The following is a 288358-nucleotide window of genomic DNA, read 5'->3' as shown; positions in this document are numbered from 1 at the left end:
TTTGATTCCAAGATTCCCACAGCACTTTGCCCCAGGTGTGTATCCAACTGCACATTGTTGAAAACTCAGTGAGAATCCCTTCACCCACTAGCTCGTAAGTATTGGTCTGACATTAGGAATGCAATGTGTAGAATAAAAAATAATAATGTTATAAACTTGTACTCTGTTGCATCCATCCTGTTTTAGGGTGCCCTCCTGGCTGGAAGTGGTGGAACTTGATGGAGCATTGCAGTTAGCACCACATTCACAGAGATGATGCTCTTCATGGGAGACAACTCCTAGGGGCCGTGGGGGCTTCAGCCCCCCACAAGAAAAAAAATTTTGGGGGGGCAGCCCCCACAAAATTGATGAGCATTCCCATTCAAATGGTGTGTGTGCAGATGCCACATAAAACTTTTTTGTTTTATTCCCCAAAGCAGACAGAAACTTCCCATGTTATGTTTGTGCATTAGTAGAAAAGCACAGTAAGGAAATACTTGAGTAATACCAACTAAAATGTCACAATGGTCTTTTCAAAATGAAGATCTAGGGTGTGGTCAGACACACAAAAGAAAAAATGTCATTTTCATCATTTGTCTTTTTTTTTTTTTTTTGAATGAAGAGATTTGGGATAACAAAAGCTGGTGAGTTCCACACTTGAAGCTGGGTAAACGAGCTTCTGTCATGTTGTGATATCTATGAATAAACTCTGGGGTTGGCATAATGTGTTTCTGTGACATTTGGTTGTTTTCCCCCCGTTGATACTCAAAACAAATTTTTTTTTTCCTTCCAGTAGCACCTTAAAGACCAACTAAGTTAGTTCTTGGTATGAGCTTTCGTGTGCATGCACACTTCTTCAGATACCCCGTTGATACTGTTTGCATTGAAAGTGGGACCCAGACTGTGAATGGCCATAATCTAACTTGGAGCCGGGGAGAGACTATGTCTGCACCTGCCCATACAGACTACCTGTGCACACCCCAGCAGTGGCTTGCCAAACACATTATGCTGTCACTTTTTGTTTCATGTTTGTTTTCTGTGATGCTCATCACAATGCCAAGGCCTTGACTAGTAGGACTTAAAGGAGCAAAAGTTGGCACAAATGTCCAAACAGCTTCTGAAAGATCAACACACGCCTGACGTGGTGCCATCCGTCTTAATCCATCATGGCTGCTCTACTGTGTGCATTAAGCTTATCATAACTGCTGAGGATCCAGAACTATTGGCACCAAGAGTCACACATCACAGAGAAGAAGGCAAAACACATAATCCCTCTGAATCCAGATAATGGAGGCTTTGATGCACAAAACTGCCTGGCCTACCCTCTCAGGGAGAAGCACCCTTCAACGACAGTCTCCTCCTAAGTGTCTCCAGCCTAGACCAACATCCCTTTGCTGCCTCCTGATTGATTTGTCAGTTATGAACCCTCCTGGTTACACATTATAAAGGTGGGGTGCTTTCCCCTCTGTCGTCATTTTTTTTGTTCATGGGTATTGGCCCATGCCAGAGGTGCCAGCTTTGGCCCAAGATTGGAGGTCCCAGTGTTGGGTCACGCATGCGCCATCACACTCGCGACATGTGTCACACGTCAGTGACATCACACATGCACATGATATGCGCCTGTGACTTCATGCGCACAATGCATGCACATCATCAGGAGGAAGCTGAGTGCCTAGCCTGATGCCATGCAGCTGGGTTGGGCAATCATGCTGTGCAGTGTTTGGCTCAGTGCTTGGCTTCCTCTGCCCCCTCATCACTGGGGGGTGGGGGGCTGAGTGCCCTGCTAAACAATATTGTGCAGGCAGAAGACATCTCAGCCCTAAGGAGTTGGCACATATGGCCCATGCTATCAGCCATGTGAGTTGGCAGGTTATGCAGCTTGGGCTACTTAGAAGCCAATTGTGTTTCTTCTAAGCTACGTTGTATGTACAGTACAGTGGTACCTCGGGTTACAGATGCTTCAGGTTACAGTCGCTTCAGGTTACAGACTCCGCTAACCCAGAAATAGTACCTCAGGTTAAGAACTTTGCTTCAGGATGAGAACAGAAATCGCGCAGCAGCAGCGCGGTGGCAGCGGGAGGCCCCATTAGCTATAGTAATAGTAATAGTAATAATAATAATAATTTATTATTTATACCCCGCCCATCTGGCTGAGTTTCCCCAGCCACTCTGGACGGCTTCCAATTGAGTGGAGCTAAAGTGGTGCTTCAGGTTAAGAACAGTTTCAGGTTAAGAACGGACCTCCAGAACGAATTAAGTTCTTAACCTGAGGTACCACTGTATTCCTTTCTGAAGGAAGGGCTATGGCAAGTACTTTGCATGCAAAAAGTTCCAGGTTCAATCCCTGGCAGCATCTCCAGGTAGGACTTTGAGATCCTCCTGACAGAAGCTCTGGAGACCTGCTTTCTGTCATTGTGGGTCATGGACTGACTGAATGTAAAGTGGCTTCCTGTTTTTCTATAATGATCCCTTGCGACTAGCCAGCTTCCTGGCAGTAAGCTGACTCCTATCAGTTCAAGATAGTTTTTATTACAGAAACAAGCCTCCTGAGCAGAGCTTCACACTCCTCTCAGCAGCAATAGATGCCCTAATCTGAATCCGAGTTCCGCCTCCAACAGGATCTACACCAGAACCTCGTACGTCTGCCCCTCCCCTTAAAGCTCTCTTTCTGTGGCCCTAACTGTAGTTAGGGAACTGCAGTTGCATCATCCCTGACCGTGGACCTAATGGGATAAGCATACATAGGTGCTGGAATCACATTACAGGTTTTGGAGAAATATGTAGAGGATATGCTATTGTAGTATTGCTTCATTTTATTACTACAAAATTGTTTTTGCGGAGTTTGACTTTGAAATGCATATCTGTTTTCTTTGTTGTAAACTGCTTTGAGCATGATTTTTTTGTGGGAAAGCAGCATGCAAATAAAATTATGAATGAATACGTAACAAGGTGTTTATGAAATCAATCTCAACAATGATTCAAGAATCTACTCTTAAGATAATATTTAGGTGCCACTATACACGGGTGAATTTAACACACACTAACCCCGATCTGTCCCCAGAAATTCTGGCAGTACTGGGGATATGAAATGGACCAAATGAATATGGTTTGGATAAAGAATTGATTCTATATTTATAAATAACTGCCAGGATGTTTATTGCAAAAAAGGGGAGGGATATTTAGAAGAATTAAATAATGATTTATGGTAAAGTCAACTCTTTTTTTTAAAATGATATTTATTAAGAATTTTGGAATTACAAAAAGGAAACAGAAAAGAAAAAGAAAAAGAAAAGAAAAAAAACCAAAAAAAATACAGGAAAAACAAGCCACCATCAAGCAATACAGATTAATAAAAATCAGAATCAAAAAATAACACATCACGATCAAAAGACAAAAATGTGCCACAAACATTTAAAAACAAATCCAATGTTCTCAAATCCTTAATTACCATTACCTTCTTTCTTTGACCTCCTCACCCCTCCCTTTTTTTGTATCCTAGTTATTAATTGTCGCAGCAAATCCTTTCCATATTTCATAATATTCTGTCATTACATTACCTTAATCTATTTTAATCTTATCTTACTATAAAAAAACCTTAAAATTTAAAACTTAAATCTTATTTATACCAATTTCTCATATCCATAATATTCTTACGTCTTTAAACATTTTTGCTAAAGCCAAATAATTTCGTTCCAACATTTTTCTAACATTCATCAATTCTATTAAAACAATCCTGATAATTTTTTTTTTCCAATCTTCATCCAGCGTCTCCTTCTCCTGGTCCCAGGTTTGTCAGTCCTTTCTAGTCAACTCTGGTTCATAGCTATTGCTGAAAAATCAATGTGTACTAGAGCATAAAAAAAAAGAAAACGGTGCATTTTCAATTATATGGCAAAAATTTATTATAGAAATGTTCAAAGAGCTGCTAAATATGCTACTATTTGCAATTCATTCATTCATTCATTCAGATTTATATAACACCCTTCATCGTAAGATTTCAGAGTGGTTCACAGAATAAAGTACAGGATATGAACAAGTAAGGAATTAAAAACAAAACAGCAAAACTACAATCCCTGCTTACTGAATTAGATGGGCCTTTGGTCTGATCTAGCAGACAGGATCTGCTCATGTTCCCTATCCACATTCCTCACACCACAAACACTTACACAGTTTTACCAAATGCTGTCTTATTCCCCTTGATTCTGAAGTAAATTGTCCCAAACGTCATCACTCCTCATTTAGGAGCTGCCCCAGATCCCCTCAACCTTCTTGCTGCCCCATTCTCCCCCTTTTTCCATTGTTCAAGATTGCTCTGTCCTCCTGCAGAACTTAAAGTTCCTTCTGTGGAACTTGAAGGTGATTAACTTTGATTGGAATGTACCAAAAACATCCACACAACAAAAATTATTCGACAGTTTTAGACTGTGTTAGATTTTAACACAGCAGCAGCAGCCTTGAATGTAATAGGATCAGGTAAAGTTTGTGAACTGCCTAAAAATATCTGTTCTCTCCAGTTTGCAATAATGGAAGAAATAAGGGACTTGGTTTCAAGAAATTCTGGCAGTTGCCAGCTTCCTACAGATAATAATAATAATAATAATAATAATAATAATAATAATAATAATAATAATTTATTATTTGTACCCTGCCCATTTGACTGGGTTGTCCCAGCCACTCTGGGTGGCTTCCAGCATATATGAAAACACTGTAAAACATTAAACCTTACATAGCTTCCCTATACAGGGTTGCATTCAGATGTCTCCTGAAAGATATATAATTTATCTCCTTGACATCTGATGGGAGGCCATTCCACAGAGTGGGTGCCACTACTGAGAAGGCCCTCTGCCCTCAGAGAGCTAATTGCCCCACCCTAGGGGTGGATGTAAACACAGGAAAAAACTGCAGAAATTAAAAGAAAAAAAACACTATGGAAAATCGTTTAGATTTTATGTTTTGCTCTCGAGTGCCATCCTGAGCCCGGGAAGGGTGGGGTATAAACAATATTATTATTATTATTATTATTATTATTATTATTATTATTATTATGTAGTGTTGTATGTTTATAACTCATCCAAAATGTTGTTTCTTGACTAATGTAGCTGAGTGCCAAATGTCCCTTCAATTTGAAATGTCTGTTAAGCACTAGTGGACCCTCCTCAATCAAGGGGTCAAACCAATGGTGATTCAGTATCCAACTTTGGCTGCCCCCCAAAAGCTCAACCACTCTTATTTGAAAGCAAGAGAGACCAGTATCATAATGCCATTATCTTGCGAACCACCCTTAGACCTTCAAATGAAGGGCGGTACAGTGGCACCTCGGGTTACAAACACTTCAGGTTACAGACTCTGCTAACCAGGAAGTAGTACCTTGGGTTAAGAACTTTACCGCAGGATGAGAACAGAAATCATGCGGCGGCGGCGCGGCGGCAGGGGGAGGCCCCTTTAGCTAAAGTGGTTCCCCAGGTTAAGAACGGTTTCAGGTTAAGAACGGAACGAATTAAGTTCATAACCAGAGGTACCACTGTATATAAATTTAATAAATAAATAACAAAATATTTATACAAACCATTGCATCTGACCACACTTGGAGTATTGGTCACCTCACCTCAAAAAATTGTATTGTAGAGTTGAAAAAGTTTCAGAAAAGGGCAACCAAATTGATCAAGTTGAAGAAAGGTTACAACATCTGGGGCTACTTTGATAAAATGGGGGGAAGGGATCAAATAGAGAAGTACAACATTCTTCAAAGTGTGGAGAAGTGGATCTTCTTACTCTTTCACCATAGTAGGATGTGTTATGTACCCCAAAGCCATCCCTGAGCCAAAACCGGGGTGACGGCCTATGAGATATAAGAGTCTGCTCCTACCTGACAGAAATATTTATGCAGAGGAAAACCACACCAATTATTCTCCCTATCCCAGGCAGCTTCCCAGAAGCACTTCAACAGGCACTATTTAAAAATGATGCAAGGCTAGAAAGGTACTGTCAGGGAACTGCCATCAGAGCCTGAGGGAGAGGGAGGGCTCCAGAGGGAGAGAAGCAGCCCATCTTCTGGGGAAGGAAATTCGCATAGCACCAGTGGAGAAGGGGGGCAGATGGGGGAATCGGCGAGGTGGCTCCATGACTCCTCCCCGGAGACCAGCGGGGAGAGCACGGGTCCTCCGCTGCCCACACCCTCCCTGCGCAGAAGGCTTCCACGCAGGGAGAGTAGGTGGAGACTAGGCGTCAAAGAGCTTCTTTGCTGGAAGAAGTTCAAGAAACGCCCACTGACGGATTCTGCCAGCGATGGAGACAGCCACGGGTGAGTGGCTGTCCGGACAGAAAGAGTTCACCCAGGTAACCCAGCCAGGTCTGGCGCCGATTTATGCACGAGCAACCCCTAGAACCATTACAGCAATCCGTCAGTCACTGACATTGCTTGTGCACAGCCCCGGAGAGGCAGCACGATGAGCCAAACAGGGACAGCCGGAGAGACGGAGCAACCAGCTGCAGTGCGGGGTCTGGTCGAGAGGAACCGAGACTTGGAGCAGCATGTAGCTATCCTGACGGCGCGGCTGGACGAAAGACGGACTCAGGATGCACAGGTCAGACCCACCCCCATCGCAAGGAAGGTACCGGGGCTGGTACACAAGTTTGGTGGGAAGCCCCAAGACTACAATGCTTTCCGAACGGAAGTACAGTATGCTTTGGAACTGCAGAAAGATGACTTTGCTGATGACGGGGAGAGGGTGGCTTACATTGTGGGGCATCTGCAGGATGGGGCGAGCGAATGGATCAGGCCCCTAATCGCGATGCAAAATGATGCCTTGAAGGACCTTAAGAAATTCTTCCAGGCAATGGATGCGATGTACTCCAGCGAGGTGGAGCAAAGTGTAACTTGGCGGGAACTGATGGGGTGCAAGCAGGGGAGCCAGTCCGTCAGAGACTACTGGTCGCGTTTTGCGATGTTAGTCCACCGGCTTTGGTGGGATCTGGACTCTGAACCGATACAAATGTTGTTTGAGGAGGGTCTGTCCCCCGCAGTGAAAGATGAGTTGTCCCGCACGCCCCGACCACGGTCGCTGGATGAGCTCACAAAGGCTGTGCTTGCGATCGGCGTACGCCAGGAAGTGCAGGCTCAGGAGAAGCGGGAAATGAGAGGGGAACGTTTCCATGACTACCGCATTCCTGAGATACCGAGACAGCCTTCCCAGGCAGCGGAGCCAATGGAAATTGATGGCGCGCGCGTGAGGTTTCAAACTCCGGTGAAGGTCGTAAAAGGGAGGGAAAGGAGTGGAAAACTACCAAGAAGTGTTTCCTCTGTCAACGACCAGGACATTTTGCTAAGCTCTGCCCTCAAAGAAAAGCCTGGCAAGGGATGGTGGGGGCTGCTGGCTGCGACAAGAAGGGGGAGGAAGGGCAGGCACAGGGAAACGACAACGCCTGGCTGCCAACCAGCAGGGGCAGCAGCCAGGCCAGCAACCAATAGTAGTGCCCCAGCCTGACCCTCCCAAGGCAGCTATAGCCATAGAAGTGGTGCTAGAACTCTCGAATGGGCACCCCATCAAAGTTAAGGGACTGCTGAATTTGGGCAGCTCGTGTAATTTCTTCAGCAGAGACTTCGCTCTGGAGCACCAACTCCACCTATTGCCTCTAGATTTTCCCTTGCAAGTGACCACCATCGATGGCAGGGAACTTCTGGGGGGGGGGGTGACACACCAGACCCCGCCAATGCGAATGAGGGTTTCCAGGCACACGGAGACCATTGCCTTTCACGTGGCCACACTAGCAGGACCCCCAATAATACTGGGGATGAGCTGGCTGGCACTGCATGATCCAGTAGTATCATGGCATCAGCGGTCAGTCACCTTTGGGTCAGCTTACTGCTTAGGACACTGTCTGGGAGGGGAGAACCCAAGAATGACGGTGGCCAGGGTGGCTGGGCTGGCCATGGAACAAAAAGGGGAGGTGCCACCACAATATGCTGACCTGAAGAAAGTCTTCAGCAAGAAGGAGGCAGATAGACTACCCCCCCCACAGGCCCTTTGACTGCCAAATCAACTTACTCCCAGGGGCTCAGTTGCCGGTGGGTAAGCTGTATGCCATGTCTGACCGGGAGATGCAGGAGTTGTGGCAGTTTATTGACAAGAACCTGAAGAGGGGGTTCATAAGGGAATCAAAGGCGGTGGGGGGCAGTCCTGTGTTCTTTGTGGACAAAAAAGAGACTAATCAGCCCAGATTAGTCATGGATTACCAGGCCTTAAACCTGGTGTCAGAACCCGTGACCTTCCCAATGCCCAGGATTGACGACATTTTAACACGGGTGAGGCAGGGGAAATTTTTTACCAAGCTGGACCTCAGGGGAGCATACAATTTGATTAGGATAAGGGAGGGGGACGAATGGAAAGCTACCATGTTCACCCCCTGGGGGCTTTTGAGTATTTAGTCATGCCATTTGGATTACAATCGGGCTCCGCCTGCTTTCAAGCATTCATGCACCACGTGTTGGGGCCCCTGCTGTACAAGAATTGCGTAGCCTTTTTGGATGACGTCTTAATCTATTCGGACAATGAGAAGCAACACGTCAGAGACGTCAGGGAAGTGCTACAGAGACTGCAGAAGCATCAGTTGTGGGTCAAGCTGGAAAAATGCCAATTTCACGCCAGAGAGGTCGAGTTTCTGGGGTACAAGTTGTGAGACAAGGGCCTAGCTATGGACCCAGGCAAGGTGAAGGCAGTGCTGGAATGGAAAGCCCCCCAAACCTGGAAGGATGTGCAGAGGTTCTTAGGGTTCAGCAACTTCTACAGGAAGTTCATAAAGAACTTCGCTCACTTGACAGCGCCCATCACAGATTGTCTCAGTAGCAAAAAGAAGTTCGCGTGGACAGAAAGTGCCCAGCAATCCTTTGAAAGACTGAAGAAGGCATTTGCTTTGGAAGAGCAGCTCCTGCACGTTGATCTGGAGAAGCCCATGAGACTGGAGACGGACGCGTCCGACCGAACCGTTGGAGCGGTCCTTTTGCAGCCCGGAGCCAAGCAGGGCTGGAGGCCATGTGCCTTTTTCTCAAGGAAGCTGAGCAAGTCAGAGCAAAACTATACAGTGTATGACTGAGAACTGCTTGCGATCTATGCGGCTTTTCGGCAATGGAGACATCTGTTGATAGGGGCGCGGCACAAGATCCAGGTTTGTACTGACCACAAGAACTTGGAATACTGGCGGACCGTGCGAGTGCTCAACCAGAGACAGATTCGATGGGCCCAGGAGTTCTCCAAGTTTTCCTTCGAGATCCGATACGTGCCGGGAGTGGAAAACGTAAGAGCAGATGCTCTCTCCCAGAAACCGGAGTACATGGAAGGAGAGGGACCGCCGGAGATCCGACACGTGTTTCCCGAGGACCGATGGGTGTGTGGGGGAGCATTGGTTGGGAAACGAGAACTGGCAGGGCTTACTAGAGACGATGCGTTCGCTCAAGCGAAAATCAGGGAACTCCGGGACGGAAGGGAAGACCATGGAGGGTTTGAGGAAGAGGAAGGGCTACTGTACTATAAGGGGCACTGTATGTACCGGGGGAGACCTTGAGGGGGAAGGTACTTAAACAACTCCATGACAACCCAACAGCTGGACACTTTGGACAGCACAAGACCATGTTGCTTGTCACCAGGCAGTTCTGGTGGCCAAAGGTGAGGGAAGACGTACGGGAATATGTATGGGGATGCGACCGATGCCAGAGGGCAAAGGGGGAGAGGGCTGTCCCCGCAGGGTTACTGGAACCCTTACCTACACTGGGAAGGCCCTGGGAGGTGGTGTCCATTGATTTTATGACAGATTTGCCCAAGTCAAGAGGGAAGACAGCAGTCATGGTAGTAGTCGATCTACTGACAAAAATGTGCCATTTCATAGCTTGCTCACATGCGGTGACGGCAGAGGAGACAGCCAGGTTGTTTGTGGATCACATTTTCAGGCTGCATGGGACTCCCTTGAGGGTAATCTCAGATCGCGGGAAACAATTTACTTCCAGGTTCTGGAGGAAGCTCATGAGCTTGCTACAGGTCGAGGTGGGCTTCTTGACGGCGAGGCACCCGGAAACCAACGGACAAGCAGAAAGAGCGAACAGTATACTCCAGCAATACCTACGCTGCTATGTCAGCGAGAGACAGGACGATTGGGTAGAGAAACTAGCGTTGGCTGAATTTGCGTCCAATAACGCTGAACATGTGTCCACGGGAATGAGCCCGTTCATGGCCAATTATGGGTGTCACCCCAGGGCCTTCCCGGGGAGGGGGGAGGAAGGATGGAGTGTACCCACGGCAGAGCAGTTTGTAGAAGAAATGGAGGCCTTGCACCAGCAACTCAAGATGAACTTGGAGCGGGGCAAGGAAGTTTACAAGAGGCAGGCGGACAAGCACTGTCGGGAGGGGGAGGCCATACGGGTGGGAGACCGGGTGTGGTTGTCAACCCAAGGGTTACCCCTAAAGGGAGGGTGCAAGAAGTTGCAGCCGAGGTGGCTGGGGCCTTTTGAGGTAACACAGCAGGTGAACCTCGTGGCATTCAAGCTCAAGTTGCCTGACAGCATGAAGATACATCCGGTGTTCCATAGGTCCCTACTTTCACCGTACAGGGAGGGGCGGGAATTTCCGGGGCGGGAAGGAGGAGTCACCACCCACCCGCTGGTAGAGGAGAGGGAACACCACAAACAAGCCATGGAAATACTCGATTCAAGGTGGCGAGGTCGCCAGGTGGAGTACTTGGTAGCTTGGGAGGGAGAACCCAGGTCAGAAAACACGTGGGTCCCCACTGAATCATTCAAGGACGGCTATTTGGTGGGAGAATTCCACAGTTTGTTCCCAGGTAAGCCAAAACCACTAGCGAGATTCTGGGAGGAAGAATTCGGAACCACAGACGACGAAGGGGACTTTGTGGGTTTTCCTGCCTCCGAAGAGGAGGGAGGGGAGGTGTCAGAGGGAGAAGAATCAGACTGGGAGGTCCACCCTGTGGGAAGAGATCGGAGCGGGTGGGAAGCTGGTTTTGAATCCTCAGAGGATGGTGACAGCTCCTCCAGGGGATTCCCCGCATCGTTGGCCGAGGAAAGAGACGAGGTTGAATCGGAAAATCGCGCTGGGGGTGGAGGGGGTCCTGGGGAGGAGGTGGATGTCAGGGAACTGCCATCGGAGCCAGAGGGAGAGGGAGGGCTCCAGAGGGATTCCGGAGAGCGTCCCAGGAGGGAGAGAAGCAGCCCATCTTCTGGGGAAGGAAATCAGCGTAGCACCAGTGGAGAAGGGGGGCAGATGGTGGAATCGGCGAGGTGGCTCCATGACTCCTCGCCAGAGACCAGCGGGGAGAGCACGGGTCCTCCGCTACCCACACCCTCCCTGCGCAGAAGGCTTCCGCGCAGGGAGAGTAGGCGGAGACTAGGCGTCAAAGAGCTTCTTTGCTGGAAGAAGTTCAAGAAACGCCCACTGACGGATTCTGCCAGCGATGGAGACAGCCACGGGTGAGTGGCTGTCCGGACAGAAAGAGTTCACCCAGGTAACCCAGCCAGGTCTGGCGCCGATTTACGCATGAGCAACCCCTAGAACCCTTACAGGTACTTAGGGAAATCCAATGGAGCAAAATATCTAAGTGCACTATTTAAATAAAGTGTTCCATATCTTTCACTGATACTTTTTCTGACCCGTAGTTCTCTGCTTCCTCTTTGCTTTAGCGCTTTAACATATATAAGTTAAAAACATATCAATCTGATTTCCAACCACGTGATCTGGTGGGTGAAGTATGTTCATGCCGTAAGCAACTGTCATGTCCCAGGCATCAATGAAGCCCACCTTCAAATCCCGAAAAATGTCCTTTAGTGCAAGGTGCTGGGCATAGCCATGGAAGTCTGCAAATATTTCTTGTGCTATGGACACCTCCCGGGTGTTCTCCCCTTTGATGATGACTTTTGTATCTGGGCTCCTCAGGAGAAGGCGCTGGATGGCTCCCCGGGCATTGATTGCCCTTCGGATGAAGAGCTCGATGGGGAAGGGGCGGAAGTGCTGGCCCAGACCGATGACAACCACTGTGTCTTTGTCACCTGCCACCAGGTCAATCTCCCGAGCGACGTAGTTATGATCTCTTACCATATACTCAGAAGCAGTGACTAAAGGGTGGTTGTGTTTTTTCCACTGGATTTGGACGTTTCTCTCCATGTCCACAGCGATCAAATTCCGGTGCTTCCCAGCTCCATGGCTGTCAAGATATTTAAGGGCTAATGTGGGAACAGACATAGAATTAATCCAACTTTCTTTGTTCATTGACCTCTCAGAAGATACTGAGCTATTTATTTCTGAATGACTAGTCTACCCTCTTGCATCTGATGGCAAGGAAGAAGCAGGACTTGCTCATTCACGAGGATAGGTGAGGCAGTCATTTCAGGTGGCAGAACTGGTTTCCTAAACAGAATTAATGCAATAATGTCTGGAAGATGGATGTTGCGGGGTTGTTGTTACTATGTTACATATTGTAAACTGCCCTCTGGGTTTTCATATTGTAAACTGCCCTCTGATCCTTGGATGAAGAGTGGAGTATAAGTGAATTAAATAAAGAATGTTCAGGGCACAGAAAAGGATTCTGGCTTACTCAGAAATAGGAATGAAGCTGGCAGCAAAAGCTGCGCTGTGGTTTTATCTAGGTGAGAGAACTTACTATTGACTCTCTTTGTGAGATACTCGATCCATTGCCTCACAGTTGAGTCTCCCAGGAGGTAAATTAGCTTTCGTTCCAAGCAAGTGTTAATCCGCTCCGAAGTGTTGAATGTGGACACACTGCAGAACACAGGATGCCACTGGTTCTGCCAGACAAAGCCACTGGGAGATGGGGAATTCATCCCAACCTGGCACTTCTCACTTGCCGTTGTCTTCTTGCCTGAGAAATGGAAACGAGAGATAAGCAGTTTCCACTGAACTCTGTGACTGCAGCAAAGTTGTGGGGGAACCAGCATTCTATAGTCTGTGGGGAAAGTCAAGGTTCCAAGGTGGAGGAGGAAGGAAATAAGAAAATACCTGGCAGAGGCAGCATTTTATTGTTGCCTATTAAGTCTGTTCCTGGCAAACAATATGCCAGTTCTGAAGTCAGAGTCATTTTCAGGGACTCTGAACAGCACAGAACAACAATTTATTTCTTTATCCTAATTATTTGGCCAACTTCTTTTATCACAAGAATTTTCAGAGGGCCTGAAAACAGCAATAAAGAATAAAACCAAAGAGAATTCAAAGCCAGGCTACAGCCAACAAGTCTCAGCTTTAAAAAACCCCAGAGCAAATATATTTAAAAAACAAACAAAACAAAACTCAAAGATAAACCAAGATTTATCTACAGCCTTACCAAGGCACACAAAAAATTGGGTGGGGAAGAGATATGTAGGTCTGGATCAGCAACCTGGATGAGACTCAGGAAATAAGATTCTTAGGGATGGGTGCCACCAAAGTTGTGACAACTTAAACTAGGAAGGGGACACGCAAAGGAGGATGCCTTCACCCCAGCGCGGATCCCTTTTATAACATATACAGCACAACAAGACAATGACCCACTCCTCACAACAGTATCAATATGGCTAATCTGACCCAACAAGCCCTACCCCAAACACACAAACAAACCACAATGCAACCAACTGAACGCAACCAACCAAGCTCTAATCTCTTGCAATGACCATGAAAATAGATAAAAATATAACCAAGAGTCCTACCCATATGATGCTGACACAAAAATCATGCAAAAACACTGTGCAATAAAATGAAATAACATTATCCTTTCCCTCAACCACATGATTTCTATGGCAACAGTTTCCTCATACTGAAAGCAAAGGAACTGTGAAAAAGACTCTACAAATCAAAAGTGGAGATGCTATGTGTACTTTTCCTTGTTTATTTGTTTGTTCTGCAACACACACACACACACACACACACACACACACAAACCTTTAATAAAAACTAATTGAAAGGAAGTCCAACTCACTTCCACAAGCTGCAACGCTAATGTCCCCAAATGCCTGCGGGATCTCAGCTCCAATGTTGGACCTTTAAAAGAGAGAAAACATCCATTACGAAATCCAAGTCAGACTAGGTGTCCTCCTAAGAGGACTAATGGCTTCCTCCCACCTCCTCCTGCACACACCTAAATGTCTATGGGAAATGGAAGCCTTGCATAGGTGGATCATTGTCCGGAGCTGGGCAGAAGAGAAGGAGTGGTGGAAACAGCCTCCCCATCCCGACCCTTCCAGGGAGGAGGAAGAGGAAGACAGTATAGATTTACAACAGGGGTTTGCAGGAGGTCACAGCTCAGAGACAAATGAGGGGGAAAGTGGGGAAATAATGGGAGAGGAGGAGCAGGCAGAGCTGGAGCAGCAGCTGGCTGACACATTGCCATTAGAAAGCCTTCCACACCCTGCATCTCCCAGAACCCGGCGAGCCTTAAAAGTAGGAGAGCAAAGAGCTCAAAGACAGAGGGCACTTAGAGGAGGTGATGATAATGACAAATGAGGAAGTGGGAGAGAAGGGGGTGGAGATTCACTCAGAACGACACCATTATCCAAGAAGCTGGATTTGAAATAAAAAGGGACTAAGAAACTTTCCCTTGCCTTTATACTTTCCTAGGCAAAGAGCCAGGAGCTGCTGACAGCATCCTGACGATTGTGATCTAACAAGACAATTATTGTAGTGTCATGTTCTTATTAGATGCAAACGGGAAATTATATTGAAATGTCTCAAGGGCAGACTGTCTTCATGCCATGGAGAAAGTCAAAGTGTTACCTTGGTGTAATAAAAACCAATTAAAATGGAGTCTGAAGCCAACTCATCATGGAGCAGCTGCTATAACTATTTGCCTGCTTATTCAGACGTATAACTTTTCCTGTGTGGTAGATTCAGGGTATGTTACTTCAGTAAAAAAACTGTTGTGATGGATCTTTGCCTCTAGTGGTGTTGAAAAGTAAAATTAGTGCCTGGGGTGTAAGAAAATAAGGGAACACACACACTGGAGAGCCAGTGTGGTGTAGTGGTTAGGAGCGGTAGACTCGTAATTTGGGGAACTGGGTTCGTGTCTCCGCTCCTCCACATGCAGCTGCTGGGTGACCTTGGGCTAGTCACACTTTTCTGAAGTCTCTCAGCCCCACTCAGCTCACAGTGTTTGTTGTGGAGGAGGAAGGGAAAAGGAGAATGTTAGCCACTTTGAGATTCCTTAGGGTAGTGATAAAGCGGGATATCAGATCCAAACTCTTCTTCTTCTTCTTCTTTCTGTTAAATTCAGATTTAGTTGTTCTGTTTTCAATTTTCCCTTTCATTCTTCTAGTTCGCCTTTTGGATCATCTCAACCCCCAGCTCCACCCCCACCCATGGTAGCCAAGTTGAGCATGTGCGTTTCCCACCCCCCATTGGTAGACTCCAACTTCCGGGTCCGTCTGTGCCCAAACAAAACAGCAGCAACTGGGTGGGGTGATGGGTTTCCTTTTTTGCACTAAAATTCATTTTGCTGGTCAGCAGCAGCCAATGAGTTTTAATGACACATAAGATCTGATTCTGTGGATTACATAGGATTTTAACCAAAAGAAACAATGGAGAAGGGAGGGCAGGGGAAGCTTTCAGACTCATGATAAGAAATTGATATAGAAAATATGGATCAAACGGAAGTGTTGATGAGCCCATAGACAATCAACTTGCCCTGTTTGTATATACTACCAGCACCTCACACAAATACATTGCTGAACTGAAGAAAAAGAACGAATGAAAGAAAGAAATCCCTGGGTCTCAGTGCAAGTGAAATAAGGGAAATGTTCACCCAGTTATGGCAAGCACAGGTGAAAAAGCACCTCTGTGCAAACTTTGTTCTCAGGCAATTTTGGGGAAGGTTTTTGTTAATACTCATCCATCTCAGGCATTTTTTCTGATGCCTTTTGATTGGCCAGGAGCACAAATGCACAGTTCAGAACTGTCCTCAGGTAAAATATTTGCATATTGAACAGAAAAGAACATACCTGTCAAAAAGTCTCTTTTCCAGGGCTGTGAGATATGAGATGGGCTTGTTGTAGGACTTCAGCAAAACAAGAGCTTCACAAGACACATTCTTTGGTTTCACGCAATAGAAGGACTCCTTGTCTCTCTTGTCCAGATACTCACACAGTTCTTCTTTTGTTGCTATATTAAAACCACAGTCGCTGAAGACATCCAATGTTCCTTTTAAAAACCTGCCCCTGAAACCTATTTTGTTGTAGCCTCTCTTCCTTGCAGCCCACAATGCAGAAACGCCTTCACTGGGATTGATGAGCCGGAGAGATGCTCTGACTCTGCCCTCCCAAAATAAAGTGAAATTGACCAGGTACGTCCCATTCTTTTGGTCCTCAATATGCCCAGATGCTCCGGCCTTAAGGCTTGAAGAATAGATCCTCGCTTGTAAGAAGTCTCCTCCATACTCCTTTCTGTTCCCCAAGTGGTTGTACAAATCCAGTCGAACTATCAAGGGGTCTCCAATGCAATAAGAATCCTTGGGGTTTAATATTGTGGCTTTGCTGTTCTTGGCACTTGTGGTGGTCTTTATATCCTTGAAAGTTACATTGGGCATCAGCTGGTCTAGTTTTTTGAGAACACCTCTTACATCTTTTTCTTCCCATCCCATCCCACTGTGGCTTGGGAGTGGCAAAGTCCTCCTTCGGTTATCTTTGATTAAATAAGTTTTTGTTAAAAGAACACAAATACCTTAAACACACTTGTGATACTAAATAATACAACGACATCATATTGCACATTATTCATTATATTGTACCACAAAATTCCATACCTGCTATTTACATTTCTCAAAGCCTAAAAGGTCTCTATCCAGTTATCGACTAGAGTTGTCTGTTACCACTTTACTGGGGTGGCATGGGAAATGTGCCTTCTTTATTAAAATAATATGTATGCTTTGCAACATGGTTTCAAATGCTCTCTGATATATTACTCGAAATAATGCCTTATGTGGTTATGATTTTTTTTAATAAAATAAAATCCTTACCATCTTCTGTAGCAGCATAAATCCTTTCTGCTTGCCCCATGAGACCTCCAAAGATGGCAATCTGGAGCAATCAGTGAGAAAGAAATTATTACAAGCATTCACAAGGAGAGAATGTAGCTCAGTAGTATGTATTTTCATGCAGAAGCGCCTGGTCCCATTCTGGACTTTCCAATCTCAAAAAAGGATCATATAGCAGCCGTGTGAAGGGAAAGACTTTAGATTGAGATCCTGGAGAGCCACTGCCTCTCAGAATGGGTGATATTGACCTAGAATAGATGGACCAATAGTCTGACCTACCTAGTGTGAGAAAGCTTCCTACAAATACTCTGCGGGTATTTAAGAGATTTTAAACCTTGAACCAAAGGTTTCTACTGATTCTTCCTTTATCTCTGCTCAGTTTTGGTGTGTTTTTACCCACTAGGCAGTAAATGGGCAGTTAAGCCCTAGTTAAAAGGGTTAAAGAAAACTTTGTTGATAAAACAAGACAAGCAGCTTCACGATAGTGCCAGTCGCTCAATCTCTCCTTCTCCATCCTAAAAACATTTTCAAGTCCTTACTAACACAATATTTGTTGTAATCATTTCTCCAGAGAAACATAAAACTATTAATCAATTATAGACCTTTTTATGCACCACTTTCTTGGTTGGCCAACCATTTTTTATATATACTGGATACAGAAAATGGGGTGAGGATTCCAACCTTGGTCTCAGTTCTGTAAAAAGTGTAGCTGATGATGATAATCGCTCCCATTGCAAAGACCAAGAATGCTGCTGGTTTCATGGTAGAAATGAAATGTGCTCTGGTCACCTCTGTGAAAGAAGCAGAGGGGTTTCCCATCAGTCACCACCACTTTTTATTTCTAGTTTTCCACAGAACTTTGCACCAGAAGCATATTCAACCGGATCTTGTTGGAAACCCCGTGAGAAACTCTTAGACCACTAGCATATAAATATTAGTGTGACAACAGGAATGCAATGAATAGAATAGCAGCTCTTCTTTGTTGTATTCTTGCAGACTTAGGGTACAATCTTTGTATTTTCTGCAAATCAAAAAAGGAAAGACTTACTTTGGGGGTTCACATAGAGAGACTTTATCTTCTTCTGAGTGGAAACAACATCACATCCTCAGGTGAAAAGAAGTTCCCTGCCACCTTCACAATATCTGAACCTGCCAGGCAGTTGGTGCTGAAAATGGCATCAGTCAAGAGGGTAACACAGGAACCAGTACCTAACCTGAAATTGTCTGTATAATTATCACTGTGAATGGAAACAATGTAGGGAGTGCAGGATCCAAATGGAACTGGATTTTGAGCAAAACCAATGACATAGGCTTTGCTGACCTAACTCTCTCTCTTAGCAGCAGCCACAAATAATAAGGAATGCCTCTGGAGCTGAATCTCCTTCGGCCACTTAACCCCTTGTTCACCAAGATTGTTCTCCTATAGCATTTTCTGTAAGCTTCTTCCCATCTCTTCCAGCCTGCCAGCCTGCCTACCTGCCATGTAGCACGGTCTGCTCACACATAGGGCTTCCCCCCCACCCCAGTCCTTGAGCCCAGGAACTGGTTCCATTCCTGAGAACAGAAATGAAAGATGGAGCTATTTTCAGAGCATGGCTCACAAATTGCACCCAGCCTTTGGAAACCGTAATGACAGTTCGCTTTAGAAGTGGGTGCTAGAGAATATTGTAATGACCCCAAAGTCTAAAGTCTCTTTTGCATATGGCAGGGTGGCCTAATTTGCCTAGCCAACAGGAACTTGGTGCTAAACAAGACCACATACACACCATACATTTAAAGTGCCATTATACACCTTAACAGTCATAGTCCTCACACTGAGAATCCAGGGAGTTGTTAATGGGGTGCTGAATAGTAATAGTAATAGTGGTAGTAGTAGTAGTAATTGTTATTGTTGTTATTTATTGAATTTATATACTGCCCTATACCCAGAGGTCTCAGGGTGGTTCACAGAAAAGATGAACAATGTGTGATTGTTCAGAGTTCTGAATGTGTCATTAAGAGACCACTGTCCCCCCCCCCCACAGAGCTACAATTCCCCAAGTGAAGTAATAATCAGTTCCTCCTTCCATCGAACTTTGGAAATTGTCACTCTGATGGGAACTAGGGTTACTCCCAGTTTATTGTGCATTCATCTTGATCTGTTTGCAAGAGGATAGATAAGGTTGACTGTTTATGGACATATGCAGGATATAAGCATAATTGTTACCCATGTAAATCCCTCTCATCTAATCCCCCTCCCGCCTCCCCTTGACTATAAATCAGTAAAATGGTTCAAAGGTAGCAAACACTCCCAGCTGTAAGCTCTTTATCCAACCTTTTGAAACTGTACAGCAATATCACTTACTAAGTGGATGCTAGTGAACATTGCAATGACCCAGGAGTCTAAAGTCTCAATTGCACACATTATCATTGTTTGTGATAACAAGGTAGTCGATCTCATTAAATCCTGGGTGTCACTAGCTCACAATAGCATCTGTTCCTTTTCAGGTGTTTGCTCTTGACAAAAGTGGAGGGAACTAGATCTGGGAAGCACAAACTTCGTGCTCTGACGCCCATCCAATTCCTGTGATCGTCATATGCTTCAACTGTTTGTTTTCTGAATGTTAGAATGTTATAATCTACCCTGGGACCTGCTGGTGAACAGGCAAAATGCTGTGCTCATTTTTCAAACTGAAGAGATTTAGGATAAGAAAATCTGGTTGGTTTCACACTCAGTGTTGGCAAAGCTGTCTCTATCACATGAGATCCATGGTTGTTTTTTTCCTGCCTACAGCCCAGCACAGACTTAGGTTTCAGTCAGTTGAACACATTTGGGGCATAGCTCTGGGACTGGCAGAAGATGTTTCTGTGACCTTTGGTTGCTTACTCCTTTTACAGTGTTGCTGTTGTTGGGCAATTTGTGCACATCGGCAAACATTAGCATCCATTCTTTTCTGGCAAGGATTGATCCCACCCCAGAGGCTGAGTGAGAGACCTGTGATGCAACAGATCTGCAATGCAAACTCCCTGCTTCGTTACAGGTTAGAGACACAGGCAGTTGGTGACTGCACTATATGGCCAGCCCCTCCTCCAACCTGGGGCATTGTGGTTGCCCTATCAGCCAGCCCTCAGGTCTGCAGCTGCTGTTGCTGAATGCTGCCAGGTTGGCTTGGAGTAAAACCTCACTCACCCATTATCTGATTGTGGATGAGGAGGCTGTATCTGGTCTGTAGCACTGAGACCTGGGTAGGTGAACAGGGCTGAGTTGGTCTCACCCAGTTTGCCTACCTAGGTACTCAGTGCAGCATCAGGGCAAACTTGAGAATTGGGGAGTTGCTGTGGTCTATGGAGATTCTCTCTCTCTCTCTCTCTCTCTCTCTCTCTCTCTCTCTCTCTCTCTCCAGGCTCTCTGTCCAGTTGGGGGGCATCTAGAGTGTGTGTTCCTGGCACTGGCCAATCGGGACAGTTTAGGGATTCGGCTGGTTTCCTGCCCACCTCTCTGCCCAGCAGTCTCTTTGCCTGAGATGACAGACCTGGTCTTGGAGGCGGTGTTGGGGACAGCGGCTGAGCATATGGCCATGCTGCCCAGGGCTGGTGCCCTCCCAGGTGCGGGATAGCCGCTCAGATGCCTGGAGTGGTGCACACACCCTGCAGCTGGGGCCAGAGTGAGCCGCCCAAAGCAGACATTCAGCAAGCTGCCCGCCCAAGACTCCCAAAGGACTGGAGAAAATTTATATTTTATTTGAAAGAAAACTGTAAACATCTGAAAACATTTGTAGGTTTGACTTGAAATGTTTGGTAATGTGAAAATAAGGAGCTGATTTACATATAAGAGGGTGAATGTTAAAAGAAGACACAAGGTAAAGAAGTGGTTATAGAAATGCGATAAATTTGCTAAGGGACATGGGTGGTGCTGTGGGTTGAACCACAGAGCCTAGGACTTGCCGATCAGAAGGTCGGTGGTTCGAATCCCCACGACGGGGTGAGCTCCCGTTGCTTGGTCCCTGCTCCTGCCAACCTAGCAGTTCGAAAGCACATCAAAGTGCAAGCAGATAAATAGGTACCGCTCCGGTGGGAAGGTACATGGCATTTCCGTGCGCTGCTCTGGTTCGCCAAGCTGTACGCCGGCTCCCTCGGCCAATAAAGCGAGATGAGCACCGCAACCCCAGAGTCGTCCATGACTGGACCTAATGGTCAGGGGTCCCTTTACCTTTACCTTAAATTTGTTAAAGATATGTGGAAGTCAGAAAGAGGGAGGGAAGGAGGTCGATGCTCTTTTTGAGCAATACTTTAAGTTATGGATTTGTGTAATGAAAATGAAATGAAATATGGAAAACTCAATAAAAATTATATTAAAAAAGACTCCCAAACCTCCCCCAAGCTGTCAAAACAAAGGGGGAAGGGGTGAATGCCACCAGCAATGCGGCACAGCTCCCCCCCTTACCCCAACGGCTCGGGGTAGGCTTGGGAATCGCAGGCGGGTGGCATGCCAAATGTCATCCCCCTCAATGAGGGTACCCGGGGCGGTCCATCTCCCATGCCCCCCTTCCTACGCCCCTGGTTGAGGACTCCTAGACTGCTGGTTTTGGGTGACTTCAACATCCATGTGGAGGCAACTGGTTCTGGGGTGGCTCAGGACTTCATGGCTTGATGTAACACACTTGGAATTTTGGTTCGGGGCCCCAAAGGGGTTTGCTACTGTCAGAGAAGATGGTGATGTCCAACCAAGGAGAGAAGAACCAAGCAGCTTTTTAAAAGCAAATATCCTTTATTCAGTTGCAACCTATGAAAAGTTGACGAAAGGTATGAGGAACCCCACCCAAAAATAAGTCCAGAATTTTATGCAGTCGCAGTTGTGGGTGGTCTGATTCATCACAAGTTTGTCAATTTACACAGTAAAGGTACCTAAAAGTGCAAGTAAATAAAGGCAGGCCGGACTGTGTTTGTGCAGCTGCCAAGGCCAGCGGCTCACGCACAGAAGAAGGCTTGATTTATAGCCAACTGATAAGGACAGTAAAAGGTTGTTCTAGCTTGCACTGTGGAATGGACCTTTTGGAGGGCTAAAAAGAACCCCAGGTCCCTAAGTTATATGGAGGGAATGCCTGATGCGGCAGGTCTTTGCCGAGAAAGTAGCCTTGATTTCTGTGCTACAAAAGGGAGGACATACCCCGATGCTTATGAAGCTGGATTTGCGCAGCGGCAAGCCATCATCCCTGACTGTAATGGGAATAGGGGTTGCTTGTGCGTAAATTCCAAACTGCTCCCAGCTGTTGGGGTAGCTAAACCTTTCCCTGATTTGACAGCCCTTACAAGGCGACTGTCTCAGTCACTGGCAGAATCCGTCAGTGGGCGTTCCCTGAACTTCTTCCAACATAAAAGCTGTTTGACGCCAAGTCTTCGCCTCGCCTCCCTGCGCGGAAGTCTCCTGCGCAGAGTGGGCGTGGCCTGCGGAGGTCCTGGGCTCTCCCCGCTGGACCCTGTGGAAGGGTCTTGGAGCCCTCTCTTAGAAGACCTTCCCTCCTCCCCTTCTTTCCTGGTGTCACGCCGATTTCCTTCCCCAAGGGAAGTGTTCTCCCTCTCCCTGCTGGTCCCTTCTCCTGCATCGTTGGAGAGCCCTACCTCCACTCTGGGCTCCGATGTCAGTTCCCTGACATCCACCTCCCTCCCAGGACCCCCCTCACCTCCATCCCTTTCCTTTGGCGGTGATGCATGGAATCCCCGGAAGGAGCTATCCCCATCCCCTGATGATTCAAACATTGCTCTCCACCTGCTGCTATCTCTTTGCACCAGGTAATCTTCCCAGTCCGATTCCTCTCCCTCGGATACCTCTCCTCCCTCCTCTTCGGAGGCAGGAAACTCCATAAAATCTTCTTCCTCATCTGTGGTGCCAAATTGCTCCTCCCAGAACCTCGCTGTTGGTTTGGGCTTCCTTGGGAACCTGCTGTGAAACTCCCCCCGGAGATACTCATCCCTGATGGTTTCCGCAGGAACCCACGTGTTTTCAGACTCGGGTTCCCCCTCCCAAGCCACCAAATACTACACCTGTCCCCTTCGCCATCTTGAATCGAGTATTTCCGTAGCTTGACTACTAAGTTCCCTTTCCTCTACGTGTGGGTGTGTGGGGACCTCTCTCTCTCGCCCTGGAAATTTCAGTCCCTCCCTATATGGTGAGAGTAAAGACCTATGGAACGCCGGGTATAGTTTCATACTGGTCGGCAACTTGAGCCTAAAGGCCATGGGATTAACCTGCTGTGTCACCTCGAAAGGTCCCAGCCGCCTTGGCCGCAACTTCTTGCAACCTCCCTTGAACGGTAACCCTTGAGTTGACAACCACACCCGGTCTCCAACCCGTATGGTTTCCCCTTCCCTACGGTGCTTGTCTGCCTGCCTCTTGTACACTTCCCTGGCCCGTTCCAAGTTCATCTTAAGCTGTTGGTGTAAGGCCTCCATTTCTTCCACAAACTGCTCCGCTGCCGGTACACTCCACCTCCCCTCCCCTTCCCCTGGGAAGGCCCTGGGGTGACACCCATAATTGGCCATGAATGGGCTCATTCCCGTGGACACATGTTCCACGTTATTGTATGCAAATTCAGCCAGCGCTAGTTTGTCCACCCAATCGTTCTCCCTTTCGTTGACATAGCAGCGTAGGTACTGTTGAAGTATGCTATTAGCTCGTTCTGCTTGTCTGTTGGTCTCTGGGTGTCTGGCCGTCGAGAAGCTCACCTCGACGTCCAACAGGCTCATGAGCTTCCTCCAGAATCTGGAAGTAAATTGCCTGCCTCTGTCGGACAAAACCCTCAAGGGGGCGCCATGCAACCTGAAGACATGACCTACAAACAGCCTAGCTGTTTCCTCTGCTGTCACTGCATGCGAGCAAGCAATAAAATGGCACATTTTGGTCATCAAGTCAGCTACCACCATGACTGCTGTTTTCCCCCTGGACTTGGGTAAATCTGTCATAAAATCAATTGATACCACCTCCCATGGTCTTTCTGGTGTGGGTAAGGGTTCCAGTAACCCCGCGGGTGCTGCCCTCTCCCCTTTAGCTCGCTGGCAGCGCTCGCACCCTCGTACGTATTCCCTCACATCTTCCCTCACCCTTGGCCACCAGAACTGCCTAGTGACAAGCAACATGGTTTTGTGTTGACCGAAATGTCCCGCCGTGGGGTTGTCATAAAGTTGTTTGAGTATCCTTCTCCTCAAGTCCCCTTCGGGTATGTACAACGCTCCCTTATAGTACAAAGCCCCCTCCTTAACCTCAAAACCCCCCTGATTTTCTCCAGCATCTCGGATCTCCCTGATTTTTGCTTGGGCGTACTGGTCATCCCTCGTCAACCCGGCTAGTTCTTGTCTCCCTACCAACACTCCCCCACATACCCATTGGTCCTCGGGTATGACATGACGTACTTCCGGCATTCCTCTCCTTCCAAGTACTCAGGTTTGCGAGAGAGAGCGTCTGCTCTGACGTTTTCCTTCCCCGGCACGTACCTAATCTCAAAAAAAAACTTGGAAAACTCCTGTGCCCACCACACCTGTCTTTGGTTCAGAACTCGCGCAGTCCTCCAATATTCCAGGTTCTTATGGTCCGTGCACACCTGGATCTTGTGCTGTGCACCTATTAGAAAATGTCTCCAGTGGCGAAAAGCCTCATGGATTGCCAGCAGTTCCCGGTCATACACCGTGTAGTTTTGTTCTGACTTGTTCAGCTTCCTTGAGAAAAAGGCGCACGGCTTCCACTCTCCCCGATTTCCCGGCTGGAGCAATACGGCTCCCACCGCTCTGTCTGATGCGTCTGTCTCCAGCCTCATCGGTTTCTGCAGATCCACGTGTAGGAGTTGCTCTTCTGAAGCGAACGCCCTCTTTAGCTTCTCAAAGGACTGCTGAGCCTCTTCCGTCCATTCAAACTTCTTCTTGCTGCTGAGGCAATCGGTTATGGGTGCCGTTAAGTGGGCGAAGTTCTTGATGAACTTCCTGTAGAAGTTTCCAAACCCCAGGAACCTCTGCACGTCCTTCCGATTCTTGGGAGTCTTCCATTCTAGCACTGCCTGCACCTTGTCTGGGTCCATGGCTAAGCCTTTGTCCGACAACCTGTAACCCAGGAACTCCACCTCTCGGGCGTGGAACTGGCATTTCTCCAGTTTGACCCACAGCTGGTGCTCCTGCAGCCTTTTCAGCACTTCCCTGACGTCCTTTACATGCTGCTCTTCGTTCTCCGAGTAGATTAGCACGTCGTCCAAGAAAGCCACACAATTCCTGTACAGTAGGGACCCCAGCACGTGGTGCATGAAAGCTTGAAAGGTGCTTGAGCCTGATTGTAATCCGAAAGGCATAACTAAGTACTCAAAGGCCCCCAGAGGGGTGAACATGGTGGTTTTCCATTCATCCCCCTCCCTCATCCTTATCAAATTGTACGCCCCCCGAAGGTCTAACTTGGTAAAGACCTTCCCTTTCCTTACTCTGGCCAAAATGTCGTCAATCCTGGGCATTGGGAAGGTCACTGGTTCCGACACAAGGTTTAACGCCCGGTAATCTACGACCAATCTGGGCTCTTTGGAGTCTCTCTTGTCCACAAAGAACACTGGACTACCCCCCACCACCCTCGATTCTCGTATGAAACCCCTCTTCAGGTTCTTGTCAATAAACTTCCGCAACTCCTGCATCTCCCTGTCCGACATGGCGTACAGCTTACCCACCGGCAGCTGAGCCCCTGGGAGTAGGTTGATCTGACAGTCAAAGGGTCTGTGAGGGGGTAGTCTATCCGCCTCCTTCTCACTGAAGACTTCTTCCAGGTCGGCGTACTGAGGTGGTACTCTCCCCTTTTCTCCTACCGCCATCATTGCCACCCTGGCTACTGCCATCCTCTGGGGTCCCCCCCCCGTGGCAGTGCTCTACGCAGTGGGCTGACCCAAAGGTGACTGTCCGCTGGTGCCATCCTACTACTGGATCGTGCAGTGCCAGCCAACTCATTCCCAGTATGATTGGTGGTCCTGCTAGTGTGGCTACGTGAAAAGCAATTGTCTCAGTGTGTCTGGAAACCCTCATTTTCATGGGAAGGGTTTGGTGGGTCACTTCCCCCCCCAGAAGTTCTCTCCCATCAATGGTCGTTACTTGCAAGGGGTGTGCTAGAGGCACCACGTGGAGCTGGTGTTCTAGCGCAAAATCCCTGCTAAAGAAGTTGCAAGAGCTGCCTGAATCCAGCAGCGCCTTCACCTTAATTGGGTGTCCGTTGGGGAGTTCTAGTACCACCTCTATGGCTATGGCTGCCCGGGGAGGGTCTGGTTTGGGCACTTTTACTGGTTGCTCGCCTGGCTGCTGTGCCCACTTTCCTGCAGCCAAGCATTGCCGTTTCCCTGCTCTTTATCTCGTTCCTCCTCACTCCCCACTGCCCCCACCATTCCTTGCCACGCCTTTTTCTGAGGGCAGACTCTGGCAAAATGTCCCGGCTGCTGGCAAAGAAAACACTTCCTTTTCGTTTTTCCCTCCTTCTTGCGAACTTCGCTGGAGTTTGAAACCCCGTGCGCACGCATTCCTCCAATCTCCATTGGTTCCGCGGGCGGCGCAGGTTGCTCCGGCACGTCCGGAATGCGGTTGTCATACCAACGCTCTGCTCTCCCTTCCCGCCTTTCTAGAGCTCGCGCCTTTTGCCGTACTCCCACAGCAAGCGCCATTTTGGTCAGCTGGTCCATCGATTCCGGGCGGGGCGAGCGGGAAAGTTCATCTTTTACCCAAGGGGATAAGCCTTCCTCAAATAACATTTGCACTGGCGGTGAACCCAGTTCCCAACCAAGTTTGTGGATAAGCATCGCAAAACGCGACCAGTACTCTCTCACTGATTGGCTCCCTTGTTTGCACCCTATCAGTTCTTTGCGCGTCACGCTCTGCTCCACATCACTCGAGAACATATGGTCCATTGCGCTAAAAAATTTTCTCAAATCCTTCAGGGCAGCATTCTCCGACGCCATTAAGGGTCTGATCCAATCTCGGGCACCCCCTTCCAGATGCCCCACCACATAAGCGACTCTCTCCCCATCGTCCACAAAGTCACCATACTGCAGGTCCGGCGCATACTGCACTTCTGTCTTAAATGCATTATAATCTCTGGGATTGCCCCCAAACTTCTGCACTAGTCCCGGTACCTTCCTTGCGATGGGGGTGGGCTTCCCCTGGGCATCCTGAGTCCGCCTTTCATCCAGCCGTGCCGCTAGTAGGGCCAGTTGCTGCTCCAAATCTCTGTTTCTCTCCTCCAGAGTTGGTCCTCCCCTGGCCCCCTCTCCAGCGCCTGCTCCTCCGGTCTGACTCATGATGCTGCCCCTTGCTGCTCTGCCAACAAGCAACTTAGAGGACTGACGGATTGCTGTAATGGGAATAGGGGTTGCTTGTGCGTAAATTCCAAACTGCTCCCAGCTGTTGGGGTAGCTAAACCTTTCCCTGATTTGACAGCCCTTACAAGGCGACTGTCTCAGTCACTGGCAGAATCCGTCAGTGGGTGTTCCCTGAACTTCTTCCAACATAAAAGCTGTTTGACGCCAAGTCTTCACCTCGCCTCCCTGCGCGGAAGTCTCCTGCGCAGAGTGGGCGTGGCCAGCGGAGGTCCTGGGCTCTCCCCGCTGGACCCTGTGGAAGGGTCTTGGAGCCCTCTCTCCGAAGACCTTCCCTCCTCCCCTTCTTTCCTGGTGTCACGCCGATTTCCTTCCCCAAGGGAAGTGTTCTCCCTCTCCCTGCTGGTCCCTTCTCCTGCATCGTTGGAGAGCCCTACCTCCACTCTGGGCTCCGATGTCAGTTCCCTGACACTGACCATTGGTCCTGTTAGCTAGGGATGATGGGAGTTGTAGTCCCAAAACATCTGGAAGGCGGAGTTTGGGGATGCCTGCCCTCAATCAATCACCAGCAAGGTGATCCAGGAACCCTGTCTCTTATTTGCAATAGGGGAGCAAAGGAGGAACTTGGCTACAGCAACCACTAGATTTTTAAAAATTCAAATAATTCAACATGGCAAAAACCAGCCCTAGACTTCAAATGGTGTCCTCTTGCTATTTTATCAGGAATTGATGCTAACATCCTTTCAAAACCTTTGGTAATTTTTCCTTTAAGTTACATCTGGGGTGGAAGGAGCTGATGTAAGAAAGATTTGTTCCTAGCGGCTTCAGAAAAAACCCCACATTGTCTTAAGGTTTGGAAGGGGACAGTTAAACTAATTGATTTTTCTGCCATTTGGACGACAGTTGTGACAAATATGAAAAAACAGTGTACAAAGCCACCGTGACTTTACAGTATTTGAAGTATGACTTTATTTGGCATCACCTGTGACATTTGGCTTTGTTTAACAGGTTGGTCTGAATCATACCCGCCTCCGACCCTGTATGAGAATGTTCCTCCTTTTTGTTTGTTACCTCATACCTCCCTCTCTGCTTTGCACTTACCTCCGTTTCCCACAAAGCCATTCCAGCAATCTTTTGTTTCGTTTTTTGTTTTGCATGTTTAGTGTTCTGGTTTTATAATTTACTAGTGCCATTCTCCTCCTTAACTCTTAATACTAGGGTTGCCATTTTTCAAAAACTGCTAATCTAGATACAAAGGGTGGGCAAAGTTGTTGAGCATTTTTTCTTTGCAAAATCTGAAAAAGAAGGGTTTTTCTTTTTAGCTTTTTAAAAAGGAAATTTGCCTAAATCTACACTTCCGACATGGGTTGCCATACATTTGGATTTCTGGATTACAGCGATTTCTGCTCGGATACTATTTTCAACAGACGAATCCCGGCTATGTCAGAAAATTCTGGACGTATGGAAACTCAACTTAATGCTAAAAGGTGATTTTTAAAAATATGACAAATATCCCATAAGGACTGTTTACTCCTTGGGGAGGAGGAAACTTCTGCTTCGTTGAGGCTGGAAATATTGTACAGAAAAATGTGGAATAGCAGCCAGCAACCCAAATAAAAAGTTGCATTTGCCTAGTTGTGGGCCAATTGCTGTCTAGCAACAGATGGAAGGCTCCACTTTGGCTACACCTGTGTGTAATGTGTATTTATTTATACAATCTATATCCACTTAATGCTAAGCATTTTACAAAGAAACAATGCACACACAGAGAGAGAAATCAGTTAAAACTATAAAATCAAGCTTCAATTAAAATGTCGGAAAAAATGGGGGACGGGGAGTCTTCAGCAGGCCAAAAAGTGCTTTTAGCTTTTAGCAAGTCCATCTTGCGGAGAAAATTAATAGTGCTGTTCCCACCTGCTCTCACTAGATGGTGGTAAAGTATAAGATATGATAGGAGGGACAGGGGTAATGTATGATCATCCATGCAGACTTCTGAGCAGGGGTCAGCAAACTTTTCCAGCAGGGGGCTCTCAGACCTTGTGGGGGGCCGGACTATATTTTGGGGGGAAAAGGAGAGAAAAAAGAAGGAATTCCTATGGCCCACAAATAACCCAGAGATGCTTTTTAAATAAAAGGACACATTCTATTCATGTAAAAACACAGTGATTCCTGGACCGTCTGCAGGCCGGATTTAGAAGGTGATTAGGCCGGATCCGGCCCCCGGGCCTTAGTTTGCCTACCCATGCTTTTGAGTGTTGGATTGATTTATGTGCTGGCCATAGTCTGTCCCCATCAGCTGTTTGGTCACAGCCTTTTGCACAGGCTGGAGGCTCCATAGCTGGTCCAAGAGTTGCCCCACATAGCCTTGCTGGATTTCTCCATTCAGTACTGCAATGTTCTTAATTCTTCATTTAAAATTGCTGTAACCTGCCTTGGGACCCTCCCAAGCTTGGGGAAGGAGGTGTGGGGCCCTGGCAGGATCCTGGAGCCCTGCTGCCTCCTTTTCTGAGCATGTGCAGAGTGCCTTCCCTTGTGCCTGCTTGCCTGTCCCTCCTCTGGCCATTTCTGGGCAGTGAGTACTGGCATCTATTTTCCTAAGGGGGTGGGGGGAAGCGCTGTTCATTGCTGCATTCAGGCCAAAAGGTGCTTTTAAAGGTAAAGGTACCCCCTGACCATTAGGTCCAGTCGCGGACGACTCTGGGGTTGTGGCGCTCATCTTGCTCTATAGGCTGAGGGAGCTGGTGTTTGTCTGCAGACAGCTTCCAGGTTATGTGGCCAGCATGACTAAGCTGCTTCTGGTGAAACCAGAGCAGCGCACGGAAACGCCGTTTACCTTCCCGCCGGATTTATCTACTTGCACTTTGACGTGCTTTCGAACTGCTAGGTGGGCAGGAGCAGGGACCGAGCAACGGGAGCTCACCCCGTCGCAGGGATTTGAACCACTGACCTTCTGATCTGCAAGCTCTAGATTCAGTGGTTTAGACCACAACGCCACCCATGTCCCTCTAAATGCGTTTTTAGCTTTGCACAAATCGAAATTGCCAAGTTAATAGTGCTATTCCCAACTGCTCTCACTAGATGACGGTAAAGTGTAAGACATGAATGCAGGGACACAGTAAAATCTCTACTGTGCTGGAATAGTGGAGAACAGCTGATCCACAAGTGAGGAAGGGCTGGAGTTTAGCCAGGTTCCAGTGACAGGTGAGCTCACGCCCCAATGACTGCCAAAGAGCCATATGCATTTCTCAAGTACACCCTGCTTCCATTTGGCCTTAGCTCTTCTCCACCCATAAGCCACACAAGGAGGCTTATTCGGGAACCCAGAAAGTATCTGCAACCAAGGCAGGGAAAAGCAACTTCTCCTATGTCCTCTGGAAGGAACTGGCAACCAACAGCTGCCACAGTCTTTCCCGAGCAATGACAGTGATTGGCTAGCAATGTGACCAAGGCTGCAGTCCTCTTTGCCCTTATTTGTTTTAAGGCCAGAGAAGTTGACCGGCAGGCAGTGCCAGGCTATTTTGCACCTTAAGCAAGACTAACTATTTGCAAAAAAATTACCCTGCCCCCCCCCCAAGAAATTGCTAACTTCAATTTTCAAAAACAGATGTCTTTTAGAAAAGAAAATGAAAGCACAAAAGTTGAAACTGCTAATTTTATTTTAAACTGTAAAAATAAGTAGTACAGCAATATTTTATTATCTTTCTCAAATACAAATCTTTTAGCATACAAATCTTTTTTTAATTTTTAAAATGCTTTTCAGATATATACATTTCACTGATTTTACAATCATTTTGACATTTTAAAACTTGACTTCCTTCCCCCTCTTTTTATGGTTCCTTAAATTTATTTTTAATATCTTCTGCACATCCAAGTTAACTTAACTTTCTCATTTATTTATCTTCTTTAAATATATACTCTTATGTAGCTGCAGGTTATTACAATAATCCTTCCAGTGCTTTTATCTGTTTACAATTTATCTGTAAATATTCAATAAAAATTCATTTATAAAAAGTTTATTACCTTGATTTCTTATTTTTCCGGTAAGTTCCTCTATTTCTGCATATTCCATAAGTTTTTGTATCCATTCTTCCTTCGCTGGGACTTTTTCTTCTTTCCATTTTTGGGCAAGTAACATTCTTGCCGCTGTAGTTGCATACATAAATAAATTTCTATACAATTTAGGTAGTTCTATCCCTATATCTCCCAAGAGAAAGGCTTCTGGGTTTGTTTGTTTTTTTGTGTGTGTCTTTTACAAACGTTATTTTAAACGTCCTTTTCATTTCATTGTATATCATTTCCCAGTAAGCCATAACCTTTCTACAAGACCACCACATTTTTGCCAGTTTACTCGGTGTTGGCCATTGCTGGGCAGCCTGTAGCCTACAAATCATTTTGGATGAATTGTGATGTTAAAATTTAAATTAAATTAAAAGTTTCAGCCCCCCACAAAGTTCCCAGGGCACCCACAATTTTTTGCACCAGGGCCACACATGCCACAGGGGTGTGTGCACCCGACTTCAGCCACCCAGTGGCTGAGCGTATGCTTCTGCCACCTAGCCCATGTTCACAGGGTGCACCCAGAGGGGAGTGGGACACAGAGGCAGCCCCTTATGCCCAGTCCAGCTGGGCACGCTGCCCAGCAGAAAAAGGGCAGCAACACTGCTGCAACTCTCTTTCTTCTCTCTGCTACCTGGGCCACACCCTGACCCAGGAGCAAAGCTGAAGCTGTACACTGAAGCCAGGCTCCAATGAGGGAGCCATGGGGGGGGGGGCACCTGGTCACATCCCCTCTCAAAAATGTGCCTGGGACCACGACAGGTGTGCTGACATCAGATGCATGCATGTGTGACGGGCGCGTCGGCACTTTTTCCTCTCACGCCGGTGGGCCCACTCTCACTCAGATAAATTGCCCCAACCTTACTGAACAACCCTTTACCTGAAGGTTTATTTTACTTTCCTCTTAAAATTTTAGCCCAGAGTATCCTGTGGGACACGGGTGGTGCTGTGGGTTAAACTACAGAGCCTAGGACTTGCCGATCAGAAGGTCGGCGGTTCGAATCCCCGCGACGGGGTGAGCTCCCGTTGCTCGGTCCCTGGTCCTGCCAGCCTAGCAGTTCGAAACACGTCAAAGTGCAAGTAGATAAATAGGTACCGCAGCAGCGGGGAGGTAAACGGCGTTTCCGTGCGCTGCTCTGGTTCGCCAGAAGCTGGCCACATGACCCGGAAGCTGTACGCCAGCTCCCTCGGCCAATAAACGAGATGAGCACCGCAACCCCAGAGTCGGTCACGACTGGACCTAATGGTCAGGGGTCCCTTTACCTTTAGCTTTTTATTCTGTGGGGGGACCTTTGTGAGGGGATAACTAGTAAGTTGGAGTGTCAGACAGGTTTTCTTTAAAGAAACAATAAAGATTTATTTAAGGCAAGATAGTATATAGCACACATGGATTAAACTAAGGTTACTTCAAGAATACAGTGCGATTTCACTTTAATTTGTCCTCAGTTGGTTTTGAGTTGTAGGTTTGGTTCCTTTATATGGTGATACTTTCTTTCAGTTATCCATCCCCTTTAACACTCCTGCTCCTGAGGTACTTTAAGAAATAGACCTCCACACCCCCTCCCTTTACTGGGTTTGTGAGTTTCTTCTTTTCCTTAGAAGACTCTCTCCCCTCCAGACTAGATTTGAATCCCAAGTAGGCTGTTCCTTTCCAGCTCCTACTTCTACTGGTTCAACGTCTGCCTCCCAGTAAAATTCCGGTCTATCCCTCCTACAGGACCATAGCTGTCAACGTTTCCCTATTTTTAAGGGAAATCCCCTTATTCCGAACAGGATTCCTCGCAAGAAAAGGGAAAGGTTGACAGCTATGTACAGGACACCACACTCTGTCCTTCAGAATACGCTCAGAGTGGAAGTTTTTTCTCTCTCTTCCAGAACCAACTCTTTCTCCCATTCACTCTTTATACCTCATCCTGTATCCTAACTTCCAAAACCAACCCTCTTCACTTCCTCAACTCCTTAACCAACCCCCCCAGCTCCTAACTAACTGTCTCTCCCCAAATCCTCTCCTTTTAAACTCTCCCTCCTGGAACCACGGGCCAGTCAGAGGCTGTTGTTCATTAACCATTTGCTGGCAGGGAAAGAAAGAAAGAAAATGAAAGAAATACCTGTTGATTCATCCTGTCCAGCAAAACCAACTTTTTCTTCACAGCATGCAAGCAGCCCTGGGCCTCCACGTTCCCGGGACCAAGCCTGCAGGCCTAGTTTCCCCCCTCCCTCCCCATCAGAATAGGGAGAAGACACCAAAGGAGCCAACCCCTAGGGGCCGAGGGGGCTTTGCCCCCCTATAAAATATCTGGAAATGCCCCCCACCCCGAAGTTGATGGGCATTGCCATTCAAATGGTGTGCATGCACTGTGTCATGTGGTCCGATTAAGGGGTGGGGCCTAATTGCCCCGCATAATTACCCAATATTTTATTCAATTTGGCAACCAATGGAAAAGAAATTGCAAAGTGAAAACTGCAATGATGTTGCCTGCCTGCCTGTTTATTTAAATTATATACTGCTTCACATTGCCACAGGAATCGTTGAGAGGTTCACATATCCCAACAACAGTACCATCAGTATAACATATAATGCAGAGTCCACCTCCTCTTATTGCTGCTACTCCACATTTTGAATAACAAAGTGATGTTACCTCCAAGCAAAAGTAAATTAAATGTGGAGGAGTAAATTGAAAAAGTACCGCAAAAGCAAATCATATATGCAATATAAAGATGCATTGAAGTACAACGTTGAAATGCAACGTAATTAAGTATGTATCTGGAAAAATCTCATAAATACTACCAAAAACACCCTATGTATGGTAATAATAATAATAATAATAATAATAATAATAATAATAATAATAATAATTTATTATTTATACCCCACCCATCTGGCTGGGCCTCCCCAGCCACTCTGGGCGGCTTCCATTGAAAAACCAAAAATACACTAAAATATCACACGTTAAAAACTTCCCTAAACAGGGCTGCCTTAAGATGTTTTCTGAATGTCAGGTAGTTGTTTATCGCTTTGACATCTGCTGGAAGGGCGTTCCACAGGGCGGGCGCCACTACCGAGAAGGCCCTCTGCCTGGTTCCCTGTAGCTTTGCTTCTCGCAATGAGGGAACCGCCAGAAGGCCCTCGGCGTTGGACCTCAGCGTCCGGGCAGAATGATGGGGGTGGAGACGCTCCTTCAGGTATACTGGACCGAGGCTGTTTAGGGCTTTAAAGGTCAACACCAACACTTTGAATTGTGCTCGGAAACGTACTGGGAGCCAATGTAGGTCTTTCAAGACCAGTGTTATATGGTCTCGGCGGCCGCCCCCAGTCACCAGTCTAGTTGCCGCATTCTGAATTAGTTGTAGTTTCCGAAACACCTTCAAAGGTAGCCCCACGTAGAGCGCATTGCAGTAGTCCAAGCGGAAGATAACCAGAGCATGCACCACTCTGGTGAGACAGTCCGCAGGCAGATAGGGTCTCAGCCCACGTAAACAGCTGCCCTGGATAGGGTCTCAGCCTGGTAAACAACTGCCCTGGACACAGATTTGACCTGTGCCTCCATGGACAGCTGTGAGTCCAAAATGACTCCCAGGCTGTGCACCTGGTCCTTCAGGGGCACAGTTACTCCATTCAGGACCAGGGAATCCTCCACACCTGCCCGCCTCCTGTCCCCCAAAAACAGTACTTCTGTCTTGTCAGGATTCAACCTCAATCTGTTAGCCGCCATCCATCCTCCAACCGCCTCCAGACACTCACACAGGACCTTCACCGCCTTCACTGGTTCTGATTTAAAAGAGAGGTAGAGCTGGGTATCATCCGCATACTGATGAACACCCAGCCCAAACCTCCTGATGATCTCTCCCAGCGGATGCATGTAAATGTTGAAAAGCATGGGGGAGAGGACAGAACCCTGAGGCACCCCACAAGTGAGAGCCCAGGGGTCTGAACACGCATCCCCACCACCACTTTCTGAACACGGCCCAGGAGGAAGGAGCGGAACCACTGTATGACAGTGCCCCCAGCTCCCAGCCCCTCAAGACGGTCCAGAAGGATGTTATGGTCGATGGTATCAAACGCCGCTGAGAGATCCAGCAGAACTAGGAAACAGCTCTCACCTTTGTCCCTAGCCCGCCGGAGATCATCAACCAGTGCAACCAAGGCAGTTTCAGTCCCATGATGAGGCCTGAATCCCGACTGGAAGGGATCCAAATGGTCCGCTTCTTCCAGGCGTGCCTGGAGTTGTTCAGCAACCACTCGCTCAATCACCTTGCCCAAGAATGGAAGATTTGAGACTGGGCGATAGTTGGCCATCGTGGCCGCATCTAAAGATGGTTTTTTAAGAAGCGGTTTAATATCCGCCTCTTTCAGCGGGTCTGGGAAGGCTCCCTCATGGAGGGAAGCATTCACCACCCCACGAAGCCCATCGCCCAGTCCTTCCCAGCTAGCTTTTATAAGCCAGGATGGGCAAGGATCCAGGAGACAGGTGGTTGGCTTCACTCGTCCAAGCAGCCTGTCCACATCCTCGGAGGTAACAGATTGGAATTGATCCCACGCAACTTGACTAGACAGGACTCTAGCACTCTCCCACCCCGGCCCTGCTCCCACAGTGGAGTCTACTTCTTCCCAAATCTGAGCGATTTTATCTGCAAAAAACTTTGCAAAATCATTGCAGGAGAACATGTGGCCCGTACTGGGCCGCGATGTTGCAGGTGGTTCCGCTAAATTGTGAACCACCTGAAAAAGTCTCCTGCTGCTGTTTTCTGCAGATGCAATAGAGGCGGTGAAGAAATTCTTCTTCGCCGTCGAAGGTAGGAACACAATCACCAAAATAATTCACATTTACACTACACGAAACCAATCTATGCACACCCACTTAGTCAACCACTCAGCCAACACATTCTGTTTCCACCCACAACATCACTCCATCCACTCAATTCTCCCTTTAATAAAACACTCAAGACACTCAACTAACCAATAATCATGTACAGAAAAATAGGTCCACTGAATAAAAATGTGGGCAGAAGATACTTTCAGCTTTACAAGTGTAGCAAAATGGAATGTGGTCTGGAGTTCTTAGTACTCAAAACTGCTGCTAAAAGATCCTTAAAAGCCAGCATTTCCATTAATGCTACCTTTGGGAAAGGAGAAGAGTAACCGTTCTTGAAGTGAGAACTTATACTTGTAAAATTAAAATGAAACCACGAAGCTTTTAAGGTCTAAAATCCAATTTATTTCCTCAAGTTCCGCTCTAGAACTTTCCCCCTGGGGTTTGGGAAAAGCTTGTGGATGCTTGTGAGTATCTAAGGATAGGAGCTGAGGAAAAGCCACTATCGGCCGGATGCCAAAGTCTCGTGTGCAGAGGACCAACCCCATCGCACAAACAAGCCAAGGAACTGCTTGAGCAGCAATATTGAACTGTACCAATGAAGCAACATGCAACTTAAAGTGTGTGGCCAGGCTAGAGAGCCAAAAGGACCATGCACGGGCTAGTCCACACTTCCACTTGTGGTGCTGTTTCCCCCCAGGGAAATCTGCTCTTTAATACTGAATCAGAGCAAGCGTCAATTGCACTTTCTGCAGACTGATGTTTGCGCCAACAGTAACGAGCGAGATTTTCCTGGGAAAGCTAAAACCACTTGGACCATGCCTAGAAGTCACCAAACAAGCAGAAAACTGAGATCTGGGCTTTCTAGGCATAGGACAAGTGGAAGTGTAGACAAGCCCTAAGTCCTGGACTGAAATTTCAAATATGGAATTGGATTCTTAAATCAGATTTCCCTCCCGCTTCTAAATTTGAGCTCTTAATTCCTTTGATTTATGGAAAAGTTGGGAAAGGGGCTGCAGCTCAGCTGAGGGTCTGCTTTGCATGGAATCTAGTAATCGGCATATCAAATACTATTGCATGTCAGTTATCAAATACTTCACACCACTGCATGTCACAAATGAAATATGTAAATATGAAGTGTCATTGCATGTCGGCTATACAGAGTCAAGTGCTAAATGACCACTGCATTCCAAACTGCTGCCAGCTCTGCTTTTGTGCTGTTTCTCCTCTTCCTCACATCCTCCTGAAGCGATTGGGAAGGACTTTTCATGGTTGCTGTGGCTGTTGTTTGAAATCATCTCTGCTCTAACAAGAAGCCAGCAATTAAATCTTATAAGATGGTTTTACAGTTGTGCAGAAGGCCCCTTTTATCCACTTTATTTTAAAAATGTTCTATTTTTTTTATTCCTAGTTTTCAGGAATATAAAACTTTACTACATTTGCTGCAAACCTTCATACTTTGGCCATTTACAGCTCCCTCTGCAGATATATCTTACACATAAATAAGGCTTTCATCTCTGCAGCACTTGTCTAAGAACCCACAGCGGCTCAGAGCAGTTTCATTAATGGATCTTTGCCTATAAATTCTTCTGTCATTCATACATGTATTGGCATGCCTCTGCATCATATATCTGTTTCCCAATAGAAGCATTTGGGTTTTTGGGTTTGTGTAGCATAATCTTGTAATCTTGGTGGGGGTCACAGCTGGGATGATCAGAACCCAAACAGATGCTAAGTGTGTCTCCCCACCCCCAGTCACCCCCCCAAAAAATACATAAAGAGGTGGAGAAAAATTGGCCCGAGGATGAAAAGAATAGCTCCCCTTTGGGGAGAAACCAAAGTATCAACAGTAAGGGAGAAGTTTTTACATGGTTATAACAAAAAATTAAAAGATGCCTGCTTCTTGGGAGAAAAGCAATGACAAACCTAGACAGCATCTTAAAAAGCAGATACATCACCTTGCCAACAAAGGTCCATATTGTTATGGAAGTGAGAGCTGGACCATAGAGAAGGCTTATCACTGAAGAATTGATGCTTTTGAATTATGGTGCTGGAAGAGACTCTTGAGAGTTCCATGGACTGCAAGAAGATCAAACCTCTCCATTCTTAAGGAAATCAGCCCTGAGTGCTCACTGGAAGGACAGATCCTGAAGCTGAGGCTCCAATACTTTGGCCACCTCACGAGAAGAGAAGACTCCCTGGAAAAGACCCTGATGTTGGGAAAGATGGAGGGCACAAGGAGAAGAGGACGACAGAGGATGAGATGGTTGGACAGTGTTCTCAAAGCTACCAGCATGAGTTTGACTAAACTGCGGGAGGCAGTAGAAGACAGAAGTGCCTGGCATGCTCTGGTCCATGGGGTCACAAAGAGTCGGGCACAACTAAACGACTGAACAACAACAACAACAAGACAGAGACAGAGACATTCTTGACCATACTTCACAAGCGATGGTGAAGTATCATTTAAAGCAGCGCATCCCAAAATGGGACACACCCCTTGGATTGGACGCTACAGGCACTTCATAACTGCTGGGTATATATACAGGACTTCTGACCTCTTCAGACCATTTCATGGGCATCTCCTTGGTGCAGTCTGCACAACAACCCTACAGAGTAGACCTTCACAACTGCAAAACAGCAGGTGGTGGAATGAGGCCAAAGGGAGGCTTCCCAAGGCTACCTAGTGAGTTCGTGGCAGAGGTGAGAGTCAAGTGAGGGGTTTCCTGATCTGCAGGTTGGGCTCCTACAAGATCTAATTCTAGCTCTTCATTTTATTTCTCATAGCGGTCACAGTGGTGATCAGCATGGTCCCCAGGCTTTACCTGTGGAACAACAAACACACATAGGATTGTAGCCTTGCAGCAGAATCCTATCCCTGTTTGCTCCAGGGTGAGTCCCATTGTCTTGGTGGTGCTTACTCCCAGGTAAATGGGAACAGAATTGCAGCTGGCCACCTCTCCCTGCCCGCCTGTCCCCACACTAAAGTAAAATGTCTCAAATGACACAGCTTTTGCTCATAAGAAATGTGATTTCTGACTCTCCTAAAAAAATTCAATTGTGTTTCTTCCTGTACCTTTACCAGCTGTTTTAACAACCCTTTTAAACTTTTGGATATGTAAAGGTCCCCTGGACGGTAAGTCCAGTCAAAAGCGACTATGGGGTTGCAGCACTCATCTCGGTTTCAGGCTGAGGGAGCCGGTGTTTGTCCACAGACAGCTTTCCGGATCATGTGGCCAGCATGACTAAACCACTTCTGGTACAACGGAACACTGTGACAGAAACCAGAGCGCACAGAAACACTGTTTACCTTCCCGCCACAGTGGTACCTATTTATCTACTTGCACTGGTGTGCTTTTAAAATGCTAGGTTGGCAGGAGCTGGGACAGAGTAACGGGAGCTCACCCTGTCATGGGGATTTGAACCACCAACCTTCTGATTGGCAGGCCCAAGAGGCTCAGTGGTTTAGACCAGGGGTCAGCAACCTAAGGCCCATGGGCTGGAAGCAGCTCGCAGAGGTCATTTGACCGGCCCATGAGCCACCCCTGAACCGAGTTGACCACTTTTGCACTGCGCTAAAGTGGTGCGATGTGGGGACTCGCTTCTGTGGCTCCGGAAATCTTGTCTGCGCAGACGCCAATGCTGGAAATCGCAGGCATGTGTGTGATCTGGCTCACAGAGGGCTCTCTGCGGGACTGATCTGGCCCAGGCAAGATAAACCTTGCCGACCCCTGGTTTAGACCACAGCGCCACCCGCGCTGGGGTGTGTGTCCAGGTCTCTGCAAAGTACTTCAGATGTGGCTACGCCACAGATATTTATATATTTCAGAAATTATAAACTTTTTTTTGCTTTCAAGGAATATTCAGAGAGCATAATGCCAATCATAAAACAGTAAAACCAACAAGGAAAATAAATTACAGAGATAATATAGGTTGATTTGGAAAGCGGTGAAAAGAAATCTCTTACACAAGCTTTGAATGTGTAACAATGGCTGTGTACACACACTCTGGTTTACTCTCACAATTGGTTTGGAAAATGGTGTAAACACAGTGTTAGCCACAGTCCACATCTATCCTGCACTTGTACTGTGTTTTCCTATCAAACTCTGCATTTGATGCATTTTTACGCCAAGCAGCCCGTATCTGAATTGAGAAAAAGAACGGCCTAGATGCTTTTTAAGTTGCCCATGTGTGCACAATGTTGGGTGTTTCTTCACTTCTAAGACAAGAGAAATGCAGAGAACCGGTGTCACACTGCTAAAAGTGTTATATAAAGACATCCTGGTGCCTGGAATTTTTATTTAACTAAAAGAAAAAATGGCTTAGGCGCGAGAAGAATTGAATAGGATCATTATGGTCCATCTCCTTTCTTTCAAATGCTCCAGTAGCATTCTGCCATTCAGCTGCGGTGCTAGAACCTGTTTGATAAGGCTTGCAGTGGTTATTAGCCATACTGGGGGCTATGCTGTGCCCAAATGGTCAGAGGCAATAATACTTCTGAATACCAGCTACTGGAAGCTGCATCTGGGTAGAACGCTCTTGTGCTCAGGTCCTGCGTGCAGGTCAATTCTGTGTCCAGGGCAGCTGTCTACCAGCTCCATATGGTACGCAGGCTGAGACCCTACCTGCCTGCAGACTGTCTCTCCAGAGTGGTGCATGTTCTGGTTATCCTCCACTTGGACTACTGCAATGTGCTCTATGTGGGGCTACCTTTGAAGATGACCCAGAACTGATCCAGAATGTGGCAGAGAGACTGGTGACTGGGAACGGTCGCCGAGACCATATAATACTGGTCCTGAAAGACCTACACTGGCTCCCAGTATGTTTCCAAGCACAATTCAAAGTGTTGGTGCTGACCTTTAAAGCCCTAAATGACCTCGGCCCAGTATACCTGAAGGAGCGTATCCACTCCTATCGTTCTGCCCTGACACTGAGGTCCAGCTCCGAGGGCCTTCTGGTAGTTCCTTCGCTGCAAGAAGTGAGGTTACATGGAACCAGGCAGAGGGCCTTCTCGGTGGTGGCGCCCGACCTGTGGAAAGCCCTCCCATCAGATGACAAGGAAATAAACAACTATCTGACTTTTAGAAGACACCTGAAGGCAGCTCTGTTTAGGGAAGTTTTTAATATTTGATGTTTTATCGTGGTTTTAATATTCTGTTGGGAGCTGCCCAGATGGACGGGGTGATAATAATAATAATAATAATAATAATAATAATAATAATAATAATTGCAAACTTTCTCATTGGGGCATCTGGTAGGCCAGTGTGAGAAGAGGATTCTGGACCAGATGGTCCATTGGCCTGATCCAGCAAGACTCTTAGAATCCTGGAACTGTAGTGTTGAAAGGGATCCTGAGCACCATCTAGTCCAACTGCCTGGAATGCAGCTGTCTTATATGGGTGATCGAACCTGCAACCCTGTCATTATCAGCACCACTCTGTAACCAACAGAGTTATTCTTGAGTTCTTATGCTCATCTCTCCCACAAGGGTGCCTTGAGTTATACAAATGTGTGATCTGATCATGTGAGGAGTTAGAACAGGTTGCATGCCTGCCTTTTTACATATGGCCTCAGGATGATGACACCGCGGAAGGAGTCCCAACATGCTTTCAGCTTTGTTTACTGAGAGAGCTAGACGCCCCTTCTCTCTTGTTTGGCACAAGAAGTCCAGAGGAATCCTACCTGCCGTTCCTTAAACTCCATGCTACGGAATTCCAGTGCTAAGGAAACACATTGCAAGTGTGGGGGCTTCAATTATGTCTCAACTGAGACCACCTGAAAACAGCAGCAGCAAATACCAATTGTATTCATTGTCCTGATTTCTGTTCCAGACATGGGACAAATATTTCTGCTCTCATTTCTGTTGGAATTTTCCAACTTCCATAGCTGCATAGCAGGCTGTGCTTTCCCAATGGCCTTCAATTACAGTGGGGTGTTGGAAAATGCAGCATTCAGGGCACAGCCCCCATTGGGATGAATGGGATTTGCTCAAGAGCTTGGCTTGCATCAAGGTCTGACCGATTGCCCGATTTGTGGCAGGAAGAGCGTAGGATGTTGCCATAAATGAAACCAGACCAATGACCCACCTAGCTCGGCACATAAACTGTAGAGCTTGTTCCCAGGGGAAGCAGTGATGGCCATCATCTTGAATGGCTTTGAAAGAAGACTGGACAAATTTGTGGAGGCAAAAGCTATTTACATCTGGAACCCATGTCCCTCACAGTCAGAGGCAGTAATGCTTCCAAATGCTAGAAAAAGAGAAATAATACACAACAGAAAAGAAACATTAAATCATTATACATTAAATCATTATACAATATCCCAAAAAGAAAAAGAAAAAACATAAACAAAACAAAATAAACCCACCACCTTGTTTAACTTCCCTCCACTGCTACTCGTCTTCTCTAGAATCAATTTTACCCTTATCATTGCATTCTGATTGTTTTTATTTTTTCTATATACATATATATGTCATTGATAATTTATTATTTTGATGCATTTACATTCTTAATCTAAGCATATTAGCATGTCTTTTTAAGAGCAATATTTTGCCATATGATCATCAAAGCATTGCCATTCGTTTTTTAGTTTTTTATTTGACTGCTGTCATACGGATGCTGTTAATTTAGCCAATTTTAAATATTCATTTAATTTGAGAATCCACTCCTCCTTGGTAGGTAGTACTTTTGCTTTCCATTTAGATGCTATTACTATCCTAGCTGCGGTGGTCGCATATAAGAATTTTTTTTTAATATTTCGGTATTTCTTTTCCTAAGAGGCCCAGTAGGTAAGCCTCTGGCTTTTTCGTTGATGGGATTTTAAGCATTTTTTTCAACTCCTTATGAATTTCTTCCCAGAAGTACTTAATCGGGGTGCAACTCCACCACATATGCATTGTTGTACCAGCTTCCGTGTTGCATTTCCAACAGAGGTTGGATTTCAGTTTATAGAGTTTGGCTAATTTGACTGGTGTTAAATACCACCTGTAGAACATTCTGATGAAATTTTATTTTATTGTACTACAGGCAGTAAATCTTACATCTTCCTGCCAAAGTTTCTCCCATTGCTCTAAATATATTGTGTGGCCGAAGTCTCGCGCCCTAAATAGGCCACTAGCTTAATCCAGCAGGCTCTTTTTGTATTGCTACGCCCACCTTGATCAGAAGCACCTCTCCAGAATTTCAGACAGGGGACACTCCCAGCCCCACCTGGAGAAGCCAGGGATTGAACCTGGGACCGTCAACATGAAGAGTAGATACATTACCACTGAGCTACAGCCCTCCCGGGACATGGGTGGTGCTGTGGGTTAAACCACAGAGCCTAGGACTCGCCAATCAGAAGGTCGGCGGTTCGAATCCCCACAATGGGGTGAGCTTCCGTTGCTCGGTCCCTGCTCCTGCCAACCTAGCAGTTCGAAAGCACGTCAAAGTGCAAGTAGATAAATAGGTACCACTCCGGCGGGAAGGTAAATGGCGTTTCCATGCGCTGCTCTGGTTTGCCAGAAGCGGCTTAGTCATGCTGGCCACATGACCCAGAAGCTGTACGTCGGCTCCCTCAGCCAATAAAGTGAGATGTGCGCCACAACCCCAGAGTTGTCCACGGCTGGACCTAATGGTCAGGGGTCCCTTTACCCTTTACCTTTACAGCCCTCCCAACATTTTGCCCAGCTCAAAAATGGCTGGTGATGTTGCGCTCTAGGTTAGAAGGGAGATGGTGGCGGTTCTTCCTGTGTTGTTCAGGTTTCTCACTTGCCTGCAAAGAGGTTTGTTATCAGTCTTGAGTTAAGCAAGAACTTTCCCTTCACAATTGCAGCCTGCTGTTGTGGAACTCCAGGCCAAAGAACTGCCAGTGACTCTGCAATCCCAGGGCTGAAGCTGCAGAGGCAGCTTTGCAGACTGCCGAATTTCAAAGAAGAACCGAGCCGCCAAACCGGGCGCATGAAATAAAACTTTCTCAGTCAGCCCAGGATGCCGCCACTAGGCCAAATGATCCTGCGCAGATGGTGGAGAGATAAATGATGCCATCTTTTTACTGTAGCGCTTGAGCCATAATTTGTGTTAGACATTTATTAGATGCGGTCTTCTCTCTCCCCCCTTTTTTTGTGGGGCTGTGTAGCTCCAGACAACTGCAGCGGGTGAGGTAGGAAGCGGAATCCGACGTTAATAATCTGGCCAGCACTTCATCCTCTCTCCATTTCTCTCCTCCAATTTTCTCCTGTGACAATTTATAGGTTAGTTTGATGCTTGAATAGCTGTGTCTCTCCAGTAATATGTATTCTCTGTAAGTATTCCCTGCTGTGGCGTATCCTAAGAGAACTCCATCAAATAATTATCTTTCCTCTTTCTTTTTTTATTCACAGGCTTTTCACTCGATCTGCATCACTATAAAATATTCCAATAGTTTTTCTCTCCGCACACAGGCTTTCTGTGACTGTAAAGTGTATTTATGTACAATATTAAATCCTCCCAATGCAGTCCTCTGTCTTGGCACTCTTCCTCTTCTGACGCTCCAGCCACCATCAGACCCTCTCGCCTGTCTCCTGTCTCCGTGGCAATGCGTGGCACAATTAGAGCAGCCATAAAAACTGTCCTGGCTAAACAAAGATTTGAGATCGCCAGTCTTTTTTCCGAGATCGTACTTTCTGTGGTTTTTGACAAACACCTCTCTCAAGCCTGGTCCTGTGGCATGCCAGAAAGAGATTCTGCAAAGTCATCCTGCGTGGCACTTAGTGCTCAGCCTAAGAATTCGACCCATCGTTTTTCAGTCTTTAGGGGAGAGGTGGGGGAGCCAAAAGGGCAGCCAAATACAGGCTTCGTGGGGGGGGGAGGTGAGAGTGAATTATAAATATTTGGAGCATAAGAACATTAGAAGGTCCCTGCTGGATCAGGCCAAAGGCTTTTCTGATCAGATTATCCTATTGGCCAACCAGGTAGTAATGACTGCTCCCCACATCAAATGGGGGGTGCCTTTTCATGGTCACACGCAGCCCCCCGGATCCCAGTGTGGCTCCTGGTAGTACAGACTGGTTTTGCCCTCCCCAGGCTGGATACCTGGAGGTCTCTGCCTACCTCAGCCAATGGGCCAATCCTGTCTGGGGAGGCATTGTCAGGTGATCAGCCAGGTAGGGGGAGGGACTGCCCTGCTCACACAACAGAAGGTGAATCTTACCTGCGAAGCATCAGTTGGCTCCACCCTGCCCTCCCTCAGTTAAGCCTTCTTTTGCAGGTTAACCTCTTCTCCACAGGTACGTGGGCGCTGCTACGTCAGGGTAGCTGCTGAAGGGCCGGAAAGGAATTCTCCTGCATTGGCAGGTTTTGCCTTTCCCGTAGCAAAATGTCACAACTTCGGCGGTTTCAGGCCTTGGGCGGAATCCTTTAGTCTATCTTCCTAAATGGGGGTGTGTGAAGCGGTGACCCACGCCCCCCTTGCGGTGGTAATCCCAGGGTTCTCCATTAAAGGGGTCTTGAGGGGAGGCATTGGCCATACACTGAGAGGTTGTCATTGTTCTCCCCTGCGGCAGCAGTGAAATGGGGAGTGGGCTCTCTGCTTGAACATATGTTCTCCAGAGTCAGCCCACTCCCCACACATTCTGGATAACCCTGATGTCTCCCAGATCCCCAGCTGGGGACTGAGAAGGATAAACGCCCAGTGCCTGAGCCAAGGTCTCCCTACATCTGAAATGTAATATAGTTGTGGCCAATTTGAATCCCATAGCACATTGTCTTGAGTCATTATTCTGCTCAGGGGTCGCCTGGGGTTGGGGGGACTCCACCTGTCCATGCAATAATAACCAGTGTTTTTTTCTGGGGGGATGCAGGGGTACACATATCCTTAAACATTTTGTGAATCTTTGTACTTTTGTCCATTTACTGTATTTATTTTTCCCAATTTGAACTATAAAATGGTGATTTTCTTGAGTCAAAATGAGAGTATTCCTAAACATTTTTTTAGAAAAAAGCACTGATAATAATAATAGTAATTCTGCAGCTCCCAGCAGAATATTGAAAACACGACAAAACATCAAACATTAAAAACTTCCCTAAACAGGGCTGCCTTCAGATGTCTTTTAAAAGTCAGATAGTTGTTTAGTTCCTTGACATCTGATGGGAGGGCATCCCACAGGGCGGGCGCCACCACCAAGAAGGCCCTCTGCCTGGTTCCCTGTAAGCTCACTTCTCACAGTGAGGGAACTGCCCAAAGGCCCTCAGAGCTGGACCTCAGTGGGGATGGAGACGCTCAATGGAAAGCCAGAAGCTGGACACAGCAGCAGTGCTTTCTCTGTTTGTTATGTCTAGCATCTTGTATTCAGAGACATACTGCTCTGTCAGTAGAAGTAACATAGCCATCATGACAAGCAGCCATTGATAGCGTTATCCTTCATGAACTCATCAATATGGCTAACCTGGCCCAACAACCTAACCCTCCCCACAAGCAAGCCACACTGCAGATCCAACCAACCAATCTAGGGACCCCCTAATCTCTTGCAATAGTAACAAAAATAAATGTATAAATAGAGGACCTATCCAGGTGATGTTGACACAAAGCCCTACACTAACAGTAGGCAACAGAATGAAAGGATAATAGCCCCATCTCTCTCCCCCCTTCTCTTTCCACCCACCAACCACAAGATGTCTATGACAAAAGTGTACCTGGCTGAGTATAAACGAACTCTGAAAAAGACTCTATGAATTGAAAGCGGAGGCGATAGATGTACCTTCCCCTGCTTATATGATTTGTAACACCAAAAAGCCCTTAAAAACTGATGTTAAAAAAGCACTCCCTCATTCATGATCCCTGTCAACTAACATTCAGAGAAGCATCCTGACTCTCGTACTGACAGTAATATTATAAATCTATTGTTGTTGTTTAGGCTGGTTAGTCTCTTGGTACCCAAAGGTCTCCAAGTGACTTATCACACCTTAAAAATGTAAACATAAATATATAATACCATAAAAACAGAACAAACAGCCCCCACAGCAGTCACGGGAAGCTAGGCAGCACACTCTCAATAGCTCTCATGGCTAGTGGTCTACTTGACTTTGTTGACAAATTTCATAGTTTAACAATAGGCATTGTGAAGAAGTAATTCATTTCGTCTCCTGAATTTTCCAACATCCAGCTTTTTTGGATGACCCCACGTTTTAGCATTATGATGGCAGCAGACAAGCTTCTGTCTGCCTCCCCCCTCCCCCCCCCATGGCATGCATCATTTTATACGCTGCTACCTTTCTTTCAGATGCGTTATTCCTTGCGTATTCGGCACTGCCGTTTCGGTCCCCAAAACATACACACAAATAGACGTAATTATACAAGAGTGTATACAAAATGTGTACCATTGACATCCGGATGTGTGTGTGTGTGTGTGTCTTCTTTTGGAAATTGTACAAAAAAAGAAGGGCTGATGGAACAGATCTGTGACTGGCGAAATAAGTGCTGGCGAATCTGACATGGAGCAGATGTAGGCTGGTATGTCCATCACTGTTCTAACATATGAGGAAAATTGGAAAGAAGAAGGGTCCCAAAATCTGCCCCTCCAATAGTCCTTTTGGAACAGAACCAAGTGACTACACCCTTCTCTGTGCAGTTTCTTCCTTAATTTCTGTTTACCTGTTGCTTTCTCCTTTTCCTTTTAGACAGGGAATTCAAACTTAGGTACAGGAAACACATGAAGATTAGCACAGATCAGGCAGACAGTGATAATAGGAAACACAGGGAGCTCGCTGCCTTTGGGTCCTTCTGCATGCAACACATGTGCTCTACCACTAAGCTACATCCCTATACAGATAAAAGTCCCTCTCCATGAAACATGATGGCAGTCTGCTCTGGATGCACCCCCAAAAGACCGAGACAGAGTCCTTGAAACTCAACTTGTAATGCAAGCCGCCAGCAGAAACAACAGCAAGGGTGGTGGGAGGATGCTGCGAAGCAAGCAAGCAACCTTGTTGTAAACACCTTGAAGTTTCTGCTTGTCACCTGCAATCTGCCTTTGTGGATGCCTTTTGTTCCTGCCCAATTGGTTTCTCACGCCTTAATTGCTCTTATGACTGCCCGGGCAGGTCTTATTGATAAGGCTTAGGAGAAACTGCCTGCTTGTACAGGAGAGTCTTCTTCAATAATAATTCCTAGGAAGCCACTCCCGGATTTGGCAGATTGAGATCAAATGACAATGTGCCCATCCACAATAGCAACCCATCTATGGAATGCTCTTTGCAGGGAGGCACTTTGAAGGGATGTCTTTTCCTCTGAATAGGTTTTTAACTAGGTCTGTGTAGCTTCATTACTGTAGCTTTTTGCTGTTGTCGTAGATCACTTCTCTTGGTGCGAGATTTAAGAAACTAATCCTCAAACTATGCAAACGTTCCATGTTATATGCTCAGATAGAGGTGATAGGCTTTGCTGTGGCATGGCCCTTGAGACGTCGCTGGGTTCCTCAAAAGCTTTTGACCAGCTGAAGAACTATCCCCCTAAATCAGGGGTGGTTAACTCTTAGCAGAGTGGTGGTGGTGGTTCTGGTCCCATGCAAAATTTTCTGGTTCACCAGTTTGAATGGTGGTGCTGGAAAAAGAAATGTTGTTGTTGTTGTTTAGTCGTTTAGTCATGTCCGACTCTTTGTGACCCCATGGGCCAGAGCACGCCAGGCACCCCTGTCCTCCACCACCTCCCACAGCTTGGTCAAACTCATGCTGGTAGCCTCGAGAACACCGTCCAACCATCTCGTCCTCTGTCGTCCCCTTCTCCTTGTGCCCTCAATCTTTCCCAACATCAGGGTCTTTTCCAGGGAGTCTTCTCTTCTCATGAGGTGGCCGAAGTATTGGAGCCTCAGCTTCACGATCTGTCCTTCCAGTGAGCACTCAGAAATGTAGTAATGAGAAAGAAATGTAGAAAGAAATGTAGTACTGAGAAAGAAATGTAGTACTGAGCTAAATCCCGTTCATCATGGTCTTCTGCATGCAAAGAGGCATGCATGCAAAGAGGCCTCTGCATGCAAAGAGGCATGCATGTGAGAACAGGGGCCAGCTACTCCTATTACGGGCATGTTGGCCTCTGAAATGCGACCTTCAGGCCAGAAACATTCAGTCCTCTAAATTTGCAGTTGGGCAACTGAAACTAAGGACACCACAAACCCCAACAACCCTTCGCCACTCCCACAGAAGTCAGGTTTTGAATCTTAGCCTTCAGTACCCAGGAGGACAACGATGCAAACATACTCAGATGGCTCCATTGCAAGGTGTGAAATGAGGCCCAAGCAAGTTGCCCCCCCCATGGACTCATGCTAAAAGATCTGCTGCCACCATCCTACCAGAAGGAGAGCAACCAAAGGCAGCTTTCCTTGACCTGGTACTCTCGAGCTGTGGTTGGACTCCAACTCCCATCAGTCCCAGCAACCAGCATGGCCAATAGTCAGGGATGATGGGAGTTGTAGCCTAGCAACATCTGATGGGGCTCCCCACCTGTGGCTGAAACAGCATTTTGTCAGGCTTATAGGTAAAGGTAAAGGACCCCTGGACGGTTAAGTCCAGTCAAATGCGATTATGGGGTTGTAGCGCTCATCTCGCTTTCAGGTCAAGGGAGCTGATGTTTGTCCGCAAACAGCTTTCCAGGTCATGTGGCCAGCATGACTTAAACCGCTTCTGGTGCAACTGAACACTGTGATGGAAGCCAGAGCGCACGGAAATGCCGTTTACTTTCCCACTGCAGCGGTACCTATTTATCTACTTACACTGGTGTGCTTTCAAAATGCTAGGTTGGCAGGAGCTGGGACAGAGCAATGGGAGCTCACCCCATCATGGGGATTTGAACCATTGACCTTCTGATTGGCAAGCCCAAGAGGCCCAGTGGTTTAGACCACAGCACTGCCCGTGTCAGGCTTATAAGGTCTGTTCTTATAGAGAGAGAGAGGGAGCACAGCTAATATGCATGGGGCTAGACATAGTGCATGCCCCTGTCCCCATGAGCCTGCAATCTGAAATTTGATATGGGAAATAGCAGAGAAAGGGAAATGGAGGCAAGGCCGAGCAGGGGAAGAATGCGTGGTAACTACAGTTGCATGTACTTAGGCTTCATTCATTCAGCCTTCCTCAACCCAGTGCCCTCCAGATGGTTTGAAGTGCAACTCCCATTGGGCCCTGCCATCAGAGCTCTGCTCCTATCAGCCCCAGCCTCATGCAATCACACTAGCAGGGCATGATGGGAGTTGTAGTCCAAAACAGATGGCAGGCACCAGATTCAGGGAGATGTTCCTAGGGGGAAATGCCCTAGGAACTTAAAGCTGGAACAATTTAGGGCAGGGATGACTAACATCAGGCCCTGCAAATGTTGTTGGACTTCAACTCCCACCAGCCTGAGACAGCATGGCTGCTGCTCAAGGTTTATAGAAGTGGGAGACCAACAAAATCTAGAAATCTGGAGGGCCAGAAGTTCCCCAGTGGTGGTTTAGCATCAACAAATTGGAGGACATAGCTGGATTGAGGCAACTGACTTGTTGCTTAGATGTATAGGGAAGCTTGTTGGTTTTTATTTAGGATGTTGCCTTGGCAAGGTACCCATCAGATTGTCTCATAATTTCTTCCCAGGGATGCAGCCTGTTCCTTTGGGAGAATAAATACATACCAAACCTCTCACCTGCTTTTGAGAACACTCTTGACACATTGTTCCCTTCTTTCCCATTACAGGGCTGGGCTCGCACCTGAGGGCCTATTCCTCTAAGCATGTACAGTGAGAGTCACACCTTTTCCACCACTGGAGCATGCTTCTAATGCCATTACCTAAGGGAGGTGTTGTCTGTGTACAGCTCGCTTGAGAGGCCAGAGAACATTCCTGCTGCCTCCTGCCCATTCACTCCTGGCCTCTGTTCAAACCCTGCCCTGATGCTCCACATCTGTTCACATGGCAGATGAAGGGGATCCTAGGCTGTACATTGATGCTGCCTGCCCCCCCTCCTGGTGGGGGGAGAGAAGGGACACTGGTGATAGAAACCACGTTCCTTTCTTTGGGTGATCTACTTGGCACGCCTGCTCAATTTGCAACCAGGGCCACCAGAAGCCACCAGGTGCAAATGTCCCAATTAACAAGGTCACATTTTGTCCAAACGCAAAACTTGTACTTCACAATTCTAGCCACTGATCATCCCTCCCTGTTATTGTGTACATCATGGGTAGGCAAACTAAGGCCCAGGGGCCGGATCTGGCCCAATCGCCTTCTAAATCTGGCCCGCGGATGGTCTAGGAATTAGTGTGTTTTTACATGAGTAGAACATGTGCTTTTATTTAAAATGCATCTCTGGGTTATTTGTGGGGCCTGCCTGGTGTTTTTACATGAGTAGAACGTGTGCTTTTATTTAAAATGCATCTCTGGGTTATTTGTGGGGCATAGGAATTCGTTCTTTTTTCTTCTTCTTCAAAATATAGTCCGGCCCCCCACAAGGTCTGAGGAACAGTGGACCGGTCCCCTGCTGAAAAAGTTTGCTGACCCCTGGTCTACATAGTGACTGCTTCTAATTATGCCCATGTGCAGTGCTTTTTTTCTGAGGGGATGCAGGGATACACATACCCCTAAACATTTTGTGAATCTAAGTTTGGCTTCATTGAGGGGCAGTATTTCAATATAAGTAGGAAACTGAGAGTCCCCCTAAACATATTTTTTTAAGGAAAAAAAGCACTACCCATGTTCATGCACAGCAATGGGGAGAATTTTGCCACCAGCAGCCAATGGAGGTACTTATCCCTCCCTCAGATCCACAGCTATCAGAGCCTCAGGGAGCACGTCACTTGCCTGTGGGACACACATCTAGTTGACAGTTCAGTATTTGTATGACAGTCCATCTCTCACAGTGAGTGTAGCCGGGAGTCCAGAGAGCTGAGGGGCACCACCTTTCATTGTTGCAAGGCCTCTGAAGTTTTGCCTTTTTGCCTCAGTACTGTGCTGAACATTTCTTCTCTGTTGTTTTTTTAAAAAATCTATATCAATTAATGAGAAAAGAAATTGCATTCAAAAATTATCAAAGGGGAGAGGGAAAGAAATAGTGGAATTCTCCTGGGCGGTGTGTAGGTTTTTGTTTTGTTTTGTTTGCACTTACCTTACTTTCAAGGGACGCGGGTGGTGCTGTGGGTTAAACCACAGACCCTAGGACTTGCCGATCAGAAGGTCGGCAGTTCGAATCCCCGGGACAGGGTGAGCTCCCGTTGCTCGATCCCTGCTCCTGCCAACCTAGCAGTTCAAAAACACATCAAAGTGCAAGTAGATAAATAGGTACCACTCCGGCGGGAAGGTAAACAGAGTTTCCGTGCGCTGCTGTGGTTCGCCATAAGCAGCTTAGTCATGCTGACCACATGAACCGGAAGCTGTACGCTGGCTCCCTCGGCCAATAAAGTGAGATGAGCGCCGCAACCCCAGAGTCAGCCACGACTCGATGTAATGGTGCCCAAAGGGTGTCTGCAAACCATCTCTTCCATGGTTTGCATTCTGCAGCCTTCCTGGGTGCCCACCCTTCATGAAAATCTCAAGATATCCTTAGCTGAGCTTTTCTGTAAGCTGAGAACACCAGGGATGCTGTCTACTGTGATTCAGTGCAGAAAGATTTTATTTTATTTTTAAAAGGTAATAGGAAGGACATCTGTTAAAAACACTATCAGTGAATGCACTAATCTCAAGCACCTGGTAGCCAGTCTCCCTGGCTTCAATGAAATCCTAGAGGTAGATGTGATGAGGTTGTTTTCCCCCCAAGTCAGGAAGTGCAGGCAGGTGGGGAGGCTGCACAGCCCTGGAGAACCACCCTAAGGTCTCAGGGTGGGCTACTACAATTAAAATATGTTAAAAACAGTTTGAAACAACTTGCAATTGCAGAAATAAGGGCACCCAAAATATACCTCTCAGGTTTCAAAAGCCAGGGTAAAGAGGTATGTCTTCAGCATTTGCAGAAAGCTATATAATGAAGACTCCAGATGCACCTCTATGGGGAGGGAGTTCTGCAACTTAGGGGCTGCCACAAATAATGCCCTTTCCCAAGAGTCCAAGGTTGGTGGAACCACCGAGAGGGCTTCCTCTCCTGATCTTACCACCCATGGACTCCTAGATTGAAGGAAGCTATCTTTCATGTATTTGGGGCCTAAGCCATTAGCCAGCTCACAACCATGGAGTAATCTCAACCCCACACCCTGAAAAATCATAAAGAAAGTGTCTAAAGTGTCCTCTGGAAGAGCGTAGAAGAAGAGAAGCCTCTTTCACAAGAGAAGAAAAGGAACTAGAGTGGAGGTTTTGGCACAGTGCTTCTCTGGCTAGGCCAGGGTTTTGCTTGAAAGGGGAAGTCACGGCACTGGGGGCAATGCTCCAAAATGGAGAATCGTGAATGGGATGGTGCCTGGGGTTTATTTACATATCTGTCCCCAAGCTGTGATTTAAGTGGCTGAAAATCAAATCACCTCTAGGAGACAGCCCTAGCAAGGGTTAACCGTGTGTATAAAATGGATTGCGATTTTTAGTAATTCAGTATAATCACAGTCTAGCAGCAGGTTGCTTTTGCAGCAGGAGGGTTTGGAATTATTTTCTGGGGTTTGCAATATAGAACTTAAATTAAGCCTCAGAAGTCAGGGGAGCTCCATCGCATCCCTAATGCGGTGCTAAATTCTCAGCGGCGCAGGCTTTGTATTAAAGCCTTTGCTAGCAATTAGGTTCATTAACTATCACAATACCTTATTTATTACTTGGAGTGCCATATGGTTTCCCAGCGAAAGAATGGCACCCGCTCCGGCGCAGACCATTTGGCGTCATAAAAATGTTAACAAATAACATTATGGCTCTCGGGGGCAAAAGGGCTCCCTGGGACGGCAGGTCAGGAGCGGCGGGAGGGAATATGGAAACATTTTTCTTCCATGGAGGAGATAAAGAATTCTTCCAGACAGACAGGGATTCCGAGCTAGCTCAATGCAAGTGCAGGCCCATAATGGGCTTGTCCATATTTGCAGTAGGTGTGGGTGCCATTCACTGGGTGGCCACCACACCCCAAGCCAGCCATACACCACGTGGCCTGGTTGATTGCAGGCCATTTAAAATGAGCAAGGCAAGAATTGAAATAGATGTTGTGGTGATCACACAGGGTCCCCAGACATTTCACTGTCTATTGATCCCTGTGCCACCACTTTATTTCTCACTGCCACCACCCAGGCCCTACCTGGTACAATACTGAGTCCAGTCAGCGTTAAATTGCTCTGGTCAGACCTCACCTGGAGTACTGTGTCCAGTTCTGGGCACCACAGTTCAAGAAGGACACTGACAAACTGGAACGTGTCCAGAGGAGGGCAACCAAAATGGTCAAAGGCCTGGAAACGATGCCTTATGAGGAACGGCTAAGGGAGCTGGGCATGTTTAGCCTGGAGAACGAGGAGGTTAAGGGGTGATATGATAGCCATGTTCAAATATATAAAAGGATGTCACATAGAGGAGGGAGAAAGGTTGTTTTCTGCTGCTCCAGAGAAGCGGACACGGAGCAATGGATCCAAACTACAAGAAAGAAGATTCCACCTAAACATTAGGAAGAGCTTCCTGACAGTAAGAGCTGTTCGACAGTGGAATTTGCTGCCAAGGAGTGTGGTGGAGTCTCCTTCTTTGGAGGTCTTTAAGCAGAGGCTTGACAACCATATGTCAGGAGTGCTCTGATGGTGTTTCCTGCTTGGCAGGGGGTTCGACTCGATGGCCCTTGTGGTCTCTTCCAACTCTATAATTCTATGATTCTATGAAATTGAAACATAAACTTTTGTTTATTTATTGCAGTTTAACAAGCGTGTGGTTTTATAAACAGTATCAGTCCATTACATTCATGGGGTGCCTATCCAGACCTACAACTTTCGCTACCTGCTCTCACTCACTAAACCACCTCTCAGATATTTACTTGTCTGCCTAGCCCCTAACTGTTCCTGACTCAGCCTATTTCGCTACACTAACTCAACCTACCCACAAACTCTATCCCAATTCCCCCCAGAGCTGGTTTTATAGTACCTCTGAGTCCACCCCCCCGGGTTCTGATAGGGTAACCTGTTTAACTATTTCACCTCCAGCACTCTCATATGGTAACGTCACAGATGTCCGTCCAGCAGAATTGAAAATCCTCCTGCTTGGTGCATGAGGAATCATAGGGCCAGCTGTGCAGAAAGTCCTTTGCCTGCAGTAGGTCCCAGCTTCTATGGGAGAGGTGGGATGCTGGAGGGCTGCGTCTATGGCGAGAGCATGAATGGATAGCATGCATTGCCGAAAGTCATATCCAGTGTAATTATGGGTGATTTTGCTGTTTTATATTGTTCCGTTCGACTTCCTGCATTTATTGTACTTTAATTGTAGCTTTCTTTTATATTCACAGGCTGTTCATCACTCTGGGGGGCTTAAGGCAGAAAAAAATGACATAGAATTAGCTGCAGAAAATCATAGAACTGTAAAGTTGGAAGGGACCATAAGGATGGTGTAGTCCAGGCATCCCCAACCTTTGGGCCTCCAGATGTTTTGGACTACAATTCCCATCATCCTTTACCACTGGTCCTGTTAGCTAGGGATCATGGGAGTTGTAGGCCAAAACATCTGGAGGGCCACAGGTTGGGGATCCCTGGTCTAGTCCAACCCCCTGCAGTGCAGGAATCTTCTGTCTAACATGAGACTCGAACCCACAGCCCTGAGATTAAGAGTCTCATGCTCTACTAACTGAGCCATCCCAGGGCTTGAGTTCCAGTCTGGGGAGAAAGGCAGGATATAAATTTAATAATATTGAAATAAACCAAAAAAACAAAAACAAAACCACTCTCCTTTCCATGTGATCACCCCAATGACTCTTCTACTATATATTTTATTTCTTCTGCTATATGTTTTATTTATCAAGGTACATTTACAACACACATCCCCACCTCCAAAAATAAATGAATTTGCATAAGGGAACCAATAAAAATGAAACAAGGATATTGATTAAAAAAGAAAATAGAACTAAATCTATATCTTCTGGAAGGCTGATGGTAGTATTCTGTTGCTGCAAAGTTCATAAAGCATCTACTAGCAGCTTAAAGACTAACACATCTGTTATAAAGGCATAAGCTATAACCAAATCCATAACAAACAAACGGGCGAAATTACAGAACCACCAAGTAACAAAGTAGAACATTTCCCTTGGCATCCAACCAGGAGCACAGGGAGGTGCCAAGCGGTGTGGGAGAAGCCCTTTGGATAAGCCAGGACCACTGGCGAAAGCCTGGCATGTCAACCTCACTCTTCTATTTCCTTGAGGAACCACTAGAGGTCAGCAGTGGCCACTGCGAGGGCAGTCAAAACCCAGGGACCCAACTCCTCCTGGCACCAGCACCTCTCGCCTTTCAGATTATCCTCTTTGTTCTGGGCTCGACTTGGCATTTGGTATCTGCCAGTTTGTTGGCTCAGAAAGGGATGCATGTGCAGCAAGAAGCCCGGGCAGGAGTCCAAAGGAAAACGAGGGAAATTAGCTTCGTCTTCTTTTATAAAGTGGGTTTAAAAATAAATACCCCATCCTTTTGCTCCCCCTTAGCTTGAAATAAGCAGGCTCTGGAGCCAGGGCTGCTTAGTTGCACTGGGGGAAGGGGGGGAGCACAGGGCCTCCAGACACCGTTTGACACCCACCAAAGTCAATTGAGATCACAGTGATTTACACTTGCTGAGGGCCCAGGTTATCCTTCAGAATGTGCCCAGCTGCTGGATGATTTCCTCCTATTTGTCTCCTGGGCTCTCTCCCTGCCAGCTTCAACTGGTGGAAGGAGTTGCTCAGAGAGTTCCTGAGATGGAAATTGTCTGGTATATCTACATTTCCAGAGGAGTTGGCAGGTAGATGAGACGTGGTTAGATGGAGAACATCAGTGCCTGCTGCTTTTACACAAGGATGAGATGAAGGGAGGGGCAGTGGCCACAAACACACCCTTTAAAGGCACCTCCCACTTTGGGCAACTACAAAAGAGCTTACCTATTCAGGAAGTACTCGATGGGACTCAAGTACACTTGCAGTGCGACCTCAGAAGAAAGTCCCACTATGTTTAGTAGGTTGAAGATTGCAGCTTCAGGGTTACACTGACAGATTCCTAGTCTTCTTTACTCCTCGGACTCAGCTACATTAGTCAAAAAAACAGTGTTTGGAATATGTTATAAACATGCAACACCAGGTAGCACAGGACAGCAAAAAATAATAATAAGAAGAAGTATGCAATTTTACATAGCTTTTTTTCTTTTGTTATTTATGACTTACTTATAGTGTGTTTTTTTCCTGTGTGTAGATCCACCCTTAGTCCTTATAGTCATGATGAGCCTATTTGCGACCAGGAATTATTTTCTGCATTGCAACTTATATTGCGAGAAGGTTTGGGGTTTGTTTTTTTAATGCAAAGGATTGTAGCCAATGCTGCTCCTTCTCAGAGTAGACTCATTGACGTTAATGCACATGACTAACGTAGTAGATCTGCTTTGGGTGGAACTTAGTTGAATACAATCCTTAGATTTCAACTGAAGGTAGAGAAATACTTTGGTAAACAAAGATGCTCCCATCCAGCTTTTGTCTATCCAGCCAAATGGGCGGGATATAAATAATAAAGGTGTTGTTATCTGGAACAGGAACGATGGGCATCATCTGATGCAATGCGTGCATCTTTTCAAGATCCATAATGGATACACACGAGAACAGGATGGCGGCACCCTCTGTGCCCATTGCATTGCTTTCAAAAGGTGGTTTGCAGAACTGACTATGTACCTGGACTCATATCTCCACTCTCACACTGGTACAGCCAACCAGTCACACATAAGTTCCATTTTTGTGTGGCTGAAGTTAGATAGGGGCCAAAGGTATTTGCAATCCTGCTATCAGGTGGCAGAGGAACCAACCGCCACAGCAGGTTGCCAGGAATGGATAAGACAAGGAAAAATCCTTACCATCTGCTTTTTATTCAATATTTACAGAGAGAGGCTTGGGAATACAGCCTCTTGGAATAATGGCATTGTCCCAAGTAAATCTCCACCCCCCTTTTCTCCCACTTCCTCATTCGTCAACATCACCATCCCCTCTATGGTTTCCGCTAAGTGCCCTCTGTCTTTGAGCTCTTTGCTCTCCTACTTTTAAGGCTTGCCTGGTTCTGGGAGATGGAGGGTCTGGAATGCTTTCTAGTGACAACGTTTCAGCCAGCTGCTGCTGCTCCGGTTCTGCCTGCTCCTCCTCTCCCATTATTTCCCCACTTTCCCCCTCATCTGCCTCTGAGTTGTGACCTCCCTCAAACCCCCGTTGTAAGTCTGAACTGTCTTCTTTGTCTCTGGAAGGGCCAGGCTGGGGTGGAGGTCTCCTCCATTTCTCCTCTGTCCAGTCCCTGACACCTGCATGGTGCTGGTTGACCAAGAGGAACTGAGACCTGCAGCTGAAGAGGCTGGCAATTGAAAAGGGCTTCACACTGCACTCTGGACTGGGGTAGTGAGGAGTCAGTCACAGATTTTCAGGGGGAGCACATTCCAGAGCCAAGGTGGCCCCGTGTGAAAGGCCTGTCCATACTTCACTACCAAGTGTGCAGTTCTCAGCAGTGAAAGAGTGGGATGCGAGCACAACAAATAAATAACCCAGATTTCCACTGGGATGACAAAGACTGCTTCATCTGAACTGGATGAGGGATCTCTAATGCTCTGGATTTTTTGAAGTCTGGGGAATTTGCCAAGGATCCTGCTGTACAAATATCATCAGAAGTCCCAGCAACCTGTTTCCAGTTTCCAGACAGATAAGATAGCAAGAACTTGTTGCACCTCCTGCAAATATTCAAGAAATAAAATTGGTTAATAAATAGCTTGGCAGCCAGCCTGCAACAGCGAGGTGTGGCTCCATAATTAGACTTGCAACATCTCCTCAGTTCTTCTTTGTTCAGTTTGTACTTCACAGGGTGGGGATTTGAGGGCCAGTTTCCTGTCAGTACATGATGGCTCCTGAATTTTAGTCATCTAGGTCAGCATGGAACAAGGTGTGCATTTTTACTGGGAGCCAATGCAAGTCGAGTAATTTATTACTTGAGGCTTGCTGAGCTAAGGGTCTTCAGGTGAAGCATGAGCAAAGGCTTCTGGTGATGCAGTTTCTTTGTAGATATTTGTAGAAGGGGAGGGAAAGAACCATTTGAGTCTACTCATAGGCTGGATCTACATTGATCTGGAAAATGCTATTTAAAAAATAGCTCCCAATGCAATTTCTCATTGGTGACAGATTGCTGCTCTACAGAGCCCTCTGGTGTCACATTTTTATAACACATTTTTAACTTTATAACTCAGCAGTGTAGATAACACCATAAACACACACAACACCTTAAGATGAAGAATGTCAGGGACAGATAGGAGTCTGAAGGGTGGACAGAGGAGGAAGGAGGAGGGGGCAGATATCTGTGGGGTTCTGTGCCTTCCCTGAGGCAGAAGGAAGGGGTTGGGCAGTCAGAGATGGGAGAATAGGAAGCGGGGAATCCGCATCCAAGCCCCCAAGGTGGATTCTCAGCCACAGCTGGGATGAGTGGCTTGCAGTGGTCATGAGCAAACCAGGCCAAGGCTTTCATGTTGTCACTTCCATTTCCTTGCAGCTTTGGTACTTAGCAAGGGCCACGCAAAAAGACATTGAGGGCCACATGCAGGCTCCAGGCTGTGTGTTGCATCATCCTGTGCTAGATCTTTAGAAAGAGATTTCTGTGAAATCTTGGCTTGGTCAATGCTGTCAGATAATGCAGCTACCAGGAGCGAGCCAGCAGTAAATCACACCATCCAAGTTGGTGTTCACTCTTTATTAGCAAAAATGTGTTCTGCACAGGAGTGCCAGGCCTAATAAGCACAGAAACTCATCTCCGGTAGGTCTGGCCTCCATGAAACAGTTGCTGAGACTGAAGGTCCCTACCTCCCCATAGCTGCCTAAGTCCCCTCCTCTTCAGGGTGTATCTGAATCAGAGACTGAGCCTGTGGGTCACCAGTCTCTCCTTCGCCCTTTTTATGCCTCTTCTGATTCTGGGAGCAATCAGGGAGGGGAGGTTGTTGCAGCAGGAGGGGGAGACACTTGTGACTCTTCACCAGATGACTCATCTCTGCCTCTTGGTCTCTCTCCTCTTCAGCTTCAGCTTCTGCCTCTGATTCTGTACTTCTCTCTGCAACAAGCTCTCCCAGCTCACAAAGCCCTGTTACCTCCTCAGCTCCTGACACCTTCTCTTCCCAATCTTCTCCCTCCCCTCCTATGACCACTCCCATTATCCCCCCACCACTCCCCATGCTCTGAATCTTCTTCCCTTGGTAGTTCCTCAGCTGGTTCCTCCCACCATTCATCTGAGTCCAACCAGTCCATGACAGCAGGTAAGACCGGTGGGCTATTGATCCTCCCCCAAATAACAGCAAGCTCTCACATCCACTTCTTGTGAACTGCATCAGTGAGCTATTTAACTGGTAGTGTGAGTAATAATGGCATCGGGGTCTCAGTGAGGACTAGTGTGATGTCATGGTTAGAATATCAGACTAAGATGGTGAAGGCCCAGGTTCAAATGCCCACTTATCTATGGAGATCCCTGTGTGATCTTCGGTGACCAGTATCTCTCAGCCTGACCTACCTCACATCCTTATTGTTAGGATAAAGGGGTGGGGAAATCTTGAACTCTTTGGAAGAAAGGTGGTATGTTACCATAATAATAAATGGCCATGCTGATAAAGACTGAGTGGACAGTGCAAGTTCCAGTTTAAGTGCTCCATTTCTTTCCTTTCTCCTTAGTGGGCATCTTTCACCATGCAGATTACCAGATTACTCTTCCCCCAAAACACACCCCAAAATGTTATCTTCCAAAACGATTTCATCAATGATGTTTCTGACGACTCGTTTAGGAGTGAGCACATCCCCTCTCCATTTATCTCGCTCTTTCTGCCTCTGAGCTATTTTTAATTAAAATAATTTATTCTTACATTTTTAATTGATTCCACTTCTTTCTTGCAGACTTCCCATTGGGTTGGACTTCTCCATTTACAAGGGAGGCACACACACACACACAATTCATGCGGTGCCACAGCAGCCCCTTGATACTACGCAAAATTTATCCATGATTTGGTAAAATGTCAAACCTTTTAGGCTAAAGAGATGAGAAGGGAAATGGAAGGTGGCAGTGGGGTGGGGAGACAAAATAAATAATTATGCAGCAAATTGAGCAAAAAACACCCTCCAAACAAACCCGGCACTTATTAAGACATCAAGAGCAGTGCTTGTTACTTCTGGCTTCAGTTCTCCTGAGTACAAAGGACGGCTTCTAAATATAGGCGTTGAAGAGATGATTAGGTCATAGGCTGCTAGAGAAGACATTTTAATGCAATTACAAACCAAACCATGCATTGTCACAGGGAAAGAGAAAGGAAAACATGACAGCACAGAGCCCGGGTGCCCATTTCTCAGCACTATTAAAGTCTGCCTTCCATAGCTGAGTCACCATTGGTAATATTTTCTTCTTCTGAGCTCTTGGAGTGGGGCAAGGAGCAGGGATAAAGTCTTGGAATGTGGGCCGGCTGGCCTTGGCTGTCAAAGTGATCCTGAGTCACAGCTTACAAAGGTCCTCCAAGTGTTTGCAAGCTTAGGTCTGTAAGCTACAAATGACCTTATTGTTGTCACCCACACTTTTCCTGATATATTCTCCAGCATTTCACAGGCAACTCCCATCATCCCTGACCACAGGCTGGCTGCGCTGGTTTGCAGGTGTGTGATGAGGACTGCAGTCCGGTTGTAGTCTAGAGGGCATCAGCTCAGGAAAGGCTGCCTTAAACATTAGAATCTCACCAGGTCCTCTCCTGCTACATAGCCTTCACCCACCTAGCTTAATACTGCCTGCACTGACTGGCAGCAGTGGTTTAGGCAGAGGACATTCCCCCAGCCCTACCTGGAGAAGCGGGAGATTGAAATTGGGGTCTTCTGCATGGAAGGCACCTGTTGTTTCTCTTCCCTTGTTGTGATGTATGGAAGTGAGAGCTGGACCATAAAGAAGGCTGATTGCCAAAGAATTGATGCTTTTGAATTATGGTGCTGGAGGAGACTCTTGAGAGTCTCATGGATGGCAAGAAGAACAAACCTATCCATTCTGAAGGAGATCAGCGCTGAGTGCTCACTGGAAGGACAGATCCTGAAGCTGAGACTCCAACACTTTGGCCACCTCATGAGAAGAGAAGACCCCCTGGAAAAGACCCTGATGTTGGGAGAGATTGAGGGCACAAGGAGAAGGGGACAACAGAGGACGAGATGGTTGGACAGTGTTGTCGAAGCTTCCAGCATGAATTTGACCAAACTGCGGGAGGCAGTGGAAGACAGGAGTGGGAGGCAGTGGAAGACAGGAGTGCCTGGTGTGCTTTGGTCCATGGGGTCATGAAGAGTTGGACACGACTAAATGACTAAACAACAACATGCAGCTGTTAAAAGAAAAAGGAGCCCACAGTTGGGAGAAGGCGGCCAGAGATGCTTCAAGTATAGGAATCTCAAGTGCAATCGTAAATACAGTTACTTGAGAGTAAGCCCCACTGAACTCAATGGGGCTCCTATCTAAGTATGTGTGCTTGGACCTTGGTTGTAAATTGATGATAGATTAGGGGGCACGACACCAGGGTCTGCCTGCCCATGAGGAGGACAAGAGCAGCTGCCTCAGGTGGCAGAATCCAATGGTGTGGTGCCCCCACAGGCAACTTGCCCACCGCTGCCACCGGGGTAATGCAGTGGCAGCTTCTGGCAAGATCTCACGAGATCTTGCAGAACTCTCACGTGAGCTCGCTGAACTCCCAGTAAGGGCATCCCTGGTTTGGTGGGTGGGGTGCTAAAGGCAAAACCTTCCCATTTAGCCTCAGGTGGCAAAATGAGACAGGCAGCTCCTGCAGGTGAGACTATCCCACCAATAGGAGACAGAATTACATTCTTGCTATCCTAAAAAGGCAGAGATTCAGTCAGAGGAAGAGTCATCAGGTATGAACTCCTTTGTACGTTATAGGTTTGGAGGCTGTTATCCAGAGTTAACTCCCAGTCTAGATGAAAGAAGGATTTCAAGGAGTCTAATTACACCCACTAGAGGAGGGGTGGGAACCCTCAGGCCTTGGGGGCCAAATATAACCTTCCACACTTCTCTATCTGGCCCCTGACCACACCCCTCACTGGACTTTCTTCACTCCTTCCTTGAATGTCTTTACCTGGCTGGGATGTGTCCTCAAATTCTGATAATGGTTCTTGCTTGCCTGGATGAAGGGCAGTGTTTGTGTGCAGAAACCCCAGCCTACTGTGCAAAACGGAAAATGACATTTGCTTCCATGCCTCTGGCACCGCCCATCAATATGTGGCCCTCAGAAGATTGCCTGGAGGGGAAAATGGCCCTTGGGATGACTACAGGGATTCTAGACATCTGTTTGGCTTATTGCAAGTGGTGTGGGGTTCTCTTCCCCCTGAGAGTGTTTTGCACAGCCTAGGGGTTGATGTGAGGTCCCCACTTCTGCCTTGGAGGCTGTGTGGGTCAGGTGCCTGCCCTCCCAGCAGAGAAGGCTGAGCTCCAGTAGGCAAAAGCAGAGGACCATCCTTTTCCCCCGACACTGTCTGGCCTGTTGGAAGATTGATGTGGCAGTGTTTGCATTCAGGCTGGCTTCCTCTGGAAATCACCGACTGTGTGAAACAAACATACAATCAAACAAAACCACTTTTGTACGTTCACGTTGTACATATACACAAACAAAGGTTAAATGCACCAGTGAGTTAACTTTCAGCAGGGACTTAGCTATGGGGTTTCCATTACTGCTAATGGGACTCATGCAGCTTAATTTTATGTGTGCAGCAGTAAAAATGGCCCCCTTAGCTACAAAATTTCAGCTCTGAGTTCCAGCCTTTTGAAAGTTAGTAGGTAAGCAAAACTCCTCACTGTCATGCTATTTGCCTTGTGCTTGGGCTGTAGTCCTCTTCATCAGGCCCTCTTTTCAACATCTAATAAATGGGGAGGGGCTTCTCCCAAGCATGCTTACTTGCAAGTAATTCCCATTGAGTTCAACAGTGTGTTTAGTAGGAAAAAGGCTGGCTGTTTCCTGTTTTGCCTACCACTTCCAAACCTGTCCTAGTCATTGGGTAAGATGCAGTGACATCACAGAATGCTCACTAATGTTCTAATGTTAAGGAGAAAGATGTGATCCAAGAGAGGGGAGCAAGAAGGAGAGGGTGCGTCACCCATGGCAGCTGCTCAAAAAACCGAATGTGCCCATGGGTCTTAAAAGTTGGGAATCAGCATGCTTCACCACGTCTCTGCTCACCCCTAACTCCATGTCATTTATAAGCAACTTTACAAGTAGTGGTCAGCCTAGTACTGATCCTTGGCGAACCTCATTTCTTGCATTTCTCCATTTGGAGAACTGTCAGTTGGTTTCTGATCTGTTCTTTGCTGCTGCTTCTTTAATCAGTTACTGAACCATAAGAGGACCTCTTCTATTCCTTAAAAATAAAATAAAAATCACCTCTGATGACGTTGGCACTTACATCAGGGCTTTTTTTCCAGCAAGAACTCACCAGAACTCAGTTCCGGCACCTCTCAGGTGTGCACCATTGCCATGATTAGACAACAAGGGAGGTCTTCATGGTGAATTCCAGCATCTCTTTTGCTAGAAAAATAGCACTGGTTCTCACCATCTCCAGAGCTTAAAACCCAGGGAAGAATATACTTCAAAACCTCAGGTACCCAGATCTAATAAGGTTCACCAATATTTTGAATTTAGCCCAGGCCACAACACAGGTGCACATATGTTCTGTGTGGCTAGCCCCTGTCTCAATTCCTTATCTGCAGAATGTGCAGCTCAGCATTTCGATATGGATCTAATAACCTCCGTGCCTCCACCTTTTGTGAGGGTTTTGATATCAGGCCGTCCATGCAAAATGAGTGCCAACCTCATCTGTCCCCAGCATACATTAAACCCCATTATAATTATAAACACACTTTCCTTCTGCAGATTACATTCACCCTGGTGACGAGCCTCGGGGCATCTCCATTCTTAAATGTGTTTCTTATTTTCCTATCTTAACTGGCTGTAATATCAGTTCACATCCTATTTGTACCATGTAAGGGGGGGAGTGGAAGTGAGTGATTTCTTATGAAGAGAGAGAGCTCTTACTCTAATTTGGAAACCTTTTTTTCCTAGCATGCTCTGTGCACAATTCAAAGAGTAGACCCAAGGCAGGGTGTCCATCCCTTCTCTCCCCACTTTGATTCATCTGTACTTGTGGGATTTGTTAGTTTGGTTGAATGAATGGTGTAAATATTATCAAAATGTAAACTCAGGGGGCATAAGCCAGGGGTACAAGTCATAGGTGCTGAAAATAACCAGCCACCAGATGTACTCTAGAAGGGGATTCCAAGCTGGAATGCAATTCAGCCTGAAGCTGGGGAACACCCCCACCTGAAGCCCTGGAGAGGTGCTGCCAGCCAGTGTAGGGAGTACTGAGCTAAATGGACAAATGGTCTGACTTTCTGTATTCCAAATCTGCTCATCACAGCCTCCATCGCAGCCTCTCTCTATTCTGAGGAGCAGATTTGTTCACCCACCAGACACTGTTTTCCCCTTTCTCTCCCCCCTGCCCTGCCGCCGCCGCCCATTTCATCGTAATCTTGCAATTTCCCACCCTTGTCCTCTCTATAAAGGCCAGCAGTAAATCTTTGCTCTCAGCCTTTCATGGTCATTCTGTGACACCAGAAAATGCCCTATATAAGTCCTGCTTGTTTGCTGAGCTGGGACTTTAGAAATAAATAATAAAACCTTATCACAAGAGGGGGGTTTGTTTGTGTATGCGCAAGCAGCTCCAATTCCTGTCTAATCAGAGCTTCCTCCAGCCAACCCCGAGGGCCTTTCTCCACCCTGCCTCTTACTAGGATTGGTCATAGGAACCAAGGAAGCTTAAAGCAGAAACACTTCAAGGCCCTGAGCCTGATATTCCATGGGCCAAAGAGAGTCAAGGAAGCTTCCTTAAATCAAACCAGATGGTTGGTGCATCTAGTTCAGCATTGTCTACACTGACTTGCAGCTCCTCTGCAGGGTTTCAGGCAGATCTCACCCCAGCCCTCCCTGAAGATGCTATCTGGGCCTGAACCTGGAACCTTCTTCATGCATAACAGGTCTCTGCCTCTAGACGATGGCCTCCTTTTGAGCTCCTCAGGGCAAGACTTCAGGGAAGAAGGCCACAGCCCCACTCAGCAGCAGGCCGATGGACAAGAGCTGTGTTAGAAACTGTGATATGGCAGCGAGGAGCTAAATGGTACCTTGTTGTTGTTGTTTAGTCGTGTCCGACTCTTCGTGACCCCATGGACCAGAGCACGCCAGGCACTCCTGTCTTCCACTGCCTCCCGCAGTTTGGTCAAACTCATGCTGGTAGCTTCAAGAACACTGTCCAACCATCTTGTCCTCTGTCGTCCCCTTCTCCTTGTGCCCTCAATCTTTCCCAACATCAGGGTCTTTTCCAGGGGGTCTTCTCTTCTCATGAGGTGGCCAAAGTATTGGAGCCTCAGCTTCAGGATCTGTCCTTCCAGTGAGCACTCAGGGCTGATTTCCTTCAGAATGGATAGGTTTGATCTTCTTGCAGTCCATGGGACTCTCAAGAGTCTCCTCCAGCACCATAATTCAAAAGCATCAATTCTTCTGTGATCAGCCTTTTTTATGGTCCAGCTCTCACTTCATACATCACTACTGGAAAAACCATAGCTTTAACTATACAGAGTTTATGGGCGCAACAACAGAATGTCTAGGCGCAACTTTTTTGTAACAAGAATACAAGTCCTTCCCCTGCCCATAATATTTTTAAGAGGGTCTCTTCTCCAGTCTTCAGAAAGTAGCTGGAAGTGGGGAGGCAGGAAAAGGTCTTCCTTTCCTTCCACTCTGCAGTTTTAATCTGAAATCTTAGGGCACAGTACTGTGCCCGGAGCTCAGAATATGCTTGCACTAATGAAATTCCCCGTCACAAACTGCACCTAGAACAATGGGCATTTCGAACACTGTAGTAGGGATGAATTGCCACATTCTGAAGTAAGTGACCTAATATATAATATCATCTACAGGGCGGCGGCATAAGACAAATGGTTCATACTTGGCCTGGATAGCTCAGTTGGTTAGAGCTTGGGGCTGATCGTTCCAAGGTTGCAGGTTTGATCCCCAAATGGAACAGCTGCATAATCCTGCCTTGCAGCGGGGTTTGGACCAGATGATCCTCAGGGTCCCTTTCAACTCTACAGTTCTACGATTCTATTACAGTGGTACCTCGGGTTACAGACGCTTCAGGTTACAGACTCCGCTAACCCAGAAATAGTACCTCGGGTTAAGAACTTTGCTTCAGGATGAGAACAGAAATTGTGCCGCGGTGGTGTGGCAACAGAGGGAGGCCCCGTTAGGTAAAGTGGTACCTCATGTTAAGAACAGTTTCAGGTTAAGAATGGGCCTCCAGAATGAATTAAGTTCTTAACCCGAGGTACCACTGTATATTAAAACACAGACTGTATTCTATATGCAAACAAGGCACTTGAATACTCCTGTCTAAACTTACCTAACTTTGCTAATTTTCCATTTTAACAGCAAACAGGACATGGGGCTGTGCAATGACTGTGAACCGCACCCCCCGACATTACCCCGAGTTCCTCCCTGTTCCCATCTTTATAAGAAGAGCTTCTGGATCAGGCCAGTGGACCAGTTCTCACACCCAGATGCAAGGGGATAAGTGGCAAGCAGGTTCTGAGCGCAAGAGCACTCTTCCCGCCAATTCTTTCTCAGGAACATTACTGCCTCTGGCAGTGGGAGCAGGGCCCAGCCTGCGTCATGCCTAGAAGCCATCAGTAGCCTTTTCCCCCATGAATTTGTCCAACCCTTTCTCAAAGCCATCCAAGTTGACCATTGCTGCTTCCAGTGGGAGTGAGTTCTTTAGTTCAGCTGCTACAGGCTGTATGAAGAAGTACTTTTTTTTGAATCTGTCCTGAATCTTCCTACATTCAGCTTCGTGTCCACAAGTTCGAGTGTCGGTTACTTTCATGCTGTTGAAGAGGATTCTTGCATCCCAAACATTTTTGAAAACTGTCATATTAGCATTCAAAAGTCAGGTGTCAGGGCTGGCCCACTTCCAAGCTTCCAATCAGTATGCCCACACTGATACCCCTCTCCACCTTCCCTCTGTCTAACCAATTGATTAACTGAAGCTTAAGATGTAGAGAGTTAAGTGTGCATTTTCCCTGTTTTGGCAAAATTGCTCTTACAACAGCCAAGAGAAAGAAGCAAACTGGAGGAGCAGCTTTCTTGGAAGGAACTTGAAAATTGTTCTTTTTCCATTTCTCGCTTGCTCAGTCTGTGATGGGGACTAAGCCGTTGGCCCTCCATTCTCAATTGCATTTTTCAGACTTCTAAGAAGTGGGGGACATCAGCGGCACTGTAAATTGAAAGTAGAGGTTCCCCTGTGCTCTTTACTCCTGCTTTTACAGCGTGTAGGAGTGAGGAAGAGCAGAACCCAGAGGGAGTCTACCTGCTGCTTCTCTGTATGAGTCTCTGGCCAGGACAGAGCATGCAGAGATACTCACAGTGAGTGAGCCTCCCATTTTAGGGGGTATGTTGGGGTTACAGGGACATTTCCAGGGCACTCCTGTGCATGTTTACTCAGCAAACCCCCAAGTAAGCATGCATAGCAGGAGAGCAGCTTCAGTGGCATCAGCAGCTGTGTATATTTGCAACCTGTTACCAGTCCTCCGAAAGCACAAAGATATGTTGGACCCCCCCTCCCACTCCATTTGGAATTACTGATTCTAAGAGGATGGACTGTGTGTGAATTATTTAACCCTCTCACTTCTGCAGCTACTCATTTTCCCCCGGGGCCTGAAATCCTGGACAGCTGCTGCCACTCAGTAATATGGCCTGGCTCAGTAATATGGCCTGGCTCAGTAATATGGCAGCTTCGTATAACCCGGACTGAAAGAAAGAAATCCCCTACCCCCCCCCAACATTTTGCAACGCATGAAACACCCTCTCGAGTTTCAGGACATTTTGACTTGTGAAGTCACCATCCCAGCCACTCTTCCCACCGTTGTCTTCCCCCACCCCTCGTTTCCTTTAAGAATTTTTAATGATGGTGGGGGTGATTTATATCCCGCCCATCTGGTTTTAACCGCTGCGTGGATCTACCTGGGCGTGCGAACTACAGTGGTACCTCGGGTTACATACGCTTCAGCTTACATACGCTTCAGGTTACAGAATCCGCTAACCCAGAAATAGTACCTCGGGTTAAGAACTTTGCTTCAGGATGAGAACAGAAATTGTGCAGCAGCGGCACGGCGGCAGCGGGAGGCCCCAGTAGCTAAAGTGGTGCTTCAGGTTAAGAACAGTTTCAGGTTAAGAACGGACCTCCGGGACGAATTAAGTACTTAACCTGAGGTACCACTGTAGTCCGTGTGTAGCGGGGAGACGACGAGGACTGGCAAAGGAGGAGGGCGAGGAGCGAAGAATCCCTTGCATGTCTCGCAGACGGCAGAACACTGGATGGGTGCGGGGACGGAGAGTCTTTGTCTTAATTTTGGATGCGCGGTGGCGAAGCGCACGCGTTTTCTTGTTTTAACCTGGGGCGTGTGTGTTGCGGTGCGGACGGGGGCGTCCAGCTGGGGCTCGCGAGTTTGAGCAGCAGCAGGTAGCAGCAGGGAGGCGGAGTGGAGAGAGAAAGGAGGGGGGCTTTGATCCATCCCCCTCCGCCCCTCCCGTAGGCGTCTGCTGCCGCCGCCTCCATATTTGATCCGGGCAGAGGGAGAGCGCTGTCCAGCAGCAGCAGCAGCAGTAGCCCTCGGGAGCCCCTATGGCGCGCGCGCGCTTGTCCCGCGCGTATTTTCCGGATCGGGCTTTCCAGTAAACCCAGCGCAACTTTCTGGGGCTGCCCCTCTGAGCGCATCGGGTTGTCAATCCGGAATTCCACCCACCAACCCACCCAGAAGAAGGTGCGGCGAGTTACAACAGGTCCGCGCTGTGTAATATTGTGCTTGAAACGGTCCTGTTCCTTTAGTTACTGCCCCGAAAACATCTGGTCACAGATGGACTGGATCAAAGGGAGCTGGGCAATGTTGGGGGGGAGGGGCTCATTTTAATCCTACTAGCCCTCTCCCGCATCATGTGGACCGCTTCTCTGCAGTCCCCATGCGCACGGCGTTTCCACGGGTCGAATCCCAATCCGGAGTCCCTAGGAGCGCATCAGGAAGCGTGTGCGTCGGTTGGTGGCGAACCTTGTCTGGGTCCTGAGTTGCAGGCTCTCTCTCTCTCTCTCTCTCTCTCTCTCTCTCTCTCTCTCTCTCTCTCTGTGTGTGTGTGTGTGTGTGTGTTTGGTGACAGAAAGTGGGTTAAGCGCACGAGCGATTGGGTGGTATCTGTAACATCAAGATTCATTTGACTCAAGGGACTGAAAAGAAATCCTCGGGGAGGAACTGGTAAGTGGGCTAAAAAAGAGTGCATCTGGGCACGTGCGGAGCGCCCTGCCGTGCACCCTCGCTTTAGGGAATATTTCCATCAGAATGCAGGCCAGACATCCAATTCCACTGCTGAAGCATCGGCGCCTCTCCATTCCCAAGGCAGCCCTGTCCAACCGTAGATCGGGGCTGCTTCTTCCACTACGTCCCGGCAGTCCACCGCGCCGTCGTCAGTCAAGGGGTTCTTTTGCACGCGAGAACCGCGTATGGTGCAGGCAGACTAACGCTTAGGCAGCCCCTCGAGGTGTAAGCAAGCCCCGTTGCCCTCCTTGGCAGCAGCAGCCCCTCCCCTTCCGCGCCTCCAAGAGCCGTCGAGCAGGTCGAAATTCAACAGGGGTCCCCTCCCCTCCCTCGCTCCCTGTTGAATTTTCTCCCGTGGCGCGGGCGCAACTCCTGAGCGCCGGACTCTTGGCCCCGCGCGTAGCCAATAGCCCAGCTGCAACCAGAGCAGCAGAGGCGTCTTTGGCAGCTAGGGGTCAGGCCATCCCCGACTTGGTTGTGCTGCCCCGGCGTCCGGCTCCGTGCGCTGGCTGGCCGTGGCTAGGCCGGGTCCGGGCGCTGCGCCGCGCGCGGCCGCTTGTGGGCAGGAGCCGTCGGTGCCAGCAGTCAAGATGGTGCCTGGCTGGGGCTTCGCAGGGGAGGAGAGCAGGGGGCGGCCCCGACGCGCCTCGCCAGCCGTGGCAACGTCAGGCAGCCGCTGGTGATTTGCTAGCCGCGCCGCCGAGCGCAGCTAGAGAGCCTGAGAGCGGGCGCTGCGAACTCGCCTGACGCGCCGGCGATGCTGTTCCTCCGGCCGCCGCCGCTCCTCCGCCACTGCCGCCTCCTCCTCCTGCCTCCGCCGCCGCTGCTTCTTTAGCAGCCCGCAAGAGTTCCGCGGTGCAGAGCCCGGTAAGTCTCCGAGAGCGGGACCGAGCCAAAAACTTGCTCCTTGGGCTGGCGTGCGCAATTACGCACGGGGCAAGCGACGGCCCCCGAGGGCTCCTGCGCAAAACTTGGGGTGGGGGAGAGAAAAAGTGCCCCAAGGAAGGGTCTTTTTTGTTGTGGTGGTTGATGGCGTTTTTCTTCTTCTTCCTCCTTCCCTCCCATTCTTTGGAGAGGGGAACATAGGGGGGAGGGTTGTCAGTTCGGGACACTTTGCAGGGCGCCTGGGGAGCGCGCCGCAAGTTTTTCGGGGCATTTATTCTTTTTCTTGGGGAGCGGAGTGGCGTGCGAGCGCAGGACAGTGGCCGAAGTCGTGGAGCGTGTGAGCCTGGCTGGACTACGGCACGCGAAGAAGCAGCATTTGCGCGCCCGGGGACAATAGTTTTAAAATATATATATTTTTTTAAAGGCCGAGAAGGAAGGAAAAAAGGATTAAAAAGGCAAGGAAATCCCTTATGTCAATAAAATAATCATTTGATGTTAGAAAGCACAAGGAGATTGTGGACTGTGCGCTCCTACGCAGTTGCAAAGGGAACAGCATCCCGTGCAAGAGAGTAGAATATTTGGGGTTTCCTGTTCGAGTGGGGGATACCAACTTGCTCTTCTTCGGGGGGAAGCGGGGCGGTTGCACTTTGCTCCAACCTTGCTATCTTTGGGGATGGTGCAAAGGTCGGGGTGCGCGGTGAGCGCCGGCAGTTGCGCGTGTTGGTTGTGCGCGGAGGCTGCCGAGGGCGTGCGGCGGCCGGGGTGTGCGAGCCCTGGGTTCCTCATCCTCGTGCCTGGCGGAACAGGGCTCTGCTCGAGGACACGTATTTTGGGGGCGGTCATATGCGTTTGCAGGGCCATCGGAAGCAACTGTTGGTCAAAATAGTTGGAGGTTGCTCAAAGCGAATTATTTGGAGAAGGGGCACAGACGAACAGGTCAGTTACCCCAACATCAGAATTGCACCTTGTTTTAAAATGTGTGCGTGGTGTGGGGATTGAAGGCCTCCGCCTGCGCGCCGCAACCGGCGCAAAGGGCGCCAGCGAACAACGAGGCTAAAACAACACAGACCTCGGATTTTCGGACTTCTTTTGCTTCCAGCCCCAAAGGAGTTTTGGCTTCCAATTTGATGGACACACGCGGATTCACCCCCCTCCAAGCCCAATTCAAGTGCTTGCTTGGTGGGCAGTATATATCTCCTCGATCTCAGTTCTGAAAAATAAATGTACACTCTCCCGGCTTAACTGTACTATGAATTAGGTTGCTTTGGGGGGGGGCGGGTGTTGAAGAGAAGTGCAAAGAAGACGTCTTTTTAAAAAAGCGTTTTCCCCCTTACTCATATTAAATATATATAGATAGGGTGTTTTCTTTCCCCTCCTCCTGCTTTAGTTGCAAAATACGAGGGGATTTCGCCTTGCTTTCTTTCCCCTGCTGGGTTAAATCGCGGCTTCTGGACCTCATGAATATATCCTTGCCAGTAAACGCGCCCTGCTCGCTTCTCCCTTGATGGCACAGTTCAGACTTGCGCCACAAAGAGCCCTCTCCCGCAAAGTCATAAAAATACGCGCACCCCACACACAAAAAATAAACAAATAAGATTACTCCCCAATCTTCACCCTGGATCAATTGTGAACCGAAAGCTCTGCTTAGAAGCTCAGATGAGGAGCGATCCATTCTAGCGCTGGTGCGGATGGGAAAAAGTACTAGGGTTCGGGTATCGAGCCTGGTCGGTGGGAAGCGAGTGAGACCTGACCGGGACCTGGGGACCGAGTCCCGAGTTTCCCCCAGCTCCTGTTTCCTGGGGTTGAATTATTCTAGGGTGACACCCCCTTTTCTTAGTTCTGCACTCTGCCGTACGGAGGCTCTGAGGATGCTGGAACCGGGTGAGAGTTAGGAGCCCATTGCTTCGTGGTTCGGGGCATTAAAAGCTAAAGAGCTACCTGTGGGTGTTTGTGGGTGGGGAGAAGTCAACACCCCACTCTCCCAGAGACTTATGGTGGGAGTCAAGGGAGGCAGCCCTAGAAACCGGGACCCTCAGAGCCTTCCAACAGGGGAAAGTGTTGCGTGTTGTTATATCAACTGCAGCTACTGCTGCATTGATTCTAGAAAGTTGTGGCAAAGGGGTGTCGTTGCCTATAAGCGTGCAGGGGGCGGGCGGGGGCAAAACCCTTTTTAGTCATTGCAACCCTATCTCTACCCACCTCCAAGTAGTTGGGGTTAACCTTTTAATGCCAAATCTGCTTTTGCAGTGTGTGCTTGTTGTGTGTGTACGCTTAGAAGCTGATGTGTTTGTGTATATGTGAGAGCCCGGGCAGGAGAAAGGGATGTTAGGCAGTTTGTATATTCGCTCTAATAATGTAGTCTAAAGAAGATGCTATTCAGAATGGACTATTTGTCTGTTGGCTGGCTGGGTATCATCTTGGTCTCCTTTGGAGGAGAGTGGGCTTGGGTTTGAGGAAGTGTGTGTGTGTGGGGGGAGAGTCTCATATGGATAGTAAAATTTAGGCTCCCCAGCGCTGGCTTGAGTAACCTCCGTATGCGCTCTCACTCCTCTCGGCCCCATGGAACTCCCCCCACTCCTCCCAGGAACAAAGGAGAGAAAAGCTGCTGGCCAGGATCCCAGCCATTCCCCCTGGCTGCACTTTTGTCCTGGAAAAGGCTCTGTGGGGTTGTGGAAGAGGTGATTCTGCCCAGGGCCACAGCTGAAGGCAAGGAGGAGAAAGGAAGGGAGGATGTCCTCCCCCACCCTCTATCTTTTCAAGTTGTGGGCTGGGGAATTCTTTGGGAAAGGCTACTGGGGTAGAAATCATGGGTTTGTTTGCTCTGCAGTTATTGTGCCTCCCCTCACCGTCCCTCTACCGATTTAGCTGTGTGCCCAGGGTTAACTTTGCTTTCCACCCACACCAAACCTTCAGTTGTCTCTGTCCAAAAGTGGCTTGTTGGATGGAGGGGAAAGCAAAGCAGAGCAAATAGGAGTGTTTCCCCACCCACAATCCCACCCTTTCCTTCCTCTCTCCAATTCACCCATAGGATGCAGAGACACAGGCCCCCTTTCACCTTTGGTGTCTAGTTGTTTTCTTCTTCTTTTTGGCAGGGGATGAGTTCTCTACTTGACTTCTTGGGGTTCTCCGTTCGATCTCATCACACTGTGTGCCACATTCCCACCGCCTTTTCTCAATTTCTCTCTCTCTTCTCTCCCTCCCTCCATTTCCCTTCCTTTATGACAGCTCCGGATCCTGCAGTGGAAAGACTCCCTGATGCCTAGACCCCGGGAGTGTTATGGATTTGACTAAGATGGGTATGATACAGCTCCAGAACCCCAGCCACGCCACCGGCCTCCTGCAGAAAGCCAACCAGATGCGCTTGGCTGGGACCTTGTGCGATGTGGTGATCTTGGTGGACAGCCAAGAGTTCCACGCCCACCGGACAGTGCTGGCTTGCACCAGCAAAATGTTCGAGATCCTCTTCCACCGCAACAGTCAGCACTACACCTTGGACTTCCTCTCGCCAAAGACATTCCAGCAGATCCTGGAGTACGCCTACACGGCAACCTTGCAGGCTAAAGTCGAAGACCTGGATGACCTTCTTTACGCTGCTGAGATCCTGGAGATTGAGTACCTGGAGGAGCAGTGCTTGAAGATCCTGGAGACCATTCAAGCATCGGAAGACAACGACGCCGAGGCCAACATGGCTGACGGCAGCACCGAAGAGGAAGAAGACCGGAAGTCAAAGTACATTAAAAACATACTCATCTCCAAGCATTCCAGTGAAGAGAGTGGCTACTCCAGCCTGGCCAGCCAGAGCCTGATGGTGGAGCAAAGCCCCTCGGTCTCCACCTCCTTCGGACTCTCGGCCATGAGCCCCACCAAGGCCGCCGTCGACAGCCTCATGTCCATCGGCCAGTCCTTGCTGCAAGGGGCGCTGCAGCACAGCGGCCCCGAAGACTTGCACTCTGCCGGCGGCCGCCACCCAAACCTGTCCGAGGTGAAGACGGAAGCGATGCAGGTGGAGGAGGCCTCCAGCCACGAGAGCCCACGGACGGCCGACTTGAGCGCTTCCGTGGGGGACAAAGGCGATGACAAGAGCAAGCAAGGGCCCGGCACCCCCACGCGCAGCAGCGTCATCACAAGTGCCCGCGAACTTCACTACCCCCGTGACGAGAATGCTGACCAGTCCTCGGAGGTGGTCCAAGGCCCGCCGGCTGGGCCAGATCTCATGGTTTCCCACGGCGACAAGACGATGGGCATCTACCCCGTGCTACCCAATCACAAAGGCGACTCCATGCTGAGCATCCCGTCCTCCATGGCACCCGCTCTGCACGTTCAGCCGGCTCTCGCGGTGTCTATGGACTTCAGCGCCTACGGGGGGCTCCTCCCACAAGGCTTCATCCAGAGAGAGCTGTTCAGCAAGCTCGGGGAACTGGCTGTGGGTATAAAAACTGAGAACCGAGCCATTGGCGAACAGTGCAGCGTCTGTGGGGCAGAGCTTCCGGACAACGAGACAGTAGAGCAACACAGGTACGTCCTTTTGGTTTCCCTCTTGAGCTCAGCAGTCAAACCTTGCCTCCAGAATCTGTTTTCACAGTCTTCTTTATGCGACCTTGTTCCTCACTTCCTTGACTGCAGCCAGTAGAGCTGAGTTTCCTTTCAATAGGCCTGCTATTTTTTTTGTTTTTCTTAAAGTTAGAAGCATGATGTAGAGTTTCACATTAACCTCATGCTACCAGGAGTAGAATAAATGGGGAGGAGAGATTCGAGATGATGGCCAAGTGGGCGCCAGGAGAAGAGAGAGGGATGGGAGGCCTGTAGGAAGTCCAGCGTCCTCCTCACTATATTATATAGCCAGAGTTGCACTAGTGGCTTTGAGATACAGCAGAAAGAGGAACTGCTTCTATCCAGGCTGGTTGGCACTTTCTGACATTTTATCCATTTTAGAAACATTTTAATAGCTAAAGTGGTGGAGGGGCTGATGCTTTGAGTGTAGGGCTAGGTGACACCTGCTTTTCAATATTGTGATATACCATATTTTTCGCCCTATAGGATGCACTTTTCCCCCTCCAAAAATGAAGGGGAAATCTGTGTACGTCCTATGGGGTGAATACAGGCTTTCGCTGAAGCTTGGAGAGCGAGAGGGGTCGGTGCGCACTGACCCCTCTCGCTCTCCAGGCTTCAGGACGCTATCAGCAAGCCTGGGGAGCCTGCGGGAGTTCCCGCAGGGCTCCCTAGGCTGCAGATAGCAGCCTGCCGCCCGGCGCATGGAGCGCCCTGAAGCAGAGCGCCCCTCGCGCCGGGCAGACATCTGCAGCGTGGGGAGCCCTGCGGGAGTTCCTGCAGGGCTCCCCATGCTGCGAATAGCAGCCTGCCGCCCGGCGCGAAGGGCGCCCTGAAGCAGAGCGCCCCTCGCAGACATCGGCCAGCCCCACAAGCTCGGGGGACAGCGGGGAGGCGCAGCTCCGCCATCCCGCTGTTCCTCGACCTGGTTTGGAGGCTGGCGCTGGGGAGAAGTGCGCTTCTCCCCAGCACCAGCCCCACAAGCTCAGGGGACAGCGGGGAGGTGGAGCGCTGCCATACCGCTGTTCCCCGACCTGTTTTTTGGGGGGAAATAAAGGGAAACATTTTTTTCCTTTATTCCCCCCCCAAAAAAACTAGGTGCGTCCTATGGGACGAAAAATATGGTATTACCAGCTAAAAATCACAATATACTGATATATCACAATGTCTGAAATAAGGATGGAACTGCGTAGAGGCGAACACTGTAGGGCTGGGCGATATCTGGTTTTCAGCATCATATCACCAGCTAAACATCGCAATATACTGATCACAATGACTGAAATAAAGCTGGAGTTATGTAGAGGCATTGGCTGGCTTCACAGTTTTCCCACATTGTGATTTTTGCATAACACACACATGCACATATAATGATTTGCGATATATTGCCAGGTCAACATTTATGAAACTGATATCATGATATGGACTTCAAACTGGTTTCGGACAATATATCACCCAGCTCTATTTGAGGGTGGGTTGTGATGTATATGTCAGGGTTCCTGGGGAAATAAATGAACTCCTGCCCATTTGCTTGGAAGGACATGACTCCTTCTGATTGAAACCCTGTGCCCACTTACCTGGGAGTAAGTACCATCAAACTCAAAGGGACATACACCAGCTTAGACATGCGCTCTCAGTTACTACCCGCTATGGCTCTGTTCCAATCTACATAGTTAGCTATGCCAACATCAGTTGTCTTGTTGCTTCCATCTCATCCCTTTTTCATGAATTAAAGTTTGGAGCAGCTCTTGATTTGGTTCCTGTTATTCCCCCTCCTCCCAAAAATTCCTTCCCCCCCACTATCTCTTTGCAAGCTTTATTTCTGACCTCACGGTGCATTTGCGATGTTTGAACGATAATTATTTTGGGCATTGAGCCATTTTGTAATTGATATGTGACTTTTTTAAAAAAAATGTTTGGTTATTGTAAGATGCTTTGAAAATCACTTCTGAGGAAGCCAAGTATACATTTTTAAAAATAAATAAAAACAAACAGAAATTTACACTCTGTTTACTACAACCTCAGGGTTGGTTTCTGGATTAAATCTCTCTTTTTGGAAGGGAAAAAGACACTTCCTCTGAAAACGGGGAGTTTAAAATGGATGCTATCAGTTTGGGCTGTAAACTTTCACAGCTTATTTTAACAGATTAATTCACAAAAGCAATGTAACCTATTAAGAAGATCAGCAATCTATTTATTTAGAGGGGGTGTTAATACATGGAAACCAATTATGATCTTTGCCAAGTAACTCAAACATTTGATTTGGGTTTGTTCTAAAAACTATGTTGCTCAAGCTGAGAGACTAACCTAATTTAAAAAATGAATAAAATGCCATTATCAGTGTGTGAACCAAGTTTGACAGTAGGGCAGTTCCTTTTTAAAATGTTGGGTTAAAAATATTCCCCATTTCAGTTTTGCAATGACTTAATCCAGCTGCACCAGTTTTCCTGAATACATGTTTTTGGTTCTTGAACATAACTGATCTTTTGTGTTCCTTGCGTGTCTGGTTATACCTTTGGGGAATGAATCTTAGAAAACCTCTATTATTTGGGGAGAAACCTCTTCCCTTTCGTGGCTGATGGCTGCTTTGGGAATCGGCTCCTTGTGGCATCTTTTTCCTAGGCTCTGGGTAGAAGCCTGCCAGGCAAATTGGTCTCTGGGTCTCACAGCACTGCTTTTCCTTCCTGGTTTTGCCTGTAGTGGCAGAAAGCTGAAACTGGTGCCTGAGAATGCCTTGGTTTAGTCCCTGTGCAAACATTTGGCTTGAGTGCAGCATATAGAGTTCGGCATATTTCTTGTGTATCTAATACTCTGCAAACAAACATATTACAAGGCAGTCCGCTAATAGGATTCAGAGCAAGAATCCCGGAGATGCTCTGAAGTGTTTTAATGAACCAACAAGTTAAATTACTGTAGTCCAAATGTACACATGAGGCTCTGACAGGATGTGCTTTTTCTCTGTCCGTTTGGGCAACTCCGGGTGCGCAAGTTCTGTTTCGGGGTCTTTAAAAAAAATTGTCAGCCGTGGCCAATGTAGGTGTAGTGTATGGCTAATGTGAGATCGCTTCTCGCCAGTGGATGGGCAATTCATCTTTGCACATTTGAAGATCAGTTTAAGAAGTCTACCACTCAGCACCCCACACAGAATTGATGAAGGGGCCTGAGCACCCTGCATGTCCTATCTGAGATGATCCCAGATGACCTGAGATGATGTAACAATTTTTGTGTCATTAGGATTCTGGTTGGACCGGCCAACTCCCTTAAAATAAATAAATACAGATGCATTATTGCAGCAGTTGGTCAGTTCCTTTTCTTGGCCCCAAACCAGAATCCCGTGTTGAATGCTCCAGTAACGGTTGGTTGTCAGTGTTAGACCAACTCTCATAAAGAGCAAATAAGGAGGCGAAGCAGATTCTGGGCTTTGCAGGTGAGGTTCTCACAGAAGGGAATGCTCTTCCAAAACTTTAACATTCTCTGCATGCGGAAATCTAGCATGTTGAGGGAAAGGGTTCTGTCCTCGTTTCCCCCCATAGCTGCTAGTGCAGGGAGCATTCAGCCCTCTCTGCCCCCTTTCCATTGGAGGCCATAGAATCAGACTTGCCTATTCATCTGCTTTTAGGGAGAAGGAGTTCTTATCTGACAGCATTGGATGGCAGTTCCAGCAGTTCCCTTGCTGGAGGGTCCCTAGGCAAAGAGTGTTGGGAACAGTGAGCCACACAACTGCTTCTATTAGGCTGCAAACCTACTCTCTCCTTCCTGGGACTATATGCCCCATTGGACTCAATGCAGATGGAGCCATACCATTAACGCTTGATGTGCCAGGGACTGCGCAGAATTTAGGAGTGACCCTCATCTCTGCAATCTACAAGGAACACAAATGCACAAGACCTTTGAGTGTGTGTGTTTCTTTTATATTTCTGTAGCTTGCTTCAAAGACAGGGGTTTGCATTCACCCTTTTATAAGGAAACATCCAAAGAAAACCAGTCCTTTTGTCGAGCGTGTTTGTGAGGTGAGGAGACAGAGAAATGAGGCCAATATACCACATGGTTCATAATAATAATAATAATAATAATAATAATAATAATAATAATAATAAATTTTATTATTTATACCCCGCCCATCTGTCTGGGTTTCCCCAGCCACTCTGGGTGGCTCATTTGAATGCACTCTGGGGCAGGGATAGCCAACTCTATGCCCCCCAGCAAAGGTTTGTAGTTCAGAACATCTGGAGGATACCAAGCCCTGGGGTGTATTTGGGCCAGTCCCTGCATCTCAACCTCTGCTTTCCCACCTGTAAAATGGAAACACCCAATGGCTTATCTCTCGGTGTAGTTTTGGTTAAGCAGAGACGAATGGTAGGGGCACTGGAGAAATGCCAGAGACACTTTGTTGGTGGAAATAATGAATCACCCTCTTCTACTTTTGGAGTTGAGGTGGGACATGCAACCTGTCTCGGTACGTTAAGCACAATCTTTTTCTCTCTTTGTTGTTAAAGAGCATCTTTCCTTTTATTTGAGTGCTGGGGACAAGCTTTTATCTATGTTTGCTACAGTGCCAAGGTTTGGCAACTTGGCAAAGGTTGCAGCTAGGGAATTTCTAATTCTGAAGCAGCCGGGAGTTGCCAGACCTGATCGATAATATATATATCCACTGCAGCTAATCTCAGTGTTAAATTAGTATTTACTTAATTTTACCAATGTTGCCATTTTTTTAAACTGAAAACTATGAATAAGAAGGCATAGAATGTGTCAGTCTAAATAAGCCATTTTTTTTTGTTTTAAAAAAGCTTTCTGTTCTGTGCTCTTTTAGATGTAATTGAAGCAACAACTGTAGCTGTCTAGATTATTTATTTATGATGCTCTTAACATAGTCTTGTTGGTTTTCTCAGAAAAAAAAAGATACATGTTGGTTAGGACTGGATGGTAAATATCTAGATGAAGCTTTCTAGTAAATGCAGTGTTTTTTAAACTGATGGGCACGATCCTTCAGAAATTAATCATGGCTGCATTTGACTGAAAGCCATGAAGTGGTCACAAATTCTACTTCCCACAAATCCAGTCAGATTTTTGTGCTGCTAATTTTTGAAGAATTTTGTGCAGTGTGATTAAGCCAAAGCCAGGACACAAGGGAATGCTTTTAAATTTACTTTGAACCTCTGATAGCTTGGCTGATAAATGCCCACGTATATGTAATCACTGGTTTTTTAGTTTTTAGTTTTGCAACCCAGACAGTGTATATAACTGATTAAGTATCCATAGTCTTTTGTGTCCTAAACTTCCTCAGGAATAGATTGATCCTGAAGGAATTCCTTCCAAGAGAGTTAGCAGTTCATTGCATTTCTAACATTCATTTTAACCTACATTGCTATGGTAAATGTTAGAAATGTTTTAGTACAGCATCTGGGTAGCTTTACATGATTTATAAATGATGAATAATAATAACTCTCAGGGTTTTCAGAGACCAGTGGGAAAAGGCGGAAAATTCACTGATAAATCACAAGTGTCTAATGAGCTTTGGCTATGACCAAATTTTATCGTCATTTATCAGAAAACATTGACATTTATCAAAGAATATTAGTAAGTGTCCCCAAACCAGTCTGATGACACACTCTTTTCAGCTACTCACTTGCAGATCTGAAGAATGGCCAAGATCATGAATGACTCTGTTTCATCCTCATTTCCATCTTTTACTGGCAAGTGTTGTTTAAAAATTCTCTAACGAAAGCCAGCTGAGAAACTGGTCCAGAAATATATAGAATTAATTGAAAATTCTGGAAGATTTAATTGGACTTAATATGCCAAAGGCTCATAGTAACTTTGGCATTTTGCGCTAACTTCATCGAATGACTGAATCATGGGTAAATTATCAACAATAGCTGAATTTGTTGAAACACGTATGATGCATTTTCTAAGGTTTTATGAGAAGATGTGGGTGCGAGCAACATTTTACTGGTGAGAGAAGTTTCATAAGTGACTGGCAAAAGTTTTTCTTTTCTTTTTAAGTTTACAGTGTAAGATATTCATAGCCGCCCCAATGCTTATTTTTGGGTTGACTTTTTTGCCCTGTGATATTTATTTATTTATTCCTCCCAAAGGTGCCCTGATATGCCTCGTTTATCAAGAGCTTCAAATTTTGACCTCCCCCAAAGTCTTACAAAACTCTTTGCACTAGTATAACTTTATCACGTCGGCTAAGCTGCCTTTTCAATAAGAAAGCCAACGTCACTCAGTCTCTTGCTCTTTCTTAAACTGTGCTTATGATTTTGACCAATTGACCACATCGTGAGTTTACAATTGTATTTTTTTTTAATGTTCATTTTAATAAGAGGTTTTCTTCAAGGTTCAGTAAAGTTCAGGCTTAATCTAATGTTGGTATTGATTGTAGCTTTTAATTGCGGGCTGAGTGGGGGGTGGGAGGCTGTATAGTTCAAACACACTTAAACACAGCAATATTAATGAGGGTGTTACTCACATTCCAAGAAGCAAAGGGCATGATCCTGCCAGAGTTAAGCACTCTTTAAATCCCATTGATTTAGTGGGAGAGAATTAAGCATGTGCACAACTCCCCCGCGGAATAAACATTTTAACAAAGTGCTCAACTTTGGCTGGGTCAACATGGCCAAGGCTTATGGCTGCTTCAATGGCCAACTTGCCTCTGCATGTCTTTTTTTTTCGCCACATTGTTACATAAATGCGGTTTTCAGTGTACCATCTGCATTTTGGAGCCCTGTTCCGTGTCCTTGAAGAATCTTTCCTTTCCTCAATGTCCTTTGCTTTTGGTGTTGGCTATTAGGCAGCAGGGAGAAAGTTGATTCCAATTTGCAGTTAGGAGCAAACCTAACTAGTTTCTTGAAAAGAAAAAAAAAACCCCGAATCAAAACGAAGCCATCCTTTGAAATTTGCGACGTCTCTGAATTTTGCAGTACAGTTATCCATCCAACTAATGTGTAAAGACAGGGATATATTAAAGTGAAGTGTGCCTCAAAATGCGTGCGCCATTGAAAACGCATTATATTGTGAAAAGTCAATTTGAAAAAAAATACGTATAAATCAGGCAAAACCACATATAATAGGATAATTCTTTTTACTAGAATGCTGTTTTATTTTCACGAGGACTTTTTTAAAAAATGGGCAAGCTGATGTGGAAATGTGGAGACCTGAATTTAAGATCAGATAACTGAGAGAAACTGAAATTGACAGATTGGTTCATACCTAGGGGTGATGGAGCAACCTTTCCCCCCATATTTTAATGTTGTGTTAATGACGCATTGGCTAATGTACTCCCGAATCCCTTGCAACCTGAATTTTTGGAATCTCTTCTGCTGTCCACTCGCCCCCTCCCAGGGAAAAGAAAAACCCTCTTGACAATGATTACTTCCAGAGTTTGTAGGCTAGGTTAGCAGTCTCGTGTTTCTCGCTGATGGACCTTATTAGTGGCACCTGGCATTGTAACCCGCTAATGGAAACCAGCACTCTCCCACTATGGGCTGGCTGACAAGTAGCTCTGTCAGGCAGCACTTGCCATGCGAGGAAGTTCTTATTAGCTTTATGGCCAAGAGAACTCACCCCCCATTCAGGAAATGAAGGCTGCCGTTAAGGTCCACGGCTCTGACCCCGATCGTGTAACCTGCGAGCGCCGAGGAGACCCCTCCTCAGGAAGTTTGGCGGCCAGTTCAGCCCTCTCTGGTTCTTGTCACTGGGGAAAGAGGGAGCGCATTGTGGAGGGTAGGAGCCTTGAACTTTTTGATTTATCCTGTGGGGGACTTAACTGTTTCCATGCGTGGAATGTGCGCTGGAGGTGGGAAGACCCCTAGAGAAATATGTGCTCAGGCCACTTCATTGGACAGTGCTCTTTGCCCTTTGTAGCAGATCCTGAGAAGGGGGGATTTTGAACCTTAATTTAGCAAGCGATTCATCCCCTGATTTTTTGTAAAAAAATCTCCCTTATAGTATCACTCTTCCCATCTCTTTTTGCATTTCTTAAGATCCAGTCTCTAAGCATTATGATTTCCTGCATGCCCCTGTCCTTATAAAAGGAAACCCCAATGAGGTACCATCTAGCAAGATTGGTCCTGAACTCCATCAAACGATAAGTTGTCCATTTAAAGGGTTCTCCAAATGGAGATCTTGAACTTCCTAAAATCAAATCAGCTTAGGCAACTGCAAGCATTGCCAGGGGGAAATTCCATAATGCCATGACTGCCACCCCAAAGGTAACACTACCCAAAGACCATTGTACTCACCCCAAACTGTCACCTTTTGTCGTCATCTGCTGCTGATTGATGCTTCTTTCAGCCAAGGGATTCAGGAACAGGGACTTGCAGGTGATAGAGCGCCTCCACGATTTTGGGAGTGTCAGCAAAAAAAAGGGGGGGGTTGTCCTTTTGCTCAACCTAAAAGTGATGATCATCTGAGTGTATAATAGAGGTGACTTTCATTGTTAAGAGAATGGTGAGGGTTGAGTATTCATCCCTTTACCCTGATCTGCTTCCTCCAGCCCCACCATCTTCTTCATGTGTGTCAAACTTCTGAAATCCACAAAGTTGTGGTTTGTCACAGCCTGAACTAAAGACTGAGGGGCTTTTTGTTTTGCAAATGATTGCAGCACTGATATCTAAATTTCTTACATCTGTTAAATCAAATGAAGGCATTGATTAAAAAAAAATGTAGTTTATTTATTTATTATTATAAAAAATTGTCTCCTCCTTTTGCCATGTTAACATCATTCTGCAGTGCCCCATATTCTGATGAAACTATCTTGAGATCGAGGGTGCAAATCACGTGAGCCCAGATTGAAACAAGTCCAATCTGTGGTTAGTTGAACACCTTGTGGGTTGGTTGCATGAACTGGCCACCGGGAACGTAAATCATAGCTTCATAGCCAGTGACTAGCATCATACGCATTTCATTCATTCATGCTCTTGATGTGGCAGATCAACGCAACTGGTTCACCATGTTCTTTGTTCTATTCTGCAGATTGAAATGAGCTATCTTTGAATGGATTGAAATATGCACAGTGGTGCAATCACGTTATCAGCTATCTGGTTTCGGTGTTTTGTTTCCACCCTCTTTTTGCAAGGCTGGCTCAACTTTACTGAATGTTGATGACTCCCCCCTCTTCTTTTTACTGGGAAACAAATCTGTTTCGGAGTGAAAGGCAACACTAATTTGTTTGCGAGGTCTGGAGAGGATGAGTGAGGAACATGGAAATATTAGCACAGAGGTTTTTCCCCTGGTTGCCCAGAGTTCCCACAGAGAAGCTTGCAAGTGTCAGAATGACGCCAAACTTCTAAGAAGTCTGAGTAACCACCTTTCTCTTTGCATGAGCGGAGCAGATTCATTTTCTTATCCCGGGGCTGTGAGCAGTAGCTGCCTTTTGCTTCCCTTGCAACTAGCAAGATGAGCGACATTCTCCTTTTCATTCATAATTAGCAACCGTTGCACCCACCCCTCGCTGGTTTCAAGGAATGACTTCTAAAAATGAGTAATTACTGAATATTTCCCATCAGTCAAACATGGGGGCTGCTGCATCGCCTATCACCCGAGTGAAAAAAACAACAAAAAAACCTTCTGTTTGTAGTTAATTTTAGTGGCAGGCGGATCATGTTAACTGGCTGTAATTGCTTCCAGATATGGCCAAGGTTTTTGTGTGTTGGGATGAAGGGTCTGGTAAGTGCTTACTTCCTGTGTAAATTAGCTTGTTCCATTCATACTGGCCAGACCTGGATTGTGTCATTGTTGCTGCAATTTTTCTCTCTCCTGTCCTGGTGTTAGGCAGCTAAATGCTTTATATAGCCTTAATTCTTCACGGAGCTTCCCTTGACTTGTAGTAGCGTCTGCATACTCTCATTATCAATATAGGGACCCCGTGAAGCTGCCCCACAGCACAGCAGACCAATGTTCCACCTGGCTTAGAATCATAGAATCTACAGTGGGAAAAGACCCCAAGTGTCATCGTCCAACCCCCTACATTACTGTCTACATGGATGTAGGGGCGTAATGTGGGTTGCTGGTGCCCGGGTCAGGGCAAGTGTTGCCCACCCCCACCCCCAGCACACAGCAGTCTTTTGTGGGCTTAAAAAAGGGATAACCCCACAGATTTGGCTTTCAGCACCTGGTAGGTAGAACAAGATATAAATGGTGATTAATAACAGCAGCCTGCACAAGTAACTTCCACTCATATTTAAGTAGCACCATAATATTACATTCGATACCCAGCAGATCTGTCTCTGACACTGTTGTGTCCAACAGTGTTATTTGTAGCATGATCTGTATGCATGCTGCTTACAGGGTCGCTCAGATGATGGGCCCCTGCCCCAAGGAACACACATTTAAAACTGCAGTCATGATTCAGCCCCAAGTTAAGCACCTTTAAGCCTTATTGACTTCAGTGGGAGAGGCCCAACTCACTCCCACTGAAGCTGGTTGGAGTATGGATAGTGTCCTATTCTCTGATATTTAGCACATTCTACCTTATGTGCATAATATAAAGTGAGCTGTCTGGTTTGTAGCCAGCGGCGCTGGCTGTGGGGAGAGGGGTGGGTGGGGCAGTAGAGGAGAGATGTAGTTATTCCTGGACCATGTTGCTACAAAAGGTTTGCTGTTCTTATCCGATTATATATCAGTTTTACTGATAACCCTGCAGTCTGCTTAGCTATGTATGAGAAGCTGATTACCCGCTTTAGACGCCGGGTTTTACAGACATATGAAGGCGAACTGTCAAGTGGGAAATGATTTCAGATTAAGAGAGAGATCTGAGGAGTGGTGGGATGGATGGAAATTGGTTCTCACCTTTCAAGCAGGGAGAAATAAAGAACTGCATTTTTATCTGCAAATTAGGTGGCGTGCACACTTATACACATACATAACAGCTCAGTTTGGCTGTAATGGAAAACGGTGCCCTGTGGACTGCAACTCCCACTACCCCTGACCATTGGCCATGCTGACTACTGGTGGGAGTTGGAAGTTGGAGTCCAACAGCATATGGAGAGCCACAGGTTCCTCTTCCAAGTCTTGGTGTCACCTGCATGAGTGCAGGGTTCAAACACCTCCTTCCTCCCCTCTTCTGGTGCAGCTGGTAAACCCTGGTTCGTTTAAACTAGAGGTGCTGAACCTGAGTCCCTCCAGATGTTGTTGAGATCGCCGTCATTTCAGCTCGAGGCAACATGAACAATGGTCAGAGATGACACCAGTCTTGGTGTCACCTGCATGAGTGCAGGGTTCAAACACCTCCTTCCTCCCCTCTTCTGGTGCAGCTGGTAAACCCTGGTTAGTTTAAACTAGAGGTGCTGAACCTGAGTCCCTCCAGATGTTGTTGGGATCGCCGTCATTTCAGCTCCAGACAACATGGACAATGGTCAGCATTGTACTCTAGCAACATTCTATGGACCAAGGGCCACCCACCCTTGGTTTAAACTATTGGTTTTTTAAAAAATCAGCCAGGATCATAAACTGTGACATAGTCCTAGATTGTTTAAACAAAGCATACTTCAAGTTCCCCTTAGCTTGGATATAATGGGGAACCTCTAATTAGTTTAGAAGTGGAAGCAAAAGCTTCTTAATTTCTCTTCACATCTGCAACAGAGGAGCAGAGTAATGTGGGAAGAGCATGTTCCTGACATTTTTCTCAGCTCCAGTGCATAGCAGGAACGAGTCTCATTCTGGTCAATGCTGTGCCAATTTAACGTGTGCTTGTACATTGGTCCGTTCCATTATGTCCTATTTCTACATTGATCTGCATATATTACATAAATTGGCATTTAAGTATATAAAACCACATTTTGAAATGCATTCTTGTGAGAAGGGCATCAGAACGTTTGGGAAGTGCAAAGTCTGATGGATAACTTGGGTTCTGGTCTACATTTTAGTTCTGGGTTGGTGGGTCAGATCACTTCTTAAAGGAATTTGAATAGATCCCATTCCCCAAGCCCCCTAGCACATTACACTCAACCATAGTTTAGTGTTACATGCAAAAAAGGCTCTATACATACACACATATGGGTATGTCTGCATTGTATGAAAAAAGTGATTCATTTTGGATACAGAAAACGAAGATGGACTTAACTCATCTAGACTATTTTACTGCATTTATCTTCCTGCAAGTGTAATGTATAGAAGTATATATGAGCCTATATATATGAGATTAAGTGTATATATATATGAGATCAAGTATATATGACACCTTTATTTATCTTCATGGCTCCTGCATGACATGTTTTTGGAATTTGATCCTAATAAATTAACATTGTTGGAGGGCGTTTGGAGTTTGTATGTTCAGACTTTGAGTTGAATAACTTGGAAAACGACCCACCCCTCCTCTGCTGCACAATCAATTTCTGCTATCTGTCTTGCAAAACTCAAATGGTGAAGCTGTTTAAATTGGGTGCTGTGCTGTCCAGTGTTTGCAGAACTTGGTCAGCTATTTAAAGAACTCTGGTATCTCCTTGAGGAGTTTATTGTACCAGGAAGCAAACAAAAAGTAATACAAAGTCCGTTCTTTTGTTGTTTGCAGTTTTCATCATGCAAAAAAACCTCAGGCCCCTCTGTGTGTGTGTGTGTTTGACAGAAAGACAATGAGAGAGGGGGGAGAGAGAGAATAAATGACTGCATTCAGATGTTCTGATGCAAACCATGGTTGATGGTGATGTGAGTGAACCTGCCCCTCTTCACAATTTATCTGCTTTTTAACGCACCATCTGAACTCAACAAACTATGGTCAATCTTAACTATTCTGTGTTTGAAACAAGCCACTGTCAAACCATAGTTTACAAAGCTGGCTTGTTTCAACCAGACTGGTTTAGGGTTTGAAGTAATGCTAAAATGTTCTTAATTGAATTCAGAAGCAAAAGCTTGTTTTATTTATTTAAATGGTTATAAACTACACATCTGATCTCCTCATACAGAGGGGGGAAGCACACAAGCCCAGGGGAAGATAGGTTCATTCATCTCTCAGAAAGGCATCGTTTTTACTGGAGTTCAGCTGCAGCAACATCCTTTTAATAACTTGCTTGTTTACATAGACCCGTACATGAATTTTCTATCTTCAAACTGCAAAGATGTTCATTCTAACACACCAGGTACTACTTTTAGGGCAGTGGGTGTTGCACTCTTACTTAACATACTGTTCCTTGTGCAAGGAAGCAGGCGTTAACTGGATCCAAGGCAGGCTGGAGCAATAGAAAATCAGAAGATTCTCCCCTTTCTCTTAAAGCACCAACATCAGTAGGTGCTCAAGCAATAGGACTTTGACGGTTGCAACAAAGGACACACCACTCAGAGGTGAGGCCAAAAGAGATAATTTTCTGGGACATCTTTGGTTCCTCTGTTGCCAAAGTTAATGCACAAAGTTTGCATACCTGCCAAAATGATTTTATGCTGCATCATCACCATCCCCACTTGTGAGATGGCGCTGACCTTTATTCTCAGCCAAGGTTGCCATGTTGTGTTGGTACGAGTGGCCATGGTTCTGTGTACTTTCCAAGCCTCCTCCTTTTGTGTAGTTATTCACAGGGGATCAGAGGAGAGTGCTAAGGAGGACGCGTGATTCACCTTTCTGGTAACCACTGATGACATAAATACGAAGTGCTTGATATGTGTGTGTTAAAAAAAGAAACAAAAGCAGCAACACCAAACCTGACTTTTTCTTCTTTTTAAGGAGAGGTTCTGCTAATTGGGGATTGTGAAAGTTGAAACTTGCAAAGAGAGGCCTATTAAGAGGAGAGAACTGATTAAACTCTTGGGCAGTTCAAAAAACGTTTCAATTCCTCCTCCCTCCTTTCCTTTTTCTTGGAAGTGTGTGTGAATGATAAAAATGGAGAGTTGGCTGACATTTCCCTCGCTTAAGACTTTGATTTCTGGTTTTGCCAGCTGAGGCCACCTGCCGAAGACCATGTGTCTGAACTGGAATGTCTCTCCTGGTTGCAAAGTTGTTGGTGCTCACCCATACTCTTAGCGGACTAGATCTATTTTTTATTTTATTTTTAAGTGAAAGGACTTGGCGTCCCATCTATTAGGCATTGTATATTCAATTGACATAAATTCTTAGAGGTTGTAGCTCAGCTGCGGCCATTGTGGTTCCGTACAGCGGAGCTGAAGGAGCGGAAGGTGCCAGGCCTCTCTTGTGATCAAAGATTGCGCTCTGCTCAGCCACGCTGGCCTCATCCCACTTCCCACAAGCAAAGAGTTCACACCATTGCAGCTCCCTCCTCACGCCAGAGGAAGGAGGCAGAAATCTGAACCGGCGATCCTATCTTGATTCATCTCCACCCCCCCCACCCCACTCTGTTCCTTTCATGAATTGCTCTGGCTCGGATCGGCTGTTGGGGGAGTTGCATGCGCGCTTGTTTCACCGGCTGCCTGAGGTGCCTTATCTGCTGCTGCTGGATGCAGGGTTTCTGTGGTTGTAGCACACTTTCTGCAAGATGCACAAACTACCGTTGTGTCTGAGAGATAAGGCAGAGAGGTGTGTCCTGCAATGCTGGCTCCTTGCCAGCAGTTTGCTGATCTCTTGGGTTTTCTCTCAGAGCTGCTAACCTCAAGGCAAGAGCCCGTTCCTTCTCCTGCCTGCCCCCCGCCCCGGCACTCGCGCTGCTGCGGTCTTGGCCAACTCTTGTTTACCACGGTCTCCTTATGCTCTCTCTGTCTTTGCTCTTGTGGTTCAACGTAGCAGGCAAAATGACAATACCTGTCAAACGCCTTGGGCGCATTTAATTTACCGCTTTAGAAATCCTGGCAGAGTCGAATGCACGGAGAAGTGGGAGGGTGAAAAACAATACCTTTTGTTTCGAGAAACGAAAGAAGAGGCCAATTGCCCATCTAGTCTAGCATCCTGTTCTCACAGTGGCCATCTGGGTGCCCCATTGGGGAGCCCATAAGCAGGAACTGAGTGCAACAGAGCTTTTTTCACCTGTGTTTTCCAGCAACAGGTATTCAGAGGCATGCTGCCTCTGGTAGTGGAGGTAAATTGTAGTCATCTTAAGCTGGAGTGGTGGATCTATGGCCCTCCAGCTCCCAGCACCCCCAGCTGCCAGCATGGCTAATAGGCAGGGACTATGGGAGTTGGAGGGACGCGGGCAGCGCTGTGGGTTAAACCACAGAGCCTAGGACTTGCCGATCAGAAGGTTGGCGGTTTGAATCCCCGCAACGGGGTGAGCTCCTGTTGCTCGGTCCCTGCTCCTGCCAACCTAGCAGTTCAAAGGCACGTCAAAGTGCAAGTAGATAAATAGGTACCACTCTGGTGGGAAGGTAAACGGTGTTTCCGTGCGCTGCTCTAGTTCACCAGAAGCGGCTTAGTCATGCTGGCCACATGACCCGGAAGCTGTACACCGGCTCCCTCGGCCAATAAAGCGAGATGAGCGCTGCAACCCCAGAGTCGGTCACGACTGGACCTAATGGTCAGGGGTCCCTTTACCTTTTATGGGAGTTGGAGTCCAGCAACATCTGGAGGAGTTCAGCAACACCTGTGGCTGAAGCAGCCCTTGTAGGGCTTGTAAGTTCTGTCCTTATAGAGAGAGAGAGAGACCTCACACGCATGGCACTTAAGATAGTGCAGGTCCCTGCCCCAATGAGCATGCAATTTGAAATTTGATATTGGAGGCAACAGAGAAAGGGAAATGGAGGCAGGGGGTGAGCAGGGGAAGAATATATGATTGTTGCTTTGTTCAGCCTTCACCTACCTGTGCCCTCCAGATGTTTTGGACTGAAATTGCCATCAGCTCCCATCAGGGAAGGCTGGCTTCATGATCATTGGGTAGAGGGAGGGATGGGGATGAGGGATTGTGCTGAATCAAGCTTCATGGAAAAGGTGGGCCTTGAGGAATGATGGGCAGGAAGGAAGAGCAATGGCATTGTGTAAGCATTCAAGGAGCCACTGTCAAGCATCAGGATTCAAATTCCATGCTGCTCTAACTTGGATTGGTTCTCCCCATCATGCATATAACTGGCACCTTCAAAGAGGAGGTTGAACACTTTGGGCCAGTCAGAGAAGTTGGTTGGCCTGTGGAGGGTTGATTTGCATAGGGTGAAATCTCCCAGGAAGTTCTCTTGGGCCCAAACACTGTGGCGCCTTTGAGGGGACCTGTGAATCAAATTGGCCCCTCTCCCAAGTTGCCACCCTTCTCACCAGCCATAACCCACCATTGCCTCATAGCCTCAGGTGAGAGTGGCTGCCCTTTTTCAAAGCCGTCAGCAAAGCTGAGTGTGGCAACACCCGCTCAGCGACGCTGCCCACCACTCTGTGCTCCCAGCTTGCGATGGCTCCTGTTTGCATTGGAGGAAGTGGACAAGGCCTTTTGAAAGCGGAGATTATTTCTGCCTTGGCAGGTGAGTGGAGAGGTGAGCTCCTTGAGCCTCCTTTCCCCCTCCAAGCCAAGCTTGGATTTCCATAGTAATGGTGCTGATGAATTGGCAGCTTTCCCCTGCACCTCTCCTTCTCGCTCGAGGGAGAGTTTGGAAAGGGGCCGCTCTGATTTAAAGGATTCTGAGCCCGTTGCCGGTATTGATTTTTAGCTTATCTGGCCCTTTAGCTAGAGGCTGCTCCTCTCTCAAAGTGTCTAACCAGATGTAACTTAAAGCAACAGAGAAATGTATATCATCCTTTTCCTCGCATTAATTAGGGTCTGCAAATGCATTATTTAGAGGGGTAAAAGCCACAGCAGCCTCCCCTGGAGATAATTTAGAGACGGGCTGGTACGTGCTGCTCGGGTCGCAGGTATTGCATGGCTGGGCTGGGCGCACGTGCTGCGGGACAGGCGGGAGGGGTGCCGGGCATGCAGAACGCTGAGCGGTAGTCCAGAGAAAGGCATGCAACACAGAGAGATGTAGCTCAGTGGCAGAGCAACTGCTTTGCATGCAGAAGGTCCCAGGTTCAAGCCTCAGCATCTCCAGGTAGGGCTGAGGAAAGATCCCTGTCTGAAACCCTGAGGAGCTGCTGCCGGTCTGTGTAGACAGTATTGCACTAGATGGACCATTGATCTGACACAGTGTAAAGAAGCATCCTGGCTCAGTGTAAGGCTACTGGGGCTTGTGTGGATAATCCTATTTCATTCCTCATCAATATGAGTTGCTGAGTTGTATTCTGAGCCTGCTGCCCCATTACTCCACAAGTGTTCATCATGCCCAAAGCTGCTTCAGACATGCATGTTCATCCTCTTCCAGTGACGACTCACATGTCTGAGCAGGTCGACATGGGTCAAGCCTGGAAGAGCGCAAACTTGCCTATCCCCCAGAAAGGCTAATGTTTTGTTCACATGTTCAGCTAAAAGCCATTGATTGTTGTTTAATTGAGTGTGATCTGACTCCGGAGTTTACAGGGCACTCTGTGCATGCTCACAGATGCACTCTTTTGTTTTTTCATGACTGAGCAATGGTACTGAAAATAAGGATGGCATTGAAAATAAGCTTTGCTGTCACACTACGGCTGCTTATAAATTTCTTAAAACTCTTCACCCCTGCAAAAGTATACAGTGGTACCTTAGCTCTCAAACTGAATCTGTTCCGGGAGCCTGTTCAACTCCCAAAACCATTCAAAAACCAAGGCACAGCTTCCAATTGGCTGCAGGAGCTTCCTGCACTCAAGCGTTTGGCTTCCAAAAAATGTTCACAAACTGGAACACTTACTTCCGGGTTTGCAGCATTTGGGAGCCGATTTGTCGGGACCAAGCCGTTTGAGTACCAAGGTACCACTGTATTTTGTGTGGCCTGAGCATCACCGCCATTGAGACAGTTGTTTTCCTGTGTCTTTTGTGGGAGTGGGAGAGCTTCAGTGACATTTTTGTGGGGATGGGGATATTTTGTACTTATCTTAATAATTACCAGCAGTAGATAGCCAAGAGGTGTGTGTGCTCCTCCATTTAGCTTTTTATAAAATTGCCATTCTCTGTCTCACTCCTTAAAATGTCATTGAAAGGATGTTATGTCACAATACCCACCCATGGCCATGTCAGGAGCTGTGCCAGCTGTGGAGGATTCTGGCAGTGCCCCCAAAGGAGCACAATTTTATGACTTTTTTGTTTAAAATGTTATTATTGAAAGATGCTCATAGATAGCAAGGGTACATATAATGTCTCTATTTTAAGTTCATAGAGTAGGCCTCTTGTAAGGGCACCTGAACCCCTTGGCCTTATCATAATATTATGGTGAGCACCCAACCCAACCTCCCCTTTGAGAACTTAACCAATACTATTCTGCCTCTCGCTATTGTCTTTTTGGATGCATGTGTGTGATTTCCTGGGCGCACAGCGAAGAGACCCTTGGAACAGGGGTGCATGACTTGAGTCATTTGATCATTTGCAAATTCCTGTGCAAAAGGCCTCAGACCTGAATGTAGTTTTCAAATTGATTTTGCACTTCTTGAACTGTTTCAACATGGTTAAATGTATCAGACTACAGATTTAAATACATATTGTGCCAGAAAATGTGCATTGGAGAATGTATTTTCAGATTTTTTTAAAATTAAAAAAATCAGGTTATCATGCAAATAGAATAGAATTATGGGCCTAAAGATACACAGAAATAGCAAAGCCCAAAAGTAGACAAATTTATCCTTCCTTAGATTCGAGAGAGGACCCACCTAAGTTTCATGTTGGGTAATTGTAGGATTCTGCCACTCCTTGGGTGCAGGATTTTGAAAAAATAAACAGCAGAATTGGATTTTGGGGCTCAGGCATTCCATTGTCTTGAATGCCTAGCGCTCATCCCTAGAACATGCAAAGTGCTAAAGAGGAAAACAGTGCCTCTGAGCATGAAGAAAGTGCATTTCCCCCTTGGTGTTGCTTTTCAGATAAGACACGGTTTCTTGATTTTATGTGAAAATCTGGCCAACCTGCACCCTGTGCAATTGCACAGCCCACCCCCACCACATCCCAATGGTAGAAAAATACTTCACAGTGGCTTGTGAAACACCGAAAAGCAGGCTCCATGCCGGTAAGGAAAGCCACAAAGCAAAATCCAGTGACAAGCTCCATGCATGACGAAGCTTTCGGACTGAATGCAAACTTCTACGTGATATTAGTGACACTACCTTGTAACCTCAAACGTGTCATTTGGGAAGATGTCAGATTAGGGATGGGTGAATGTGTCAATTTCAGTTTCCCTCTATGTCTCATCTTTCCACGTATAAGCTCAGCTCTGTACATTTCCACACTCATTTGCTGCCCTTTTGGTTGAATTTCTCCTAGTATTTCTTCGGATGCAATTCTGCCTCATATATACATTGGGGGGGGGTTGAGTTCTTTTCTTGTATATGGAGTGCATTTTCCCGTGCACACATTTTTGCAGACATCAATAGACTGGGGAACTGCGTTGAAAAATTCGGGGTGGTTGAGTTCTGGTTTAGAGTCGTTTTGCAAAATGTGAATTTGGTGGGTTTGCCTAGAAATGTAAACTGAATTGCGTTTCTCCCTTGCCGTCCCTCTGCCAGATGCTTCTCTTCCACACTGAAAACCTGATTCCCTTCTCATCCTAGTTGGGATGGCTCCCCCCGCCCCGCCTCACTCTCTGAGGTGTCTCTGAAGGGGGCCTTTGTCCGGAGGCTCCTCTGTTACAGTAGGCCGGACGCAGAGGGGTCAAGGCAGGAGACAATGGCCAGGTCAGGAAGGCCCCATTTATTTACAGTAGCCCCTTTCATTGGCCCATAGAAATGGGACTCCCAAGTGGCCATCTTGAAAGGCTACTGTCTCTGTTCAGTCAGGCCTACCCAGGCCGAAGAGGGCAGAGCACAAAGGTTGGGGGGGGGAGGGTGATGGGGAGAGGGGGTGTAGAAATGACACAGATTGCTGGAGACTAAAGGAGTCTTTATTGTTAGTCACAGCCAGGCTTGATGGAGAAAAAGGAATGATGGTGTGAGACTTTTGCTTGTTTGTGTGCGCGTGTGTGTGTGTGCACGCACACAAATGTTTTAGGTTTGTTTAAACCTTGCCTACCAGCCTCCCTGTGTTTAATTTATGTTCCTGAGCTTGTTGTAGAGGTTAGGAGGCAAACTCACCCCTGCCTTTTAAATGAGCCGAGTCAGAGTTTCACACAATCACTTGGCGGGCAGAAGGTTGTGTTTGGCCCCAGCTTGCGCATTCTGAAACCAGTTATTGGTGGGGTCCAAAAATGTTCTCCCCCCTCCCTACACTCTCTCACACACACTCTGTCACACAGATTTTTCTCCTTATTCTCCAAGGCCTGCTTTCTCTCTTTCCTAACATGATTGCTGTGCGTTTCATGATAACCAGAATCAATGCACGTGGCTCGTTGCTGTGTCGAGCAATTAATTTCGGTGGAAGGGCCTGTAAAGGGTACCTGGCCATTAAGAGTTTGTGACATGGCTGTCATGGAGCAAGTGGGTTCTCAAGAAAGGAAGCCAACTCAAAACCAATGGTTTGCAGAGAGCAGCCTGGCACTCCCTGGATGTTTTGGACTACAACTCCCATTAGCCCCAGGATCATGTGGCTGAGTGGACTAGGAAGCTTTACCCCAAAACATCTGGAGGACACAAGGCTGGCTGGGAGGAAATGAGCACCCAGTGCAGCTTACATTATAGAAGGAAAGAGGAGAGAGGTGCTGGGTGCTGTCCCTCACTAGTTTTTAGTGCTGGCGGATGGCGCTGTGGGTTAAATCACAGAGCCTAGGACTTGCCGAACAGAAGGTCGGTGGTTCGAATCCCCGTGATGGGGTGAGCTCCCATTGCTTGGCCCCTGCTCCAGCCAACCTAGCAATTCGAAAGCACGTCAAAGTGCAAGTAGATAAATAGGTACCACTCCGGTGGGAAGGTAAACGGCGTTTCTGTGAGCTGCTCTGGTTCACCAGAAGCGGCTTAGTCATGCTGGCACATGATCCGGAAGCTGTATGCCGGCTCCCTCGGCCAATAAAGCGAGACGAGCGCCATAACCCCAGAGTTGGCCGTGACTGGACCTAATGGTCAGGGGTCCCTTTACCTTTAAGTATCATCAGTCTTAGAAGTAAGGTTGGGCAAACCTGTCAATTTCAGTTTCTCTCAGTTTCTCATTTTCCCAATCTTACTCAGCACATTTCTTTATATAAAGAAAATCTGTACCCAAAATTATCCACAATTTTAGCACACATTTCTCATAATATACACATGTTCTTCCCCACACACTGGATCAGTCTAACAGTCTAGTCCAGCAATGTGTTCTCACAGTGGCCAACCAGATGTCTGTGGGAAACCTCAAACAGGATCTGAGTACAAGAGCAATCTCTCTCCTACCTTGTCCTCCATGAATTTGTCTAATTCACTTTGGAAGTCATCTAGATGGGTGGCCTCTTGCAAGAGCAAGTTCCATTTAATTATGTGCTGTGTGGAGAAATACGTTCTTTCCTCTGTCCTGAATCTTCCAACATTCAGCTTCCTTGGATGCCCATGAGTTCTACCATGTACACCTTTCCTTAAATAAATGCCCTTTTCTCTGTATGACCATCATAGCTGAGGCTGATGTTAGTTGGAGTCCAAGATTACCTGGAGGGCAAACCCTCCAGGTAAAAACCTATGTCCCCACTGTGGAAGGACATGTGGATCCAGCAGTGAAATTTTTTTCTACAGCTAGCCTCTTTCCTTATAGAAACAGGTGCAGTTATTAATTTACTGTGGGTGATGACCGACTAAGTCATACTGAAATCAATGGATTTAAATTTGTTAATTTTGGTGGTCCTATTCTGAATATGACTAATGATGGATTCTGTCCCATATATTTTTTTTTTTATCCCACTTTTCAGAAAATTGTTGTCTCCCAAAGTGGCTCATACCAATAGGCCTTGCCTTCCGGATTACAAAGTAAAATGACAAGACACACAAGGGAAGGGGCATGAAGGGAGATAGCAGTAGATGAGGGTGATCACTTCTTCAAGGCCAGAAGGAAATGGTAAACTGTAAGCAGGCGTTTTTTAGGACGCAGGTGGCGCTGTGGGTTAAACCACTGAGCCTAGGACTTGCCGATCAGAAGGTTGGCGGTTCGAATCCCCACAACGGGGTGAGCTCCCATTGCTCGGTCCCTGCTCCTGCCAACCTAGCAGTTCGAAAGCATGTCAAAGTGCAAGTAGATAAATAGGTACTGTTCCGGCGGGAAGGTAAACAGCGTTTCCATGCGCTGCTCTGGTTCGCCAGAAGCAGCTTAGTCATGCTGGCCACATGGCCCGGAAGCTGTATGCCGGCTCCCTCGGCCAATAAAGCGAGATGAGCGCTGCAACCGACAGAGTCGGCCATGACTGGACCTAATGGTCGGGGTCTCTTTACCCTTTACCTTTTTAAGCAGGTGTTTATATCCACTTCAGGCTAGGCTAAACTTCCTTTGCTGTGGTGTACTTTCTTGCATAGACAGGTGGCATCACGCAGTTCAGAAAAATTTCAAAGGATATGTACATTCAGCATCATGCATTGGTTCAAGGTTATGTGAACTAGGTAGCTTTTGCATTGAAATGGGAACCATGCAAATTCCTCGCACCTTTCAAATCCCTGGCAGTCAACAAGTTTAGTTTCTTCCACTTTTAACTTTGATTTGCTTTCAAGGAAAATGCCACTTGTTAAGAGCCACATTTGCCGGATCGGGTCCACCCAATCTAGCATCCTGTTTCTTGTGGGAAGTTTAGAAGCAGAACATGCAAGTTTCCTGCCTGTGAACGTGGGTGGTGAGTTCACAGCTCCTTTTCTGATCTCGGGAGGTGAGGGGTGAAGCAGGGGACATTTGGGGTGGTGGGGAGAGGGGTCTTCCTTCAGCGTAAAGTCCTGAGCCCACTCCCCAGCCTTCTGCTCCAAGATCGGGCAGCCTTAAAGAGATTGGTGAGCTTAAACAGGGCAGGACTGCCCAACCACCCGCCTCGGCAGCCTGGTGCATTTTTCCGCAAAGCCTTGATAAGATTACCCAGCGCACGTGTGATTCCAAGGAAGCGGGCGCAGAGAATAATTTTCACTTAACAAATTACAGCCCTTACGAAAGAGCAGCTTTGAAATCCATTTAACTTTTCAGCATCCCATACCCCTTTAAGTGTTCTGAGCGCATTCGCGCTGATAGGTTACCTTTTTTCATTCCCCCGTAGGCTATAATTAGTGTCCCTTACATGGAATTGGCTTAGAATTGGATTTAAAGGAGATAAGAATCAAATTACCAGTATTTATCTTGTAAATTCCAGAAGATCTACTTAAGATGCTGTATGTATTAAAAGGGGGAGGAGGGTTAAGGGTTTGTGTGTGTGTGTGTGTGTGTGTGTGTGTGTGTAAAGTTTATGCTATGAAAATGTAAACTCTTAATGGCTTTGTACATCCATATAATCGTCTTAATATTATGATATCATTATAAAGAAAAGCAGTTACTTCTTAATTTCTAAGAACACTGTCTGTCTCTGCCCACGTTTGTGAAAATGAGGAGGACCTGGAGGTGCCCATCTGCCATTCCCAGAGTTCTGATGCTGGCTGCACTTAGTGAGTGCAGAGAAAAAGCACTCTGCACATCCTCAGAGGAACCCTCTTCCACCTTGACTCCAGCATTCCAGATCCCACTGACCTTTCCTGCACCTTTTTAATTGAAGTGTGTTTCTGGACCCTGAAAAAGGCCAGTAGCCGGGCAGATTTATTGAACATGCAGCATCAAAACGCCCGAGCCGTAGACGGCTTGTTCCGTGTGGACACAATTCCTTTTTGTTTAAAGTTCACAATAAAAGCCACATAAACTGTGTTGCTCTCGTTTTTATTGGCAAAATAAATAATTTTCCTGGTTTTGAAGGCCCAGACGCCTGAAAGGCCATTTATCCTCTTTTAATCCGTGTGTACCTGGAGCTGCAGAAACATTAACTTATTTTTTTCCCCTTTCCCCTTCAACCGGCATATTATGCTCAAACGTTGAGCGCGGCTGAGCCTTGTAACACTTTCGCCTCATAAAGGGCTTTGCTTGGTTAAAGCATTAATTTCCCCATTAAACTGTTCAGCAAGATTTACCATACGTTACGAATCATTTATTACTGCACGCTTCTGATGTTGAACTCCGGTGAACTCTGGCTCTGGTGAGCAGCTTCCAACAGTCCCCGCCGTTTTCCTCGCAGCCTAACACAAGTACTTTTGTAACGTCTGGGCCATCTCTGGCTGGCGTTGGGCTGACACTGCCGGGTCCGCAAGCTTTATTTTCCTAACCTGATGAATTGCCGTCTGTTTCCTTTTTATTATGATTATTCTTCATCTTCTCCCTCTCCGTCTCTGACTGGGTGAATGTGGTGCAGATGGTGGTGGTTTTAGGAGCCAAGGCAAAATGGCCAATGCTCCCAGGAATGTAGGGAGCTGCCTTACACTGAATCGGATCCTTGGGTCCATCTAGATTAGTATTGTCCACTCTGATTGGCAGCAGCTCCCCAGGGTTTCAGGCAGAGGTCCCTCTCCCTCTGGGTGCTCTCATTTCTGTGCTTGCCTGTACCCCCTCTGTCTCCTGGGCTTGGGGTGGCTTATAGTTGTTGGGGTTTTTAAAACAACAACAACCATGGGGTTCCCAATCTGAGGAAACAAAATGTCTTCCCAAATGGCTGGCAGTGGGGATAAAAGCAGCCATATAATTTTTTTTTTAAATGGCATTGCAAATCTAGAAACTGTTTTTAAAAGCACTGTAATATTCCTAGGACTCGTCGTTGTACCAGCCAGCCCAGACCTTCCAAAGAACCCATTTTCTATCTTCCATCTTTAGCAGAAAAGTACATTGTGTGGGTTGCAAAAAGGGGGGCTTCTCTGTGGTGGCTCCCCAACTGTGGACTTGCCACCCCGAGGGAGATAGTGCTTGACACTAGGTTAAAAACCTGATCTATTTGCCCCAGACATTTTAGATGGTGATATTTCTAGCTGCTTGGATGCCTTTGTTCCTCTTGATTTTATTGTGTTGTATATTTTCAAAATTGTTAAATCTCTTTGGGGATGACGCTGAGAAGTCAGTTTTGGATGAACGGTGGTTCACAGGTTTGTTTGTTTTTTTTTAAAAAAAATAAATGCATAGCCAACCAGTCACAACAAACAAGCAGCATCCAAAGGACATAATTTGTTTTTGTTTTTGATGTGTTGCTGTGTGTAGAGGCAGTCATCTGCTAAATGTGCCTTTGCCCCAGAGGTATTGCCAAGTTCCATGTGTAACCAAGGAGTGGATGGTGTTTCTGGAGATCTGCCCAAGACCAACACAGGTAGATCCTCAGGTGAAGATCTGGGAAGAGTCCTCTTCCTGCTTCATCAACAGCAGAGCGAACCATCAATGGTGGATTTTTGGGATGAGGTGCTTTAGATTTGGATGGCATTTTTGGGGAGAAGTTGTTTGGCTTAGGACCAGAGGAAGCGGAGAAGAAGAGAATGGGCCATTGCAACAGCTGGGAGGAGGAAGGTAGGCCCAGTTTCCCTAGAACTAGGTAAAAAGGTAAAGGTAAAGGACCCCTGGATGGTTAAGTCCAATCAAAGGCGACTATGGGGTTGTGGCTCTCATCCCGCTTTCAGGCTGAGGGAGCCAGCGTTTGTCCACAGACAGCTTTCCGGGTCATGTGGCCAACATAACTAAACTGCTTCTGGAGCAATGGAACACAGTGATGGAAACCAGAGTGCACGGAAATGCCGTTTACCTTCCCACCACAGCGGTACCTATTTATCTACTCACACTGGTATGCTTTCAAACTGCTAGGTTGGCAGGAGCTGGGACAGAACAACGGGAGCTCACTCCGTTGTGAGGATTTGAACCGCCAGCCTTCTGATTGGCAAGCCCAAGAGGCTCAGTGGTTTAGACCACAGCACCACCCATGCCAAGAACTAAAGTGAGGTTCATAGGTGCATTTTCATCACTTGAGAAAGTCAGCACCAGCTGATGGCACCTGTGCGATGTTGGCCCATCTCAGCTTTAAAAGCTCACAGAGATATTTTCTCTGCATAGATGCATAGTTAAGGCTTTTGTTGGTTGTGTTTGTGTTAACTGGTTTCAATGTAAGTCACCTCGAGTCACCTTTATTGAGGAAAGTGACAAAGGAACAGAATGAATAATAATAGCAATAATAATACACTTAGTTTATTGATTTGTGTTCCATCTTTCTGCATACAATAGCCTCAAGAGGGCTTCAATACCAGGGCAGCTAATACACTAAAAGGATATTGAGACCGTTTCACTTAGAGAAAAGGCGATAGGTGACATAGTTGAAGTGTATGAAATTATGCATGGAAGAAGTTGGAAGAGGGAAGTTTTTCTCCCTCTCTCATAACACAAGAACATGTACTCATCCAATGAAGCTGAAGCTTGGACGATTCAGGCAGGCAAAAAAGGGGACTTCCTCACATAAAGGTAAAGAGACCCCTGACCATTAGGTCCAGTCGTGGCCGACTCTGGGGTTGCGGCGCTCATCTCGCTTTACTGGCCAAGGGAGCCGGTATACAGCTTCCAGGTCATGTGGCCAGCATGACTAAGCCACTTCTGGCGAACCAGAGCAGTGCACGGAAACGCCGTTTACCTTCCCACCGGAGCTGTACCTATTTATCTACTTGCACTTTGATGTGCTTTTGAACTGCTAGGTTGGCAGGAGCAGGGACCGAGCAACGGGAGCTCATCCCGTCATGGGGATTCGAACTGCCGACCTTCTGATCGGCAAGTCCTACACCCTGTGGTTTAACACACAGTGCCACCCGCATCCCTAGCACATAGTTAAACTATGAAACTTGCTCTCACAAGAAGCAGTGGTGACCGCGGACTTGATGGCTTTAAAAGAGCACTGGGCAAATTCAAAAGCTACTATCCTTGATGATTATGCTCTGCCTCCACAGTTGAGGCAAGAGTGCTTCTGAATTCCAGTTGCTGGAAACCACAGGACAGGAGGGTGCTCTGGTCTTGCTTGCAGGTTTCCCAGTTGTGACATCTGGTTGGCCACTGTAAGAATAGGATGCTGGACCAGATGGGCCATTGGCCTGGTCCAGCAGGCTCTTCTTACGTCAGTGATGGCCAAACTCAGCCCTCCAGCTGTTTTGGGACTACAACTCTCATCATCCCTAGCTAACAGGACCAGTGGTCAGGGATGATGGGAACTGCAGTCCCAAAACAGCTGGAGTGCCAAGTTTGGCTGTCACTGTCTTACGTTCAAACAAAAACATAGCCATCCCTCAAAATTCACACTTCCCCGAATTTTGCAGTTCTGTTCACCTCTTTGGGCACAGCTGCTTGCAGAAAAGCAGCATATAAGTAAACTCAAATGATGAATCAATCAAGTAATATGTACAAAGATGCACATACTAGTGTGTATAAAAATGCACATATTGGTGAAAATGCAGTATACACACATACAGAAAATGCATTATATTAGGGGAAACCTTGCCAAAAAAAACCATGTCTGTTGCATTTGAAAATGTGTATTATTAGGGTTATTTCACACTAAAATGCTGCTGAATTTTAACAAGGAATTTTAAAAAATGCAAACTGATGTAGAAATGTGGAACACTGAATTTAAGAGCGGAAGAGCGAAAAATGGAGAGAAACCAAAACGGATTGATTCGCCCACCCCTGCTTCTAAGTTGGGAAACATTTAACCCTGGTGAAAACTGGCAAATGGCAGTGCCTGAAGTCTCCCATCCTTTTACACATACAGTGTCAGCAACTAAGCTACACACTGGGCACCAGCTGAGCCTTTTCTCTCTCCCCCCCTTCAGTTTCTACAGTAAATATTTCAGGCACCCTCTTCCTTGTTCTCTCTCCTCACAGTAAATTACATATTAAAGTAGCTTGGTAACTGAGCAGTGGTTGCCGTGTGATAAGGTTGAGGAAATCAATATGTTTGCCATGTGCCTGCTTGTTTATGACACTCGCCTCTGGAACGGTTGAGCAATGTTCTGTTTGTTAAGGCTACATTTCAGAAAGCCCCCCCCCTCCTAAAACAGAGTCGTGATCTTACCGGGAAAAGGTGCAACAGCTATTGATTTCTCTCCCTTCCTAAGTATGGCATTACGCTCTTTGAACACTGATGTCTCGGCGTCAGAGAAGTCTGTCTCTTCCTCCCACCCGCCACCTCCGAACAGAATGTGTAAACTATGAAATAACATGAGTGGCAAGATTTGATTATAAAGCGCAAGTCAAGCTGTCTGGAAAGATGACTGGCCAAAAATGGAGGGTCTGGTGGAGTCTTACTTTATCTTTTTGTTGAGTTCTCTCTCTCTCTCTCTCTCTCTCTCTCTCCTTTCCCATCCCTCTCTTGCTTTGATTTCCTTCATTCCACACCTATAAACCTTTCGATTTCTCTTCCCAAGCAATCTTTTCATTCATTATAAGCCATTTTGAGGGAACGTGTTGCAATCTAATTATTAAGGGTGGCGGCGATGAGGATACCTGCAAGTAGAGGGGGGACACAGGTGGAAGACCAGGGCTCCCCCCCCAGCTGGAACTCACCAGAACTCAGTTCCAGCACCACTCAGGAGTGCACCTTTGCCATGATAAGAAAACAGGGACGGCGTTCATTGTGAGTTCGGCACCTCTTTTTCTAGAAAAATCGCACTAGGTAAGACCACTGTTCGTTTTGCATGCCTTTTTCCACCAGAGTTGTTGGCTGCATGATAAGATGGCAGAAGAACTTGGAGGGTATGACTGCCGAGAAGTGTTTTTCTAAGACAGTAAAACCAGCAGAACTGAGTCCTGTCCACCAGTCCATTGCATTGATTCCAAAAGGTGCTTCTGGAATATGTTACTTTTGTGTATGGAGAAACCATTGAGCCATCGATAAGAGAGAGAGAGGGATTCACAGTTCACTTTACTAGCTGAGCCAAAATTGTAGCCGCTGGAACCCTGTGGAGTAGCAGCCCACCAGCCTTCACTACGAAAAGGATGGATGGAATGGTTTCTGCTTGTCCCGGGAACAAGCAGAAAGTTTCTGTGTACCTTTCCCAAAGCTATTAAAGATAATGGGCACCACTGTATCTTGTGCTAGTGTGTCTTGTGGGCTCATTTGCCTCCTGTGAGGGCATCCACAAGCACAGCTCATGATGAGGCCACTAACTACACCCATTTATTAAGGGAATAATATCTGTGAACATGTCCGGCACAGTGTTGTACAGGTTCTTTAGTCTCTCCTGCCGTTGTCTCTTCTCCTTCCTCCTTCCTCTGCTTTTCCATCCTTGCTTTTCTCCATGTTGTTGGAAGGAAAGCACCTTCTCTGTGGTGTGCTTGAATGCTTCACACACACACACACACACACACACACACACACACATGCACACACATTTTTTATTTTTTTACATCCCTCTCCCTTTTTGAAGCCAAAAAGTGAAAGCAAGAACTTGAATTGATGCTCCTGGCTCTGCTGAAACGCTGGGCGTGTCTCTCAATAACCCAGGGCTGGGGAAAGCTCAGGAGTGCTTAATGAGTTGCACCCTGTAATTCACAAAACAGGCCTGACACATTGAGCCTAGAGAGGCACCGAAACACATTGGAAGGAGTCTGTTAAATCACAAATTGAAGTTGCTTTTTGTTGTTGGTTTACTTCCCTAGTAGATCCTCTAGGTTGCTTTCCCGGCACAAGGATCTCCATACTACCGCTTGGCATTTTAAAGGCAAAAAGTGGTGGCTGTTATGGCAGGGCCAGTGGGTCTTGTGGTTAGCTGGGGCATACCAAATTCAAATCCTTGTTGGATATTAGGCTCCTGCTCAACATGGACCCTGGATATGACCTCCTTAAAAGAAAAGGTGTACCACTCCACAGGTGTGAATTTGGAAGAACCCATTAGAGACCTAAGGCTGCCAGGAGGCTTTCTCTTCTGGGGTCTCCTCAGGAGAAGGGAGGCATCAGAGAAGAGTCAACTGTAAATTATGACTTAGCAGATAGCCAGGAATGGCTGGGATTGGCAGTGAGGTCATAAGCCTCTCACTTGGTACTGTGTTGTTAGTGCAAGGCAGCTCACAGGGTTATAGGAACTTTGTCCTATAATGAGCCAGACTCTTGGTCTATCTGGCTTAGTATTGTCTACACTGACTGTCAGTGGATCTCCAGGAATTCAGGCAGAGGTCTTGCCCATCCTTACCAGGAGATGCTGAAATTTGGACCTGGGACTTTCTGCATGCCAAGTCAATGCTCTATCACTGAGCTATGGTGCCATTCCGTATTAACAGCTGCCTGTCAAGGGCCTTTGTCCAGCTCCTGCTTGAGTTCTGTGTCTCAGCTCCTGCTCCAGCATTTGGTACTGGTCAGGGGCACATGCTTGGGTGGCCATCTCCCAGTTTTACCATGCTGGCTGGGATTGGTGGGAGTTGCAGTCCAAAATATCTGGAATGCTCCAGGCTGACAAAGGCTGGTCTTCTCTGATTCAACTGCAGCTGTGGTTTGACTCCGTATGCGGCAGCTTCACATGTTCATGTGTAACTGATGAAAGGTCACTCCAGAAATCCAAGATAAGAAAACATTGTATTTACCTCCCTTGAGATTTTGGATAGGGACATGCCATAAATCCAAGTCAGATAAGCAAATGTAAGGAAGTCACGCTACCATTGGAGTGAGTCATGCTTTGAGGTCTTGGCTTTGCATTTTGTTCTCCAAGGATTTCCATTGGTGCTGGCAATTAAGTGCCAATCATTAACCCAGTTTGGAAGTTCTTGAGGCAGATCTCCTTGGCTTTAAATCAGGGATTCAGCGATGCTGTTTGCATGCCCCTGATCCGTGCATTGTCTGAGTCCTGAGCATTGAGGATCACTGGAAGACCCATCCAAACCATGTTTAGCCTCTCCCTGACTGCACATCACAGGACTGCAGGACTGCAGAGCACTTGGGCTGAAATGCAAGGGAAACCTTTTTGATTCTATAAAGAGTGAGAAGAGCAGGCTGAAACTGGCAGATGTCCCACAGGAAGAGAGTTAAGTGGGACACAGCAGTGTAGGCTTGTATCATTGGAGTATTATAATTAACTCCAGGCAGTCTGACCCTAGCATACTTCTCATTGACTCTGCCTTTTTATAATCTGAAGGATCAAGAGGTGAAGTAAAATCAAATTTAATGACTGTTAATATTGTTCTCCCACCTCCTCTCTGGGGAAAAAAAAGCACTATAAAATTAGACATCAAGAGTGAGTGATCTTTTGGCCCACATATGAAGTTGGCAATCAAACAGCATGGTTTGCAAGAATTTTTGTGTGCGCGCGCAAAATTGTTGACCTCTTAACGAGATGAAGTCAGCAAGATAATAGTAATTATGAGCAGATTATTGAATGGCCAATCAATACTGAACTTTACCTCTTTCCTAAAGCAGAGGTCATGTTTTATTGGGTTAAGATAACAGGCACTCGTTTTCGCGCCCTTGTTAGAGGAGTTGAATACCTCTGATGGAATGTGGATTGGTGAGTGCCTATAGTATTTATTGACGTAGAGATAGGCTTCCATCTTCTTGTCATTACACAGATAATGAGAGAAAACTGAGCTTCCTGCTCCTTAAAGGATTGCTGCCATCAACGTGGCTCGTCATTCCAATTGGAATGTCATGTGACTTTCCTTTGTATGTCGGGTTGCAGTATCAGTGATGGGATGCAATAAGCATAATTCTGCTGAGAACTTGAGGATTTACTTAGTGCCACCTTAGCGGTGTGGGTGCTGCTGCAAGATGGTCTCTTTATAAAATTGAAACCCACAACTTTCTGCAAAGGAAAATGCTGGTCTGGGAAGGAAGCAGAGCATGAACTCCACCTACATCAACTTCTGATGTTATGGAATCATGCAGGAAGGAACCAAACTTCTACAATTTCTGTGCCAATAAAAGTAGTTCCCTCTTCTTGCTCACCAGACTAAACTTATCTCTCTTTCTCGGCTAGGTTGTTTAGTGGATCGTGGATGCAATTTATATTGATCTCAGAAAAGCTTTATTTGGTTAGCCATATTTTGGCTAACCAAAAGCATATTTTGGTTAGCCAATTGGTTAAATGAAGGCTAGCTGATACTTAGGCAGACCCATAGGTTTTGGAAAACTGTCATATGGGATGCTCCCTAAAGTTGAATCAAAGTGGGCAAGCTAGGGTGGAAGTGTGCATAATAATGCATTTATTGGGGAAAGTAACATATTGAAAGGCATTATATTAGGGGGAACTGCTTATGAATGGGCAAAAGATGCCTGAATTGCAGGGGTTGGACCAGATGATCCTTGTGGTCCCTTCCAACTCTACATTTCTATAATTCTGTGATTGTGTTGTGTATAATTGCATAAGAAAGTATTAAAATCTCTTTGTGATAACTTTTTTTTTTATTTACAAATCGATTTGCAAATGTGATAAACTGAACTTTAGACTGGAAAAACGAGACACTGTGAGAAACTGAAATTGACTGATTCATCCATGCTGCAAAGAAATCCCACTGGGGGTGGAGTCGCCATGTCAGTTGTGACATCAGCCTTGGACTTTGGAGGGTTCAGGGCCTGATCAGACCAGGCAATAGAGCCTCTCACATGGTGTATGTTATCGCCAGCTTCCCCTTGGTGCAATGTTTTTCCCCTCCCTCCTTCATATCAGATCTATGTATCTATCTCATCTACCCATCTGAAACCGCCTTATAATAGGTCGGGCTGTTGGTGCTCCATTTGTAACCCAGAACTCTTGACTAGCAGCCATTCTCTGGGCTGTGAGGCCAAGGAGTCTCCCATCACCCAGACCCTTTTAAGCACAGCTTCTGTGAATAATGATAAAATAATACAGTGGTACCTTGGTTCTCAAACAACTTGGAACCCAAACACTGCAAGTGTTCCAGCTTGCGAAGCTTTTTCAGAAGCCAAATGTGCTCCGTTTTGCGTGTTACACTTCTGATTTGAGTGCCACGCTTCCGTTTTGAGCAGCCTTTCCCCACCTGTGGGTCCCCAGATGTTGTTGAACTACAACTCCCATCACCCCTAGCTAGCAAGGCCAGAACTCAGGGATGGTGGGAGTTGTAGTCCAACAACATCTGGGGACCTACAGGTTGAGAACTGCTGGTTTTGAGTGTTATGCTGAGATCTGTCTGGTTTTGCTATTTATTTTGCATTTTTGTTTTTGCGGCTCTTTTTGTTTTCTTTTTGTGACTGTGTGGAACCCAGTTCAGCTACTGATTGATTGATTGATTGTGTGACTGCAGTACATTGTTTATTGCTTTCATTTTATGGATCAATGGTCTCACTAGATAGTAAAATTCATGTTAAATTGCTGTTTTAGGGGTTGTTTTTAAAAGTCTGGAATGGATTAATCCATTTTGCATTACTTTCTATGGGAAAGTGAGCCTTGGTTTTGGAACGCTTTGGTTTTGGACTTCTAGAACGGATTAAGTAAATAAACTGTAATTTATTATTTATACTCTACCAGGAGTGCCAGCTTGAATAAAGTACTTATTGGGGGACCCAGGTAAGCCCTGCCCCACATAATTGGTCACAAGACACAGCACACACACACCATTTGAATGGCAGTGCTCATCAACTGGGGGGGGGGAGAGCTCCTCAAAAATTCTGGGGGTGCGAAGGGACGTTAGCCTCTAGGGATTGGCTCCTATGTACCCCATCCATTTGACTGGGTTGCCCCATATATGCAGTGCTTTTTTCTGGGGGTACATAGGGGTATACATACCCCTAAACATTTTGTGAATCTTTGTACTTTTGTCCATTTACTGTATTCATTTTTCCTGATTTGAACTATAAAATGGTGATTTTCCTGAGTCAAAATGAGATTACCCCTAAACATATTTTTAGAAAAAAGCATTGTGTGTGTGTGTGCGCACACACACACACACACACACACACACATGCATAATGAAACATCAGTCATTAAAAACTCCCCTATACAGGGCTGCCTTCAGATATGTGAGCTAAAGCTGGGAACTTCTACATGGAAAGCAGCTGCAATGCCAGTGAGCCGAGGTCCCTCCCCTTGTGGAGCTTGTCGAATCAGGAGTCTTCAAAACTTTCTTCCCCCTCCCTTTCTATGGCACTGCCACCCCACAGCATCTTCTTCTGCCATGCCTTGAGATCACACTCCCCAGCCTTCCTCTCCAGATGTTTTCGACTCCAGCTCCCATCCTCCCAGCAAGCCAGGACATTTGGTGCTGATGGAAGTCCACAACTGCTGCGCCCCTTGGGGTTGATCAGAGTTTTGTCTCATTGCACCTGGAAGCTACTAGGCTGGGGGAGGCCCATGTACGGTAGCTTGCTGGGTCGTGCTTTCTTTCAAAAGCACCTTCTCACACTGGTGGTGAGACACTTCCGGCACCAATTTACCTGAAACTCTGCTTGACCTATTACAGAACTGTGGAAAAGAGAGGGGTGGATATCTGCTGATGTCACCACTGGCTTTGCAGTGGAGAGAAAAAGGGCTTGTGGGGCTTTGCAGTGAACCATGACTCAGAGCAATATGGGGGGGGGGACCTTTCTGGAGGTGTGTGGGTTGGGGAAACCCTTTCAGCATTTTTTTTCACTTCTATTTCATTTCTGTTTCCTATCCGTGCTGCCCTTTTATTAACTTCGTGAGGTGCTTTCTCGATGCGGTAGATGGACTCAGAGGTCTCAGTGAAGGCATTACTGAAAGAGCAGCAGGGAAATCCTGAATAACAGAATTTCCTGGCTGCCAGCCTTTCCTACTTCAGCTCACTTTGGGATTGAAAAAGAACGAGAGATTTCCCTTTTGTCATTTAGCTGGTTCTTCGGCCTCCCAGATAGCTCACCTTTGGCATTTACTGCTTCTTCTTCAGTCCCTCGCAGGAGTCCCGATTCTCTCTGTGGCCAGGTGTGTGCAAATTGACTCCTGCTCCAAATTATAAGGTTGCGCCCTCTAGGTAATATCTTAAAGATCACCAAAATGGGTAGAAAACTTGCTAATTAAAGGGGAAGGAAGTGTCAGGCAGCTCTACGCAACTTGTCACAGTGATTTGGGCTGAGCACTTTTTCAAAAGCAGAAAGAATCGGGGAGGGGGGGCAGCGGGGAGACGACACCAAAAGTGGTGACTGCATGTGCGTTGTTGACTACTGAGAATAGGCAGCTGTTGAGGTTTGAGTCCAGCAAACTGGGTTTTTCAAAAAGCACCAAACCAAGATGTTTCCGTACTATGCTGCTGAACTTGGACAAGGGAGGTTTGCAAAGGGTGCTGAAGAGCAGATCTGGCTCATGCCCAATAACTGGCAAATGTTGTTTGCCAGGCTTGCAGGCATGAGGACTAGCCACTGTTGCTGAGCTGTTCCTGGGCACGTGGGGCACAATATATGCATGTGTGTAGAAGCCCAAAGCACTCAAAGTCACTGGTCTGTGACGGGCCTCTCCACAGGTAGCACAGAACCCAGCGGGTGCCACATTATTTAGTTTCTCTCTTGGCTGTGTACCACTGGAAGAGGATAATAACACACCATGCCATTTACCACATGGCCAGGTGCTTTAGCTGAGAATAGAAGGGACTTAGCTCACTCACAGAGCACCTGCTTTGTAAGCAGGAGGGGCCCAGTTTGAACCCTCCCCCCCATAGCATCTCCAGGAGAGATCCCTCTCTGCCTGTAACCCTGGAGAGTCACTTCCAGTGAGAGTAGATAGTGCTGAGTTAAATAGACCAGCAGACTCTTCAAGTGTCCCTGTTTTCCAGGGACAGTCCTGGGTTTCAGAGAAGCCATCCCAGTTTCTGATTTGATCCCAGAATGTCCCACTTTTCCTTAGGATGTCCTTATTTTCATTGGATAAATGTTGGAGGGTATGGAGTTATGCGACCCCTGAGCCAAGGAGATAAGTAACTATACAACCTTTAGAAGACATTTGAAGGCGGCCCTAGATAGGGAAGTTTTTAAATGTTTAATGTTTTATCATGTTTTTATATACTGTATGTTGAAAGCCACCCAGAGTGGCTGGGTCAACCAAGTCAGATGGGTGGGGTATAAATAATATCACCACTACTGCTACTACTACTATTTTGATGGAATAGGACATCCCTCCATTTTCATTGGAGAAATGTTGGAGGGTATGGACCAGTGCTCTGTCTGGGTGTAAGGCAGATTCCCATGAGTTTGGATATCAGATATGTGGTCACACCTTGAGATATAGGTAGTTTCTCATCATTGCATCATGAGGATGCGGTGCTTGGTGCGGTTTGGCTGCATCCTGGCAACGCTCTGAGAGAGCTTTTTTGCACTGCAGGACAGTGAGTGCATTTGCAGTTGTATCAATCCATGCAGTGACTACAGTTCTGCAGATTTAATTGATGCCAATTGTCTCATATCTAGACATTTGCAAGCCACATTCTTTTCCACATGGCATACAAGTGACACGGCATGCCTTCTTGCCTCTGAAAGGGGCACAACGGTCTGCTGAGGGGCACCCACACCACGCTCCTCGGTCCAGAAGCTGCCAGCCATTCCTTCTTTGTGGGCACTATGTGAATTCCACCTAAGCAAGTCTGCTTGGGCTGCACCAAGTCTCCCAGGTAAACTTGGAAGGGAAATAAACACTGATGGAACTGTCACCGGGGGTGCCATTAAAAGCCGCATTTGGGCAGCCAGCGCTCCGCGGAGGCCTGCGTTTTTGCAAGAAGTGAACGCATGGGGATTCTGGGGAGCGGGGGTGTGGAGCACGCCTCTCCGCAAAAGCATTTCTCTCTGTTTAGCTTTTAATTGCTTTCTCTCACTTTTTATGTGTAAAAGATTGTCCATTTAATTAACTCCAAGAATGCAATTTCAAAAACACTAACGTTTTTACACATGATGGCTTTTAAAATAAAAGTAGCATTCTAATATTGAGAAGTGCTCTGCTTCGTGTATTGCATTAACCTTTAGTTGGCAATTTTGGAGACAACAAACAGGCACAAACATCTCCTGGTGAAGGCAGAATGTAGGGAAAAGATTGCCGTTCTCGGCTCAGCTGGCGGGGAATCTCCAAGCTGCTGCTGTTCTTCTGTCAGTTGAGAAAGACCTTTTAAAAACTACATCAAGACAGTGGTGGTTGCTGCTGCTGCTACTTGTGTGAGGAAGGTTTGGATTTAGTTCCTAATGGATCTTTTATATGCTTTCCCCTTAAATTTCCTTCCCATGCTGGTTAAAGGGAAGCCTCCATGGTTCATCAATCTGTACCACACTCTCTGCTGCCTTACGGTGCTATATGCAGAACAGCAATCTTTGAACTGCTTGTGCCTGCTGATCTTTTGCTCTGTGGAATAAGGATTTCCCACGGAAATCAGGCCATTTCTGTGGGTTTGCAGATGTCATTTGCCTTTCCCCGTTTTTAAAGTTGTTTTTTGGGGGGGTGCTTTGATTCTGATGGAACTTGCATTTTTTTAAAAAAATGCTTTTCAGATATTCAATTGGATTCTCGCAACTTTTTGCTACCGTTCGTACTCTGGAATGAAAAGGAAGAATGTTAAAGTTTTCACAACAGTAAAAGTACCTTTGTAATGTTTGTCCTTGGAAGGATGCTCTGGGTGCATGGCTGTCAGGGGAAAGGATCCATGGCCAGAGGCATCAAAATGTGTGGGTGGAGTCTGAAGGAAGTGGGCATGGGTGTTGGATAACAGAGATCTGGCTTAAAGGCAGCCAGTCAAACACTGCTGGACCTTTAAGGGCTCACCAGGAAGCAGGGGTTGCTCCAGGGAAGTCTGAACCCCTCTGAGTTCTTATAGGTCCACTCAGGGACCTGATGACTCTCCCAGCCTTGTCCCTTAAGCATGGATTCAAGAAGGCATCATTTCTCATTCCTCCCACATGTATTGGTTGCATGCAACACTGTTTCCATGCTGCTCCGGTGCAGCTGCTACCATAAAACTACAATATTCACCTTGCTGTCGGCTGTGGTGAAATTTCATAATGTTGCCATGAAGTTATTCCGCTCCGTTCATTTTAGAGCAGAGGAAACACAACGCAGAAGTCTGGGGGAGTAATCAATTAATGTGTCGTTTGCGAGCTGAGAGCAACAGCAACAGTGAAAGCCAATTGCATTCGCTGGATTGATTTCCATTCTGAACATGGGATGAAAAAGTGAGCACCGGCTATTTCCACTCCTATTTCTGTTTTCGTTGGAATTATCCGGCATCCCAGCTCTCAAGTGACATTGCAAGAGGTTGTGCTGATGTCAAGCGATGGTGCCCAGGGCATCAAAGTAGCTTCCGTCCTTGGGCTACTTTATAGGTTGCGTTTCCCTGGCTACATTTGAAAAACACACCTAGGGAAGCAAGGGGGGAATTATTGGAGGTACCTGTCCACCCCCCGCTCCCCGCCCCTGCAATATTGGAAGGTTCAGATAAGACTATGAGACTAGGTTACAGGTGGGAACATCTTTGAGATTTGTGCGTCAATTTGTAGCTCTGACTTTCTGCAAGGGGCTGGCAACTTTTAGATGATTCCTTTGGCCATATCTGCTCTTTGCATGTTTTTAAAAAATATGCAAGACAGCATATATGCTGTGGCATCATCCCTAACTTTATCTGCACTGCAAAGGTACATAAAAACAATGTCCTGCTGATATTTTAAGTACAAAGGCTAGAGCTGGCATAGAACTATCAATTCTTGCATGGTAGCAGTGATGCTTTCCTCCTTTTTCAGAAAGGAACATAACTCCAACATCAGAGGAGTCTCATCTTGATTTCTCTCAACATTGTCGGCAGTTTTGGAGTCTGTATGTCTATTTTGGCTGCCCATCCTCTAATTCGGGATTGGAATGTGCCTTTCCTAACTCGGATGAAGTGGCTTAATCTGGTGGGAACCTTGCCACAAGTTGCCATTCTTATTCTTTCCCCGTGTGTATGTTAAAACTGTCAGTCTCTGTCTCTTTTTCAGAAGCTTGCCCATTGTAGCAGAAGGCTGGGAGGGTTTGAATGCCACATGTGAGTGTGGGCAGCTGAGTGGGACCATACGGCTTCGTCATTCATTAATTCCTGTGTTCATTCATCCTTCTATTTAAACTTCTCTGTAAAGACGGTGGCTACAGATGGTCTTTTGGTACACGCTTTAGCTCAGAGACCCTGGCTGTGACAAAGGCGCTTCAGAGGGAGCAGCAGAGTGTACAAAATATTTCCAGCCATTAGAAAACCAGGTCTCATTTGCCAAAAGCTCCTGTTGTAGCAGGGCGAGTGGGGGGGGGCAGGCGGAGGGAGAGACAGTCCTAATGCAATATTTAAAGATAGTGAATGGGAAAGCCCAATGCTCATTGGGCAATGCATACAAATCTTGTGCAGATTTGGGGAATCCAAACTCCGGGTTCCACTGTAGCAAATTGTTCAAAAATCTGCTCTGCCAGGTTGGATCTTAGAAAAGAACGGCGCACCCTGTTAGGAGCTCAGCATGGGCACTGAAGCACAAACAGGGCTTTAACTTGGAGTTTTTGCATCCAGTTTTTCCCCAGTGTGTGTTTGTGTGTTAGTCAGACTAAAAATTGGGTTCTTATTTTTACTCCATTTGCAATTCTGTCACATTTGACCACGATAGTTTTTATTTATTCGTTTCGTTTGTTGTGAATCGTATATGCTTCAAAAGAACTCCTTTTCTCTTTCCTTTTTAAAAAGTGACTTGGAAACTGTTACGCTTGCTGCTACAAACAACCTTGAGAACTGGTATGTTGTGAATGTGTAAAAATGCCCTTTCACCAGGGCTGCCGAGAGTGCTGTGGTAAATGCCTAGCAAAGCTCTGCTCTGGAAGATGTCTTATTGTACAATCCGATTCCCACTGTCTGAGTAAATGACCTCATGGGGTTAGATTCAGCGAGGAGCGGGGGAGGGGGAAACTGGGCTTGTGTGTAGTTAGTGATCACTTAAGTCTGACTGAATGGACATACTCTCAGCTGGGGGAGAGATAGTGTGTGTGTGTGTGTGTGTGTGTGTGTGTTAAAGCCTTCCAACAACTCACAAAGGAAAACAGCTTTCCTTGTTACTAGTAGAACAAGGAGTTAATGCCATTTTGGTGAGCAATCCAGGTTACCCCAGAGAGAAATTTTGCAATATTAATTCTAAAGCTACTTTCCTCATACCGCCCCCCCCCCGAGGAAATAGACTTCCCACATTTTAAATATCCACAATTAGCACATTTTTAATTATGCAGCTTGCCCATTTTTATGAATCTCAAATTCTGCCTCTCTGAAATCACTGTAATTGGTTACAATGGTTACAGTCTCAGGGTGTATCTTCTTGGGTAGGAGCTTATGGGAAGAGAAACTTGCCAGCGTTTGTTTTGGAAGGGATGCATTTGCAAAGGGTTAGGTATATCATAAAAAAAATCACACACCATATAGTTGCTTCTGTGTACTGCGAAGCGTGTCTGAGGATTGAATTATTCTGGTCCTTTCCTGCTTGGCTTCCCATAGCCAGTTGGCCTGTTCTGTTATCCACACTTTGTATCCTGAATCCTAGCCTGCCATGTTATCTTGCATCAGCTGGATTTATAGAGGCACACCTCAGAGATGTTGCAGGTTCAGTTCCAGACCATGGCAATAAAGTAGGGTTGCCCCCCAAAAGTGGGGGTCCCCAAAGTATGGCAGCCCTACAATAAAGTGAATATTGCAGTCAAGTGAGCCACACTTTTTTGTTTTGTTTCCCAGTGCATATAAAAGTTATGTTTACATTATACAGTAGTCTGTTAAGCCAGGCCGCCCTGGGTGCTGGAGTGAGGGGGGAAACCCAGCTCCAGGCCTAGCCAGTTCCACTCCCTCGGCCTGTGTTTCATAGAATCCTAGAATTGTAGAGTTGGAAGGGAACCTAAAGGACATCTACTCCAACCCCCTGCAACGCAGGCAGCTCAGTCATGTGCATCCAAGATAGATGGCCATCTGCCCTCTGCTTAAAAGAAAGGAGAGTCCACAACCTCCAGAGGGAGACCATTCCAATGTCAGAAAGTTCTTCCTGATGTTCAATCTCCTTTCTTGTAACTTGAAGCCATTGGTTTAGGTTCTACCCTCCAGAGCAGGCGAAAACAAGCTTGCCCCATCTTCCATGTGGCAGCCCTTGAGATATTTGAAGATGACTATCCTATCTCCTCTCAGTCTCCTCTGTTCCAGGCTAAACATAGCCAGCTCCTTCAACCACTCCTCATAAGGCCTTTTTGTTTGTTTGCATGCATGCATTTAGATTGGCTGCCAGGAAGGGTATCTCTGAACATATACAGAGCTCATGCTGCTTACCGCTGAAAAATCACAGCTAGACTTTGTGCATTGAGGATAGAGGGGATCACCTGGACTTGGCTTTTGGCCCATGCAAGCACATGACCATCTAAAACTGAATCAGGGCCTGCCATCATGCATTTGCAGGCCCTGATTCAGTTTGCAGGGGGCAGCCAAGTCCTTGCCCCCCCTGCCCCCACAGCCAGGCCAGATGGCTTGTATACATTGTGCCCTGCTTTTGGGTGTAGGAATGTGTTCCCCTGGGAGTCTTACAGCCCCCCAAACTAGACTAACATAAACATCCTTTTCAGCTTGGTTCCTGTGGGTCGAATGTAGCTGGTGCGGGAACGGCTGGGGGTGGGGTGAGGGAGCAGTTCCCCCATGTGGATTTGTCTCTGGTGCTGTTCTTCCCATAAACAGCAGGGTCCGTGCCTGGCTGTGTCTAGAAAGACTCCTAGCCCGTTGAGAAACCTTTTATAACCTTTACAGCGCTTCGTATAATACCATGTGCATTGATGGCGTGCTAAAGAAAATAAGCAATACATTGTAATCAACAGATCATTCCTGCTATTCTATTTTACAATCGCTTCTGCATCTTCGAAGTGTTCAGGATTTTTCCACCTCGAGAGAGATCTCATCCATGTGCACATAAAGCCAGACTTTTCTATTTCCCCCCTAGATCTTAAAAAAAGCCATACCTGGTGGTTCAGCTTTTGCCCTACAGTAGGCAGCTGAGAACAGGAAGCCTCCCCTTTTGGGAAAAAAAATCAGTGAATTGTAAGAGCATAGGAAGCTGCCTTATACTGAGTCAGACCAAATGGGTAGCTCAGTTGGTTGGAGTGTTGTGCTGATAATGACAAGGTTGCAGGTTCGATCCCCCTATGGGACAACTCCATATTCCTGCATTGCAAGAGGTTGAACTAGATGATCCTCAGGGTCCCTTCCCACTCTACAACTCTATGATTGTATGATTCTAAGATCATAGGTGATCCCTGAAGGGATCACCTTGCCAACAAAGGTCTGTATAGTTAAAGCTATGGTTTTCCCAGTAGTGATGTATGGAAGTGAGAGCTGGACCATAAAGAAGGCTGATCGCCGAAGAATTGATGCTTTTGAATTATGGTGCTGGAGGAGACTCTTGAGAGTCCCATGGACTGCAAGAAGATCAAACCTATCCATTCTGAAGGAAATCAGCCCTGAGTGCTCACTGGAAGGACAGATCGTGAAGCTGAGGCTCCAATACTTTAGCCACCTAATGAGAAGAGAAGACTCCCTGGAAAAGACCCTGATGTTGGGAAGATTGAGGGCACAAGAAGGGGATGACAGAGGATGAGATGGTTGGATAGTGTTCTCGAAGCTACCAGCATGAGTTTGACCAAACTGTGGGAGGCAGTGGAAGACAGGAGTGCCTAGCGTGCTCTGGTCCACGGGGTCACGAAGAGTCAGACACGACTAAACGACTAAACAACAGCATGATCATAGGTCTATCTAGCTCAGTATAGGTCTATCTAGCTCAATACTGAGCTAGATAGACCTAACTGACTGGCAACAGCTTTCCAGGGTTTCGGATGGGATATTTCTAGTCCTTCCTGCAGTTACCCTGGATTGAGCATGGGACTTTCTGCATGCATAGCACGTGCTTGGTCTCTGGGTTGCAGCTATTTGAACACCACACATCTGGGGACCCTGGACCAGAAGCCGCCCTCCCCAACTTTCTGATTGCCTGATCCAACAAAAAAAGTTCTGTATACATTGACTTCTCTGTGGGGAAGTCAAGAGGAAGGAGATAGGAGATTGTCTCATTGGGCTTCAAGTCCATCTGCCCCCCCCCATCGGTCTTCTGGATGCCTTGAGAGCACTGGTAAGGGGGTGGGATTAAGGTCTGTGCCAGGCTGGGACTCAGCTTGGTGGACCAGAAAGTTCATGAGAAGCTGTCCTACCATTCTGACAATATCTGTGAACTGAAACCAGTTTAAACCCACTGATGCACAATTTGGGTTTCTCCACACTTCCGCTTGTCAGAGTGGTTTTCCCCTTGCCCCACTCCTTTCCCAGGGAGAACCCTCTCTTTAGTGCTAAATCGGAGCAAACAGCAACCTGGAGAAAACCCAAATTGCTGTTTGCTCCAACTGAGTGCCAAACAGCATTTTTTCCAGGGGAAAGGAGTGGGACAAGAAGTGTGGATGAGCCCTTTGCGATGCCTTGAACTGGGCATAACTGGTGGTGGTGGTAGGATTTCCTAGCAAGAGAGATTGCAGTGGGCATCCCTACATGTTGCTTTCTGAACTGGTCCTTGATCGTTCCTATTCTTGGAGGTAGGAATCATCTCCACTGGGTGGGCAGGCAAAGTAAGACCCGTCTCAACTGCAACGAACCAGAACTGGCATGTAAACATAGGGATCGAGCAACCTCATTCAGAAATATCGATACATCTTTTTCTTGGGAATGCAACATGGCTCTTAAAGGTGGGAGGAAATCTGAGAACCGAAAATCAGAGTTCCCAGTTTGGTTTCTTTGCTAAAAACCAAGGAGGGAAGATGTCAAGAGGTAAGAAGGAATGAAGCAAAATAACATCTTGAAAGGGCTCTCAGATTGCTGCCTTGGGTTGGGCTAGATGCCGCTTTGGTCTGCTTCAGTTCTATGATTCTATGAATACCTACTTCAGGACATGGGAAAGGGGAGAGAGCCAGCTCATTTTAAGTGCCACCTAAAGTTGGCTTTTATCTTCCAAATCTGCCTTCCCAAGTGGGTGCGGTCTACATGTTTTGGACCATAATTTCCATCAGCCCCAGCGGTGGTGAAAGTTGGGTTTCAGAACATCTAGAGGGGCACCTAGTTGGGGAACGCTGTTAACAGTTTGAAAATTTTGCATAAGTGAAACAAAGGATAAGCTAATAATGTAAGGTACATTCATCATCAGAAAGAAAATACACATCAGGAAATGATAGGAAGTCCAACTACATTCTTTTAATTTATGCTAATAAATAGATAAGAAAATAAGAGAGAGTAAAAATACAGAATAAGTTTAATGTCTGTAAACAAATGGAGTATTACTTGTATATGTTTTTTGTTTATACGGTTTATATTCTTGTCTAGTTAAGAAGATGTACACTATATTTGTTGTATAAGATTGTCAAGTGTTCAAGCAAAAAAAGAAAATTTTGCATAAGAGAAACGAATGAGTTTAATGCGGGGAATTTCAGCTTAATAAAAAGCCTCATTACCTGATGCTGAGGAAGATGAAGGGGGGAAGCCCCCCCATACCCAGCACCACATACATTTGATTCCCTCCCCCTTTTCAGCTGGGGCGAAAAGTTTTTTCTTCAGGGGGGAGGAAAAAAATCCTCGAATTCTGCGATCTTGTCTTTGCACATGCTGTGCTTAAATATTAACACCAATTGAGCAAATTGCCTTTTAACTGCCTTTATTTGCTTTCATTAACAGTATAATTTAAAAGCTCTAGGATCTGCATGGAACCTGTTGTGCGGGGTGAGGGAGGGGAGGGGGGTGCTGGGTGTGTTTTGGGTGCAGGGGCCTGTGACTTCATAAAATAATTAATTGTGTGGTGGGTAGCGGGGTGGTGGGGGTGGGGAAGCCCTTTACAGGAAAGTTGGAGATCTTGTGACATGTGCACAAATGCTCCTGCTCTCAAAAGCCACCATGAGGTTTTAGAGAACTGATGAGAGGGAAGGTCAGCCATGGAATGTGGATAGGGTCCTTTGGGGGGGGAAGTGGGCATTTGGTTGTGCTGGGTGGAAAACCACACACAGAGGAGACCTGTCTCAAGGAGAAGGGACACAGCTTTCTGTGTGGAAGGTCCCAGTTCCATACAGTAAGAAAGATCAGGGAAAAACCCCTGCCTCAGACCCCAGAGAGCCATTCCCAGATATTGTAGACAAAACTGAGTTGGTGTGCCAATGATCTGACATGGCATAATAAGATTGACTACCCAGAGAGACAATGCCTTTGTGACTCGGGACAAATAGAAACAGTAGAGCATGTCCTTCTCCAGTGCCTGTATTACAGAGACATTTGTATTAGCCTGATTTCCCCACTACTTCATAACTACCCAGGGCGCACAGGGCAATCTATACCTCCCTGCTGCTCTCAGATACCAGTCCTGCTACAACATACAATGTTGCTAGATTCTGCACAGCAGCGCTCAAAATTCGTCAGAGGAAGACCTGTGCCACAAACTCTGTAAATTAATAGTTAAAATCTTTTATATATCAACCTTTTTATGCTCTTCCACACCTGCCCAATGCTCCTATCCCTTCTTTTAGCTTCTTTTAAATTCTTATAGACTTTTATATTCACCTTCTGTTTTAATATCTTTTAGCTTTCCAAAATGCTTTTCAGATTTTAAAGGACTGAATCCCCCCCCCTTTTATGCTGGTCTATGAAAGTAATAAAGATTTGATCTGTTGTCTTTTTGAATCTGACTTTGGCATAAGGCATCTCCTTACCTTCCTGCGACGTAAGAACATACGAGCATTTTGGATCATGACAGTGGCTCATCTAGTTGAGTGTCCTGTTCTCACATGGCTGCCCATATATCTGTGGGAAGCCCTTGAGCAGGACCTGAGCCCAGAGCCCTCTCTCTTCCTGCAGTTTCCAGCAACTGGTTTCCAGAGACATATTGCCTCTTACAGTAAAGGTACAACATTGCCATTGTAGCCTTTGATAGCCTTGTTCTCTGTGAATTTATCCAAGCCTCTTTGAAAGGCATCCAAACTGGTCATCACCACCTCCTTTGGAATTAAGATCTATAGTTTAACTATGAACTGTCTAAAGGTGTACTTTATGTTATCGCTTCTCCTTTTCTGGGTGACCTGGTACCTGGGTCCTCCCCTGCCCTGTCTGGCATTTGCATCCCATTCTGGTTGCCCTATAATGCACCCCCCTTGCCTAGTTTTTAAAGCAGTCTCCCATTCCATTTCCTCCTCCCCCCCACCCCCGTGTTTAAGGTGGAATGAGTTTGGGATGGTTCCGTCTAGCTTTCTACCGGCATTGCCATAAAACATGCCAGCCTTTTAAACAAAGAAATCCAAGCGATCCTGGCATACTTGGCCTCGTTTCCTTAAATGCTTCTCTTTCTCCCCCCCCCCCCGCCCCTCGCTGTTAGGGAGCCCATGAAAAGTCCTGGCACGGGTTGCTAACCGCAGTGTCCTTCCAGGCACTAACATTAACTGTATTGTACCGTTCCTGAAATTACCCTCGATTTAGCATTTAAAAAGTTTCCAGAGTAATTTTTGCTTGAGCCTGTTGCTTCCTCCTGCGCAGATTGAGGTTTGTGTGTGTGTGTGTGTTAATGTGGTTTTGGAACAGGAGCCAAATCAAACATTATGAATGAGCTTTGCTGAGACCACCGTGTACCATGTAATATTGAAAACTCCCGAGGGAGCGAGTTTACACAAGCTAGTTTGACACCTCCTGATTTGACAGGTCTTTTGCCCTGAAACAATGTTTTATTTGGTGCAGGAGGGGGGCAGAACCTTGTGCCTCATTTTATCAGATGACTTTGTAATGGACTCTGGCATAAAGTCAGGATATGAGGACTCTAGTCAAGTATGCCCCCCCCCCGTCCTCTGCTCTCTCTCTCCCCCCGCCATGTGCTGATCTGATCTTTTAAAGGAAGGGTATTTTGAGAAGCGTTCTTGCAGTGCGTAGTCGTAAGCAATTTGTTCCTCTTGCTCTGTGCAATCCAAGAACTTGTTTGGGAGGAGAGAAAGAGCAAGTATCTTGCATCAAAAACAAATTGTGCCTCTGCCGTGGCTGGCCAAGTTTTTCCGAGATGGAAGGTGGCAATTAGGCTCCTTGTTTACTTGCCTGAATAAGTGACCTGATTAGTTCTGAAGAGCATCCGCGTCTAATGCTTTCGAAAAGCAGGTCTTTGATTTTGCAGCTTTATGATTACGTTTTTGGCAGATGCATTGTTATACAGGACTCTTTGGAGAATACATGCATAGCAGTTTAGTAGTCACCTTAGTTCTGAGATGTTCTTCGGATTTGCCTATCAGTTTTATTTCAGAAGTTGAAAACAAAAGGGAAAGGATTTGGTGTCGGGATCTCTCAATTTATGCCTCTCTCCTCAATGCTCACAGGTGTTCTCTCAAGCCCTTTCAAAATCCACACTTGTTGGGACCTTTCACATTATCTCAGCCTAACCTACCTCACAGGGTTGTTGTGAGGTTGAAAAGGGAAAGGGGGGCCACGTAAGCACTTTGAACTGCTTTTGTTTTTCCCCCTGGGGGAATTCCCTTTGCAGCGCTTCTGCCCACTCCTTATGGAATATTGCCATCTTACGTCTTTAGCTACATAAACACTCACAGCCTGAACTTTGCAGATGGAAGTAGCAATGGTTGCCCTGATTATCCTGCCTTTCATTCAAGGAACTGAAGGTTGTATACATGGCCCCAGCCCCCTTTGATCCTCACAACAACCCCATTGCCCAAGTAGAGATTTGATTCCAACCTGGGTGTGACTGGTGGGAGTTGTGGTTTGCCAGGTTCAAGGAAGGGTGTATCAGGGCTTTGTTAGTCATCATTGGGGAGCAGACTTGCATATCTGTGAACTGCTGCAATCCTCTTTTCCTCTCCCACCAAGCACTGAAGGCCTTTTTGAGATATGTTGCAGGAGCCACCAGCAGCTGGATGTCCCAGGGCAAATTCTTCCCCTCCTAAGTTAAAAATCGAAAGTGAAGAGGGAGAAGCAGCTGCTATGGCAGCAAGATTTTAGCTTTGGGATAAGGGAACTCCCTAACTCTCCAGACTTTCCTCAGTGTAGATCCCTGGTAACAGTGGATAAATCTGCCTGCTTGCTTCTTCTGAGTTTCTCATCCCCCCCCCCCCAGTCTTAAATTCAGCCGTCACATTTCCATATCAATTTATGATTTTATTTTTCAAAGTCCTTGTGAAAATTCAGCAGCATTTTAGCATGGTGTTTTTTTTTTTGCCAATGTGACTATTTTTGCAAAGTAATTCCTCCAATATAATGCATGCTTTTTCACAAATTTTACATGCATGCTTTGCCCCACTCTATGTGTATTTGAGGTCATCTTTTGGCTGGAGTATTGCAACATTAAGAGAAGTGTTAATTTTGAAGGATGCCTGTGTTTCAGTCTGCATATTGTTTCTGAAAGTGTGAATTAGGTAGGTTTGCCTCCAGATGCAAACTAGACCAAATTTCTCCCCCATCCCTAACCTGTGGTTCCAATCTTGTAGCTGGGTAGAATATGCCTGGCCCTGGCCACCTCTCCAAATTTGAACTCTGCAAGGCTCACTGCTTTCCTGTTGAAGTATCCTCCCTGTTTCCACACTGCCCTTAAACTCACAGGTGATAATATATTGGTTTCATCAACTCTGTGCACCCCCTTGCCCACCACTGCTTTGCCTAAGACGGTGGCACTTTCCCTTCTTGAGAAGAGCTGCAAGTGCTGTGTCCTTTGGGATCTCCGCTAACGAAAATCTGTGCAAAGAGCTTCATTTCCTACTCTTGAAGGAATCCCATGTGCATCTCTTCCCCCTCCTTGCCTATCTTGTCAACGCCTTTCCATTTGAGCAGAAACCTGGGAAATCTCTCCCGTTCTCCAGGCCCACTTGCCTGGAAGGGATCTATCTTCCTTGGCCTGTCTGAAGAAAGGCTTCCTAACGACCAAGTATTAAGGTTTCATTAATCAAAGACACTTCCACTGCCCCTTTACAGAAACACAACTGCTTTGGCTGTCTTCTGCTGACAGCTTGTTAATTTATCTTCCTGGGGACGAGAGGCAAAAAGAAAAGTCTGTCTCTCGGCCACTTGTGCTACACAAACTCCAGCGCGAGCTTGCTTTTCTGCTGAGCCATGTGAGTGCTGGGTGTAGTGGATGTTTTTCTCTGAGGAATTGAAGTCCGGCACATGAGTGCGTATATTTTTGCATGAAGCAGAGTGCTGTTTCTTCTCTATTTTCCCTTCCCAGTTGTTGTTTTTTAATGCACAGTTGCCTGCTCCTTCCTACTCCATTTTATCTGCTAAGTTAATTCCTCTCCCGCCTCTGTGGCCTAAAGTTTGGAGAGATGGTAGAGCTACCAATGATAAATGTGGGTCCTCTGCTTGAGTTCTTGTTTCACCTGATATAGTTGGGAGGGGACCCAAGCAGGTGCCTCAAGCATGCTCTTTATTTCTGAATGAAAACAAGATCGGTGTCCCAGCAACATATCCCCAAAGTGTAAGGATTTCTGCTTGTTCAATAGATCTTCCTGTCTCCCCATGTGTGCCCCATTCCCTCTCCAGATCTGCTCCAGAGGTTTAGAGGAAGCCACGGAACCAATTTAGTGGGTGAGGGGAAGGAAAAGAGGGACAATCCCATTGCACAAGCAGAAATCCTTCTATTGATAGGACATGTTACTACTGTCTTCCAGCCCCAGGCAAGCACTCATTGGAATCAGAGTTCTCCAATGAAGGCAGCCCTGAGGGGAGGTTGGCCCACTCTCTAGTCTATCCCACGTGGAATCATGACCACTAGAGCCCACATTTTCCCTGAACACTGAGGAAATACCTATGCCACTAGACTCAGATGATGGGTTATCAGACTCCTCAGAGGATCAGGAGATCCCTGAAGAGATATGCCTACACCCTGAAACATTGGGGCCTAAAAGAAGCCAGCGGCTGCAGAGGAAAACACTGTCCTTTTAATTGACTAGATTCAGTGGTCCAGGACTTTGGCCTCTAGTCACTTAAGATCTGCCAGATGCCCTGGGACACTGCTAAGACAACTTTATGTTTTGACTCAGCAGCATTATCTCTAACCGTGGTCCTGAAACTTACTCCCAGCCCTCTCTCCGAGGTGCTGACTTTGCCTCGCCTTGCTATCTATCTAGAATAATGGGATGTCTGACCTTCCTCTTGATTAGGCCAACACCTATCTGCCATGGTGGGCATCCCTGTGGATCTGTGATATCTGGAACTGAGGAGGGGGAAGAAGGTGTCCTAAAATTCTCCACCCTGTCTGCAGGCAGCAGACTTTGTCAAATAGGATCCAGCAGAAAGGAGAAATTCTTTCTTGATGTTGGGCATTGCCAGTGACATTGCTCCACCCTTCCTAAATAGGTTTCCCAACAAGCAGCAGAGGCACCATTGACATCCTGGACCTGGCATAGTTTTAAGGCACTGGGGGGTGGGGGGAGAGAGAGAGAAGGAGAAGGAGAGATTTGTGGCTACCACCAAACTAGCTTTTCTTAGAATGTATAAGATAACTTTCTTCCCTATGTCAAAACAGCCATTTTCAAAGCTTTTGTCCTAATATTAAATGAAGTGATGTGGGTCTTGGGATTCCTTCAAATTGCCTTGAAGATAATCAAACTAATGTGATGTCCTGAACTAGTTTGTGGGTTTCTTTTCATAAAAAGAAGTTTGTATTTATACTTTTCTAATTTATTCATTAATATTACAATCATTTTAGCATTTCAAAGTTTGACTTCCTTCCCCTCTTTCTGCAGTTCCTTAAATTTATTTTTTAATATCTTCTGCATATCCAAATTCATTTAATTTGCTTATTTAATTATCTACTTTAAATATAAACTCTTATGAAACTACAGGTTATTACAATAATCCTGCAGAACTAGGTTTTTTAAATAAGTAAGTAAATAAACTGTCCCCTTTAAAGGTATTTTTTTGGGGTCACTTTCAAGAATGCCTCATGTCTCTGATGGTTGGGGGGGGAGCTGTTGGTCATGTTGGGGGGGGAGCTGCACCCCATTTCTTTATCTCTTGGAGCCACTTTCTGCTCACCTTGCAGGAACCTGAATAAAAATTTTACAATATATGTATATAGCTACAGAAACAATACATATTTCAAACCTTTCACTAGTAAAGGGTTGTGTTCTCATCAAAGTCCCCCCATTTTTCCATGTACGCTGCCATCTGGAGAGCAAAGATAGATAAATCCCACCCTCCCCCATAAGACTGTACTTTCAACCTAGAAGCTCTTCCCTTGCTGTTAATTAATCCTTTGTAGTTTAGGGACTGATGAAATCATGGTTCTATGAAATTTTAATCCACGTGCTGCATAGACGCAACTGACGTTATCAAAAGACCCCAGGTGTGCTCACAAAATTAGTTTATGGAATCTATTGCATATTTGATTGCTTCCCTGATTTTTTTTTTTTTAATCCAGATCTTGCTCCTGTTATACTGAAAGTATTCAGTTTCAAATAATCTGCTAGGCTGAAACAGCAGGGAGGAGAACAGTGTGTGTTTGTGTGTTAGCGGGAACAGAGAATGAAATGATAAGTGATTTCGTTAGGGAAATTTGGGGGAGGACTAATGGTGGTTTGGGAAGGTGATGGACATTGGGAGTGGTGGTGTTAAACTTCTTCCCCCAGATTCACACAACCCAAGTGTCCAAAAGGAGACTAGCAAAAGGAAGACGTTTTTGTGATCATTTGCTTGACAGTATGGAAATGCAAATGCTCGCTCTTTCTTTCTTTCTTTCTTTCTTTCTTTCTTTCTTTCTTTCTCCACCCTCTTCTCTTTTTTAATGGAGTTTGCCCTTCTGGGTATGGTCAGTGTTCAAAATGGCAACAGCAACAACAACAACAATTTTATTATTATTTATATAGCATATAAAAAGCATAGTAAAACATCAAACATTAAAAACTTACTGGTACAGGGCTGCCTTCAGATGTCTTCTAAAAGTTATGTAGTTCTTTATCCCCTTGACATCTGAAGGGAGGACATTCCACAGGGAGGATGCCACTACCAAGAAGGCCTTCTGCCTGGTTCCCCGTAACTTCACTTCTCATAGTGAGCGAACCACCAGAAGACCCACAGAAAAGAATCTCAGTGTCCGGGCTGAACAATGGGGGTGGATACAGTTTTAATTATTGTGTATATTTATTATGTGTATATTATGTGTATATTATGCATGCATGCACTCCATAAACTCAAGTGGATTGGGAATTCTTAAGAGTACAGTCCCACCGCGGGGCATGTATTGTGTCTCATGCACACATGTGTGACCTCCCCCAGTCTTTGCACCACCATCATGGCTGAGATGTGTTTGGTGGTTTCACCTGAGTGATTTCTTACAACATTCTGTTAACTTTCAAAGGGCAGGTGCAGGTGTAATGCACGGTTAAGGTTTATGTCATCAACACTGACCATAGATGTGGTTAACTGGGTTCCCTCTTTACAATGGTCTGCTAGTTGGCTTCAATCTGTAGTTAAGATGTGGGTGGCCTTTAACACAAACTTGGTCATGGTTGCTATTAAACATGGTTAAGATCAGTGCTGATACTGCTCTTAATCATGGGATGGGCAGCTTTGAGACAGCACTGGATTACTGAACAGAGGTCAGCTGTAACTAGGGTTTGAAGCTGATTAGCAAACTCTGCCTTAAGAGGGAATCTGGTTCCTATGAACTGTGATTAAGGTGAATGCTAAAGCATTTTTTATTCATAGAAGGTCATGTTATTAGTATTATTATTTAAAGACAGTCAACAATGATCAAGGAATTTACATTCCAGAACTTACACGAAGGGATATGCACCCATCAAATTTATTCATGCTCATGTGAGATGGAGGGGAGATTTTTGCTCATGGCACAGCACATGTTCTACATCATGCCAAAAGTCCCAGGATACACACACTTCAATCCCTGGCATCCCCAGTCGGAAGGATCCTCAACCTGAGACTTTGGAGATCCACTGCAAGTCAAAAGAGGCTGCGCTGGGCTAGATAGAGCAAATGTCGGTTCAATATAAAGCAGCCAAATGGAATCTTTGTGATTCTTCTCTTGGTACCTCTGAGTACCGGATGTAGTGGACAAACATCTTCCCCTCATGTGGGAATGGAATGGACCCATGGCTGAGTGAGTGCATATGAAAATGACACATGGAAAAAGTTTAGATCTGTCAATCTCCAGAAACAGGGTACTGGACCTAGATTCTAGATTTTTTTTTTGTTTGTTTGATCCAGCAGGGTACTGCTTTAGCTTTACATAAGAAGCTCCTGAATTTCTTTTATTTTTGGCTGTAACAATTTGGATGATGACTTTCCCCCCTCAAATGTGGAATATGTTGATATATCAGGAAGGGAACGTGCTGTTAGGGAGATCAGGTGATGTGTTTATTTTTAAATTTGGAATTTGTGAACTACTTGCTATTTCTGAATTAGAGGACTCAAAACATCTGAATAATTACAGTTTGCCCCTGGCAGTAGACTTCTAAGGTCATTTTTATCTCTCTTTTTTCAATTGGATCATCTTGTTTTCTGTTTAATTCTTTGGGGGAAGGAGGAAGAGGAGGTTTCTGGGAGGGGAGTTTTAGCCCTTTCTAACCATACGTGATGTACATGTCAAGTCTGCTCAATTTACCCATCAGAACGAGGCCTGGTCCTCTGGGATCAGTGTGTGATTCACAAAAGCAATCTCTCCTTTTGCTTTCATAACTGGTGATGCTAGATTTCCAAAGAACATCTGCGGCAACCTTTGCCAATGTGGCACCCTCCAGATCTTTCGGATCACAACTCCTAGCCAGCACATCTGTCCAAATGGGAGTTGTGGTCCAAAACATCTGGAGGGCACCAGGTTGGGGAAGTCTCATCTAAGAAACTGAATTAGCAATGGTGATTCTAAACAAGAGGGTGCCGTGTGACTAGGAATACTGGAATACATAAACTGCACTTCTGGAGCACCTAATAAAATGCATTAGCACTTAAGCATCGCTGAATCTCCACTTCCATAGCCCAAGGCCTTAGGTGAGAAGAAATTGCTAGTTCTCATTGGCTTCATTGCTTAACCCTTCTGCTACTGCGTTCTAGCTGCAGTTGCACTCAGCAGCAGGAAATGAAGCCTTTGAGAGCTGGCTGAGAATCTGATGAAACAACTCGTTGTCATTTTGGCTTTCAAAGACTTCCAGGATGCATTTTGAGAACTGGAACACAGGAAGGTGCCTTCTATCAAGTCATACAATTCATCATTTTTTTCTCAGCATTGTCTATCATCAGGGCTGGCTAGATGGTGTTGGACCACCACTTCCATCATCTCTGACCATTCACGCTCCTGCATGTGGCTGATGGGAGTTGGAGACCAGCAACCCTTGCAGGGTCACAGGTTCCCCACCCCTTGCCTATGCAACCAGATGATGGTTCCCCAAGGCATTCCCAGACCTAGCATGAGGAGCCGCCAGGAGTAGAACCTGGAACCTTTTTCCTGCACAATCGGTGCTCTCTACCACTGAGTTACAGCCCTTCCTGATCCATGGAGAAATGGCCAAGAACCGCCTGCCCCCCATCATCCTGGGGTTGAAAAGAAACAAAGGGGTCTGCCTTCTAGCTGCTCCCACATCCTCAGATCAGTGTTGATCAAGGTTGTTCTCTCCAGGTACTGCTGGACTCCAGCTCCTATAAGCCCTAATAACCGGTGCCAACAGGAGTGGTAGTCCAACAACGTCTGGAGAGCACAGCATTGGCTCCCCCTACTTTGGGTTAGAATAATGGAACACAGGAAGCTGCCTTATTGTCATGGGATGGCTGGATGCAGAGGAGTGATAAGAGAAACCTGTTGGGGAACCCCCAAGGGAAGAAGGCTCAGAGCCTTGGGATTGGAGGTGGGGTGACGATGGGTGGTCAGAGGGAGAAGAGGGGCAGACTGGGAGGAGGAGGTGTCAGAAACTGAAGAGGCAACAGGACTTAGTGAGCAGGAAGCGTCTGTGACAGAGAGCAGTCCAGAATCAGAGGCAGAAGCAGAGACTGGAGAGGAGGGGGGCCAAGAAGCAAAGATGGGGCAGGCTGCTGAAGAAGTCTTCCCCTCCTGCTGTGACCAGCTCCCCTCCCCGCTGGTCTCCCATCGCCTGCAGAGGTATGAAGAGGGTGGAACAAAGAGAGGCAAGACAAAGGAGCCTAGGATTGCTTGGGAAGGAACTGGGGTATAGCTGTGGGAAAGTAGGGAAATTCAGTCCTTGCAACTGCCTCAATCGGGCAAGATCTATTGGGAAGAGTTGCTGTGCTCACTAGGCCTGAACTGTTTTGTTTCTTGGAATAAAGAGTTAACTTCATTGACACCTTGTGAGTTATTGCTGAACGACTCCCAACATCCTCCCTGACACTTATACTGATTCATACCATTGGTCCATCTAGCTCAGTATGGTCCACACTGACCAGAAAGAAGCTCTCCAGGGTTTCAGACAGGAGTCCTTTCTCAACCCTAGCTGGAGATGCCATTGGGGTTTGAACCCAGGACCTTCTGCATGCAAAGCAGGTGCTCCACCACTGAGCTATGGCCCTTCCCTAATGTGGCACTGTTGTAACCTGGATCAGGGAAGTAAAATACCTTATAAAATGATAAACAACCAAGCAGACAAAAATGGGGTGCCTTTTCCACTTGAGCCTTTGCTAGGAAGATCTGTGGGCTTAGCTTCTCTCCTGCAGATGTGTGTGTCCAACTCTCGTTCCCCAGGGCACAGGCTAGAAAGGGTCTGAGCCATTCCCCTTTTAGCCTTCCTTTCTGAGAAACACCGATGGCTTATTTGGTACCAAGTCTTGTGCATCTGATTGGCAGCCAGTCCTAGAACCCACATGCTTGTTTGCCCACCTGCCAAGATCCTTTCAGGCTGTACACCTTCAGGAATAAATACAGATGTGGAGAATGTGTCTCTGTAAAATTGGCAGGAGGGATACCATTTTTCTTTCTTTAATTCCCTTTGGGGTTGCAAAGATTTGGTGTGTGTGTGGTTCCCCCTCCCTTCCCTGTTGATTCGGCCTTTTAACGCGTTCCTTCGGGCTCTCAAAAATTCTCATTTCAAGGTAACTGAGCAATTAATGAATATTGAACAAAGAAATTTGTTTTGGAACCGGGACATTAGAATACATTAGAAGCAGAGAAATCCAGGCAGCTTTATCTGCTGCATGCCAACTTCTCTCTTTTTTTGCCTCGTGAATAAGGTTACAGTGAGAAAAACAAAGCTCCTCCTTGAAGGGGGGCAGTTCTAGGAGGTGGGTGCCTTTTTCGGTTGCTGCTGGAAGGGTGGCTTATGCAGGCTTGCAAAATCCAAGCATCCCTGTCTAAGGTGCATGCTCCCTGTCTTAAGGCTCATTTCCCTGCTTCCTCAAAACGGACCTTGATGATGAAGTATGATGCAGACAGGAAGCATCTGCATTCTTCCATAGACCAGCTTTGCAATGAGAACCTTCCCTTTGCTCTTTTTCCACTTCGTCAATGCAAGGTTTTTGTTTTTTTTAAGTTCCTTCAGCTGCTTTTCCTTAAAAAGCCCAAAGTGGTATACAGCGGTACCTTGGGTTACATACGCTTCAGGTTACATACGCTTCAGGTTACACACTCCGCTAACCCAGAAATAGTGCTTCAGGTTAAGAACTTTGCTTCAGGATAAGAACAGAAATCGGGCTCCGGCGGCTCGGCGGCAGCAGGAGGCCCCATTAGCTAAAGTGGTGCTTCAGGTTAAGAACCGTTTCAGGTTAAGAACAGACCTCCGGAACGAATTAAGTACTTAACTTGAGGTACCACTGTAAATACATAAGAGCTGGGGGGGGGGAGTAAGAAAAACAAGTACAGCTAAATCTCTCTTCCTCTCCGAGCGATGCTTGAGGAATTTGATCGTTGCTAATTGCAACATGCACAGACCTGATCCAGACCTCTAAGACTAATGGGCAATTTGGTGTTGAGTTGCTCCCACAGCTTTTGCCCTTCCCAAATGGTCCAGTGCAGTTCGTCACTCAACACCCCTCTGCACACACATTTAGAAATGCATGTTTTCCTATGGATTTAAAGTGATGTAGATTGGAGATAGCATGATCCACCCATTCTTGCTCTTTCCTCATCATCCTCTCAGCTTACAACAATCAAAGATAAAACTAAAAAAAAAAAAGCATTTTTGAAAAGGTAATAAATCCAACCGTATGTTTTTCTAAGCCGTTCCATCTCTGTGTGCCCTGCCCACTCATCTGCACCCAGTAATTCCATACGTTTTGACCATAGTGGATAGTGAGAGAAATAACTTTGGTTTTGATGGAAGCTGAACTGCAGCAGAATGCAAACAGCGCTGATTGAGACAAACACAGAGCAGGATGGAAATGGTTGCTTCCATACATCTCTTACCATAATTTGAACATTTTCCCTGGTTATTCTGTCTGATATTTTCTCCCCGCCGCTCTGCAGTAAATCTTTAGCAATCTGCAACGTTGTTATGCGTGCGTCCCTCCCCCCCCAAAAAAAACCCACAGCACTGAGTTTTGCGTTATTTTCTTCTTTTGTAAAACTGCAGCTGACTCCTCTGCCCTGTTTTGGAAGCTCTTATTTTAGTCTCCTATGTTTAGAGGTGAGAAGGCTGCAGTGACGGTGCAGTTGCGAATTATATTTGATACTCAGCGGTGCCTGCCAGAGCTATTTGAGACACCTGGTGGCTGATGTCACTGTTTTGTAGTAAATAATTGCTTTCAAGTTCATCGAAGCAGGGTGGGGAGGGAGGGACAGCCTCTCTGTGCTGCCGCCGCCATAGATAACACAACTAAAAACCTTCTTTGAATGGCCTTGACTCATGCTATGGTCATAAGAACCATAGAGGCCTTCTGGATCAAGCCAATGACCCCTTTAGCATCCTGATTCCAGAGGTTTCAATTTGAATGGCAGTGCTCATTAACTTTGGGCAGGGGGCAGCCCCCTCAAGTGTTTTTTTGGGGGGCAAAGGGACCTCAGCCCCTAGGAGTTGGCTCTTGTGGGTCTGGTTCTGTGTAAAATATCTTCCAGTGTCCCTAATCTCACGAACAGCTCTCTCCAGGGGGGTGGAGCTATGGGAAGCCCTGCCTGCCAGTTTTAGGCTTCAGTTAACTCTTAAGGACAGGTTCACACCATTCCTTTAAAGCAGCACTTCCCAACCTAGGGTCTCCAGCTGTTTTCAGACTACAATTCCCATCATCCCTGACCACTGGTCTTGCTAGCTAGGGATGATGGGAGCTGTAGTCCAAAAACAGCTGGAGGCCCAAGGTTGGGTAATACTGCTTGAAAGCACCTTCAACACAGAAGACTCCCTTGTTGGGCTGTGTATGTGATAAAGGGGAGCCATACTGGGGTGAAGGCATCCTCTTCTATTTGCCCCTGCATCAGTTTCAGTCTGTTGGCTAGCTTTTCTAGGAAGGCTGTTTCCCATACGATGGAAATGTAATAAACAAACAGAAAGAGAACCTACCCAAATGACGCTGGCAAAAAACCCCCACATACACACAACGTATAAGAATACAGTGGTACCTCAGGTTACCGACGCTTCAGGTTACATACCCTGCTAACCCAGAAATATTACCTCAGGTTAAGAACTTTGCTTCAGGAAGAGAACAGAAATTGTGCAGCAGTGGCACGGCAGCAGCGGGAGGCTCCATTAGCTAAAGTGGTGCTTCAAGTTAAGAACAGTTTCAGGTTAAGAACAGACCTTCAGAACGAATTAAGTTCTTAACCCGAGGTACCACTGTATAACTTTACCACTCCCCCCCTCTTTTTTCTCCTTCCCCAGACTTCTGTGTACAACACTAATGTCTCGCATCATATGTAACTGATATATAGAAAAGACTTTACAACCCGAGAAAAGAGACAATTCACGTACTTTTGTAAAGCAAGAAAAGCATTTTTAAATAATAATAATAATAATAATAATAATAATAATAATAATAATCCAAAACAAACACACACACAGAGAGATGACTCCTTACAAAGAATCCTGGGAACTGCAGTTAGTTATGAGTGCTGCGAACTGTATATCTGTGAGGTGGAAACTACAGCTGCCAGGCGTCTTTAGGAGAAGTCATGTGCTTGCAATGAACATTGAATGTGTGTCGAACCCTCCGAAAGCTGGACCCATTGAGGTGCCACCAAGGCCCTTGCCTTACCCCATTTTTATTTATTTATTTATTTTAAATTATTCTTTATTGATTAAAAATTTACTTATCTATATAAACATTGTGTGCTATCGCTTTACATATGAAGAAAAAGAAAATCATATAGAAAATAGAAAATTTCCGAAGGAATAACAAAGAGGGGGGGAAAGGAAGAGAAAATAAAGAAATAACAAAGATAAGAAGTAAAGAAATCAAAAGAGGCAAAGAAAAGACAAGACAAAATTATTTACAAAGTAAAAGTGTACACCTACACAGTCCTTCTCATCCTTCTCATTATACTATAATACAGACTTTTTTTTTTACACAGGTTTATATTGTATAATATCATTTCTACTTTGTATACATTCTTCTTTCTTTTTCTTTACAAATACCACTCAATTTCTGCTAATAGCCTTACCCTATTTTTAACTTGGAAGAAGCTCAGGTGTCCACTCCTGTGGACCCCCGAGCCCCTGTGCCCTCAAACCTATGCATGTTCATTCAGTGTCTGACGAGGGTTTTTGTCTGAGCAGAGGGTCAGTGAATGTGCAAAGTCGGGGGAGCGATGATGTGTCCCTCTCCCTCCTTATGCATTTGTTGTGTGCCCTTTCAACAACCGAACAGGTTGATTCCTAACCCCCCCCCCAGTAATTGTTGCCTCCCCAGGCTCATCTTCTCTGCCCACTCTCTATTCCATTCCCTTTTCTGATTTGCAGGCAATCTATAACGGGGGATTTCTTTCTCGCTGGACTGTTTTTCTGTCTGATGACCTTGGGCATCTACAATATCTGCACTGTAGATGAGATGTGGCGTTGCCGCATGTATCTTGATAAAATGTATCAGTGGATGAATTGATTTTCATATTGATTTACCGGAGCACGAAACGACGCGAGTGGAGCGAGCGAGAGGCAAATCAGACCCCCATCTCCTTAATGGCATCCTCCAAAGAAGTTGCAGAATCAGAGGTGGCGTGCAAAGTTAGCCGTGTCTATTGCAAGACTCCTTGCGGAGTGGAGAGGCCTGTTGCTTTGTTTGGATGCATTCGCCATCTCCATATCAGGCTAGCTTTCCTGGCATAAGCCGTTGCACAGCGTATATGTGTGTGGAGGGGAAATCAGTTATTAAAAACCACAAAACCCAAACATACCCGTTCGCTGATGACATCTCGTACAGCCTGCTGCAATGCATTGCAAGCAAGGCTTTCTTGGGAGACTGTTTGGGGGCCGCAATTCAACCCTCGGCATTAGGAGGTTTGAGGTGTCTGAAACAGGTTGTTTGAAACAGGTTGTTCTAACTTGGAGTAGTTTCCTTGGAAAGAGTAATTCTGGGTTAAGTGGAAGCTACAGGCTGGCATTTTGACCATGGTAGCATTGTGTGAACACTGCAAAAAAGTGGGGCTTCCATGAGCATGATAAATGCTCACCTGGAAGCACCCTTAGACTATAGAGAGCAGATCCCTCTTGCTCTTAATCAACTGGGCTGGCTGCTGGTCCAAAGTACCTGATGATAACCATCAAAGCACTCACTGGGCTGGGATCAAGGCACCAAAAATAAGTACTTCTCCCATGTCAATTTGTCCAGCCATTAAAATCAGCCTCAGAGGGCTAGTCTCTGGTGACCACAGATGTGGCCTTGTCTGTTGTAGCACTCTCATCTTTGGAACCCCTTGCCAAGAGAATTTCTCCCAGTGCCACCCTTCTATTCAGCTATACGCAAGCTGATCTGAAGACCATGGCTGAAGAGTGGTATTAAGTAGTTCTCCACCCACACTGCTCAGAGTTTCTCCTTTCTCGATGAGCTGCTTTCTAGTGAAAACCAAGCAACTTGTCAGGAAAGACATGCAACGACATGGAGTTTGACCATCTCTCTATAAGTAGGTTGCTATCCCTGACCACTGGTCCTGTTAGCTAGGGATGATGGGAGCTGTAGTCACAAAACATCTGGAGGCCCAAGTTTGCCTATGCCTGTTCTATACTGACAACATCTGGGGACCCAAGTTTGGAGAATGCTGCCTGAAAGGCTATGTGCTTTTCCTGTGTTTGCAGCTGAGGGCCCACGTTTCTTTGGCTCTTGTTTTTAAATCTTTGCTTCCTATCAGAAAACTCGGTTGAGTGTGTCTGCTGGACCACAGCCTTGTGGAAACTCCATGGGTGGCCCTCTCTGCAGAAGGGGAGAGATGGAGGAGGTATGTGGTTGTATTTGCAGATACCCTTATATACAGCCTAATCCCTTTCCTTCCCCCCGTTCCCATTTTTATCAGTGCAAACAGTTAACACAAAACTGAAACAGCCAAATTGAACAGCGACGAAAAGAGGAGACATGGCTGTAATTTCCACTCTGTGGCATCTTTTTGTAAACACTTTCTCCCTCCAACCCCCAACCCCCATCCCAGAAGTAAAATAGATATTCTTAAGTATGTGCTCAGTCCAAGATCTAAGCTGACAGCTGATTTAACTTTTATTAGGATAAGTGAGCTTAAGCTAGAGATCTGTTGTTTTTGTACTATGTTGGCACAAATCATCGTAAAGGAAGCCATGAAACCTGATTTCCGTGTTGTATTATATATATATATCTATATATAAAAGAACAAGGGAGTTAATTTTTCTTTGGCAAATTATTGCGTCGATTTATTCATTTTCAAATGTGAACCTAAAACCAGCATGCATAATTTTTTGCTCATTTTCCATTTTTATGCAGGTCCCCCTGCAGAGCCACAAAGGGCCTGCGTACGTTCGCCTGTGGTTCTGTCTCTGATAGAACAACATATTTATAGCCTGATATAAATAAAATCAGAAGGTTCCTATAAAAGTCTGTTTATTACTGCAGTACAAAGTTAGAAAAGGCTTAAGGTTTCGGCTCCTTGGCTCTCACATACTGCAATGAATATTTTATAGGGAAGGAAATACTTAGCGTCTGAATCTTTTTATAGTGCCGCTGCTGCTGTTCGTAGGGCTGGTAACCTTCCAGAACGTGCGCTTTGCATCACAACAGCGCCTTTCGAAAAACATCTGCACAAACACATATATGTGAGTCCATAGCAAACGCTGCTGCTTTTGTGTGTCTTGGGGGATACGCAACCAGTTCAGCTTTAGAGTTGACAGTTGGCCAGTTTGGTTTCCAAATCACCCAGTGAGCTACCTCCTTATTATGGTCCTGAGCTTCTGGGCAGTCCCTCGGTGCATAGATGATGTTTTGGATTCTTCCAGGGCATAGCTGTCAACTTTTCCCTTTTCTTGTGAGGAATCCTATTCAGAATAAGGGGATTTCCCTTTAAAAAAGGGAAACGTTGACAGCTATGTTCCAGGGGCTGCTAGTTCTACCAGCATCTTTCAATGGTATATCAAGATCTAGCTGCAAACTGCCACAAGGGGTTGTAATAGAAAGACAGATTCCTCTCATCCTGGGAAGATCATGATAAGAGCCTGCTGGGGCAGTCCAGTGGTTCATCTACAGATGTCCATCATCTTGTTCTTAGATTCTGTGGAAAACTGGCAAGCAGGACCTGAGCACAAGAGGACTCTCCTCTCCTTTGGTTTCCAGCAACTGGCATTCAGAAGCATTGCTGCCTCTGAACATGGAGGCAGATCATAGCCACCATGGATGGTTGCCATGCGTAGCCTCGTGCTGCATGCATTTGTCCAATCCTCTTTTAAAACCACCCAAGTTTGGAGCCATCACTGCTTCCAGTGGAAGTGAGTTCCACAGTTTAAATATCTGCTGCATGGTGAAATGTACTTTTTCTGGTCTGTCATCATAGCACCCAGCTGAAAGGATGAGAAGTCTCCTAGGAAAGAGGCATATGCCTTCCTTGTTGGAAAGCCAGCAGAGATGTTCTGCAGCGTTGGTAGGGATCCACACCAACTGAGCTGAACTTTGCAGTTCTGTAATAGTAGGTTAAACCACAGAGCCTAGGACTTACCAATCAGAAGGTTGGTGGTTCGAATCCCCGTGATGGGGTGAGCTCCCGTCGTTCGGTCCCAGCGCCTGCCAACCTAGCAGTTCGAAAGCACCTCTGGGTGCAAGTAGATAAATAGGGACCGCTTACCAGCGGGAAGGTAAACGGCGTTCCGTGTGCTGCGCTGGCTCGCCAGATGCAGCTTGTCATGCTGGCCACGTGACCCGGAAGTGTCTGCGGACAGCGCTGGCTCCCGGCCTCTAGAGTGAGATGAGCGCACAACCCTAGAGTCTGGCAAGACTGGCCCGAACGGGCAGGGGTACCTTTACCTTAAGGAATAGACAGGATCCCTTGCGTTGGAAGGTTCAAGAGGCGCGCACCTTGGATTGCAGCTGCCGTGTTAGATTCCCCAAGCAACTACTTAGGATCCTAAGTGCAGAGGTGGCAAGTCTGCCCCCCACTGCCCCCATCTGCGTTTAGCGGCAAATGTTGGAAAGGATTAGTCAGTTGGCTGTAAAATTAACTAGTCCGACAGGTATTTAGTATAACGATGGTGCACCAAATCTGTCAGTTGCCAAATAAACTCCCCCCTCTCCCTCCCTCCTTAACACCCCATGCCCCCCCCCGTAGCTCTATGCGCCTCACGAAGCCTGTGCTGGAGCCCTGAAATGACAAAGCACCCTTTAGTTAATTGCGCGACGGATCGCCCAGAGTTAAAAGTTCTGATTTATATGACTGTAGCTCTAACTGCTCAATAACCCAGGCCTGTAATCTACTTTCATTTCAAACAGAACGGTGATTTATGGGGCGGCATGCCGCTTTAGCTCAGAAATGAGGTGTTCAACATATGCTCTGTTGACATAAATTTGGAATTTATTGCTCTTGTCAAAACTGCCTGTTGGACAAAGGTGCGTATTAAGGCAATAAATGACCGGGAATAGTTTTCTGTCAAATTTCCTAACCATTGTATTCAGTCTGTTTGAGGAGTTGGAGCAGAATTATACACATACTTTCGTTTAAAATAAAAAAAAAATCAAATGTCCTAAAATCTGTACTTCTTTTGGTTTTGCCGAGTCTGCCTAAAGGAAGAGAATCTTTGTGCAAACTCTCAGGCCCTTCTGAATGCCAACTCAGAGTTTTATGCCCTTCCCCCTTCGGAGCAAAGCACCCTTTTCTTCCTCATTAAACAAGAAAAGGGGAGAAAGGAGGGGGGGTCGGAGGGGGAGCTTGTTAAATAAATATACTATAAAAGGTGTTTTTATGTGCGGCTTAAAAAAAAAAGCCGGAGAGTTTAGGGTATTGGGCTGCAAACAAGTACTGTTTGGTTTACAGTGGGTTAAAAGTTGTCACCCATTGTATGCATTTATAAAAATAAAAACTAGTTTTACAAACTGGCTTTCAACCCTTAACAAGGGCCCCACAGGGCAGTGTACAGAAAACAGAGATGGGAGGAGAAATTTGACTCAGTTCACATGTAACGACCAATCTAACTAATTCAAACTTTTAGGAAACACTATGCGAACCCGAAATGTGAACATCCATTGAATTTTGCACTGTTCCAATTTTGCATTGCAGCTCTGCAGCCAAGTGTTGTACAATAAGGCACATACTAGGGGGATCTGTGCATTAAATTGCATATATTATTGAAAATAACATACAGGATGCAGTTTATTAGGGGGGAAATGTAAATATTAGGGGAAATCTGGTTTGGAAAAATGTGTGTATTCGGTAAAATTGCATACAGAAATGTGTATATTAAGAGAGAAATTTTCCCCAAAATGCTGATGGAATTTTCATGAGGACTTAAAAACAATAATAATGTACAAAATTATGTGGAAATGTGGAGAACTCAAGAGTGGGAAAAGGAGAAAACAAAAAAACCCCCAGAAATTCACCCATCCCTAAGAGAAAAGAAACACCAAAGAAAACGGGATGGTTGGTATATCTCCTTGGAAAGAAAGGTCAATAAAGTGGGACAAATGAATGTCCAATTTTCACTGGCCAAAGTAATAGGCCAGGAACCGAGAAAGGCCGGTCAGGGGTGATTTTAGCTTTCCAGGTGCCACCAACATCTATTGCACAACACTGAAAATTCTGAGGTGCTACCTTCTGATATCTTGGGGCCTGCATAGTCAGCTATTCTCAGTTTGTTTCACTGATGCAAGGAATTTTGGTTTTAAAGGCCAGCAGCAAACTGGGGACACTTCTAAACTGGGAACTTCACCAAAGATTTGCATCAGATATCTTTCAAAAACTGGAGCATTCAGACAGACCACTTTTTGTAACCAGCCACTTTTATTGACGTTCCCTTGATGCTTTTAGCAACAGTGCTGCTGCTGCTGCTGTTGTTGTAGTATTAATGTTCATGTTGTACACTGCCTTGCTACATTTCCTATAAAAGTTTGGCTCATAAATATGTAAATAAACACATTTTTGCACAAATGGGGAAAGCCACCGCTATTCTGACACAGGATTGAGAGGGCAGCAAGAGCTCACACTTCCCCTGTGATGGACAAAGTTGGCTCGTCTTAGAAATTGCCCGTGACTCTGACACTTACTGGATGGGAAATGTTTTGCTTTGGGGGTTTGTCTCAAGCAAAAATAGAGAATGCTTTGACTCTGGCTTGCAAACAGGTGGCCGTGGGGAAGTGACCTTTGTATAGTTGCATTCATAATCTGCATTGTCCATAGTACATGCAACAGGTTCTAAGAACAAATGCAGCATAAATTATCCAAAGGAGAGAAAAAAGGTTATACAGTGGTACCTCGGGTTAAGTACTTAATTCGTTCCTGAGGTCTGTTCTTAACCTGAAACTGTTCTTAACCTGAAGCACCACTTTAGCTAATGGGCCTCCTGCTGCCGCTGCGCTGCTGGAGCACAATTTCTGTTCTCATCCTTAAGCAAAGTTCTTAATCCGAGGTACTATTTCTGGGTTAGCGGAGTCTGTAACCTGAAGCGTATGTAACCTGAAATGTATGTAACCCAAGGTACCACTGTATCTATAAACCCTCTTCATTAAAGTCTGGAATTTCAAGAATTTCAGGAGTATCCCCAGTGATCCCCTTTTCTCTTTCTCTTCTCTCTCTCTCTCTCTCCCCCCCCCCATTTTAAGAGGGACATTATATAGTAGTAGTATTTTTATTTGGAATTTAAGAAGGACCAAAGCTCACTGGAAGAGCATCTGCTTAACATGCAGTTGGTTTCCAGGTTCAATTTCTGACATCTCCAGGTCGGACTGGGATTGTCTCCTACGTGAAACCCAGGAAAGCTACTCCAGAAGTTGTCAACCCCTGTTTTCTTTTTTAAGTTAGGAACATGAGAATCTGACTTATACTGCGTCAGACCATCTGTCCCTCTAAGCTCTGGATTGTCCACACTGACTGGCATCAATTTGGTACAGTTTCAGACAGGGGACATCCCCATCCCTATTTGGAGATTCTGCCAGGGATGGAACTTTCTGCAGGCAAAGCAGGTGTCTCATCACCAGTGACCCTCTTGTGTAATGCTAGAACTTCAGGTCACTTAATGAAATGTATTGGTGGTTGCTTCAGAAATGGACAGGTCTCCCACCCCCTGAAAAATGTGTACAAAAGTGAGTGTATTAGGTGAAAATGTGCCCCCAAATGCATATATTGGTGAAAAGAACATCACATCAGAGTAATTGAAGGTGGAAGTTTCTTCCATTCCTAAAGAAGTCCATGGAAGTTAGATTCCCATGCCTGCTGCATAGCTCAGTTGTTTAGAGCGTGGTGCTGATAACGCTGAGGTTACGGGTTCGATCCCCGCAAGGGACCTCTGCAAATTCCTGCATTGTAGGGAGTTGGACTAGGTGATCCTCAGGGTCCCTTCCAACTCTATGGTTATATGAGATATATGAGAAATCTGCCTTGGGGTGGTGGCATATGCCTTTGGGGAGTGAAAAATGTGTGTTGCTTTTCAGTCCTGCTTGCGGGTTTCCAGGAGGTTAGCCACTCCATGTGGAAGCCTCTGTAGGCCTGACCTAGCCAGGCTGCCCTTACGTTCAATGTCCCCCCGTCCTGGGTTAACAACTGCTTCTGCAGCAGCGCCCAAGCAGCAGCAGTTGCTCTGGCTTGGCTGGAACAAAGGCCCGAGTGAGCAGTGTGGCCTTGTGTGTGAGCCTTTCTCCTCTCCGGCCCCCCTGCTGTTCCTGTGTGCGGGTGGATTCGGCTTGCGTTGACAAATGCCCGCGCACACCCTTTGTACACACACAAACATAAAATTCTCCCCGAGTGGTGCCGAATCACTTGCCACCAATCCCCTTTGCCTTTTCACACAAAGCACCCCATTGGGAAAACTCATAATTTTTACACCACACAGTCCTGACTGGTCAGTGCTGGAATTACGGTCTCTTTGAAGTGCTGCTTTTTTTTTGTGCAGGAGATTTTACAGGCCTTTTTAATTACCTACTGCTTGCGAGAGGCCCCCTGCTTTCCAGTCCAGCGTCTGATTGTTTGTTCTTTCCAGTGGCCTTTGCGGAAGGCAGGAGTGCAGCAATTCTCTCCCCCCACAAACCCCGGTCTTCCTCAATAGTTTAAAGAGCTTCATGCTTGTTGTTCGGAGATAACTTCTCTCCTGAGTAGGTTGTCTCTGCAAGATCTCCAGCCACCGTCTATGATTGGGGCTTTGGGGTACTTAAATATTCCCAGTGTTGAAGTAAAGTCCATCCAGTTCCTTGAAGCCAACAGTCCACCACAAATTCATTGGCATTGGCTCCACAGGGAGAGTGAGGAAAGGCGAACTTTCATGAGCACCACTGTCCAATTTTTAGCTACTTGAAGGACTAGGTTCCTGGGTTGTTCCTAGTCCAGGTTTGTCGCCTTGGCAAACAAGGCCTACGGTATTGGCTTTGTATCTTGGCAGCTGGTTTCTGTGGTCTCAGGTAGAAGACTTTCCCAGCCCTTCTACCTGTGAGAAGAGATTCTAGGTTTCATACCTGAGACCTTCTGCATACAATTGGCACCTGCATAGAAAAAGGATGTATCACTGATGTATTCAACTGTAGGCATTGCCTCCCGCTTCACAATTATATTTCAGGTGGAACTAAAGCTGTGGGTTGTTGTTGTTGTTGTTATTATTTAGTTGTTTAGTCGTGTCCAACTCTTCATGACCCCATGGACCAGAGCACGCCAGGCACTCCTGTCACCACTGCCTCCTGCAGTTTGGTCCAAGAACACTGTCCAACCATCTCGTCCTCTGTCATCCCCTTCTCCTTGCGTCCTCCATCTTTCCCAGCATCAGGGTCTTTTCCAGGGAGTCTTCTCTTTTCATGAGGTGGCCAAAGTATTGGAGCCTCAGCTTCAGGATCTGTCCTTCCAGTGAGCACTCAGGGCTGATTTCCTTAGGAATGGATAGGTTTGATCTTCTTGTGATATATATAATGTTACAGTAGAATGGATATCAATATTACTGCTTCTTCTCCCCTCCCCTCTGCCCCTGTGGTGGCAGTTGAGGGAAGATAGAGGCCACTGTAGGAGGTGGTTGGTGACAGTATTCAGAACCTGAATGAAGACCACTTAGCTCACATGACTTGGCTCTTTTTTTGTGTGGACTCTCTGAATGGTTCGATAAGTCAGTAGCTGTTTTCTAGCATGGCCCCCTTGACCCAGGATATGCTCAGCTGTGCACAGTCTGGTCACATGGGATCACATTCACAAAACCAGCATACCGAAATTCAGTAGAAGCCTCAACCATCTTCAGTTACCATATGGCCTTATGCTGAGTCAGACCATTGGTCCACCTAGCTCAGTATTGTCTACACTGACTGGCAGCAGCTCTCCAGGGTACATCCCCCCAGGTGTACCTGGAGATGATGCCAGTTGAACCCAGTACCTTCTGCATGCAAAGCATATGTTCTTCCCCTGATTCTATGGCCCTTCCCCATTGGTTGACTTTGATATGAAGGGTTATAAGAAGTTGGAGTCTTAAATGATTAATAGTATTACTCCTAGAGCTTTGCTTGATAAATATACATGTATGATGGGCTTCATAAAAACATACCTTTCTGACTCTCCCCCTTTAAGAGTGGGACATGTGCAAGCTATAGCAATCTGCTGTGCTGTTTAGGAAAAAGACTCCCAAATTTCCAACTGCTAGAACAATGGCAGGCAAAGCTTGTAGATGGGTGGCTTGCTAGTTTGGGGCTGATTTATTTGTGTCAGCCTGTTCAGCACCAGTCCAGCAGAATTGTCTTCACCTGTGCATTCGTATTAACCTGTGGCACAAACCTCCCCAGGAGGATCACTTGGTTTCTCTTGAAGCAGAAGGATATTTCCACGGTGTGTGTCTCCCTCCGTAATCCCTTCTGCACCACGTTGTGGCTTTACTTTGCTTAGAGGGACGTTTATTTACTTATTCAGGATGCACAAGAGATTAGGAATTTATGATGTCAGTCAGATGTCGAATATTAAAAAGTGCAGATCATTTTTCTGGACTGTGCCGTTTTGGGAGTGTATAATTGGGAATCAATACCCACATACTTTGAATGTGTTTTCGTGGGTCTCTCACCCCCTCCATTCCTTCTTTCTTAAAAGCACAACTTTAGTGAAAATGGTCGACTTGTCTATTGATCTTTCTCTTTCAGATCTTAACAGCGTGGATGGCTATAATACCTTGCTTACATCTGCAAGGGTTTTCCTTTTTTTTTTTATGTGTGTGGCAATAAAATAGCCTTAATCCACTGAGCATAAATAGAACATTTCAATCATATTTCGCTACCAGGAGCCTGAGAGATAAAGTGCTTTAAAGACCTTGCTGAAAGAGACTGTATGAGATTGGCTACGATAACATCATGCTATAAGCAGGTGCCAAATGGAAAACTTTTGTTCCTGCTGAAATTTGTTGATAGAGATATTTCAAATAAATGACTTGCCGAAAGCCAAAGCACTGTTATTTTTTTAAAAAACTAAAAAACAAAGACTCGGTTATGTAACCAATGGAAGGGTTGGGACACTGAGTTTGATTGCCATGTAGATCTGTAGGTGAGCTGTTGGGTGTAGTAAGATTAATGCGTTCTTTTGTCATTTCTGACACCCTGTTCAAATGCCTTGCTTGGGGCAGTGGGAGGGAGCAAGGAAGAGGAGCCTGCAAACACTCTACTGGGATTGTGGTTCTCTTCTAACACTCATGTGTCCTTCGGTATGGAAAGCGGCTCTTCAGAACAGCACATTCGGCCCTCGTGGGCTCTCATGCGGCTCTGAAAAGGTGGCGCGATGCTGTGTCTTCTCCAAAATGATGTGCTTGCGCCTAGTCCCAGTGTAAGGAGGCAGCGATTTCTGTCCACCCTGACATTGTTGCAATCAGCGCTGTTTCCGTTCCACCACAATTTGGCTTCAACAAAAGACTGTGTTATTTGTCTCACTAACTCCATCAGGGTTAAAACAAAAATAATTAATTACAGGTGTGATGGGATGATGAGCTGCTTGTGCGTAAAATCCTGATCCCTCAGAGTTTGGCTAAGTTCCCAAACCTCTGTCTGTGATGGAGCTCCTTAAGCGTGGCTCCATCAATCGCTCGTTGAATCGGACAGTGGGCGTTTACGGAACTTCTTCCAGCATAAAAGCTCCTTAACGGAAACACGTCTTCTGGACTCTCGGCGTGACAGTTTCCGCCGAGGAGTGGGTGTTCCTACGGGAGGTCCTGAAACCCCCCCACTGTTCTCGCTTGAAGTATCTCTGAGCTCTCCCTCCGACTCACTTTCCCTTGGAACTCCACTTCTCCCCCTGCTGGTCCCCTCCTCCGCTGAGTGGTCTCTCTCACCCTCCATGAGCCCTTTCACCTCCTTCGTCTCAGATGACAGTTCCCTGACATCCACCTCCCCTCCAGGGCCCCCTTCACCCCCTTCCCTCCCCTCCTCCGCGGGAGGCGAGGGAGCAAAACCCCTGAAGGAACCTCCCTCATCTTCCGAAGTTTCGAACACTTCCCTCCACCTTTTGCTGTTCCCGGTTTCCAAGTACTCCTCCTCCTCGGAGTCGGTACCTCCTTCCAACTCCGATTCCCTGAATCCCTCCAGTTCCTCCTCATCGTCGGTGGTGCCAAAGTACTCCCTTCGGAACCTCGCTACTGGCTGAGGTTTCCTGGGGAACCTTTGGTGGAACGTTTCGATCAAGACCTCGTCATGGACCTCCTCTGCCTTCACCCAGGTGTTTTCTGACTCTGGTTCCCCTTCCCACGCGACCAAATACTCCACCTGATTCCCCTTCCACCTGGAGTCGATGATTTCCGCCACATAGTTGCGGCTTTCCCTTTCTTCTATGGCTGGCCCCCGTGTGGATACCCCTTCACCTTCCCCCCGGTATGGTGACAGTAATGACCTGTGGAATACTGGGTGCATTTTCATGTGGTTCGGTAACCGGAGTCTGAAAGCCACTGGGTTGATCTGTTGGATGACCTCAAATGGTCCCAATCTTTTGGGTCTCAATTTCTTGCAACCCCCCTTGTACGGCAACCCTTGGGTTGATAGCCAGACCCGACTCCCCACCCTAATTGTTTCACCTTCCCTTCTGCTCTTGTCTGCCTGCCTCTTATATTCTTCTTTGGCCCTTTCTAAGTTGTGTTGGAGTTGACGATGGATCGCTTCCATTTCTTCTACAAAAAGTTCAGCGGCCGGAACACTCCATCTCTCTCCTCCTTCCCCTGGAAACGCCCTGGGGTGGCACCCATAATTAGCCAAAAATGGGCTCATCCCGGTGGACACATTCTCTGCATTATTGTAAGCAAATTCCGCTAGTGCCAACTTTTCGACCCAATCGTTTTCTCTGTCATTGACATAGCACCTCAGGTATTGTTGAAGGATACCGTTTGCCCTCTCCGCCTGCCCATTGGTCTCAGGGTGCCTGGCAGTCGAAAAGTTGACCTCTACGTGCAACAAGCTCATAAGCTTCCTCCAGAATCTGGACGTGAACTGTTTCCCTCTGTCGGACACCAGCCTCAAGGGGGCGCCATGCAGCCTAAAAATATGTTCTACAAACAATTTCGCTGTCTCTTCCGCCGTGACTGCATGTGAGCAAGCTACAAAGTGACCCATCTTAGTTAACTGGTCTACTACGACTAGTATGGCGGTTTTCCCCTGGGATTTGGGCAGATCAGTCATAAAATCTATCGACACCGCCTCCCACGGTCGTTCTGGTGTGGGTAACGGTTCTAATAAACCCGCTGGTGCCCGCCTTTCTCCTTTGGCTCTCTGGCATTGGTCACACCTTCTCACATACTCCCGTACATCCTCCCTCACCTTGGGCCACCAAAACTCCCTGGTCACCAACCACATGGTCTTGTGTTGCCCAAAATGCCCCGCTGTGGGATTGTCGTGCAACTGTTTGAGTACTCTCCCCCTCAATTCCCCTTCGGGTATATATAGTGCCCCTTTGTAATACAATGCCCCGTTTCTTTCTTCAAAACCTCCGGGGTCTTCTCCCTCTCTCCTTAAACCTCTGAGCTTATCCTGGGCGTACTCATCATTTACCGTCCCCTCTACCAGTTCTCTTTGCCCCACCCAGGCCGCACCACACACCCAGTGGTCCTCTGGGATAATATGTCTCTCTTCTGGCGCTCCCTCCCCCTCCAAATATTCAGGTTTGCGAGAGAGAGCGTCCGCTCTGATGTTTTCTGGACCTGGCACGTAGCAGATTTCAAAATGGAATTTGGAGAACTCCTGGGCCCATCTCACTTGTCGTTGGTTGAGCACTCGTGCTGTTCTCCAATACTCCAAATTCTTGTGGTCCGTACACACTTGCACCTTATGCTGTGCGCCAATTAGTAAGTGTCTCCATCTCCGGAACGCTTCGTGAATGGCGAGTAGTTCTCGGTCATATACCGTGTAGTTCCTCTCGGATTTGTTCAGCTTACGCGAAAAGAAGGCACACGGTCTCCATTCCGACTTATTGCTCCCTGGCTGAAGCAACACTGCCCCCACCGCCCGGTCTGAGGCATCAGTTTCCACTCTCATGGGTTTTTGTAAATCCACATGCAGGAGCTGTTCTTCCGAAGCGAATGCCTTTTTCAATTCCTCAAAAGCGTGCTCCGCCTCTGCCGTCCAAACGAATTTCTTCTTGCTGCTTAGACAGTCCGTGATGGGAGCCGTTAAGTGGGCAAAGTTCTTGATGAATTTACGGTAAAAGTTCCCAAACCCTAAGAACCTTTGCACATCTTTTTTGGTTTTCGGTGTCTTCCATTCCAGCACCGCCTGGACCTTGCCTGGATCCATGGCTAATCCCTTGTCTGATAAGCGGTACCCCAGGAATTCCACCTCCTTGGTGTGGAACTGACACTTCTCCAATTTCACCCACAACTGGTTTGCTTGCAGCTGGCTCAGCACTTCCCTGACATCCTTCACATGCTGCTCCTCATTCTCCGAATATATCAGCACGTCATCGAGGAATGCCACGCAATTCTTGTAGAGCAAAGGTCCCAGTACATGGTTCATGAGCGATTGAAAACAGGCGGAGCCTGATTGCAATCCGAATGGCATAACGAGATATTCGAAAGCCCCTAGGGGGGTGAACATCGTTGTCTTCCATTCATCCCCCTTCTTTATTCGTATCAGGTTGTACGCTCCTCTCAAGTCCAGTTTCGTGAATATCTTTCCCTTCCTCACCCTGGTCAAAATGTCATCAATCCTGGGCATGGGGAAAGTCACTGGTTCTGACACGGCATTCAGGGCCCGGTAGTCCACGACCAATCTCGGTTTATCCGTGTTTTTTTTGTCCACAAAAAACACTGGACTGCCCCCCACCGCTCTGGACTCTCTGATGAAACCTCTCTTCAGGTTTTTGTCAATAAACTCCCTCAACTCCTGCATTTCCCTGTCTGACATGGCGTACAGCTTGCCCACGGGTAGCTGGGCCCCAGGGACCAGATTAATCTGGCAGTCAAAGTCTCTATGCGGTGGTAGTTTATCTGCTTCCCTTTCGCTGAAGACCTTGCTCAGGTCAGCGTATTGTTTGGGCACCTTCCCTTTGTTCGCCACTTCCGTCCCTGCTATGGAGGCTTTTGCCCCTTCTGGCACCTTTCCCTCTTTGCAGTGTTCCAGGCAATGTCCTGACCCAAAGGACACCACTCTCTGATGCCAGCCCACTAGCGGGTCATGCAACGCTAGCCAGCTCATTCCCAAAATGACTGGCGCCCCTCCCAGGGTGGCTACATTGAACGCTATCCTTTCGGTGTGCCTTGCCACCCTCATAACCATTGGGACGGTCTGTAGGCTAACTTCTCCCCCCAACAGCTCCCTCCCATCGATCGTGGTGACCTGCAGGGGGTTGCTTAAAGGGAGTGTCTGTATCTGGTGTTCCGCTGCAAACTCCTTGCTCATAAAATTACAGGAGCTGCCTGAGTCTAACAGCGCCTTGGTCTTTAGTGGGTATCCGTTTGCCAGCTCTAGCAACACCTCTATTACTAGGGCTGGTCTTGGAGGTTCCGGAGTGGGCACTTTTACTGCTCCTTGGCCTGTCTGCAGTGCCCTGACAGAGGCAGACAGGCGTTGGCTTTTACTGGCTCCTGGACTTCCTCCTCCTTTCCCCCAACAGCCCCCGCCATCCCTTGCCATTCCTTTCTTTGCGGGCAGACTCTGGCAAAGTGACCTGGCTGCTGGCAGAGGTAACATTTCTTGGCGCTCTTTCCCTCCTTCTTCCTCCCTTCACTGGGATTTGAAACTGCGCGCGCGCGCGCTGTTCCAACTTCCATCGGCTCTCCGGGCGGGAAACTTGGCTCTGGAATCTCTGGAATGCGGAAATCCCTCCAACGCTCTCCTTTCCCCTCCCGCTTCTCCAAGGCTCTTGCCTCCTGGCGCGCTCCAATGGTCAGCGCTGATTTGGTCAGCTGGTCCATAGACTCCGCCCTGGGCGCCCGGGAAAGTTCGTCTTTCACCGCCGAAGAAAGCCCCTCTTCAAATAGCATTTGAATGGGTTCCGCCGATAGGTCCCACCCCAATCTATGTATCAACATTGTAAACTCAGTCCAGTACTCACGAACCGATCGGCTCCCCTGTTTGCAAGCCATCAATTGTCTGCGTACCAGTCCCTGTTCAATCTCGCTGGAAAACATCAAATCCATGGCGCGAAAAAACTTCCTCGCGTCCTTCAGCATGTCACTATTCCCTGCCATCAGGGGCCTGACCCAGTCTCTCGCCCCTCCTTTGAGATGGCCAATCACAAACGCCACTCGCGATGCCTCATCGGGAAAGTCATTAAACTGCAGTTCAAGAGCATACTGCATCTCTGTCCTAAAGGCTTGGTAGTTCCTGGGGTCCCCCCCAAACTTCTGCACCATTCCTGGCATCTTTCTTGCTAGTGTAGCGCCTTTTGCCTTTTCTGCATCCTGCGCCCTCCTTTCTTCTAGCCTCGCCGTTTGCATTGCTAGCTGGAGTTCCAACATTCTGTACCTTTCTTCCAGAGTTGGACCTTCTCCAGCTCCTCCTGCTCCTCCGGCTCCGGCTGGGTCACTCATGATGCCTCTCTGCACAAGCTGCTTTCAGGGACTGTCCGATTGCTGTGATGGGATGATGAGCTGCTTGTGCGTAAAATCCTGATCCCTCAGAGTTTGGCTAAGTTCCCAAACCTCTGTCTGTGATGGAGCTCCTTAAGCGTGGCTCCATCAATCGCTCGTTGAATCGGACAGTGGGCGTTTACGGAACTTCTTCCAGCATAAAAGCTCCTTAACGGAAACACGTCTTCTGGACTCTCGGCGTGACAGTTTCCGCCGAGGAGTGGGTGTTCCTACGGGAGGTCCTGAAACCCCCCCACTGTTCTCGCTTGAAGTATCTCTGAGCTCTCCCTCCGACTCACTTTCCCTTGGAACTCCACTTCTCCCCCTGCTGGTCCCCTCCTCCGCTGAGTGGTCTCTCTCACCCTCCATGAGCCCTTTCACCTCCTTCGTCTCAGATGACAGTTCCCTGACAACAGGCAACGCCCCGTTTGTGTGGGGGTTGTGTTTCGGGTCATTGTGCACTTATGTGAAATTGTGTGAAATCAGAATCCATTGGAAAAGCCTGCAAACACCCTATTCCGCCCCCGCTCCATCCCTGTTCCACCCTTTTAGTGACGTTTTGGTGACGTTTTATGAAGTTTCTGGGTCATTTCCAGGTTTGGTCCTGTGCGTGTGTGTGCAATCAGGCACATATCGGTCACAGCTAAAATGGGAGTTGCCTGTGTGTAATTGATTTCAATGGAAGGGAAACATCAGAAACAATGCAGAAAATAATGTAATTATTTATGGAAGATTTGCAAACTCAACAAGATGCTCATATTTCCTTGTGTGTTTTCCATTCCTGCCTTCAGACGACCATGCAAATTGTGGCAATTTCTGCTGCTATTCCCATTTCTGATGGAATTCTCTACCTGGTATCCTGCCAAAATGGGGCACAGGGGTTCAAAAGTGAGGTAGTTTAGATCCTCGGACCTGTATACCTGAAGGAGTGTCTCCACCCCCATTGTTCAGCCCAGACACTGAGATCCAGTGCCGAGGGCCTTCTGGCGGTTCCCTCATTGCAAGAAGTGAGGTTACAGGGAACCAGACAGAGGGCCTTCTCGGTAGTGGTGCCCACCCTGTGGAACGCCCTCCCTTCAGATGTGAAGGAAATAAGCAGCTATCTTATCTTTAAAAGACATCTGAAGGCAGCCCTGTTTAGGGAAGTTTTTAATATTTAATGCTGTATTGTTTTAACACTCGATTGGGAGCCGCCCAGAGTGGCTGGGGAAACTGTGAGCTGTGGCAGCCAGTAGCACTGGAGGTCTCCCTTGCACCGAGAGGTCTCTGGCCTGCCAAAGTAGGGGAAAACCAAGAGCAGGCTTCCATTCTCTCCCTCTCCCTGGGGCACTCTTCGAATCACACTGCATTATGGCTTCTGGAAGGCACCACCATTGCCACTGGAAGTAGCAAGTATAAGTGCAAAGAAGTGGGAGTGAGGGAAATTAAATGAGGCACTTCCATTGCCACCAAAGGGAGGGTGCAAAAAGGTTGCAGAAAACTTTTTGGAGATGGACAACTGTGTCTCCTAGTTTTGCCACCTGTGAACAGAGGGGCAAATTTTGCAGGTGAGTGTGAGGGTATTTCAGCTGAGGGCTGCTTAAACCTGAGCATTTTAGCATTTAACTTGCACACCTATTGGCAGTGGATGGGCCATCAAGGAGCTTCAACCTATTTGATTGTTTTATATGCAGAAGACTGATCAATCCATTTCAGGGTCAAAACCATCTTGGTTTGAAGCGGTTAATCCCCCCGGTGCAAAAATGTGGGATCAGGTTGTGCCCCCCATTATATTCTGCACTATGCAGCTAAACTGGTTCAGTCTTCCTTCCACTGCTGCATGCTGCGAAGCGCATTTACATTTAGGCAGTGTTATTCCGTGGCAACATTCCCCGCCTTCTGGTTGTAGTGACCCTCTCCACTGTTAAAATGTGGAGAAAAAACTGTGTGGGGCTTTTAGTGCAGGGCTGAGGAACCCCAGGCCTGGTGACCTCCCAAATCTGCCCTTGGGACTCTCTCTAGACCACACCCCCTATCTAAAGCACACCTCTCACCTGCTTTGCTTTGCACCCCCATCGAGTGTCTGGGATGTGCCCCTAGGCAGCTGCTTTTCTCATAGTTCATGCCCCTTTGAGCCTATTTGGGGAAGAGATTTGATTGACAGGGGGGTGATACTCCATGCAGTCTGTAGCTTAGCAGTGATTGGGTGGCTGTTTGCTTCATGTGTCTTTGTCATAGGGATGTAGACGAATTTCAGTGATGGGAATTTAAAACCGATAGAAGTTGGGCAACTATTTCCTCCTCTGTCTTCTTGGGATCAATCCTGCTACTGCCCCATCTTGACATATATAGTTCAGCCTGCTAAATATCCTTTGGGCCACGAGACTAATGGCTCAAGAACTTCACTGGTTCACTCTTCGATGAGTAGCTGTTTTATAAAAGAGACAGTACACGCTCCCAACCAGAAAGGCCATGGATGGGTGCCTTTCATCACCTGTCTTGGGAAGTGTCTAGATTCACAGCCCTGGGTTAGGGGTAGAGATTGAAGCAGGAAAATAAATCTCCCAGGATGTTGATTAAGTACCTTTTCCCCTTCGTCCCCCACCCTCCCTGCTTCCAATCATTCTGTTGGCATTTCTGCCCTTCCTTAACTCATATATTGCTGTTTCTTCTCACCAGTTGTTTCCACTATATATATATATATATATATATATATATATATATATATATATACACACACACACACACACACACACACCCTACTAGCCACCATGAGAGGTGGCCAATCAGTAGATTGGGGGTGGGGCGTGGGGTGGGAACATGTTTAAAATTATAGCATCAACCTGTCTGTGGCTATTCCATTCCACTCATTAAAAGTGCCCATTTTACAGCTGCAGAATTGAGGCTGGGTTGAGCAAGGGTACAACAAAAACCCATCTATCACATGTCACATCAGCCCAGGTGTATGAGAGGTGGGTTTGTTTTTTTTTGTAGTCTGTGGGCGTGCTCATGTCTTTTAAAGCCTTATTTGGTTGTATGTATAAATGCTTCAGCAGAAGTCTTGAATACTTTTTTTACGACAACAAGCCTATGTGGTTGTTTAAAAACTCCCCTGCTTAACCCTCCCAGTTAAATATAATATATTTCCTGTGATTCTTAACTGATGAGAATCTGTCAGTAACAGTAGATTTTGTGAAACATTCCCATGGGTTAAGTGCTGATGTTTAAAAATAAATTCTTTCCACCCCGGCACTCAAAATCTCTGAGCATACCAAGAGGACTCACTTTCCACCCATCTTTTGCCTTTCTGTAGGAAACTGCACAGCGGGATGAAGACTTATGGGTGTGAATTGTGCGGGAAAAGATTCCTTGACAGCCTGCGGCTCCGGATGCACTTATTGGCTCATTCAGGTAAGTTTGGAAAAATGGGGGGGCGGCATTCCTTCCTCCCATCCACTTTCCAGGTTAATGGTATTTTAGCTCAATCAGGATTGGAATATGCTGAAACTCTATTGTCAACATCCCCATCATATTGAGTTTAGAGCATACAAGAAGATGAATACTTAGTACCAAAACAGATGTCAATGCATTTCATGCTCTGTCACCCCCTCCGTATAAATAGTGACTGGTGTGTGTGTGTATGAGGCAGGACTTGTTCCAAAAGAGAGAGAAAGTTGGGAGAAATGTGTATTTTAAAATTGGTTGCAATCCTCTCAGTTTCACATATCCCTTCATCATGGAGAACATTTGTTGTTTGTTATTGTTTAGTCATTTAGTCGTGTGCAACTCTTCGTGACCCCATGGAGCACACCAGGCACTTCTGTCTTCCACTGCCTCCCACAGTTTGGTCAAACTCATGTTGATAGCTTCAAGAACAACCATCTCGTCCTCTGTCGTCCCCTTCTCCTTGTGCCCTCCATCTTTCCCAACATCAGGGTCTTTTCCAGGGAGTCTTCTCTTCTCATGAGGTGGCCAAAGTATTGGAGCCTCAGCTTCAGGATCTGTCCTTCCAGTGAGCACTCTATGTTCCACGGAGAACATAGAATGAATCAAATCACAGGTGTGTGTAGAACAAGGTTTTCCAAAGCCACCAAACTGAGCTGTTTGCTGACAATTGACCCTCTTTGCTGTTAACCTGTGACCCAGCTTGTTCCCTTTTCATCCCTGTGAAATATTGCTCTGGTCTGCCTGCTGAGGATGCTTGTGTGATAACGAAAAGCTCACATACCTGGTCACCAGCCTGAGTTAGGTCCCGACTTGTAAGAGCGGAACAGCTTTTCTTATTTTTCATGGATTATTTTGTGTCTGCAGCTTGCTCTGTGTGCTTCTGGGGGTGAAGAGTGTGAGGTGGCGAGGTTATGGAGATAACACTATAGAATCACAGAATTGTAGAGTTGGAAGGTACCCCAAGTCCTATCCTCTGCAGTGCAAGAATCACAGCTGAAGAATCCCAAACAGCTGGCCATCTAATCTCTATTTAAAAAACTCCAGTGAAAGAGAGTCCACCAGCCTCTTAGGTAGTCTGTTGCCCTGCCAAGCAGCAATCACCACCAGGAAGTTCTTCCTAATGTTTAGTCAGAATACATTGGTTCAGATCCTACCTTCAGGAGCAGCAGAAAACAGCTCCATCTTCAAAGTGACATGCCCTTCAGATATTTCAAAATGGCTATCATATCACCCCCATTAAGCACTCAGGTGGCATGGTAAGATAGGCCAGTATTATTATTATTATTATTATTATTATTATTATTATTATTATTGTTATTGTTGTTGTTGTTGTTGTTGTTGTTGTTGTTATTTAAAAAATAGTTTTGCAGTTTAAAAATTACAATCAATTATCCAACAACCAACATAAAAACAAGAATCCAAAGAATCTCCTGTACTTCCCTCTTCCCCTTTGTGGGTCCATTTGTTAACCATTTCCTCCTGCATCTTTTATAATAATCTTTTTCATCTCCATTATATCCAAAATTCAACTACAAGTGTTATTCCAATCCTAGTAATGATTTTAGCTGTTTACAATGGTTTTGAATATAAATTATGTAATTTCCCCATTCCTTAATAAAATTTTGGCCTTCCTGATCTCTGACTCTTCCATTCATTTTTGCCATTTGGGCATACTCCATCAACTTAATCTGCCATTCTTCTCTGGCAGGGACATTTTCTTCTTTCCATCTCTGGGCCATTAACATCTGGGCAGCTATGGTCACATACATAAATAGTCTTTCCTGCTCTGCTGGGATTTTGGCACTTGTAAGTTAGGCCAGTATTATCTCTGTATTGCAAAGACAGGCTTGGTTGAGAGAAAAATGGCAAAGCTTGCTCATGGCCAGCACAAGACTGAATCAGCAGCTTTCTAGTCCATAGTGTGGTCTTGTGTCCACTTGACAACAGGCTACCAATTAATGGTAGCCATTGTGCTAGGACAAAGGACAGTTGGATGTGCAGAAGTTCAACTGCTTGGCCTCTAGAAGCTGTGGCCTCCCTCCCTCCTGAGAATTCTCCATACACCAGAAACATACTTCTAAAGATTGCCATTGGAGTTAGGGACAGTGCTGGTTTAAATGCATACCAATTCAGACCATGAGCCATGCTTCAGACTTTGCCCTGTTGAAGAGTACAAACTACAATTTCTCAATGATTTCCCAGCCATTAAAACCAATCGGTTACACTTTGTCAGAGGTCTTCAGAGCCAGGTCTTGCCATTCTGAATGGTTTTCTTTGGCTCCTTGATACTGCAGGTGCTTAAACACAGCCCTGGAGCGGCAGACTTTGAATCCCAAGTGGCTGATTACTATTCCATCCTTCCAGGATGGACAGACATGGCTCCCCCTGTTTCACTCGTCTTTGTCTCCACCAATACGTTCTGCATTTCTGTGTATGTGTTGCGAAAGCTGCATTCTCCGAGCAACCACTGGAGTTGCATTAGTAAAACTGTTGCAGAATTAGGCACTCGCTTCCTGTAATGAATCTCACGATTGGGCTCAAATTATGCAGGCTCCTTAATTAAATGGCTATCGAGGGGCTGGAATGCTAAGTGGTAGGCTTGGTACCCTGAAAGTTAATTCAGTCCTAAACTTACTTGCAGGAGGAACTCAGTGTACAACCATCCCACATACTCAGTTCTCGGAATGGTGCTCCTTACGTAGCTTATGTGTCCCAAGCTTTGCAGAAAGGGGGTGGTATTTAAGCAAGAGAACTGAAGTGGCAGGGGGACCGTCCAATCAGGACAAAGCATGCTCAGTGACGGCGGCATACCGCCTTGACTATTGTGGCTGGCTGGCTGGGAGTCTCTCTCACATGATTTTGATGGTGTGATGATTGTGCGGCTCAAAGGTTTGGATGTCCAACCTGGGACCCTTTCCTGAACGGAGTCACCTCCTCACACACAAAGGCACACACCCTGGCATAGCCTTTGTGCAGAGAGAAAGAAATCTGTCAGATTCTGTTTCTCTCAGTTTTCCTCCCCCCCCCCCAATTTTAAAATCAGCATTTCACATTCCTGCATTCATTAGGCATTCTTCTTTTAACATAAAAAAAATCATCGTGAAAATTCATTAGCTTCTTGATCCTAACCCCCCCCCCCCCAGTTTCTGCATGCAGTTTTGACTAATGTACTTTTTTTGCAATTTCCCCCAAAACAATCAATTTCCATATACAAATGCATTTTTATGCCCCCTTTCTTCTAATACGCATACACATTTTTGCACATGTTCTTTGGTTGGAAAACAGCATCGCAAAATTCGGAGAAGTGTAGATTTCAAAGGATGGCTGTGTTTTGGTTCTTGGTTCGAGATGTGCAAATTAGGTAGTTTCTCATTAAAATTCAGAAAGCTAACGACACCCCTCCTGCCCGCCACAAATTTGTTCCTCATCCCCGACTGCTGTGCATTCATTCACCTTATTATTTTTGAGTCCTAGCTACACAGCAGTCCCGGGAGAAAGGGGAAGGTGAACCCTCTGCATCTCTCCCCTGGCTCGCTTGCTTAGAAGACATAGGTGAACAGGTGATAGCAGCAAGAGACGGCAGCAGAAGCAAGACCTGGGGGCTCCAAGGGCTGGCTGTGGACTCACTGCTGCAGTGCGGACCTTGGTGATTGCCCAGTTACGCTGATTCCTGACACTAGCCTTGGACTCAGATAGGGCTCTCCTACCATGTCCCAGTTGTTAGTTTCTGTTTATATATATATATATATATATAAAATTTTATTGATTTTCCAACATGAATTAAAACACATTACAACTAACAATACATAGACAAACAAACAAACATATAAACACGTATAATTTCATAACCTCTTTTTCTTAAGCCTTATTTCAACGACTTCCCCATACCTCCCTTTTCTGCATCCCTGTTTTGAACTTTTTCAGCAACCCCTAATTTCAATTACTTATGATTCACTTTCTTTAATCCTTTTTCTCTTACCCAATCATTTATCGCTGCGATTCTGTTTTACGTTACCCATGACATTTTAGCACTCATTAATTTTACAACAGTTCTTAAGATAAACTTTAAATTTCTTCCAATCTTCTTCCACCGTCTCTTTCCCTTGGTCGCGGATTCTGCCAGTCATCTCAGCCAGTCCCATATAGTCTATCACCTTCGTCTGCCACTCTTCCAGCGTGGGTAGTTCTTGTGTCTTCCAATACTTTGCTAAAAGAACTTTTGCTGCTGTTGTAGCATACATAAAGAACGTCCTATCTTTCCTTGACACCAATTGGCCCACCATGCCCAGGAGAAAGGCCTCTGGTTTCTTATGAAAGATACACTTGAAGACCTTCTTAATTTCATTATAGATCATTTCCCAGAAGACCTTGATCCTTGGGCACGTCCACCAAAGGTGGTAGAAAGTACCTTCAGTTTCATTACATTTCCAGCATTTATTATTGGGCAAATGATAGATTTTTACAAGCTTGACTGGGGTCATGTACCACCTATACATCATTTTCATAATATTCTCTCTTAAGGCATTACATGCCATAAACTTTATACCGGTGGTCCATAACTGTTCCCAGTCAGCAAACATGATGTCATGACCAATGTCTTGTGCCCATTTAATCATAGCTGATTTAACCGTCTCATCCTGTGTATTCCATTTCAACAGCAAGTTGTACATTCTTGACAAATTCTTAGTATTGGGTTCCAACAATTCTGTTTCTCTGGTTTCTCTTCAGATCGTATAAATCTTTCGCCTTTTACCAGTTGTTAGTTTCTGGAGTATTTACAGTCTGGTCCTCACTGTATGCATGGGAAGGAAGCAACAGTTGCAGGGTGTTCACAGAGATTTGCATGTATTTATTTAACAAAATTTAGAACAAAAGACCTTTGAGTGGCTCACAACAGACGGTCTAAAATCTTCATTTAAAACACCAGTTTAAAAGCAGGTTACATTTTGTAAAAAAAAAACCCAACCCTTTAAATATAAAATAAAACCAGTAATTTTAAAACACTTTATAACTATTAAACTCCCATGTCAATATTCTGTGCTAAAATTACATGCCTGGGTAGGCTTGATGGACCAAAAATGGTTTCGGAAGGTGCTGAAAACAACTCAGTTGTTGATTGCCTTGCTGTCAAAGGGCAGAAGCTGAGCATGATGGGAAACTGCAGCCTTAGAACAGAGGAAGCAAGGGAGATACCTTGGTCTAATATAGCTCTCTCTCCACTGAGAAGCAGTGGCTCTCCAGGGTTTCAGACGAGGGTCTGTGCAGCTTTACAGGAATAATAATAATAATAATAATAATAATAATAATAATAATATATTTGTACCCCGCCCATCTGGCTGGGTCTCCCCAGCCACTCTGGGCAGCTTCCAACAAAGATTAAAAATACATTAAAATGTCACACATTAAAAGCTTTCCTAAACAGGGCTGCCTTCAGCTGTCTTCTAAAAGTCAGATAGTTGTTTGTTTCCTTTACATCTGATGGGAGGGCATTCCACAGGCTGGGTGCCAATACCGAGAAGGCCCTCTGCCTGGTTCCCAGTAACTTTGCTTCTCACAGTGAGGGAACTGCCAGAAAGCCCTCAGAGCTGGACCTCAGTGTCCAGGCAGAATGATGGGGGTGGAGATGCTCCTTCAGGTCTACTGGACCTTTGAGGCTGTTTAGGGCTTTAAAGGTCAGCACCAACACTTTGAATTGTGCTCAGAAACATACTGGAAGCCAGGGGTTGAAACGAATTCTGTGTGCAAGGCAGTTGCTCTACCAGTGAGGAAGATTTTTAATGGTGAGCGCATGGTACGGTGCCAGGCCAATTTTAGAAATATAGGAATATATTCCAAGGGAAGCTTCGTCCCTCCAGCAGAGCTCCACATTTCCACCCAGCGAAAACTTCTCTGTAGGTATAAAAAGAACTTTCAACCTACGTTTGAGGGTGATAAGAGGGTGGGCAAAAGTCTGTTCCTTCTTTCAGTTTTTCCTGGAGTCAGGTGGGTTAATTCTGACAGGTGACAAAATATGCCAGGGTTGCTGAAGCTCCGTGTGTTCCCTGGGAAATTTTTCGGAATGGGGGATATCAGTTGCCACAATAAATTGTGGGGGGATTTCAGTTGTGTTGGGGAGAGGTTAATTGGGGGACATTTGCACCTCCTGAAATTAAGCCCTACCTCTGAAAATAACTGGAATGTAGCTGTTCACCTTTATATCCTGTTTATAGGGCCAAAAAATTATGGAGAGGAAGTATATGGTTTCAGCACAAATGCAAATCTATGTATCATCTATCATCTATCTATCTATCTATCATCTATCTATCTATCATCTATCTATCTATCTATCATCTATCTATCATCTATCTATCTATCTATCTATCTATCTATCTAAATCTATCATCTATCTATCATCTATCTATCTATCTATCATCTATCTATCTATCTATCTATCTATCTATCTATCATCTATCTATCATCTATCTATCTATCTATATCTATCTATCATCTATCTATCTATCTATCATCTATCTATCTATCTATCTATCTATCTTCAATCTACCATCTATCTATCTATGTGAAACATTGCAAATGCACTGTTCATTGTAAGTTCTCAAAGTGAGGTGCAGTGCAAATCACAGTTCCCAAAATCTCCAAACCGGTGAAACAATCAAACCGTACACAATTTAGGTAAAATAGCAGGTTAAAAAATACAGTTCAAGCCTTAAAACTTCAAAACTTGGAGATAAAAACTGCAGAGCAAGGCAGTTTCCTTCCACATGGAAGGGTTAGCATCCAGTAAATGCCCAGCCAAATAACTAGGTCTTTACCTGGTACTGAAATGGGCTGGGATGAGCGTCAGTGGCAGATACGCTTCAGGGATGGAGGGGTTTCCAGGGACAAGGTGCCACTGAACATAAGGCCCTTCCTTGCCTCACCTCAAATGGGTGCCTGCCAGTGGCAGAGTGTCAAGGAGGAACTCCCTGCACATTTTCAGCAAGCAAGGGGGTCTTGCTTCAGATATTTGACTCCCGGGACATTTAGACCTTTAGAGGTTAGCCCCATCACCTTGAAGTAAAGGTAAAGGTAAAGGGACCCCTGACCATTAGGTCCACTCGTGGCCGACTCTGGGGTTGCGGCGCTCATCTCGCTTTATTGGCCAAGGGAGCCGGTGTACAGCTTCTGGGTCATGTGGCCAGCATGACTAAGCCACTTCTGGCAAACCAGAGCAGTGCATGCAAACGCTGTTTACCTTCCCGCCGGAGCGGTACCTATTTATCTACTTGCACTTTGACGTGCTTTCGAACTGCTAGGTTGGCAGGAGCAGGGACTGAGCAACAGGAGCACACCCCGTCACGGGGATTCAAACCGCCAACCTTCTGATCAGCAACTCCTAGGCTCTGTGGTTTAACCCACAGCGCCGCCCGCATCCCCTCATCACCTTGAAACCAGACCCCAAATCCAGCCTTTGAGTCCATGCAAGCAGCCGGCCGGCTGAATAGATCATGTTAGGAAACAAGATATGCAGAATTCATGTTTTGTGTTCATGCGTGCATGCAAGAGAGAATGGTGTGTGTGTTTGTTTGTGTGTGTGTTTGTGTGTGAATATTCTGTAACCACCGAATACCCGGATTGCAAAACCAGGTTTGGCCAAACCTGCCGGCGATTCCCCAGCGTCCCATCGCGCTGTCCGGCGGTGGGAACAGCACGGTGTCGGCCCGTGTGGAGAGAGCGCTCTGCTGCCTCTCAGCTGTGTTTTCCCTTCCCCTCCCTCCCTCCCTCTCCTCTCTGGCGCACGCTGCCTCTGTTTGTTGTTGTCGTTTTGGCCCAGTGCCAGCAGCTGGCTGGCTGCCTGCCTGCTTTGCGGGTACAGTATGTACAGTGAGCGTCGAGCCAAGTTTGTCATCATGAAAGGTTTTTTTCCCCCCCTTCCTGCCTGCCTGGGTGGGAGGGAGGGAGGAGCTGCTCTGGTGCTCGAAAACAACCGCGTTAAATTCCAGGGCTGTTGTTTATGAAAGCTACCGGCACCCCCTTGGCCTGTTTTATTCCAACTTTCTCTGCCCCCACCCTCCTTTTTGCTTTCCCTCCATCCCCAGATAAGCTTACACTGATTTGACTGAATGAAGGCCTCCTCTTAACACTGGAACAACGGATTGTTTTTTAAAACCCGTTTCTTTCTCTCTCTTTTTCTCTCTCTCTCGGATAAATTCACAACTTGTTTAATTAGAAATTGACTCCCTAGGTGGACCAGCCAGCCCCCCTATCTGCTGTCTGTCCCATTTCCCACCCCTGCCTGCACGTAACATGTTTTGTAGTATTTGGCTATATCGTTGTAAAACCTCGGGCTTAATTGAAGTTAGAGCTGCGTGTGTGTGGCGTTTTTTAATTTCACTTTGGATGCGCGTTAACTAATCAAGTGTTTACGAGCGATACCTGATGATAGAGGGGGTTTTTATTTTAAAAAATCAATTAGCAAACGATAAACCCTCGCATTAAATAACAGGATTGATCAGGGCAGCCCCTGTTCCCGCGTGCCCTATGGAGGTCAGGGCTGCCGCGCTGCCATCAGAAATGTGCGTATCTTTGTATCGTGCGCCGGGGGACTGAAATCCTTGCTCTGGACCTCTTCTCAACGCCCTCTGAGTCTCTGTCCACTGGAAATGCAGCCCCCCACAAATGGACCAGCCCTAAAGAGAGAAGAGTTGATGAGATTCCTGGTGGGGGTGGGCTGCAGAAGGTTACAGGTTCAGTTTCCCCATGGCATATCCAGGTACAGCTGGAATTTGTCTCCCATATGAAACCCTGGAGGGCAGCTGTAATACTGCAATACTGACCTTGATGGACCAAGGACCTGACATGGTATATAAGGCATCTTCCTGTGCTCCTAAGAATGGCTCAGCTTTGACCAGGGTGGATTTGATTGAAATCAAATTGATTGAAATCACGATTGTAATCATGATTGAAATCGCTAGTTAGTAAGACTTACTTTATTTATTTATTTATTTGCAGAAAGACTCATTCTTGCTGGTATAATCTTAATATTTACAACCAGAGGAAGGTTTCATTTTTGGAATAATAAATTTTCAGAGTGTTTTTTTTTTTTACAGTTATATCCAAAATTACAAGATTTGGTTATACTATTAAAATACATAGACCGATAATTATGAAATTATTGTGAGGTTTAATAAGTTAACTGTTTGTATTTGGACAACTTTTCTGTTGTACTTTATTGGGAGGAGGAAAAAAATAATTTCCTTAATAACAGTTTAAACAATTTATTTAACTAAACAGGCATGTCCAACTCCCAGGAGATTGTGATCTACTCCCAGTATAAAAAAACTGGCAGTGGTCTACCCATTGTCATTGGAGGGAGGAGGAGAGTGCGTGGGGTGGGTGGATTGCCCAGAGTTGTTGAGCTATTTTGGGGGGAGGGTTGCACAGAGTTTCTAAGCTCCCCCCATAACTTTTTGTACTTGATAAGGATCCCGTGATCTAACAGGATCAGCTGGGGATCTACCGGTAGATCACAATCTACTGGTTGGACATCCCTGAACTAAAACAATAACATTATAGCATATGTATCCATGTTTGTTAGCTGATGTGGTTAAACATTTGGGGGGGGGGACCCTGAGTTTTAGCACACATGAAAAACTTAAAACAAATCCTTATTTCCTAATGAATGTCCTTTTGAGTATAATGTAACTTAAATAGAAAGCTATCTTTAGAAAGATTTTTCCAACAAAAGCATTTTATTTTAAAAATGCAATTTAAATTTTAAAAATCTGATATATAGATAGATAGATAGATAGATAGATAGATATAAAAATTAAATCTTTGATTTTTATATAAATTAAATGTTTGATTTTTATCCACCCTGGCTTTGACTAGGATTCTGGGTGTGCGGTGGAGAAGCAACCTGATAGTTTTATTTGGGATAATGTGATGGTTTGGGTTCATCCCTAGGTTTCAGTCGTCATGGTTTTAGAGCCAAGAAATCTTCCCCAAATCAGATTGGCAGTGAATGTGATCTTAGCAACACAGTTTTGCAGAACTGGAAGGGGGGATGTGGTTGGAGAAGGGAGGAAAAGGGGACAATAATGCAAAGAGGAAACAATATTTCTGCTAACACCCTCGTCTGATGGCTCCTCACCTTGATCCATCTAGGGAAACCTGACCACAAATCATTTGTTGGATTGGGAACCAGGAGGGTAAATCAGAAACACACTTCCAGATTATTTCTGAGTGAATCTTAGGAAAGCAGAAGAGATGGGGCAGTGCAGTGGCTAACCAGGTCCCTTGAAAGCAAGAGATCTTCACTGAGCCATAGCAGCTAAGAGCCCTTGCTAATCCTGCACCCTCTTCTTCCAACAGTTTCTCTAATCCACTCTTAAACCATGTAGGTGCATAAGGGAAATCCCTACTGGGCCCCAGGTGTGGATTCTTCTATCTCCCTTTCGATTTCCTTTCATCTTATGAGTGGGCTGGTGTAGCTTGCTGTTCAGAATGCTCTCAAGGGGTGTTTTCCACCCACTTCCACTTCCAGAGGATCATGCCCAAAGCAAATTCCTAAAAATGAAGAGGTCTTTTTGGTGATGGCTCCCTGTCTATGCAATGCTCACTCCAGGGAGGCTCGCCTGGCAACAACAGCCAGACTAATAGGTTCTCTTCTCCCACACATTTGAGTGTTGTTTCTTCTCCTGCCAGCCGTTGATTATCCTCTCCCCGTTTTTGTTGATGATACCCATGTTAGGCAGTGGTGAGCTTGTTATTATGGTTTGACTGCTTTGTTTTTTAATTATTTTGTTTTCCTCTGTTGCATTGTGCATTTGCTTGCATTTGTACGTTTGCTCGAAACGCTTGTGCAAAGCAGATGATGAGCTGAATAATATTTAGAAATAATAATAATGTCATTTTTGCATATGGTGCCTTTGTAAGGCCGATGAGCAGATAATCACAACATGGGCACTACAAAGAGCACAGAGGCACAGTGTTGCGAAATGTTGTACCAAGTGGCATAAAGATCAACACTCACAGTGCCACTCTCCAATAAAACCACTCCATCATTGTCCTTCTGTCTATAGTTTTGTGTGGGTGTGCTTTCTCATGGCAGTGTTTATAGCAACCATTGCATGCATGCTTGAAATAACTATAGGTATCCAAAGCACACAAACCCTATTTGTTAGCATAGGCATGGAACATGTGGGGCAGTGGCATATGGTAAAAATGGAATGTTCCTAAGGCACTGATAGGTAACTACAAACTCTGGACCCAACTCAGATTGGCCACACTTTCTGCCTCCTAACTCACACGTGTGACCCTTTTGCTTTGGGCAGACAGGAACAGACTAGTGTGCTGGGATAAGGAACCCAAGATACCCATCTCTGCTCCGGTTCCTCAACAAGGGTTATTTTGACAATTGCAGAGATGGGTTGAGGATGGGTTTCAGGTGAATGAGAGTGGCAGCAATCCATTTTCCCTACAGATCTTTCCAACCCAGTCATATGCCCTCATCAATGTGGTGGGGCATTTCTGCTCCCAGTGAGCAGGGCTGCAAAGGCAAACTCTGAAGCTGGGTTGTACATTGATGACCCAAGTCTTGCCACCGTGAGTGAGTTGCCACCAGCATCTCCCAAGATCCACAGATCTTATGCCAGTTTGAAAGTGGAGGATGCTTTTTAACACCTCCCAAATTCTGGTGATATAGGACCATGAGTGTCCATGGCACCTGTTGATCTGATGACATAAGCAAATGGAGAAGTCCCTCACCCTAGAAGGTCCTATTCTCACCTTTTGGCTCATTCTGGGTCTGTTGCTGTTTATATGAACAGTCAACTTCAAGCATCCTTTGCAACATGACTGCTGGAGCAATATACTGGGTGCAATCAAAATTTGGGGGTCCCGGGGGGGTCTTTCCTCATCTTCATGAGAGCCTTGAAAGGGAGAGGCTGCCTTCCTTTCCCTTCCCTCTGATGTCTATGTCTCCATAGAGGGAAGATGAGGCGGTGCCGGCTATTCGACTTCATCTGCTTGTGTGACAAGAATAAGTGTCCTGCTAGAGACAGACAGGTGGATTTGGCAGCCTGGTGCAGATGAGGCTGCTGAACAAGGGGCAGCAAAATGCACTGGATAACAAAAGAAGACCTAAATGGGGAGGGGGGGAGAGACAGCAACCAAACTGTTACCAGCAGCCCTCCTTATCCTGCTTATTTTGATGCAAGGCCTCAAATGCAACCCTATCTAACACCCCAAGTCTTGCTTCCCTCCAATAATAATCAGGACCATCTTCTTGCTACCCAGTTGCAACCTTCTTGACCAAAGCCTGTGTGTTTCAGAAATGAGAATTCATGGGGAAGGAGTTTATTGGCCTCCTTTCTTTCTCCACCCTCCTGCCTCTTGTTCTTCCTGCCACTGGACTCCGTACTTTCTCATTTTCCTGCTCCTGCACCTTGCGCCCTTTCCACCCACAATATCCAGTGCCTTGCCTCTATTCCACTCTACTTCCCTTAGTCAAACAAGTTTCCCACATCATTCAAAGAATCTGCATGGTGTGTCAATATTCTTGTGCTTTCATTTCCCCCCTAAGCAGTGAGGCTGTTTATGAATATTCCATGGTATCCACTCAGCCCTCCTTTAACGTGAGTCATTTGGCATTGGTCTCTCCCTCCCTTCCTTTCACTGTTGCCCTCAAAGACTTATTTTCAGGTAGTTCTAGGGACACCTTTAAAAATCAAGTATCTTTTCCTCTAGATCAGAGTGGCTAATCTGGGGCCCTCCAGATGTTCACAGAATCACAGAATCGGAAGGCTCGCCTATTCCAGTCCCCTGCAATGCAGAAATATTTCACCTAACGCGGGGCTCAAACTCACAACCCTGAGCTTAAGAGTCTCATGCTCTACCAGCTGAGCTATCCCAGTTGGCCTCCAGCTCCCAGCATCCTTGGCCACTGCCCACACTGGCTGGGACTAGTGGGAGTTGGAGCCGGACAACAGGAGGCCATCACCACTGCTCTAAATGATCCCAAAGGGTTGTATCCATTCAACGTCCGTCATGCTGACACCAGACCCATTGAAGCCAACAGGCATAGCTGACTTCGGCCCACTAATTCCAGTAGGTCTACTCTGAGTAAAAGTGAGTTGGATGCAACCCAAAGGAGCGGGCTTTTTAAAGAGCAAGAGGAAAAGGAAGTGCTCATGTTGTTCCAGAGTCTCTCTAAAAAAAACCCCACTCTCTTCCTTTTCTCCCCTCCCCTTCTCGCCGCCTCGAGTTTTGGCCGCCATCCCGAATTTATTCCCAGAGTGATGTCATCGGCTTGCTGGCAGGGTCTGGATGTTCTGCCAGCATTCCAGAGAGTTTATGATCACTGGCAGATGCGGCTCCAAGAACACACTGTACCCAGAGCAGAAATTAATGCAGGCTTGAGTGCCGTCCAACCCAAGAGAAGGGGGGGGGGGAGAGAGAGAGAGAGAGAAAGAAAACACAAACTGTTTAATGCTGTTTATAAATTATACACTTGCTGATGAAAAATACATTTCTTTCTCTCTCCCCCACCCCGCCTTCCTGCCTTTCAAACCACCACCACCCCCCCCAGCTTTCAGAGTTTAAGCTGACTAGAATAATATGGTTTTGCGTCTGAGCTCCTGTTCTGGCAAAGATCTTTGCTGCTGCTGATGCAGCCAGCCAGCCAGCATGTTTCCCTCCCCTCCCGCACCCCCAGCAACCTTTACCTGATGAAATAAATTTTATTTCTCAGCACTCCTGTTTGCCTGTCTCTCGTTCTTGTTTTTAAAACTCCCTTCCGTTCCGCTATTTACGGCATTCTGACGAGAGCCCCCCTTCGCCCCCCCAACCGTGCACCAAAGATGATGCTAAGAGACCCTTCTGAAAGCCAATAAGTCATGGATTTTTTTTGTCCGGTGCCGTTGGCGGTTCTGCGAACTGTATGGGTTCTCCACCCTCTGGCCAGTCCTTCATGTTTTCATTTCATTTCATTTTTTAAAAAGCTGGTAGACCTCTGCACAAGATGGAGAACACTCTAAGAGTTCAGCGGAGGTCACTGTATTAGAAAACACCCCTCCATGCTTTTGGGGAGGTGGGTGGTGTGGAGGCAACGGGACTTCAACCATGTTTGCAGCTAGCCGTCAGCTGAAGATCAGATGATGAGCTGATTTATTTATTCAGAACCTTTGCCCTCTCCTTTCCCCCTTTTGTTATTTTAATGTACGCAGTCCAAAAAAGCACACACACTATTGTTCCTCACCCCCTCTTTTTTTTTTGCACGGCTTCTGTAGTTCCCCCTTCAACCCCCCCAACCCAACCCAACAAAAACCTGCTAATGTTTATCATTTGCCCAACAGGCTCGACAGATTTCTGCTTCCTCTCCTGCATCTCAGCTTTAAAGCCCCCTCGTTGCTAAGTAGCAGCCTCCCTGTACTGTAATGGCCTGATTGTGTATTCCGTTCAGCCCTGTATCTTATTTTTGTATGCAAGGCAAAGTGTTTTGATGGAGGACGATTGCAGAAGTGTCTGGAGGCTGTTTTGGAGTTTTATAGGCCGTACAGTACACTCTGTGCCTTCTGAAACGGAACACAGGCTGTTGGGTTTTTTGGAATGGGGTTTGTCGCCATCGCCCCCATCCCACCCCACCCCTTCCCAGCTCAGTCTGTTGGATAGAACATTACTTTAAGGGTGGGGGAGCAGCAATTATGTAATAACCTTACTTTCTCTTGTGTGTGTGTGTGTGTGTGTGTGTGGTTTGGGGGTTTGTTTGTTATTTTGCTGAACCAAAATGACACACGGACCCAAAATAGATGCTCCACTCTTTCCATCCTCAGCAGTGTTCCGCAGATTCACAAGCGTCTGACTGCACTCCTCATGGGAAGAGTGGCCCGGGTGCCTTTGAGCCTGCCTCCCCTGTGCTTTCCACTCCAAAATGCTGATTTCCCACCCACCGCTTCTAAAATTCCCTTTAAAGAAGCTGCCCGTTGAGCGTGCATGCCTCGCGCTCTTGTTGTCTGAAGGAAATCAAGAGGCAGAATTGATGTCTTGGTGGCGCGCTGAGAAAGCTCTCAGCCGCCCCTCACTGTCTGCTCACGGAGAGGAGGGAGGGTGAGAGGCAGAAGCCATATTATCAGTGACACCTGAGCATTCATCTGTCTTGCGGCTATTAGCATAGGGCGGGATGCTCATCGCAGCCGTATGGACGGGCGGCGAAAAGCTGGTCCAGGGAAGAAGCGGGAGCCCTGGCTAACAACAGTCCGGTGGCAGCCATCTAGGCATTAGCAGCTGCCTCAGGGGAGTCAGGAAGGCTCAGAATCCAAACATTTGCTGTAACTCAGAGGATACCAAGTGATCACAGGATGCCATCTAAAACTCTCCAGCTCCATTGCAGTGATGCTTTTCATACAGGCCTGCCTTTCAAGGCTGCTGTGGGGATGCTTCTGTGCTTCCAGTAGGGAGGATGAGCCCTCTGGGCACCATTTAGAGGGGGTGGACCATCTCTTCCGGCCACAACATGGATGGGGTTTGCAGAAGACCCTGAAATAGTTATTGATTCCTGACACCAGGGCCTGCTAGATCAGTGGTAGAGCGTCTGGTTCAGCTCCCGGGACTTGCCCTCCATGTCTTCCTCTGTTCCTAGGGTCTTTGTCCCCCTTGCCCAATGTGGATTTGGGGAGATGATGCCAATTACTTCTGCACCAGGATTGCAACAGTCTAGCGTGGTTTGCGTGACTGATCCTTCAGGAAGGGATTCACTTACACGGACGTTGGGAGTTGTCAGGGGCAGGCATTATATTCCTTTAATAGTCTGGCCCAGACCATTACCCTGTAGGTTTGAAAATGAAATAAGACCTCAGGTATGATGACGTCACCCTGACAGTCATGCTCCGCTTAGACGTCTGTTGTTGAACTATATGTACATTCAAAACAAAAACTAAGACGCACTTTTGATGAGTATATGTGTGATAGAATTAGTAGTAGTAGTAGTAGTAATCTGAGACATGCAAAACTGGGAAGGTCTCTGTGTGTGACATTTTATCCCATCTGCTTCTTTATGCAATATGATTTTAAGCATATATATGTGAAATTTGAATGAAATTTGGGTGTGGAGGAGAGGGGGGTCTTTTTTGGGGGTGCAAGGAGCAGACACACACACAGAGAGAAATTAAACCAGACCAAACCCAGTGGCTTTTTGTGGGCAACAGAAGAAACCAAGGACTGGGGTAGAGAACAGGCTAAATTTAAAATTGTAATTGGCTGACTTCCACAAGCTTGCGGGTGTTTTAATGACTCATAATAACTTCATTTAAAACCAGCTGAGCAGAAAATAGATTGGAGAGGAGCCTGAGGCCATTATGGATTTCTGTGGGGTTTTTTTCTTCTCTCTCTCTCTCTCTCTCTCTCTCTCTCTCTCTCTCTCTCTCTCCTTCTCTCTCTTTTTGTCAAGAACAGTTTTCAGCAGCCAGCAAGGGCGCTTGGAAGACTTGGCTGTTTCCCTTTCCGAGCGTTGGTGGTCTGCCCAAGAGAGATTGTATAGAATCCAGCGTTTTGTGTTTTTTTAGACTGATTAAAAATAGATGCCTTGAGGTATTATTTTAGCATCAGTGTGTGGGGAGTGTTGTTGTGTGTGCGTGTTCTCCCCCCCTTCCCCTTTGCACTTTTGATGTGGTAAATGGAACATAAATAAAATTGTGGTTGGATTTTTTTTTAAAAAAAATGACTGAATTAATTAGGTAGTAAAGTGACGGCAATGCATAAATTTGCTTTGCCACTTTTTTTACTTTTTTTTTTTTTACAAATCCATATTTGTCTCCCTCCTCCTTCTTTTCCTCTTGCTTCCCTCCCCCAATTTTCTCATCAGTTTTAACACTCACACTATACAAATATAGCCCATGTTTTATTTTAATTAATAGCACATGGCCCTCACTGGCTAGCAGGGGAAGGGAGTATCTGGTGCCTGTGAAATTTCTGAGGATTGCAGCGTCAGAAAATATGCGAGTTATGAAACTGTGGTTGGAAAAGGGGATGCTGTTTGGAGTTGTTCTGGCCTGAACTCAACAGCAAAGGTTGATGCCAAGAACGTGACTGTTCATTTTCGTGGCGCTTTCGGTGTAAACAGGCTAAATATACGGGAGAGGGGAGTGTCTCTGGGTGTGTGCCTTTATCCCCTGATCAGTTTGGGTGGCGTGGTCTATGTTTTATGCTAACGGAATGGTCATTGTTATGATGAAAAACGGGAAAGTTTTGAAGGGCTTGTGTGTAAGTCCTGTCTGTGCAACCAGGGACACATCCCAGCACCTCAGGGGTCCCATCTAGTGGGGAGGTCATGTTGCCCAGGCTCAGGCTGGAAGCAGCTCACCACTAGAGGTGGAATAATAATAATAAGTTATTATTTCTACCCCACCCATCTGGCTGGGCTTCCTTAGCTACTCTGGGCAGCTCCCAACAGAAAATTAAAAGCACCAAAAAATGTCAAACATTAAAAACTTCCATAAACCGGGCTGCCTTCAGCTGTCTTCTAAAGCCACTTCCGAGCTTGGGAGGAGGTGGGGTTGTGGGCCCCCCCTCGCACACCCGCGGGGGCTGGCCTTTAGCCACCACGAGATCGAGGGAATCCCCGGGCGGGGGAGGCGTGGCCTAGCCCATTTAAGGCCAGGTACGCCCGGGGACCGCCCTCTATAAACTGGGCTGCCTTCAGCTGTCTTCTAAAAGTCAGATAGTTGTTTGTTTCCTTGACATCTGATGGGAGGGCATTCCACAGGGCGGGTGCCACTACCGAGAAGGCCTCTGCCTGGTTCCCTGTAGCTTTGCTTCTCGCAGGGAGGGAACTGCCAGAAAGCCCTCAGAGCGGGATCTCAGTGTCCGGGCAGAATGATGGGGGTGGAGACGCTCCTTCAGGTATACTGGCCCAAGGCCATTTAGGGCTTTAAAGATCTGCACGAACACTTTGAATTGTGCCCGGAAATGTACTGGGAGCCAATTGAGGTCTTTCAGTACCAGTGTTATATGGTCTCAGCGGGATCCACCCATTTCAGGTCCCTCAGTTTCTCAGTTTTGCAGTCTGTTTCAGTTCTCCATACTTCTGCAGCCATTTGTGAATTTTTCCCCTAATCCTTATGAAATTCCTTTAGGTTTTTCCTGCGAATATCTCTTAATAAAACACATTTTTTTGCTTGCAGTTTGGACTAATGTAAACTAGCTCCACCAATACATTCATTTTTAGCCACAGTTTCCTCTGTTAAATGCAGTTTTGTAAACGTTGTTTGGTTAGAGAACTGCATTACGAAATTTGGAAAAGTGTGAATTTCAAATAAATTTCAGATTCTGTCTGTGTTTCGATTCTCCCGCTCGTTCAGAAAATGTGAATCTTCAGCTCTTAAATATAAACTCAGTTGAACTTATGCCCCATCCCAACTCACCACCACCATATTAGTTTCTTTTTGGAGCAGAAAGGTCTACCTTATGCCAGGTGAGGTCTTTGCCCATCTGCCTCCATGCATCCCGCTCTGACTGGCAGCACCTATCCTAGGTATTGGGCTGAGAGAGGTCTAGCACTGTCCTAACTACACAATCCCACCCCTTCAGCTGTATAGTCTTACTCTGAGTTCAGCTTCTTATCTTGCTAGTTTCTTTTGGTTTGGCCAAAAAGCTCAGTTGTTAGCTCCAATCCAAATAACTTTATTGTACTATTCATTGGCCATGACAAAGCTGAATAAAAAATACAATTGTTAGCTGAGGAGCAAGCTATTACATCACTAGAGACCAATTGCACCCAGGAACTGTCTATTCCCATTCCTTTCTATGGGCTTACATAAGAGAACTCCTTGGTATCTTGCATCCAGATTCCAGAGCACCAGGAACCACAAGCTGCCAGCTAAATCAAGCAGACCCACACCATGTTGACACAGTCCAGCAAACAAACCACTCCAGATGACTCAGGCAAGCGATCCAAGCCACTAATCCCACATTGTGGGAGACCATATAAAACCCAGAATCACCAGCTGTTCTGACCCAGGGAAGATTTACTTTCCAGTTCAAAAATAACCCCAGTGTGCTTCCCACTGGGGCGTCGGTTGGCTACTGTGAGAAGAGGATGTTGGACTAGGTATCACCAACCAGAACTTCAGCATGATGGGATCATGTTCAAAATACGTTTCCAGAAGGTGTCTTTGGGAGGCTAAATGCCGATTCTCCAGCTTTCTTTCTTTTCAGTAGATCTGAATCGGTTGGGTTAATCAGTTGGCCTTATGAGAAGCTGCTTCCAGATTGTTGCTCAACACAACATACAGCAACAATTGGGGATGAAGAAGCTTGGACTGGGATGTTATACTTTCCAATCTGGACGCAAACGAAACCATTTAAGTTATACCAGTCCATTGAAGACAGCATCACATCTTGAGGTGGCTTCATGGACTGGCTCTCCTAAATGTTTTTGTGACATCCCTGGGTTACTAATCCTCTGGGCACAAGCTGGGAACTGGCAACTCTTCCACTTCTCCTTTCTTTATACAGAAGGGATGTGGGTCGCTGCTCATGTGATTGGCAGGAAAGCCAACATCTGCTTATGGTTGACAGCCCACGCACTGTGAATGGAGCCAATCAGCTTGAACAAGGAAGAAGAGCCTGGGAGCCCTTAAGCAATCCCATGTGTTCCATTGATATATCTGTCGATTGTCACTTCCCTCCAGGGTGGAGCCCTTGTGCTGATCAGTTGCTCTAGAACAGGGATGTCCAACAGGTCAGTCGCGTTTGACTGGTCAATCCCCAGGAGGTTCCTTTGCGGTGGCATAATAGCATCCAGCCCCACCCCCTTGGCCCATCCTCCATTTTTGCATGATCGCTGAAACGGCAGATGGAGTTTTTGCTGGGAGGCAGATTGTTTCTTTAGCAACCTGTTGATGAGTGACTTTCCACCTCTCCCCCTTACTCAATTCAGAAATTTTCCTCTCCATAACGTGATATTGTTCAGCTACTTAGACCTGAACCCGCTCCCCCAATGGGACATTCCTCCCTAAAAAAAAAGCTTGACAACTTTGACCTGATCACTGCGAGTTTTTTATATGTGAGTAGATCACAGTCTGTTGGGAGTTGGACATCCCTGCTCTAGAAGGATGAATGCAGAAGGCCGGCCAATGGGTTAGGCCATTTGTTGGCACTCATAAAAGGTATCAGCAAGAGAAATAGACACACTGAAGGGGTTTTGGCAAACAGGCTTATGCTGCCAAAGAAAGCATCACTAGCATTGAGATGTCTTGGTAGTACAGGTGAGAAATGGTCTTACTCTTATGCCTAAGAGGTGATAAGTGTTGTATCACTCCTACCCTGAAGTGAATGCTGCTTCAAGCTTATTCATCTTTTCACCTGTCCTCACAAGTGCTGTTGACTTAGCTGAACTTGGAGGAGATGGCATTCTTCTCCTGGTGTCTCTTAGTGTGACTCCTGATCCTGGCAAAATCTGCAAGTCCCTTATCTGACCATTCTGAATCCATCCTGTCTTACCTTCTTACTGCTCCTTCCCGTCGTTCTCTCACTCTTCATCTCCTTCCATCCTCCTCCTCCTCAAATGTCACTGCAGTTAAGAACAGTTTAATGGGTACAGAACAATGGGCACCTTGCTAAATTATAAAATGGCTAGGTTTGGGAAAATATGAATCATTGTTTACCTGGCCTTGTAGTGGACAGCGGCAGAGGGTGGGGTGGGGGCGGGCAGTTTCACGGAAGGCATTTGTACACCTAAACAAAGGGGGGAGAAAAAATGCCGAGGTCATTTTAGTGTTCGAACAGATGCTCTTCAGTGATCTGCTTGAGAACATGGAATTGTAAATTTGAACTGAATTACTTAAAAGAAAAATTGGGGTGTTTGGGAAGTCGGAATCATCTTTTGGTTGGCCTCTGCTGAAAGAAGAATATGTCTCTTGTGCTATAGCAACTTATGCCTGTTGCTTCCCCATAAAATTAAACTAATGGTGGTTATAGACAGCAATTCTGCTTAGTGATCTTACCTTCTCCCCCACCATTGCCTGAAACTTTAATCGCCGGTTGTGTATTCTCAACATTACCTGTTTTCAGTTCCTCCGTTACAACCCAGATCTTTCCAGTTTTTCAGGCAGCAATTTTGATGTCATTTTTAGTTGCCAGGTACACTTTAATAATACTCTGATAATAATACAGGAAAAGTGCACAGTTTAGTGCTCTTGCTTCTTGCGTGGCCTAAAATGAAAGAGAAAAAGATGAAGGGAAACTCTGAATGCCACTCAGGAAGAAGTTTCCCCCCCCCTCCTGTTTCGTATGCAAAGCTTCTTGGTCGTCAGAGTGTTTAGGTGTCCAGCTCCTTGCCCCTTTCTGAAAATGCCAAGCACAGCGCCATGTAATGTAACACCTCAATTATGGGGAGAAGAAAGTAGAAATCAAAGCTATGAAAACCGGCGAGAATCTTTACATCCAGCAGGCTGGGTGACGACAATTAAGGTTTTAGACACACCAAAGGCAATTGGACGAGTGTCATTTTTAACCAGTTAGAAGATTTTTACTACTTCCTAACATCAGAAGTGCCACGAACCAGGGAGCCCCAGTTCTTCTCCTCAATAAAGCCATTAAACTGAATGGGTATTGGGGAGTATTATGGGGTGTCTAAAAATAGCAAAGCGGTGCTTTCAGAACAGATGAGTGTGTTTGGAGGCTCCCCCCCCCCCCCGCCTGCTATCCTTTAACCGGCTGCGTATTTTGTGACCCGCTGGATGTTTTGCAGAAGATATAGACAGATATTAAAGACTTGCTGCTGCTTTATTCTAAGGAGCTGGGGCAGACAGCTGGCAGCTGATCAATTGCCTCTGCATTTTTCAGCGCCAAAGCCCAGGGGAGGTAGAAGAGAATCTATTTTTTTCCTTCTTCTTTAAACGAATGCAAAATAGGTAAGAGTTCAGAGAAGGATTTGTGGATGTCCAGGTGCTAACCCTTTTTTCCAGAAGATTTGCCAAATGGAATTCAGTGGTTTTATATTCAAGACCAGCAAATGCTTTCTGTTCTTCTCCCTCCCACCCACTCCTGACTGCCCCTTTTCTGGTCCGTTCAGCTGATTCCCCCAACATTTGCAGGAGATAATGGACGCACAGCCACTGCAAGAACAGGATGTCGTTCTAGATGAGCCCTTGGCCTCATCCAGCAACACTCCTCTTATGTCCTTATGGTGTTGCTCTGTTTTGTGACTGATGTGGTTAGAGTGTTGGACTGGGACTTGGGAGAGCAGGGTTGGAATCCCCACTCAGCCACGAAGCTCACTGGGTGACCTTGGGACAGTCACCATCTCGTAACCTAACCTCCCTCAAAGGGAGGATGTGAGGATGAAATGGGGAGGAGGAGAACAACTATATACACCACCTTGAGATCCTTGCAAGATACAGGTGGTATATAAATGCAATCAAAAAATAAAAATAAAATATGGATCACCTTGCTGTTTTTTTTTATTCTGAAGCCAGAGTTTAACATACAGACATGCAATATTTGATCTCATCCCAGGAAGTCCCATGGACTCGGACCATAACGGATGGGTCATAGTTGTACTATGCTTTGGATCAGGTTTCCTCAAACTTGGCCCTCCAGATGTTTTTGGCCTACAACTCCCATGGTCCCTAGCTAGCAGGACCAGTGGTCATAGATGATGGGAATTGTAGTCTCAAAACATCTGGAGGGCCAAGGTTGAGGAAGCCTGCTTTGGACCATTTGCAGGAACAGTTAGACACGCTTGAAACCACAGAAGGTAATTTTTAAAAACGCCTCAAGGATGTGACTGCATAAAGAGAAGAGTTCCTCTAACTCAGTTAGTGGTCAGTTAGTGAGGATGCATAAGATGGGTTAAACCCACTTTTAACTAAAATATGCTTTTGGGGACCAATTTCTTAAACCCTTTACCATATTTTTCCATGGTGGTGGTGCTCCTGTTGCAACCCAGCTTGAATCAAGCCATGACCTACAAGTTGAAGACCAGTGGCATAGAGAGGTGCTCTCTGCATGTGTCCAAGAGCTGTCCAAGAACTTCCTTCACCTTGGAGACCCACCAAAGGCAAAACCTAACGTATATCTAAATGGGTAGAATGGGAGCATTATGCTTTACATCAAATATGTGGAGGGGGAAGGAGGGAGTCTCCTACACCTGAAAGTGATGCACCTCATCACATGAAGGAGGCCTCTGACACCAGAGAGCAGTTTGACTGGACAGGAAAACACTCCGACTCACAACAGTGCCAAGAAGGATTTTATTTATGTATCGCCTTATACCATACAATCTCAAGGTAATTTGGCACCATAGTACCGGAAAAAAGATGCAAAAATAGATGCAATTAAATAAAGATTGGCTACAGAGGGTAGGGCCCTAGCCAATGGATTCACATTACAAGAAAGGAGATTTCAACTCAACATTAGGAAGAACTTTCTGTTTGACCGGGGAACTGACTACCTCTTAAGGTGGTGGACTCTCCTTCCTTGGAGGTGTTTAAACAGAAGTTGGGTGGCCATCTATCATGGGTTATTTAGCTGTGATTCCTACTTTGGACTAGATGACCCTTGGGTCCCTTCCAACTGTACAGTTCTGTGATTCTGTGACTCCGCCCCTTCTTCCCAGCTGCCCTTTTCTGTTTTGCTTCATTTCCCTCTCATGTCTACATTCCCCAGCACCACTCCTTATCCTATCAATTCACACACACACCACCACCCTGCCCATCAAAGAACCTTCCACAAATTCTTTTCTAGCTTCCAAGGAGGTATGAAATTGATTCGATCCACTCTTGAGTCATGTTTATCATAATCATCTTGTGCCTCCCATTATGTTCTCACACTGCCCAATGTACAAATCTCTGCTCTTCAAAGTATGTCCCTGCCTCCGCTGTTGTTGAATTACCTGGGCTTATGGATCTCGGCCTTGCACCATCCCACTCATAATTGTACTGAGATGGATGGAGGTTGGTACTCTTCTGAGTAAACAAGATTGACTTCCCAGGGTTCTTTGACCAGCCTCTTCGTGGACTGAGGTGCTACAGCAGAGACAATTTATATGTTTGGCTTTGCACTCCAAATACCTGCTTTTCTACTTCCTCCTGCAGCCTGCTCTTTTCCTTCAATTCCAGGCTGTTCTGCCCACTTCCTATCTACTGCTTAAGAACAAAAGGAGAACATTGTTGGATCAGGCCAGTGGTCCATCTTGCCCAGCATCCTGTTCTCACACAGATGCCCAATGAGAAGCCCAAATGAGTGCACCTGCATTTTTGCTCCTCAGCAACTGGTATTTAGAAGCATACTGCTTCTGACAGTGGAGGTATCACATGGCCACCATCTTGCTTCTTGGCCTCTGGCTACACCTCTCTTCCTTTTCTTGTGGACTATCTGCCTTGACCCTGACCATGTTTCTCCCACCCTGGCCACAGCAAGGCTTCTCAGCTTCTACCTGTAGTGCATACAGATGGTGATTCTTAGATGAAAACTACCAGTGAAGGATAAAGAATTTGTATACCACCCCAGCTCACATGTTCCCACTATAAGTTAACCATGAGCAAGGGCTCTAGGATCAAACCCAAATTCCAGACCCAAATCTGGAAACCCAGCCAAGTGCACAAGCATCAGGGTCCTTTTCTGACACTGAAGGGAACACCGAATCTCTTCGTTATGTGATCACAAACCCAAACAAACCAAAAACTAATGACTGTACAAGCAAAATAACTTACAAAGTATATTAGATCAGGAAAATATAAAACATGTCTAAAGTGAGCTATGCAGCATGTTGCCTTAAAATATGGGGATGAAAAGTAAGTTAAGAAATTAATAAGAAATAACCAGATTATAAATTGCAACAGCCATTGGACAGGATAGCATTTATCAGGGGAGATTGCCTTCCATGTTTTTGCAGCCAGAAAGAGAAATGTAGCCCAATTCTTTGTTAATAATCTGTTTGAGTCTGCCAAAAGGTAGATCAGATACCATTTGGAAGCCCTACCTGGAAATTTTTGGGAGAACAGGAGCCACCAATCAGGTCATCTTCGTTGAAATTATAGTGAAGAACCACATGAGCAAAATATTCTTCAACCTGCTCTTCACAAGGACAGAGTAATTCGCCATGAGGGATAGCCTCAGATTGGCCATCCAGTACAGTGGCGGGCAAGCAGTTTGGACTAGCTTTAGTGGAAATCAAGCAGTATTTGGGCACAGAAGGAAACAGAAGTAGCCACCATAAGTCCTTGTGATTGGCAGGCAGCATGATGTTACCAGATTGGCCAGGCCTGTTGACAATACAAAGATCCAATCTTTCTGGGGTTGGATTAAATGTCCTGCAAACCTGGACTTGGCCATGGTTTCCAGACTAACCCAAGAGTCTCCAGCCAGGTGAAATGCAAGTGGTCCTGATGCCCAACAGACCAACAGAGTCCTGCTTGGTGCCTCAAGGTTTCATCTACCTGTTGAGCATCAAGAGTTAGACGAGTAGAACTGTTAAACTTTCTCCTATAGCTTTTAATAGATAGCAAGTCTTTGGGACATTGAGGCAGGCTTTTGCTCACTGTTGAGTTTGGAAACGTTTCTCCCCAGAATTCAGAGTTATTTGCCAGCCTCTGGTTTTATGCCTCTGTTCCCCATCTATGCCCATTGCTGTCACCTTTTCCAGCCAAATGAGTGCTGGGTCAGCTGCAAATATTCCTGGATTGTGACTGTACGGCAAAGAGGGGAATTGGTTTTGGAAGAGCAGGGAGCTTGCCTTGGGCTTTTGCAAAAGGGGTATGAATTGCAGGTGCCAACTTTCTTCCAGTCACCCACGCTGGAAGGACACAGGTCAAGGGCCTGGGGTGAGGGAGAGGGTAGAGCATAGCGAGGACTTGCTGTCATTCCAGAGGACCTCGGTGACTCTGCAGAATCCTGCCTGAATGGAAAAAGCCGCCTGTTTTTGCCAGCTGAGTTGAGCAAGTATCTTTATTAAGCAGAGGGCCCATAAATCTGCTTGTACAAACACCAGCGGAAGACCGGCCGAGGAGCTGGTGCCAAGGGGATGAGGCATGTTCTCAAACACACAGCTGACTCTTGGCAGCACACGGGGTCCCATCTCTCCAGGGTCAGTCATCGGAAGATATCTTTATACTGTAGGCAAGTCGAAACAACTTGCTAAAAATACCACCTTTTATCTTTTCTCCCTTCTCCCGTCCCCCACAAAAAAATCCCACCTAAAACATTGTTTATTGGGGGGGGGGGCAAACCTGTTTACATTAAAGCTGCTAGCTTCAACAAGAGGTTTTAAAAGAAAAGGAAGAAGGAAAAAAAGCCTGTAAATAACCATCCCTTGATGTATTGCTTTTGAATGTTCCATCCCCGATGTTCCGTGCTTTTAATAAATATCTCTCCTTGTTTTTCTGAAACCCTGGTGTAATAAGCACTGATGCTGGCTGACATTTTCCTGGTGACTCACATAGTAAAATTAACATTGAACTATTTGCATATTCAATCGCTCTGTTCTCTGCCTTGGCTTTAACACTCTTTCTCTCCCCCCCCTTCCCCCCGCCCTCCAAACAAGTCCTTTTATGCATGCATACACGGCAAGATTTCTGGCTTGGTATCACTTTTTGTTTTGCTGATTTGATTTAGAGAAAGGGGGGGAGAGAAACCTCCCTGCCTGGCGTACACATCTACTTGAGCAAAAGAAAGAACACCCAGTTCTAGCCTTTGAAAATTGGCAGGCTGCGTACTGTTCCCTGACTGATAAGAGGTACTGTAAATAAAACTGTACAGCGTAGCCTGTCGTAAGATGCCCTGTGTCTGCACTTATTGTTCTGACAGCTTTTGCGGGTCGGCTGTTTTGGTACGCTCTGTACTCCCCTTATATAACCAAGCATGCGTATCTCATCAGAACATTCAAGATGTTTATTTTAAAATCTCCAGGATTCTTCCCCCCTGTTAAAAAAAACAACCTCCCCAATAGATGAGGGCAATGCTCCACTTGTTATTCGTTGCTCAGAAATATTTCTTCCATTTCTTCTCCCTGGTTGCTTACGGAAGTATTTTGCTTTGTTCATTTCTTCTTAAAAGCTATATAGTCCATCCCCTTTCACCATGGGTTAAATTTCATCCCCAGAGCCCTGGACCACAATGTTCCTATAGAGGTGGGGGGAGATGTCTTTGCATAGGAAATGGCTCCATGCAACTCAACCTTTCTGGCCAAGTATCACTGGGGTAGAAAAACAGGGTTTGCTACCCCAGATATGTTGCCCAGTCAGAACCTGTCAATGAAAAGAAGGCACCCACTTATTCTCCCCAGGAAATGCTCTGTTTTGGCTAATGTCTGAGTCTGTGCCACTGCCAGAAACCAGGTACATTGGTCCATCTACCCAATATCACATGACTTGCCAACATGGCTTCCATGAGTACCACTGTGCCCACCAGCCCCCTCATGGGGGCCTGTGAATGGTCTCAGTGAACATCCCTTCAAAAACCCATAATGCAAAAGGGACTATTTGCCCTGGCCCAATGTCTCTATCTCCTACATTGAACATGCTTCCTTAAGCAGGACAACATTTCATTGGATGCCAGGGTCAGAAACCCTCCTTCCCTTCCATCCCAAACAGAGGAGAGGTGCACGTTGCTTCTCTCTGTGAATGAGTGTGGCGGCAGCTGATGTAGCTGCTTTTTCCCCATTGATGAGAGGGTATGCCCGGACTTTTTTGAGATCCTGGCTCTTTACTGGTTTTTAGTTGTGCAGGCATTTTGTTTTATACCACACGGGTATAGCAGTAATTTTGTGCTATGTGGCAGCCAGGTGGCAGCCATTTTGTGACCAGTGGCCATGATATTTTCTCAAAATTCCAAATACGCCCACTGACCCCAAAAGACTAGTGACCCTGCAGTGTCATCTCTGCCAGTGACGTAGCGTGGGTTGCCGGCACTTTAGGGCCATGTGGAGAGGGTAGGTGGGACAGAGGGAAGCAGACGGAGTACACATGCGCATTCAACTGCCTAACGGTGTCTGCGTCGCCCAGGAGATTGCAGCCACAGAGATAGTAAAAGAAGTGTCATTCCGTTGTCTGGAGAGGTCACTTCATGGTTCATATAGAGAAGCCATTTTCAATGGAGCCCAGCAATGGAAGCATGTGGCTGCATGAGGCAGCATCAAGTGTTGAAATTTTGTGCCCCTGAGCATTTTGCACCCAGGGCAACCGCCCCTGTGGCCCTCCTCATGCTACGCCACTGATGTATAGCATCAGCAGCTTCCCAGGGCAATTAATAACGTATCAAATCTTGCCGCATCATAATACAAATAATAAAGCCAATTACAGTGGTACCTCGGGTTAAATACTTAATTCATTCTGGAGGTCCGTTCTTAACCTGAAACTGTTCTTAACCTGAAGCACCACTTTAGCTAATGGGGCCTCCCACTGCCGCCACGCCGCCGGAGCACAATTTCTGTTCTCATCCTGAAGCAAAGTTCTTAACCTGAAGCACTATTTCTGGGTTAGCAGAGTCTGTAACCTGAAGCGTATGTAACCTGAAGTGTATGTAACCCGAGGTACCACTGTATACATTCCAAATTATATAATTTAAAGAGACTTCCTTCCCCCTGACCAGCCAGAACATGAGAAGTCTCTTTAAATTATATAATTCGGAATGTATAACTGGCTTTATTATTTGTATTATGATGTGGCAAGATTTGATATGTTATTAATTGGAGTGTTATTAATAAAAAAAAATATTTATTTTTTAAAAAGCAGCTTCCCAGGGCAGGAAATGTGTTCCTGAGCAATAGGCCCTGAATTAGACTACTTTTAGTTTTAGTGCCAGGGCTGAGCTCTGGAACAAGCAAAGGAGGAAAGGGCCTCTGAGGACACAAAGAGTGCATCACACAAACACACACACACACACACACAAGTTACCACAACCCGTCCAATTCCACCTGGCATTTGTCTGCTGACTGTGTGAAGAGGATGCTATTGTAGATGGCTCTTCCGCCTGAATGAGCTGAACTGGCCATTACCGTGTGGCGTTCCCTCCTCCGGGTTAGCATTGTTTGCAAATGTTCTGCTTGTGTTTTCTCTAATGGAAGCACCCCGTTTTCTCCAGATGGAACCAGGCTTGTTTTGCCAGCCATTTCCTCCTCCTCTTCCCCCTTGTCCCTGCTTTCCTTCTGCTGTAATGCAGCCAACGAGAAAAGTGAAAGTGAATCATCGCGAACATTAAGATCCTGCACCTGAGTTTCAAATGCAGCTCACTCTTGTTTTCCAAAGAAGGGACATAAAAAACACGGGCAGATGAGCAGCTGCTTTGGGTGCCACCTGGGGCTTAAACATTCCCAGGCATCTGATTGCCCAGGTGTCTAAAAACCTGGGTGTTCTTGCACATGACTAGCAGTGATCAATCTGATGGGGCGTCACGAGAATCTGAAATGTCTCTTCAGAATGTCTCCCCCTTCCTAATATTTTAGAGGCATATATGCCTGCTGAATGCAGTTAGACTTCAATCCTGTATGTATTTCCTAGGAATCGGTTTTGTTATACACACTGGGACTTCCTTCTGAGTAAATACACTTTTCACTGCTGTCTTGTGTCTGTTTTGTACAAAATATCAAGCTTGAAGCAGGTATCCCCAGTGCATTTCTGAGCCTTATTTGCTAGGGCTTAGCCCCCAAACCATTATTTGATGCCAGGCTCACCCACCATTGCACAGTCCTGTAAGCATCCTCCTTTGAAACTGTTGACTGGTTTGTCATGACATGTCATAATTTGAAAGCTCAGGCAGTACTTACAGGGTTGTATCCAATGTGTGTGAGTCATTTAATGGTATTCTGCTGTACATGTGCCAGCAGAACATTGTTGTATCAGAGGATGCATGAGCAGATTGCACCCTGAGTTTCTCCTGGCACATCTATTGACTTGGATTCCTCTGCTGTGCTACATCGAAACTAGCCTGTCTGCTAATACAAGAGCCCTCACACTAGCTGACAGACAATATTGGATACAGCCCATGCTACCTATATGAATAAAAAGGTCTGCCTTGACCTTTAGGGATGAGGATTCTCATTTCTCCGATGCAGCACCCTTAGCACTCTGCTGCCCAGGCCTGCTCTGGCATCACAGCAGCTAAGCCAATGGCAGCCACAGGCCTACAGGGAATGAAGTACCCCCGAAAAAGAAAAACAGAACAGCTCTGATTATCTGCAGAACTTATTGCTCTGCAACTGAAAATGGGGAGAGTGGTTTGCCAGTAGAGGATGAATTTCTGGAACTTAGGAGGCAACTGCCTAGTCCACCATGGGCTCGACAGCCATTGGGTAGACAAAGGGTGCAGGAGGTCATGGGACCACAGAGATTTTTGGAGAATGGGCAGGAGCTGAATCCTGAGCCACAATTCTTCTTGGGAGCTGTGTGCATTGTCATAATTCATGCTCAGAGCATCTTTCACTTTGCACTAATTGCATCTTGCTTCGTGGGGTTTAGGGATCAAATTAAACACTCTTAACGGGCATGTTTTTCCTCCAGTTCTGGGGCAATGGTGTTGGTGTTTTGGAAAGTCTCTGTCTCCCTATTCTCTTATGAACCCCTGCCCCCCCTTAAAAACCAGCCTAGGAAATGTTTTGAGATCTGACTGCTGTGAGCAAGAATAAATCTGATTTGCTCACCCCAGAGCCTTCAAGGTACCAGCCGGCACTGTACTGGCCTTTTAGGTCAATGATTCTGGAACAAAACATTCCCCGAACAGCCTCTGGCACGAAGGGCTGTAATAGTTCTCAAATAGAACTGACCTTTCTAATTATGTTGGTAATAAAGCTGTGTTTATTATTTAAGCAGGGCTTGGTGGTGAAAGGGATGGAGGGGGTGGTGGAGAGAGGGGAGAGACAGAGGGGGGGGCAGACTATTTGGCATCCTGGCCGTCTTTCCACTGCACCTCTCTTTCTAACTAGGCCTGGCAGCTTTGGGTATATTTCAGATGAGCCCATCCTCGTTGCCCTCCAGTGTACGGCTTTTTGTGAAACTGTCTCCCATGACTTGAAAGGCTGTACATTTATATATACATATAAAACTGAAACAAAATGAAATGTACAGGCGAGCGAAGGAAAAGCAGGCGCGTGGGCTGTCTTTTCTAATATATGAGCAGGCATGTGATGTCATTGTCCGCCCTCTTCTCCTTCCCACCCCCTCCGTACCTCCTTTCTTTTTTAGGGACTGGCCATTTGGTTTAGGCACACTTGAGTTGTTTTGAATGCAAACTTGACATCGCCCCGCAAGCAGCCGCGAACGGCGTATGCACAGTAAACAGGCAGACTGTCTTATTGATTAACAGATGAGACCTCTATTATCGATCAAAGCTTGGCGAGAAAATTTATCACTTTTAATTTCACTGCTGCCAAATATTTCTGCCTGTGAGCCAGCCGTTACTGAGACAATTTAAAGGCAGAGGAATTCTTTTTCTAATGGGGAAAGGGGGACGCTTTTGCTGCTTGTCTCTGTGCTTTCTTTGGGTGCACGATTCAGTGGGGTAAGGAGGGGAGCTGGCGAAACGCTCTTGAGGAAGGGGGAATATTTTGGGAGAGTGATGCTGGGCTGGAAAAAGAAGAGTGTTGTGACACCTGCAAGACCAGGATGTGAGCCAAGGCTAGGGATGGGGGGAGAATCCAATCCAGTTCTCATCAAAAGAGAACAAGAACCATAACCGTAACGCAGCTATCCTTCCAAATCGGCACCTTCTCCAAATTTTGCAGTGCTGTTCTCCGGCCAAAAATGCATATACTAGTGTAAAGCCTTCATAGAAGTTCATACAGTAGTCAAATTAACACAAAAATGCATTCTGTTAGGGGAAATTGCTTCGTAAAAGTGTTCCTGATAGGCAGTGCTGCGTACAACGGCCTCGGCCCAGTATACCTGAAGGAGCATCTCCACCCCCATCGTTCAGCCCAGACACTGAAGTCCAGTCTGAGGGCTTTCTGGCAGTTCCCTTGCTGCAAGAAGTGAAGTTACAGAGAACCAGGCAGAGGGCTTTCTCGGCAGTGGCGCCCTCCCTGTGGAACACCCTTCCATCAGATGTCAAGGACATAAATAACTATCTGACTTTTAGAAGACATCTAAAAGGCAACCCAGTCAGATGGGTGGCATATGAATAATAAATTATTATTAATAATAACCATGCTTGTCTGCATATCATTTATTATTATTATTACTACTACTACATTGGTACCTCTGGTTACGAACTTAATTCGTTCCGGAGTTCCGTTCTTAACCTGAAACTGTTCTTAACCTGAAGCACCACTTTAGCTAATGGGGCCTCCCGCTGCTGCTGCGCTGCCGCCGCACGATTTCCGTTCTCATCCTGAGGTGAAGTTCTTAACCTGAGGTACTACTTCCGGGTTAGTGGAGTCTGTAACCCGAAGTGTTTGTAACTACATGTGCCCTAGGAGAAAGCCACTCTAAAATGCTGATGAAATTTCATGACGACTTTTAAACTACGTATTTGAGAACTTGAGATTGAAAAAAATGAGAAACTAACAGAAAGTGTGATTGACATTGCCCATCCCAGCTACGGCATGAGATTTTGTGATCTACCAGAGATCTACATAGTGTCTGCTGTGGCCCACAAAAGATTCTACCCTGATAAAGCCATTAAGATTCTGGGGAGGGATGTTGTTTTTTTAAAACAAAAACAAAAAACAAAACAAAGACCAGTTTGCTACTTTCTCCTCCAAATCCTCTCCTCTCCTTTCCTTCCTTTCAAGGTTACTTTTATCATCGCCGAATCCCGTGCTTTAGTTTCTTGGAACAGATGAATCAAACTTCTGAATCTAACAATTACGTTCACAGCTTTGGCCTAACAGCATATGCTTAGAAGACTGTGCCTGTGTCTGTATAGTGGGGTCTATTTTTATCTTCAAGTTTCTTATCTGCTGTTTAGACATCCTGTGCACACTTGTTTCCCTCATTATAACTGGAGCTGTGACCCAACAGACGCCGTGCGTGTTGGTAGCAATTTTCTAAGAAATACCACAAATACCACACCTCACTGATAGTTGTGGAAATATCTGTGAGTCTCAGCACACGCTCTTGCTGTTGCCACTTTCCTTATCTGATAGTGTTGTCGTCTTTCCCTTTATGGCATGCCTGACAATGGGGGGGGGGGGAGTTTTGCTGGGGTGGGGGAGGCAATTATATGGGATTGCTAACCTCTCTGAGAAGGCATTGGTGTATAATGATTTTTAAGCAAACGTCTTTCTTGTTGGAAGAGCAACGTTTGTGGTTTGTTTCATTCTTTTACACCCCCCCCTTAAAAAGTGATTAATATTACAACCCGCAGCTATCCGTGTTCATACTCACCCTGGGATCAGAATTGTCTTCCTGGGTCACCCCAAAAGCCCGTCTACTTTGGAAGATTGTCATTGCCAGCTCCTTGCCAGGAAGAAGAAGAATCTTTATTTTCATCAGCCACTAGCCATAGCAATAAAATAAAACAAAATGTACAATGGTACCTTGGTTCTCAAACTTAATCCGTTCCGGAAGCCTGTTCCAAAACCAAAGCATTCCAAAACCAAGGCGTGCTTTCCCACAGAAAGTAATGCAAAACGAATTAATCTGTTCCAGACTTTTAAAAACAACCCCTAAAACAGCAATTTAACATGAATTTTACTATCTAACAAGACTATTGATCCATAAAATGAAAGCAATAATCAATATACTGTACTATAAAATAAATAAGACAGTATTGTAGATGATAAAAATGAAAATTTATTTTTTTTCCTTCCCTGCACTGACGATAGTCATTGTTTGGATGGGGGGCTTTTATCCATTTCCACAGTCACACAATCAATCAATCAATCAATCAATCAGTAAGTAGCTGAACTGGGTTCCACAGAGTCACAAAAACAAATTAACCGAAAAAGCCTCAAAAACAAAAACACAAAATAAATAGCAAAAACAAAAGCGCCAAACTTAATCCGTTCCAGAAGTCCGTTTGACTTCCAAAATGTTCAAAAACCAAGGTGCAGCTTCTGATTGGTGCAGGTGCCCCAGAAACAATAGCCGACAACTGCATCGGACTTTCGGCTTCCAAAAATTGTTTGAAAACTGGAACACTTACTTCTGGGTTTTCAGAGTTTGAGAATCAAAACGTTTGAGAACCAAGGTACCACTGTACTGAAGACAGAGGTAAAAACTTAACTATAGAAAATACATTTTGGCGGTTTACATCAATAATCAAATAATAGATCTTGTTCTAATTGCCCTCGGTAAAAACCTTGCAGTTTTTGCTGTCCTATGATCATCTTGATCTGCTAAAAGAAAGGACGCAGTAGCAATGGTTGAGCGACCCGGTGTGGACAATAATGTTGTTGTTGTTTAGTCATTTAGTCGTGTCCGACTCTTCATGACCCCATGGACCAGAGCACTCCAGGCACTCCTGTCTTCCACTGCCTCTTGCAGTTTGGTCAAACTCATGCTGGTAGCTTAGAGGACGAGATGGTTGGACAGTGTTCTCAGTCATCCCCTTCTCCTTGTGCCCTCCATCTTTCCCAACATCAGGGTCTTTTCCAGGGAGTCTTCTCTTCTTGTGAGGTGGCCAAAGTATTGGAGCCTCAGCTTCACGATCTGTCCTTCCAGTGAGCACTCAGAGCTGATTTCCTTAAGAATGGCTAGGTTTGATCTTCTTGCAGTCTATGGGACTCTCAAGAGTCTCCTCCAGCACCATAATTCAAAAGCATCAATTCTTCAGCGATCAGCCTTCTTTATGGTCCAGCTTTCACTTCCATACATCACTACTGGGAAAACCATAGCTTTAACTATAGGGACCTTTGTTGGCAAAGTGATGTCTCAAGGTGATGTGGACAATAATAGAGGGGTAATAACCTAATTCCTCCAATTTTATAAAGAGTGCAAGCCAGAAGCACGTGAGCCACTGACTCAATACTGCCATCTCTACAGGGGAGCCTGCAGGCAGGGCATGAAAGCAACAACTTCCCCCTGTTGATTATCCCCAGCACCTGGTTTTCAAAGATACACTGCACCCTACATGGAGGCTACATTTATCTACCAAATGCACATGCCCAAACCCACATAAGTGGCCCTGGCCACCCCTCTGCATCTTCATCTCTTTCTGTTGCCCTACACATTTGATTTCTGTCTGCTTCCATCAGCCACCAGGACTCCCATCCGGACTGCCATATTTATCCAGAGTGCTGTGTATATCTACTGCCATGTTTGTAGGAGAGCTTTGTCTCAGAGGCCCTGTGCAAAGCTAAACTGGGGCAGAGGCCCTTAGGCAGGGTACACAGCCCCTCTCTCATTTCTGAATTATATCCTTCCACATGTTGATTCTGAATCCCTTCCCAGTCCTTGGGGATCATGTAGTGATCTGTGTTCCTTCCACATCGATGGCAGCGCTTGGACGGGCGGTAATATCGACATCTACTGCCAATACGCCATGGCTTCCCAAGTCCCTCGAGTTCAAGTGAACTTTTTCTTCTCCTTGTTTGGGTTTTCAAAAGGCATGCCCTCGCTTTGACTGTGTATACAGTAGCCCCGTAATTGCAAAGACTTCACAGTGATAGTCAGCTTTAGATTCTGAAGCATTTGACGCTCTCCGAATTTCAGAGATTCCTTATGTCTGTGGTTCTGATTTTTCTGTGTCCACACAGTAAACCATTGGCCCATGAACTTCATTCAGGTGTTCTGTAGAATGTCTCCCTTAAATATTAATAATTATGTTAAATTGTACTTTATTTAATTCTAAATTGAATTTTTATTGCTTCTTTAATTCTCATATTGTGTGTGTGTGTGTGTGTGTGTGTGTGTGTGTGTGTGTGTGTTTGTATTACAGTCTTAATGTTATGGAACTACTATTGTGCTCTTGTGCATCCCCTGTTCCTTGCGACTCCTCCCTGTGAGTTGCATCTGAAAAAAATTCCTGGTATGATTTATTTGGAGTGCAGATATTGCATTTCCATAGGGTTGAGCCCAGAGTTAGTCACACTCAGGGAGCAGACCCTTTGAAATTAATGGGCATGGAAAACTTAGGTCCATTAACTGAATAGGTCTACTCCAGGCAAAAGCTAGCTAGTTAGTTAGACTCATTCCCTAAGTTTCGATTTTTTATTTTCCTTTATCTCTAAGAAACCCCACACCCATTTTCGGGTCTCTGTTCAAACAGGTGTCTTTCATTCATTTTCACTGCTGCTAACAGGATGAGTTTTTTGACAGGTATATTTTTAAGATTTATCCATGAATCTTGGTAAACATGTATTTAAAAACATTCTCTCCTTCTCTCTCTCTTTCTTTATAGCGGGTGCCAAAGCCTTTGTCTGTGACCACTGCGGAGCTCAGTTCTCAAAAGAAGATGCTCTGGAGACCCACAGGCAGACCCACACTGGTAGGTGTTCTGTTTGGGGGTTTCATTTGTTTTTTCAAAAATCTCCCAATTTTGCAAAACAGCAGTTTGCTTGCAGAACGGCATTGTTATTCCAGAATTCCTGGAAAGATCATACATGAAATATCGAAGTGGGAGGGGGGTTTGCACATACAAGCCCCTCACCCAATGCACTGGGAAGGTCTGCATGGACTTCTACTTGCCTTCGCTTGAGGGTGAATAGAACCCTTCAGGCAACTAGGAACTGCAATAAAGCTGGCAGGAGGCTGATGGAAACTGTAGTCCAATTCATTTGATGCACATCAGGTTGGGAGAGGGTGATGCAGGGCACTGCAATAAAAATGGGAGGGTGATCATCAATACATTTGCTGACTGAAGGCTGATGTGCCTCTGATCAGACTGATGGAAGGCAAAAACTTATCATAAACAGCTTGCTCAACAACCTGTTGCTCAACACAGATTGCTCAATTTCTAGTTTCAGTCTTGATCAATGTATTGTTTAATTGGGCTCACCTGAGCTGCGATGTGTGAGATCAACAACTTTCCCACTGGAAGACTTTTCAGAGAGTTGCTTCATAGCACAGAACCTGTCCTTGTGAATGGTCTTATCCACATGTACCCAAGTTCCCTCCCTATGCTAAGCAAAGTGTGCTTTGAACAGTGAATCATGGAGCTCCCATTGTGAATCGGTGGGATGGTGGTGGAGATAGTGTATTCCTGAGAGCACTCCTGCCTTAGGTACCCTGATCATCTACAGCAGGGATGAAGGATCTGGTGAACTCCTGATGTTACTGACCTCCAACTCCCATCAGCCCCAGCCAGCATGGCCAATAGTCTGGGGTGATGGGAGATGGAGTCCAGAGACCATACAGGAGGGTCTCCATCTTTGAATTTATGCTTGAGCTAATAACTTTCTTTCCAAGCATGCCAAGTTTAAGAAAATAGGCACGGTAAGAGAATTAGTTATGGTGAAACTGGCTGCATTCACACGGCAATTTATAACTTTTTCACGACTTTTCCCTAACAGTATTACATTTGAGCTTTCACACGACATAAAAGCCAATTCTGGAACTGTAATGGAAGTTTAGTGCTCATTTCTGTGTTATTTGCTCCCAGGGGGGAAAAATCCATTTGCAAATAATATGAAAATGAGCACTAAATTTGCACTGTATGGAACTCTCATTCCACTTATAGTTCCAGAAGTGGCTTTTGTGCTATCTGAAATGGAAATTAACAGTTAGGGAAAGTTCATGCAAATGGAATGCACTGCCATGTGAATGGTGCCCAGTAGAGATTTTCTCTGCCGCTGAATGGAGGAACAGTCTTGAACTGGTGGTTGATAGCAAGGGGAATTGGAGGGGTATTGGCACCTGGGGCAAAATGCCCCACTGCCACCCCCACAAAGGGGAGGGGGCAAACTCCATAAGGGCTTCTTCTTTCTGGATCTCCCACTCCCAACTGGTGGTGGAGCTTTGCTTCTCCCCTCAGGAAAAACCAGTGCAAAGCTCTGCCACTCCACCGGGTATGGGGGAGATCTCCTGCCCACCTGATGGCAAAGCTTGGCAGCAGAACAGGGGTGCTGACCCTTGGGGTGCCCTCTGAGGTGTCCGCTTCACCCCAAATCATGATGAGGGGCATTTCTGGTTGCTAGGAAGGGGCTCTCTCAGAAGTTGTACCTGCCCTTTCAGCACCTTGCTCTGCCCCATAGTTTTATCTCAGTGTTTTTTGTTTCTGTTTCATTTTTTTGCAGAGGGTAGGAGGCAAAAGCTTCGCTCTTTATCATGGCATATTTTGTGCTGTGAGTGCCTCCTTTCACTGAGTAGTTTGCTTGAACTTACTGGCTCAGGGGTCCCAGGGGAGGCTCCATCTTCATTCATACTTTGAGCATGACTCTGTGCACTCCTGCGACTGAAGCGGGAGACAGCTCCCTCCCTCCCTCCCTCCCTCCCGGACTATATTAGGGCGAGCAAATCTTTTTAGTACCGATAAACCAATAAATGCCAATGAGGATGGAATGTATGAATCCGCAAGTTGAAATTTAACACCCTGGATGCTATCTTGGCTCCCAAATATACAACAGCTGACTGTGTGCACCAGGATTAGGAAGAGCCGGCATTAGACCGTACATGCATCATAGAGCGCAACCGATGCTTGCCGTGCCATTCGATCTTGCAACTTCATTGGTAAAGTAGCAGTTAATAAATTTCAGAATGATTGTCCTCCTCCTCCTCCTCCTAAGACTAGCCAGCTGGTTGATGTTGGCAGCAGATAAAGTTGTTTGTTACTAATGGAATTCACAGCAGAGGCATTTTCAGGAGGACCGGGAAGGAAGGGCTCCTACCTGGAATCTACTCCAGAGCTAAGGGATCAAGCAGCAAATATGTGTGGTTGTGTTACTTTCTCTTTCACAAAACCCCTGGTGCAGTGAGAATCCTGTTTTAGGTGTTGATAGGCGTTGACTGTAATAGAAATAGGAACAGGTGCTCTTTCCATTTGACCTACATAGTTTGTGCAACGTGATGGCCTTTGAGACTCTTGGCGTATCTTCTTAACTGCAGAGTCACACCTGGTTTAACAGCCATCCCCTCCTTCCAGGGGATCCTGGGTACTGTAGGTCTGTGAGTGGGGCTAGGGATCTGCAACAGACAATTCTCAGTACCCTCACTCAGTTCCCAGGATTTCTTGAGGAGGCAAGCGCTTGATATGTAGCCTCTGTAACTTTGCCGTGCAGTTCTTCCATGTGGAGAGTTGGGGCCGCCATTTTGGGCAGCAAACCAAAGCCGTTAAACATGTGCAGCCTAAAAGTCAGAGGTCGCGCACCTGCTGTACACACATGAGCATCTTAAGTTCGAGTCTTGGCATCTCCAGTTAAAAGGATCAGATGACGGGCAATTGGAAGGACCTCTGCCTCAGACTCCAGAGAGAGAGGAGGTGCTGCCAGTCAGAATAGACAGCCTTAGACCAGGTGGATAGATAGCCTGACCTAGTATGGGGCAGCTTTCTGTATCCACATTCAAGGCCTCATAATGAAGACCCGTGATGGAAGGAATTTGGGCACAGAGTGAATCGACTATGTGTGCTTTCATAGTGGCATCACAGTGCCACTGCTAGCCAACTAGCAGGAGCCTTTGGGGCAACTCAGTGCCACATTGCCACTGTGAGGTGGGAGCTAGCTGTGGGGAAGTGACTTTGTGGTGCCCCAGGCACATCAGAAAGATAGCATGAAGCTTGGGCAACCTCTTGCCAGGGGCTTGGGAGACTTGGACTTGCCACCAGTGGGATCAAGAATGTATGCAGTGTGGTTTTGGGATCTAGGAAGTATGGTGGTGGGAGCCTTCTCTGATCCCCAAGACTACCCAGGTGCACTATTGTGGCACTCTTAAATGTCTGCTTAATCTGTCGGCCACACAGAACCCAAAAGCAAATGAACTGCTCTCTGAGTTTTCACAACTGAAACCAACACCTTCCTGGAAATATCACAAAGAGCCCAGATAGACATAGGTCCAGGCTTTTGCATATCTGAAAATGGAGATATTTCATTTGAAGAAACCCATGGAGAAAGTGCTTTCTCTGAGTGAAAGGGACCCATCCCATCCCCTCTTCCTTTCTATACACTTCACCATGCGAGATAACGAAACATAACTCCCTGCAAGTTAAAAGCTAGCATTTCAGGATAAATATCCTAGTCCAGTATCAGGCCTCAGCAAAGGCAGTTCATTCAAGTAGGTCAGAGACATGTTTGTGTGTTCCAAAAATAGGAAGGGGTCAAGATCCATGGTGGATTGGTCAAAATGGATTGGGGAGCCGGAATTTAGCCAGTGCCTTCATTCACTGGTGGACTGAGGTGGTCCTGTAAAGGATCAGGCATGAGACTAGATGGTCCTGTTTCCATGCAAGGAGCTCTGTCTTACAATAGGAATGGAGTGTTGAGGGCAGGTGCTGAGGTTTGACTGCTCAGAGGCCCAGTTCTAGACCCACCCAAGGTCCTTAGCCTGCTGTGCTAGTTTCCTGTTTGGAAGGCTTGTGCCTTCAAGCAGGGCTAGCTGTGGTGGATGTCCCACATGGCAGTGGGTCCTTGTCTTAGCAGACAGATCCTGCCTACTCTGTATTTCTGGGAGGTGACGGCAGGGGAAGGCGCCTATTGACAACAACCACAAATTGTTGGGGAGGCATACAGTAGCTTCCTGAGGATGTCCCCTTCTGATGTATTCAGAATCCAGTACTGCTTCACCGGGAGCCTGAAGAGGTTACGGTCTGTGCTACCACCTCAGACCTCACCTGCCTCATTTGGCTGCCCAGATGGATGAAATATTGCTGGCAGAGGAAGTGAGGCAGCCACAGTTTTGGCAAGGCTTGTAGGAACTATGGAGGTGTAGCAAGCTGACATGTTCTAAGTCAGGCCACTCATCCACATAGCTCAGTACTGTCTACCCTGACTGCCAGAGCTGCTTTTCAGGGTTCAGGCAGTAGGATGTTCCCAGCCCTATTTGGGAATGCTGCCATGATTTGAACATGTCACCTTCTGCATGCAAAGCTGGTTCTCTCCCACTGAGATCCTGCCCTTCCTTTTGGTGGAGTTCTTCTGGCAAAATGGGGTGGCTCCTAGTGGAATGTCCATGACCAGCTCCTAAGTTGGAGATGACTTAGCTCACAATGGAGATGTTACCCCAGCAAAAGTCCAGAGGAGACTGGGAGACTTATATAGCCACTGCCAGCCCTTCCTCTTCCCAGTTCTCTGCTAGAACATTGCTTGCATCTGGGTCCTCTCACCTTCTCTCCACAAGAGAGTGGTTTGGTGGCCAAATGGTATTCCTTTGGTGGCTCTGGGCTTCCCATCAGTTCTGCTGCCACCTTTGATCCTGAGGCTTGCGGGGGATGGAGCAGGGGAATCAGGACTCTGGAAGGGGTTGAAAGGATTATTAGGAGAAGAAGAGTTTGGATTTGATATCCCGCCTTTCACTCCCTTTAAGGAGTCTCAAAGCGGCTAACATTCTCCTTTCCCTTCCTCCCCCACAACAAACACTCTGTGAGGTGAGTGGGGCTGAGAGACTTCAAAGAAGTGTGACTAGCCCAAGGTCACCCAGCAGCTGCATGTGGAGGAGCGGAGACTCGAACCCGGTTCCCCAGATTACGAGACTACCGCTCTTAACCACTACACCACACTGGCCCAAATGAAGGGTCTCTAAGATGGGGCTCTTCAGCCAGCCTTTGAACTATTGTGGGTTCTTCCAGTTCTCCATCCTCTTTCTCCAAAGAGGTCCCTCCTGAGCCTGGCAGGATTCTGGCATGGGTCTTCTGCACCTCTTCTGGAGATGGCAGCGTAGGGGGTGGTAGAAGAACCCACCTGCCAATGCCATGCTGGTCCCCCCTGTGAGGGGAGCCTTGTGTTTTTCAAGGCAGCTTTCAGTGATGGCTAATGTTGCATCTGCCCCCTTCAAATAGAGGACAAGAGAGTTCCTAACTGTCAGGTTTCAATGATGACCTTGGATGGGAGGGGTGGAGCACTCCTGGGACAGATTAAGTATGTTTTGATTTAAAACTTTGGGACAAGAATGTCGGTGGCTGCCAGCAAAAGCGGCTGCCCTGTCAGAGCTCAGAGGGTGACATGATCATGCAGAATCGAGGAACAAAAATAGGCAGCTCGAGGTCAGCGCGACCCAAGTGGAGCAGGTTTAGCATCGCCTCCTCGAGCTGTAAACAAGTGTGTCTCAGTTGCATGTCAGTAACTGGCTTTATGGCCAAAAAGTGCCTCCCTCTTGCCAAGAAATTGATAGCTTCCTCTTGCTGAGCAGGGCTGGAAATAGCACTGGTAGGAGGATCAAACTCTGAACTTGTTGGCGTTTTCTGAAGTGAACGCTCCCTGAGCCTGGAAGAAAAAGACTCCAAGGCTTATAATTCCCCTAGTCCACTGTTGAGGTAGCAAGAATGACCCCTTCAAACCAGCAAAGTTGTGGTGGTGTTTTGGGGATTGGAGTCCACTTTCCTGTCCCTTAGATTATTTGAACTTGGGCACCAGGCAATTGCAATGAAGATAATAGCATGCAGATGAGACTTCCTGGATCAGGCCAAAGCCCTCTACTCACTGAATGAAGTGCCTCCAGATGCCATTAGACTCCCAGCACGCTTGATCATGCTGGCTTGGACTGGTGTGAGTAGAAGCCGGTTCCCCACCCCTGAGCTAAGTCAACCTGTTTATGGAGAGCAGGCCAAAGACTGGAGAAGGAGATGTGCATTAGCCCGTAGGGCCACCGCAGAGGAAGCCCTCCAAAGGTATACGGGGCCTAAGTCATTTAGAGCATGATAGGTCATCATCAGTGCCTTGACTGGGAAAGCAACTTGTTTAAAACTGGTGCTATATACAAGTAATCAGAAACATCCTGGCTGCCACCTTCAAATTTGTAGCTTCTGAAACCATTTTCAGCCCCAAGTAGTGCATGTTAGCAAACTCCAAGTGCCCCTATTTTCCAGGGACAGTTCCAGATTGACAGAAGCTGTCCTAGTTTCTGATTAGATCCAGGAATGTCCTGATTTTCCTTAGGATGTCCCTAGTTTCATCAGAGAAATGTTGGAGGATATGCAAGAGTGTAATCTGAAGGTTTCCAAACAATGGATAACTGATGGTCCAGAAAAGACCATCGCTGGTGAACCAGTGGCTACTAGCCACAATGGCTATGATCTACCTCCACGCTCAGAGGCATTGTGCCTCTTAATACCAGTTGATGGGATGGGCAGAAAGTCATTACCTTCAGGTCCTGCCAGTGGGCATCCCACAGGCCACTTTGAGACCAGGGTGTTGGACTAGATGGGCCACTTGCTTAATCTAGCAGGCTTATTTTATGTTCTTAGCTAGTCATAGGCACTACAGGCCATTAAAACCACCTGGTCTTCCAGTGACAAAAAACTGGTCCCAAGAGTATCCCCTCCAAAGCGATACAGATACTCCTTCAAGGGAATGCAATTCCCAGCTAGATCCTCTAGATCCTGGATTCAGGAATGGGCCAACGACATCACCTCTGTCTAGTCTGGATTCAGCTTCACTTTATTTTTGATGAATCTGTTTCTTTACAACCTATAAGAGCCAGTGCAACACAACAAGCTGACCTAGTGAAGACCTCTAGCAAACAAACCCTCTATGTGACAGTTTGGTTTCTGTTCACCGTGCGGAAAAATTGCTCTCTCTCCCCTCGCAGTTCCCAACCTCCCTGTCCCCTCTCCTCAACAATTACGTATATTCAAAAGAGATCAAGACGTCTGTAAGCTGCTAGAAGACACTTTGGGCTCCATTGGTTTTTCTGTGGCTGTTCACATCACTTGGCCTCTGCGTTCACAGGAAAAAATGTTTTGGCACCCTGCTACGCCTGGGGGAAAGGTGTAAAAAAAAAAGGCAATATATATTTTTTGAAATTAAAAAGGAATGAATTCAATCAGCACCAGCTGCTAGCAGCATGGTTGCAGTGTTCAGGTTACACGGAAAATGTAGCAGCAACTGGTTGTGTCCCTTTTTATTTCAAAAAAATGCAATAGCTGTTGACTTTTTTAAATATCAGAGGTGATTTGTATAGGATTTCCCAGGCTGGGCCAAAGTATTTCACATGCGCAAAAGACCAAGAGCAGAATGCTGTGTAACGTCAGCCCCACATGGGATGCTTCTGTCCTGAGCTTGTGTTTGTACAGTCAATACCCTGGCATGGATTTACTCCTGACCTAGTTTTGCACTCTGCTACTACAGTGGCATGCTGGATGCCTAATATAGAGCTGATTTTCTTAGCATGTGGCATCTCTGCCATGACAGGGTCTGATTTGCGACGCGAGCGATGCTCTTTCATGTAGTATGGGCCCGTTCCTCCTAGGTTTTGCCTGCTACGTGGACCAGCGCAACTTTTGAAGCCCAAAAGCTTCCGCCTGGACTGTGTGAACTTGGCATAGCCGAGCAAAGAGAGCAAACATCACGTGGGGACTTAAATTGAGCACGGTGTCAAATTAGCATAACTTGGCCTTCATAAAGACATGCCCCGTCTCTTAAGACAAAAACACGAGCAGGATCTATTCAGATCCAATGCAAAGAAGCTGCAATTATTTTATGCATGTATTTGAGGGTGAGAGAAATAGCTTATGCTATAAAAGTTGCAGATGTGTGTATTTTGGCGTAGTGCCATTATACTCACCTTTCTTTCTTCTCCCACGGAACATGACACACCCTTGCTTACATGATCTGAATGTCTTACATTAAGGCATCTCCAACAAGGTGTGGGCCACAATCTCTTCTCTTTGCGTATCATCCTGGAGATGTAATAACATGGGCTAATCTGTGCCTTCCATAGTGAGGATTCTGCCATAGTCAGAGACAGGGAGGCTGGACTGTACAGTCCTCAGTTCTGCTTTCCGGAATGAAACTCTTAAAAATTATCAGCTAAACTGCTTTCCTTTGGGGCAAAGGACATTTCTGGTGAAACCAGTGAAAACTGGCATGCAACGAGGTTTCTCTCTCTCTTTAGCCAACTAAGTTTTACTCAGACACATGGGGTCTTCTCCAAGTAACCTCCACTCTGAGGAGACCTGTTGAAATGAGTGGACCTAAGTTAGCCATACCCATTCATTTCAATGGGTTAGCTCTGAGCATGATGGGACACTAGATGCAAGATACATCTTGCATTTTCAGCTCCATGAGCCCAGTTCCCACTAATGCAAAGATTGTTCGTCATAGGTTTTGTTTGCTTAATTTAAATATAAGCGGTTAATTTCTTTTTTTAAAAAAAAAGCAACAACAACTTGGTAGCTCAACTTGGCATTTTCACTGTGCATTTGCTAGCATCAAATTTCACCTGCTGCCTTCCTTCCCTGCCATGGCCATTGCCATGAAAAATCATGTGGCATTCTCTGTTTTTGATTTTCATTGTCTGCCAGTCCCACAGTTATTCCATTCTTCACTCCACAACACACACACACACACACAGTCTCCTCTTCCCAGATCATTAGTAAACATGTTAGAACATCCTTGCTCCCAGCAGAAAACGTCTTTGCTTCTTCTCTTGCTGCTTAGTCTTTAAACTGCCCTTCCTTTGGTCAAAGACATTCGGCTTCATCCTCTGCCCCCCCCCTGCAAACCTCCCAACTTCACTGGCAAAAACCACCCACTAGCACCCAAATGGCAGAGAGGAGTTAATAAAACCAATGTGTAACTGAAACATGAAAAGCTATAAATTCTCTCGCGCTTCCCCTCTCCCCCTTCCCTAGGATGTTGGTAGCATTTTGATTTAATAGTTGGACAAACACAAGGGTCTATTTTATTCAGCGTTTACAGGCCTCGGGGCTGTTATTCTTCCAAATTTAATAGCATTGAAATTGCAGGGTTTGTGATAATTTGCCCATCACTTTCTGCGCTTCCATTGATGTTTATTGTCAGCGGGATGAAATCTCGATCCGATTCACTTAGATAACATGTCTGTTAAACATTTAGATAATTGTGCCATCATTAAGTTGTCACATTATTTTAGAGATTCAAAACAGTATCGTGGTAAGTGGAGGTACATGGAGAGGGAAGGGCGGGGGGGGGGAGGGAGAGTCTTGCAGGAGCACAGCCGTCTCGGGGAGTGAAAGGAGTCAGTCCTGTCACTGGATTCCAGCTCGGCTTATTATCACGGCAACAAGCCAGTTTGCAGCAGATAGATATATAGATATATAGACGATATGTTTGCTTCAGGCACTTTCTTGGGAAGTGTTAAGAAGTACTCCGTCTCCTGCCTAGCACAAAGAACCAGAGAATTTGTTCACTTTACACACACAGCATCAAATGGATTTTCGAATCGGGAAAAGCCTGCTCACCTTCCCTTGAAAGCTCGCTCACAACTCCACGTTTGAGGATGCTGACTTCTGCGGAGTCAGAGAAGCTTCCCATCTAGTTCGGTATTGTCTGCACAGACTGGCCGCAGCTCTCCGGGGTTTCAGGGTGCAGCCCTTCCCAGCCCTACTTGCAGAAACCAAGGATTGAACCTGAGGCCTTCTGTGTTCAAAGTGTGTGCTCTGCCACTGAACTCTGGCCTCTGTCCATGGTGGATCCCAGTTTGTGGCAACTGGTTTTCTTCTGACTTATTCATAATAAGCAGCTTTCTACACAAGGGGGCATACCATTGAACTCATAGATAAGGGAGGGAGTGAGTCTGTACTGCTCACTGTGCCCTGTGTCCTTCACACGTAGAGCTGGGGGCTTGCAGTGGCACCTTGTTGCAGACCCTCAGTGCTCCTCTTGAAAATCAGGAGCAGGATCCTGCCGAGGTGTGACACTGAGGGCACCTGCTCTGCCCTTCTCCACCCCATTCACTGAACACATGGAGAAGGTCTGATCTGGGCTACTGACACCTTCAATTCACCATTGCCCACAGCCCTCCAACTTGGGAAGGGTGAAGGTCTGCAGAGGGCATCATCCTGCCCTCATGGAGTCTCCAGGAGCATGGGTTGATGGGGCCCAGGGCAGGGCAAGTGTTGTGCTTCCCTGGTGGATTGGGCAGCGGCCATTCTCCTTGCCATCCAGCATCTAATCAAGGGAGTCTGTCCTTGCAAACTAGCTCCAACCTGGGAGCAGAGATAAGGCAGATAAACGCAAAGCCACGAGCTACAGGGGTCAGCAAACTTTTTCAGCCGGGGGCCGGTCTACTGTGCTTCAGACCTTGTGGGGGGCCGGACTATATTTTGAAAGAGAAAATTGAATGAATTCCTATGCCCCACAAATAACCCAGAGATGCATTTTAAATAAAAGCACACATTCTACTCATGTAAAAACACCAGGCAGGCCCCACAAATAACCCAGTGATGCATTTTAAATCAAAGGACACATTCTACTCATGTAAAAACACGCTGATTCCTGGACCGTCCACAGGCCAGATTTAGAAGGCGATTGGGCTGGATCCAGCCCCAGGACCTTAGTTTGCCTACCCGTGCACTGCTGCGTCGTATAGCCCTCCTTGCAGTGAGGCGCTCTGGGCAATGCGCATGGCTCCGGCAGTGCTTTCCCACCTTCCTCTTCCTCTCTCCCACCTTGATGGGTGGCAACAGCAGTGGCAGCACCCTCCACCTCCTTCCCTCTTGGCCAGCCCAGGGGTGGGGCTTCGCCATCCACATGGAGAAGAAGATGCCATTGCCACCCCAGCCCCAAAGGCCCCGTCCAGGCACGGCTTGCCTCACCGTGGCTCTGGCTTTGATGAGGGAGCCCGTCATGTGGGACACCTGGTTGTGCCCCCTCAGAAATTTATGCCGGGGCCACAGCTTCCCACATCCCCATGCTGCTTTATTTTGTTTTTATTATTATTAATATTAAAATTATATACCACCCTTCATCGAGAGATCCCAGGGTGGTTCACAGAATAAAATACAAGACAAAATACAAGCAAGTAATTAAACCAAAACAACAAAACAATATGCCACTGGTCTCTCCGTTTCAGACCTTCCCCTCCATGACTCAGAGGGTGACAGCAAAGGTACTTAGCTTTTCTTAATCAAGAAGCTATATACATCATTTTGAGTCTCTCCCCCTTTCCTTTCTTCCTTTCTTCCTCCTTTCTTGATGCCACTTCAAATACCTCTTGTGAAAGTGCACCTTTAAGCCTGGCCCTGACATGAAGCAGAACCACAAGAACTTACTTGGTTAATTTAAAATAAAACAAAATAAACCACAGCTGGGAGTGCACGAGAGCTCATTAAAATCTTACAAGTTTCCTCCCCCCCCCCCTTCTGATCTCCCGGTTCACGATATCTTGGCAGCGTCTGGCCAATCCAGAGCATGGCTTCATTATCATGGCGCTATTACACCCGGGAAGCTTTGTGTACAAACAGCCTGTGCGAATTCTTCTTACACACACACACACCAAACGAAAATTCCCCAAGCAGCCGACGACTTTCTATTACCGTTTCACAGTACTCTGGAGAGTTTTAAGATAGCAGCTTGATTAAGCTTGTGGGAAAAATACTATCAGCATGCTACTCCACAGACAGAGATAATGTACTGTTGGCATTAAGTATGTTTAAGGGTAATTATCTTCCCCCTATTCATATTGGTTACATGAAAACCAAAGCAAACAGGAGTTTGAGGTGCGGCGCTCAGCAGTCCCGGGCAGATCAGGGATGGGTTAAGAAGGCCTTGGTGACAATTATAAGCCTCGATGAAATGTTATCCCCTGACTGGTGTTCGCTCTGCAAGTAGAGGAAGGAGCTTTCAGCCTCTGTTATGAGGAAAGGATTTATCTTTTCGTTGGGGCCTGGTGTCAGCAATCAATCACAGGCTTTCGTTGGCAAGAACTTTTCTGTCGAGAAAACGGCGCCCTGTTTTTTCCTCCGCTACCACGGCAAAAGGGATTGGGGTGGGGAGCAGGGAAAATCAGTCCGGTTCACATTTATAGGCAAACGTCCCTAATTCACACCTCCCCCAAAAAATCTGAAACACAGCTAGCCTTTGAATGTCACACTAATCTGAATTTTGCAATGGGGTTCTCTGACCGTCCCCTGCTCCCACCACTGCCCAAAATGTGTAAAAAGTGCCTATATTAGGGGAAGCCGTTCATAAAAACCATACATATAATAGTGAAAGTAACATAAAAAAATTCATTCTTAGGAGAAATGGCTTGCAGAAACATGGGTATTAGACATAACTGCATAGAAAAATCTGCACAACTGTGAGGTTGGGTGTTTTTTAATAGGATTTTATTGCCATATTTCTGGGACATTTAACCACTTGTGTAAGTGGTCTACTTGCATAATCATCATAATGTCAGAAGATAACTGGGAAGTTTCTGTGATCCTGGAACAGGCCTTTGCCACATGGAAGATGATGACCAGCTTTTTCTCCTCCAATGTTATACCTCTGTCAGGATTTCCAAGTATTCCTTGAACACGTTTTGTAAGACAGTGGTGTGCTTGGGTTCTTTTTTTTTCCATTTTGAAAGTTGTTTTGCATAGATGCATGGAGTTTGACAGTGTGGTAGCTGAATATTTCCACAGAAACCTGGATAGTCCTTGTTCCTCGGTCATCTGAGTACTTTGGGTTTGTGTATAATTATCGACGTGTGTCTGTGCAAAATTATTTACATGATGTGGGTTTTGACATTTCAGTCCTGTTTGGGAAGCTGTGGCAGTTTAAAAATAGGTGTGTGTGTGCTGGCGACAGCGATCTCAGTGAAGCAGGTTCAAAAATGCCTGATTTATTTTGTCCCGTAGGCAGGAAGTTGATATTGTAATCTCTGGTATATGAAGAGCATAACTCTTGGGCGTGTGTGTTCTGCGGGTTTCTGATGCTGATCAAAAAGATTTAATTGATGGGTGAAGAAGTACAGAGGGCAATTTTCTGAAGGTAGCGAATGATGCCCCAGAGTTGTTTACCATCTTACAAAAATATACATTGAACTTGACGCAAAAGGAGTCGCTAAAAGAGACAGTTCCCTCCTGGGGCCTCTTCTGTTTCAGATGCACAGGCTACCTCTTACGAGGCAGAGTTGCCAATTGTCTTACTTGTTGACTAGAATGAAATCAAGTTTTCCTATGACTTTTGTCTCCTCTGTGCAGCTTTTCTGTATCTCCCACTCAGTCCTGGGATTAATATTTTGTGTGTTTTTTAATTTTTTAACACACACTGCTCCTTTGCCTAATATTTTGAGTGGTTTGGGAGAAATATATCATCCCTCTGCCCTCCTCTCCTCACAAATATAGAGCATCCTGGTTTCCTTCTGACATTGCATAACCAGGTCACCATTGTTGAAGAGCTGGCATAGGAAGGTCCTTTCCCAGCTTTGTAATTTTTCTTTAAATGCCCCCAGGTACCTGTTGCTGGGGAAGATCATTGAAAAGAGGTTTGACCCCTTCCTGCCCTGCTTGTAGGCTCCTTGGGGGCATTTGACTGGCCTAGAGGGGCTATTTGGTCTGATCTATCCAGGATCTTCTCATGTTCTTGTTAATATGGCTGCTTGCGAAGGCCACTTACTCTGCGGTTTGCTACTTTCCACAATCAAAAGCCTGCCAACTGTATGACCTTCCTTGTGTGTCAGAACAAAAAAGCTTCCTGCTAGATGGCCTATCTATTCCGACATTCTGTCTCACAGCAGCCAACCACGTGTCCATGGGAAGCTTGCAAGCGGAACCTAAGCATAAGACCACTTTCCCCATCCTCTGTGGTTTCCAGCAACTGGTATTCAGAAGCATTACTGCCTCCAACAATGGAAGCAGAGTGTAGCCATCATGGCAAGCAGCCAAGTGTTGTGTTGGCCAAGTGTTGAGATCTCAATGTCAAGTCAACCTTACACTTCCAATGTGTTCTGCAATGAGGGGAACTTCCATCTCACCAGTTGTCTGTGATGTGTCGTGGGGTGGGGGCAAGTGGAAAGCAGATCTCCTGGTAGGTCTCTGAGCAAAAGGGTCTTAGCTCAGTGGTAGAGCATCTGCTTTATCTGCTTAAGGTCCTGGGTTCAATCCTCAATGGTATCTCTTGATAGGGCTTGGCCTCAAACTCTGGGGAGCTGCTGCCAGTCAGCGCAGACAATACTGAGATAAATGGACCATTGGGCTGACTCAGTAAAGGGCAGCTTCCTAGGTTTCTATGATCTGCAGAAAAATAGATAGATGAGAGTTTCTGGCTCCCAATCATCCAGCAATTGCAAGGAACAAGCTGTTTAGGCTGTGTAAACAAAGCTGTCGAAATGAAGAAAGCTAACCACGAGTGGTCTGTGGTGGGAAAAGACTGAGAGCTCACTTCAGTTCTGGTTCTGAAAAGAAATTCCTAGGCTCGGAACATGCTGTTTCATAATTCGAATGGGCTGTCTTTTGAAACCGGCTGGTAGATGTGGAGGTGCTAGCTTAAAAAACAAAATAAAAAATGGATTTCACAAGCCTACCCATTCATGTGACCAAGCCATTGCTTGGAGACAGCTGTGCCTCTGCTCATTTTTCTTCAATAGGGAAGGTATCTTATCCCATCGGTCATTTCCGTCCCTCAGTTTCCCTATGGCTTTTTCGAAGGGGAGCAGCCAGAAATGCAAATGGCAACAGCCTCTTGTCAGACTCTTTCTCAGTGCACAACCTGTTGTGAAGATGCCTACACCAAGGATACAACAAGCATACCATCCTGCTTGCCTTGCCACTCCCTGTCATGTCTCCCAGGCCAGTAACACCCACAGCTGACTTCGAAAGCTACTTTGGGAGCTCAGCACTTTTGAAGAATTGTACCACTTATTCCCGGTGACTAAATATGGACTGGGGGAGTCTAACTTTAGACATTTATTTTTTGCCTGAGCTGGCTCCTGGCCACACCTTTGGGTTTTTTTTTTTTTCTTTTTCTGAAATGGGTACCGTGAATGTAAGCCTGGCCTCCTTGTAACAGAATCTTCCTGGCAAACCTGAAAAGGGGGCCATCAATGTGTTTACAGAGGAACAGAGAGTCCCGGAGATGGTGTCCCTTTTTGGAAAGCCTCCTGTCCATAATCGGTACCTTATGACTTGCAGCTGAAATAATTTGCTGTGTGCTTTGGCTCGGGCTTCGAAAACGAAATGCTTCGCGAGCCGGAGCACAGCCCGCTCGCCCCCCCCCACCCCTTGCAAAAACAACTCTTGCCTTGGCCCAGCCTTGCTCCAGCCGGATGAACTCCAAGCTAAAATGTTTAAAAGAGTTTCTGGCATCCACTGCTGTTTGTCAGGCGCAACTGCCGGATTCCATGCCTTCCGCGCGTGGCTTTAAAAATGTCTCCAGCAAGGGGGGGGGGGCGTACGGAGGCTTGACAGTGAGAGGTCTTGACCACAAACACGGCGGAACAAAGGGGGCAGGCGAGAGCCCACAGGTGGAAAGGATTGCCTGGGCTGCCTCAGACTATAGGTAGGAGGTCACAATTTTTTAAAAAATTGTTGTTTATGATTTATCAGTGCTGAAAACGATGATGTCGTTGAGGACAAGAAGGCCCATTCAGAGCGAGGGCAAAAGTTCCCGAATACACATATCCCCCAAAGCAATCACTGAAGGCGGGGACAAACATGATTGTGAAAACCATCCACCTTTTCGGACACCTAATCTAAATATTGGCCATGGAAAAGAATAAAAAGAGAAAGAATTAGCATTGGTAGAGAGGTAAGCATAGTGAAGGATGGATGCAACACAAATCGCATACACTCCAACATTCCTCAGAGGCAAATAAGGGCATTCCATTCTATATCAGTAACACTGCCGTCGGGGGGGGGGGGGAGGCAGTGCAGTTGCACGTTACGATTTTCAGTTTTTTCTTTTCCTTTTTAAAATGCTCTATTGATTTAAACAGAACAGTCGACAAAAACAATCCAAAATCGATACATATTACCAAAAGCGAGAGAGAGAGAGATTTAGATTCATACATAACAAATTCCAGCACGTTAAGATGTTCAGTTTTTCAGGTTGCAGATGCACCTCCTGAAAGCCCGGCTAGCTCCAGTGCCCACCTTTGCCCTCCTAACTTCCTTGCCCCCCCACCCCTCAAACGCCACCCCCCAAAGGCCTGCCTGCATCCCGCCAGCTAGACCCTTCCCTCCCACCCACATCCCAGAGACTGCTCCTGCCCTGGCTCATTCTTGTTTCTATTTGGCATGACTGGCTGGATGGGCAGCTGGGGGCCTGCCAGGATGGAGAGTCGCAGCCTCCCATGGCAGGAACAGTGATGATGGCCCCATTGCCCAGTTCCCCCTTCAGCTTCCTGCTCCTCGCTATTGCTGCTGCTGCTAACTCCACCAGTCGGCCAGCTGCCCGGCCGGCCTGACTCCTTCCCTTGCACCAGGGTGCAAGACTCATCCCTCTTTCCCACACTCTGCCTTTTCCAACTCCCATGAAAGCACATTTAAAGCATATACATCCAAGAGTCCTGGGAACTGTAGTTTAACTCCCATTGAACTACAATTCCCAGCACCCCTAGCAAACTATAGTTCCCAGTGTTCTTGGGGGTTTGCTTTAGGGTGTGTGCACACTGCGTGTTAACATGAATTCGGCACTGGATGCATCTGAAGAAGGTTGTTTTGCATCTTCCCATTGGGAAGAGGAAGAAGCCCAATGTTATTACATCACCACGTTCTAATAGCTCCATGCTTCACTCTCCATTCCTTCTTCCCTCTTAAGAACAACATCTTAGTGGAAGATCTAGCGTTAGGTGGTGAAAAGTTAGCTTGCGTCTTATAAACTTTCCCTAAGCTCTTTGATTTCAACTTTGCATTCAGTGGCCCAGTTCCTTGGAAGACATCTATTCTCAAGAGATTAAACAGCGTTACATGGCAAAATAAATCAGATGTCGCATCGCAATTATAGCCTTATTATAAATATTGCAAAGAAAGTAGTTTCTCAAACTCTGGAGAGAGCTCCAGCCACTTACATCCTTCAAATTTGCTTTCAAGTCATGTATGCATTCAGTTACTGTACTTTTCAACCTAAAATTTTCTATATCACTTGGTTGATCACTCAAAAACAAAATAATACTGCACCTTCTTCACCTAAAAATCCACATTGTTCCCTGTGTGGATGAGATGAATGGCTGATTTAAAAGCAATAATTTCCTTGGGGGAAAACATACAGAACAAGAATAGAGAAATTCTAGTGGGTCTGGAAGCTTTTGTATAACCTCCTTAGCAAAAGAGCTTGTGAGACAATCAAAAGAAGACAACATAAAGGAGTAATAAGCTGGTCTTGAAATGTTTTCGAGACACTGGCTGCATTTGTGTGAGTGTTAATTCTTCCCCGCAAACTTGTGAGTAGCTATGATCTTAACTGTTTTTGTTATACTGTATTGTTAATGGGACTCTGTTCATAGTGGAGAAACTTCTGTGTGCTTCATCTGTTGGTGAGACGTATCCCTCAACACACATGCTTTTTTTAACCATTGCAATGGAAAGAAAGCTCACAGAGGACTGAGGATCCTTTTGCAAATGTTGACATTAGTGGGGGATATCACGTCGAAGGAGTTCTGAGTCACATCTCCTTGTTTAGGAGTGCCCACCTAGACATGGTGGGGACAAACAGATTTCTTGTCCTTTGTCTGCCCTGTCTGCATATAAAGAAGAGAGCCGTGTGGGTCATCTTTCAAGCACTGTTGGTGCCATATAGAAAGGGTGTACTAAATCTCCCCACATACCTTCATATGGGACGTGGGTGGCGCTGTGGGTTAAACCACAGAGCCTAGGACTTGCCGATCAGAAGGTCGGCGGTTTGAATCTCTGCGACAGAGTGAGCTCCCATTGCTCAGTCCCTGCTCCTGCCAACCTAGCAGTTCGAAAGCACGTCAAAGTGCAAGTAGATAAATAGCTACTGCTCTGGCAGGAAGGTAAACAGTGTTTCTGTGCACTGCTCTGATTCGCCAGAAGCGGCTTAGTCATGCTGGCCCCATGTCCCAGAAGCTGTACACCGGCTCCCTCGGCCAATAAAGCGAGATGAGCACCGCAACCCCAGAGTTGGCCACGACTGGACCTAATGGTCAGGGATCCCTTTACCTTTACCCTTTACCTTCATATACCTGCTGCCCTGGCCTCTTTAACCTAATATTTATTTATTGCATCTAGTTGCCATCTTCATACCCTCCAACACATCGCGGCGAAAAATCGGGATGCCTTCTTCCAAGGAGTCGCTTGACCTGTGCAAGATTGCAGCCCCGAAAAGGTGCTTTTCAGGCATGGTTCCCCAAAAGCACACCTTCTGGGGTGCCACGCGAGCTGTGGCCCTGAAAATGTGCAGGAAATTAGTTCCTCCAAGGTGAGAGGAGATGCCACACCTCCGCTCCCTTTGAGTGTACCTTTGTGAGCTTTGAGCAGTGTGTTTTTCCAAGGCCAGCTCTTGGAGAAGTTATGTATCTCAAGCTGCGTTAGCATTGCATAGCGTCGGGGTTAGTTAAGGTTAGCAATTTTATCCCTCCGATTTCTTGGCGCTCATTGGCCTAAAGCACCCCGCTCCTCAATTCCTGGGTACCTAAACAGAGAGTCTCTTTGTGCGACTGTAATGTTGTATGGCAGCATTTGAAATTTGAGTCTGAGTACACATTCAAAAAAAAAAACTGGGGAATCTCCCTGGTTTTCAACACAGAAAGAGGGGGAGGGAAGGAATTGCAACCTTATACATTTTTTTGTTGTTGTTTAAGTTGGTAGCAAAGTTATACTTCCAGATCTCAACTTCTCTGGGGCTCTAACGAGAATGGGTTTGCTCTGTTGGTGACATATTTCGCCTGAAAAATAAATAAAGGAGAAATTTGCAAGCTCTAGGGATCTGTATTTAAAACGAACAGTCACTGGCTCACTTTAAATTTTCCCCTCTGCAAATAGTATTTAGACAGCAATGAGAAAAGCACTCTCTTGCTAAGCTACGGAAAACCTTTCTTGTCCTTTAATTCTACATGAAGGGGATTAGTGTGAACATATTTAGCCTCTGACCTTCAGACAAAAGCATTATCAAATTTAGTGACCAAGTGGGTCTCCATTTAACAGAACTAGTTCAGTCTCTTTGCCTTCTTCTTCTTCTTTTTTCCAGAACAGAGAGGCAAAGTTCAAAAATCTATTGTTAAATGGGATGCCTCTGTGGTGCTTTCTTCAGATTTAGATTTGAAATGGTTGTCGGCGTATAAATGGGGAAAGAGGAGTCGACGCCAGCCTTGCCAAAGTGTTGGGGATCTGCCATGAGACTTTGGAAAATAAACAGAAAAGCACACCCAGGCAAACAATCCCACGGTGGCCTTGCAAGAGATCAGGCTCCTTGTGTTTTTGCGCGCGCACACGCACACACACACACACACAGAAACACAAACACAAACACACACACAAACACTCTACGTAGATATTTGAAATGGTTGTCATGATTGCCTGTCCCCTGCCGCTCTGCGATTATGCCTTCTTTTTTTCTCTGGTGGCGAAAACCAGACCTTTCCAGCATCTTGATTCCCTCTGTCTGGGGACAGCGAGCAATCTACGCCATCGATATCGTGAGTGTGTGCTTGGTGCGCCGAACCCACAAGAGGATAGGTGCCATCTGTGCTCCGATATCCAATCATTCAATGACTTTATTAGCTGACTTTTAACAGGCTCTCTTGGTCTTCTCCCTCTCTTTTTACTTTTCTCTTACTGGACCCAGTGTGTGTGTGGTGTGTGCGTGTGTGTGTGTGCGTGCGTGCGTGCGTGCGTGTGTGTGTGTAGAAGATCACCAAAGCAGAAGGCACCATCGGACACACACCAGGCATTTCAAGACCAAAGCCGGCCTCTTTATAAACCAGTGCTGAAATGTGTAAAGCTAGCTGGTCAAGAGGCCGGCCCCCCCTCTCTCCCTCTCTCTGTCCACCGTAAAATATTCCGGCCTGCCCATGGAATGCCAGAAGGGGCCTCTCTTAAGCCGGTGTCCATTTACAGTTCATCTCTCATAAACTCGACCGCTGGGGTAAGGGCAGCCGGCCCAGGCCTCCTGGTATGTGATTGATTATCTGGTATTTATGCCATTGAGGAGTTTTCAGCGGTTGAGGGTCAAGGGGTCATCTCGTGTGTCCTGCCGCAAATCCGTTTCCTTTTGTACAGTGAGGGCTGGGTGAACAAGCACACAAAACCCACCTTTTTTCTTTTCCTTGGGAAAAAAGGGAGGGGGACAGGCCAGTGTCAATGATTTTTTTTCCCTCCAGCCGTTCCTGAATAGTGTCCTTTTTAATTCTAAAGAACTTTAATTAAAAGTAGCAGAAGAAAAAAGTTCATCTTGACAAGGTTTAGCTTACCTTAACAGTTACTTGTGTATCCTGGGACTCTTGAAACCCAAGTTTTGGGACTGGGGTAGTGACTTCTTTTCTCCCAGTTCCCCTGTTGCTAATTAGTCTGTCTTTGGTTTTAATTAAAGCTGTGTCTCAAGAAAAGTAAAAAAAAAAAAAGATTCATCTGGAAATGTAAAAAAATAAATAATGCATGCTAGATTTTCTCAGAAAGGAAACCATAATGCTAGTCTCTGATTTTGTGACCAATGCAAAATTGCGACAGGCTTTCAAAAACTAATTCACGTTACCGATGTAAAAACCTGACGTCCAGTTCCAATTCCTCTGGGCAGATGACTACGCATAGCAAACTACTAGCTTGAGCTTCTTCCCACAGAAGACAATGGGTAGATTGCCAAACCCACTGGGCTGTTGGCTTGCAAAAAGCTCTGACCAGCTTTTGTATACAAACACATTACTTTTGACTTGGATTTTGACGGCAGCATGTGACTGTGTTCCTATATACTGACAGGCAAAGCCGATTGGGTTTTACTTTTTTTTGATGTGTGGCTGGTGGAGAGCTCCTTGTGCAGGACAAGTAAGGATAACTAAATATTTATCAGGGAAATGCTGCCCTCTCGGGTGTGGAATCCATCAGTTGTTAAATCAATTCAGGGTCACTTCCCTGCCTCTAGTGGGGGGGGGAAATCCTCCCAAAATGGGACATAGGCTAGATTGCAGTTTAGGTAGGAACACGAGGCGTCTAGGTGGCTATAAAAAGTTCCAGATGGTGGCAGTGGTGGATTTTTTTCAGCCTTTGCACCGTGTTGGGCTGGCAAAGGTTGTTATTTTGTGCATGTTTGATGGGTTGATTGATCATACCTCCCTGGGCCTCCAAGGATGCTTTGCTGAAGAATTTATCCACGGAGCTGTGGTTGATCTTCATTGATGTGAGCAGCTCAGGGTATTTATCAGGCTACCAGGTTTCCAGAGTGTCTGAACACATCCGCTTTTAAAAAGAAGACGAGTTTAGTGGTTGTGCAAAACAGTCTGTGGACATCCTCTGAAATACCTTTTTGAATCAGCTGGCCAAGGCTTCCCTTGTGGTTGCCGGAGTTCCCCTTTAACATCCTCTGTTCCCCCCATTGGAGTTAAGGTGATAAGTTCTGGACTGGACTGTTTCAGGCCTGGTTATGGCTATTCATGCTGCAGAAAGAGGTGTTAGAGTCCTGGGGACAGGGAGTTCTAACTGGATTGTTATCGCTTTGGGTACCAGGTGGGAGGTGTTTAAAAATAAATGCAAATACTGCCCCACTTTCATAAACACTCTGCAAGAAGAAAACCCACCCACCCATCCAGAGAAGACGTACTAGTCCAGCCCATAGCAGAGCTAGTTTTCTACTTGTGGAAGAATGCATTTTAATTATCTTGGAGAACATTTAGAGATTAGAGTGGCAGTCTGTTGTCCAAATCTACTACGTTTAGCTGGAAGTACGCCAAGAATGGAATTTGGGACAGGTCACATTTTTTGATGCTCCATCATGTTTGTTTGTTTGTTTATATCCCACCCAACTGGCTGGGTTTCCCCAGCTACTCCTAACAGAATACAAAAAGCACAATAAAAGAGCAAACATTAAAAACTTCCCTAAACAGGGCTGCCTTCAGATGTCTTCTAAAAGTCAGATAGTTGTTTATTTCCTTGACATCTGATGGGAGGGTGTTCTACAGGCTGGGCACCACTACTGAGAAGGCCCTCTGCCTGGTTCCCTGTAACCTCACTTCTCACAGTGAGGGAACTGCCAGAAGGCCCTCTGCACTGGACCTCAGTGTCTGGGCTGAACGATGGGGGTGGAGACGCTCCTTCAGGTATACTGGGCCGAGGCCGTTTAGGGCTTTAAAGTTCAGTACCTTAAAGCCTTCCTGATCTAGAAAAATAGCACATGACAGGAAAGGGCCTGTTTTCTCCATGCTAAGGGCTCTGGCATCCTCTGCCCATAAGGGTATTTAATTTTGTGGAGGGGAGAGGCATTCAGAACTGCACCCTTTTACATACAGCCTGAAAGGGTACAGTCCAAGAAGAGGACAGTCTGCACTTCCCAAATATTTATGCTGCTTATTTATTTTGCCAGCTTCTGCTGGGTCGGTCTCCTTGGTGTTTTCTTCAGATAGTCCATTGAAGAAATTAAAATTTGCAATTCTGGAATTGGGGGAGAAAATTATTCCTAGCTGAACCTGGCTTTTCCAGTGACACAAGGGGTGGTTTTTATGAATGGACCTTTCATTTAAAGTGTGTGTGTGTAAATGAATGAATGAATGAATGAATGGAGAGGCATGTGCAATGTGTTAAGGCTTTTTTATTATTATTAAGCCAGAGTCTAGACCAGGATCTGATAAAGAAGGTGATAAAGCTCTTTGGTTTACATTAGTTCCCACCTCACATTCGGCTTTATCTGCACTGGGAAACAGGAAATTTTACAGGGAAGATTCATCATTATACAGCTTAGCTGTAGACGCAGCCAGGACACAGCAGCCTGTTTGATTCTGGGCCCTGTTTGATTGGAAAAGCACCCACTGACATGGCCAGTCTGGAGAAGAAATGGCAGAGGACGAACGTCCTTTTCTACCGCTTCCGCTGCTGTGCTTCTAACTCCAGGCAGTGCTTACGTCTCCCTCTTCGGAGTTAATAGCTTCTTTCAGCGTAAGCTCTTGGCCTGTTCCATCGTTCATATTGGTTTAAAGATTGGAATATCATTGCAGTCTCTTTGTGCATCTAAATATAGACCCGTTTGTGATTATGGTGTAGTATCGCTAAGCTTTTCCTTCTCAGCTGCTTGACCAGATGGGACTCTTTGTTCCCATTTTACTCTTCGTAAGAGCAAGCTAAGTCAACTTTTGCAGAGGATTTGCGCCTGCGTGCTTGTGTTTGTTTGTGCGATGTGTGCACAAGGGACAGGGGAGGTACAGGTACCTGTATCTATCTCTGTTCTGGTCCTTCTTCCACTCATCCACTCAGGATGATGAGATGGTGAGAAGTTTATCATCATTGCCTCTGGCTAACATGGAGAAGAGCCAGAATCAAAATACAGTGGTACATTGGTTCTCTGTTCCAAAACCAAAGCATTCCAAAACCAAAGGCGTGCTTTCCCATAGAAAGTAACACAAAACGGATTAATCCGTTCCAGACTTTTAAAAACAACCCCTTTATCCATTTCTGCAGTCACACAGTCAGTCAATCAGTAGCTGAACTGGCTTCCACACAGTCACAAAAACAAATTAACCGAAAAAGCCTCAAAAACAAAACCGCAAAATAAATAGCAAAAACAAAAGTGCCAAACTTAATCCGTTCCGGAAGTCCGTTCGACTCCTGAAACGTTTGAAAACCAAGTCGCAGCTTCTGATTGGTGCAGGTGGCACGGAAACAATAGCCGACAGCTGCATTGGACATTCAGCTTCCGAAAATCGTTCGAAAACCAGAACACTTACTTCCAAGTTTTTGGCGTTTGGGAACCAAGGCTTTTGAGAACCAAGGTACCACTGCTCTATGGAGGTCTGCTCAATGCCTGTAAGCCCTAGTTTTTGGCCCCTTTCAAATCAATATAAGTCAGACCATCGGTCCATCTGATTCAGTATTGCGAGCACTGACTGGCAGCAGCTCCCCAGAGTTTCAGACAAGAGTCTATCCCAGCCCTACCTGGAGATGTCAGATGTTGAACCTGTGACCTTCTGCACCCATTTTAATGATATTGCTACTGGGCATTTTTTGTAAACTCTTCTAAGTTTTATAGCTGTTTTTATTTTGTAGTTATCACTGTATTATTAAAAAAAATCTGCTGTGGGCACTTTATTTAAATGGAATAATATAAAGTAAATCTTTGAAATATGGAAATAAATGGGGAGGGGTTGGGGTGCATTTCTGTGCCTTCTGGGTCTCCCAATGCACTTTTTATTTATTTTCCAGCAATGCAGGCTTGTAAATAGCCACACCTCTGCTCGCCTAGGGTGAATCAATGTGCTTTTGGGCAACCAGGCAGGAAATATCAGACACATAGGAAAGAGTTGGTGCTTCTTTCAGGCTGTGTAGGTATGCCAAAAATTGGTTTGTAATGTTACATACTTTGGGGTGGGTCACCTGGACTTACTTGCAAGGCTAGAGTAAGGTCACTTTGCTGGTCTGGGTTAACCCATTAACCTGTGACACCTGTCCATCCTTCCATCCATGTCTGTTGTAGAATTTGGAAGTGCATCAAAAATACTTCTGAACCATTTAAAACTCCCCAGTTCATAGTGTGCCTCATAGAGTTGGGGGGGACCGGACCACAGGGGTTATTTAGTCCAACCCCCATGCAATGCAGGAATCTTTTGCCCAATGTGGGACTCAAACTCACAACCCTGTGATTAAGAGTCTCATGCTCTGAATGGTGTGCAAGTTTCATTGTGTGCAATGGAACCTCATGGAAAATGCAAATTAAGACAGCCCAGAAGAAGACACTGGAGCTCTCCAAATCGTTTGCCCATGGACATGCACAGAATATGAAGCTCGCTGGCTGACGCTGCCTCTCAGCTTAACCTGGCAGCCTACTTCACAGGGTTGGTGTGAGGATTAAGTGAGGAGGGGAAGAACCATATGCACTACCTTGAGCTTATTGGGGGGAAAGTTGGGATAGAAATGCAATAAATAAATAGGTAGATCCAGCTGAAAAGCAACACATAGATATAGCCATTGATTGCTGCAATGCATCCCTAATTAGTAATATTGCATAGCTATAAACGTACTGTATAACCGTACAAGGGGCATGGCTGTGAGGTAGTGTCAGGGACCGTGCTGAGGATCCTGAATCTTCCCAGGAACAGTGGGACAGTATAGATTTGGAACCGTGGTTTGCAGAGGGACATAGTTCAGAAGGCAGAAGTTGGGAAGAACTGGGTGGTGAACAGCTAGGAGGAGGAGAACTGGAAGAGGGAGAGTGAACAGACTCACTGTCACTGGAAAGCGTCCATCTGCTCAGCCCAAGGTCAAGGAGAGCAGATAAGGTGGCAGCACAGAAAGCGAAGTGGGTGTGAGATCAGGTTGCAAGAGGCAGAAGTGACATGGGTGGAAGTGGGGGGGGACTCTTAACTGGGAGCACCTCATCCCTAGGAATGGAGGCTTTGTTCTCTTGCTGTAGTCATTAAAACTTTGAAGTGTAAGAGACTCCCTTCACATTGTTCTGCTTTTTGTTGTTGTTGTTTAGTCATTTAGTTGTGTCCGACTCTTTGTGACCCCATGGACCAAAGCACGCCAGGCACTCCTGTCTTCCACTGCCTCCCGCAGTTTGGTCAAACTCATGCTGGTAGCTTTGAGAACACTGTCCAACCATCTCATCCTCTGTCGTCCCCTTCTCCTTGTGCCCTTCATCTTTCCCAACATCAGGGTCTTTTCCAGGGACTCTCCTCTTCTCATGAGGTGGCCAAAGTATTGGAGCCTCAGCTTCAGGATCTGTCCTTCCACTGAACACTCAGGGCTGATTTCCTTCAGAATGGCTAGGTTTGATCTTCTTGCAGTCCATGGGACTCTCAAGAGTCTCCTCCAGCACCATAATTCAAGAGCTTCAATTCTTTAGCAATCAGCCTTCTTTATGGTCCAGCTCTCACTTCCATACATCACTACTGGGAAAACCATAGCTTTAACTATACGGACGCAAGTCCCTGAAGTCTGACAGGTGGCTGACTACCCCAAAGGAACCCTACACATCTGACTTTCCCTCCTACACCACCAGCCTGGAGGACGGCCATGTTCTAGTTCTAGAGAACCCGACACCATTTCTCGCGTAGCATCAGTTCCCATTGCCCTCTCACCTTGACCACCTTTCCCAGTCTTAGAGCAACCCCGAGAGAAACCATGAAGCTGACGGCTGAGGAAAACAGATTCCTAAAACTAGTTCTTTTGTTTCTATGCTTTCTTCATTCTAACCCAGGATCTCCTTTGTGTGGCTATGAACACCCAATGGGTGTGTGGAGAACATGGTCAGTGGTCCTCGTTTTATCTCCCATTCCCCCACCCCCTCACTGTCCGGCTTCCTTGGACACCTAAATTTAATCATAAATTAATGCTGAGCCTCTGCTTCTCCCCCTTTTAGCCACTTCCTCCCCCCCCCCAGGTCCAGCTGCCATGGCGATTGACACAAAGCCAATATCTAAATAAACCCCTTTCCCACCCCCACGCCTACCTCTCCCTCTCTTTCCCCTAATAAAGACTTTGTGGTTTCATTTTTCCCTCCAAGGTCAAGATCAGACCTTTTTAAATAAACACATATCAAAGGATCATTAGCAAAGCAGCACTGTTAAATTGAGATATTAACTTCTGTCAAGCATGCTTTTTCGTTGCGGTTTCTCCCTCTCTCTCTGTAACTCATGACTGCAGTAGCCTTTTTTTATTATTTTGGCCTGAGGCGGTAGCATCTGGCTGCTGTAGAGACTGTAAAAATTAAAAAGCAACACAAATCATTGGGAGAGAAAAGCAGTAAATTCAATGATAAGAATTTAAAATTAAAATGTTTCGGGGCTTTTATATTCCGGGGGAACATGAAAGGAATGAGCTCGTGCGCCTGTTGCAATAAACCGCCTGCCACTAATAGCCGCTTGATTCTTTCCCTCTTTGCTCCTTCCCCAGCATAATCATTCTTCCTTGGGCAATCGCCGAAAAGGAAAGAAAGGAGTGTAATAAAGAATAAGTAAACTGATGATATGGTGCGGATAGTGATGGAGAGGAGGGGAAGAGCGGCCGGGGAAACGGCCTAATGCACATCGCTGCAAGAGTGGACTTGATATTGGTCCTGCACCCTGGAGGAAAATCCTTTTGGGGTGGGAAATGATTCCTCCTTAGCTGTTTTTGTGGGAACTCAATCGATCTAATCTCCATCATCCTTGTGTTAGCAACATATTCCCAATAAATAAGGGGTGAATGGAATCTCTGCACCCAAATCTCATCTTTCATTCTGCCGCAAGCCACCTCCCAACCCACAGGCTAAACTAGGGCTGCTGGAACTTTGCTGCTGCAAAAAAAAAGTTTGCCAAAAGAATATATTTAAGATCTGGGGGATGTCTCATCAGCAAGGGATAATGTTCTGTGTCTCCTTCTGTTGTTGCTGGATGTTGCCCATGGTAGGATCTGAAGCATATTTGCTGATTCCTCTTCAGGCATCATCATCAGAGGAACTGCAAGCAAAAAAATAAAGCCCAAAGAGCGTTGACAGTGTGCAAGATTTGTTTGGTACGGGTGTGTTCCCAACGCAATGATTGCCCCCATAAGGTTTGAGATGGTGAGAGGGTCTCTTAACTTCTGTGACTTTTCTGATGAGCTTCAGCTGGGAAACCTGGAAAGGCGGACTCTGGGGGATTGGGGTGGGCCGCCGCATATGTCATTTTTATGCTCCCTGTCGCGCCGATGTGCAGAGAGGCAGGCCCTTTTGTCTCCTCTGAACTTCAGCAGCCGAAGGAGAGGTGAGAAACGGATCCGGTCATTTTGCCGCACTCAAAGGGGCCGAGAGAGAGTGTGAAGATTAGGGATGCAGAGGTCGAGCGAAGAGGGTGTGACTAACGGGGCTAGCCATTCAGATATGGGGACACATTGTTCTCAAGGTCCAGATGGCCCGCGGAATAAATCAGGGGAGGCAGAAACTGCCTTCCAGTATGAGGGAATGTTTGTTCAGTGACTTTCCTGATGCAACAGGGGCACGTAACCCACAACCCGGCCTTGAGTAATGACCATCCGGGTGGAATTCTGTACTGGCAACTGCCAGGGTTCTTCTGGGGTCCTTGGAGAGATGCTTTCTCCTTATGTCCCCATCATGTTGAGTTCTGTTTCCCTTATTTAGGTGCACTGCAGTGATCTGAAGCAGCAACAGGAGCCAGTCTTATGGCAGGTCATACAGTTTACCTATGTAACCCAGCATGTCCCACTAGCTTCAGTTCCCTAGCGGACACTGGACAGTAAAAAAAAGTACTGGGAAACATTTGTCTTCCTCTCTCGGTGAACCCAGTGGGGCCATGATATTGGAAGCTTGAAAGGCTTTTTTGCACAGCACATAGTTGAACAGTGGCATTTGCTACCCCAAGACACAGTGGTGCCCAACAAGCTGGACGACTAAAAAAAGGATGATGATGATGATGATTAAAATTTGTATGCTGCCTTACACCTGCAGGTCGCAGGGTAGTTACAACACAAAATCACAATATATGGACATAAAACACATAATACAGTGGTACCTTGGGTTACATATGCTTCAGGTTACATATGCTTCCGGTTACAGACTCCACTAACCCAGAAATAGTACCTCGGGTTAAGAACTTTGCTTCAGGATGAGAACAGAAATTGCATGGCGGTGGCGTGGCAGCAGCGGGAGGCCCCATTAGCTAAAGTGGTGCTTCAGGTTAAGAACAGTTTCAGGTTAAGAACGGACCTCCAGAACGAATTAAATACATAACCCAAGGTACTACTGTAAAAGCAAGAACAAGAACAACCCAATAAGCCCCACCCCCCCCCCAACACATTTTAAAATAGCATTGGGTGTCAGTCAGCCAAAGGCCTGGTTATAGATGAATGTTTTTGCCTGGCACCTTGAGGTGTATAATGAAGACGCCAGGCAAACCTCCCTGGGGAGAGCATTTCTGAAACGGAGAGCCACTGCAGAAAAGGCCCGTTCTTGTGTTGCTGCCCTCCAGGCCTCTCGTGGAGGAGGCACATGAAGGCCTCAGAAGCTGGTCTCAGGGTTCGGGTCAGTTCATGGAGAGAGGTGGCCCTTGAGGATTAAACAAATTCATGGAGGATAAGGCTATTGGCAGCTACTAGCCACTATGGCTATGTTTTGCCTACACGGCTGGAGGCAGTGTGGCTCTGGATACCAATTGCTGGGAATAACAAATTGGGATAGTGCTGCTGTCGTGCTCAGGTCCTGCTGGCAGGCTTGGGGGCACCTGGTAGGTCATTGTGAGGACAGGATACTAGACTAGATAGTCTCCCTTTGGCCTGACCCAGTTGCTGCAGGGTTCTTCTGGGGTCCTTGGAGAGATGCTTTCTCTATCATAGGCTCCCTCTTCCCTTTCAGTTGGAGATGCCAGGATTTCAGCTTGGGATCTTCTGCATGCAAAACGTGTTCTCCACTGCTACCGTGTCATGGTCCCTCCAAGCAGCTTCCAAAACAGCACGGAAGTGTGCAGTGCGGGGTGTGCCCAGAGGAGTGCTTCTCATGCATGCAAACTTTTCACACAAAGCCATTGGCATCAAAATGCCAGCCCATGTTCTGCCCTTCCTAGCTTGATCCAGACAGACCTTCTGATGAAAACCCATTTCTACAATCATAGGATTGTAGAATTGGAAGGGACCACAAGGATCATCTCGTCCGACTCCCTGCGGTGCAGGAATATTTTGCCCAACATGGGGCTCAAACCCACAACCCTGAGATTGAGAGGCTCATGCTCTACCTCTTGAGCTATCCCTCGTCCAGGTTCTTTTCAATGGGATTTTGAGACAAGGATGTCATGATAGTTTCTGCCAGCAATCATGAAACCACATGTGCAACATCTCCAGATGTTGTTGGACGACATCTCCCATCAGCCTGGCAGCCATCATAGCCTACAGCCAGGAATGATGGGAGCTGTAGTTCATCCAGCAACATCTGGAGGGCTACAGTTTCCTCACCCTGTCCTGACATCACCCACATTTTTCTCACTTTTCCAGAACAGTAACATTGTGCTAGTTTACGTTAACAGAAGGGATGTCTCTCAGATGGTCCTCTCAGGGGATCATCTCATCCAACTCCCTGCAGTGCAGGAATATTGTGCCCAACGTGGTGCTCGAACCCACGACCTTGAGATTAAGGGTCTCATGCTCTGCTGACTGAGCTATCCCTCAGGACATTGTTAATGTGCTTCCAGCAACCCATTTGCAATGGCTGGAAAACAAAAAAACCATTGACAATATGAAGCCTGCATCTACAAGCAGCCATTATCTCTGGTATAAACTTTGAAAAGGTGGATGCAACTGGATCTTCTCTTTACAGATGGCCATGTTGTTGTCCTCCCACCCCAATTGTGGGTGGTGGTGTGGGAAGCAGGGCAGCAGGTAGACAGAACAGAACTGAGAGTTGCCCAGGGCTGCAACTGCTCAGAATTCTGGGTTCCCATCCTCACCGGCAATAAAACAGCTAATTTTTGCAAAGAGTGACTGACCGAGAAGTGCGCTTAGCATCTCTCTCCCTCTCTCTCTTTCTCTCCCCACCACTCTTTTTTTTTAAAGCACAGTATAGCCTTTGAAAGAGTTGTTGTCGCATGTTTCCTTTTGAAAGACTCTTTAAATACAGTATCCTTTTAAAAGTGTGCTTTTAGCATTCCAGAGCTGCTGTATTAACAGCAAACAGCAATCATCTCTCAATAGCATCATTGTTTCCTGCAGAAGTGTGGCAGCCGAGTGACATGAGATGGGAGGAAACGTGAGGCGGAGGAAAAAAGGATGGGTTTTGTGAGTGCCGCGATGTTCGGATGAGACGCTGTGTGTGTGCATGTTTGTATATATTATATGCAGGCGTGAATGTGAAAGAGTATTCAGAAAACAGCAATTATCCAAAGGTTTCTTTTTCTGGGTTTTACCATAAGGATGTACTTGGGTGGTGCTGTGCGAGGAATGCGTCGTGCTTCAGCTTTGTCACCGGAGCACATATAATCGTAGCAGCTGACACCGAGGCCAGGTTTATCTGCTTTTGTGCAGCAGGTGGGGATGGGAGAGAAATTTGATCCAGTTCGAACCTACTGTACATGATTCACACTTTTGAAAACAACACGCACACCGTAGTGTGACCATTCTTCAAAATTCACACACCTCCCAGTTTCCCGGCGCAGTCCTCCAGCACCTGCCTGTCCTTTCTAAGTCCAGAAAATGTCACATGGGGAAGGAGAAAGGGGTTGGCAGTTCCAGCAGAGATACAGAGCCTCCTCTTCCCACTGGGGATGCTGTCCAGTTCATCCCAGCTTCTTCCTCTTGTGGGAAAGAGACAGTCCAAACACCAGCCTCTGCCAATCACTCCTAATCTCTCCCCTGGGCAGGGCTGAGAGGAGAACTTTTATTCTGTTTGCATCTAAAGGCAGATTCACTTCACTGTCACTTCCCAATACAATGTGTGAATTTTCACCAGGATTTCTTTTTTTAAGGGTGAGACAGTGGTGGACCCAGGTGTTCCCAGACATCATCCCTGGCTTTTGACCATGCTGTCTGGTACTGATGGGAGTTCAGCCAACCAACTCCATTAAAAGAGTTGGAAATTCCAAATACTGAATTCATCACCTCCACCCCCCTTTTTCTGTGTTCTGTCCCTCTTTTTAATGCTTTCCTGAAGACCATCAACTCCAGAGAAGAAGCAAGCGGAGAACATGTTATAATCCTCTGAGCCAGGAGTGGCTTTACATTCACTACACATGATGCACCCCACCCCATTTGGGGAATACATGAAACACCGTTGGAGAGCCTCGCAGCTGGAGCAAATGAAAGGGGCCCCATCAAGGCCAGCATCTTCTTATTACAGTGTCCAACTAGATGCCCTAAGAAGAAGGCTGCGAGCAGGACCTGAGTGCCTTCCTCACTTGTGATTCCCAGCAGTTCCAGCAGTGTAGACAGAACATGGCAATTGTGTCTAGTAGCCTTATCCTTTGTGAATTTGCCTAATTCTCTTTTAAAGTCACCCAGCAGTACTCTCCCCAAGGCGCGCTGAGTTGCGCCCAACATTGGGGGGGGGGGAATCGCATGTGCATGATGTCACACATACGATGCCTCCCCCCAACCCAGCCAGACCGACTCAGCCTGTCATCCCCCACCCAGCCACCCCCAACCTTTGCATCCCTGGTGGAGGACATGCCAGGGCGAAGATGCTTCTACCTGCCACATCACTGGTGGAGATTGCCAGTGCGCCTTTCGGGAAAGTGCTCTGGCAATTGTCAAAGGGACACACAGTGTGAAGACACTTCGCCCTGTCTACTCCCTGGCGATCCTCACAAGGACGCGGCAGGGTGAAGCGTCTTCACCCTTTTGAGGATCACCATGGAATTTTGGGGGGTCCCAGCCACCTTCATGAAAATTTGGGGGCTGCCCCTATGGCACCCCTTGGTGGCACCCCTGTTCTCCCCACTTCTGCTCCACAGAGACTGGTATTTAGAGGTGTGCTTCCTCCATCTGTGGAGATCATAAGCAGCCAATAACTGTAGCTCTTTTCACAAGGTCATTGACCACATGTAGATTAAATATATGGGGGGAGGGTAGCAGGACGACACCTGCTGGCCACGCCCTTGATGCCACGCCCCCTGCTATCTTGCCACCATGTTGAGCTCCTTGTCTGAAGTTACTGGGAGATGGGGACAGGACATTCCACAATGGGAAGGGAGCAGCCCCTCTCCCATTTAGTCAGTACAAAGAGGCAATATTGTGAAAAAGATTTAGCGTAACTCATTCTACAGAGCTTACGTCAAGCTAAAATGTGAAGGGAGGAGGATAAGAACCACAATGAACTCTCCTCAGAGGAAAGTAGGTGAGGGTTAAAAAACACTTATAAATGATAGCAAATAAATTTGAGAAAATGCCACATTTTGCAGGGATCCCCTCGTGCTTAGGCAAGATGAAATCTTTGTGTGAAAGGTAGCCCCTTTGGCTTTCAGGATCCTGGCCTCGGAGGCCAGGGAAAGATGCCCAACTGTCGATTAAGAGGGGGCCCCAGCAAGGAGTGATGCTAAGTTGCCCTTTAGACAAAATCTGCCTCCCATGCATCCACGGTGGGCTCCTTCACATTTTATGTACTATCTGGGAAAGGAGGAAGCCTCAAATGCGGAGGAATCAGATGTTTAAGCCTCATAATCTCCAACTGCTATTGTTAATTTGGTGGAGCATTTTCCATGTTAATTTGTTCTGCATTGTGCCATTAAGAGCCAACCGCCCTCTGCCTGCTGCTCTGCCACCTTCCCTCCCCCTTCCCCAAACCCTCCCGTGCTCTGCATTAGGAACCGAAAACACAGCCACCCAGAAGGCCTGGAACAGCACGGGTGTTGTGAGGAAGATGGCTCTAGCAGATTCTGGGAGCTGCTAAAAACAGGGGGGGAAACAAAACGGGAAAGGTGTGCTGGGGAGGGTTGCTCTTAAAGTCTCAGCAAGCGATAGGGAACATTCCATGTATGCAAGCCAAAGGTGGAAAAATTCTAGCGGAGGAAAGACCTATTCCTTTGTAAAGAGAAACATATTCCTCTATACCAGCCTTTCTCAACCTGTGGGTCCCCAGATGTTGTTGAACTACAACTCCCATCACCCCTAGCTAGCAAGGCCAGAGCTCAGGGATGATGGGAGTTGTAGTCCAACAACATCTGGGGACCCACAGGTTGAGAACCGCTGTTATACCAATGCTCTTCATAAAAAGAGGTTGCTGGATCAAGCCAGTGGCCCATCTAGACCAAACATCCTATTCTCACAGATGCCTGTGGAAACTGGAGAGCCCCTGCCCGATGATCTGGGGTAATGGGGTTTTAATTTACCACATCTGGGGCCCCCAGAATTGAAGGACATTGCTAGCAGTGGCCAAGGAGGCACCCCTCCAGACATTGTACTACAACTCCTGTCATGCCCTGATCATTGGCCATGCTGGCTGCAGGGCCTGCTGGGAGATGGAACTCAACACCCTCTGGGGGGGGGGCACCATATTAGCTAAATCTGCTCTACACTATCATAGTAAATTGACTAGAGGACACCTAATTTCTGCCATGTCGTGGAAGACTGGAAAGCAAGTTTGGAACCCAGCAAAGAATATTCAACAGGTTGCCATGAGCAGAAGTTCTTTCCAAGAAGTTGTGAGATCAGTGCTTACTTTCCTGATATCGCAGTATGACTGCACCCTAGGTCTCCTTTTCATTCCTAAGTGTCGGAATCTAAAAGTGCAAGTTGCTCTGTAAAGAGAATGGATTTTCCTGAGCAGCTGGTGTCTATAACTGTCATGAGAGGAGTTCTGCCCTTGCGATTCCAATAGGCACGGCCCGATGTTTTTAAGCATTCTGGGCTGCCTGTTCAAGAATGCAGTAGCCGCATAGGGCAAGATGCTTGACACTTGTGTTGGACTATAAAGGATCCAGGGGAAAGATGCCATCAGTATGTTCTGAGTGGTGTATTCCCTCCTCCCCTTCATTCTGGGCACTCCAGCATCAACAGCTGTGTTGCTTCATTTCTTTATTGGCTTGTCTCCTTTTCTGAAAGCCCATCATAGATGGTGCATGGAACAGAGGGGTAGCAAGGAAGGCAAACCCACACAGTCATTTTGATATGGCAGGGAAACCTCACTACCATTCAACCTTTCTTCTTTCGCGTAGGCTGGCCTACCATGTAATGGCAGCATTTTATTCCCCAGTTCGGCTTTTTCCTGAGGAGAAGGAGGCATTGCAGACAGGGCCATCTTTACCTAGGGCTGCAAAGGCTGCATGGCACCCAGGAACCGATTTCCTGGGGGCGCTAGGCGCCCACCTCTGAAGCCGCCTAAGCTCTTAACTCTCAATTGGCAGGAGCAAAAAGCAACGGAGCAAAAGTCCCCGCCCCCCGCTCTGTCTCTCTGTTACTCCGTTGCGTCAAATATTCCTGACAAGTTAGGAAACAAAGCAGTTCTTTCTGCTGCATTGTTGTCACAGGTAGGCAATTCCCCCCCCCCCCAAGAAAGTTCAACAACTTTGAGTTTGCCCCACCTAAAAAAAGGGCTTCCCCCTCCCAAAAAATCTCAAAAAAAGTTTATTTGGGGGCAGCTAAACTAAATTTGGGGGCACTGGGCGGATCTTTGCACCCCGGCGCATAGGCTAAAGACAGCCCTGATTGCAGAAGGCATTGGAGGTGTGTCACAGACATTTTCAAGATCAGTAGCCATGCCAAAAAATTGTCACCTGAGGGGCTGCTACATTATTGCCACATCAAAGCAGCTGCTTACATTACCGAAGTGTCTTGATAGGTTGGAGCAGAGTGTCATTAAAGACAAATAGTTACTTAAGTGTAACAGGCAATTAATGTTCTGTAACTTCAAGGGCTGCTCTTCTATGAGAGGCAGGTTGGAGGGGAGGGAGTGCAGGGCTTCACTTTGGGTGGAAGAACGTACCCCTAACCTTTGAGCTACGTGGCCTGGTGGGTGTTATCAGGGTTAGCTCCACTCTTTCCTGAGTTGCCCCCTGCCCACCATAGCCAAGAAGGCTAGTTCTTCTGTAGAAGATAATCATAGGAGATCCGTAGAGTGGTGGCATGACATCAACAGTTATTTTACAAAATAATGTAAGAAGACAGCTGCCCAACTTGAGAAACCAACTGTGGGGAGAGACACTGCCAGTCACTGTAGACTAAAGTTGAGCTAGGTGAACCAATGGTCAGACTTGCTACAACACAGATTTCTGTGCCACCAGATCCTTTTAACTGCAGACTCCAGGGATTGAACCGGAGACCTTTTACATGGAAAACAGGTGCTCTGCCACTCAGCTATGGCTGTGAATGCAGAAGGTCTGAGGTTCAAACCCAAGTGGCATCTCCAGGTCGGGCTGGAAGAATCCCCTGCCTGAAAGTCTGGAGACCTGCTCTGCCAGTCAGTGTAGACATTAATGAGCTGGTTGGGCCCACAGTCTGACTTGGCATAAGTCAGCTTCCTAAGGGTAACAATGAATAAGTGTGGGCAAAATTGATGTACTACTAAGATTTATTTCAGTTGAAGATGCACATGGAGGGATTAAGTCAACACGGAACCCCTAAAGAAGCTGTTGAACTCTTGTTGTACCTGACCCATTAGACATGCTGACTTAGCCTGAAGGGAGTTGGAGTCCAGGAATACCTGGAGGGCACCATGCTGACTATACCTGGATTGAGCCCAAAGGCTTCATAGTAGAGGTGGGCTTTGCAAGAAGAAAGGAAGGCGAGGTAGGGAACCTTGGCTCTGTGGGTCAGAACCTTATCGGATCCTAGCCTTGCGAGCTACATTGTAGGTGTTCTGGGAGGGAATACCAAGGTTTGTTGGTTTGTTTTATTCGATTTACATACTGCCCTTCATCATCAGATCTCAGGGCGGTTCATAGAATTAATAATAATAATAATAATAATAATAATAATAATAATAATAATTTATTATTTATACCCCACCCATCTGGGCAGCTTCCAACAAAATATTAAAATACAATAGTCTGTCAAACATTAAAAGCTTCCCTAAACAGAGCTGCCTTCAGATGTCTTCTAAAAGTCTGGTAGTTCTTTCTCTCTTTGACATCTGGTGGGAGGGTGTTCCACAGGGCAGGTGCCACTACCAAGAAGGCCCTCTGCCTAGTTCCCTGTAACTTGGCTTCTCACAACAAGGGAACCGCCAGAAGGCCCTCGGCACTGGACCTCAGTGTCTGGGCAGAACGATGCATAAGAACAAGTAAATAAGTAAAACAAAACAGCAAAACCGTAACCCCCCCCCCTTCCCACAGGCAAGTCTAAAAGGCTGTAGAATACTAATCAGCCCAAGGGCTGGTTGAAAAGCAACGTTTTCGCCTGGCGCCTAAAAATTTGTAGTGAAGGCGCCAAGTGAGCCTCCTTGGGGAGAGCATTCCACAGAAGGGGAGCCACTACAGAGAAGGCCCGTTCTTGTGTTGTCACCCTCTGGACCTCATATGGAAGTGTCACATGAAGAAGGACCTCAGATGATGAATGCAGAGTCCAGGGTGGTTTATATGGTTAGGAGGTATCAAAGGAGAATCGGCAGACTTTTCTGTATCTTGTAATGACTTCACATCCTGGTGCAGGGGGGAAACTTTTGGTGCCCAAGTGAGTAACCCTCTAGCCTTCGTTTCTTGTGAATGCAGCCCTGGCTAGGAGCTGATTACCACAAAACTAACCCAAGTCCCATTTCCACAAGCACAATCCCCCATAAATACACATATGCAGTCTGTGTGCATGTGTTCTTCCTTGCTTGCTTTTTTTTGTTCTGTGTGTGTGTGTGTGTGTGTAAGAAGACTTGAAGTCAAATGTCTCAAAGTCAGATCCCTTTTTAGTATGAATTTGCTGTATCTCATTCCGAGCACTAATTCCAATTTAATTGCGAGGTGGCCCGAAGCCTCTTCAATAGGAGTAACAAATGGTTTGATTTTGTAAACTTCATCAGACTGCATTTTAAATGCGACACAGTAGCCCGCCTCGAATGCCAATGAAGCACTGAAGTAGCTCTCTGTTTACTAATTATCCGTTTTTACTTCAAGCCACGCTGGCTGGCTTGTCTGATTAAATCGGATTTGTGGGATACAGAGCAGCTAGCAGAGTTTTCTCTATAGTAAACGAGATTGGAACTATGGCGCGGCTGGCTGCACACTGTAAATTATATTTCCTTTTAAAGGGGACGTGTCTCTTTTATGCCTTTGGCCTGCCTTCTGCATATTAAACATGACGGCACGGCGGCATACGCGGCTGGCTTAACTTTTAATGGGATGTGTGTCCCCAGACATATTTATTCACACACACACACACACACACACACACCCCTCTAAGGCAAGAAAGGACCTTTCTGGTCTCCACAAAGCTGGGGTGCATTTAACCAATTAGACCTCGACTTTTTGAAAAGAAAGGTGGAGTGAGTAGACACTTGACTTAAAAATATATATATACTTGTTTCTACGTGGCTGTCTGCATCTCAGACTTGGAAGTAGGCTGGATAGAGGAGGGCATTTGAAACCTCCCATTTTTCATCTTCTAAAAGTCCAGTGGCTAACCAAGGAAAGAGATTTCTTCTTTGGGATTCTAAAGGAAGGGAATGACAGTCGGTGTTCTCATACCTCCCAAGTATTGTTTGAAATACTTTTCTGCCACCAGCTTTCTTTCAAGTGAGCATCAGTGTGGTAAAAACTGTTTTCCAAATCACCTGTTATTTAAAGCACTCATGCATGGATTGATCGTGGGTTGCTGTGGACCTTCCCCCCCCCCTTTCCCACGCAGCAAAAACCTCTCACTCTCCCTAGTAACCACTTTAACGTCACATTCAAAAAAATTAATTTTGGTAGCAGACTGTTGCTTTTTGTGTGTGTGCTGTGGACCCCGTCATTGTTCACATGTACCATATTAAATGTTTTGCTCCTGCTGACTTTGAGAAAAAGATCGACGTTCGGTATGCATTTCCCTCTCATAGGTGCATTCACACACCTAACCCCTCTTCCCCCCCCACCTGCATCTCACACACCCCTCTCCACCCGACACACAGAAAAAGCAAGAAAGATGAAAAAAGGTGGCTATTGAGTGAAATGTTATAAGGCTGTCCTAAAAGCTCTCCCTGTTGTTAAGACTTTAATTCCGCAAGCTTGACCTGTCCTGCCCGCCCCCCTTTCTTCATATCTATCTTTGTGCCTGGAGCTTTTTATATTTTAATTTGCTTTTGAATGTCCTACAAAATTAATGGTATACTTCTCCCTCTTTCTCTTTTGGCCATTGTGTGGCGTACAGTAAAGGCGAGGCCCCTTGGTGTTCTCTGATAGCGGCGTTACCGTGGAAATGAATGGCCGCTACACTTTTCCCTTCTCCCATTTTAATTGTTGACAGTAAAAAGCGTTTAAATGCTGCTTAATTTGTAATCATCTTCTGGAGGGGGGAAAGGGAGGAAAAACCATTAAAACGTCAACGAAATGAATAAGTCCACCTCTCTCTCTCTCTCTCTCTCTCTCTCTCTCTCTCCATCTCTTGTCTGTGGTTTTTCTCATTCCCCCTTTCTCTCATTTCTCCCCCCCCCCACACTGTTGGTTTAGGTGGCTGTTTGCTTATTGAGGGGGGCAATTTTCTCACCCTCCCCATCTCTTTCACTGCCACAGCATTCAAATATCAAAACGTATCTTTGGAACAACGCTAATTTGTTTTGTGTTTTGCATAGAATCTCTCTTTTCCCAGTTTCAACATGTGGTGAGGAGAAGGCAAGGAAAGAAAGACATGTTTTTTGGGCCTGCCTTCTGCATATTAAACATGATAGCATGGAGACATAGGATCCGGACTTAACTTTTTAATGGGATGTGTGTCGCCTAGACAAATTTATTCCACCCTGCACACACACCTCTCTAGGGCAAAAGAGGACCTTTCTGATTTCCACAAAGAGGTAGGGTTTCTTAAAAAAAGAAATAAATAGGTTGAGCTAACTAGAGCTGAAGTACATGGGATATAATACAGACAAAATGGCGCCCTCTTCCTTTGGAGTTTGAGCCTCCATTCTAATTGCTGTGCTCCACACACCTCTGGAAGAGCAACTGGTAAAAGTGAACGACGTGAGTTATAGCTTTGTTCTTCTTTTAAAGGCTCACAAACCTCCTTGCCTCTACTTTTTATACCTCACACCTTCACTCATCGGCCTCAATACTGTTGTGTGAAGAGTCTCAACACAGAGCTAGAAGGGTGCATTTAAGTGAAATGGACAGTATTTCCAATTATTAAACCAGAATTGGGATTCTTGATGGACATGTCTTGTTTTCACTTGTTTGTTTTTTGCTCCTGGAGTGCCCAGTTCGGTGTAGCACCAGGAGAAAAAAAAATCAGATGAAAGTTTCTCGTGGATGCCCTTCTCGATCCAATCTAAAGTAGGTGCATTAAGATATCCCTGAATGAGTTAAGAATTGCTACACCCATTTGTTCTGCCCCTGAAATGCCACAGAAAAAGTTCCATTATATTTTTTTAATAAATGTTTTTCCAAATATTTGAATTTACTTTAGAAAACAACAACCCGAAACCCAATTCACAATATCCTCTTGACCTGTCCCTCCTATGTTCTGTACTATATTGGCCTACTTTCCATCTAGTTGCCAATCTAGTCCCAACCCCAGTCCGGGGGGGGGGGGGTAGGATGTTCTCCTTCCATTAATGCCCCCAAGGAGCAGATCCTACAGACATTCCTAATGATTTTTTCCTTATTCTCAAACTACCCTTATTACTAGGAAAGCTCTCTCAGGGTTGGGCTTGCACCTTCCTTCCTGGAGCTTATGCCTGCTGCTTCTTGCCTTGCCCTGGCCTTAGCCTGCAAAACGATGCTCTCTTCTTGTTTAAATACCTCCAGGTTGTCGTGGGAATAGGTGTCCCCTCTCTGCCACGTGGCAGATCCAACGCCGACCTCAAAGGACAATGCTGCAAAGGGCGCCGTGCCAGCAGTTGGCAAGACCGCGAGAGTCTAGACAAACAGCCTTGGCGGTTGCCATGAATTGGGTCAAGCCCCCGTGTCACCTCCACACGGCTTTGGCTTACGAAAAGCTTTTTATTTCTTGGAGTGATGCCAGCCAGCCCCTTCGGTCTTTCTCTCGGCTGAACATCTGCCAAAGTTGGGCAAGGGGAGCCAGGAGAAGCAGTTCAGAAAACGATGTAGCCCTTTGTCCTTTTCAGAATGCTCGGTCTTCTGGAAAACCCACCTCCTTTGGGTCTCTGAGCCTCTCTCCTTCCCAGGTTCCACGAGACCTAGGAACCCATTGCGTAACAGATTGCAGAGTCTATTGTACAACCAAGTTACCAGCAACCTACTTGGGCCTTCTCTTGCCCAGCTCAGTTGGTTAGAGTGCAGTGCTGATAATACCAACGTTGCTGGTTTGATCCCCATATGAGACAACTGCATATTCCTGCATTGCAGGGGTTTGGACTAGATGGTCCTGAGGGTCTCTTCTAACCCTACAATTCTATGATCCTATGAACAATATTCTGCTGGCTCAGAACATTTCAACAGCGGAACAAGTATTCAGCTAAGTGACTTTAATGTACAGCTGTGTTGGATATAGCCTATAGAATATGAAAACCCACTTCATCTTCTCAGTTCTTAAAGAGCTGCAGGGAAATGAGAGGGCTTTATCCTTGATCCTAACCAACCCAGCAGTGGTTTGGCAGAAAAATAATAGCCCCCCAGATGAAAACTGCAAACAGGTCCCAGGCGCCACCTGCCCTTGCCATGCACAGTAAGAGATAGGGACCTTCAGGCAAATGACTGGTGTTCCACTCAAATGCTACAGAGAAAGCTCTTTAATTTATGGTGTAGTAGTCTTTTCAGCTTGCCATTTTTCTACACTAAAAAGTCCCAAATGCTGCATTCTTTCCTCATGGGAGATTTGCTCCACCCTCTTAATCATTTTGGTTGTGCTCTTCTGCAACTTTTCCAGCTCCAGAATATCCTTTTTGAGGTGTGGTGACCAAACCTGAACACAGTATTTCAAGAGTAGTCACACCATAAATTATAGCATTATGATATTGCCTTCTTGGAGCTCTTTCCAATCTCCTTTTCTTCTTAATACCCTGAATAATTTGATATGATCAGCAAACTTGGCTGCCTCTGCTCACTTCTAATGAACCAGTTAGAAAGCACCAGTCCCAATACTGCAATTTCTGCATCCCTCCATGGGGAAAACTGTACACTTATTCCTGTTCTCCAGTTCCTGTTCCATAATATGTTACAGATCTGTAAGGAGACCAGTCCTGTTATTCCAGGACTGCTAAGCTTCCTTAGAAGTCTTTGGTGAAGTGTTTTGTCAAAAGTTATTTGAAAGACTAAGTACACAAGTGTCAACTGGGTCACCTCTATCTGCATACTTGTTGACACTCTCAAATTTTTTTTTCATGAGACAGCACTTACCCTTGCAGAAGCCATGCTGATTCTTCTTCAGCAAGACTTGTTCTTCTATATGCTTTGTCATTCTGTCTTTAGCTATGCTTTCTTCCACTTTTCCCAGAACAGGCTTTAAGCTAACCAGCCTGTTATTTTACAGCCTCCCATCTCTGAACCCCTAAAAAAAAAGAAGAGAGATGCTGTAGTGGCCACTTCCTAGTTCTTAGGTATGGAGGCTGATCCTTTTAGGTATAAGTTACATATTTTTGCCCATTTATTTTAGAATTCTTGGGTCTGGATCTGGTGATTTCTTCATTTGGAATTTGTGAAAAAGGCCTGGAACTGGAAGAAGCAGTACATTATAACTGGTCACCACTTAACTGGGGAATTGTACCATCTTTGTTCCCATCCAATGTCCCTGATGCAGATCTGAAGAGTTGTTTATTATAAGACATATGAATACAGTGGTACTTTGGTTCTCAAACGCCTTGGTACTCAAACAACTTGGAACCCAAACACTGCAAACCTGGAAGGAAGTGTTCCAGTTTGCGAACTCTTTTCGGAAGCCGAACGTGCTCCGTTTTGAGTGCCATACTTCCGTTTTGAGCGTTACACTGAGGTCTGTCTGTTTTTGCTATTTATTTTGCATTTCTGTTTTTGCGGCTTTTTGTTTTGTTTTTGTGACTGTGTGGAAGCCAGTTCAGCTACTGATTGATTGATTGTGTGACTGCAGTACATTGTTTATTGCTTTCATTTTATGGATCAATGGTCTCGTTAGATAGTAAAATTCATGTTAAATTGCTGTTTTTGGGGTTGTTTTTAAAAGTCTGGACTGGATTAATCCGTTATGCATTACTTTCTATGGGAAAGCGCACCTTGGTTTTGGAATGCTTTGGTTTTGGAATGGACTTCTGGAATGGATTAAGTTTGAGAACCAAGGTACCACTGTAAAGTTGTGTTGTGCTAGACCAGGAGTAGCCAATGGGGTGCCCTCCAAGTGTTTTTTTGATCTACAGTGCCCATTGTTCCTGACCGTTGGCCATGCTGCCCAGGGCTGATGGGAGATGGAGTCCAGCAACAAAGGGAGGGCACCAGTTTGTGTCAAGCACTGCAAAGACCTCAAACCAAGAGCCTTGTAGGCCAGGCACTGGGTCCTTTCACCACTAGGACATCTGGGCAGAGGAGGGAGAGGACATGGAGTCCATGTACACCAGGACTTTCTCGCCATGTCCCAAAATCTCCTTGGAAATTAGATGATGCGGAAACTGCCACCATCTCGGCTGTGTTCTCCCCAAGAGTGGGTAACTCACTGCTGGAGAAGCGTGGGTCCAGCCCCACGGTAGTGGACAAATGCCACAAAGTGACTCATGTTTTTCCCTGTTCGGCGTGTCTTTCCCTTTGGCATGAAAAACAAAATTCTAGTCCTTTCTCGTGGGCTGTTTTGTCGTCATCACTGTTTGCATGTGGCAACTGCTCTCTAGCACTCTTGGCTGTTGAAACAGGTCCAGGTTGCGTGGTTCTCCCCCCCCCCCCTTCAAATCGGGGGCCAATTAGTTTCACAAATGAGGACCCCGCGGTGCCACCGTAGATTTGTTCCAGGCCTGCGCACTGGCCTGCCGCCTTTGTCCTGCCTTCCACTCCCGCTGGCGACCTTTATTCACGGCCTCAGCGGGTGCTACTTACGGGAGACTTCTGCGGCCAGGCGTCCTGCCGGCTCAGGGCCTCCACACCACAGCTGGCTGAGGTGCGCAGGGCCTCAGACCCACTGACCTTTGCCCCGATCCTGCTGTCATTTTGAAAGTTACAGACCAGAGGGCTGCATACCTCGTGGGATTTACTCCTTTGTGGGTGCGAGGACTTTTGTTCCAGGGGAGGAGGGTGGATTTGGGAAGGCTGTGGAGAGCTTGCCATTGGCTGTGTGTGGTTTTGTTTTTGCCTTTACTGAGGACTGAGAAGCAGATAAGAGCGGGATACTGCCGAGCTCTGCCGTGTCTCTTAATGTGTGTTTTTAATTCTCTGCCTCATTAGTTCTTCCCAAAGTGTCATCTTTGCCTGCCGTCCTGGTAGGGTCCAAAAGCTTCAGAATCATTCCGCTTTCCCTCTGCTCAGGTATTTGCATCTTTAGAAGTGAACAGTCACCTCATGAGATGTGTTTTCATGGAGAAGATATGGTACAACAGACCGGTCATATCTGAGACTGTGGGGAAAGAGGACGGAGAGCAGAGAATCAAAACCGTTTAGCAACCAATCCTGCCATGTGTTAGTATTCGGCTTGCTGTCGGAAGTCTGTGTTCTGGAACTTTGTTTTCCTCCACCCTACCTTGAAAGGATTGACAAAATTAGTAAATCCATTCGTTGTTACTTTTGCTGTACAAGTACCAATAAATCCCTCCAGCACCAGGTAGTGGAGGAGGATTGGGGGGAAAGCACCCAGTTTAATGAGCAAGCGAGCTGACAAATTTGTTTACTGTAGGTGCTGTGTAATGAAATGTGTTTGTGTGTCTGCTCCTCACAAAGCCACCCTGAGGCTTTCTGGAGCCCGTGGTGGGATATAAATTGAAAGGGGAAGAAAAGAATAAGTTCAGATGGCAGCAAAGTGGCAAGATTTTATCTTCACCTCTGGAAAGATCACAGTCATGGAACTTGGGCATAATCCTTTGCCTTAAAAAATAAATGTGTGTAGATATTTGACCTGTTCCATTCACAATCCACGAATACACCTTATCTAGCCCCTACCCACCCACCCCCAAAAAAGCACAGAGAAGAAAATAATTTGCAGTGGCATTTTGGGGAGACCTATCTAAGGCGATATGAGACTCTGCAAGCTTTTTGAGGTTTGCAGGACTTTTCGATAGGAAGGAACCATGTATCCTTGTACTGACCCTTCCTTGCCTGTTCTTAGGGGCCAACACTAGCCATGTGCAATAGCTGCCAATAAAGACTCTTCTCAGCCTGCTTTTGTTCGAGGCTTTTTGGGGCGGTTGTCAAAGTATGGAAAAGCATCTGCCGTACATCAGCTGTGAAGTGTGTGCGCATAGCGATACACACTGTATCGACAACACAAGGCGGAAAATAGCTGGAATGCAGGCCAGAGTGGTGCCACTGGCAAGGGAGGGGGGCACTTCCAAAAGAGGAATGGAGGAGAAAGTGTTTGTTACAAATCGGGGTGTGGGGGAGAGAGAGAGATAAAGAGAACGTCGGGAGTGGGGGAGTTGAACTGTACATTCTGCTGTCAGCCCAGCTTCTTTTGCATCCTCTTAAGATGCAGACAGAAACCTGTCTCCCACGGAGCCGGCGTGCTGCAGGGTTTTGTGTAGAAGAGGGGGCAGGCACATCCTTGAATGAAAAAGGAGGTTTTACCCGATGCATCGACGGTCGCTGGGGCACAAGGAAGCAGCTTGCATTCATAAGAGTTTTCTCCATCCCCACCCCATGAACAGAGTTATTTGAGAAGGATTGGTTCGGTGGTGAGTTTTGGCTGGGAGTGGGGAGATGTCACCACAGGACTGGTTCCAGGTTTGAAGGGTCCTGGGGAAAGTGCCCTCTATGGGTGCCCTACCATTGCTACCACATTTACAGGCCACCTTTTCTCCATGAAGGTGCCATGCATGGTTCCTACCTTCTCTACTTTATCTTCAGAATAACCCTGTACCTTCCCTTCCCTTCCATCTACCTAGCTTTGCTTTCCCCCTTTTTGTATCAGTATGTTTGATGCTGTCTGTATTTTGTCTTTGTTTTAAAAATGAATGAAATTTCTTTTTTAAAAAAGAAGAGGTTGGTTAGGTTGTAAGATAGCGACTGGCTAAAGGTCACCCAGTGAGCTTTAAGGCTGAGAGTCTAAATCCTGCTCTCCTAGCTCCTAGTCCAACTTTCTAACCATCACCTACACTGGTGGGTCCCGGTCTCCTAATTTTAAGCTTACCTAAATGCAGTGACTACCATTTTGATTTTCTCCCAGTGCCCTGAATTCCTCGGCCAAGCCGTGCTCTGTGACACCATGGAATATTTAAGATCCCAGTTCCTAGCCACCCAACATTAGCTGTTGTGGCTGTCTGGTGAGGGCTGGCTGCTGTCCAACGGGACTAGTAGGCAGAAGGCAGGGAAGGCAACCATAGGTAGAGCCAACAAATTCTAGACCAGGCATCCCCAGACTCGGCCCTCCAGATGTTTTGGGATTACAATTCCCATCATCCCTGACCATTGGTCCTGTTAGCTAGGGATGATGGGAGTTGTAGTCCCAAGACATCTGGAGGGCTGAGTTTGGAGGTGCCTGTTCTAGACTCTTTACCTCCCTTCTCCTGGAAAGGCTGTCAGGAGAACCCTGATGGCTATGCTCTACTTCCACTGCCAGAGGCAGTATGCTTATGAATACAGGGCATTCTTAAGAGCATTTATGTCACCCTCTCCTCACACTCCATTTGATTTCCCATCAGTAATGGCAGCATGCAGCCCAATCTGGCATTAGGGCTATTGGCCTGATCTAGCAGGCTCTTCTCATGTTGCTGAGTTCTGCAACGACCAAATGGAGACTGAGGAGGAAGCTGACAGCCAGGGCCATCCCCGTGACAGGTTGTAAGAAGGCAAGCAGGTGGGGGTTTGGCTCGGGGAAGACTGAGTTTGGTGGGTCAGTGCCCACTCACCTCAGTGGATGATGCTCCACTGTCTTCAGGCATTAGCAAGAGATCATGTTACTTCTCTATGCCACAAGAAACTCCCCCGTGATTAGGAACAAACATCAGGAGCTGCCTTATACCAAGTCCATCTAGTTCAGTACAGTGGTACCTCGGGTTAAGAACTTAATTTTTTCTGGAGGTCTGTTCTTACCCTGAAGCACCACTTTGGCTAATGGGGCCTCCTGCTGCCGCTGTGCCACCGCTGCACGATTTCTGTTCTCATCCTGAAGCAAAGTTCTTAACCCGAGGTACTATTTCTGGGTTAGCGGAGTCTGTAACCTGAAGCGTATGTAACCTGAAACATCTGTAACCTGGGGCATCTGTAACCTGAGGCACCACTGTACCGTCAACTCTGACTGGCCGCTGTCAGAGATTGGATGTGGCAGGAACTGAACCTGGGATATTCCACATGAACAAAATGTTCATGTTCATGAGCTGCAGCCCTTCCCATAGCATTTCCACATAACACACTGTCTTTAAAAGCAAAAGAGCAAGGTAAGTCAGATCAGTTGGCAACCCAGAAATTGGTATAGGTACCTATTTAAGAAGTGCAGAGTCTCTGAGTTCTGAGAATGTTTGCAACCTTTCTGTGTTCTTCCGCGTGCCCTGGAGAGGTAGGGAAAATGCTGCAAAAGCCCACATCAAGAGCAGTGAGGTTCCTTTTGGGTTTATTGACTTCATAGTACCTCTCTACTTTCCTCCCCAGCACTGACACATTTCTTGTTCTGCAAATTGTTACCCAAAAAAGCCTGTTTCTATTTAGAGGTCCCTCTCCCTGATTAAGTCGGCACTTACGATGCAGGGTAATGAGAGCCTTTCGCTCGGAAGGTGAAAGCACCTGGAATCGCCTCCAGCTGTGCTGCTCTCTTGCTCTGCTCTCTTGGATCCCCTTAAAGGTCTAAGCACGTGTGGTTATACACAGGTGGAAACAGATTTTACGGTGACTCCAGCACAGGCTTCCTCAACCTCGGCCCTCCAGATGTTTTGAGACTACAGTTCCCAGTGTCCCTGACCACTGGTCCTGCTAGCTAGGGATCATGGGAGTTGTAGGCCAAAAGCATCTGGAGGGCCGAGGTTGAGGAAGCCTGCTCCAGCAAGTGCCTGAGCATCTCTTTCTTTGAAGGGTGCATGGGTGGATGTCAGAGAGAAGAGGGATCCTTTTTATGAGACAAAAGGAAGTATTTCATTTTTTTGGACTTGCAGGTGCAAGATGTGGAAACAGCCACTAGATTAGATGGCTTCCTGACAGAATTGGGCAAAGGCACAGAGGACGAGAAGTCTGTCTGTGGCTGTTGGTTGTGAAGAGTAAATGAAACTATCTGCCAGTGAACCCCAAAAACCACAGTGGGAGAGAACTATTTGTTTGGGGTTTTTTATTGTTACATTTCTATCCTGCCTTTCCTCCAAGAAGCTCCAAGAAGGTGGCATAATATGCATAGAATCATAGAACTGTAGAGTTGGAAGAGACCCTGAGGGTCATCTAGCCCAACCCCCCCCCCCCCCCCCCGCAATGCAAAAATCTCAGCAAAAGCATCCATGACAGATGGCCATCCAACCTCTGCTGAAAAACCTCCAAGGAAGGAGAGCTCTTACTGTCAGAAAGTTCTTCCTGATGTTTAGTCAGAGTCTCCTTTCTTTTAACTTGAAGCCATTGGTTTGAGTCCTACCCTCCAGAACAGCAGAAAGCAAGCTTGCTCCATTTCCCATGTGACAGCCCCTTAAAAAAGTTTATTTGGCTATGTCCGAAATAAGAGGAAGAGCAAGTGAGTGGTAGGGGTTCTCCCCCTCTTGATTCCCCCCCCCCATCCTAAAAATAACCCTGTGAGGTAGGTTAGGCTGAGGGGCAGTGTGGGGAATTGAACCCTGACCTCCCAGGTTCTAGTTCAGTGTTCTTCAACTTTGGGTCCACAAGTGCTGTTGTAGCACAACTCCCATCATCTCTAGCCTGCTTAGCCAATGCTCAGGGATGGTTCTAGGAGATCCTTATATTTTGTTGATGTTTTATATGATGATTTCCTAACGACATGGTTCATAAATCCCCTGTGTACTTTCCCTTTTTCATAAGCTAAATACGCATGCCAACCATAACGATTGTTGAATCCTTCTAGATCTAACAAATCACTATCTTTTAATACAATTCACTCTTTTAGCCAATTTAAACAGACAGCATCGTCATATAAATTTTGGCCTGACCTCCAGGTTCTAGTTCACTGTTCTTCAGCTTTGGGTCCACAGGTGCTGTTGTAGTACAACTCCCATCATCTCTAGCCTATTTGATAATGCTCAGGGATGGCTCTCTCTTGCCATCATGCCCTTTTTCTGGGCTTCCCAGAAGCATCGAGTGAGCTGCTGTGGATTGCAGAACTAAATGGACCTTTGATCTGATGCAGTAGGACTCATTCTATGTTCTAAGGGGCCTTAGGTGCAAGATTCTGCAATTGATAGAAACAGGGACTGTGTTGGGAGATGAAAATGGGCACATATAATTTCCATAAGATTCTGCTGTTACTCTAACGTGAAGCTTGTTTCCTTTGAGTGAGCACCCCCCCCCCCAAAAAAAAATTGCTTCTAGAAATTGCCTCTTTCTTTTCACCTGGACTAAATGTGGCAATAGAGTCACAGTTCTGGCATGCGGATGCTGTCCTGTAGCAATCCCCACCCGACATTCAGCCCGATTTGGCTGTTGCAATAGAAACAATTGGCATCTCTCCCTATTCCTTGCAAACGTATTCCTGGAGGGTTCATTTCTGGCACGTAAATGAAGTGTGAATTGCTTCTCGTTTCTTTTCTTTCTTTTTCCTTTAAAGGCAGTGCAGATCCGGTGCTTACCTTGCAATAGTGTGGTGTCGCTAATGAATCGCTAATACAATTTTCGAGATAATTTTATTTCCACCCTCCCCACGTTCTAATGGGCCTCCAAAAAAAGCCAGCGTTTCCTCGCTTTAATCTTCCCTGGGTAATGCAATTTGCACTGACTCATACATTTCAGAACAATCAACTATGCATAAACAAAAGCAAATTGTTTAATAGCACAAAGGTCATTGGGTATTTGTTATTGACGATGTGTAAATATTGGAATGTGGTCGTGGGGCAGATTTACTGCCTCTATGGATACAGGCCATTGAACACCTTTACGTCTCTTGTTCATAGGCTTGTAAGCTCTTTGGCTGACATTTCTCCAGTGGATTTCAAGCAGTGCAAGGGATGAAAGAGGGAATATTATTTCCCCACCTATTTCTTCTGATTGAATATGCGTAGGGGTTGAGTGGGCCATCAGCATGGAAGGTGTCAGTAATCAGGAAGCATGCCTCATGTTCAGATTTCACAAAGATGTATTTCAGGTTAGAAATCCAGACACACCTGGGCAGTCAACAAGCCTACAGAATGGGGTAGAGAATCTCTGGCCTGCTGCACTCTCCCCATTTGTCTGAGCCATGCCCACCTGCCAATCACCTGACATCACACATGATATCAGGACTGGGATGAGCCAAAGGGAGCTTCTGCAGTGCCACCAATCAGCTGGTCATCAGAGCTCCAAGAGCCCTTCATGCAGTGCTTCTGAAGTCCCAGTGATCACCAGGCTTTTAAAGCACCAGCGATCAGCTGATCGGATAGACTTCAAAACACAGCAGGTGGCTCGTTGCAAACCGCATGCAAAAAGCCCTGTGTAATGCTTTGAAGTCGTGACAATCAGCTGTTTGCTGGGGCTTCCAGAGCCCTAAACGTCTGAAACTCTCCCTAAACCAAAGGCCAGCTCTGCCTCTAATGGGCAAAACTAAGAAAGACAATATCCTTAGCTGCTTCCTGCAAAGTTGTGGCATTCCACCTCCTGAGGAGCTACTCCAAAAGTTGGTGTTTGAGGAAACATGGGAAGCTTGGCTTAAGTCAAGTCAAATGTTTGGTCCCTCCAGCTCAGTGTCGTCTACAGCAGCTCTCTGCAGTTTTGGACAGGAGCCTTTCTAGTTATATCGGAAGATGTTGGGGATTAAACTTGGAACTTTGTGTATGCAAAACATGCCCTCAGCCATTGAGCTAAGGTCCCCAAAGGTAGGGCCGGCTCAAGACATTTCAGCACCTGAGGCAAACGCCAAAATGGGGCACCAGGGAAGACAGGATGAGTGAAGACTGGCATAAGAAACAAGGGTGGGGAGAGAAAGATTGACCTTGGGATCTCCTGCCCTGAGCGCTCTGCCGCTTGAAGCAATCAACTCACCTGAACTCTTGAGTGGGCCAGCCCTGCCCAAAGGCCAGAACTGGCCAGGAATATGGGTTGGGTTTCTGAAGAAAGGAAGGAGAACTTTGGGGTGGGTCAGAGACTGGTAGGTTTGCCTGCTGCTGTTTTGGAAGTAAGCCATGCCCCATACCCCAAACTGCTCCTCCTTCCTGTGTTGTTTACCTTCCTGCAAGTCTTCAGCTTCCATGTATTTCCAGATTGCTGTTACATTGTAAAAGTCTTACTGTTGTCGTTAACTAGTCATCAGATGAAAAGAGAGCCAGGGGCTCTTCTCTGCTTTCCTCTCCACTTTCCTGCAAAGAGGCATCTTTAAAGTGATAGTTAATATTTTTAATTTTACTTCTTCAAAATTACCTCCTTCTTGCAGATGGATATTCTGGAAGCACATTAGGAAAAAAAGCATTCTCTTCCCAATTTCAGCTGATGAAATTTAAAAGCCACCATGTGCACATCATAACACTTCTACTTCTTTTTTTTTTAATTTGCCCTTTATTTTATTTTATTTTATCTTAATTTCCTTCCTAACTAGTGCAATCAGGTTTCATTAGTGGAGGCGTACGTTTTTCTAATATGCTTTTCTGATTACTCCTTTTGATAGTTATATCAAAAGTCACTTGTGTTGGTGCATACGATGTAAGGTGTCCCTCTGCTTCTGCAGCCATCTTGCCATTGGCAAACCTTTGTTTGCACCACTCCCCACAAAACCAAACTGAAGTTCCAGTTCGAATGTTGCAGTCTGAATAAACTGTCACAAATTAAGCTTATCTGAATATTTGCTTGTTTCTACATAGGCATGGGAACAGCCAATATGCTGGGTTGGGCCACATGTACATCAAGATTTCTGGGGGTCAGCAGAAAAGTCACTGAATTTGGCTTTGAAATAACCTGCTTTATTTTTTTAAAAAAGCCAGTGAAATGACTGAATAACATTTTCGGTGTTTAGAGGGTGTGACTTCAGCACTTTGCATAATTCCTGGCTTCTCTCCGTGATGACAAAAACAGAACGAATGGTTCAGCTAGTAGAATTTTGAACTGTATTTCTTTGCATGCTTTTAAACACAGCCATTTCTTTAAAGTCTCAGCTGCTGCTTCCTCTGCCCTCCCTTCGTTTACCTTGACAGCCATGAGGTCTAGAAACTTGTGGTGCAGTTTAAGACGAGCTTCTACTCCCAGTTCCATCCAGCCTCGCGTGCTGTGCTGCTGGTGTCTAGACCACTCGCTCAGTCATGGTACAAAATGGAAACAGCTGATGAGAACTCCTCTCTTTCTCTCCCTCCAGGCTCAGACATGGCCGTCTTCTGCCTGCTCTGCGGGAAACGATTCCAGACACAGACCGCCCTGCAGCAGCACATGGAGGTGCATGCCGGAGTGCGCAGCTACATTTGCAGCGAGTGCAACCGCACCTTCCCCAGCCACACAGCCCTCAAGAGGCACCTGCGATCCCATACAGGTAAGCAGACCACAAAAGGGTTGGAGCTTAAACTTAGACTGGCTTGCGGGAACTGCGACAAACTCCCTCAGTGAAGATGGGAGTGAGGCAACATCACTGAGAATGGGGAGATGTATATCCTTCGTTCCTCCTTCCCTGTAACAAACTGTGAATCCAAGAATCCTCTCTGAGTGGCAGGGGATACATTATGGATCCAGTGGCGTAGGGTGGGTTGTCAGCACCCGGGGCAAGGCAAGTAATTTGCGCCCCCTAACCCGTGGATTTGCGCCCCCTAACCCTAACCCCCAGATGTTGCGCCCGGTGCGGCCGGCCCCCCCTGCACCCCCCACACTACGCCACTGTATGGATCTGCAACAAGGACTCCTGGTGTTGGGGGTCCCAGAGCAACTAATTCCCAGTTCTGGGTATAAGGTAAAGTTGAGGCATGTTCGAAACGAAACAGTACTTTATTTAGCAAGCACTCAAAGAGGGATTATACTTGACATTTTCACCAGTAAAGGCACAGTCGTTAGGATCCGTCATAAACACTGTTGGTGGTTTAAACGAGAACTTTACTTAGGATTCCCTGCAACAAAACTATTTCTGTGAAATCCATTGCTCCCAGAAAGGCTATCCACTCTACGCTGCCCATAAAACAATTACTGTTTGGAGATGCTGCTTCTGGGCACCTGCATGATGTTTTTGAGTTTGCAAAGCACCTGTCACCACTTCCAAGCCAACAGATCGTATGCGGGGAAGGAGAAAGGGGTTGGCAGTGCCACTCAATATGTGGAACCTCCTTCTGTGGGTGCCAGGGAAGCCCATGCCAGCTTCTTCCCTTTCAGAAAAGGGTCACTCCAAAACATCTGCCTCCACCCCCTCCCTGCCCTACCAGACTGAGTAATGAGGTGGGGTGGGGGACAACGTCAATTTGGCTTGCATTTAAAGGTGAACCTACCTTTCCAATAGAGATGCAGGTGGTGCTGTGGGTTAAACCACAGAGCCTAGGGCTTGCCTAGGCTTTTACTACCTCTACCTTTACTACCTTTCCAAAACAAGACACGAACCAAAATGCAGCCACACGTTGAAATTTGCACTTTTCTGAATTTTGCAATGTAGTTCTTCAGCCTGGTAATCTGCACAAAATGTGTATACTGGCATAGAGTGTGCATAAAAGCAAATATATCTGGGGAAGCAGGATAACAAAATGCATTGCTTTGCAAGACTGTGTACTTTGCAAAATTGCATACGGAAAAAGAATGTACAGTGGTACCTTGGGTTAAGAACTTAATTCGTTCCGGAGGTCCGTTCTTAACCTGAAACTGTTCTTAACCTGAAGCACCACTTTAGCTAATGGGGCCTCCCGCTGCTGCTGCACTGCCGCCATGCAATTTCTGTTCTCATCCTGAAGCAAAGTTCTTAACCCAAGGTACTATTTCTGAGTAAGCAGAGTCTGTAACCTGAAGCGCATGTAACCCGAGGTACCACTGTATATATTAGAAGGAATTTGCACTAAAATGTTGGTGAAGCGTTTTCATTTTTTTATTATAAAAAATGGAAACTGATGTGGGAATGTGAAGAAATGAATTGAAGACGGGGAAAATGAAATGCTGACAGGTTTGTTGACCCTGAGGTGAGCAGGCAGACCTGGTCGAAACTCAGAGGTCAGGGTGATCAGGCCTTACTTGAAGCCTGCTCCCCCCATCCTACTTGTCAGGAACAGAACAGGAGTGGTCATCGTTGTGTGAGACCCCCCCCATTCAGTTTCTCACCACATCCCTAGTGTGAGGTATTCTTTATTTCCAAGAGGCCTCTGTCCACCATACAGAGAAAGGACCATTTCCTCTCTCAAGCCAAGGATAACTTTTGGATACTCCCTTCCCAGCCTCTTCTCAAAGTTGTAATTTGGGGTGAGGAACCTGTGACCCTTCAGATTGTGCAGCACTCCAGCTTCCATCAACATGGCCGACAGACCAGAGACAATGAGAGTTGGGAGCCCAGCAAGATCTGGCTTTCCTCCTCCCTGAGGCAGTTGATAATTGCTGTACTTCTGCCTCTGGAAATTCGGTTTGTGGGCCAGAAGATGAGAGGTGGGGCTGAGACGTGATCTGTCATATGACCTTAATAAGTGGGCAAGTGATCACAATTCAACTGCTTAAGGTGCTGGATACAGCTCACTAGGCCAACCCCCCCCCCCCGCTCTTAATGGGATTACAACAACCTGTGCTGCATGAGATTGGGATTTAAATTGCAGCAGGAAGTGCTTTTGGAAAGCTGCCTTCGATTGGAGGAGGGCTAATGCTATTAATCCACTGACGTGTGGGCTTTCCCTTCTCCGTTCCTTTAAGTGCCAAATCCCGGGGAAGGATGAAACTTCTGGCTCTGGGAAACAATTCCCGATGCGGCTGAATATAGAGCAATGCTTTAGATATCATCCCTTTTAGAAAACGTCTCTCCTTTCCTCACGCTGCACATTTCTCCTTGTAGTGGCTGGGAATTTGATGTGGGGCTTTAGTCAGGATGGAGCAATGGCCACTAAAACCTTTTGGAAGGAAAAGGCAAATTCATAAAGGACAGGTATCTGAGCAGCAATGCTCTTGGCCAGGATAGCTGAATGGAACCTCCTTGTCCAGGGGGAGTCTACCTGTGAGTGCACCGTGGCACCTCATGTGAACTCTGTCATTTCACCACCCAACACCATCCAGTGTTGGCACAAAGTCCCCTGCTCTCCTCGTATGCTCATGTAGAACCTGCATTCTCAGCCTCTGGGCTGTCGATTTTATTCTCCTTCTGTGCGACGTACAGTTGCACAACGTTAAGATTGCCTCTCCGGCTCTTTCCGAGAGCTTAGCCGATGCTCACGTCACTCGCAGGCTTTCTGCTCTGCCTCATTAATATTCCATCCTCCCCGTCCCCATTTGCTTCCAGGGCTGCGTGTTTAGCATCAGCAGCTGCGTTCAGTACACAGGGCCAACCGAGCTGCTGGCATTGACGGATCCCTGATTTACTTGGCCGGCTGTATAATAAGACCCTTTGCTGCGCCAGCGAGGTGGCCTACAAGCCTCCGGATTGGCCACTCAGCTGGCTCACGAGTGCAGCAGGTAACAATGGAGAGGCCGGGTCACAGGTGCAGCCAAGCGGCCAGAGGGGGCTCTAATTAGTCCCATTTGTCCTGGACTTAATGTCAACCTCATTAAGAGGCCTTGCAAAGTTAATCAACGTGCCATAAATGGGATTTTTCTTGCTGTTATCGTTGTTGTCTGGCAGCTGGTGTGTGTGTGTGTGTGTGTGTGTACAGTACCCCAAATGCAGCTCCAGTTTCCTCCCTCTATATGGCTCCTAAAGCAGGTGTCTTTGGTGTGAGCACTTCAAGTGTGCAGATTTAAGCTCATTTAGCATGTGATTGGCTTTATAATTGAATTTGCTCATACAGGCTCCGGAATTTCAATGCTCTGCTTAGAACAGTTGAGCCTAAGTTGGAGAGAGAGATGGAGAGAGAACTCTCTCTCTCTCTCTCTTTAACTTGATAATAATAATAATAATAATCTCAGAAATCCTCCATAGAATACTGGGAATTGGAAGACGTGACTGCCATCTGATTGCCATCGAAGCTTGCACGTTGCGTCTTCTGAAAAAAAAACACAATAATAATTTGACACAGAGAAGTGTAATCACTCTGACTTTGAGGAGGCTGTTTGTTTGCATGTGGGAATCAGAAAGCATGGATATCAGTAGCATGAGAATCAGAAAGGGCAGCACTGAATGGGAATCCAGGTTCTTTGCCATGGCAGGAGTTTGATAGCACTCTTTCTGGTGTGAAGCATTTAATAGGGTTGTATCCTAATAAGCTCTACTTAGAAAAGACCCACTTAAATCATTATACCTAAGTTACCCATGCCCATTATTTTCTGTGGGTCTCCTCTGAGTAACACAAGCATTTAATACAGCCCATAGTGTTTGTGGGGCCTCAGGCTACCCACCACCACCATGAGGTTGGTTTATATGGTTCAGGGGCTGAAGTTGAGGACTAGTGGCTTGCCCAAAGCAGTCAGGTTCACATTATGCCACACTAGGCTCCAACACAGTCCTAAGGATCATTACCTTTCTTGCTTGGAGCACTTGGAAACCCAGCACTTGTCTCCTCCCCAGTTTGGAGATGGAGAGGGCAACACTGGGGCTAACCTTAACTTCATCCTGGGTGTTCCAGGTAAAGCACAGGGCTAGGGACAAAAGCCCACCTCTTGTGGTCTCGGCAACCACCAAATTATTGTTTGGCACCTGCCAAGGCTGGCCCACAATTTTGTCTCCTAGGGTAGATGAAAGAGGGACCGTGGGCTCAGTGGTAGAGCATGTGGCTTTGCATGCAGAAGGTCCCAGGTTCAGTCCCTAGCGTCTCCAGCTAATTCTGGGAGAGATTTCTGGCCTGAGACCCCGGAGAGCTGCTGCCAGTCAGTGTAAACAATATTGAGTTAGATGGGCCCATTGGTCCAATTCAATATGAGGCAGCTTCTTCTGTTCTTCCCTGTCTCTGGGGGCCCCTTCTGCATAGCCTGCTCCTCTCTGCAGCAGAAGGAATACAAGGTGTGCATGTTGTTAGTACACATCAGGTTGCTGCGTTTTTAAAAGAAAAGATTAACAATATGGGGGGGTGCTGTAATTGAGGGGAAAGGGGGTGGGATGATGCCCACGGAGGGGAGGGCAGAGGGCGGCAGGATGAGGGAGGAGAGAAAAGGAAGAGAGTAAAATATCATTGTAAAGAGGAAGTGGAGGCGGCAGCCTGCAAGTCTATAACAAGAAGGACAATTTATGCTCAGGCACGAGTTTGGTTTGACATGGGGATAATGAAAAAGCGTAGGTCATTGTGGATGACTTAAGCCTTCAGCAGCTGAGGAAAATGTATGAAATGCGAGCGGCATTACACGCTTGGCAGCTCTGCACATCTGCAACGGGACAAGTGAAATACAGTGGGGCCATTCTTTACCATAAACTTGTGGTCGTCGGATCCGCCAAGCCCGGAGAAGATTGTAATTACACTGACAAGACAAATCAGCGATATTTAAATATTCATGAACAAAGTCTTGGGCGATCAATCTATCTTTATTGTCCTTCCGTTCGGCTTCTGTAATAAATATATTTTTTAAAAAAAACTGAATAAAGGAAAAAAGCTAAAAGGAGCTGGAAGACCCTCACCTTTTTTTCCTCCTTGCCTTAAGAAGCAATATGGGGAAAGGGGGGGAGGTGCTGGAGGGGAAGGGGAAGGGGCAATAGATTGGTGAAGCTGATGGCAAAAATCTAGAGATTTTCAGTGCTTGATGCCCTAAAATGCAAATGATATGGGGTATGGTACAGTGGGAATTTTGGCCCCACAAGCCCCAGTGACACAAAGGGGTGGTGTGCAAGGGGAACTAGTTCCCTTGTGCTATTCCCCTCATATCACTGGGCATCTGTAGCCAAACTTACCAGTGAACCATGCCCAATGTATTCTTGTGGTGCCTAATTTGCAAGTGATTTCTTAGGCGGTGAGCTTTCCCCAGCAGAAGAGACTTGCCTCAAAACAGACCAATTGTTCCCCAAAGTCTATACACACACACACACAGTTCATGTTGGCTCTGGATTGTTGACCAAGATAGGAAGAGATCGACAAGCAAAAGGAGATTGTCTAAGCATGCCTTGACTGTTTCTTGAGATAGCGTCTGTCTTTTCTTTCCAATTCATATGTGAATCGCACCAACCCACCCCTCAGTTCCTGTGCCCCAAACCAGAAGTGTCAGGAACACACATGTTTTCTTAATTGTATGCCCTTTTTCGTCATGGCCTATGGTTACAGACAATTAAAAGTCTGTTTGATTGGAAATGTATGTACATTGATAAGTACTCACTTAATTGTGGGTTAACCCACTTGATTGGCCCAGAGTACAGTGGCACATTGGAAGCAGATGGCATGAGTGAGTCTTCTTCCAAAAATAGGGGCTGAGAGAGAGAGAGAGAGAGAGAGAGAGAAGAAAGGGAACCAGCTTCTAAAAAATACTGAGTAAGGCAAAATCTGCGTAGGGAGTTGCCATCCTGAGTGAAAATCTTTCCTGAGCATCAGCCTAGGGATCCATTAGCCCATGGGTAGCGAGCATTGTGCCTCCAAAATGCTGGACCACAATTCCCATCAGCCAGAATGGCCAGGGATTATGCAAGTTGTAGTCTAACAATATCTGGAGAGAGCTACATTGGCTACCCGTGCATTGGACAGAGTCGTGTTACAAGACCCAACCTCTTGATCAAGTTGCTGGCTCTGTCATTTCATAGATGGGGCCATGCAGCTGAGTGGGACTTGGACTTTTCCAAGCCATCAGCAGGAAGCTGTGGCGAATCAGATGGGAACAGATTCCCAGATCCTGGCAGATCTGTTGAAAGGAGGTGGGGGTAAATTCCATTAAAAAAATCAATAAATGCTCCAGGGAATAATGATGTTTGAAACTGACATGTACAGGAGGGCAAATTTGTAGCATCCCAAGTGCATCCAGGGGGAGAAGGGGTGTTTCACCACAAGATTATACTCTCTGGAAAGGACTCACTCGGGAGGTAGTGGACTCTCCTTCCTTGGAGGTTTTTAAGCAGACATTGGGTGGCCATCTGTCATAGGTGCTTTAGTTGAGATTCCTGCATTGCAGGGAGTTGGACTAGATCAATGTTTCCTAAACTTGGGTCTCCAGCTGTTTTGGACTACAGTTCCCATCATCCCTGACCACTGGTCTTGCCTAGCTAAGGATGATGGGAGTTGTAGTCCAAAAACAGCTGGATACCCAAGTTTGGGAAACACTGGACTAGATGACCCTTAGGGTCCCTTCCAACTCTGCAATTCTATGATTCTTCTACTTGAGTGTCATTTAGGTCTGCTAGATCAGCCTCACCAACCTGGTGTCCTCCAGAAGCTTTTGACTACAGCTCCCAAACTGGCTGGGGGCTGGTGGGAATTGTGATCCAAAACATCTGGAGGGCACGAGGTTAGAGAAGGCTGTGCCCAGACCGTCAATACCTGCACACACACACACACACACACACACACACACACACACCATGTCCTCTTTTTGCACAGTGAACATCACATCACCATCTTGGTCTTCTTTAATGACTCACAAGATAACACACAGTTGTCCTTCATCCCAATGATTTGTGTAGTTGGTTTCCCCATCTTGGTGCCGAGCAAACTATGGCTCCTTTGAGAAGGACTGCCTGATATGAGTTTTCATGCAGATGTTCCTAAACCACCTCCTAGCAAGAAACAGAGAATTGTTGTAGAGGAACAGAACATGCCTCTTCCATCACCTTCCTTGGTCTCATTCTCGTTAGCAGCATGCTGGGATGGGGGGTGACCTCTCCCTAATGGGGTCCCTTCCTCTCTACAGCACAGCAGCCCTCTCCGTCAGCTGCGCCTCGCTCTACTAAGCGCTCCAAGCCCCTTTTCTGGATTTGCTTCTCAGGCTGGAAAGTTGCCTGCCTTGTTAGCACCTGCCTCTCCTGAGCCAGGATCTCAAACTTCCCAAGGGCACCGAATCCAAAGTCAAGAAAGGCTGTGACTAGATACAGCAGCCCCAGCCCCTCAGCTGAGAAGCTGCTAATTCCCACGAAGGATGGCAGACAGAAAGAGCAAAGGAGCCATCACACAGCTGCCATTTTGAAACGCTAATTGAGGCACACAGATTTCCACCCATTCAGAATCTTCTTTTGTCTCACCCCCATGTACGCGCCTTTCAACCTGCTGTGACCCCTAGCCCTGGCCAAAAGCCAGGACTCTGACACACAGAGAGAGAGAGAGAGAACAGCTGAATCTGGAAGGCCAACCGTGGAAGAATGGTTGTTCTAAGCTGGATCCTGTCATCAAGAAGCCCCCTGAGTCAGATCCCTGCTCTGCCACAACCTTTGAATGTTGGACAGGTATCTGAAGAGGGTGCTGGCTGTACACCTGTAGTCTTTTCCATGTGATGTGGTGAGGGGCAGTTGCTCAGGACTCCTGATCATATGGAGCAGACTATACAAGTGTAGCCACCTCTCTCTTCAGACCTAATTGCCTAATATATGGATGTCAAGAGTGGAGTTGGAGTCTTGCTTCCCTTCCACACAGTTCGCACCTAAAGGAGGCTCTTCTCTTTTTTTAATAATATTTTTTTTTATTTGGTTTTACGTATTTAAGTTTACAATCATACCACAACACATCCAAAGTTACAAGATTCTCCCGAATCTCTGGTCTGTCCACCTTCCCCTCCCTGGGTTCTGTTATTAAACCTTTCCTACTGCATCTTTGTTTAAATAATCCAAGTTTTTTGTAACTCCATTGTATCCATAGTTCTCGCTACATTACAAGTGTTACTGCAGTCCTGATAATGTTTTCAACTGCTTACAGTGGTCTTTAAGGTAAATTGTAATTTCCCCCCCATTCCTTATTAAAATGTTGGTCTTCCTGGTTCCTGAGCTTTCCGGTCAGCTTTGCCATTTCAGCATAGTCCAACAGCTTCATTTGCCATTCTTCTCTGGTGGGGACTTTATCTTCTTTCCATGAAGGAGACTCTTCTTGACAGAGCAAGAAGTCTGCTTGGTGCTATCCAAGGTGCTGGAAGTCCAGCTCAACACTACCTGCTGGACTAAGCCAGATGTCTCTTGTACACTATGGGCTCTAGCTGGGGTCAGGACAAGGAATGACCCCTGGGCCCCCTTTTGCTTCTATTGACTTATATCCAGCTTGTGCCTTCCCCCACTAACAGTCCCCATCTGGTTGTAGGTGACCACCCATACGAGTGCGAGTTTTGTGGCAGCTGCTTCCGGGACGAGAGCACTCTGAAGGGCCACAAGCGCATCCACACTGGAGAGAAGCCCTATGAATGCAACGGCTGTGGCAAGAAGTTCAGCCTCAAGCATCAGCTGGAGACCCACTACAGGGTCCACACAGGTAAGGAAAAGGATTCAGCCGTGGATCTCAGGCTTTCCATGCAGAAGATGCCAGTTCACTGCTCGGCATCTCAGGAGCTCAGGCAGCAGCAGAGCTGGAAAAGAATGTGGAGAGTGGCTGTCAGTCAGAGCAGGAAATACTGAGAGAGTAGGAGCAAGAATCTGGCAACTCCATATACAGTATGCATGGATGGTGCTGTTGCTCAGCTGTCGGGCACATGCATTGCAAGGAGGTCCTTAGCTCAATCCCTGGCATCTCCAGTGCAAAGAATTTCCAGCAACTGAGCTTTGAGTCTTTCTACCTAACAGAATTACTGCCAGATGCAACAAATAGTACTGAGCTAGGTGGATCAGAATAAGTACTGAGCTAGGTGGACCAATATAACGTTCCAAATCCACACTCTCATTGGGCTCTGCAACCTTTTCCTAATATCACCCTGCTAGCCGTTGCAAGCTATATTTAGCAAACCACTTAGAAGCTAATTTCGGCATTGAGCAGTCAATAATAATAATAATAATAATAATACAGAACAGCCCCAGATACATAGGAGATGACATTCTACTGGGGATGGGGGTGACAAAGAGTGACTGGTAACCCCTGACCCAAAAGCAGACTCCTGAGAGAGGTACCAGCAGCCAGCTCAGTGTTCTCTCCCTCCATTTGCACTGAACAGGTATGGGTGTCGTGGCAGGAAGGGGATGGGGAAAGCAGCAGAGTGAAAGTGACCTATTGTCATTCCAAAAAGTGAGGTGTATGCACAATGCTGGCTCCCTTGCTTTTCTTGATCTGCGATTTCTGAATGGCACTCCTTGGATTCCTTTGGAAGTTGAGCAGGTGTCCTCAAGGAGAAGGTTCAAGCTTCCTGGAAAGGCAGCTCATCCATGCCACTTCTAAATGCCCCCCCCCCCCCAGAATTTAATAGGGAACAGAAGCAATGTGTCAAACACCCTCCCCCTGTAAGGTCTCACACAGGCTCAAGATGAGCTGAGACACATGCCCTCGGCTCCAGAACCTTTGCAACTCACATGTGCTCCATAAGAGACATTCAGGGGTGCCATCAGAAGGAGGGTGAAGAAAGGAAGCTGAAAACGACTTCTCTGTGCGATCATTTGTGAAAGCTGAGTTCTAGAGCATCTGCTTTGTATGCAGAAGGTCCCAGGTTCAATCCCTTGCATCTCTAAGTAGGGTTGGGAAAGACACTTTTGAAACCCTACAGAGCCACTGTCCATCTGAGTAGACTGAACTAGATGGTCTGATTCAATATGGCAGATTCCTATATTCCTATTTCTGCCTTCATGGTTGCAGCAGAAGGCAGCCCTCTATATAGGCAGCCGTGAGGACAATTTTCCCTATTTCATCCACCTCTTCCCCATGCTTTTGTTGCTGAATGTGGGATTCCCCACTTTTTTGAATATAAGACAGAAGATTTCTTGTGTACCGTGGAACCCAGATCTCTCACTGCCAGCTAGTGAATTGCTGAGTGCTTCAGCAGCCCACAACTAATATAAATAGCAGGTCAATATTTAGATCACTTTTGCTGTTCATTACTTCATTATTCGCTCTGTCTGTGCACAGAGCAGGTATCAATATTGAGAAGACTGAGGCAGTTAATTACTGCGTCGAAAGGAGCCCCCTTTGGCTTTCGATCGGGGCTGCCGTGGACAGTATCGAAACATATCTCTCCGGGAAAGACCGAGTAATTCTGCTGTAAAGGTGATGGTCATCTGCATGGTAACTTGAGCCCTTTGCAAAGATGAAATAAGCCCATAGCCAGTCAACAAAATACTTGCGGGCTTACAGTACTCTTCCCCCCTCCTTTTTTATTTTTTATTTTTATTTTTTTGCATTTAGCCATGGCTCTCTGTGTGCTGTGATCTCACAGGAACACAGAAAAAGTTAAAAATGAGGTATTGGACACAATACAGTTCCCTAGGGAGGATCTCTGCTGCCTTTTTAAAAAGCTTCCAGTGCTTATTGCAATTCTGAAATCTCAAAAGTCTGGGCATAGCTCTTTCCCATGACTTGCAAAGAATGAATTATGCAATAACAACAACAAAATAGCTCAAATTTTATTTGACCAGGCTGAGGAATTCAACCTTGCTTTCTGAAGAATGATTAGGCTCCCCGGCACAAAATGTTGGATTTAAGTACACTTTAAGTACAGTGTACTCAGCCTTGCTTAGACTACAACATGAGAGAGACCAGGGTTCAAATCTCCCCCCCACCCATGAAACTTAGTGGGTGACGTCAGACCAGTCACTCACTCTCAAATCAGCCTACCTGACAGGGCTGTTCTGAGGATAAAATGGTGGGGAGGAAAACTATGTACCCCAACTTAAGCTCCTTGGAGCAAATGTGGAATATAAATGTAAGTAATTAAGTAAATGAATAAATACATAAATGCTGATCTTTTTAATGGTGGCTGAGGGGTTTTGTAGGGTCCTTTCTTTCATTCAAAAACACATCTCTTGGATATCTGCACCCTGCAGCCTCCCTGGATGCCCATGTTTCATTCAAAGCCCAGTGTAAACCTCCTCCCTTGGGGTTTTTTCAAATCAGGAAGCATGGGCAGCCATGGAGGCTGCAGAGCACTGGAGAAATGTTTCCTGGGAATCAAAAACACACCGCCCTTGGCCACCTTGTTCGAAACCCACCAGAACCCCCAAGGAATTCTCAAGAGTCTTGAGGATGGGGCATAACGATGGAAACCTCTTTCACAGGGGATCAAAACCCCTTAAGAAACAGAAGGGTTGGTTTTTGGCTTAGGCGCCACCCAGAGCTGTCATTTTCCCCAAATCAGTGACTTTCCCCTTGCCCCCCGCCTTGTTTCTCTAATTGCAGGTGAGAAGCCCTTTGAGTGCAAGCTCTGCCACCAGCGGTCCCGAGACTACTCTGCCATGATCAAGCACCTCAGGACCCACAACGGAGCCTCCCCATATCAGTGCACAATCTGCCTGGAGTACTGCCCAAGTCTTTCTGCCATGCAGAAGCACATGAAAGGCCACAAGCCGGAAGAGATCCCCACCGACTGGAGGATAGAGAAGACCTATCTGTACCTTTGCTATGTCTAACAGGACAAGAGGAGGGATGGAGGGATGGAGCTGGGAAGGACTGGGCAAAACCAACCACCCCCCTAAGTGGTCTCTGGCCTCCCTTCTCTCCTTTTCCCTTCTTCTTTTTCTCTCCCCAATCCCACCCCACCCCACCTGGTTCTGTCTCTGTCCAACTAGGATTTGCCGGCAACCTCCTTCCTAGCTCATGAGGGTCCTTGTTGCAATTGCAGTGGGAGTAAGAGAAGGAGGAGGGAAACTCTTTGGAGTTCCCTGGCCAAAACCCATAAGAGGCTAACAACAACAACAACAAAAAGCCCACCCCTCTCTCAGCCCAGCCCTAGCCATGTCTTCAGTTGCCTCATGCGTGTCTCTGTCTCTCCATGCTCATAAAGGGCCTTAGGAGGGGTTTGGTTTAGCCTCTTCTACTCCTTAGTGGGGCTGTTGCATTTTACCAAGGCCTCATTCATGTTGTAAACTGAAACCAAGTCCTCACTCCTGCGTTGCCGTCCTGATTTCCCCCAAGGAACCTTGGGAACTGCAGTCTTACGAGGCCTCTGAGGATTCTCTGTTAGGTATATTGTGACCTCGTTTAGATGCAGATCCCTAGCAGCCCACAATCCTTGGGGAGAAGGACACCAGTCGGGACAGGCTTCAGTTTACAGTGTCAACATTCCCTGGAAGCTGCTCTTCATCTGCTTTCCCCGTCCCATCCCTTTGGCAGGTGGCTCAACCTCCCAGTCCATTCTCTTTGGAGCAGGAGTGTTGCCAGAGGTTGAGGGGGCACCAATGAAGTGGTGTGGGATTGGAGAGGTGTGCCACAGAAGGTGCTGGGGTGAAAGTTTCAGATGGTGTGTGGAGCATTGTACCCTGCTTTCCTCAGTCTTGAGGGTCTTGCAGGGCAGAAGGGGTGGGAGTGCTGAATGTTTGTGTCTGGCCTTAGCCAAGGGGGAGGGTAGGACTGTTCTTACTATGCTCTCTGGAGTGGGGAGTGGGTAGGGCAATGGAAGTGCTGAGATGCCTGCAAATCACATTGTCACTATTTCCCCTATAGACACCCCTCCCTGTGCTTCCATTTTGGGCCTATCATTTGCATCATGGCTGTGCTCCTGATTTTCCCACAGAGCATGGCCAAGGTCAAGTTGAGTTTACAAGAGCACACAACTCACCTGTAGACCATCCCTTCTAGGTCACAATGCTTTCTCCTGACCAAAGACCATTCTATGCATTCTTTTAAATTTAATTTAATGTTTTCTTTTGAGTGGGAGTGGGAGAGGGGTTCGGGTGAGAGAAACCAGTTAGGGACAGCATAACTTTGCACATTTCTTAATATGAGTGGTCAGCCTTCTCAGAGGAGCCGGGGTGTGGGGAGGACAGTTGTTTTTCAGCTCCTTTCAGAAGAGGCTGGTGGGAGACGCAATGGCTTCCAGGAACAAGCACTCTGATCTGACGATCTGACGACCCTGGAATTTGGGAGAGGGATCTGATGTACAGAGAGTTTCCCCATTTACTTCCATGAAGGGACAAGGTCCATGCACACATTCCTTTGTGAACATGGTAGCAGCCCCATCATTGAACTAAAAGATGAGACTGGCATTTGCATTATTGGTGGGCATGAGGAAGCCTAGGGCCGTAGTAGCTATCCAGCCATAATACCAATTCTTAGCAATGGGGCACTCTGCGTTTGCAGAGTCTTGCCTTCCATAGCCAATAATAGTGCCCAGTTGCCATGCATAGTTTACTCAATTGGGATTGCAGTTTGCTTCAATGTCCAAGGGGACTTCATGGGGTCATGTGCATGAGTCACCCCTCTTAGGGCTGAATGGGCATCAAAGGCACATGCTTCCCAACCCACCAGTGCCAACCTTCATACTATCTGCACAAAAGTTGGGGAGGAACTGCTGGCCCAGCGAGGCAAGTGCAGTCTGCCTACAGCAACCACGGAGGCACTTTGCATTCTTACTACAGCAGGTCAACAGAGAGATAACCTATCCTCAGTGGCATAGCGTGGAGGGGCAGGGGGTTGTGGCCACAGGTGCGAATTTCTGAGGGTGTGCAACCAGGTTCCCCCACAACAGGCTCCTTCATAGAAGCTGGAGCTGCAGGGAGACAATCCATTCCCAAGTCAGGCCTTTGGGGCTGGGGCAGTGCTGGTGCCTTCTTCACCTCTTGGCCAACGAAGGGACGCCCAAGAGCATCCCTCCTCTGGGCCAACCAAGAGGGAAAGAGTAGAGGGCAGTGGTGCCACCCATCAAGGAGGGCGGGAGGAAGAGAAAGGCAGGAAAGCACTGACGGAGCCACGTGTATCGTCCACAACACCTTGCTGCAAGGGCAGGAGAGTGAGGAGACACAGCTTCGTGTTTCTCTGCCTTATCCCTGCTCCCAGGTTGGAGCTAGTTTGCAAGGAGAGACTCCCTTGATTAGATGCTGGATGGTGAAGGGACTGACCGCTGCCCAGTCCACTAGGGGAGTGAAACACTTGCTTATCCTGCCCTGGGCACCGGCAACCCATGCTACACCCTTGCCTACAGTTTGGTCAAGCCAAACGGTGAAAGGCACAGATTGAGCCTCTATCTCTTGTGGAATTTGGGAGGGAAATGTTGACTGTAAGCAATGTGCGTGTGTGTCTTCTGGTAGGGTTCAACCCCCCTTCCTGAATCCCCCCCCCCCCAGTGAGGACTTTGCCTGGAGTTACATTAGCTGCCTAGAGGGGTGGGCCAACTGGTTGTCATCCATGGGAAGAACTTGTCCTATGAGTTGCCTGCCACCTTTTTAGAGCAGGGAGCGGGGAGCCTACAGCTTTCCAGATGTTGCTGGGCTACAGCTCCCAGCATGGCCAATTGCAAAGGATGATGGGTACTGTAGTTCAGCAGTATCTGAAAGTTTGTCTTGGGGTGCTACGCCCCTCCCTCTCCCATATCTCATACCTCCTGCTACAATCAGGGCAGCGATCTTGAATTCTTCCTTGTCCCTCTTGACAAGGTGCCCTAAGTACAAGTGAGGCCCACTTCCTTCTTCTGTCCACCCCCCCCCACCCAGGTGATGGCTTTTGAAACATGCCCGCCCCCACCCCACCAATCCTCCTGCCCAGTCCTCTGTCTCTGAAGGAGTCGAATGGGAAAGGGTTGTTGTTTATGCTTTCCTTTGTTTTTGCTTTCTTAATTTTACGTTACGTTTAATGATTTCTGCATTTAGCACATTGTACTTGAAATTACCTCAGTTTCTTGTGACCTCATGAGCTTGTTTGCATTGGCTTTTTTGTGGGGGAGGGGGGAGAGAAGTGTTTTAGGTTGAGTGCTGAAAGGGCTGCATCACGGCGCCTGCAGAGAGAGTATTTGCGTGATGCGCCAAAGTGCCACAGCACAGCCACAAAAGCGCCGTGGCAGTCGGTTCCCACGTCAGCCTTATTTTTATTTTATCATGTATTATTATTACCAAAATTGGTGTTTTGTTTTAATGGCCTGCCTGATGGAAAGTGGGTCGTATTATCTTGAAAGCTACCTCTTTTAAACTGGGGAGGGGGTGTTGGTGAGAGGGGTTTTTTTCGCAGTAAGGGAAGCACATTTTTTGCAATATTTGTGTTTTTTTGTTAAGTTTTTTCTTTTCTTTTCGCTTTGTGATGTTCATTTCAATTTTCATCTCATGCTTTATATTTTGCCAGTGTAAATTTTTATTCTGTAATTTAGCTTCATTTTATATATGGGGGAAAGAAAGTTTTAGGGGAGCCTTGCATAGATGGAAGAAAAGGGAATTTTAACGGAGTGTCTCTGTACTGCTGTCCACCCCCCCCCCTACCCCTGCTCCTCTGATCTTGTCTCAACTGTTGGTTAAATACTGAAGGCCTTAAAATGGGGTGGGGGGAGGGAAGGAGGGAGGGGGAGGAATAAGAGGAGAGAGAATATGTGTCATTGTAACAGTTGAGAGAGTTTTGACAGTTTAGTGGAAAAGTTAGCGATTTGGTAAAGGAAGAAAAACGAACAGTTAAACTTGAATATGTGAATAGCTAAGTAGAGTTTTGTTTATAATGTGAAAAAAATATGACGTCATTTAAGGCAGACCCTTTAAAGAGAAATATGCAGTAAGCGTACCAATGTCACATTTTGCCAGAGATGGCCATAAGGTTGTGTCTATGTGCTCCCGACATTATTGGGCTATTGATGGTGTTCTTGTTGTTTTCTTGATTTAAAAAAAAAAGGTTGCTCATTTGAGGAGCCTTTGCCCTTCCGCCCCACCCGCCCACCAAGCTGAAAGTGTTGGACTGATGACATTATTTGCAGAGTGTAATATTTTTGTAACATTTGTTAGTCCCTGTGTCAGTTTTAAGCAGGATGATGTTCTCTCTCTGACCCCTCTCCTTTTGTAATGTGAACAGGAATCTGTATGCCTGCCTGCGTGTGTGTGTGTGTGTGTGTAAGCCCTAGTATTAAATAATAGCAGTATTGTTGTAATCTAGCATCACATAGGATGGTACTAAATCAGGGTGAAATCGCAGCTTCCTAAGCGCACTTTGGGAAACGCAATTTAACCTCCTGGTCAACCTCTGTGTGGGCCTTTCCTGCATCCAGAAATGTGGCCTTGAGGTAGGCAGGGAGGCGGCGGTGTTCCTTGCAGTTTCCGATGGAGGCATCCTTACCGGAAATGCACGTTTTCACTGCAACTGCCCTTCCCTCTTCTGCAGGAAGATGCCATTTTCCTCTGAATGTTTGGTTGTTTGCAAGGCGTCTGCTACACTATGAATGTCGATGGGAATGTGGGCGAAGTTGTTTTTGATCAGTGAACACAACACAATCCAGAAAATTGCCAGGTTGGGGGGGGGATGGGGAAGCATGTTGTTGACTTGATCTAAAAGTTAGGATCGCACAAGACAGATCTGAATTTAGAAGGGAAAGGGATTCCCCAACTTTAAAGCACCAGCAGTTTTTGCGAGGTGCTCTGTAGAGTGGCCTGATCGCTTTGTTCCATTTGCCACGCAAATAACCCCCACTTAAACTGCCATTTTTTCAGCACACTTTTATGGTACTCTGGGTTACAAATGCCTTACATAATTTTCCTTCAAACTTTGCCCACCCGCCGTATGGAAATTCACAATTCTGGCTGTCCTGCGTAACACTTTTTATTTTTTGCAAGTATATTGCTTTGGGAATAAACTTTAAAAAAAAATGGAAAGCATTTTCAGATGCATTGTATACATACATGTGCGAGTGTGCATTTTCTGCATGTCTGCGTGAGAAAGAAAAAGAAATAACTTTTTTTCTTTTGTATTGTTTTTGCTGCTTTGTGGCGGAGGGAGCAAGACAGGCACTGATTTAGTACACAACTTTGGGAAGATGGCTTGTTTTATCTTTGTGCCTAGTAAAAAAAAAAGGATAGGATTTTGTTTCACATTTAAAAGAGGGGGAAATTGCTGCAATGCCTGCTCAGTTATTTGGTACCCTGGGGAAATGGGTTGGACTTTGTTGCAAAGGGGATGTCATGGTATGCTCTACCATCCTTTATTTGAGATTTTTTTCCCCTCATATGCCCCTTTCCCCCCGCTTCCAAACTCCTGGCTTCCTGTAGGTTTCAGCGCTTTAAAAAACCCTGAAGTTGCTTCTTCTTGTTCCAGAATGCCACCATTCTCAGTTGTACTAATAGAGGCAACAATTTGTCAGCCACCTTTCCCATTAGTGTTCACTCTAATTGTTCTACAAATCTTCTGCCACACCCACCCACCCAGCAGCCCCTTCCCCCTGAAAGCTTGCTCTTCTGTTGTGGTGTGAGGTTCTCTCGCTCAGTCGCCCACCATCGTAAGCTGCAGGGTGGGGACAGAGAGAGAATCTGAGGGCTCATCCATACTGCCATTCAGTGTGGACAGGAAACGCGTCATGTGCTTCCATTCCTTCTCTCTTGCCCCATATGATGTTCTCCTCCAAACTGCTGCCTTCCCACCTTCTCCCCTCCCTCGATCTGGATTTTCCCACACAACGACAGGAGATAGGTATGACAGAACCTGGACTGAGGGAGAGCAAAGTGTTGGAAGTTGGTGATTTGGAGGAGAGCATCATGTGGGCAATGGATAATTAATGGAGGCAGAGGAAGCTTACCGTCCATATTCAACAAGAGTCTGGATGAGTCTCCTGATCTTGCCTGGGCCTGGAGAACTTTCTCACCCGCATTTGCTCCCCCTGCTGCCATGACATCCCTGGGCACCCTAGGGTGCCAATATCTGGGCGTGTGTCTTGGTGTTTGTTTTACATAGTGTTAAAAGTATGCATGATCTTTTGAGGCTAAGAAGCCATGCTATGTCTCCATGACGTTTTATGTTCATAAAATATATATATATATAAATATATATTATAGCACTGAGGACCAATTGTTGTCCTTCTGGACCAAGCAAATTTAAAAGCTTATTATTAATTTTTGTTGGTTTGTTTTTGTTTTTGTTTTATTTTTTTGCTTGTCTCTTAACGTTGTGACAGCACAAGTGCCAGTTTGATTGCTTCGTATTAAAAAATGAATAAATAGTGTTTTTAATTGCTGTCCTGGCTCTGTCTACCTCAGCACCTCCTGTTAGCCTAACGTTAGAAGGTGCCCATTTGTTTTTGTTTTTTTTAATTGTTGTTGCTGTTGTTATGTTTCGATTTGGGGTTTCCCACCCCCAACCCTTCCTCCATTGTGTATTTTTTTTCCTCTGTACAAAATATTCTTCCATTTGTTCCTTTGCAGTGCTGCTTGTGAGTCTCGTTATGTGTTCCTCTAGAGTCACAGACACATTTAGCTTAAAGATAACACACACAAACACACACACACCATAAATCAGATTCCCTCCCCCACCCTGATTAAAAAGTTGTGATGTCCCCCCCCCCGACCCACTAGTTGCCGCTGTCTGCCTCTGCATCTGTCCTTCTGTGTTGGGTGCAGGTGTGGTCCTTTGTAAAATCTTCAGTGTTTCTGGCGAGGAAAAAAAAAATTAAGAAAAGGTTTAAAAAAAATTAAAGAATTTACTGCTGCAGGTTTTTTTCTCTCTCCATTTGTCACTAAGTGAAGTTTGTGCCTTCTATAGCAAAGAGAATATTTTTTACATCCTACTAACAGTAGATTTTTTTGTAGTGGACATTTTTTGTATTTTTATTTATAAGTCTCATAAGGAAAATAGCAATGTTCAGTTGTATACCTTGAATCTGCAGTTAGGAAAAAAAAAACCAATAAAGTTAATTCAGTCGTTGATACCTGTTGCCTCTGTGTTTCCTTTGGCTCCCTGCATTTTTATTTTTATTTTATTTTATTCCTACTGCTGGGGTGGCAGGATTGGTTACATATGATGAACTCACTTGCCTCATTCCAAATGTCCTCTCCCACCCCACGCACTCTGGCAATGCCTTCAAATAATAGAATTGTAGACTTGGAAGGATCCCCCGAAGAATCATCTAGTCCAACCCCTTGCAGTACAAGAATCACAACTAAAGCATCCATGATGGGTGGCCATCCCACCTCTGTTTAAAAACTTCTAATAAAGTCCATCACCCTCCAATGGAGTCCATATGAACCTACCTGGAACCTGAGATCATCTCCTGAGGCCCTCCTTCATGTGCCTCCTCCTCGAGAGGTCCGGAGGGTGGCAACACAAGAACGGGGCCTTCTCTGCAGTGGCTCCCCATCTATGGAATGCTCTCTCCAGGGAAGTTCGCCTGGCACCTTCATTATACACTTCTAGGTGCCAGGCAAAAATGTTCCTTTTTAACCAGGCCTTTGGTTGATCCAATTTATATCCTATGCCCTTTTAAAATGTGGGTTGCGGGTTGGAGGGGCTATTGGGTTGTTGTTTTTATTTTTATTAGGTATTTTGTAGTTTTATATCTTGATTTTATTCTGTGAACCACCCTGAGACCCTTGGGTATAGGGCAGTATATAAATTCTAATTCTAATTCTAATTCTAATTCTAATTCTAATTCTAATTCTAATTCTAATTCTAATTCTAATTATTATTATTCCACTGTCAAACAGTTCTCGCTGTCAAAAGGTTCTTCCTGGTGTTCATTTGGAATCCCATTTCTTGTAATTCGTGCCTATTCATTCTGGTCCTACCCTCTGTAGTAGCAGAAAACAAGCTTGCCCCATCATCCATGTGACAACCCTTCAGATATTTGAAGATGGCTCTCATATTACCTCTCAGTCTTCGCATCTCCAAGCTAAACATTCCCAACTCCCTCAACTACTCCTCATAAGAAGGCTTGGTAGTGGGGCAATGGGGTAAACAGGTGGGTCCAGGTTGGAATGTGCAACGTTAATCTGACTCCAAAACACCCTGGTGCATGGATTCCAAAATGGTGGCCCATGCTTTGTTCATGTGGTCCACAGCATGTCCATGTTAAATATACTGAATTTGTTACTGTGTTTTATTGCTTCCTTTGTTTCTTATGTTGTTCTTTATGGTATAGTACAGTTTGACATCTATGGAATGTGAATGGTAATATAATGAAATACAACGTAAGAAATAAAAGAAGCAATTAAAATACAATTAAACATCATACAGCATCTAGCACAGAACATCACAATTGCTACCACAGGCAAAAAACGTATCATTCAGTGGTCTGTCATTTTCAATTGGTCTTTAGGAAAGCAAAGTTTTGGAACCACCAACCCTTGGAGAAGAAGTGCAATCATGGCTAGTAATGAGGAACTCCTGGGTGAGGGATGGGAGCTCCATGCTGCCATGGCTAGTGGAAGGATTATCAACACATACTAGTAAATGTTAACAATCTTCAGTTTCTACAATTGACAGTAATATACATGTTTAAATATTCTGAACAGGCTTCCTTTTTAATTTTTGAAATGCATCCTCTAATATGAGAAAGTGTTTAGACGTTCTCCAAAATGGCTTCCCCGATGATGTTGTAATGATGGATTAAACGGTTTCCCTCGTGTTAGTACTGCGTTAAAGTCAGCAGAAAAACATCCAGGCCAATAGGGGGAGCCCCCTTTCAGCGCACTCCACCTTGTAAGGTGCCAAAGTGTCCAAAGGAGAGCATCTAGCACCTTTTCACCAATGCTCTGGAAGGCAGAACAAAGACGGTATTTGAAAATGGGGGCTCAGCAGATAGGCAAATGGAAAGTCCCTTATGTTCTCCAGAGCAGGCAATATGGTCCTGTGCTTTAAGTGTCACCTTTTATTCCTGTATTAAGACATTCATATGCCGCCCATAGTCAACAGGCAGTTTACAACATAATAAACAATGTAGATAATATCCATAAAATGCAACCGTAATGTCCAATACAATTTGGTCCTCCTCTCTCTGGCTGATGTCCTATCTGTGCTTACTTGGGTCCATGTCCTACTGAATGCAGTTAAGGCTTGTTGTTGTTGTTGTTTAGTCATTTAGTCATGTCCGTAACCCCATGGACCCCATGGACCAGAGCATGCCAGGCACTCCTGTCTTCCACTGCCTCCCGCAGTTTGGTCAAACTCATGTTAAGAACACTGTCCAACCATCTCGTCCTCTGTTGTCCCTTTCTCATTGTGCCCTCCATCTTTCCCAACATCAGGGTCTTTTCCAGGGAGTCTTCTCTTCTCATGAGGTGGCCAATGTATTGGAGCCTAAGCTTCAGGATCTGTCCTTCAATAAGTTAAGGCTTTTTGAACAGAATATAGCAGACCTTTTGTGAAATCTGAAAGCCACACCCTGTGACTCCTCACAGTTGCATCGCTATCTGGGCTGCCCCTGTAGCTTTCTGAAAACAGTAACTGCTCTGCCCAATCATTTGAGCAGTGGACTTACTTCTAAATAAACATACATAGGACGCAACGAATATCTGCACAACCCTTCATCATCCCTTGTGTGCTGAAGAACCTCCTTTGCTTTCTCCAGATGTCACTTTCTTTGCAAAACGAATGTCATAAACAAACAGGTCCAAATAGCTAAACAAAGTTCAGGATTCCTGTGGGTTTCCTCTTCTCTTTCTCCACAGCCCCCTGGCCCCCGGCCAAACTTGCATCTGTGTTGCTGGCTCCCTGCTTGAATGACTCTCACCCGAGCTTACTTTAGGGCATCATCTTGAGAACAACATTTAATTGCAGTTTTCTGCTGTCGAACATCAAAAGGTAGGGGCTTAGGCTAAGGAGCAGGGAGGAGGGTCACGTGTCCTTGGCTGTGGGGGGAAAAGACCTGAGTGAATAGAGCCTGAGGTTGAATAGACATTGTGTGGCAGGGGGGCTTTTTCCCCCCTTCTGTGCTCTTTGACCCAGATATGATCTAATGGATAGAAAGGGGACCCTGACAATGTGAGCCAGGAGAAGCTTTGTGGCGGCTTAAAACCCTATATTTATAGATAGGCTCAGCTGCCCCACAGCTCTGGAGGGGCAACTCAGCGACAGAAGGAAAAATGAACTGGACTGGGCATTTTGGGTAGCCAAATCACCCTGTCACAAAATGTGGAAGAGTGTTGAGCTGTGGCCATCTGTAATAAAGGGTGTCCCACAAGATTCCCAGTGAGATGTTGTCTGGGAACAGATGAAGTCCAAAGATCTGCCTTTTTGTCCAGATGAAAAAACCGCTGGCAATATACCTCCTCTTTCTGGTAATGTTGTAACATGTGGCTTTTATTCTTGGATTGTTTAAAACTTTGTGTGTGATGGTTCCATGCATTTTGTTCATCACTTTGAGCAATTTTGGATATATTTTTTTGAAAGCCAATCCATCCAGGAAAAGGAACAGCATTTTCTCCAAACATGTGATTAGAGGAGGATAGTTCTATTTGGGGTTTATTTGGTGAAAAGCAAAGCAAAGATGTGCCCGAATTACTCCCATGAGATTTTTTTCTCCCCTCAGCTTGGCAGAATCATTGCTTGGAGAGCTGCCCTGGCAAGGACCTCAAGAGCACTTCAAGTTTTCAGCAGGAAGACCTTTCTCCCCCTGCCCATTTGCAGCAAAAATGTTGCTGGCCCCCAGAAGCCCTTCCCCATTTCTTTGAAATAATCTTGGCTGCTTTTCACCCAAGCGGGCACTTCCAAAATCACGTCCGAAAGAAAAATCCTTCGGGCAACATGGAGTGGCAAGTCTATATTTGGTGTGCAGTAGCAAGAAAGGAGGTTGACTCCAGTGATGCCCTTGGTGAGGCTGAGGGCTACTGGAGAGGGAGAAGGACCATTGCTCAGTGGCAATGTGCCCTGCCCAAATCCCTGGAGCATTTCTGCCAGTCAGTGTCAGCAATGTGGGAATGTTCAGGGATGCAGGAGAGGATATATTGTTTGATTATAGCTTTTCCAACTTGTGTTAACAAGTTCACAATTTTGCAGAGTAACATTCCCCTTTTTAAACTTGCACAGCGGATGCATTTGCTCAAGCTCGCTAAAGCCTCTATAATAACCGTTCTGGTATTTTCCCCTTATTCCCTCATAAAATATAAGACATGACACAGTCTTCTATAAAAGTATAATAAGAGTTTACTCACATTCTGTTTACAATCGGATCCCAGAAGGCAGACTTAGCTTAGAAAAGTAACATACACCTGGAAACTATCTCATAAGGAGACAATCCCTCTTGGCTGGAAGCCAAGAGAGCATCTTTGGCTAAGCAGATGTTGCTTTTCGATGAATGTAGTCATAGAGAGAGAGATGACTGCCCTGCTCTGTGCTTTTGTCATTACCTGCACAGGTGAGGCCACGCCCACCTCTAGTCACATGCAGAGGAAGTCTGTCCCAGCCCAGAAGGAAACAGGAAGTTTACCTGCTGGCTGGACAAATATTCCTCCCCATGTGTAAACATGTTCACTCTAGGAATGTTGTACTTGACTGCTCTTGTGTTTCACATCCCACAAGCAATACTGCGCCAGCTGGATCCATCATCTGACTCAATATAAGTCCGCTTACCTGAAATGGTCAGGCAGCACTGCAGCCTGGCCATGGGCCTGGTTAGAGATCCAGCAGCCAATTGGGGAGGACTGCAGGCCTGCCTATAGATTGGCCTTTGGCTGGCAGGCCTAGGTCTAGAGATTCCCCAACCAGTCAATGGGCCTTGCTTGGGTCTTGTTATGACCAAACAGGTCCATTCAAACCGTATCATTCACTACAGTCTGCCCCCTGGGGGATAAATTGAGGCAAGCCCAGCACTCCTCATTTGGCGGAGGTGACTTAAAAACTGCCTCAGGCTCATCGTTTCATTAGCAGTGGTAGGAGCATTTCATGGGCAATAAGTGTGCTTTATTTGAATGCTCCCCTCAGCTTGAGTTTCTCCACCCTGGATGTACAAGCTTAGCTGCTGCCCACCTCAGATATGCTTCTAGACCCCTGTTTGGACTTCTATGGCACAGCATACACCCCCAGGCATTAAAAATGTGGGGGTTTTTGGGGGGGAGGGGAGCTCAGTCACATAATGTTGGCAAACATGGCAGCCATGACAGTTTCGCTCAGGATGATGAGAGGCAAAGGTGGTGTGAAATGCTTAAGCAAGGAGTGCGGGATTTCATGCTTCAGAATCAGCCACATTTATTTAGCCAAGGAATTCTGGAAGAAGAGCTCTTCTGGGTTCGAGGGGTGAGGGCGGTGGTCCGCTAGGCCTGCTCTGGCCCTGCACGCGCCTCTGCTTGGTGTCTTTCACCGGCTCTTCCCCCAGCGTATTTTTATACTCCCTGGGGAGCTGAGCAAGTCTGCCTCAATGAAAGTGAACTCGTTCATTTAAACCTGACTATAGGCTGCTCCGGCCCCCTGCTGGGTTAATTATCCTGTAGTTCTAAACTGATTGCTGTACCCTAAGCTTAAAGCCCTCCTTTATTTATTTACTGACTACATTAACTGCAGTGCTTGCGCTCCTTTTATTTAGATGCAAACTGTACAACCCTTTGCTGGAGCTCGTATGCCTTTTATGCCAACATGCGGGACCCGGCTTGCCTGACTCAAAAGGAAACAGCTGCTGGGGTCCTACGATGTGGCTCCCATTCATCTCAACTGGGGTGTGCACAGGAAAGCGTCCCAGCCGATTGTGCCCTGTTTGATGCCAAACTGTCCTGGGCCAGCCTTGGGCATGCAGAGAGCAGCTGGAACCCACTTTAAGAATTGCTGCTTTGTACAGCAGCGATCAGAGTGTATGGGGTGTTAGGGGAGGGCTAGTACCTCTGGTAAGGGACGCGGGTGGCCGCGGGTGGCGCTGTGGGTTAAACCACGGAGCTTAGGAGTTGCCTATCAGAAGGTCAGCGGTTCGAATCCCTGCGATGGGGTGAGCTCCTGTTGCTCGGTCCCTGCTCCTGCCAACCTAGTAGTTCGAAAGCACGTCAAAGTGCAAGTAGATAAATAGGTACCACTCCTGCGGGAAGGTAAACGGCGTTTCCGTGTGCTGCTCTGGTTTGCCAGAAGTGGCTTAGTCATGCTGGCCACATGACCCAGAAGCTGGACGCCGGCTCCCTTGGCCAATAAAGCGAGATGAGCGCCGCAACCCCAGAGTCAGCCACGACTGGACCTAATGGTCAGGGGTCCCTTTATCTTTACTAGTACTTCTGGTGGGGGAAAACATCAGGCTCCTTTGGAGTCCTTGTCCACCTTTGGTCCCCAGCCTGCACTCAACTCTTACCTGAGGCTCCGAGAAGCTGTCCACATGCAACAGCAGCCACAGCCCAGAAACGGCTTCGACTGGACGGCTAAACCAGGTGAAGGTAGCCATTGGTTCTAAAACCCTCCGTGAGTTAGGGACTTCTGCTGCATGCAAAGACAGGCTCTGGAAGATTGAGTGGATGTGACCAGTAATGGGTCCAATGGTCCAGAAGGTGGTGTTTGCATGTGCTGTAGAGGTAAGGGTGGGGCAAATCGGGCTCGTCAACCTGAGAATGGAGCCCATCTAGGAGAAGGAAAACGCTGGTGCTAAACCTCTGCTGCCTTGTGGGAAAAGGCTAAGGAGTTAACCCAACAGAAATCCAATGTGGAGTCCCTAAGGTAGTTGGATGAGACATTGAATGTCTTCTTCTGGCAACTCCTGCAGCCCAGCTGATGCCAAACACATTGCTCTGCTTTCCTTTGGACGACATCAGTGAGGTCGAGAGGGGTTTTTTGTCATCTGGGCAGCCCAGGACCTTCATACACACTTCCCAGGCTTGCGCCCCAAGGAGGTTGCTTCAGTGCTGCTAATGCAGCAGTTTGACTTCACCACCACAAGCACTCTCCCTCGTCTCTCAAGACAGACAGGTGCCAATAACAGTAGCAATCTTTGGGTGAGAGAAAGGGGCAGCCTCCTTTGATGGTGGTGCTAGGGCAATGCCTGGAATGTGTGGAGTCTTTGGGTACAAGCCAATGTAATGTGCAGGTGGGGGCCGAGGGGGTAGAGGACTCCCATAAAAATTAAAATGCAGTTAAACGTTAATTATGTGGGATCTACAGGGGTAATTAGTGTCGCTTAATGTAAAGTGTTGTTTACCCTTTAAATTATTGATGAGCTATATAGACATGATCGGTGGCTCTGTGCAGTCAAAATGGCTCCTGGCTTGGTAGCAACGGAGAGCCTTGCGGCTGCGTCCAGGCCCAGGCAGCCAAACATGCCTTACAGAAGCATCATTTGATTGCGGGAGACCTCAGTACCCTTGCCCACCTTTCCTTTAAATTTTCAACATGAACACACACACACACACACACACACACTCCTAACTTGTCATCATACTGTTTCCTTGCTGAGAACCGCAGGTCTTCTCTGGTTTACATCTTAAGCCTACAATTGCAATACAGAAACTTACCAGGAAGTAAGCTCCATCCTATCTATTTAAGAGTATTATTTTGTGTGTGTGTGTGTGTGTGTGTGTGAGAGAGAGAGAGAGAGAGAGAGAGAGAGAGAGAGAGAGAGAGAGAATTTCCAGTCAAATATTTGGCAAACCTAGAAAAAGCACAGTGTGTGTGTGTGTGTGTGTGTGTGTGTGTGTGTAAATTTCCAGTCAAATATTTGGCAAACCTAGAAGAAGCACAGTGTGTTTATAGTGGGGCTTTTGACTTTAGGGTCCTCAGGGTTCAGACTACCAACACTCGAGTCATTTTTCTTGTTGATTTTACTGCAATCGCTTAACTCCTCCCAAATAGAGTTAAACTCCATTTCAAGCTTCTGATCAATCATCTGTCGGATGTAGAAGCCCTCTTCTCAGATCTTGGCATCGTATGAAGGCATTTACTGAAGTAGTATTACCTCACAATATCATTGCCATCTCCAGGGCTAGAGAACAAGAGCATAGAAGCCCAAGTGACAACAATTGACCATGCCCTGGTATAGATTCTGCTAATAACCAGTCCTTCCATGCCTAAAAACATAACGTCCCCCAAACGCCACTTGTGGATTTGTTCAACAAGCTCCTCAGCTGGCTTCCTTTGCAGGCCCCACAGATCAAAAGCTGCACACACACCCCACCACCGCCACCATCCTGATTCTTCCCACTCTGCTCTGTGGGGTATGGTAGGGGTGAGGTCCGGGAGAGATGTGAACACCTGCTGTGGAAGATCTATATCCCTTCTCTGTTTGGAAGCTTGTGTACAGTGGAATCACTGGGCTAGGCTGCCATCGTGTGGACAGACCACAAAATGCTCATGCCTTGCTGAAGGCGCCAGTTGACACATCATGTTACAAGCCACTCTCTTCTCAAGGAAGGTATTTGTCACATCTGTCAAAATCCTCCTGTGCAGGATGCAACCCTTGCAGCCTCCTGAAACACAGTTGCACAGAGAACATAAGACATAATCTGGGTTGTTTACTGCCACCTCGATCAGTGGTTTGTGCAGATGCAACTACACAGTTGCAAATTCAGGGCTCCATGCTAGAAAACAACAGGCTAAATGCATTCTCCACACAAATGCACTCCCAGGAGTGGAACATCCTGCAAAGGAGGATTTAAATGTGGAGGCAGTCTGCTGGAGGGATCAGCCAGAAGGAACCAAGGTACTTTGCATCCTACCTCCAGCTGCAAAGCAGCACCATGCATTAGCCAGCTCCTCACAGCTCAACCCATCTCACAGGGCGTGCAAGCAGAGGACAGGTGAGCAAGAGGCGCCATAGAAGTTAGAAGACCACGTGGCTCAGGAAACTGACCCAAGCTGAATATGACATCTGTGGTTGTCCAAGAAGCCACCCCACTGCAGAGGAAGGCTCTGAAACAGAAAATAAGGCAAAAAAAGGATGGGAGGCTGGATCTGATTTCAGATCTTTTAGAGAAGAAGGCATCATCTCCAGGCTGACAGCTGATGGAGCGAGTTGTGGGAGAAGGCAAAAGAACCCTGTTATCACCACAGGCCAAATCTGGCTTAGCAGAAAACTCTCCTCAAGACCATAGAGTCATTCAAGGATATTTCATGTAGGTGCAACAACACACCAACCAACCTGAGTGCTCCTTTCTTTCAATGTGCCTGACCTTACAAAATAAGATTCAGCACACATTTTATTTCTACATTTCAATCCCAAATTGTTCTTTTCAACATTTCCTTTGTGAAAGATTTTGAAAACTAAACCGCAGTATTGCTGTAATGTACCGTATCTATGTGCCATATTCAGGGAGCCAGCGTGGTGTAGTGGTTAAGAGCGGTGGACTTGTCATCTGGTGAACCAGGTTCGCTTCCCCGCTCCTCCAAATGCAGCTGCTGGGTGACCTCGGGCTAGTCACACTTCTCTGAAGTCTCTCAGCCCCACTCACCTCACAGAGTGTTTGTTGTGGGGGAGGAAGGGAAAGGAGATTGTTAGCCACTTTGAGACTCCTTAAGGGGAGTGAAAGGCGGGATATCAAGGCCAAACTACTCCTCCTCTTCTTCTTCTTCTTCTTCTTCTTCTTCTTCTTCTTCTTCTTTACACACAGGGCTTTTTTTTCAGCCAGAACTCACTAGAACACAGTTCCAGCATCTCTCAGCTAGGCACCGTTGCCATTAAAAGAGAACAAAGGAGGTGTTCGTGGTGAGTTCCAGCACCTATTTTTCTAGAAAAATAGCACTGAGGACACCTTTTATCTGTTCTGATGAAGGTAGGTTCAAACTATCCTCACTCCAAATTCATTTCAGTCTCAGTCTTAACACTGAATCTAGACCCATTACATTTCTCCCAAAAAGCCTTTTAGGAGTCAGAGACTACTAGCCAGGCAACTCGGATAATCACTAATTAGCATTACTACCAAATGAATCCATTCAAATCCCTGTTAGCTAAACGTATGTCCCCAAATGCTAACCCCAAATTCAGAGGAGGACTCAGCGACAGAGTGATGTATGCAAGTGTGATGCAAGGCCACAGGCCCACCCAAACACGCACACAGAAAGAAACCCAGTTTTTGCTATCTTGAGTAGTAAATTTTGATAATAGCTTCAATCATTTGTCTAAAAATGTGAACAGACTGATAAAGGATAGCCTACGAAACCCAGACAGCTGAGCTTTCCCCTAAAATGCAGAGTGGAGTAAATAGAGGAGGCCCAAAACTCGATTTAGCTGTAGGCATTATCCACCCAGCATACTCCTTAAGGAAAAGGCGCTCAGGTGAGATGTGAATGGGTGTGCCTCTCATGCATTCAGGTGCCTGTACATTCTCTACTCCAACACTTGCTTTTTGAATGTACACACGGAACACACACACACCTTGTCACGGCACCAGGAAGGGCCAGATCGATGTGGCGATTGGATTTGTCTGTTGAAGCATTTGATGTTACATGAAGGCAGCTCATTCCAGCGGTTGTTAATTGCCCGTTGCAGTGATCAGGTCTGTAGCACCATCGATCTCGCTAGGATCAATGGGGCTGATTTAGTGTCTTACTAACTCTTTAGCTGGACACCTCATCAATAGCCAGCCACTTACAGATCATCAGCACATTATTGCGAACCCTGCTACCAAGATCCCACACTTGCACCATACTGGTTACCACCTGCCAGTCACGCTGATATTTTTTCTTGCAGGTGGGATGGTCAACATCGCAGCCCGGTGCTCAGCAGGCGTTGGAAGGACTTAAGAGTCCTCAAGCTAAACTGATCCAAGTACCATGTGGAATCTTGTCAGTGCTAGACACTATCTCATCTCAAGTGGCTTCTAATTCATACCAGTCCTTCTGTAGAACATCTAGCTTGTTGAGTTGAAAGTTGGATCTGAAGGTTCAACCTGTGCAGAAACCCTTCAAACATACTAGTTCTTGATGGTCAATCTGTGAAGCCCGCAGGGTAAACCATTAACGGAGAAAAGGCCTGTTCAACTGGGGAAGCTCCCCTGCCCTTTGCTACTAGACTGCCAGGAAAACAGAGGCATGCTGGCTCAGGACCATTTCACACATTACATGGAAACAAACCTGGGTTTGTCACTGGGTGCATGCTGGTTACATGCATGTAACTCTGGGGTACATGTTGTTTGCACATGTTAGGTGTACATATAAACCATCAGAGATGTGATGTAATACCTAGCTGTCACAAACCTATAGCCCAACTATTTCAACATACTGACAGTAGCTAATTGCATACCATGAGGCCAATGGGATGGGTATTAATATCACCTTGTCAGAACCTCCCTTCAATACAGAGGTTGCTAAATCTCCAAGTGGGCTTGTAGGTATTCATTTAATCTCCCACGCAGTATTTGTGCAAGTGGCTAAACAGGCATTGCATGGCAACAAGTTCCATAGGCAATATATACCATGCCTGAAAAACATATTTTGTCACCAAAAAAATGCACCCACTTTTCAGCATCTGCCTCTTGTGACTTTGATGAAAGTTTTTGGCAGGGTGGACACCACTTCTGGCAGTCCGCACAAATAAAGCATGCTTCCCTTTTCATTTGCTTCAGCTGGAGCTTTGAGCTGGTGGTGACATACAAGAAAGAGGTGACACCATAAGGCCATCCTCTGCAAAGAGGTGATAGTGAGGAATGGCTGGATGGGATCTGCATCTATTCCATGAAACAGATGGAAGCTCCAATGCACAGGTTTATAAGCCAACGTTCTCCAGGTCCTTGCTTTGAATTTTTTTATTTTCGTAACATTTTGCAAGATGATCACTCAACCGCTTTCTATACCCTCCACCCAAATACAATTTCTGACAAGTCCTTGTCTTATATTAATAGCAGATTGACACTGCCAGCATGCAGCTCCTTTTGGATAGATGCATTCGGGGAAAATGTTTATGCACACACACACACACACACACACACACACACACACCAGCACCATGCCCAAGAAAAGTCTGGATGGGTGATGTGCACTCATTATTATTCCTTGCAAAGGGATGAGTCAAGGATGGGTTCCCTTCTGCAGCAACAGAGACCCAGAGAGGTTTGAGTGGGGCACCATGAGATCTGCAATGATATTTGCCAAGTGACAGATGGACAAGTGTGTAGGTGTTGAGCCATTATTGAGACCAGCTACTGTTTGGTATTTTCAAGTCCATGTGAGCTGCTTATTATTTTCTGCTTTTCATTCCTTTGAGCTTTGTTGTGGACTTGCGGTGTGAAGTGCCCACGCAGCTATTGTACGTACACACACACACACACACACACACACACACACCGCTTAGCAACTTTGTGTGGGGTGGGTGTGCTTTTGCCTATTCCACAGGCATTTGACGACTGATTTGAGTTAAAAGGATAGAGAGACACCTTCAGGGCAACACACGGCAAAGCTTGGGGCTCTGTCCGTGGTGCTGAAAAATCCCCCTCAGAACAGTTTGCTTTGGATTTCAGATTTCATCCCACAACGTGAATGAGAGAAGAAATGGTAAGGTGCGCTTTTTGCTCAGATCAATTTTATGCCGCTATAAGATTGTGAAAGTTTTCATGTTACACAGTTTTTCTTGGCATGCAGAAGTGGGAGGACGCTAGTTCATAGCTATATACAGAGAGAAAGGACCAGGGAACCAAAGAAACATCCCGGCTTCATTCTATTTGGAATCAATTGTTAATTTTCATTAATATTAATATACATCAGAAGGAGGGGGCTGTGTAAAAACAGTTGTGCCTGGGATAGTGTCATAGATAAATAACTCTTAAGTAGTAATAATACTAGACTGACCTTCTACACTGTTGTCAGGAGCCAGAGCAGGTCAGCGATAAAAAAAACACTGGTGTCTGTGAAGTTAACTCTTTATTCAAAGAAACTAAAACAGTGCAGGCCTAGTGATCGCAGCAACTATTCCCAGTAGGTCTTGTCCCAAGGAGGCAGTTGTGGGGATTAAAGGTCCCCACCTTCCCCCAATTCCTTCCCCTTGTCTCTCTTTGCTCCATCCTCTTCATATCTCTGTGTGTTCTGGGAAACATGGTGGAGATGGAGCTGGTCACAACAGGAGGGGAAGATTCCCTGGCTTCTTCAGCAGCCTGCACCCTTTACTCAGCCTCCCCCCCCCCCACTGCCCTGCTTCTGCCTCTGAATCATAACTGTGCTCTGCCACAGCCTCTTCCTGTTCAATAAACCCTGTTACCTCTTCAGCTTCTGACACTTCCTCCTTCCAGTCTACTCCCTCTTCCCTCTCTGACCACTCATTGTCATCCCACCATCAATCCCCTGGTTGAGCTTTCTTCCCCTGGGGGTTCCCTTCGGGGTTCCCCAGCTGGTGCCTCCCACCACTCATCCCACCAGTCCATGGCATCTGGATAGAAGATGTATCCTTGAGTTACTGAACACAACTGATAGAAAATAGTTGACTTAAGTTCCATTGAAATCAATGGGATTTAAGCTGGAGGTGACTAACATGTTCTGCTAATTTCATTGAGACTTGTGGACAGCTATGAACCTCTAGATTAGGATTTACACATTCCCACACCAACAGAAACTGACCAAGTGGAAACTACCACCTTATCTTCTCTATACCTTCTAGTGCTCTATCACATGCAGGAATGTTTTTGCATTTTCCCCAAGCCAGGGATGAGTGTTTTCAATGAGTGAATCAATGCTGAATCAATGTTGATTTAAAAAAAGAAGAAGAACCAGTCTTACCTTCTCCAGATACTTAACCGTGGGGTCTTCCATGCCCTTTCATTCCTTGCCCATAGCCCCCACCTCCTTTCTGGCTGTAATGAGTAACTCCGGCACATTCTATTTAACTTAAGAAACACCCAGTTTATTGCACAACAAATGGATGAACCACGAGAAAAGAAGCTGCCTGCTTTACAGATGGCTCAGGTGAAAAGGTTAATGCAAGCAGCTAGTTACTGTACAGGTGGGGAGGAACATTATTTACAAAATGGGGAAACAGTCTGAGCATCATGCACCCTTGGCAGCAAATGTCTGAGACATTTCAAGACGTCTGAAAAATATAGTCCCCAATAAGAAATGGCATCAGGGTGAGGGAGAGAAAGTGCTGGTAGAACATAGTCTTCAGCAACAACTGGCCTCAAACCCAGTAAACAGATGCAGCAGGGAGGAAAGGATTGTAGCAAATGACTAGATGTGACCCTGGTTTTGGTTCTCCACTGTGAAACTTTCTTTGTATAGTAAGGGAAAGGTAAAGGGACCCCTGGTCCAGTCGTGACCAACTCTGGGGTTGTTGCGCTCATCTCACTTTATTGGCCGAGGGAGCCAGCATACAGCTTCCGGGTCATGTGGCCAGCATGACTAAGCCGCTTCTGGTGAACCAGAGCAGCACACAGAAACGCCATTTACCTTCCCGCTGGAGCGGTACCTATTTATCTACTTGCACTTTGACGTGCTTTCGAACTGCTAGGTGGGCAGGAGCAGGGACCAAGCAATGGGAGCTCACCCCATCGCGGGGATTCGAACTGCCAACTTTTGATTGGCAATCCTAGGCAAGCTCCACTGCAAGATTTCTATCCATATTTGGCATATTCTCGGGTTGACAGGGCTAGTTAAAGCAAAATAGCTTGGCCACCAGGATGAAGCTCCTTTGCGCTGAGATGGAGGTGGGAAATGTGCTCTGCAATGGAGCGTTGGCAATGAAAATGTAGAATTGGGGTGGAAAGCAGGAAGACTGGATTTAGGGTAGGGTAAAAAAAATAAAATCAGTTCCATGCAACTCATCTTCCTTTCCCCTTCTGGGATCCAATTTGGAGCCAGAATCGGAATTTGTTTTTAACTGGCATGCATCATAAGGTATGTATTTATTTTTAGGATGTGTACAAACATTGCTTAGGAGCAACTGCATGTGCTTCTGCCCTTTTTTTGCAGGTAAGACAAGTGGGGATGGCAGGTCACAAGCCACTTAGGCAAGTATTGCACCTTGATAACAAAATAGATACACATTGACTAGTCTTAAGAGACACTTGAAGCCACCAATCTTAAGATGCATGTCCATGAGCAGTACCTCAGAGCCTGGGTCTTAGTTCTACATATCAATGAGTCCAAAGACCTCAAAAAGACTCATCAAGCATAACTGCTTGACAAACCCATTTGTATGGTGTGTGTCTCAGGCGTATTGCCAGATGGACCACAGAGTGCCCAATGTGATGCTATAGGCTAGCACAGCTACTAGGTATGCCCGGAAAAGAAGAACATCCAGGACGTAGCCCACCTGCAGCCATTCACGGGCAATGTCACGGAATTCATCCCGCTTCTCCAGAAACTGGCGAATGGCTGCAATCTCTTGCAGGATACTTTCAACCACCAGTGAGCTCTCCCCTTGTGGCTGGGTCATAGTACCACTTGCTCCTCCTTCGAAGTCACGTGTGCTTTCACAGCTGTAGTGGTTCAGTTTGGCTGGAGAGAGGTAAAGGAAATAGTCGGTAAAGCTGAAACAAATATGAGGGACACACTGGGGAGCTGTGTCCCAGCCTAAGTGCCCTGGGTCTGTTCACAACAGCTCCCCACTTCGCTCATCGCAATCATTTCAATAACTTAACATGACAGCAAGGATCATTCGGTTAGGAACCTAAGGGTGGCCGCAGCTGACAGACAGCCAATCAAGATAGGTGGCAGTGGAGGAGGTGTTGTCTAGCAACCAGCCAGGTTGGCATGATCCTTGCTAAGGTTCTGATTGGCTTTGTAAGGTAAAGGTAAAGGGACCCCTGACTGTTAGGTCCAGTCATGGCCGACTCTGCGGTTGTGGCGCTAATCTCGCTTTATTGGCCAAGGGAGCCAGCGTACAGCTTCCGGGTCATGTGGCCAGCATGACTAAGCCGCTTCTGGCGAACCAGACCAGCGCACGGAAACGCTGTTTACCTTGCCGTCGCAACGGTACCTATTTATCTACTTGCACTTTGACATGCTTTTGAACTGCTAGGTTGGCAGGAGCTGGGACCGAGCAATGGGAGCTCATTCTGTCACAGGGATTCAAACTGCTGACCTTCTGATCGGCAAGTCCTAGGCTCTGTGGTTTAACCCACAGCGCCACCTGGCTATGTAGTTCTGAGGAAATTTTCCCCTGTATGTTTGGTTGCATGTCTACCCCTGCTGTCCACAAGGCCTATAAATAAGATCAAACCTCTCTGTTCATTTCTCCTCATATTATGTCCTGTTTTTGTTCAGTTTGCCCAGTAAAATATTAGCAGCTATTTTCTCCCTCGCTCTCTGCACTCCATTTGCTTTCACTCAGTTAGCCTTTCTATCCCCAATAATGTACCATTCGATATGGGCATCCATCTGAACAGGGTGTTTGCACGCTTGCATTCCCATTTGGGACTTTGATCTTGCTCTTACCTGTACTGTCGTTGTTTTCCATGTTCCCAGAGATGTCAGAGCTCTGAGTGTGGACTGGACAAAACGTGTTCCTGTCTCGGATGCAGAGCAGGATGGTGGCCCGTTCCAGCACCCAGCGCTTCACCCAGTCAGGTACATGAGGCTGTAGATCTTGTTTATGCACAAGTCGCACTATGAGGATGGTCTCGGTCAAGCTAATGACCAGCAACGCCATGCACACCACAAAATAGACCCCTGTTGGAGGAAAGCCATGACCTTCAGCCAAGTCCATTTCTGAGCTAAGTAGCTCAGTTGGTTAGAGAGTGGCGCTGATAACACCAAAATTGCAGGTCCGATCCTTGTAAGGGATAGCTGCATATTCCTGCATGATCCTCAGGGTCCCTCCCCATTCAAAGATTATATGAGATAAAGCTTCTAGCACCAGAAACAAGCCCTCCATTTCTCACACCCCCTCATCTCCCACTGCCGCTCAGCCTTTGGGGCTCCTCAAAAACCCTGTGTGGGGTTGTTGATCCTCCCTCAGTGAGAACTCCTTTAACATTTCTTAGCCTAGATTCTTTCTCCCTTTCCTCTTTGGGCCGAGATCTGCACCTCAATCACACCTTCTCACACATGGAATAACGTTCAGATGATGCTGTAGGTAGCCCAAGCTGTGCAGTTCATTGGCCATGACCCAAATCCCAGGACTGCTAGCAAAAAACCCCTCAAAAACAGGAAGGCATGCCTAGCAAACTTGCCAATAATCCCCATGGAGCACACCAAGGCTGTTGTATATCCTGATGTATTTAAGCATTTTCAGCCTTTGCTTTTGGGGTTTCGGGGTTTTTCTGGACCTGAAGGTCAGTTTTTGAGACATTTTGTGTATGGAAAGCAATTAATAAATAAAATAAAAATTAATCATAATAGGGCTGATGTCACAAGCACATCTTAACCCTTTTTTGTTTTATCCCACAGCTGACTGAACGCAAGGCACCACTAGCCATGCTGCACAATTCATCCCATTCATGTTTTTTGTCAATGGGGCTGCTGTGATCTTACTCAGCCCAGTACACCTGAAGGAGTGTCTCCACCCCCATCACTCAGCCCAGACACTGAGGTCCTCCTCCGAGGGTCTTCTGCTGGTTCCCTCATTTCAAGAAGCTACAGGGAACCAGGCAGAGGGCCTTCTTGGTAGTGGTGCCCTCCCGGTGGAAGGAGATAAAGAATGTGAAGGAGATAAAGAACTACACAACTTTTTGAAGACATCTGAAGGCAGCCCTGTATTGGGAGGTTTTTTAACACTTGATGTTTTATGTCTCCACCCAGAGTGGCTGGGGAAACCAAGCCAGATGGGCAGGGTATAAATAATAAAATTATTATTATTACCTATCAGCGGGGTCCCAATAGCCGTGGCTGGCAGTGTATCAGAGACAATGATCAGGAAAACAGAGTAGCCCAAGAGCAGGGTGATCTTGAAGGAGACCCTCTCTCCACTGTCAGGGGGCAGGTAGAAGCCCACAATGTCCATGACCATCAGAAAGATGCTGGGGAGCAGTAGGCTGACGGCGTAAAAGAGGGGGCGTCTTCGGATGACCACCTGCCAAGGCACAAGGAATCAGGCAGGGGCCTTGGGTCTAGCTGAGACATGCTCTAATGAGTGGCTGGCTCTCCCTCAAATTCACCGTCCCATTTAATGCTTCCTAAGCTACTGCAAAGTGGCACAAGCCAAGGGCTCCATTGGCACCAGGCGTCTGGCTAAGCTGGCAGGGGGGCATCAAGGAGTCCTTTGGGATGTGCATCACTGCCCAGTCTTTCCTCCCGCTGCTGAAATATTTATGCCCTTTGCTTGCTGCAAAACGGCCTGTCAGGCAAGGTTAACCCTTCCTTCCCTGGAGCAGGGCTGGCTGATTCCACAGCCCATGTTTTCACAACACGTGGCCCCAAAATGTTCTCCTTCATAATATTAGAAAAGCACCAAAGTCAAGACGCAGGGAATTCAGGAAAAGTCGCACTGGGTTTGCAAGACCTCTCCAAGCTGAGTATAATATTTCAAAGTTGGGAATCTGGTGAGGTCAGTGCTTTTTTTCCTGGGGGTAATCAAGGGCACACAGTACTGGTACCTTCCCTCGCCAAAAAATGGGAATGGTATCCATTCTTACAAATACTGTAGTAGGTTAAGATCTCGTGAAGTACAATAACCACCTTGTAAAATATACAGCTTTGGGTGTGTGTTTTTCCCCTCCCCCCTTTATTTTCCCTTCTACACAGGTTCTGTTTCTCTTTCTCTCTTTCTCCCTTTTATTTAAGTCTCACCATGTTTAGTGCACACATAATTATGTACTTTTTGAATTTCCAATAAAGGTTTTTTAAAAAAAATAAGTGTGGCACTTACTGTAACAACTTCAAGGTGAGTACCAGCATCATTATCTCTTAAAAAAAAGCACTGGGTAAGATGATTTTAAAATATATATAAGTTATGAGATATATTGCAGGAAGAGGCCCCATTTTCTCTGAATGTGCATTTTAAGAAAGGAATGCTCAGGGGGAAACCAGGAAGAGAAATTAATGATATCTTAGAAATTCAGCCTTCTAAGAAGTCATCGAACATGATGTTCTGCAGTCCTGGAGCAGAATGCCACAAAGCAATTGAATGCTGCTACATGATGTAGTGGCCAAGGACAAAAGAGGGAAAATGAGGGTGAGGGTGAGGGTGAGTGAGGGCAAAGTTGATGAATGATGTTTGGCAAGCAGTGCCAAAAATCACACAAAAATTTGGGGGTGCCTTTTGGTCTTTCTGAATGAATTGTTTCAGCTGAGCTGTAGTTCCTGTGGCTTGCCTCCAATGACACACCACACTCAGAGTAGACCACTGAAATTAAGAGGCATGGATAACTTAGGCTCATGAATTTCAGTAGGTCTGTGCTGAGAAGAAGTTAACTGGCTACAACCCTGTGCTTCTATAAGGTATAGGTCACAACCTGCAGCAGACTGACTCTCCTCATTCTGATACTGAAGCATCTATTTCCCCTTCTGGATTCAGGTAACTCCAGTTTAGAGAAAACCCATTTCTCCTCCCTCCTCCTTTTGAAAACTAGCAAGAAACCTGCAGCAGCAGCTTCTCATCGTGAGAGCTTTGCACCACTCTTCCACCTCCAGCCTTCTTTAACAAATAATATGCACTGAATATTCTGTTTCTGGCTCCCACCCACCACCCCTGCCCAGGCCCGCCAAAACTTCTTACGAAGAACTTCATCTCAGCATAGAAGTCGCTGTCACCAACACTGAACTCTCGGAACTGGCTGAGAACGTGCAGAAGCTCCCATTCCCCCTGGTTCATGAAGACACTCTTGTCATGTTTCACTTCCTCTGGGGTCCGCCACAGGGAGATGTTAATGTCCCGGACTGAGGAACAGAAGACAGGAAGAAAAGTAGGATGAGGGTGCCAAAGATATCACCCTCTGCAGGAATCCCCTCCCTTTTCCATGCTACACCCATCTCCAAGTGATTTGATGACCTTTCTGTGTGTCCCATCAAAGACATAACTTTGGACTGATGGCCACACATGAAAACCCCACGATGCAGGTTCCAAAATGAGAGCCCATTATATTAGCCACCCAGAGTGGCTGGGGCAACCCAGTCAGATGGGCAGCATATAAATACCGTATTTTTCCGTGTATAAGACTAGGTTTTTTCCCTTTAAAATAATGTCAAAAATTAGGAGGCATCATACTCTGGACCATCTCTCCCATTTTCTTAAATCTGAGTCCCCCAAAATAGGGGGCATCTTATACATGGGGGCGTCTTATAGATGGAAAAACATGTTGTTGTTGTTGTTGTTAGTCACTGCAATGCCAGATGAATGGGCCACAACTCAACAAGCTAAGATGAGTGCATGCCTAACACTTGAAAGAATGGGATTATGTGAGAATCAGGTTCCTTTAAAAGGTATTGGTGGCCATAGTATCTGCCAAGTTGGATCACATAAAAGGGTCTGTCTTAAGCCACATATACGCCATACATTTAAAGCACTATGATACCATTTTAAACAGTCATGGTTTCTACCAAAGAATTCTGGGAGCTGTAGTTTGTTAAGGGTCCTGAGAGTTGTTAGGAGACTCCTTGTTGCCCTTCCAGAGCCACACTTCCCAGAGTTCCCTGTGAAGAGGGATTGCTTGTTAAACCACTCTGGGAAGTGTGGCTCTGGAAGGGGAATAAGGAGTCTCCTAATAACTCTCAGGACCCTTAACAAACTACAGCTCCCAGAATTCTTTTAAATGGTCTCATAGTGCTTGAAACGTGGTGTGGATGTGAGTTACGTTCAGTGCTTTATTCCTGGGAGACACACACCTCTAACAGTTTGCTCCTGTATCTGCTACTTGGAGATAGGAAGCATGTACATATGATGCTTGCATTTAGCCATCACAATAAGCAGCTATTGACAAGCCTATTCTGCAGGGAGGAGGTCGAGGGGAGATGGCCTCTTCTCCCAGCATGCAGCAAGCCACAGGGCAAAATCAACACAACTGCTCACATACTGTTATGCAGCCAGCTGGTGAAGGTCAGAGAGCAGTTCTGCACATCAAAGGGGAAGTTATAGATGTCCAGGCTGCAGGCAGTGACCACCTGGACAGGCTTGAGGTTCCGCACTTCCCCATGATGGAGGATGTAAACATAGGGAATATCGGGGGATTTCCCCACATCCACACTGCAGGAAACAGAGAGTGGGGGAGCCAAAGTGAGGGGAGAGAACATGAACCATTTGGGCTGCAGTCAAAACCCACCAAGCAATGGAACTGCTCCATCCCAGATTCCAGATGCTGAGCTACAAGTGGTTACCGATAACAAAACATTGCAGCATGCTCCCTGTTCACGATTCTAGCCGCTCCACCACATTCCACCTCTCCTACCCTAGATTCTCATTTGTCCTCTGGTCTCCTAGATCCTAGTCCAACACTCTGACCGCTATACCACACTAGACACAGATGGACCATAGGTCTGGCTCAGTATTGAACAGCTTCCTATGAACCCTGTAATACTCCTCCTCCCCCCTCAAGCAGTGGCGTAGCGTGGGGGTGCAGGGGGGGCAGGCCGCACCGGGCGCAACATCTGGGGTTAGGGCAAATCCATGGGTTAGGGGGCGCAAATCCACGGGTTAGGGGGCGCAAATCCACGGGCTAGGGGGCGCAAATTACTTGCCTTGCCCCGGGTGCTGACAACCCACGCTACGCCACTGCCCTCAAGTGGGTTCTCTCTTGTGATGACCCATTAAAATAATGCACCCATTGTCCAATGAAGCTGTTTACCTTACAAACATGAATACGGAAAGGGAATTTTCCTCTCCTCCCCAAAGCGGCTTTCTGATCCTTGCTTAGGCCTTCCAGTGGTCACAATAGAAGGAGGGTGGTTTAGAACAATAACTCCATCCTCCCGCCTTTCCTTCCTTCTTTCCCTCTCTTCCAAGTATGCATTGACGGCTCCACAGCTGCCCCTCCATTGTCTCTCCCTCTCCCTCTCTCCTCAGAAAATTTGAATCCCACGCCCAACACAGCAAGGGTAATTATGAGTGTTTATAGTTTTCCACTACTGGAACCATCCCAATTTCTCAGCCTTCTCCCCATCTGCAATATACAGTACACAGAGGGGCAAGCCAGAGGAAAAGCATTGTCAAGAATACAAAGTGGAGAGGTTGGCTTGGGAAGGGAGGAACGGTGAGAGAACAGAAATAAATCCTCACATTCTCTTCCATCCCATATTTTGGCTTCCACAATGTGGAAAGAGGATGGGGGGGGGGGAGAACCCAAGAAGGATGGTGCACTTACAATTCATTGATAAGAATGTCTGGGACCCAGATGGCTTCAGTAGGGACAGACATCTGGGTGATGTTGTCAAAGTCCCTTGGATTCCACTGCAGAAACTCATCGATCCAGTGCTGCAAAACAGAAGGGAGGATCTGACACAGTGGTAGATGGAAATAAGTAGGTGGGGTGCTGTGCTGAACCACTTGTGGGTAGGTGCCAACTATTCTATTCTGGGATCTGATTTGAGGAAAGAATGGCTCTGGAGAGTTGCCAATCTCTTAGACAGCCAGGACTTGCACAGACAGAGCTATATAACTGTTTAACTGTAACTTTAAGAAACTTGTTACAGGTAGGTAGCCATGTTGGTCTGCCGTAGTTGAAACAAAATAAAAATATTCCTTCCAGTAGCACCTTAGAGACCAACTAAGTTTGTTATTGGTATGAGCTTAGTTGGTCTCTAAGGAAGGAAGGAAGGAAGGAAGGAAGGAAGGAAGGAAAATTTTTATTTTGTTTAAGAAACTTGTGGTTGAGTTTTCTTTTCCCCTCCTCCCTGTGCAAACCTGGGTTAGAGGAGAGGAATTTTTCACTTTCCACCCCATTTCTGCACTTTGAAAGGGGGAGCAGGGGTACTGAGATTCCTGTGGAGCGGAGAGCCTCAGTGGAGGCTGTGGGGGGCTTTGATCAGCCAAAAGGGGAGGCTGAACAAAAGCTTACACAAGAGGGTCCAGTCTTGTCACCTAGAACCAAGCACCTTCTTAGATGGAAGCAGACCCACCTGCCCCAACAGAGTGTTTGCTGGCAAGCTCAACATCACCACAAGGCAAGCGAGTCTTGTGAGTGAACACGCCTTGCCTTGCCTTGCCTCACCTCATCTTTAAAAGCAGGAGAGGTGGGGGATCTTGTTGGGACATCTCTGTCACTTCTGTCCAGTTCTGAACTTCTGGCCCTGCTTTTTAGCTCCTAAATTGTGACTCTCAAGCAGTGTATCTGCTCTGAACCTGTACCATTACTTGTCTGCATAAATATACCTTCCTTACTTCCAAGTAAAAGCCTCTGTCAGTGTTGGGTGGGAGCCAAGATGCTCCCCATCGTTCATTTTTCCTCTTTTCATGCTTCTCTTTTCTTTTTTCAATTGTAAGATAAAGCCTCCTGGCCCATCTGCACTTCTGAGGATGAGGCCTGTTTTATTTCTAAGCTGCTCACATCATGCACTCTTGTCTTCCCTCCTATGCTACTTCCTTCTTCCTTTGGTACCCAGAATAGTGACATTCTAAATTGCTGTACAAACTATCAATGTGGTAGCCTGGCCCAGGCTTGCGCCCCAGGGTCATGTTGGTGCTATTAATGCAGTGGTGTGACTTCTCCCCCAGAGGTGCACACCATTGTCTCTAGAGACAGTCTGATGCCAAAAACAAAGTCTGAACACCAGGAGCAACTTGTATTGGAAAAAAATGGGGCTTAATTGCCTCTCTATGCTGTCAAATGCTTAGTGCTCATGGCAGATGCTGCCTAGTTTTCCAGTACAGAACCCTAGCCATAGTCTGCAGAAGCCAGCGCAGCAGAGGGAGACTATGGAGTCCAGTGAATGGAAGATTGCATCCTAGGAATCAAGAGACCTATGTGGTGTCAGTGGTGAGCAGCTGCTCGGTCAAAGGGGTTGGTCAGGAAAGGAGGAGAGCAAATTGCTCCCATTGGCACAGCCTTCTTACCTGTCTGTACCAGATATACGTTGTCAGGACTTGGTTTTTCTCATCCTGTTGTTGAAAACAGAGAAGCAGAGATCAGGCTAATGAAACCAAAGGGGCCGGTTCCACTATTGACCTCCCTATATGGCTGGCTGCAGGAAAGTAAGGTGACACCTTAAAGAATTTGCAGGGAGCCCCCATAAGCAATCAGACAACAACTAACACAGTGCATGCAGGCACACTAAAAAAGAAGAAGCAGCCAGTCCCAGCACTATATCTCTAACATGCCTATGTTTTCAGACTTTTTGGTATATTTACAGGGTGTATCCAGCATAGCACTCAGCAGCACCTTCCACCAGAATAAGGATTTCTGCTTGTGCAAGGAACTTCTCCTCTGTCCTCTCCTCACCACTTGCACCCCTAAATCTGTTCTGAAAGTTCCCCCAACCCTACAGAAGGAGGTTGTGGGGCATACACAGGAAGAGGAGAAGGGGAGTTCTGCTGCACAAGTAGAAATCCTTGAGCTGATGGAACACATAAGTTCGGTACTGCCCACATTTTGCATTTCTTTTTTTTACATGCATAGAAACACACCATGGATGTCCCCATCTGGAGTGGGGAAAAAAGTGTATGAAAGAATCCTAAGTGATGCTTTAGAAGTGAACCCCTCCTCTTTCATTAGTCACTAAAATCAACAGATAAATTCCAATTGTGTCATGTGAATCAGGGATGGGAAGCATCTGTCACACATAGACACACAAACACAAACATCCCAATGTTGCTGGAATCCAGTTCCCATCAATCTCCCCATCTCCCCCAACCAGCATAGCCATTGGTCAGGGATGATGGGAATTATACTCCAGTAGCATGGGGGGCACAGGTGCTCCCCATCACTGATGTGAAACATTGTAGAGACCAGCTTCTTTAAATGCCTGAAGCAGAAAACCTGGACACAAGTGGGAGGTATTGTTTTCATTTGTTGCTACGTTATGCATTTTTGTGTTTTTATATCGTAAACCTCCTGTGATCTTCGGATGAAGGGTGGTATAGAAATTTAATAAATCATAGTAATAAATAAAAATCTTGTATCTCCCTGGGAGATGGCAAGGGCTACCTAAATTCAGGTAGATCATGTCTGTCACCTTGCCCACAGTGATACATGGGAACAGGAAACCTGGACCATTTGAGAGAGACGGAGGAGGAGAAGACCTACCACACTCAGGATGGCATAGACCATGACATCGATAGCCACATTGGTGGTCTTCCTCCAGTTCCGAACAGGACGGACATCCTTTTTGTAGTTGGAAAATAAATAGTCAGAGAGCAGACGGAGAGCAGGCTTAGTCAAGTTTGCTTGTTTGCTGGCTGTTTTATGATAAGCTGGAGAAGCTGGAAAAGAAAACAATGTCTGTCATTGACCGTATCTTCTTGGCAGTAAAACTCCCTGAAGGTGATTTTCTGAAGAGGTGGTTTTAGACTGGCATGACCCGTGCAGTGGCACTAGGCGCTGGACTGCAGAGGGCACTACAACAATGCTGTTGAATGGAGAGCAAGAGGTGGGGGGGCGTCGAATTTTAGCGTCACACAGGGTGCCGCTGATATTTGAGAACCCAAAGCCTGCCACTGCTTTCTGTATGCAAAAATAAAAATGAAAAAAATCCAATTTATAATCCAGCAT

General features: G+C 46.4%; 3 protein-coding genes and 1 long non-coding RNA gene across 9 annotated transcripts in view; 2 read left to right on the top strand and 2 right to left on the bottom strand.

Annotated features, from left to right (window-relative positions):
• Positions 1-11595: 11595 nt before the first annotated feature.
• LOC310749894 (NXPE family member 2-like) lies at positions 11596-18272 on the bottom strand. 2 transcript variants are annotated; one of them, XM_083587215.1, is made up of 7 exons: positions 18038-18272; positions 17671-17780; positions 16972-17032; positions 15959-16637; positions 13945-14006; positions 12637-12855; positions 11658-12199 (listed from the first exon to the last, which is right to left on the bottom strand). In XM_083587215.1, the coding sequence occupies exons 2-7, from the start codon at positions 17749-17751 to the stop codon at positions 11664-11666; spliced, it is 1638 nt and encodes a 545-aa protein (XP_083443341.1). In that variant the 5' UTR covers positions 17752-17780; positions 18038-18272; the 3' UTR covers positions 11658-11663. The 2 variants fall into 2 exon arrangements, with proteins under 2 accessions (XP_083443342.1, XP_083443341.1); XM_083587216.1 differs by lacking the exon at positions 17671-17780 and having other exon boundaries at positions 11596-12199; positions 18038-18235.
• A 51667-nt stretch (positions 18273-69939) lies between these two features.
• Positions 69940-262897, top strand: ZBTB16 (zinc finger and BTB domain containing 16). 4 transcript variants are annotated; one of them, XM_083588615.1, is made up of 7 exons: positions 69940-70129; positions 74764-76053; positions 154629-154726; positions 191012-191098; positions 243557-243727; positions 252474-252641; positions 255483-262897. In XM_083588615.1, exons 2-7 carry the CDS (start codon positions 74816-74818, stop codon positions 255710-255712), a joined length of 1992 nt encoding a protein of 663 aa, XP_083444741.1. In that variant the 5' UTR covers positions 69940-70129; positions 74764-74815; the 3' UTR covers positions 255713-262897. The 4 variants fall into 4 exon arrangements, with proteins under 4 accessions (XP_083444741.1, XP_083444742.1, XP_083444743.1 ...); XM_083588616.1 differs by lacking the exon at positions 69940-70129 and adding an exon at positions 70252-70593; XM_083588617.1 differs by lacking the exon at positions 69940-70129 and adding an exon at positions 71242-71520.
• LOC310750805 lies at positions 166656-179480 on the top strand. Its single transcript, XR_014542292.1, has 2 exons — positions 166656-172251; positions 172437-179480. It is a non-coding gene; the product is annotated as an uncharacterized lncRNA (long non-coding RNA).
• A 13768-nt stretch (positions 262898-276665) lies between the features above and the next one.
• Positions 276666-288358, bottom strand: part of HTR3A (5-hydroxytryptamine receptor 3A) — a 20286-nt gene continuing 8593 nt past the window's right edge. Inside the window, exons 2-9 of one of the 2 annotated variants that reach the window (XM_083588759.1) lie at positions 287894-288069; positions 286705-286749; positions 285017-285126; positions 283733-283902; positions 282439-282599; positions 280584-280794; positions 279219-279452; positions 276666-278279 (exon numbers count right to left, since the gene is read on the bottom strand). In XM_083588759.1, coding sequence (XP_083444885.1) covers positions 277990-278279; positions 279219-279452; positions 280584-280794; positions 282439-282599; positions 283733-283902; positions 285017-285126; positions 286705-286749; positions 287894-288069 — 1397 coding nt within the window. In that variant the 3' untranslated portion in view covers positions 276666-277989. The remainder of the gene's footprint in view (positions 278280-279218; positions 279453-280583; positions 280795-282438; positions 282600-283732; positions 283903-285016; positions 285127-286704; positions 286750-287893; positions 288070-288358) is intronic. The other variant, XM_083588760.1, reaches the window with a different exon arrangement.

This window comes from Podarcis filfolensis (genome assembly GCF_964270895.1).
Source record: "Podarcis filfolensis genome assembly, chromosome: 15".
Classification (NCBI taxonomy): domain Eukaryota; kingdom Metazoa; phylum Chordata; class Lepidosauria; order Squamata; family Lacertidae; genus Podarcis; species Podarcis filfolensis.
The sequence above is the reverse complement of the archived record's forward strand: the minus strand, read 5'-3'. Positions and strand labels throughout refer to the sequence as shown.

Bases quoted from the DNA above. Each gene is read 5' to 3' on its own strand.
- LOC310749894 (XM_083587215.1), bottom strand. From the start codon at position 17,751: ATGAAACCAGCAGCATTCTTGGTCTTTGCAATGGGAGCGATTATCATC. The intron at 17,033-17,670 runs GTTGGAATCCTC...TGATTGCTCCAG, and splicing joins TTTACAGAACTGAGACCAAG to ATTGCCATCTTTGGAGGTCT. The intron at 12,200-12,636 runs GTAAGTTCTCTC...TTCCCACATTAG, and splicing joins TCTCACAAAGAGAGTCAATA to CCCTTAAATATCTTGACAGC.
- ZBTB16 (XM_083588615.1), top strand. From the start codon at position 74,816: ATGGATTTGACTAAGATGGGTATGATACAGCTCCAGAACCCCAGCCAC. The intron at 76,054-154,628 runs GTACGTCCTTTT...GCCTTTCTGTAG, and splicing joins GAGACAGTAGAGCAACACAG to GAAACTGCACAGCGGGATGA. The intron at 191,099-243,556 runs GTAGGTGTTCTG...CTCTCCCTCCAG, and splicing joins CCACAGGCAGACCCACACTG to GCTCAGACATGGCCGTCTTC.